This window comes from Pipra filicauda, unplaced genomic scaffold (assembly GCF_003945595.2).
Source record: "Pipra filicauda isolate LSUMZ 115617 unplaced genomic scaffold, ASM394559v2 scaffold582_size373904_pilon, whole genome shotgun sequence".
Taxonomy (NCBI): Eukaryota; Metazoa; Chordata; class Aves; order Passeriformes; family Pipridae; genus Pipra; species Pipra filicauda.
Genome location: NW_024104734.1, coordinates 107,713 through 373,889, shown reverse-complemented (window position 1 = coordinate 373,889; position 266,177 = coordinate 107,713). Strand labels below are relative to the sequence as shown.

At 57.1% G+C, this 266,177-nt stretch overlaps 15 protein-coding genes and 1 long non-coding RNA gene across 31 annotated transcripts; 5 read left to right on the top strand and 11 right to left on the bottom strand.

Moving 5' to 3' along the window:
* The first annotated feature begins 45 nt into the window (after window positions 1-45).
* Window positions 46-5,013, top strand: NCKAP5L (NCK associated protein 5 like). The gene is made up of 11 exons (XM_039387696.1): window positions 46-147; window positions 473-541; window positions 657-695; window positions 816-935; window positions 1,020-1,133; window positions 1,460-3,192; window positions 3,264-3,417; window positions 3,493-3,571; window positions 3,661-3,945; window positions 4,051-4,190; window positions 4,568-5,013. The coding sequence occupies exons 1-11, from the start codon at window positions 46-48 to the stop codon at window positions 4,802-4,804; spliced, it is 3,072 nt and encodes a 1,023-aa protein (XP_039243630.1). The 3' UTR covers window positions 4,805-5,013.
* Window positions 5,014-5,115: 102 nt separating this feature from the next.
* On the bottom strand, window positions 5,116-8,924 carry TMBIM6 (transmembrane BAX inhibitor motif containing 6). Of its 2 annotated transcripts, none has more exons than XM_027732201.2 (10): window positions 8,830-8,924; window positions 7,365-7,465; window positions 7,166-7,274; window positions 6,958-7,078; window positions 6,821-6,869; window positions 6,632-6,729; window positions 6,458-6,537; window positions 6,248-6,348; window positions 6,096-6,168; window positions 5,116-5,691 (listed from the first exon to the last, which is right to left on the bottom strand). In XM_027732201.2, the coding sequence occupies exons 2-10, from the start codon at window positions 7,418-7,420 to the stop codon at window positions 5,668-5,670; spliced, it is 711 nt and encodes a 236-aa protein (XP_027588002.1). In that variant the 5' UTR covers window positions 7,421-7,465; window positions 8,830-8,924; the 3' UTR covers window positions 5,116-5,667. The 2 variants fall into 2 exon arrangements, with proteins under 2 accessions (XP_027588002.1, XP_027588003.1); XM_027732202.2 differs by lacking the exon at window positions 8,830-8,924 and adding an exon at window positions 8,645-8,748.
* Window positions 8,925-9,245: 321 nt separating this feature from the next.
* FMNL3 (formin like 3) lies at window positions 9,246-21,613 on the top strand. Of its 3 annotated transcripts, none has more exons than XM_027732206.2 (27): window positions 9,246-9,475; window positions 11,953-12,036; window positions 12,136-12,216; window positions 12,300-12,376; window positions 13,419-13,502; window positions 13,845-13,997; window positions 14,838-14,946; window positions 15,025-15,101; window positions 15,176-15,269; window positions 15,578-15,652; window positions 15,741-15,851; window positions 15,940-16,086; window positions 16,195-16,296; window positions 16,376-16,622; window positions 16,794-16,862; window positions 17,230-17,354; window positions 17,439-17,641; window positions 17,864-18,098; window positions 18,182-18,250; window positions 18,394-18,474; window positions 18,580-18,709; window positions 18,791-18,951; window positions 19,709-19,810; window positions 19,891-19,980; window positions 20,069-20,180; window positions 20,317-20,415; window positions 21,041-21,613. In XM_027732206.2, exons 1-26 carry the CDS (start codon window positions 9,326-9,328, stop codon window positions 20,406-20,408), a joined length of 3,060 nt encoding a protein of 1,019 aa, XP_027588007.1. In that variant the 5' UTR covers window positions 9,246-9,325; the 3' UTR covers window positions 20,409-20,415; window positions 21,041-21,613. The 3 variants fall into 3 exon arrangements, with proteins under 3 accessions (XP_027588007.1, XP_027588006.1, XP_027588008.1); XM_027732205.2 differs by having other exon boundaries at window positions 15,937-16,086; XM_027732207.2 differs by lacking the exon at window positions 20,317-20,415 and having other exon boundaries at window positions 15,937-16,086.
* Window positions 21,614-23,521: 1,908 nt separating this feature from the next.
* Window positions 23,522-25,811, bottom strand: ATG101 (autophagy related 101). Of its 2 annotated transcripts, none has more exons than XM_027732203.2 (3): window positions 25,655-25,811; window positions 24,858-25,146; window positions 23,522-24,367 (listed from the first exon to the last, which is right to left on the bottom strand). In XM_027732203.2, exons 1-3 carry the CDS (start codon window positions 25,669-25,671, stop codon window positions 23,963-23,965), a joined length of 711 nt encoding a protein of 236 aa, XP_027588004.1. In that variant the 5' UTR covers window positions 25,672-25,811; the 3' UTR covers window positions 23,522-23,962. The 2 variants fall into 2 exon arrangements, with proteins under 2 accessions (XP_027588004.1, XP_039243625.1); XM_039387691.1 differs by lacking the exon at window positions 25,655-25,811 and adding an exon at window positions 25,584-25,604.
* Window positions 25,812-27,606: 1,795 nt separating this feature from the next.
* On the bottom strand, window positions 27,607-32,860 carry NR4A1 (nuclear receptor subfamily 4 group A member 1). The gene is made up of 7 exons (XM_027732162.2): window positions 32,733-32,860; window positions 29,801-30,609; window positions 29,415-29,544; window positions 29,157-29,308; window positions 28,819-29,021; window positions 28,559-28,737; window positions 27,607-28,462 (listed from the first exon to the last, which is right to left on the bottom strand). The coding sequence occupies exons 2-7, from the start codon at window positions 30,605-30,607 to the stop codon at window positions 28,206-28,208; spliced, it is 1,728 nt and encodes a 575-aa protein (XP_027587963.1). The 5' UTR covers window positions 30,608-30,609; window positions 32,733-32,860; the 3' UTR covers window positions 27,607-28,205.
* A 3,053-nt stretch (window positions 32,861-35,913) lies between these two features.
* On the bottom strand, window positions 35,914-40,209 carry TAMALIN (trafficking regulator and scaffold protein tamalin). Its single transcript, XM_027732167.2, has 8 exons — window positions 40,069-40,209; window positions 38,197-38,246; window positions 37,784-37,838; window positions 37,257-37,359; window positions 37,069-37,162; window positions 36,929-36,995; window positions 36,781-36,847; window positions 35,914-36,698 (listed from the first exon to the last, which is right to left on the bottom strand). Exons 1-8 carry the CDS (start codon window positions 40,207-40,209, stop codon window positions 36,265-36,267), a joined length of 1,011 nt encoding a protein of 336 aa, XP_027587968.2. The 3' UTR covers window positions 35,914-36,264.
* A 1,892-nt stretch (window positions 40,210-42,101) lies between these two features.
* On the bottom strand, window positions 42,102-60,328 carry ACVR1B (activin A receptor type 1B). Its single transcript, XM_027732165.2, has 9 exons — window positions 60,268-60,328; window positions 51,078-51,317; window positions 49,880-50,128; window positions 48,557-48,787; window positions 47,761-47,928; window positions 47,067-47,223; window positions 46,462-46,586; window positions 45,699-45,829; window positions 42,102-45,105 (listed from the first exon to the last, which is right to left on the bottom strand). Exons 2-9 carry the CDS (start codon window positions 51,250-51,252, stop codon window positions 44,980-44,982), a joined length of 1,362 nt encoding a protein of 453 aa, XP_027587966.1. The 5' UTR covers window positions 51,253-51,317; window positions 60,268-60,328; the 3' UTR covers window positions 42,102-44,979.
* Window positions 60,329-61,708: 1,380 nt separating this feature from the next.
* ACVRL1 (activin A receptor like type 1) lies at window positions 61,709-71,309 on the bottom strand. Its single transcript, XM_027732163.2, has 10 exons — window positions 71,058-71,309; window positions 67,943-68,013; window positions 66,474-66,698; window positions 65,963-66,162; window positions 65,779-65,878; window positions 65,365-65,511; window positions 65,007-65,282; window positions 64,098-64,295; window positions 62,883-63,013; window positions 61,709-62,786 (listed from the first exon to the last, which is right to left on the bottom strand). The coding sequence occupies exons 2-10, from the start codon at window positions 68,007-68,009 to the stop codon at window positions 62,652-62,654; spliced, it is 1,479 nt and encodes a 492-aa protein (XP_027587964.2). The 5' UTR covers window positions 68,010-68,013; window positions 71,058-71,309; the 3' UTR covers window positions 61,709-62,651.
* A 2,686-nt stretch (window positions 71,310-73,995) lies between these two features.
* On the bottom strand, window positions 73,996-76,771 carry ANKRD33 (ankyrin repeat domain 33). Its single transcript, XM_027732166.2, has 4 exons — window positions 76,463-76,771; window positions 76,088-76,217; window positions 75,169-75,309; window positions 73,996-75,073 (listed from the first exon to the last, which is right to left on the bottom strand). The coding sequence occupies exons 1-4, from the start codon at window positions 76,769-76,771 to the stop codon at window positions 74,274-74,276; spliced, it is 1,380 nt and encodes a 459-aa protein (XP_027587967.2). The 3' UTR covers window positions 73,996-74,273.
* Window positions 76,772-108,095: 31,324 nt separating this feature from the next.
* On the top strand, window positions 108,096-111,142 carry FIGNL2 (fidgetin like 2). The gene has a single exon (XM_027732198.2). The coding sequence runs from the start codon at window positions 108,157-108,159 to the stop codon at window positions 110,455-110,457; it is 2,301 nt and encodes a 766-aa protein (XP_027587999.1). The 5' UTR covers window positions 108,096-108,156; the 3' UTR covers window positions 110,458-111,142.
* Window positions 111,143-113,725: 2,583 nt separating this feature from the next.
* Window positions 113,726-114,484, top strand: TMDD1 (transmembrane and death domain 1). Its single transcript, XM_039387701.1, has one exon. It carries the CDS (start codon window positions 113,749-113,751, stop codon window positions 114,388-114,390), a length of 642 nt encoding a protein of 213 aa, XP_039243635.1. The 5' UTR covers window positions 113,726-113,748; the 3' UTR covers window positions 114,391-114,484.
* A 7,018-nt stretch (window positions 114,485-121,502) lies between these two features.
* SCN8A (sodium voltage-gated channel alpha subunit 8) lies at window positions 121,503-172,938 on the bottom strand. Of its 2 annotated transcripts, none has more exons than XM_027732172.2 (27): window positions 172,809-172,938; window positions 163,485-163,814; window positions 156,508-156,626; window positions 154,417-154,506; window positions 154,081-154,209; window positions 151,849-151,940; window positions 148,106-148,327; window positions 147,687-147,750; window positions 147,161-147,302; window positions 146,293-146,499; window positions 145,780-146,067; window positions 144,743-145,102; window positions 142,463-142,598; window positions 140,282-140,520; window positions 139,931-140,104; window positions 138,871-139,227; window positions 137,319-137,789; window positions 136,447-136,564; window positions 135,448-135,602; window positions 134,697-134,870; window positions 130,762-130,884; window positions 127,126-127,410; window positions 126,655-126,708; window positions 125,830-125,967; window positions 125,095-125,199; window positions 123,890-124,160; window positions 121,503-122,716 (listed from the first exon to the last, which is right to left on the bottom strand). In XM_027732172.2, the coding sequence occupies exons 2-27, from the start codon at window positions 163,758-163,760 to the stop codon at window positions 121,569-121,571; spliced, it is 5,937 nt and encodes a 1,978-aa protein (XP_027587973.1). In that variant the 5' UTR covers window positions 163,761-163,814; window positions 172,809-172,938; the 3' UTR covers window positions 121,503-121,568. The 2 variants fall into 2 exon arrangements, with proteins under 2 accessions (XP_027587973.1, XP_027587974.1); XM_027732173.2 differs by lacking the exon at window positions 151,849-151,940 and adding an exon at window positions 152,076-152,167 and having other exon boundaries at window positions 172,809-172,937.
* Window positions 172,939-174,950: 2,012 nt separating this feature from the next.
* On the bottom strand, window positions 174,951-177,220 carry LOC120324542. The gene is made up of 2 exons (XR_005565925.1): window positions 176,664-177,220; window positions 174,951-176,250 (listed from the first exon to the last, which is right to left on the bottom strand). It is a non-coding gene; the product is annotated as an uncharacterized LOC120324542 (long non-coding RNA).
* A 1,110-nt stretch (window positions 177,221-178,330) lies between these two features.
* TMPRSS12 (transmembrane serine protease 12) lies at window positions 178,331-184,954 on the top strand. The gene is made up of 5 exons (XM_027732177.2): window positions 178,331-178,637; window positions 179,578-179,776; window positions 181,315-181,586; window positions 183,271-183,413; window positions 184,568-184,954. Exons 1-5 carry the CDS (start codon window positions 178,532-178,534, stop codon window positions 184,805-184,807), a joined length of 960 nt encoding a protein of 319 aa, XP_027587978.1. The 5' UTR covers window positions 178,331-178,531; the 3' UTR covers window positions 184,808-184,954.
* A 528-nt stretch (window positions 184,955-185,482) lies between these two features.
* Window positions 185,483-200,516, bottom strand: ATF1 (activating transcription factor 1). 7 transcript variants are annotated; one of them, XM_039387681.1, is made up of 9 exons: window positions 200,361-200,516; window positions 196,285-196,400; window positions 194,680-194,808; window positions 193,279-193,379; window positions 192,832-192,962; window positions 191,827-192,006; window positions 190,306-190,465; window positions 186,792-188,872; window positions 185,483-186,735 (listed from the first exon to the last, which is right to left on the bottom strand). In XM_039387681.1, the coding sequence occupies exons 2-8, from the start codon at window positions 196,396-196,398 to the stop codon at window positions 188,728-188,730; spliced, it is 960 nt and encodes a 319-aa protein (XP_039243615.1). In that variant the 5' UTR covers window positions 196,399-196,400; window positions 200,361-200,516; the 3' UTR covers window positions 185,483-186,735; window positions 186,792-188,727. The 7 variants fall into 7 exon arrangements, with proteins under 7 accessions (XP_039243615.1, XP_039243616.1, XP_039243617.1 ...); XM_039387682.1 differs by having other exon boundaries at window positions 185,483-186,718; XM_039387683.1 differs by having other exon boundaries at window positions 186,809-188,872.
* An 864-nt stretch (window positions 200,517-201,380) lies between these two features.
* Window positions 201,381-258,570, bottom strand: DIP2B (disco interacting protein 2 homolog B). 5 transcript variants are annotated; one of them, XM_039387689.1, is made up of 38 exons: window positions 258,534-258,570; window positions 239,250-239,321; window positions 235,549-235,695; window positions 234,505-234,630; window positions 232,609-232,821; window positions 230,207-230,350; window positions 229,630-229,749; window positions 228,849-229,046; window positions 228,562-228,653; window positions 228,004-228,114; window positions 226,731-226,854; window positions 226,106-226,215; window positions 225,343-225,445; window positions 224,300-224,364; window positions 223,741-223,834; window positions 222,848-222,967; window positions 222,167-222,281; window positions 221,342-221,481; window positions 221,003-221,139; window positions 220,651-220,731; window positions 220,393-220,520; window positions 219,564-219,678; window positions 217,745-217,946; window positions 217,278-217,387; window positions 217,090-217,170; window positions 216,434-216,557; window positions 215,910-216,031; window positions 215,427-215,538; window positions 214,887-214,996; window positions 213,252-213,382; window positions 212,552-212,720; window positions 209,773-209,943; window positions 208,610-208,671; window positions 208,431-208,488; window positions 207,720-207,794; window positions 206,369-206,546; window positions 205,420-205,543; window positions 201,381-204,910 (listed from the first exon to the last, which is right to left on the bottom strand). In XM_039387689.1, the coding sequence occupies exons 1-38, from the start codon at window positions 258,553-258,555 to the stop codon at window positions 204,658-204,660; spliced, it is 4,659 nt and encodes a 1,552-aa protein (XP_039243623.1). In that variant the 5' UTR covers window positions 258,556-258,570; the 3' UTR covers window positions 201,381-204,657. The 5 variants fall into 5 exon arrangements, with proteins under 5 accessions (XP_039243623.1, XP_027587971.1, XP_039243621.1 ...); XM_027732170.2 differs by lacking the exon at window positions 258,534-258,570 and adding an exon at window positions 258,413-258,452; XM_039387687.1 differs by lacking the exon at window positions 258,534-258,570 and adding an exon at window positions 256,400-256,457.
* Window positions 258,571-266,177: the final 7,607 nt, after the last annotated feature.

Here is a 266,177-nt window from a genome sequence, read left to right as displayed (position 1 = left end):
CAGGGCCAGCAGGGACCCTCCTGACACGTGTCCCCTGCAGCAGCGATGTCGGAGAGCGTGGCTGAGGCGCCGGGAGCCGGGAGCCCCGCGGCCCTGGGAGAGACGGGCACCAGCCATGAGCTGCTGCAGCGGCTGCGGGAGCTGGAGGTACGTGGGGATGGGACCACCGGGGCACGGGACCACCAGGCAGCCATGGCTGGTGCCACCAGGCAGCCATGGCCACCATGAAACCGTGGCCACCATGCAGCTGGTGCCAAGAGCCAGCCGTGGACCCCACAGCCCGGGCACCATGGTGATGGGCAGCACTTTCCATGGCCCTTGTGTGCCACTGCTCCGGGGTCAGCTCTGCCCCTCCATGAGTGGCACTGGGTCCTACCAGGAAGAGGAGGAGGGGTCCCCTTGGTGCCACGGGGGGGTCCAGGTGCCCGGGCCCCTCCACTGCATCCCCTGAGTCGTCCCTGCTCTGTCCCAGGCGGAGAACTCGGCCCTGGCCCAGGCCAACGAGAACCAGAGGGAGACGTACGAGCGCTGCCTGGACGAGGTACGGGGACACAGGGACACACACACACATGTGGGACACGTGTGCACACGTGTGTGCCGGGGCAGGGGGCTGTGTGTGCCCTCCCACCCCACCCAAACCCCCCTCTGCTCCCCAGGTCGCCAACCACGTGGTGCAGGCACTGCTCAACCAAAAGGTGGGTGTCAGGAGGGCTGGGGAGGGAGTTGCGGTTCTAGGGGGAATGTTGGGGATCTGGGGGGGATGTTGGAAGTCTGAGGGGTCCTTTCTAACCCCCTCATCCCCCTGCCCTGGCCAGGACCTGCGTGAGGAGTGCATCAAGCTGAAGAAACGGGTGTTCGAGCTGGAGCGGCAGAACCAGGCACTGAGTGACTTGTTCCAGCAGAAGCTGCACCTCTCGACCGGGTCCCTGCCCCAGGTGTGCCTGGGGCCGTGTTGGAGCTGGGGGGGCCACAGGGCAGAGCCTCCCCAAAGCTTAACCCGCCGTCTCCCTCCTCTCCAGCTGCCGCTGCACCCGGTGCCAGTGCCCCTGGACGCCCCCGTCACCCCCCAGCCATGTTCTGCAGAGCAGCCGCCCCCCCCGCTGCCCCCTGGTCTCTGTGTGCCCCTGCCCGAGGTGAGTATCAGTGTCTGCAACCCCCCCTGTCCCCGTGTCCCCTTCTCTGGGCTGTGGCACCCCCTCCCCTTTCCCTCTTCCCAGTGTCTGGTGTCCCTAAGCCCGTGGGACCCCATTTCCGAGGTGTCCTCTCCTTCCCCCTCCCTGGATCCTGGGTGTCCCCACCCACGTGCCTGTGGCATCACCCTTTCTGTGGTGTCCCTGTCCCCATTGTGTCCCCATCCCAAAGCCCATCACGTCCCTCTCCGTGTCCCCAGGGTGTCCCCCTGGTGCCGGGGGGGTTCAGTGCCGGGTGCCCAGGGGGTGACAGTGCCCGACCCCTGCAGGTGCTGCCGCCGGTGCCGTCGGGCAGCCCCGGGCTCAGCCCCGGTGCCCCCCCTCTGGACGCCCTGTCCCCCTTCTTCAAGAAAAAAGCCCAAATCCTGGAGGTGCTGCGCAAGCTGGAGGAGACGGACCCGCTGCTGGGGCCCCCCCCGGCCTCCCCCGGCTCCCCCGAGCCCTGCACGGCCCCGGGCTGGCCCCCCTGCCCGCTGCGGGGGCCGGGGGCTGCGGGGGGGTGGCGGGGGGCCGAGGGCAGCCCCTGCTCCTCTCCGGAGGAAGGGGGGCCGCCTCGGGGGGCTCTGCTCAGCGCCTTGGCCGAGCGGCTGCTGCGGGGCGAGGGGGGGGGCTGCTGCCGGCGCAATGGCGAAGCCCCCGGGGGACCCCCCCGGCAGCGGCGCGGGGACCACCCCGCTTTCCTGGGGCTCTACGCCCCGGGCGAGGAGAGCCCCGAGGGGGGCTTCGCCCCTCTCTCGCCCGGGGGGGTCCCCAACGCCCTGCCCTCCCCCGCCAAGGTGCTCAAGCTGCCCCCCCCGCCCGGGGGGCTGCGCCTCAGCCCCCAGGTCGCCCACCCCTCCAAGATCCCTTGTCGTGGCACCCACCCCGAGGCCTCGCCGGGGCTCAGCCGCCGCGCCTCCCCCGACGCCCCCCCGGAGCCCGGCTCCCCGGAGCCCCCCGCCTTCCCCCCGCCCCACACCTTCGAGGTGGCCGAGCAGCCCCCCGGGCCCCCGGGCCCCCCGGCCGGGGCCGAGCGGGCGGCCGCCTCCCCCCCCAGCTCCCGCCGCGGCACGGGGGGCTCGGCCCCCGCCCGCCGCCCCGGCAAGAAGCCCCCCGAGCCGGGCTACCTGCCCTTCAAGGAGCGCCTGGCTGCCCTGGGCAAGCTGCGGGGGGCCGAGGGCCGTGAGCCCCCCGGCCCGGGGCGGCCTGAGCGGGGCCACGGGGCTGAGCTGCGCCCCCCACCCCGGGGGGGCATGGGGGGCAGCCTCAAGCACCCCGAGCCGGCGCACGGCACGGAGCCCCTGGCCCGCTGCTACTCTTCCGGCTCCATGGGCGACCCCGGCAAGGCGGGGGGCAAAGGGCGCGCGGCCACCGGCAGGACCCCCCCGCGGGCCCCCCCGGCGCCCCCCGCCAAGTCCTCCCGCAGCCCCCACGGCAGCCCCACCAAGCTGCCCACCAAGACGGGCACCGGCAAGGCCGGGGCGCCGCGGGCCGAGGAGCCTTCGGGCGCCAAGGCGGGCGGGGGTCCCCACAAATCCCCCGCGGCCCCCGAGCCCACGGGGCCGGCGCCGGGCGCCGCGGGGCACTCGGCCATCGAGGAGAAGGTGATGAAGGGCATCGAGGAGAACGTGCTGCGGCTGCAGGGGCAGGAGCGGGCGCCGGGCGCCGAGGCCAAGGGCAAGGCCGGGCTGGCGAGTTGGTTCGGGCTGCGGCGCAGCAAACTGCCCGCGCTCAGCCGGCGCGGGGACGGCGGGCGCGGGCGCGAGTGGGCCGGGACCCCCGCGCCCCTGCGCAGGGAGGTCAAGTTGGCCGCCCGCAAGCTGGAGGCCGAGAGCCTCAACATCTCGAAGCTGATGGAGAAGGCGGAGGACCTGCGGAAGGCGCTGCGGGAGGAACACGCCTTCCTGCAGGGGCTGGCGCTGGAGAAGGGCAGACCCCGCGGGCCCCCCCGCGGCCCCGGCCCCCTCCCCGTCATGTACCAGGAGGTGACGGCCGAGACCTTCATGCAGCAGCTGCTGGACAGGTGAGCGCCCACCCGGGTCCCCTCGGGGTGGGGGCGAGCGTGGGGTGTCCTGATGCGTTGTCCTTCCTCAGGGTGGACGGGAAGGACGTTCCCTACGAGACCCGCCTGGAGCACAAGCGGGAGCTCTGTGACCTCCGGCGGGTCCCCCCCGACGCCAAAGACCCCCGGCTCTGCCGCCCGCCCCGCAACGGCATCGTGGGGCACCTGCGGGAGCCCCCGGACAAGGTGAGGACACCCCCCCAGCCCCCAGGCTCCTGCTCTGGGGGGATCCCCAGCCCCTCACCCTCCATGCCCCTGCAGGTGCCGGACGTGGGGCTCCGGGACGAGCTGCCGTCGGACGAGAGCTTGTCCGAGTCGGGGACATCGCAGCACTTCGCCGGTGAGGGGGTGACGGGGGGGTTACGGTGGGGAGGGGGCACCAGGGTGGTCCCCCCCACCCCAGCACTGACCCCTCCACCCGTGCCACAGCCTGCGGGTCGCTGACACGGACGCTGGACAGCGGGATCGGGACCTTCCCGCCCCCCGACTACGGGGGGGTCCCAGCCAAGAGCACCCCCAAACCGCGGGGCCGCCCCGAGGCGCTGCCCGGGGCTGTGCCGGCCGCCGCCACCAAAGTGCCGCGCAAGGCCCGGACGCTGGAGCGGGAGGTGCCCAGCGCCGAGGAGCTGCTGGTGCCCGGGAAACACCGGAGTGCCCCGGGGGGCCGCCCCCCAGCACCCCCCGGCCCGCACGGGCACCGCGCCGCGCCCCAAGGTGGGTGTCCCCCCCGGGCAAGGGGTGTGCCCCACGCTTGGCTCCCCCGCGATGGGGGCACCGGGGTGGGCCCTGAGGCCAGCGCTGACCCTCTGTATCCCACAGACACCGGGGATGACACCGGGAAGCCGCGGCGTGTCCAGCAGAGCAAGAACTGGACCTTCCCCAACGCCAAAGCCTGCGGTGCTGCCGACCCCTTCCTGTGCCCCTCCGGGGGGCTGGAGGGGCTGCACCGGCCCGTGCAGGTAAGGGGGGCTGTGAGACCCCTGAAACCCTGGCATGGGGACCCTAAAACAGTGGTGTGGGGACCCTAAAACTCTGGAGCAGGACTCTGAAACCCAGGCATGGGGACCCCAGACCCTCCTGCCCTCACTGCAGGGACGGAGACGCCACGGGGGGCCATGGGGAGTGGACATGGGGGGACTCACCAGAGCACTGGGATCCTTTGCCACATCCTCACGTGCCCCAGTGGGGGTGACAAGGCCCTGAAACATCTTGGGGGGATGAGGGTTTCCTCCCACGGGGTCCCCCCACAATAAGGAGATGGCGGTGGGTGTGGTGAGCGCTGGTGGGGAGGGGGGGGCACGGGCAGCCCCCCCCTGCCCACCCTGTCCCTCCCCAGGCACCCGTGTGCAGCCCGGCCGGGCGCCGAGGGGCGTCCCCGGAGGCCCCCCCGCCGCTGCCCCCCGCCCTGAGCGCCAGCAGCAGCCGGACCCCCAGCGCCTCGGACGTGGGGGACGAGGGCAGCACAGAGGCCCGGTCCCGGGATGGGGGGCACGGCCCCCCCGGGCTGGAACACTCCGAGTCCCTCAGCGACTCGCTCTACGACAGCCTCTCCTCCTGCGGCAGCCAGGGCTGAGCCCCCCCGGCCGCGCTCCCACGTCTTCCACCCCCCTCCCCACTGCTCCTGCTCCCGCTCCGGGGGTGCTGCCTGGGTTGGGGGGTCCCGCTGTCCTGTCCCCCCCCTTCTCCCGGCTCTCTCCGATGGTGCTATGGCCCTGTACAGCCCCCACCGATGGGTTTTTAACTCAATAAAGCTGCCCCCCCCCGGGTTATTTATATACGTGACGGTGCAGCCGCTGCGTCCCTGCGCCGGAGGGAGGGACAGGCGGACGTGGGGATGGAGGGACGGACAGACGGACACGGGAGATGGAGGGAGGGGGCCGAGAGTTTGGAGTCTGAGCGGTTTTATTGAATCATCCCGGTGTACAAAGAGCGGAGACGGCGGGATTTGGGAGCGCTGGGAATCGCGACGTCCCCGCGGCCCCTCCCAGCACAGCTTCACTTCTTGGCACTGGTGCTAAAGGGGAGGCTCCGCCGCTGAGTTTGGCTGGGGGGGGTCCCACCAAACCCCCCCACGGCTGGTTTTGGGGCTCTCATGGCTTCCCGGGGCAGGAGAATGTTCTGGGAGCCAGCGGGGCTGGGGACAAACCTCCATGGAAAGGGGACATGTGGGTGACCCCCCTGAGGGCCATGGGCCGGGGGGGAGTTGGGGGGCTGTGGGGGAGCCAAACTCCAGCAGGACCCACAAATTGGCCAATTTTTAATCAAAAAAAAAAAGAAAAGAAAAAAAAAGAAAAGCCGAACGAGAGAAAAAAACCCACGAGGTGCGAAAGCTTCCGGCTGCTTCCTGGGCAGCAAAGCACAGCCCCTTTAATGACAGGGAGGGACAGGAGGGGACATGGGGACACAGGGACGGCTCCGCCTCGGCCCGGAGCCGCTTCACTTCTTCTCCTTCTTCTTGTTCTGCAAGAGGAGAGGTGGCCACGGTCACCACTGGGTCTGTTCCCCACTCTCCAGGGCAGCTCTTCCCCCTGTCCCCCCCCACAGGGCAGCTCTGCCCCCTGTCCTCCACCCCACCGGGCAGCTCTGTCCCCCACCCCACAGGCAGACTTCTGCCCCCTGTCACCGCACCACCGGGTAGCTCTGTCCCCTGTCCCCAAAAAAAAAACCAATACCCCACAGGGCAGCTCTGCCCTGTCCCCACCCCCAGGGCAGCTCTGTCCCCTGTCCCCACCCCACAGGGCAGCTCTGCCCCCTGTCCCCCACCCCACAGGGCAGCTCTGCCCCCTGTCCCCCACCCCACAGGGCAGCTCTGCCCCCTGTCCCCCACCCCACAGGGCAGTTCTGTCCCGGGGCCCCTCACCCACCTCGGACATGCCCAGGATCATCAGGAGCTCCCGGAAGATGTTGACGAAGTCGAGGAAGAGATCCACGCAGTGCCTGTGGGAGAGAGGGATGCATGCTCGGGGGGGGGCCGCCCTGTGCCCTGTGTCCCCCCCCTCGTGTCCCCAGCACCCACCAGATGTAATCCTTGTCCCCGTTCTCCGCCTTCTCGATGATGAGCTGCGTGTCGAAGAGCACGAAGCCGCACATGATCATCAGAGCCACGTACAGGTTGGCCTGTGGGGAGGAGAAGGGGGCATGAGGTGGGGACAGTCCCCTGCTGGGGTCACCTGTCTGTCTGTCTGTCCGTCCTCAGCGTGGTCCTGGCAGGTGGGAGGGGACTCACCGTGAAGACCCAGGTGGATCTCACGAAGGCGTTAACCAGGGAGGAGAGAAGGAGCAGGGAGAGCCCGGAGAGCAGGAAACCTGCAGCGAGAGAGGGCAGGGAGTGAGGCCTGGGCCCTGCCCACCCAGGGGAGCCCCTGGACTCCCTGAGAGTCCCCCCCAAAGCCCCTCTCACCTCCCAGGTAGAGGTAGCTGCGGCGCCGGGCGTACAGGGCGCTCAGGGAGAAGCAGGCGAAGATGGTGGCAGTGCCCAGGAAGGCGGTGGGGATGATGCTGGGGGGGAGGAGACAGGGCTCAAAGGGGTCTGGGAGGCAGCTTGGGGTGGGAAGAGGGTCTAGGGGGTGATGGGGACACACACTCCTACCTGGGGTTGATGGAGATGCACATTTGCAGGAGGGGTCCCAGGTTGGTGCCTGGAAAGGACAGAGCTGGGTGTCACAGGAGGCATTTTGGGGGCTGGGGTCCCACAGGATGTGAGGGGGGTCCCCGGTGCCCACCCACCTGTGAGGAAGGCGAAGGCAACCAGCATCCCCAGCCGCTTCTGCTCGGTCTCGCGGTTGTGCGGGGTGGCTGTGAGCCAAACCATCAGTCCCAGCGCACCCAGGCCGGTCAGGAGCCCAAACTGGGGAGGGGGAAGAGACACGTGAGGGCTGGGCATCGCCCCACCCGGGGGGTGGCAGAGCTGGGGTGCCCCCCAAAGGGCCCTCACCTGGAACAGGTGGGTCACCATGTTGACGTAGGCGCCCGCGGCCGCCACGAACATGCAGAGGGCGAAGCTGCCATAGACCCTCTTCAGGTGCTCCTGAGTGGAGGCCGAGCTGTGGGCGAGGGGAGGGGGTGTGAGGGGGGCAGAAGGGGCTGGCACAGTCCCCCCTGACCCCCCTGCCCTGCCCAGGGGTGTCACTCACATGTGGGAGAACTTGAAGAGGGCGTCGAAGTTGATGCTCCGATCGAAGACGTTCATGGTGCCAGGCTGGGATGGGCCCAGGGCCGCTCCGCAGGGTGCAAGCTGTGAGGGGACAGGGGGGGTCAGGGGCGACCAGAGCCCTCCCACACTCCCCCCAGGAGCCGGGTGGGAGCCCAGGAGCTCGGAGCGAGCGGCAGGAGCTGGGAACTGCCCGGGTTGTGGAGCCTCCCCGGCCCAGCTGGTGCAAGCGCTGCCGGCTGTTGCGAGGCCCCCGGGGATCCGCCGGGTGTTGCGGGGCTGTTGCAAAGCCGGCACGGCCCCCGGGGACCCCCCGGGGGGGTTGTTGCGAGGCCCGGGAGAGCCCCCCGGGAAGGCCCCGGTGCCGCGGGAGCGCTGCCGGCAGCTGGAAATGTCGCTGCGCCAGGTGACTATTAGTGCCCGTAATGACGTCCCCGGAGTTGGCTCCGGCAGCAGGAGGCTCCCGGCAGGGCCTCTTCCTCCCCTTCCTCCTCCTCCTCCTCGCCCGGCCGGCTCAGCCGGCTCTGTCCCCTCTGGCGCCTGCGGGAGTCCGACCTGCCCGGCCAGTGGCACGGGCCACCTGTCCCCGAGGGACACAGGGGACCCAAAAGGGCCCGAGGGGGTGCGGGATGGGGGGTTTCAACCAGCACCCCCCCGGCACAGGGGAGGATCTGGGGGGGTGTCTCATCCTGCCACACCGGCACAGCCCGGGGGTGCCGGGGTTACACCCCAGCACGGGGACAGCGACATCGGGCTGGTGCCACCACGGGGCTGGTGCCACCAGGCCATGGGGACCCCCCGGGTCACCCCCCGGCGGGGCAGGGGCGGAGGCGCGGCCATGGGGACAGTCCCCGCCGGGCTGTGACGGCTGGCGGTGTGTGACAGGGCTGTGACAGGGGTGTGGCAGGGGTGTGGCAGGGGTGTGACAGGTGTCCCCCCCCCCCGGCGTTAACACCCCCCCGGGGCCGGGGCCGCCGGGGCCAGCCCGTTCCATCAGGCAGGTCCCGCTGGGTGTCGGTCCCGGGGAGGCAGGAGGACCCGGGGCCGGACCCCAGCCCCCCCTTCCCGGCTCCCCTCGGAGCCCCCCCGGCCCCAGCGCCGCTTTCGCTTTCGCCGGTGCCGCCCCCGCTCGGGCCCGAGCGACCTTTACCCGCGGCTTTCTGCACCCGGCCCAGGCCCTGCCCCGCCGCTTCCCCTCCTCCCCCCGCTCCCCCAGCCCCGATTCCCTCCGATCCCCCACGGTAGAACCGGGCGGAGCCCCACCGGGGCCCGATCGGCGCGCGCCCCCTCTGCCGCGGGGCCTGGGGGGTGCGGGACCCCCCGGATAGCCCTGAGAGGGCTGCTTTAGGGGGGTTCCCTGGCTCCGCAGCCCCCTCGGACCTCCCAGACCCTTCTCTGGCCCCCCCGTCCCGGTCCGGGCCCCCCCGTCCCGCGCCCCCCGCCCGCACCTGCGCCGCGTCCGTCGCCCGTGCCAGGCCTCGAGCGCCGCGCCCCGCCCCCCGCCGCCGATTGGCTGAGCCCTCTCCTGGTCCCGCCCTTCACCTCGTCCCATTGGCTTTCGCGGGCCCCGGGGGCGGGGCCCGGCGCGCGCCGCCGTTACCGCCCGAGCCGCACCCGAGCGCCGCCGTTGGGCCGCGCCGAGCCCCGCCCCGCAGAGCGAGAACGCGACGCTGATTGGCTGCCGCGGGCGCGGACCTGGCCAATGGGAGCGCTCCGTTCGCTGCGGGGGCCTTCGCGAGCCCCCCCGCGGCGGCGCGGCCGCACCCCGGGGCGCCCCCTGGCGGCGCCGCCGAGACCGGCTTCGGCGGGGGCGGGACCGGGACCGGGCGGGACCGGGAGGGACCGGGCGGGGCGGGGGGGGCGGGACCAGGAGGCGGCGGCGGCGGCAGCGCCGGACACGACGGGCTGAGCCTCCCCCGCCGCCCCCCGGTGCCTGGGCCGGGGATGGGGAACGTGGAGAGCGCGGACGGGGAGGCACTGCCCCGGGGCCCCGGAACGGCGGCAGGCCACCCGGGGGGGCCCGGACTGTTCGCCCCGGGCAAGATGCCGATGCCGGAGCCTTGCGAGCTGGAGGAGCGCTTCGCGCTGGTGCTGGTGAGAGGCCGACTCCCGCCGCTCCCCCCCGCGGTTACCAGTGGGCTCCTCCGGTTCCCGGTGCGCCCCCGCGGTGCGCTTCCACCGTACTCCGTCCCCGCGCCCCCTCCGGGTCCCGCTGCGCCCCCCCGGTCCGCCCCTTCCCGGGATCCCTCCCGATGCGCCCACCCGGGCCACGGGGCAGGCACCGGGCACCGCCGGGACGACACCGGCGCCCGGAGCCACCGGGGACGGGCGGGGAGCGCTGGTGCCCGCGGGGATGGGCAGTGGCCTCGGGACCGCGGGGAATACCCCACCCGGGACAGCCCCGGGGGGTGACGCCACTCCCGGTGCCACCGGCGGGTCCCCTGAGGCCCCGGGGACTTTGTGAACCGGGAAAGTCCCGTCGGGGCGGCGAGCGGGGTTGCGGGAGGCGGGTCCCCGTGGTTGCGGGGGTCCCCAGGGCTGGGGTTCCCCCTTGGGTGCCGATTCCCGGTGGAGGCGGGGGTTCCCGGTGGGTGCGGGGGTTCCCGGTGAGCGCGGGTCCCCCGCGCGGTCCCCGGCCCGTTGTCACGGACGGGGCGGTGGCCACCCCGCCGCGGTCACCGGCCCAGCCCGCCGGTGCCACCGCATCCCCGGGACGTGGCTCGGCAGTGCCGCGTCCCCACCCCGTGCCACCGGTGCCATCGGGACCCCCAATACTGCGGGAGGGAACCCACCGGCGCCGGGCTCGCGGCGCGGGCCGTCCCGGTGGCCCCTCCGCGTCGCCGGCTTTGTTTGGCGGGGGAGACACACCGTGACCGGTGACACCGGTGCCCCCCGGTCCCCGACGCCCGGCCCCGCCGTCCCGGTGGGGGCCGCCGCCAGCGGAAGCCGCGGCCAGGCAGGAAATGCCGTGTGGTCCCACGGGGCTCTGGAAGCCGAAACCGGAGGGCATCGGGGGGGCACCGGGGGGCACCGGCACCGCCGGCATGGGCGCGTCCCGCCGGTGACCGAGCGGCTCCCGCCCGCGGCGCCGCTGCCCGTCCCGCATCCCACGCGGGGCGGATGCGGCCGCCGGTCCCCGTGGGGCCGGTGGCGGGGGGGACACGTCCTGCCGGGCGACACCGATACCGGGGAGGGGCTCAGTTTTGGAGGGTTGTTGCACCCCCCCCCTCACCTCCCAAAATGTCCCCCGCGCCCGTCGGCAGCGCCCGGTGCCGTCCCGACTGCTGCCGGGGGTGGAAAATATTCCATCATGTGATGGAGCTCCGGCGGCCCCCGGACGGGAGGATCCGCCCCGGTGCCCCTCAGCCCCAGGATGCGCTCCAGCCCCGGTACCGCCGTTCCCCGGAGGGGTTCGGCCCCCGGGACAGCCGTGGGGGCTCCCGGTGGGGGCGGCGGCGGAGGAAGTGCCCGGCCGGGAGCGGCCGCGCTCCCACCACAAAGGCAGGAAACCGAGCGGCGGGAACGCCGGGGCGGGCGGCTGCGCTTCAAAGCCCCCCGGTGCCCCCCCGATGCCCCCGAGACCCCACCCGGGGTCTCCGTGTGTCCCTTCCGCCTCCGTCTCCGGGAGGGCCCTGGGATTTCGCCTGTGGTCCGGGGGGAATAAGCGGAGACCTGTGGGGAGGGAACGGTGCCCCTTTTGGGGGCAGTTTTGGGGGGCCCCGTGCTGGCGGTGACGTCCCCGTGGGCCCGCGGGACCCCTGCCCAGGGGTGTTCGGTCTCGCCCAGTCTCTGTATCCCTGTTTCCTGCGGCTTTGTGGGATCGGGATGTGCAGGGGAGGGATAATTTTAGCTGCCACGGGGCGGGTGGAGCGGTGGCAGTGACCGGCTCCCGATAACGGGGCTGCCCGGACCTGCGTCACCAGGGTGACATCACTCACGGGGGTGGCATCGCCCACCGGGATGGCATCGTGTGCTGTGACGGCATCTCCCGCGGGGGTGGCACTGCCCCAATCCCGCGGCCATCCGGCATCCCCGGTGCCCCCTGGGACACTCCCTTTGTGTCCCCTGTGCCACATCCCGCACTGTGGGTCCTGGGGTCCCCCATGGGGCTTCCCGGTGTCCTGGTGAGCCAGCGCCGGTGCCTGGCCTTGTGCCCAGTGCCTCAGTGAACTGGGACCGATGCCAGGTCTCGTGCCCGGTGTCCTGGTGAGCTGTCACCAGTGCCAAGTCTCGTGCCCGGTGTCCTGGTGAGCCGGCACCGGTGCCCGACCTCGCCGCGGTCGGGAGCGGAGGCTGCGGTTGCCGCGCGGAAGCGGGTGCAGACAGGAAGGACACGTCGGGGATGGGGAGATTTGGTGCTGCCCGCAAGCTGGCACGTGGCCCTGTTGGCACTGCTGGCACTGCTGTCCCTGTGCCACATCTGTGCCCACCGGTGCCGGTGACCCTGGCTGTGCCATGGGCCTGAGTGCCCTTAAGGGCTGTGTTGTGCCAGGGTGCTTTTTGAGTCTGGGTGCCCCCGGGGGGCACAGTGTCCCTGTGTCCCCAGGGTGACACCTCTGCTCTGCCCCCAGAGCTCCATGAACCTGCCCCCGGACAAAGCCCGGCTCCTGCGCCAGTACGACAACGAGAAGAAGTGGGACCTCATCTGTGACCAGGTGGGGGCTGAAGGGTCCCAGGCATCCTGGGGGGGGGGGGTCTGGGTGAGCTGTGCTGCTGTCCCAGTGTCACCAACGCCCCCCCCTCGTCCCCTCCAGGAGCGGTTCCAGGTGAAGAGCCCCCCCCACGCCTACATCCAGAAACTGCGCAGCTTCCTGGAGCCAGGTGTCACTCGGAAGGTGAGGGACCGGGGGGGCCTGGGAGGGGCCCGGGGGTCTGGGGGGCTCTGAGGGGGCACAGCTCAGCCTTGCTCTGCCCCCAGAAGTTCAGGAGGAGGGTTCAGGAGTCGACCAAAGTGCTGCGTGAGCTGGAGATCAGCCTGAGGACGAACCACATCGGGTGAGTGGGGGGTCCCAGGGAGGGGCTGTGGGGTCCTAGTGTGGGGTGTGGGGTCCTGGGGGAGGGTGCAGGGTCCCAGGGTGGGGTGCAGGGACGCGGGGGGGCTCTGGGGTCCCGTCACCAGCCCTGCACAGCTGCAAGGGAAGCCGGAGGCGCTGCAGGAACTGGGCCGGTTCCTGCCCCGGCCCGCGGGCAGGTCCCGGGGGCGGATGCCGGGGCGGATGGGCCAGCGATGACGCCCTGGACGAGGCAGCGTGGCCAGATCCCGCCTGGCTCCTCCTGGCACCTCAGGGCTCGGTCGGCACCGTCCCCGAGCCGGCGACACCCCGATCCTCCCCAGGATGCCCCGGGGGCAGCGCGGGGCGGAGGGAGGGACGGGGCGGTCCCGGGGGTGTCGGGGCCGTCAGCGGCGGGTGCCCGGTCGTGCCCGCGTGCCCGGGGCGGCTCGTGCACGTGCCGGGCTCTTCCCCGCCGCCGGCCCCGCTCGTCCCTGCCCACGGACCCAAAATAGCAGCAGCCGGAGACAGGAAACGGGCTGGGGCGAGGGGCTGGCGGCGGCAGGAAAGGGGCAGCTGCGGCCCCCCCCCCGGCTCCCTGACGCAGGGCCGTGGGCAGGCGTGGGGACCCCCGGCGCTCCTGGGTGGAGCCCCCACCCCGCGCACCCCACTCCGTGCACCCCCTTCCGCACCCCTCCCTGCCCCTGGGCACAGCACCTCACATGTGCACCCCGACACCCTCCCCCCAGGCGTCGGGGCACCCCGAAGCCCCCCCACGGCGGGGTTCCCAGGGTGGGGGTGCAGCAGCCCCAGCACCCACCTCTGTTTCCCGCCCGCGCCGAGCCCTCCCCGCCCTGCAGCCCGCAGATAACCCCGGACCGGCGCTGGCACCGGCGATAGCACAGAGGCTGCAACTGCCACGGCAGCCCCGGGATGTCCCCCCCCCTCACCGTCCCTGCGCCACGACGGGGATCCCTGCGGTGGAGGGGGTCGTGCCGGGGGGGGTCCCGACCCCTGCGGGCCCTGATGGGTTCCTGGTGCCGCAGGTGGGTGCGGGAGTTCCTCAACGACGAGAACAAGGGGCTGGACGTGCTGGTGAACTACCTGTCCTTCGCCCAGTGCGCCGTCATGTGAGTGGGGTCGGGGGGGGGCCCTGGGGGGTGGGGGGGGTCCTGGTCCCTGTAGCAGCCCCCTGCTGTGGGCGGCCGATGCTGGTTGGTCCCTTATCATCCCTGGGACACCACGGGGGGGACCCGCTTGCCGTGGTGTCCCGAGGGACAAGGGATGCTCAGCCCCCTTCCTGCCCACCCTGAGGGTCCCAGAGCCACCTTCGCGCCTGTCCCTGCCCCGCTGCCCCCCCGCCCCCCGCCTCAGCGCTTGCCTCTGTGTGCCCCCTTGCCAAAGCCGTGTGCCCCCTTGCCAAAGCCTTGTGCCCCCCCTGCCGCACGCGTGTGTCCCCCCCCCCACTCCAGGTTGGATTTTGAGGGCCTGGAAGGCGGCGAGGACGGCGCGCTGGAGAAGCTGCGCGCCTGGAGCAGGTCCATCGAGGATCTGCAGCACCCCAGCGCCCTGCCCGCCCCCTTCGCCAGCAGCCTGGCCCGCTCGGCCCGCCAGACCGCCCTACGGTACGTACCCGGGGGGACACCCACCGTGGGGGCACGTCCCACTGGGGGGGCGCGTCCTGCTGCGGGGGTACGTCCTGCCGGAGGGCTCTGGCTGGCCACGGAGCTGCCGCTTGCTGCGTGCCGTGCCACGTGCCAGTGTGCCACGGCGTGTCCCGGTGTGCCGTGCCACGTGCCGGTGTGCCACTGTGTGTCCCGGTGTGCCGTGCCACGTGCCGGTGTGCCACTGTGTGTGCCGGTGTGCTGTGCCACGTGCTGGTGTGCCACGGCGTGTCCCGGTGTGCCGCAGCGTGTGCCGTGCCAAGCGCCGTCCCGCCGTGGCGTGTGCCATCGTGCCCCGCGCCGTGTGCATCGCACCACGCCACGTGCAGCGCCCGGAGCTCGGGCTGTGCCTCGCCCGCGGCGTGGCCGTGCCGTGGCACGTGCCTCGTGTGCCGCGTCCTGCGCTGCCTCGCGCGTCCCGTCCTGCCCGTGCTCCGCCCGCCCCTGCTCTGGCTCTACCCCGGGGTAACGCGCCCCATCTCTGCTTCCAGGGCCGGGTGCCCCCTCTCTGGCTGTGCTCTCTCTCTCTCTCCTCCGCGCCCACCTCGCCGCTCGCCCGCCCGCCGGGTAAGTACCGGCGTCCCGGGGCCGGCCCGGCGCTTGCGGCGGCTCCGCGTCTGCAGCCTCTGTCCCTCTCGCCCTCCGACCTCTTCTCTCTGCCTCTGCCCCTCCTAAAGCCCTGCTGTCCCCACGCTGTCCCCGCCCTGTCCCCACGCTGTCCCCGGCCCGTCCCTCGGTGAGCGCTGGCGGTGCGGCACCGCGGGCGAGGGTCCCACTCACCGCGTGTCCCACGTCCCCCAGCTACGGGACCCTGCCCAGCCGCCGGGCGCTGAAGAACTCGCGCCTGGTGAGCCAGAAGGACGACGTCCACCTCTGCATCATGTGTCTCCGGGCCATCATGAACTACCAGGTACCGTCACCCCGCGGCGGGGACGCCGCTGTCGCCGCTGTCGCCGCGGCTGACGCTGTCCCTGCTCCGTCCCCGCAGTACGGCTTCAACCTGGTCATGTCCCACCCTCACGCTGTCAACGAGATCGCCCTGAGCCTCAATAACAAGAACCCGAGGTAAGGGGGGGGTCTGGCAGGACGGGGGTCCCGATGCTGGCCGGGGGTGACGGTGACGGTGACGCTGTGCCCAGGATGAAGGCGCTGGTGCTGGAGCTGCTGGCGGCCGTGTGCCTGGTCAGGGGGGGCCACGAGATCATCCTCGCGGCCTTCGACAACTTCAAGGAGGTACGAGGGGAATGGGAGCGGCAGGACCAGGCTGGGATGGTGGGACTGGGGGGGAGGCAGGACCAGGCTGGGATGGGGGCACCAGAATTAGGCTGGGACTGGGGAGCAGGACCCAGGGAATGGAGGGATGGGGGACCCCAGGAGAAGGCTGGGATGGGGAGCCTGGAGCACATGGGATGGGGGGATCAGGGAGGATGAGGACCGGGCGGTCTGGGGGCACCAGGACCAGACTGGGATTAGGAAACTGGAGCCCAGGAGACAGGGGGGGAGGCCAAGTCAGGATAACCCTGTGTCCGCTGCCTGCTCAGGTGTGCAAGGAGAAGCATCGCTTCGAGCGGCTCATGGAATACTTCCGCAACGAGGACAGCAGCATCGACTTCATGGTGGGACGCCCTGTCCTGAGCGAGGGGGAGGGTCTTTGTGGGGGGCCAGGGGGGGCTCCCAGTGACCCCAGGTGACCCCTGCCCGCAGGTGGCCTGTATGCAGTTCATCAACATCGTGGTGCACTCGGTGGAGGACATGAACTTCCGTGTCCACCTCCAGTACGAGTTCACCAAGCTGGGGCTGGAGGAGTTCCTGCAGGTACGGGGGGGTGTCAGGGCTTGGGGAGGGGGGGGGGTCACCCCACAGGGCCCCCCCATCCCTGACGCCGCCCCCGTGCCCGCAGAAGTCGAGGCACACGGAGAGCGAGAAGCTGCAGGTGCAGATCCAGGCGTACCTGGACAACGTTTTTGACGTGGGGGGGCTGCTGGAGGACGCCGAGACCAAGAACGTGGCCCTGGAGAAGGTGGAGGAGCTGGAGGAACACCTGTCCCACGTACGTGAGCGCGGGGGGTTGCAGGGACCTTGTGGGGTCCCGGGGGGGGTCAGTGGTGACACCTGGGGGGTCCCTGAGGGGGTGTCACAGCCGTGGCCACCCCCCCAGCTAACGGAGAAGCTGCTGGACCTGGAGAACGAGAACATGATGCGGGTGGCGGAGCTGGAGAAGCAGCTGCTGCAGCGGGAGAAGGAGCTGGAGGTGGTCAAAGTGCGTCGGGGGCCACGGGGGGGCTGTGGGGAGCGGGGAGGGGTCCCGACCCCCCCGGCCTGACGCTTGCTGTCCCCAGGAGACCTACGAGCACACGAGCCACCAGGTGCACACGCTGCGGCGGATGATCAAGGAGAAGGACGAGGCTTTCCGGCGCCGCTATGGCTCCGAACCGCCCCCCGTGCCCGGCGCAGAGTCCCCCCCCCAGCCCGAGCCCGAGCCCCTGGAGGAGACCCTGCGGCTCCCAGTCCTGCCCCCCGTGGAGGCCGCGCCCCCTCCACCCCCCCCGCCGCCCCCCCTTCCGCCCCCCGCGCCCCCACTCCCAGGTGAGGAGGGGGAGCCCCCGGGGCATCCCCCAAAATGGGGCGTCCCCGAGCTGGGCTGTCCCCAGGGGTGGGAGGGGGGGCTCTCAAAGTGGGGTGTCCCTCGTGCTGGGCTACTCCAGAGGGTGGGGGGAGTCCCCAGAATTGGGGTCTCACCCTCTCGTGGCTTCACAGGGAAGTGCCCCCCGGCCCCGCCGCTGCCCGGGGCTTCGCCCTCCATCGCCCTCACCGTCGGGCTCTCAGGTAAGGGAGGGTGATGGGACTGTGGGGGTGGGGACAGGGACGGTGCAGGGACTGTGGGAATGGGGACAGAGAGGACATGGGGACCAGGGAGACAGGGACAGGGGACAGGCACCGTGAAGGAATCAGGATGGGGACAGGGAGGGTGGAGGCATTGTGGGGACAGGGACAGGGACAGGGGACAGGGAAGGGTTGCAGGCACCAGGGTGTCAGGATTGCAATCCCCAAGGAACACCCGTTCAGGAACAGGGATGGGGTGGCCCAGGGGATGGTGACGCCGGACTCAGATGGCTCAGGGTGGGCATAGGACCTGTCCCCCCTCCTCCCGCTGCCCTGGGGGGTGCTGAGCCGGCTCCCACCCCTCTGGCAGCCATCCGGATCAAGAAGCCCATCAAGACCAAATTCCGGTTGCCCGTGTTCAACTGGACGGCGCTGAAGCCCAACCAGATCAGCGGGACCGTGTTCAGCGAGCTGGACGACGAGCGGGTGCTGGAGGTGAGCCCGGGACCCCCTCCTGAGCCCCCTGGGTGGGCACCAGCACCCCCCCACCCACCTGTGACCCCCCCTCGTCCCCCCCAGGACCTGGACCTGGAGCGCTTCGAGGAGCTGTTCAAGACCAAGGCGCAGGGCCCGGCGCTGGACCTGGTGTGTGCCAAGAGCAAGGCGGCGCAGAAAGTGGCCACCAAGGTGACGCTGCTGGAGGCCAACCGTGCCAAGAACTTGGCCATCACCCTGCGCAAGGCTGGGCGCGGCGCCGACGAGATCTGCCGGGCCATCCACACGTATGTCCCCACATTTGGGGGGGGGAACGGGAGGTGGGCGGGCAGGGAGGGTTGGTTGGTGTTGCAGGGGGGCTGGCAGGGGTGCGGAGGGGGTTGGTTGGGGTGCAGGGGGGGGTCTGGAGGGATTCAGGGGTTCGGGCAGGTTTCGGGGGGGCCAGGCTGGTTTTCGGGGCTCCCAGGCACTGCCGCGAGCTGCTCCCTGACATTGTGGGCGCGGGGCAGGTTCGACCTGGCGACGCTGCCGGTGGATTTCGTGGAGTGCCTGATGCGGTTCCTGCCCACGGAGGCCGAGGCCAAGGCGCTGCGTCAGTACGAGCGCGAGCGGAAGCCGCTGGAGGAGCTGGCGGACGAGGACCGGTTCATGCTGCAGTTCAGCAAGGTGGAGAGGCTGCCCCAGCGCATGGCCATCATGGCCTTCCTCGGCAACTTCGCCGAGAACATCCAGATGCTGACGCCGGTACGGAGCCGGGAAAGGGGGGATTGTTCCTGCTGGACCCCCCCCCGCCCTGGCTGAGCCCCCCCTGTGCTGTCCCCCTGCAGCAGCTCAACGCCATCATCGCGGCCTCGGCCTCCGTCAAGTCCTCCCAGAAGCTGAAGCACATGTTGGAGGTGGGGACAGGCTGGGTGGGGGTCCTGCGCTCCAGCCTCGCTGGAGCTGGGAGAAGGGGGGGGTCCTGTGGGGGTCCCACTCTCTCCTGACCTCCCAATCCTGCTGCTTTGCACTCCCCATCCCCGGTGCTTCGCCCCTGCAGATCATCTTGGCGCTGGGCAACTACATGAACAGCAGCAAACGTGGCGCCGTCTACGGCTTCAAACTGCAGAGCCTGGACCTGGTGGGCAGCCCCTGCCCCCCCATCCCCCTCCCCGGCTCCCTGGGACCCCCCCCAGGGGGTCCCGTCCCACAGCGCTGACCCCCCCCTCCCCAAATCCTGCTGCAGCTCCTGGACACCAAGTCGACGGACAGGAAGATGACGCTGCTGCACTTCATCGCGCTGACGGTGCGGGAGAAGTACCCGGAGCTGGCGACCTTCTGGCAGGAGCTGCACTTCGTGGAGAAGGCGGCGGCAGGTGCCCCCCCCCGTGCCCGCAGCCCCCCCCTCGCTGTGCCCACACCGCAGGACCCCCTGACCCGCCCCGTGTCCCCCGCAGTGTCCCTGGAGAACGTGCTGCTGGACGTGAAGGAGCTGGGCCGGGGGATGGAGCTGCTGCGGCGGGAGTGTGGGATGCACGAGAGCGCCGTGCTCCGCTCCTTCCTGGGGGGGAACGAGGGGCAGCTGGAGCGGCTGCAGCGGGATGCACGCACGGCCGAGGTGAGGGCGGCTCATTCCTGGCCCTGCGTGGACCTTGGGCACAGCGGGGCATCCTCTGCATGCTCCTTGTGCATTCCCGGGCATCCTCACCTTGCTCTGCAGGATCCTTGTGCATTCCCAGGCATCCTCACCTTGCTCTGCAGGATCCTCCTTGTGCATTCCCAGGCATCCTCACCTTGCTCTGCAGGATCCTTGTGCATTCCCAGGCATCCTCACCTTGCTCTGCACGATCCCTGTGCATTCCCGGGCATCCTCACCTTGCTCTGCACGATCCCTGTGCATTCCCGGGCATCCTCACCTTGCTCTGCAGGATCCTTGTGCATTCCCAGGCATCCTCACCTTGCTCTGCAGGATCCCTGTGCGTTCCTCGCCACAGGAACCTCACTCTGCACGCTCCCTGTGCACACCTGCCCTGCCTTGCACACACCTTGTCACCTGCTCTGTGCTTTGCACAGCCCTCGGGCGCTCCCGCTCATCCACACCTTGCTTTGCACGTTCCTTGTGCGTTCCTTGCCATCCCCGGCTCACTCCGCACGTTCCCGGTGTGCACCTGCCTTCCCTCGCCTGTTCCTTTTGCATTCCTTGCCGTCCACACCTTTGTCTTCGCGCTCCTCACGCGCACCTGCTCGTCCACACCTTGCTTTGCACACTCCTCGTGCACTCCCGCCCTGCTGCGCCTGCCCCTGGTGCCCACCCGTGCCTCGCAAACCCCCCAAGCCGGGCACTGCCCCGTCCCTGACCGCCCACCCCGTGCCAGGACGCCTACAACACCGTGGTGCGGTACTTCGGCGAGAGCCCCAAGACGACCCCCCCGTCCGTCTTCTTCCCGGTCTTTGTCCGGTTCATCCGCTCCTACAAGGTGAGGCGGGACCAGGAGGGGACACAGGGGGGGTGGGTGGCACTGGGGGATGGCTCCCACCGCCCCCCGTGCCCCGGCAGGACGCGGAGCAGGAGAACGAGACGCGGAAGAAGCAGGAGGAGGTGATGCGGGAGAAGCTGCTGGCGCAGGAGGCTAAAAAGCAGGAGAAGGTGAGGGCGGGTGGGCACCGGGTGGGCTGGGGAGGGGGGGGGGCACAGCGGGGACCCCCCTGTCCCTAACCTGGACCCGCCCTCACAGCGCAACAAGTGGCAGCAGCAGGAGCTGATCGCGGAGCTGCGGCGGCGCCAGGCCAAGGACCACCGGCCCGTGTACGAGGGCAAGGACGGCACCATCGAGGACATCATCACCGGTACGGCCCCCCTGGCCCCTGCCCTGGCCCCCCCGGCTGCCAGGGCTGACATCTCCCTGTCCCCTCCACCCCCCAATTTGGCCACGGGGGCTGACATCTCCCTGTCCCCCCCGTTCCCCGCCCGTGCCCCCCGCAGCGCTGAAGAGCGTCCCCTTCACCGCCCGCACGGCCAAGCGGGGCTCCCGCTTCTTCTGCGACCCGTCCCACCACGACGAGTCCAGCTGTTAGTCCCCAGGTACCACTGCATGCCTGGATCCTCCTGGATCCCCCTCTGGATCCCCCCCCGGATCCCTTCTGGCCCCGCATGTCCCCTCCTGCACGCCCCCTCCCCGCATGCTGTCACCCTGGGGTGCCCAGCACCCTCCAGTCCCTTGGAATGGAGCAGGATCCTGGTGAAAGGCTGGATCCTGGAACAGGATCCCAGCTCAAGGCTGGATCCCAGCACTGGATCCCAGTGCAATGCTGGGTCCCAGCGCAGATCCCACTGCCAGGCTGGTCCCAGGAAGGGATTCCAGTGCAATACTGGGGGGGGTCCCAGTGCAATACTGGATCACAAGTCAGGGTCCCAGTGCATCACTGGATCCCAGGACAGGATCCCAGTGCACTACTGGGTCTGAGGTGGGATCCCAATGCAATACTGGATCTCAGGGAAGGGTCCCAGTGCACTGATTGATCCCAGCACAGGGTCCTAGTGCCCTACAGGATCCCAGAGTGGGATCCCAGTGCACTACTGGGTCCCAGCCCAGTGCTGGGAGGACTCACCCTGAGCTGCCTGTACCCAGGGGGGGTCACCTGGGCCCTCCCTTGGGCCAGGCCAGCTGTCCCCAACACTGTCCCTGACTGTCCCTTCTGTCCCACAGCCCGCAGGTGCATCCGCCTGTAGCCGGGAGAGGTCGAGGACCCGGCTGGGGGCAGGGGGGGCTGGGGCTGCCTCAGTTTCCCCTCCTCACCCCCCTCTGCCCTGCAGGTGCCCGGGGAGGCTCTGTCCTGTCCCGACACCGTGCAGGGGTTGGGGGGAAATGTCCTCGTGCCACCGTCCTCGCGGGTGACACCCCCGTCCCTGCGCCCGGACCACCCCCAGACCACCCAAGACAGAGGCCAAATCCAGCTGTGGTGGGACCCCAGCGCCGAGGGCTGACCCGTGGGGTGCCCTCTCCCAGTCGGGGTCCCCTCATCCCTGGGGTGGGAGGGTGTCACTGCTTCAGGGCCCCCACCCCACCACAGGGACCACAGGGACCCCCCCACCCCGCGCTCGACACTTTGACCACTGATGTGAACACTAAGTGCCAAAAAAAAGGGACCAAAGCCAGGCCGGGGGGGTGTGTGGGGGGAGTGGCAGGATGGTGCCCACTGTCCCAGGACCCCCCCGGACCCACCCCCTCGCCCCCCAGTGACTTTTTGTACATGTGAAATATATGGAGTCTTTTACACGGCCACTGCCTGATTGGGGGGGCCGGTGGGGGGATTCACAGAGGGGATCCGAGTGCCTGGAGTGCCCCCACCCCAGGCTGGGGGTCCCATGTCCCCAGGCGTGGGGGCCACATGGATATACAGGGGGCAGACCTTCAGCAGGGCTTTGCAAGTGCTGTTATTAAAGTTATGGGATTAAAAGGGGGAGGAGGGACCTGCTTTTGGGTGGCTGATTTGGGAGCCGCCCCCACATCACCAGCCCTGTTCCAGGGTGGGGTGATGCCAGTTCACCCCACTGCTGGTGGCTGTGGGGGACTGGGAGCAGATTAGGGGCCAGGAAGGGCTGTGGGGAGCGGGGTGGGGGGCAGGATGCAGCCCCAGGAGCAAGGGAAAAGGGGGCGAAGGGGCAGGGTCAGACATGGGAGAGGCAGGATGGGGCCAGCAGGGCAGAAAGAGTTTGGGGGGGCAGAATGTGACCACCGGGGTCTGAAGGGCTGGGAGGGGCAGGATGCGATCCCAGACCCTGGCAGCGGGGCAGGGGCCCGGCCTCCTTCCCTGAGCCCCACCAGCCCAGGGATTAGCCCTGAAACAGGGAATAAAAGTTTCCCCTAATCCTCTTGGGGGGGATTACCAGCACTGCCGCGCCCAGGGCGGGATCCAGCCCGGCCCCAGCCCCCCCAGCACCGCTGTGGCCTTTTAATCCATCCACACGACCCCCTGCTCCATCCCGGGGGCCACCAGACATTCTGTGGGCAGAGGCGCTGCTGCCCAGCCCCGTCCATCCATGTCTGCCCACGTCCAGCCGTCCGTCCAGCCGTCTGTCCGTCTGCCAAGCTCGGGCAGGTCCCAGTGCCCTCGGTGACACCCACCCCCCTGAGCCCCCAGCGCCGTCCCAGAGGACTCTCAGAGATGCTACTGTCTGTCCACATCCCTCCATCCGTCCGTCCGTCCCGCCACGGGGATGTCCGTCCGTCTGTCCGTCCCTACCTGCCCTCGGTGACATCCACCCGCAGGAGCTCCCGGAGCCGTCCCGCTCCCTCGGAGACGAGGACGCTGCCGTGTGTCCGTATCCACCCGGGTCCCTCTGTCCGTGCACGGGGCTCTGTCCGTCCCTACGTGCCCTCGGTGCCCGTGTCGGGCTCGGACGGGCCCCGCTCGCCCTGTGCCGCGGGCGCCGCCAGGCTCTCGGCCTGCAGGAGCAGGTTGCAGCCGAGGAAGAGGATGGCGAAGGCGACGGCGAGGCCGAGCACCAGCACCACGGCGATCTGGGCTGCCTCGCTCAGCCCCGTGTCCTCACGGGTGGTGTTCATGGCCCCCTCCTCCTCCTCCTCCTCCTCCTCCTCCTCCTCCTCCTCCTCTTCCTCTGCGGAGCGAGTGCGGCAGCAGCGACAGACGGGAGGGTTTAAGTGATGTCAGGGACCGTCTTATCCCCCCCCCTTCTCCACGGCCCCCCTCACGCCCGGAGGCGCCGGAGCCCAGTGGATCCCCCCCACCCCGGGGAGGGAGGGAGCAGCTCTGCCCCCCCTTGGTGCAGTGGAGGGGTGCAGGGTCCTGCATGGAAGGGAGGGGTCACCCCAGGCCCTCCCCGATGTGCCTGGGGGCAACTGGGGCTGCCCTGCTCAGGGTGTGGGCAGCACTGACCCCTTACCCACTGCAGCCCCCCAGCACTGGGGTGCAGTGGGGACCCCCAGCTCAGCTCCATAGTCTCAGGGTTCCACAGCTCAGCCCCATGGCACTGGAGTGCGATGGGGACCCCCAGCTCAGCCCCATGACACTGGGGACCCCCAGCTCAGCCCCCCAGTGCTGGGGAATGATGGGGACCCCCCAGCTCAGCCCCACAGCACTGGGGACCCCCAGCTCAGCCTCAGCACCTGCTTCCCCCCTCCCACGGCCCTGAGCCCCCCCCAGCCAGGATGTGACCAGTCTCCATGTGAAAGCAGGAACACTTTATTTTTGGGGCAGTTCCAGCCCCCCAGGGAACAGGGTGACACCGGGGGGGGGGGGGACAGTTGGTGACAAGGGACACTGGCTGTGTGACACCAAATGTGCTTCAGAGGGGGGGGGTTCAGGTGTCACTCCGCCCCTCAACACCCTGTGCCAGGCCCCAGCACCCCCGTGCCAGGCCCCAGTGCCACGCCAAGCCGGTGCCACACGTGCCCCGAGGACTCACCCCCGTCATCAGCCAGGCCAGAGCTGCCGAGCCGGTTCTCCAGGACGGACAAGACCAAGGAGCAGCAACCCTCAATTACAGGCCAGGCCGAGCCCAGCTCCTTCCAGAGGCTTTCTGGAGGTGGAGAAGGGGATCCAAGTAGAGCCTCTTGTCCCCAGGAGGTGCCACCAGCCGGGGTGACCCTGCCGGGGTGACACCAGCCCTACAGCGCCAGCGTGTCCTTGATGAGCCGGCGCATGGTGGTGGTGACCGAGGTGCCCAGGGAGTCCGTGATCTGGTAGGAGATCTTGTACAGGTAGGGCTGCACGTCCTTCAGGCTGGTGTCGAAGACGTTGTCCACCTCGGACTGGGTGGGCATCTTGGGCAGGTACTCGTGGCGGTTCATCACCTCCACGATGTTGATGATCTTCTCGCAGAGCTTCTCGCCCACCTTCTCGCGGCAGATCTGCCGCTCCTGCTCGTTGGCCAGGTTCACCACGTTCACCTTGATGGTCCAGAGCTCCCAGGGGATGCACTCGTCCGAGAAGGGCCACCGCGACTTCTTCTTCTGGTAGAACTCCAGGGAGATCTGCCCCATCCCGTCGCTGCCGGAGCCGCGCAGAGCGTCCTGCGGGGCAGCATTTGGGTCGGGGGGCAACAGGGACTGACCCCCCCCCCCCGGGGCACATCCCTCGGGACTGTACTGAATCACACAATATCCTGAGTTGGGAGGGCCCCACAAGCATCATCCAGTCCCCGCACAGACACCTCAACAATCCCACCCTGTTCCTGAGAGCGTTGTCCAAATGCTCCTTGAGCTCTGGCAGCCTTGGGGCCGTGCCCAGTGCCCTGGGGAGCCCGTTCAGTGCCTGACCACCCTCTGGGGGAAGAACCTTTCCCTGACATCCAACCTAACCCTGCCCTGACACAGCTCCAGCCGTTCCCTCACGTCCTGTCCCTGCTCACAGAGAGCAGAGATTGGAACTGCAGACCCCGAGGAGTCTCCCCTCAGTCTCTTCCTGTCCAGCTGAGCAGACTAAGTGCCCTCAGCTGCTCCTCGTGGGGCTGCCCCTCGAGGCCCTTTCCACTGCCTTTCACCCCCGCTGGGCCCCCCTCACCTTGAACTCCCCCACGGCCTTGCGCAGGGCCCGGTCCAGCTCCTCGGAGGAGACTCGCACGTAGGCGAAGTCGATGAAGTCGCAGTCCACGTCCTGGGTGCCCACGGTGCCGATGGAGTAGGTGCCCTCCTTCTTGTAGTGGAACTTGCCGGTGCTGCGGTGCAGCAGGACGGTGTGGAGCACGGCCAGCATGGCCTCCTCCACCTGCCGCCCCTCCACCGACACCTCCAGCACCTCGGCGCGGCAGTTCATGGCGGGGGCGGCGCCGGGGGGGCCACAGCAGCGGGTGCTGGGGGGGCACAAGGGTGGGGAGTGGATGAGGGGTGTCGGTTGTACCCCCTGCTCGGGTGGCAGCCCCTCTGGGGACCCCCCTGAACCCACCCCTGGGGACGCTGGTGTTCCAGTGAGTGCCCCCCCCATCCCAGCACAGGCCCCCCCGTACCTCACAGGGACCCAGCCTGGGTCCCCCATAACCCCGTAGGGACCCCAGTGTCCTGGTTCGAGCCCCTCACACCCCACAGGGACCCCAGTGTCGTAGTCTGGCCCTGGCACAGCCCAGGGGGGCGACCAGTGTGTGGCCTCCCCACCCCACACGGCCCCACACGGCCCGGTCCGCTCCCCCTCAGCCTCCCCCGGAGCGTCCCAAGCTCCCCTCGGGCTCCAGGGCCCGGATCCCCTTCAGTCCCCGGGCCCCTCACCCCCTCCAGGGGCCGCAGCCTCCCTCACCCCCGATCCCCGTCCGGGCCCCGGCCCCGGTCCCAGCCCCGATCCCGGTCCCGGTCCCGGTCCCCACTCACCGCCCGGGCCCGACCATCTGACGGCGGGGAGGAGGGAAGTGGACCGTCCCATCCGCGCAGGGGGCGTCGGGACACGCACGGGGCCCGCGGCGGCGCCTCCCGCTGTAACCGCCGTGTTTCCTCACTCTACATCTATTTCCGTTAGTTTTTTGCCCCTCCCCTCCCGGTGCCGTTTCTCGCCGCGAGCCGTCTCCGGGGGCGGAATCGCTCTTCCCGTTATGAGGATCTCCCCCTTCCCGGATTGGTTCGTTCCCAGAGCGCCACAGAGTTGCGCCCGCCGCGGCGCAGAGCGGCTCAGCGCCTCCACAGCGCCCCCTGGGCTGGAGGCCCCCGCGGTGGTGCTGCAGCGGGGCGGGGCGTCCGGTGACCTCCCGTGACCCCCGGGGGGACAAGTGGACAACGGGGGGACGTGCGTGGGGACAGGGGCCACAGGGGCACGGGGAACACCGACACGGGGACACCGGGGACATAGGGAAAGGGGGGGAAGCAGGGACAGATGGACACAAGGGACAGAATGACACAGGGACATGGCAACACAGGGCACGGGGGATACTGGAAACGGGGACGTGGGGACATGAGAGGTATGGGGACAGGATGGATGGATGGATGGATGGACATGGGGGACACAGGGAATGAGGATATGGAGATTTGGGACACGTGCCCAGGTGCAAATAGCAGGAGGTCTGTGGCCATGGCATGTCCCCAGGCACACGCTGTGGCACCCTGTCCCTGCCACGCAGCCCTGGGGCCACTGGTGTGGCCAGAGCTGGCCATGGGGCTATTTTTACCCGGCCCTGCTGGCACCATGTCCCCATCCTTCCTGCAGCCAAGGGGACGGGGACAGGGACAAGGTGGGCAGAGGCCAGTCCTGAGCTGTGGGCAGGGGACAGGGACCTGTGGCACAGCCACTCCTGAAGCTGGAGCAGAGCCGAGCTGTGCTGTGCCGGGGGCCCACCCTGTGCCCCCCATGCCCTGTGTGTGGGGCTCTCGTGTCCCCCAATCCAACCCCCATGGCCCTGCCGTGCGTCAGCACTGTCCCCGCGGCGGGGGCGGCGGGGGGGACAGAGGGACCCTTGTTGTGTGTCACTGTGGGGCCCCCCCGGCCCCGCTCTCAATGTGGCCCTTGTTCCACACCGACCCTGGGTGTCCCCATTAACGTTTCTCCGGGGCCAGGCCGTGCCCAGCAGGAGGAAGGCGACAAGCTGGGGGACACACCAGCCCCATATGTCCCCCCTGCATGCCCAGGGACCCCCACCCTGTCCCCAGCCCCTGGGATGGGGACCCCAAAAGCCATCACTCCCTCGCCAGGACGGGCCCTGCCAGCGGCCACGTCCCCGGGGACACGATGGGGGGGACACGGTCACGCTTCGTGGTTATTTTGGGGATGATAAATCAGGCAGGCGACAGGTGCGGGGCTGGGGCAGCGCCGCCGAGGGGGTGAGTGACCGTTCAAGGGCAGCGGCGTGGGACACGTGCGGCTCCGGCACCGCGGCTGTCCCGGCTCCGGAGCCCCGGCTGTCCCCGAGCCCGGCTGTCCCCAGCTCCAGGTTCCCGGCTGTTTCCAGCTCCTGGGCCCCAGCTGTCCCCGGCCCTGTCATCTCTGCCGTCCCCAGCCCCGGCTATCCCCAGCTCCAGAATTCCGGCTGTCCCCGGCTCCAAAATCCGGCTGGGCTGTCCCAGCTCCAGAGTCCCGTTTCTCCCCAGCTCCGGCGCCCCAGCTGTTCCCAGCTCTGACATCCACACTGTCCCCAACTCCAGTGTCCTGGCTTTCTCCGGCTCTTACTGTCCCAGCTCCGGTGCTCTGTTTTTCCCCAGTTCAGCATCCCGGGTGTCCCCTTGCCCAGCTGTCCCCAACCCCGGCTGTCCCCATTCCGGCGTTCCCGGCTGTCCCCAGTCCCATCGCTCTGTCCCCGCCCACCCCCCCGGTCCCCAAACATTCACCAGAGCCAACATTTCCAGGGGAGACGCAGGACAAAGGTCCCTCTCAGAGCTCTCACCGTACGTACAAGTTTATATACAGAAAGTGGCCAAAAAGGGGGAAAACCCAGAAAAATATATATAAAGGGGAGGGGGCCGAGGTTGGGGGGCTGGAAGCCCCCCCCACCCACGCCCCCCTGCTCTGTACAGGACCCGGTCGGCGCTATTTACATCGGGGGCGTTTTTACAGGGGGAGGGGGCACCGCGCCGGCGATGCCCCGAGGGGGGGACGGCACCGGGGCTGCTCTGCGGCCGCGCCCGCGCCGTGAAGGCACATGGGGGACCCCCAAAGGTGTCCCCGAGGGGACTCAGGCATCTGAGGGGGGACCCAGATATCCCGGGAGTAATCGGGGGAGGGTCCCAGGCGTTCTGGAGTGATCCAGGGGCGGTCCCAAAGCATCCTGGGGATGATCCAGGGGTACACAGGGGATGTCCCAGGCACCCCACGGGTGACCCAGCGGTGTCCAGGGGGGGTCCCAGACATCCCTGCACTGAACTAGGGCTGCTCGTGGGGGGTCCCAGATGTCCCCGGGGGGGTGGCAGGGGCTGGTGGTGGCAGCCGCCCGCCAGGGGCTCAGAAGGGCAGCGTGTCCATGAAGATCTTGTCGACGATGGGCGGCGGCGGCACCAGGTCCTCCAGCTTGAGGTAGAAGATGCGCTGGAGGCCCTGGGTGCAGAGGCTGCGCAGCTCCGGCAGCTTCCCCAGGAGCTTGGAGAGGCAGCCCGGCCGCCCCGGCTCGGCCCCCGCCGCTGCCACGTGGTCCTTGAGGCAGCTCACGATGCGGTTCTGCAGCTCCTCCACCCGCTTGGGCTCCTTCAGCCCGTGCCGGTCTGGGGGGCACAGGGGGCGTGAGGTCAGGGTGGGGCCGCAGGGTGGGATGGGGACACCCCACAGGGTGGGGCTGGGAGCGGGGAGGGGGGTCTCACCTGTGATGATGACGAGGGCGGCGAGGCAGGAGAAGGAGGGGACGTCGACGCTCATGCGGTGCAGGCTCTGGGAGAACTCCAGGATGGCGTCGATCCACTCCCCGAAGCCACGCACGCACTGCTGCCGGTGCAGCACCACCCCGTTGCAGAAGATGAGTTTCCCTTCCTCTGGCTTCGAGCTGCCGGCACAAAACCGGGTGTCAACCCCCCGGCACATCCCGGGCTCGCCCCGCTCCGCCCTGCGCCGCCCCGGGGTTCACCGGTATGCCAGGCGCAGGATGAAGAGCTCCAGGAAGGCCGACTCCAGCAGCAGGTCCTGGTCCTCCTTGGGCAGCTCGGCAAATCCCTGGATCTTCTCGGCCCACTTGCGGATGACGTCCATGGAGCCGGTGAGCAGGTCGTAGAACTGCTGCACGTCCACCGAGTCCTCCTTCTCGAACGGGCACGGCGCCGACTCCTGGAACTGGGATGGGAATGGGATCAGGATCCGGCACGGGGATGGGTCTGAATCCAGCATGGGGACAGGTCAGGAACTGGGATGGGTGGGTTAGGATCTGTCCCCAGCCCTGGCAGAGCCCCAGGGTGGCACTGGCCTTACCTTGGAGTAGTCGAGCTTGGTGGCACTGGGGATGGAGTCGATGTGTGCCCGCACCAGGGAGGTCATGAGGCTGACGGGGGACACGTCCAGCGGCTGTTTGGGCTTGGAGGGGAGGCGGCCCCGCCGCCCCTTCAGGCTGTCGGTCCGGACCACTGTGGAGAGGGACATGCCATGAGCGTGTCTGTCCTCAGCGTGGGCTGCGGAGCAGGAATCCCCCACTCCTGCGGGGACCCCCCGCCCAGGATGGGACCCCCGTACCTTCTTTGACCATTCCGACGGCCAGGCACTTCTGGAAGCGGCAGAACTGGCAGCGGTTCCTGCGCCGCTTGTCCACGGGACAATCCTTGTTGGCCAGGCAGATGTACTTGGCGTTCTTCTGCACCGTGCGCTGCGGGCGGGGAAGGAGCGGCCGAGCTCAGCCCGGGGCGCCGAGCTCCGAACAAAAGCCCTTCTGTCCTCCCTTGCCTCCCGCTCCAGCCCCAGCATCCGGCTCCGCGTCCGTGGGGAGGGCTCGGGGCCGCGCTCCCCGCCCTGCCCCTCCCCGGGGTACCCCGCGGCATCCTCCCGCTGCCGCAAAGCCTTGTGGGAACATCCCGGCGGCGGCGGGGCGGGGTGGGGTGGGGTGGGCGGGCTGTCCCCCTTACCTTGAAGAAGCCCTTGCAGCCCTCGCAGGTGCGGACGCCGTAGTGCTGGCAGGACGCGTTGTCCCCGCACACGGCGCAGCGACCCTCGCCCGCCCCGGGGCTGCGCACCTTGGTGGGCGCCAGCGCCGGCCCCTCCAGCAGCGGCGAGGTGGGGGCCAGAGGCAGCCCCGCGAAGCCCCCGGGGGGTCCCTGGGTCGGGGGGAAGGCGTCTGTGTCCAGCAGCCGCGGGTCCACGTGGGGCGAGGGGCCCGGCTGCCCCTTCAGGGTCACGGGAGACCCGCCGGGGCTGGGGGCCGGGGGCCCGAAGGCGAAGAAGGGGGGCTGCGACCCCCCGCCCTTGGCCGGCTCAGCCCAGGGCTGCCCACCCTCGTAGTTCGGCAGCGGCGAGAACGCCCCGAAGGAGCCCTCCCAGCCCGGGGCCTGCTGGAAGCCCGGCGTGGCGGGCGAGGGGACGGAGCAGGGGCTCCCGTAGCAGTCCGAGCCGCTGGAGGAGAGGGTCTCGTCCGGCTGCCCCCCGAAGGCGCTGGGATAGCAGCCGTACACCTGGAAGTCCTCCAGCTTGAAGGTGGTGGCGGCGGTGGCGGTGCTGGACTGGCCGGAGGCCGGCAGCTGGTAGAGGAAGGCGTCGAACTCTCCGGCGTAGCCCTCCATGAAGGTGCTGAAGCTGGGCAGGGCGGGGGCGGCCGCCAGGTCGGCTCCTGCCACTTCCATGGGGAACCGGCCGCCCTCGGGGCTGAGCAGCTCGGCCGGGCAGCGCTCGCAGGGGCCGGCGCCCGCGGTGCCGTACTGCGCCTGGATGCAGGGCATCTCTGTGGGGAGAGAGGGGCGTCAGCGGGGACCCCGTCATCGCCCCTCCGCCATCCGGGTAGAGCATGGAGATGGGGGGAGAACTGCTGGAGCTTCCCCAGGATCCCACTCGTGCCAGAACCAGGCCCCTGGGGCCGCTGGCTGTCCGGTGGCGGCCACCCCTGTCCCTGGGAAAGGTCACGGCACAGCCAATGGGCGCAAAGGACATTCCCCAAAACGTTGATTTAGCAAAGTCCCCTAAAGGGAAGGAGGGAGGAATGCGACCAGCGGATTCCCAAACCCCAGGGCTGGCCAGGGGAAGTCAGAGCTGAGGCTGAACCAGATTTCAAGGATCCCACTGCCCTCATAAGCCATTCTGGGGCCTCGTGGTAACAGCAGTGCGGGCAGACTCTCAGGGGCGGGGGGAGAGGAGCCCACCCTGTGTGTCCCCACAGCCCCCGGCGCTGCACATGGACCCGGCACCATGTGAGACAACCCGAGTCCTGTGTCCAGCTGAAAGCCAAGCCAGGAGTGACCCCGATGGCAAGACGATAATGTAATTCATCTCACAGACCTTTAAAGGTCACCCTGCGCTGGCCCCCGGCCGCAGCCCCGGCACGGCTCTGCTGCCAGAGCTCCGCCGGCCCCCGGCTTCCCCCGGCCAAATCTGGGCAGCTCTCGCCGGTGCCCAGAAAGCCGATACCCGCCGGGAGCCAGGTTTAAAAATACCCAGCGTGCATCCAGCCCCGGCACCCACGGGGTGGCACCGGCCCCACTCCCAGTGTCCCAGCGGGGTTTGTGCCTGTCCAGCTGGGCTCGGAGGGTGAGTTCAGTGGGGACCGTGACACCCCCGGCCACCTCCTGCCCCTGAATGCGGATGAGGGGACCTGAGGCCACGCTGGGGACACAACCCCGGGGGACACTGGCTCATTCCCTTGCCTGTCTGCAAATCCTGACAGATGCAAAGCCCCGACCCTTCCCGTGGCCCTGGTTATTCAAACACTTTTGCCCTTTCCCACGCGCCGGTGGCGTTTGGGGTCCCTCCTGCCATGACCTCCCCGGGGACAGGGCACAGATTCCTGCAGCAGCCCCCGCGCTGCCCACGGCCGGGCACTAATTGCAGATTCCTCATTTGGGAGTGCAGGCAGCTGCCCGTGCCCAGTCCGGAGGCTGCTGCCTGCACGGGCGGGTGGCAGCCGCTGGCACCGAGCCCCGGGCCACAGGCGGGCGAGAGCAGCCGGTGGCCCTGGGGGCGGGTAACGCTGCCCACAGCCCTGCCGGCACCTGCTGCCCGGAGCGGCCGCTGCCAGGTCTGCGTGGGCAGCGGGGGGTTTGCCTGCAGGGGGCTGGCCTGAACACCCCTGCCCGCACTGCCAGGTCCTGATGCTGCCTGCACATCCCTGCTTGCACTGTCAGGTCCCCGGTGCTGCCCGCACGCTCCTTCTGCCCGGTCCTGCCCACTCTGCTCGGGGATCCCAAGGTGATGCCCGGTATGGGGTGACTCTGCCCCCCACAGCCCTCAGAGCCGCGGGTCTCCTGGCTGCAGCTGGTCCCTGTTTTGGGTGCCGGGATGGGGGATCCAGCCCGGTCCCCCATAGTCCAAGAAGTGCCTCCCGGTCCTGTGCAGCTCCTCACAAAGGAGCGATGTCAGGCTCTTCCCCGGACCCCCAGGACAGGGACCCCTCGCTCTGCCGGCTCCCGTCGGGTGCGCGTCCCCCTGGCTCCTCCCGGTGCCGCCGGGACTCCCGCTCCAGTTCTCCCGGTGCCACGCGGGATGCCCGACTCGGATCCCCCCCGGTGCCACCGGATACCCCCGAGGGCCGGTCCCACGCGTTGCTCACCGCCCGGTCCCTTCCACCGGGATCCCCGACACTCCCCGGTGGCACCGAGAGCTCCTTCCACCGTGTCCTTCGGACACACGAGCCCCGGTTCCCCCCGGTGCTACTCGACCCCACGCACTTTGTAGGACGTCCCAGGCCCCGAGCCCCCGGTGCCACGGGGATGCCCGACCCGGATCCCCCCGATGCCACCGGGACACCCGACCCCCTGCACCTCTCGATGCGCTCACCCCCGCCCCCGCTGCCCGCGGGACCCCCCCGCCCACGGTGCCCCACGCCCGGTGCCCGCATCCCGGTGCCGCCCGTACCCGGGTGCCGGCGCGGCGGCGCTCCGGTCCCCGCTCCTGCCGCCGCCGCTCCGCGGGCTCCGCCGGGCTCCGACCCCGCCACTACTTTCTCTTAAGCGCTCGGTGACGCGCGGGGCGGTGCGGGGCCGGTGACGCACGGGGGGGGCGGCCCCGGCGGGGGCGCGGCCGTGACGCACGCGGGGTTCCATTGACGCACCCGCGGCCCCGGCTAAAAATACCCCCGCGGCCCCGGCTAAAAATAGCGCGGGCGCCCCTCGCCCCCCTCCACATCCCCCCTCCGGGGCTCCCGAGGCCGCCGGTGGGGGGAGGGAGGCCCCGGTGTCGGGGGTATCCCCGGTGCCCCCGGTGCCCCCAGTGCCGGTGCCCCTTCGGTATCCCCGGGGCTGGCATCCCCCGGTGTTTCCATCGCCGGTGCCCCCTCGGTGCCGGTATTTCCGGTGTCCCCTCGTTGCTGGTCCCCCGGTGCCCCCATCCCCTGTGCCCCTTCGGTGCCAGTATCTCCGGTGCCGTTCTCCCCGGTGCCCCCCGGTGCCGTTCTCCCCGGTGCTCTCCTGTACCCCCGGTGCCGTTATGCCCAGTGCCCATCTGAGCCGGTATCTCCGGTGCTCAGCAGCGCCGGTACCCCCGCTCTCCTCCCGCTCCGTGCCCGGGTGCGGGGTGGGTGACGCGGGGTCCCGCCCTCGCCCCGGCCCCGCGGGGAGCCCCTGGCCGGGGCGATGGAAAGAGCGGCGGCTGCTGGCGGGCGCCGGCGCCGGGAACAGCGCCCGCGGGCTGGAAAGATGAGCTCAGCCCGTGCGGGGCCGGGCCGGGCCCGCGGGAGGGCGAGGGGTGGGTGGAAGGGACCCAGTACCCCCCGGTAGCATCCCGGTATCTCCCCGCCTGGTACCCTCTGGTACCACGCCGGTACCCCCCGAACCCTCCGGTACCATCCAGGTACCACCCCGGTACCCTTCGGTACCGCCCCAGCACATCCCGCGGTACCCTCCGGTACCACCCCGATACCCTCCGGTACCAGTCCACTTCCCGAACCCTCCGGTATCCCGTTAGTTAGGGGTCGCCAGAACGCGGGGTCGGCAGAACGCGGGGTTGGCAGCCCCGTTAGTGCCCCCCGTTAGTGCCTCCCGCAGCGGCAGAGCCCCTGGCACGGTCCCACCGTGCCGGGCATCGCTCCATCCCCCGGGGTCGGGACGGCGCTGCCGGGGTCACCGGTACCGGGACCCTCCCCAGCTTCAGAGGACCCCCCGGCCCCGCGGGGGAGAGCCCGGCACCGGAGGGGCCCGGGGGGCGCACGGGGGTACCGGAGGTGGCTGCTCGGGGCCGGGCGCCGTCGCTGCCTCCTCTCGCTGCCCGTTACCTCGTTCCGGCCCCGGTTCCCGCTGTCGCCCGCCCCCGACGGGGCTCCGTGACATCACACCTGCCCGCTGACGTCACACCTGCCCGCTGACGCCTCGGGGATCCCGCGGCACCAGAGGGGCCTCCCCCGCGGGGATCCCCCGGGCCCGGCGGGACCCGCCGGGGTCCCCGCGCCCCGCACAGACGGTACCGGGACTGCATCCGGTGCCAACCCGGGGGTACGGACAGGAGCCCCCCGGGACGGGGTCAGGCCGCGGGACACCGAGCTGTCGGCGGTCCCGGAGCCGACGGGGGTCCCAAAGCCACCGGGGGCACGGAGCGTGGTGGCTGCAGCCCCCCGCACCCCTCGCTCAGCAGCGGCGTTACCGGAGGCAGGAGGGTGACACCGGCAGCCCCCGCACCCGGGATTAGCTGTACCCCGGGAGAGGCCGCGGGGACCGGGATGGCTTCGGGGAAGGAAACCCGAGCCAAGCCACCCCGGCAAGGCCACCGAGCTGCAGGGGAGGACCCCGGCTCGCACCGGCCCTGGGATGCCGGCTCCATCCCGACACCCAGGTGCGGACACAGGGACACGGTGGCCACCAGCCAGCCCTCTCCGAGCCCCAGGGTGGGGGTCGGGGCTCGCGGGGCGCCCACGGCCGGGCAGTGATTGCCGGGTGCCCACGGCCGGCGCTGGCTCCCTGCCCCGGGCCTATATTTGTCGGTAATGACAGGCTGCTCCGGGGCGTTCCCGGTCCGTACCCCGCAGCCTCAGCCCCCCGGCCCTGCCCGGCTCAGCCGGTGCCACGCGTGACCCTGGTGTCCCACTGCCACCTGCCCATTCCCGGGCACACGCAGCCACAGGTCCGGGCTATAAAAAGCTCGGCGTGGGGTGGCAGCTGCGACGGGGGGTCCCGTGATGGCCGTGACAGGAACGGGGTGCTCCGACCCTGGCAGTGTGTGGGAGAACGTGAGCCGGGGCTGCCGGAGCCAGACCATAAATGTCCAAGCGCGGAGCCGTCCTGGAACAGGGACAAGGCAGGAGAGTGGCGGGGAGCCAGCCGGGCCCCCCACTCCACGGCACACACGTGTGCACACACGGCACCCACGGGCACCTGCAGCCTTGGGGGTCTCGCCCCCCAGATTTCCAGCAGCACATCCCCCTGGGATCCTGGGGGGGTGGCCCAAGCCATGGGACGCTCCAGGAGCTCGGAACTGGGGCTCCCCGGGGCTCCCCACACACGCGATGACCCAGCCAGAGGGGAATTTGAGGCACGGCGGGCTGGGGGCTCCCTGGAGAGCTCGGGAATCCCCGCGCGGAGGAATCGCTGGGCGAGGGAGTCCCCGCGCACTCACGGCCGCTGCTGCAGCACCCGGAGGGTCTCTGCGTCCCCCAGTTCCTCTGGATGCTGCTTCAGTGGGATTGGGGGACACCCCAATCCCACTCCAGTGGGAGTCCACTCCAGTGCCCGTCCCGCGTGGGCACCCCATTCCCCGCGGGCGGAAGGGCTCGGGGTGGGACCCGCTTCCCGCCGGCTGCCGGAGGAAACGGGGCAGGAAGGGCCTGGCCGGGGCCCCGCAGAGCCGGGACGTGGCCCACGGCACCGGGGGCTGCGGCGGGCGGGGGGACACGGGGGGTCCTTGGGAACCCACGCAGGTCCAAGGTGACATCAGTCGGTCACCCCAAGGCCGCCCCACCCGGAGCCCAGCGGGGAGGGCAAAGGGGGCAGCGCGGGGACTGAGGGGGGGCTGCAGCCTGGTGGGCTCCCCTGTGGGACACAGCCCCCCCAGCCAGCCCACCCCGCTCCCCACGGGGCTCTGTCCCCCCCCAGTCACAGCCACACGTCGCTGCAAAACGTCTCTGTATTGGCGAGCGCTGGCGCGGTACAACAGCCCCGGGGGGGCGGGGGGCGGGGCCCCCCCAGCCCCCCAAACCTGGGGGACGCAGGGCCCCCCAGTGCCCACAGGGAGGAGGGCACCGATTCCTGAGAGCAGCAACGGCTCCGTGAGCCGTTTCGGGAGGGTCCTCACGTCCGTTCCTCGGTGTCACGTCCGTCCCTCGGTGTCAGGACCCCCCCGGCCTGGGGGGGGCCAAACCGGGACCCCTGGGGCCAACCCAAACCTCCTTCCCCCGGGGATGGGGGGATGAATCCCCTTGGAATAAATAAATAAATAGTCCTGGGGGGGTGGGGACCCCCGGCTAGAGGTGACTCTCCTCCTCCTCCAGTGCCCGGTTCAGTCCCGGGATGAACTTGAGCAGCCGGCGGCGGAAGCTGCTGTGTCGGCCCTTGCGGGGGGCGGCCGCCCCCTCCCCGGGGTCCCCGGCCCGGGCCCAAAGTCGCCCCGCGGCCCCCACACCCCCGGCACACTTGAGGCTGGCGCTGCGGGCCAGGGCGGGCCGGGGGCGCGGCGGGGGGGGCGCGGGACCCCCACTGTCCCCCTCCTTGTCCTTGTCCCCATCCTTGTCCTTGTCCCCATCCAGCGAGTCGGCGGAGGCGAAGACGCAGGTCTGGTACAGGGAGTCGTCGCTGCCGCTGGCGCGGGAGGAGCCCCCCGGCAGCCCCCCCTCCCCCTGCAGGCACCAGCGGATGGACTCCAGCGTGTCGTAGATACTGGGATCCTTGGCCACCACACCTGATGGGGGACACGGAGAGGGGTCAGGGGGGCCAGGGGGTGCCCCAAAGCCCCCCCCCCCAGCCCCCCGGCCCCCACTCACCCCGCACCAGCCGCTGCTCCTGCACCATCAGCGAGCGATACTCCCCCCACTTCTCATAGAGTGTTTGCTGTGGGAAGGGTGTCGGGGGTGAGGACCCTGCTGGGGGGATCCCCAAACCCCCCTGACTCCCTCAGGGCCCCCCTCTCACCTTCAGGTACTGCAGCCGGGCTTCCAGCTCCGCCCTCCGGATGGACGTCCCATAGAGCGTGTCGAGCCTGTGGGGCAGCAGCCGTCAGCGGGGGGGAGGGCTGGGGCCCCCTGGACCCCCCCTGAGCCCCCCCAGCTCACCGGAGCACGTTGCCTGAGCTCTTGATGATCTCCACGATCTCCCGGTGCCGGACGCCCTCCACGTTCAGCCCGTTCACCCCCGTGATCGTGTCCCCTGGAGGAAGGGGGGGGGGAGGCGAGGGGGTGAGCTCAGGGCAGCAGGTCCCCACTGCCGGGGTCCCCCCCCGAGCCCCCCGGGGTGTGCTCACCAGCCTTGAGCCCCGCGGCCTCGGCCGGGCTCCCGCCGTGCACGCGGCACACGAAGGTGAACATCTCCACGCTGTTCCTGTCCTGGTGGTGCAGCCCGTAGGTCTGGAACGGGGGGGGGGGGCTGGTGAGGGGCACGGGGACCCCCAACCTCCAAAGTGCCCCCGAGCCCCAGGGCCCCCCAGCAGCAGCCACGGGGCAGCGATTGCGGTGTTTAATTGTTTAATTGCCGGTGGGTGATGAGGGGCAGCCCCCCGGCCCCGGGGAGGGGGGTCTTGCCCCGATGGCTGCGCCCCAGTGGGGCCCCCCCGGGCTGCCCCCGCGGGCACGGCCGGGGGAGGTTCGGTAACACGGCGGCTCTGTCACTGCTAAAAATAACCCCTGGCTCAGAGACAACTTAAAAATACCCTCGATGCAAAGCAAGGTGCGGGCTGGCAGGGTGGGGAGCAGGGCATGGCACGGCTGAGCACGGCACAGCTCGGCTCAGCTCAGCTCGGCTCGGCTCAGCTCGGCTCAGCTCAGCACCCACCTGGATCTCGAAGCCGAAAGACTCCTCTGCCTTCTTCTCCAGCGTCACCACCCTCCTGGGGGACACGGGGATCAGGGACAAGGCAGAGACCCTGGCACCCCCCAGCCCACCTGCACGGACCTTGGGCCCTTCTCAAAACGCTGCTTTGGGGACCACCAAGGACAGGACCCCCCTCCCCAGGATGGGACCCTCCCGCAGGATGGGATCCCCCCAGTCGGCCTTGGCCAGAGCCCTGCAGCCTGTCCAGCACCAGGCAGGGTCCCCACAGGGTTTGGGGATGTCAGGGCCCTCCAGGGAGTGTGACCCCATCACTGCTCTCAGGTTCCCCCACAAAATCTCCCCCATTTCCAGTTCTTCCTGGAACAGTGTCCCAGGGACTCCAGCCCCACCCCTGTGTCCCCCTGTGTCCCTACCTGTGCTCCTCCGGGGACTGGCTGGGGGTCGCCCACCTGAACCCTGCGTCCTGCAGCAGAGGAAGAGCCATCACTGGGGGACACCCCAGGGGACATCCCCCCCTGCCACCCCCTCCAGGGACAGCCGAAACGGGGCGTCCCACCAGGGCAGCACCAAACCCCTGGGGAACACCGTGCCAAGCCGGCACCGAACCAGCACCCGGGAGCCCCCCCAGCCCCGCGGCCCCCCCGGCTGGGTGGGCATAACGGGGCTTTGATCGGCGCTCAAAGGCACCCTCAGAGCTGCCCCGTGCTCCCCCCACGCTTTGACGTCAACCGCGCCGCACCCACCCCACGCCGCGCTCGGGGGGGGCCCCCCGGCACAGAGGGGCCCTTTTGTGGTCACAAAGTCGGGTTTTTTCATGCAAAATTCCCCCCCCCCTCCCGGCCCGGACAATGCCCCTGTTGTGGCGGGTGCGGAGGCGTGGGCGGGCGGAGGGACCGGCCGGGCACGGCAGGACCCTCGCCGCGGGGCAGGAGGTGACAGGGCTGTCCCCAGATGCCCCTCCGAGGCCGCGGGGCTCCAGCAGCCCGGTGCGGGCGGTGCCACCGCGAGCTGCGCCTCCGGAGTGGCACGTGGCCCGTCTTGGTGGCACCGGCTCCGTCCCCGCTGTGCCACGTGGGTGCCACCAGCCCCGCAGGTGCCACCGGACGGTGGCGGGGCCGTCCCCGACCGCATCCGAGGGCGTTTTAAGTGCAAAACCACCCGGATCGGGTGCTTTTGTCACAGGGAAAGTTGCCGCCCGTCACTCCGGGCCCCACGTCACGGCAGTGACGGGAAGGTGACGTGGGATGTCCCAGACCCCCTGGGGACGTCTCCGGTGGTGGCCTTGGCCGGTGAGGGGGAGCCGGGACACCGCGCGTGACCCGGGCTGTGCCAGCGCGGCCGCGAGGCCACTTCTGCTCCGGATGTCGGCTCCGCTCTCGCTTCCCCACAAGGCTCAGGAAGCGCCGCGGGGCCGGGGGGGAGCGTCGGGGCGGTGACAGTCCCAGCGCCACCGCAAGAGGCTTTTCCAGGGGCGTGGGGGCAGAGGGCCCCGTGCCCCACCAAAGCAGACATGGGGTACCCTGTGCCCTGTCCCCCCCATCCTCTCCAAAGCAGACCCGAGGTACCCTGTGCCCTGTCCCCCCCATCCTCTCCAAAGCAGACGGGGTACCCTGTGCCCTGTCCCCCCCTGCCCTCCCCCTGAAGCAGAGCCCAGGGGGGCTGTGGGGACACGCCTGCCCCGGTGCCAGGGCCGCGTACACCAGGGTGGGAGCCTGGCCCTGTGCCCCAAAAACTACAAGGCAGGACATGGGGAGAGAGCAGGACAGGACGAGGGGCTTGGGGGGCCGCTGTGGAACAGGGAAGATCCCGTAGAATAACGTGGGGAGGGACCTGGACAGGACGTGGGGCTTGGGGAGGACACTGGGGTGGGGGCACAGGGACAATACCGGGGCAGGACGTGGGGAGGATCCGGGACAGGATGTGACGCCCTGGGGGACAACACTGGAGCGGGATGGGAACACCGGGAAGATGCTGGAGCAGGACGGGTCCGGCGTGAGGAGATGCTGGGGCAGAGCAAGAGGCTGGGGGAGGTCACCGGGCCAGGACCGGGACACCGGGGCGGGACGGGGACACGGAGCGAAGCTTTGGGGGCTCCCGGGGGCAGGACGGGGGGGACCTCGAGGCAGGACAAGAGCCCAAGAGAAGTCGCCGGAGCAGCCCCGCCGGAGCAGCGACCGCGCGGGGCGGGGACACCGCGCACCCCCTGCTCTCCCCCCACCCCGGTTACCGCTCGCGGCGCCGGTCCCCGCACCGGCCCCGGTGCACAACCCCCCCAAATCTCCTACCTTGCGCACGCGGGGCAGGGTCCCGCCGGCCGCCGCCAGCGCCCGGTACAGCTCGGCGGGGCCGGGGCTCTCCGGGGCCGCCGCCGCCGCCACCGCATCGTCCTTCGGCCGGAGCCGCCGCCGCCGCCGCCGCAGGGTCATGGCCGGGCCGGGCCGCCCCGAGCGCCGCTATATGGGCCCGGCGGGCGGGGACAGCGCGGGACGCGCCCGTTTCGGGGCAAAACACGCCCCTTTGTGGCTTAAACCGCGCCTATTTGTCTGTAAGCCGCGCCTTTCGCGGGAAGCCCGGCCCCGTGTCCGGCATCGCCCCCGCCCCGGGTCCTGCGTGGGGACCGTGTGGGGGGTCCCGGGGGTCCAGCTTGGGGTCCTGGGCAGGGATCCCCTTGGGGTCCAGCGTGGGGGTGCAGGGGGGATGTCCTGCGCGGGGTCCAGCGTGAGCGATCAGGGGGAGGGTCCTGCGTGGGGTCCTGCTCGGGGACCCCGTGGGGTTCAGCGTGGGGGTCTGGGGGTGCTGCTGTGGGACAGCAGGGAGAAGGGGGAGGTGGTGACCGGGAGGTGCGGGGTGGGACACTGCCGGGGGTGTCACGGGTGGCACCGTGGGGTGCCAAGGAGTGGCCCCAGGGGTTACATCGGGGATGATTCTGGGGAGAAACCAGTGGGTTTCCGGGCGCAGAGGCTCTGCCAGGCTCTGCCGTCCCCCCGACAGCTGCCACTGCACCCCCCAGGCCACCACCCGCCGCCAAAGCCGCATTTGGGATTTAACGGGAGGCAGGAGCTGCAACAGGGGCGGCCACAGCCCCGGGCCCGGCTCCCGGCGGGGGCGGCCGAGGGGGGATTTAAACCGTTCCTGCGCGATCCGTGCCCGCGCTGAGCCGGGACACGGGAGGAAAGAACAATTCCCGGAGGCAGCCGCGGTGTCTGGTGCGGACACGTCGCTCCGGCCGCCCCTCGCTGCGCCGCGCCGGGAGGCAGCGGGAATTTTCCAGCTGGAGTTGAGAGCTTTGCCCAAATGTTTGTCTAAAATTCGCCAAAAAAAATGAAGATCGTAACAATCCCGCTGGCGTTCCACCCAAACCTCCCGCCCACAGCCTGGCCTGGGGTTACCAGGAGGCAAAAGTTTTCTCCCGGAGCGGAGCTGCTCCGGGCTGGAAGTGCTGGGGAAAGGATGGGATCGAGCCCACCACCCCGTCCCGAGGCACCAACCCCCTGGGGATGGAGAGGAACATGCTATTCTGTTCCCGAAATCTGGTCATGATTTGGCCCCCTGGCTGAAGCCATCCCAGACTGTTTCCCCATCCCATTTCCTAGAGGAGTAAAGACAAATTTTGCTTAAAAATTCCCCATATTCTCATCCCACTGCTGCCTCTGCTTCCAGGACGGGGCTGGATTTTCCCAGGGACCACAGCAGGAGCTGCAGACAAAGCTGGGAATGAGGAGGGACGAGCCCAGATGGCGACTCCCCCTCCCCACCATGTCTGAGCCCGGGGGGACCCCAGGCCCCGGCGGATTTTCCCCTTGATCCGCTCACAACAGGCTCGTTTGCAGGAGGCTCTAATTAGGGAGAATTAGTGGGGGCATTTTGCACAGCACCGGTTGCCCTTGGAGCAAACGGGATTTTAGAGGGCCTTGGGCGGTTTGCTCTGGGATTTATCCTTTCTGGAAGCTGTGGGAGATACAGGGATGCTCCAGGGGGATGCCCACTGTACCCACCACATCCCCAGGGATGCTTTGGGGGGATGCCCACTGTACCCCCCCCATACTCCCTCCTGCTCTGTGCCTGTCCCCAGAGAAGGAGCCCCGAGTTCAGCTGCTCATCCCTGTGTGGGCTGGAAATCCCACCTGCCACCTGCTGGAAGCTGCATCTCCACCAAAAATGGGAATATTCAACATTAAAATGTCTTGACCGGGATTCCCAGAGAGATTATTTTACCTGTGGGGGACAAGCCCCCTCCCAGCCCCTTTTTCTGGGGGCCTGAGATCTGCCCTGTGCTTCCCACCCCTCCCAGTGAACTGAGAGACTCCGACACCTCACGTGAATAAAACAAACTTTTAATAATGTACAGCAGAAATCGACAGCCTGGTTTTATATTAAACAAAAGATTTCCTATCTTACACCGTATGTACATTTGCATACTGAAGAGGTAAAGTGGCTAAGTGGCTATTTTCTTACAGTCCTTTGCTAAGAAAAAAATGTACAAAACCAAACAAATCAAAGGGGCAGAGAAGTACCAAGAGTTCTGTCCTGCAGCCGCGTACCGCTGATGGACCCCCCTCCTCGTCCTGCACTGGGCTCCCCTCGGGCCTGCCTGGAATGCTGCTTTTTCCCAGAGCTGCTGCAAGGCCCGGAGCCTGGCAGAGATTCCTATGTGCTCCCAGCCAGCTCTGGCGAGCGCTGGCACCCCCCGGGCACGGCTTTGCATGAAAGTGCTGTGTAAATGCTACATGGTCAGCGTTCCCGCCGCGGATCCCGCTTGGTTTTCCCCATCTCTCTCTGTCTCCCAAACAAGGCTCTTCCTTTCCTAGGACGCTGCTCACGGGGGTGTCGCCCTTCCCTCGTCCCTCGTGCCTGACCCGGGCCGACCCCGCGCGCCGGGCGCTGTTTGGTTTGGCGCTGAGGCAGGTGCATGTGTGGCTACAGTTGGAGGGGGGGGGAGTCAGTGCAAGTTCCGGAGCCTCCGGAGCGTCCCTGGGAATCGGCCTGCACGGGGATGGGAGAGCCGAGGGAGAGCCCGCAGTACCTACCAGTGGGGGACGTCCCTTCCTGCCCAGCCCGTCCTTCCCCAGCTCCCAGGGCATCCCCGGGGCCTGTGCCAGCAGCTGGAGAGTCCTCAGCGCCGGGCAGTGCCCGCCAAACCCCTGGGCTTCTAAACGCAGGTTTCGGGGGAAACGGAGACTGGTGGGAACCTCTGGCTGGGACTGGGAGCCGAGATAAACTGGGATGGGACGGGGATAAACTGGGATGGGACGGGGATAAACTGGGATGGGACGGGGAGCTGGACCCCGATCCCGCTCCGGGAGCTCCGCGCCGCTCCCAACTCCTCGGGGGGGATGCAAAAGGGCTCCTAACACGATGCAAAACCCACACTCCTCACTTTACACAAGGTCACAGACAGACGGGGGAGTCGGGGGGACACACGGACAGGGACACAGACAGCAAGAACAGAGGGATTGAAATAAAGATTTAACCCCGGCGGCCGGAGCAGAGATGAAACCTCACCTTAGAGAGCAGGAGCAAGGTCAGAGTAGAAACAGTTCCAGTGTAAATCGAGCTGTGCATTTGGTTTTTTTCCTTTTTTTTTTTTTTTTGCAGTGATTTCTTTACAAACCAACAGGTCAAGAGGTAATAACTAGAGATTGTTTTTCTTCTCTTAGAAAGAATTAACAATATTCAAAAAAGTTAAAATCCAGACCCTCCCAGAAAATAATAATAATAATAATAACAATAATAATAACAACAATAATAATAAAAAAAATAATAATCAAAACCACTCCAGTTAAAAGTTATGGCTTCAGAGTTCTCTACCGCAGACACTGACCTGACCCCCACACCATGACTGCCAAAATCAGCAGGGCAGCCTCAGCCCTCACTTCCATGTTCACTGCAGACAAGTCATCCCACCTCTTCCTCACCCGGATTCAACGCTGAATGAAAAAAAATCCATGCAGGCCCCCCCACCCCACACTTAAGACATGGCCACTTCCACATCAGGAGATATTTATACACCTATATTAAAAAGATGGACGTTGATTTCCCAACCCACACCCGCTGTCAGATCCTGCCCGGCGCCTCTGGGAGGTGCAGAGCACCCCCAGCACCCGTGGATCAGCCCCCAGAATTCTGCCTGGATGGTGGACTTGGGAATTGTGTTCCCAGGAGAACCGTCCCCTGCTTTCCCTGCAGGCCGGGCGCAGCGCCTGCTCCACCTCTGACACATCTCAGCTCCCCCCCTACCAAGAATTACAAACCCCAGGGGCTCGAGACAAAAAAAAAAAAAAAAACAAACCACCCCTGGATTCCAGGAGTGATTCTCAGTTCCTTATTTTGTTTTGTCTTAAAAAAGGGACAGGGTGGCAGTGAGGTGACCTGGCGGGACGTTCCCCGCCGGGGGAGCCGAGGATCCGCTCTGCAGCAGCCTGTCCAAGCTCCACAAACGCTCACAACTCAGCACAGGAGAGCACCAGCAACAGCTCACAAACGGGACACTCGAGATTTGCACATGCACAGGAAGCACGGACAGAGATGAGCCACCCACGGGCAGACACCGCACGGCTACGGAGGAGATGACCAGGCACAGGGACACGCGCGCCTCGCGCATGCAGACGCCGGCGCCCCGACGGCCGCCGGGGCGCTCGGCTGGACTTCTTCAAGCTTAAGAAAAAAAAGGAAGGGGGGGGGGGGAAACGGTTTCGTGAAGCTGATCAACTGTCCCGGCTCAGCCTCTCAGAAAAGGGAGCACCATTTTGTTTTGCTTTTTCTGCACCGGCGTGCCAGTCCCCTGGAAAAATCCTCAGAGCAACGGCAAGAAAAACCTTCCCTTTCCCTTCCCACTCCCGGCACCGGGCACCCCGGGCTGGCCCCGACCCCGCCAAGGGGTGCCCAGCGCGCGCTGAGCTTTACAGGGATTCCCGTTAAAGGAACAAAGAGTTACGATCGTGGCTGAGATCCCTCGGGTGAAGTCCCCTCTCAAGTCTCCACGCTCCCAGGAGGTGATCACAAAAGGTTTCGGATTGTTTCATACCCAAGCAGGGAAGAGAGCGGTTCCGTAGGCTCCGTCCCCCCGCCTCGCAGCCTGCAGGTCCCGCTGTCTGGTTGTAGCAGTAGGTTGGGCTGAAACACGAGGTAGGCCTCCATCACATGTCTACTCTAGCACGGCAGCTCCTGTGCAGTTTCTTCCTGCTGAGGCTCAGAGCCTAAATTTTCACATCTTCCTGGACGCTGAGCTGGGAGAGGGTTTTCTTGATGCGGAGGGCGGTGAGCCGGGCGGCTCCGTTGGCGTACCAGCACTCCCGCATCATCTTGCCCATCACCCGCAGTGCCTGGGCAAGAAACAAGGAGGGATATCAGTGCTCTGCTCTCCCCCAGGCCCCACGTCGCTCTGCCAGGCTGCTGCTCTGCCTGGACACGGGGACACCCTCCACACCCCCCAAAACCAGAGCTCAGCTTACAGCGCTCACTGTTCACTCACCTCATTGCAGGATAATTATGGAAGGGTTTGGGTTGGGAGGGACCTTAAAGATCATCCAGTCCCACCCCCTGCCATGGGCAGGGACACCTTCTACCAGCCCAGGTTGCTCCAAGCCCCGTCCAACCTGGTCTGGGACACTTCCAGGGCTGGGGCAGCCACAGCTTCTCTGGGCAACCTGTGCCAGGGCCTCCCCACTCTCCCAGGGAGGAACTCCTTCCCAATATCCCATCTAACTCCACAGTGTAAAGCCATTCCCCCCTGTCCTGGTACTCCAGGCCTTTGTAAATAGTCTCTCCCCATCTTTCCTGCAGGCTCCCTTCAGGTACTGGGAGGCCACAATTAGGTCACCCCAAAGCCTTCTCTTGGCCAGGCTGAACAATCCCAGTTCTCTCAGCCTTTCCTCATGGCAGAGGAAGGGGAGGTGAGGATGGAAGCCGACCTTACCTCGTAGCTCTGCCACCAGTTGGGGATGTTGGGCCGTAATTTCTGATCACACACGACCTTCCGCATCTCCTCGATGGAAGGATCAGAGGGTACAAGGTCGTAGTAGGGAAGCTGATACTCCTCATGGATACCTGGAAGGCAGAGAGGGGGAAATGCAATTCCTGGAGAAGGAATCACGGCCACAGAGCTCGCTGAAGGCAGGCGGGTTGGGGCTCCATGACTCACTGCTGAGATGCGTCAACACTTTGCACTTATTTAGAACAGAAATGAAGAATCTGGGATTTGGGTTTACAGGAAAAATTCAGGGAAAATAAAATGCAGCTGCCCAAACTGGAACAGAGTCAGCGGGCTGGGATCAGCACCTCCCAGCACGGAGCCAGGGTCACCAGATCTCAGTGGCAGTGGGGCTGTCACACGTGGGACAGTGGGGCTCTGTCACACGTGGGACGGTGCTGCAGCTGCACGTGCCAAGACATCTACACTGATCTGGGGGAAATCCCCCCACCAATGGGCACCACCACGTCCTTAAAATCCATCCAAAGGAACACCAGACACCAGTGGGAGCATCCACCCCCATGTCCCCACACCGGCCAGGCTCAGCAGCAGCCGTGGGTCACCTCTGCTCCTCCCTCAGTGGCAACACACAGGGACATTCCTCCTGCAGCCCTGCTCTCCCTCAAACCTCCCCAACAGCAAAGGGAAGCCCAAGGCTGGGAGACCCAGGAGGAAGCAGAGCCCAGGGCACAGCACACCAAGGTGTTACCTCCTGCGTTGCACCTTCGGGCAATCTCCCAGTAGACCAAGCCCAAGGCGTAGATATCGGCACATTTAAAGGAATCGAAATGCTTCATGTTGATGGTTTCATCCAAGACTTCTGGGGCCATGTATCTGTAGGCAGAAAGGAACAGCGTGTTCATTCAGAGAGGGAATTCTCTGGAAGATAGTAACTGATCTCTGTTTTCCCCACACAGCACTTCCCAGCAGACCAAACTCTGCATGGCACAGCCCCCATCAGAACAGAACTGGGCCCTGTGGTCTAACAGAGCGAAGAAAATAACTCCCAAACAACAGCAGGCTGGGAAAAGAGGTAAAAAGAGGTTTTTGTGTCCCCAAAACACATCAGGCTCCCAAGAGCAGGTTGGCCAAGCCTGTTGCCAGGTACTACATAAGCTCCCTGGTGCTGGGTTTACGTGGCTGGCCCACCCCTCTCAGACTGAAGGTACTGACGTCCCTTGGGCATCAACCTGGGCACAGAGCTGTCCCTGTGGGACACTGGGAAACGCTGGACACAGAGAATTCCCCCAGTGCTCAACCAGCAGCTCAGGCATTTCCAGTCTCACTCTGATGCCTCTGGCTGTGTTTCCCTACCGTTTGGTGCCGACCCTCTGATTGGGTGCGATATCAATCGTGTCGGTGACGGAGTCGTGCCGGACAGCCAGGCCCAGGTCAGCGATGGCGCACGTGCCGTTCTTCTTCACCAAGATGTTCTTGGATTTCAGGTCCCTGTGAGCAATCCCAGGTTTCCCTAAGAGAGCAAAACAAAAAGCAGCGAGGGTCAAACTGGGGAAATCCGTCTGTCGAACCGGCGCGGAGGCAGCGCCGGATTTCAGGGCGTTAAACCCGGTGTTGCAACACATTTTCCTGTTTGGATCCATGAGGGACCGGGGCAGGGCTGCGGTGGGAAGAGGCTCCGGTGGCGTTTCGGAGGCGCCGCTGATGCAGTGGCATCCAGAGGCCTCAAGAGGGACGTGAACTCCATGTCCCAGCACAGGCGCGGCCCTACCGACGTCAGGAGTTTGTGCTGGTGCTGCTGCCTGCGCTCACATCCCACCCAGGCAGTGCCAATTTTAGGATGGGATGTGAAATGGTGATATAACTCCCGGGAGCGAGCGCCAGGATAACCCACTTCCCAGCCAAAGCAGCCGCTCTATTTCTGGTCAGTAAGGACCAGCTGAAGCCGGGCTGGCTCAGAGGCTCAGGCAGGGTTTGCTGGGCAGCACATCAGCCCCCCCGAGCAGTTCTGCTTTAGCCTCCCCTCGAGGATTCCCGACTGGGCTCTTACCCTGAGTGCCCACGATCTCCATGTGCAGGTGGGCCAGCCCGCTGGCAGCAGACAGGGCGAGCTTGATCATGCCCTCGATGGTCACCGTGTAGCGGTTCAGGTAGTCGAAGAGGGACCCGTGCTCGTGGTAGTCGGAGACGAGCCACAGCTGAGTCCATGTCCCATTATCTGCAGCAGGAAGGACACGGAGCTCAGGCAGGTCCCACACGGGGACCCCACACATCATGGAGCAGCCCCCACCCTTCTGGGACAGAGCAGAGCTGCTGGATAAGGCTGCACTGATCAGTCAGCCTGGGGCAAGTCAGGCAGCAGAAATGGCTCCTATCAGAAAGAGCGTGGCCAGCAGGACCAGGGCAGTGACTGTCCCCTTGGGCTGGGTACTGGTGAGGCCACACCTCCAATCCTGGGGTCAGCTTTGGGCTCCTCACTCCCAAAAGAGACACTGAGGGGCTGGAGTGTGTCCAGAGATGGGAGTGGAGCTGGGGAAGGGGTTGGAGAACAAGGAGAAAGATCTGGAGAATCCTGAGGGAGCTGGGAGGGCTCAGCCTGGAGAAAAAGAGGCTCGGGGGGGACCTTCTTGCTCTCCACAACTTCCTGGCAGGAGGGGTTGCCAGGTGGGGATCGGGCTCTGCTCCCAGGGAACAAGGCACAGGACAGGAGGAAATGGCCTCAAGCTGTGCCAGAGGACATTTCGATTGGATATTAGGGAACATTTCTTCATGGAAAGGGGGATCAGGCACTGGACCAGGCTGCACCCTGGTGAAGCCTCCGCTCCCAGGCCCGAGGCACCTCTTACCTTTGTTATCCGCAGCAATAAACCCCAGGATGTTCTCGTGCCGCAGCATCACAGTTTGATAGATCTCAGCTTCCCTGAACCAGGAACGCTCCTCACGGGAGGAGAAGATCTTCACGGCCACGTCGCCCCCTCGCCACCTGCCTCGCCACACCTCCCCGAAGCGGCCTTTGCCGATGATCTCCTGCAGGACAATCGTCCGAGCCACGGTGCGCTGGACAAACAGCGGCAAACCTGGGCACAGGGGACGGGCAGGAATGAACCCCTGCGGCAGCAGCAGGACCTCCTGAAAACCCAGAGGCTGGAGAACACCCTCGAACCCAGCAGGCTCCACGGCTGGTAACAACCAGCAGCCTGAGCAAGGCCCAAAGCAGGGGATGGTGGTGGCTCCTGCGTGGGCTGTGCCACTGCTCAGGCAGCATCTGCATTTGGCTTTGAAGCAGAGGAGCAGTCAGGGAACTCCTGCTCCACGGCACATCAAAGGAATTTCAGCCTCAACATGCAAAGAACGGAACTCATCTAAATCAGACTCTGCTAAAAAGCAGAAAACCCCCTGAATTTCTCTCAAGAAAGGAGTCCCAACGTCGCCGCCATCGCTTGTGGAGAGCACGGAGCTCACCTGCCCACAGCGTGCATGGAAGAGATCCCAAACACTTTGTACAGAGCAGCAGATGTGCTGCTGAAGGTTTATTCCCTGGGCAAATACCAGGTTCTGACATTCTCTGCCTCTCTGGGTTTTCCTACAGTTTCCACCTGCTGGAAAATTCCTTTCCTTCTTTAACCCAACTGCTTTCCTGCTTCGAAGCCACAACTAAATGATGACTTCCCATCTACTCCATGAATCCCATCTGGGGATTCCTTTTAAGTGCTACAGAAGCAAACACTGCACATCACCCACCTGGGAAGACTCAAGGATTCTTTGGGATAAAATGGGCTGTGCAAATGCACTGTTTGCACACTGTTAAACGTTCACCTGCTTGGGTCTCTCCCATTTTCCTGCCAGCTTTGATGCAGGTGACATGCTGCATCCTCCTCTGAAAGCCAGCAATGCACAGCTTAGCAGTTAACTGCTGTTTCCAACCCAAATCCACTTCCGAGGCTGAACTGGGGAGAGATGCAGCTGCCTGAGGTATCCTCTTGCAGTCAAGGAGCTGAACTATTGCTCTTACCTCAACACTGACACAGGGTGACCACACGACTGAATTTAACCATCCCTCCAGGTTACTCATGCCAAACACCCCGAACACCCCTGTGCAAAGCTGTGGCAACCATGAGACAACTCCAACTCCAAGTTCTCCTCGGTCACTTCCCGCCCTCCCACAGTACCTGAGCCCGAGCCGGAGGTGGAGAGATCGTAGACCAGATCTTGCAAGGTCTTATCCTTGGAAAGGCACATTTCACAGGAGGGGTCCTCCATGTCGAGCCGCTGGCGGTTGTGGTAGACTCGCTGGTGGTGATGGAACACAAAGACCACGATGATCATGACGACGAACACGAGGAACACGGGCCCGGCGATCACCGCCACCAGCTCCACGGGACCCCAGCTCGACGGGGGCTCGTTGTCCTTCAGGTGCCCTTGGCAGGAAAGGGAGAAAAAGAACAGGCGCTTTGAGAAAATTATCGCTCCGTTGAGGGCTTTCTTCTTGTGTTTTAATTATTCTCTCAGAGCCTGGACAATTTTAGCTCACTGTTCCGGGACATCAACACGGGGCTGATCGAGGCACCAGGCAGGCAAAATGCAGCTGGAACCCCCAAAAGAAAATGGACCTGGGATCAGGGATCATGGGCATTCACTGTTTTAGAGGATGGGAGCCTGTCCTGGGCTGAATCTTCCAGAACAGTCTGCAGTTCACCTCCCACTTGAACCCAACCAGTCAGTCAGGGTTCATTGCTCCCTCTCTGCCCTTTGCCCTGCAACAACCAATGAACCTGCACCTGAAGGCAACAATTAAATTTTTGTCATTTTGAGCCCAAATAAGACCTCCCCCCTGCTCCTGAGGAAAATGACACTGCAGTCTCCACAGCACCCACTAGAAACCAGCCCAAAACGGAGAGCAGGAGGTAGGAGGAAGCCCCACATGCCCTCTGTGGCCCAGGAATGAGAAGCAGACATTTCCCACACCCTCACAGAGGCAGGGCTGCTTCCCCTTGGTGTATTCTGAGCCCAGGCACCCTCCACCCCCCCCACACTTTGCTCTGAAGCTGCTGCAACGTTCCCATACTCGTGTTCAGCACTGAAAAGATCTGGAGTCCTGGAAAGGAAGCAGCTCCAGCTGATAAAGGCAGGTCCAGCTCACAGCTCAGGGCGGGCTGTGCCCGGGGAACACGCACGTTCCCATTTTAATTTGAAGTAGTTTGTTATTTCCACTTTACAGAAGGAGGAAACAAACCCAGCGCTCGAGTTCACGCATCGACCAAAGGGAACGGGCGAAAACAGGGCCGAGAACTGCAAATTCCCAATCCCAAACCCACGGCTCCTCTCCTCCCCACTTCAAACACCCGACTCATCCCGCTCTCCACTCACCGCTGGGAACCATTAAATCAATTTTGTTGCAGAAATCGGAGTAGCAGCAGTGAGTGTTCCGCAGATCCTCCGAACTCAGACAATAGAAGGGCTTCCCAGCAGGAATCAGTTTGGCCTCGGGGATGCAGGTCCGAACGTGGTGTTTGACCCCGTCCAGGTTGAAGACCGAGACCATGCAGGCGCCGTCCGTCTCGCAGGTGGAGTTGGCTTGTTTGCAGTCGGAGCACAGACATGTCAAAGCTGGAAACGAAACGAGAGCAAGCCCTTAAACCCCACCGAGAGCGAAAGCGCAGGCGAGAGGAAGGAAACCTTCCCCAAACTCCCCGTTCCAGAGGGGCCGTTCTCAGCCTCTGGAGGAACCGGCCTGAAGAACAGCACAAGTCAGGGATTTCAGGCCTGCAAGAACCCAACTTCAGCACGAAACCCAGCGTGGGGGCAGAGGAGCCTTTCCAGGAGGTGCCTGCCCAGGCAGCCCTTTGCCTGCCCCTGTTGCAACCACCGCCGGCCGTGCCCCGAGTCACCCCTGCAAACCGGGCGAGATCCACTCCCAGCCCAACCTCTGGTCAGGCTCAAACCCAACGCAACAATTAGTCCAACTGATGGATGTGATCCCCCCCGGCCTGGCTGCCCAGGCTCCAGGAGGAGCTGCCTGATCCAGGCTGGCGAGGGACGACCACCCCAGCTCCCGGAGCCCAGGAGCAGCTGGCAGATGCCAAACCCAGCCCCATCCCAGCCGACTGCACGAGCCAAGCGTGCTACGCCCAGCTAGATCAGCCACTTATTTAGCAACTGCTTTCCTGATCCGAGACACTACCTTGGGGTCAAATAAATTCCTGGCTTTTCGCCTGCTCCCCACGAAGATTATTCGGGTAAAAGAGCGAAGGAGAAACTCCGAGGCAGATTCCCACATTTTTCCGCCTCCCAGCTGTCATTGTGCTTTTCTCAAGCTGCCTGAAAAACTGTAAGCAAATCCCCAGGCCCTGCCATCCTTGGGAACAAAGAGGAATCCAACAATGTCAAGAAGAAGGGTGGGGCTTGTTTAGCAGCACGCCGGGTTTTCTCCAGCTTTCATCAGCTCTCCCAGCCTCCCCCGAGGGAACCCGAAACCTGCCCTTACCCGCTGCAGCAATGGGCTTTCGGGTAGGGAGGGTTTCCAGAAGGGTTTGAAGAGATACAAGTGCCACAGCTGACTCTCCCCAGGCCGATCTGAACCTTCTCGGGGTAAAGCCACGCGACAGCCTCAACGCTCTGTCGCGTTTGGGGCCACGTTACCTCGAGCTTAACAAAAAACAAGCTGGTCCTGATTTACTCGGGGTTCCTTCAGGAGGAAGACACCCATTAGCCCTCATCCCAGAGTCCTGGGTAAATCAATCAGCCTAATTGCATTACTGTTCACTTAATTCTCCCTGGACGCTGCTCCTCGTTTTCCAGCTGTTGTTGTGAACTGTTCCAGACGAGCTAAATGTGGCTGCTGGGGAGTTTGGAACCAACAGATTCAAAATTGCACTGAAAAAGCCTGTGACCAGTGACAGGACCTGAGGGAACCTCTGGAGCTGCGTCAGGAGAGGGTTAGGTTGGATCTCTGAGGGTGGTTGGCACTGCCCAGGCTGCCCAGGGCAGTGGGCACAGCCCCAAGGCTGCCAGAGCTCCAGGAGGGTTTGGATGATCCTCTGGGGCACAGGGTGGGATTTTGGGGTGTCCTGGGCAGGGCTGAGGGTTGGACTGGGTGGTTCTTGTGGGTCCCCTCCAGCTCCAGAGATTCCATGAGTCTACAACTCTATCTGATTAAAACCCAGAGTGAGAAACCTTTAAAAAGCCTCATGAGCAAATGTCACTTACTACCATGTGCTCAGCACAGGCCAGGGAAAAGGGACATGGGACAGAAAAAGGACAGGGAAAACCTTCAGACTGATCCATGTTGGGAAGGGTGGAGAGCATCCATGGATTCAGCAGATCCTATGAGGAAACTTAATAACGAAAGGAAAAGACCCCTCTACTGATGTTCACCTCAAAGAGCTCCGAGATCAGGGTTTTTCTGTGGCCAGCAGAGCACAGACAAGACAATTCTGAAAAATACAAACACTTGGGGGAACAAAGGTTGGTGATAAAGGAGATTTTATGAACACCCGAGATGGCAAAGAGCAGCCAGGGCACATTCCTGCCTTCATGTCTTACTTAAAAGGAAATGGTGTTTTAAAGCATCTCCCTTATTACTTATCAAAAACTCGAGGTACAAATTAAAAACATTTAACCCACACACATCTCACCATGTAGGTTCTTTTCAGTTTGATTTAGAGACAACAAAACTGAACTTTGGTCCTGTTAGACTCATTTCTGAGGTCTCAATCCCAAGATTCAGACTGTGGCAGTTTTGCTTCCAGAAGCTCCCAAGTAAACAAAGCACTTCAATGCACGAATAAAACTGATTTTGTAAACGTCTGAGTGAAGTATCTGGCCTGAAACCCAGCATGCCTTTGAGAGGGAAAGCAGAGGAGCTGGTTGTGTCTGCTCAGTTGCATTTGTAGGATTAAAAAATAAAAACAAAAAATCAGTTTACCTGCAAGGTACGATACCAGAGCCCCGGCGCAGAGACAGACTGAGATCCTTATCTGTTCTGTGCAGAAAGCCAAAATTTCCTGCTAAGGAGGGGGATGCCCCACGGCCTCCTCTCACCCCATTCCCCCTCTGAGACAAACTGCTCTTTTTTAACTTCAATTCTACTGTTTGCACCTCAAAAATCCCCAGGGTGGGAGAGCAGCGGGAACAAAGAGCACGGAGCCTTCAGCACACACGTCTGTGCTCCTTTACAATTCTCATCAGCGACCCTCAAGGGGCTTTCCAGATATTCCTGGCCAGAACCTCCAGGCTGCAGGCAGGAACTCTCCAATTTTCTGTGTGTGCCAGGGAGGAAAGGCCTGTCTGCACCGGGAAGCTCCCGGCAAAGAGCAGAATTACAGGGCAACCCGGGCAGGCCCAGCAGCTCCAGCTCGATTAAACCAGGGGGAAAAATTCTTCTCCCATCAGTAACACCCAGAAGCCAGGCAAAAGGAAGGGTTGTTTGCCCCTGGGTGGGGGTCAGGAGATGGCCAGGGAAGCAGAGCCACCCACCAGGTATCTCTTGGGTGCTGTGGGAGCAGCCGGGGCGAAGCAGGAGGAGACAAGAAGCGGATAAAAGGATTTTTCATGCCAACAGCATTCTTTTTTTTCTGGGGGAAGAAAAGCTCCTATTGAGCAAAACATATAATCTACTTAATAAAAGAAACTGCCTGGGCTGAAGGAAATAGATGGGGTGAAGGAAAACAAAGAGCAGCTCCCAGAGCCGGGGAGGCACATTCCCCCCTCCGGAGCGCCCGGGGATGAGTCTGCGTGGAAGGAGCGAGTGGAGCTGGAGCAGAGCCCGCTCCATGAGCTCCCCACACGGACACCCCACTCCCAGCCCAGCCCAGCCCTGCACAGACGCTGTTTGAACAAGCCCAGCGTTGAGCTGCAGGTCCCAGGGACGGGGCTTTGTTCTCCTGGAGAGATGGAGCAGGTCGGTGTTTACACGGAGCAAAACGGGGCCTCTCTGCTTCCCAAAAAACAGAAGGGCAGCCAGCGCTGCCAAAGGATAAACTCTCCTTGATCCTGGACTACCCCAGCCCAGGGCTCGACTCCTCCAAACCCAAGAACTGCTTCTGCTCCCTGTGGTGTTCCCGGATTCCAGTGCCAGCCCCAACAGGATCCCGGGGAACGGAGGTGTCCGTGTCCTGCCTCAACCACAGCGGCGAGGAAAACACGAGCAGGGCCTCTCCCACCAAATCCCCCCCCTCAAAGCAACCTGAATTCCCACAAGGGATCCAAACAAACAGGTGGGGGGGGGGGCTGTGGATTCGAGCTCTGCGCTCCAGGGAGACTCAAGCACCGAGCTCTGACAGGCAAAGAACATTTCTCCTCCTCTCCCAGCAACTCCCCGAGCTCATTTTGCACATATTCGTCCTCGCACAGGGTTTCACGTGTCAAGATGTCTCTGCAGCGAGACAGGGGAAAGTTTCACAGCAAAACCTCCTGCAGTGGTGGCAACCACCTCCTGGAATGCGTTTTCCAGCGCCTCCCCAAAGCACACGGAGCAAGATGCCATTTTCTCAGGGCTGAGAACTCTACCTGATCAAGATGTATGAGGATAATTAACCTGAAGATGAGTATTGGTAAAATTGCCAATAACCACCCACGTATTTACCAGATAAACAGATTTTTTCGGAGCGACTGTGGCTGCTGTTCTTTTTCAACAGTTCGAGTCTGGGCTGGAAGAACGACTCCCCTGACTTTGAGCCTTTCCAAGGCTCTGCAACAGGAGCTGCAATTTATTGTGTCTCTGTGCAGCACCAAACTTAATGAGCCCCACTCTGGGAGTGCTGGTTTCATGCTGCAGCAGCACAATGTTAGCAAGAGAAATGGGAAACAATTGGCTTTGTAGCTCTGCTGCTTCTTCAGATGCTCTAATGAAGAGGGACGTGTGTAAACACGCTTGGAAAACAGAAATATCTGTCAGTGTTTGGCTCTATGCTGTGCTGAAATAAAGAATAACCTTTATCACAGAGGGTTAGGAATAAAATCCCTTCCCTCGTGCTGAGGGAGCAGAGGTGTGTCCAGCTGCCCCTTTGTGCTCCATGTTCAGCTGTACCACCCCAGAACAGCCCTCCAAGAAAACAACCAGCTCCCTTTCCAAAAATCTGGGCTGAGGGCAGACTGAGCCATCTGATGAAGGCTTTAAAGACAAAGATTTCCTTGCCATTATCATGGAATCCTGGAATGGTTTGGGTTGGAAGGGGCCTTAAGGATCATCCAGCCATGGGCAGGGACACCCTCCACCAGACCAGGCTGCTCCAGCCTGGCCTTGAACACCTCCAGGGCTGGGGCAGCCACAGCTTCTCTGGGCAACCTGTGCCAGGGCCTCCCCACCCTCCCAGGGAGGAATTTCTTCCCAATATCCCACCTACCCCTGCCCTCTGGCAGTTTGAAGCCATTCCCCCTTGTCCTGGCACTCCAGGCCCTTGGAAATAGTCTCTCTCCCCCTTTCCTGCAGGTTCCCTTCAGGCACTGGGAGGTCACAATGAGGTGACCCCAAAGCCTTCCCTTCTCCAGGCTGAACAATCCCAATTCTCCAGCCTCTCCTCCCGGCAGAGCTGCTCCATCCCTCTGATCATCCTGGTGGCCCTTCACATTCAGATCCACCTCCATTCTTCTGCTGCCTTGGCATCCACAGTGGGATCCCCACACCCCTTGCTGGGACACATCCGAGTCCAAAGCGACCCCTCCAGTGTCTCCCCCAAGTCCCAGACCCAGCTCCACCTTCACCCATCGCCTCCAAAATCCCTGCAAGGACAATTCTGGATGCTCCCACAGCCCGTTTCCTCACAAAGCAGCTGGAGAAACGAGCCCAGATCTGCCCTTCCATAGACACAGCACCACCACCTCGAGCACCTTCCCCACACCTCACTGCCCCTTCAGCTTCTCCTGCTATTTGGGATGCAAACACCTCTTTTGCTTCTTGCTGGTGCTTATGAAATCCACTGACCCGCTGCTGCGAAACGAAAGGGAGTTAAAATTAGCTGCAAAAAAAAAAAAAAAAAAAAAAAAGGCAAGAAAAAAAAAAAAAGCAGCACTTTCACGCAAGTCATCCAGAAACTAAACATTATCCTGGGATATTTCAAGCTGGAAATAAGAGTCTCAATTTCTTTGAGCTGGCTGCAGTCCCCTGGCACAGGTTGGACCTGACGTGAAGGCTGCATGGCTGAGTAGAAAACACACGAAATGGAAAAAAAAAAATGAGAAAAGGCAGGAAGAACGTGCCTTTAAAGTGCAGAACTTTCCCTGCATCGACTCAAGGAACACAAAGGAGCTTCCAGATGAATTGTAAATAAGGAATTGACAGGAGTCTCATCATTAAGAGGGTAATTAGAAGAAGCCTCGATGTTTCTGCTGCTGCTCTTCCACTCGGAACACAGATATGTGGCTCCGAATTCCCTCTCCAGGCTCTGGTCTGACACCCATTTTGTGTTTAAACTCGTCAGGAAACCAGCTGAGGAGCCACCAGACCACACCAGTGCTGTGGAAGAACATCCTGCACACCTGATGCCCAGGTCATTACCGAAGTTCCAACACTTCAACCCCATCCTGGCTTTTCTCAGGCAATTGGCTTTTCCAGAGTACAAACAAGTTGTTTAATGTGAGGTCTCTATTCCCACATCCAGCAATCCACCCGTACTTCCAAAAAGCCCACAGAAGGCAGCAAGGCTACCAAGGGGATTTGAAGTGCAGGGAAGGCTGTTTTGCTGCTGAAAATAAATAAATATATGTCTGCAAGCAAAGCACAGGGAGGCCGAGAGCCAGGGGCTTAAACCAGGGGGACAAGAGAGCTCCCACCTGGCATTTCATCCCTGTCAAACCCTGGTGGGGGAGCAGTTCCTGCCCGCTCTGCTCAGGGCAGACACATTCCCACTGGTCACCACCGCCCAGTGAACTTTGCTCGCTGAGAGAACTGACGTTTGCCTTCGCTCCTTTCGCAAGAGCCATTTCCGGAGCATCCCCTCCTGGCAGCGCCGGGGAGAGGGGGGAAAAAAAAGGAAAAAGAAAAAAAAAACCCAACCCGAGCTGTCTGGCCAAGGAGCTGGAGGAGTTCAAGAATGCTTGTTGGACACTGTTTCTAATTTCCAGTTAGAGAAAGGCTTTCTTGGAAAGTGGCAGGGTGGCGGTTACGGCCGGCGCGGGGTTCGCCTGATTTAACCGGGTAAATATTTGCAGCAGGTGTTAATGATAAAAATCTGCTGCCCCAAATTGTTCCCCACGGTGGGTTTGCTGCTTTCTTTCGAGCAAAGCTGACCCGCAACACCCCAGAACCATCACTGCAGAGGCACCTTTCTTGATTCTTTTCCTTTTTTTTTTTTTAAAGGAAGGGGCTGGAGGGGGGCTTTCTGCTCTGTTTGCTGGCACACAGAGGCTCAGGCTCCCCAGCACTGCAGAAATTGGGATGTTTTTCCAGCCTTCCCTGAAATAAGCAGCTGTTAAACGTGTGGTACAAAGCACAATAGTGAGGGCAGCCCCGTGCATCATGGCTGCTCCAGCAGCAAACAATTCCCAGGGGGATTCCCTGTTCCCTGCCATCCTGCCCCTCGCTCCACGAGCACAGCTCCCTCAAATCCAGGCTGAGCTCACACCTTGGACTGAATAAAACCATTCAGTGCACACTGAGCGGAAACAATAGTCACTCACAGAGGCCAAAATCAAAGGCACCGAGTTTCCAGGGGATTCGTGCAGTCAAGTGGCCCTTTCCTGTTTACTAATTATGATTATTTTTTTTTAATAAACACCATCTTGCACCTAAGTGAGAGCCTGAGAGCAGCTGTGCAGTGGGTCCCATCAGATCCTGCTCTGCCATTCGTCACAGAGGAACTGAAACCCCTTCCTCGGGCTGGGTTTTACCTGAGGTTACACCAAAGCGCACCTAAAACACCCCCTAAAACACAATCCCATCCCCAAATTCCCAGGACTCACAGGCAAACCCTCACCTGCTGCCCAGGTGAGATTTAAAGCCATTTTCCGCGGCTCTGACAAGTCCAGATCTGCACACACACACACACAGTTATTACCCTCTGACGGTCGGCTGGGAATGCAGAACCCGAAGAGTGAGAGGTTGGGGAGGAGGAGAAAAATATTCCAGCGTGGAGCCTGTCGGAACAGGCACCCGAGTTACACAACAGCGATCGCCCCGACAGCCACGGAGCTGGACTGGGCTGGGGAGCCTTGGACACCGGGGGCCACGGCCACCAGCCTGTCCTCTGTGCCCTGAGGGATGCTCAGAGATCCTTCAGGCCCCTCCTCTGGAGAAAAGGGCCCAGCTCATCCCAAATCCAGAGGCAAGACCCCTCGCTCGTCCCCCGGGAGCGGCAGGACCCCGCCAGGTAAAGGGAACGGATCAGCACGGAACAAACGACCAACACAAAGAGTTTTCCCTCCCTCCAAACAAATATTTACAGTTGTTCCAACCCAGAGGCTCAGGGCCGGGGAAGGTTTCCTTAAAACCCCAAACTGCAGGTTCAGAGGGGCTGGAAGTTATGGATCTCCAGGGCAGGGGGGGCCACCAAAGCCCCCCCAGGATGGGCCACGGGATGATGGGAAGAGGTGACAAACTCCACAGGCTCCACAAAAAGACGGTGGCACTTCCCACCTTGGGCTGACCCGCTTCTCAGTGCCAAGCCCAAAACACCTCTGGGACCCACCCCCAGGAGCCCCCCCAAGCCCATCCTCACTCTGAGAGAAGCCCATAAATCCCGGTTTCCTTCGTGATCCCCTCAAGCCAGGCTGGAGGCTCCCAGATCTCTTCCCAAGGTGAGCACGGGGGGCCTCGGTGGAGCATCCCTCAGCACCACAGGACCCCCCAGCACTGGGAGCTGACCCCCAGCCCCAATTGCTGTTGCCCTCCCCAGACATCTCAGAGGGGGAAAGGGACACCCCCCAAAACCAGCTCCAGGGTCCTCTTTGCACCACACACCCCTGTGAGCCCCCTGAGCCCCCCCGGCCAGGCTGGACCCCCCCCCCCGAGAACCCTCACACGAGATCCTTGATGTCTCCAGAGCCCCCCAATCTCCCAGGAACCCCCACCCCATGGAGCCCCCTCCCCAAATCCTTCTCTCCACCCTGAAACACCCACTCCTGTGTCCCCCCCCGCCCCCAAACCCCTCAGTGCCTCCTCACAGCCTCGGGGGCACCTCCAGCTCCCCCTCCAACCCTCTCACCCCCCCACCCTCCAGGACCCCCGCATTCCATGGATCCCCCTTCCCCAATTCCTCCTCCCCACCCTGAAACACCCACCTGTGCCCCCCCTCCCGAGCCCTCAGGGCCTCCTCACCGTCTCGGGGGCACCTCCAGCCCCCTCAAACCTCTCTCACCGCCCTCGAACCCTCCTAAAATCTCCCCCCCGGCCTCACCCCCCCCTCACCTGCCCCACAGCCCCCACCCAGATCCAGGCCCGGGCAGGCCCCGGCCCCCCCCGTCCCCCTCAGCCCCCGGCATCGCCTCACCCCCGCTTCCCCCCATCGCCCCCCGCTCCCCCTCACGAACCCCCCCCCGACCCCCGGTTCCCCTCCCGGCGGGGGCGGGGGCGCCGCCATGTTGTGCCCGGTGCGGGCCGGGCCCGGCGCCGCCGCTCACTCACCGCGGGCCCCGCCGAGCGGCCCGGCCAGGAGCAGCAGCAGGGCGAGCAGGGGGGCGGCGGGCGGCGGCGGGGGCCGGCGGTCGGCGGTCGGGGGCGGCGGGGAGCGGGGGGCCCGGGCGGCCATGGCGGGCGAAGCGCCGCGGCCTCGGAGCGGAGCGGCCGCAGCGCCGGCGGGAGGGGGAGCGGAGGGGGGCGGGGCCGGCGGCGCGGGGGGCGGGGCCGGGGGCGGGGCCGGGGAGGGGCGGGGCCGCGCGGGCGCCGCGGGGAGGGGAGGGCGGGGCGTGTGTGTGACATGTGTGTGACATGTGTGGGACATGTGTGTGATGTGTGTGACATGTGTGACATGTGTGTGACATGTGTGTGATGTGTGTGATGTGTGTGACGTGTGTGACATGTGTGACGCGTGTGTGGTGTGTGATGTGTGTGTGACATGTGTGACATGTGTGTGACATGTGTGTGATGTGTGTGACGTGTGTGATGTGTGTGACGTGTGTGATGTGTGTGACGTGTGTGATATGTGTGTGGTGTGTGTGACGTGTGTGTGATGTGTGTGTGACGTGTGTGACGTGTGTGATATGTGTGTGATGTGTGTGACGTGTGTGATATGTGTGTGACGTGTGTGAAGTGTGATATGTGTGTGATGTGTGTGATATGTGTGTGACATGTGTGATATGTGTGTGACGTGTGTGACGTGTGTGATATGTGTGTGTGATACATGTGTGATATGTCTATGATATGTGTGGTATGCGTGCGATATATGTATGACATGTGATATGTGTGTGTGATATGTGTGACGTGATATGTGTGTGATACGTGTGTGACATGTGTGTGTGATGTGTTTATGCAGACATGATGTGCGTGCATGCAATCATGTATGCCGTGTGTGCGTGGGTGAGGGATGTGTACAAGCGTGATTTGTGTATGTTCAAGTGTGATTTCTGTGTGTGGGATCATGTATGACATCTGTACATACATGCTGTGTGTGTTCAAGCATGATTTGTGTGTGTGCATGCGTGATGTGTGTGTGTGTATGTGCAATCTGCCTGGGGACTGAGCCACCCTGGGCAGGGCACCCCAAAACCTGGCCAGAGAGCCCCAAACCCCAGGTAGGGCACCCCAACCCCTGCCCTGCCCAGCCCCACATCCCCTCATCCCCCCCCCCACAACCAGCAGCTGCCCGTTGCTGCCCAGTTCCTCCCAGTCCCTAACTGGGCTCAGACCAAGACGACTCCAGGGGAGCCCCCTGGAGCAGCCCCAGCCCCTCATGGGCACCGGGAAGGGGTTGGCACAAGGCTGAAGCCAGGTTTGTCGCGGGATCCGACGGATCCATTGGATACTCGGAGGTGAAGCCACAAACGGAGCCGGGCAGGAGCTCCGGGGCCCGTCCTGCCGCGGTGCCCAGTGCCCGGCGCGGGAGGTTTGGCGGCTCTTAGGCGATAAAATAGCTTTACACTTTATTAAATATATTAAATCTTAATAATTAAATAGTTATGGAGCAAAGCTGGCTCTGCTGAGCGTCCCGTCCTGGTCGTGTCTGAACAGCCCGGAGCGCGGGGCGGATTTTGGGATGGCGGCGAGCGACGCGGGACAGAGCCGGAACACCTCGGGAAACACCAAAACTCTGGCAAAGACCCAAAAGGGCACTTCTTTGGGAAGGGGGTGCCGGCTGCTGGGCAGGGAAGGATCAGGCCACCACGGGACCCCCGCCTCGGAGGGGTGCTCAGGCCGTGCTTGACGCCAGCAGCTCCTCATCCTGGGGAGCCCCACGACGCGCCAGGGCGCGGATCCGGCGTGACCGGGGCGATGCTGCCCTTGGACCATCCTTTCCCAGTGAAATCCATCCCTCTCCTTCGGCGAGAGGCGCGCCGGGCACCGCAGCCCTGCCGGGGAATTCCTGCCGCCGCCGCCGAGCCCGCGGCGTTCCCGCTGCCAGCGCCGGGCGGGCAGGTCTGGGCAGCTCCGGGGCTGGAACTGGTGCCAGGGCGGTGCCGGCGCTGGGTGGGTGCCCCGCGGGCTCGGGGTGCAGCAGGGGATGGTTCTGTCCTCGGTGCCCCTCGTGGTGGTGTCCAGCCGGGGGGCTCAGGGTGTGCCACCAGCCCCAGGCACCCGCTGCCCTCCCCGCCGGGCAGACGAGACGCGCCGGCGTCGGATGACGGATCCGGGGGGGTATTTTTATAACCGACTGGAAGATTCCTCCTATGGTTTGCTTGTTTTTTTTTTTTTTCCCTATTTTTTTCAGTCCTTGCAAATCCAAACGGCTCCAAGGAGGGGTGGGAGAGGCGGGGGCCGTGAGCAAAACCCCTCTGAGACCGGAGCCATCCCGACACCGGCCTCGCCGCAGTCCCCGGTGCAGCCCGTGAGCGGCTCCAGCGTGTTCCCGGCTCTCACTGCTCCGGCTTTGGCTTTTCCAGGGAATTGTTCAGCTTCTTCAGCGTCTTTTTAATGCGCAGGGCGGTGAGGCGGGCGGAGGGGCTCTGGTACCAGCACTCCTTCATGACCCTCGCCAGCGCCGACAGAACCTGGGGAGGCACAAAAAGAGGGATAAATGGAAGGGTTTAACAGGGGGGCAAAGGTCTGGCCCAGGGTGGGAGGGGGGCGGCCCCCCCGGGACTCACCGAGTCAGAGAAGAGGCGGTTGGGGATCACGGGGGTCTGCTGGTCCACACACACCACCTTCTTCATGTCCTCGAAGCTGGGGTCGCTGGGGACGGCGTCGAAGAAGGGCGGCCGATACTCCTCCACGATTCCTGTGGGAAGGGGGGCGGCGTGAGGGGGGGGAGGTGAGCCTGGGGATCACCCCCATCCTGTGCATCACGGGGTGCCCGGAGGGTCTGGCATGGCTGAGCTGCTCCCTGCCTTGGGGGGCACGGGGGGAATCGCCGCTGGGATGTGCCGGTGATGGTGCCCGTGGAGTGCACGGCTCTGGCACTGCTGGTGGCTCTGGCACCAGCTCCAGCCTTGACACTAATCCAGCCCCAGCCCCACCATGAACGCCAGCTCCGGCACCAGCTCCAGCCCCCAGCACCAGCTCCAGCCCCCAGCACTGCCACCACCTCCAGCCGTCACCCCCCGGCCAGCTGGCCCAGCTAATCTCCTCTTAGTGCCTCCGTATGTCCATGTCCCCGCAGGGTTTAACCTCTGTGGGATGCCCCGAGCCCTCACCAGCTCCCTGCACCCCAAGGCATAGCCCCCAAACCTCGGGGTCCCCTGGAGCCCCCCCATCCCTGATGCCCTGAGGCCATCCTGGAGGGGGGGGGATTCTGGAAGGGTTAAACCCGGCTGGCTGAAGGTCGTCCCTGCACATGGCCGGGGTAATTCGGAGTAAATGTGTAATCTGAGGGAGCCCTGGGGCCCTAAATGAGATTATCCCGGCCAGACTGTGCCTGGGGGGACCTCCCCCCTCACCTGCCAGCACCCACCATTTAATTAATGCTTCTAATGGGCTTTGCCTGATGAGCAGCGCTGGCCGGGCAGCCCCGAGGAGGTTCCTCCCCGGCGCGGGGGGACCTCATCCCTGTCCCCATTCCCGAGTTCCCAAGCCAAGCCCCAGCGGCCGAAGGTCCCGGCCGTGGCCGCTTTCCAGGCAGAGCTCGGGAGCTGCTTGTTTTCTAATCAGCGCTGAACAAACAAAGCACTGATTGAGCCTAATGGGCCCTTTAATCAGGGAGCCGGGTGCTGACACTAGATTACAGTGTTTATAATTTACAGCTAATCTTCTGGGCGAAGGAAAGGAGGAGAAAAAAAAAAAAAGGCAACAAGAGAAGGAGGGAAGGACAGAGCGAGCGAGGGGAGCCGGGAGCGAGCGGAGCCGCCGGGCTGGGATCCACCCACCGTTCACCGCCGTGCGCCGGGTGATCTCCCAGAGCACCAGCCCGTAGGCCCAGATGTCCGTCTTCTTGTAGGACTCGAAGCAGTCGGTGCGGATCTGCTCGCTCAGCACCTCGGGGGCCATGTAGCGCTTGGTGCCCACCCGGGGGTTGTTGCCGATGTCCAGGTAGTCGCTGCCCTGGGAGTGCATGACAGCCAGTCCTGGGGGGGGGGATGGGACAGAATCACAGTCACTGGGGTTGGGAAGGACCTTTAAGGTCTTCCAGTTTAACTGTAAAAGGCCGGGATGTTGGCCTCGGTCAGTGCTGTGCTGGTGCTGTGTCCCGGGATGTTGCATCTGTGGGGCAACACATCCCCGGGGTACCACATCCCTGGGTCACACATCCCTGGGGTACCACATCCCTGGGGCACCACATCCCTGGGTCACATATCCCTGGGGTACCACATCTCTGGGTCACACATCCCTGGGGTACCACATCCCTGGGTCACATATCCCTGGGGTACCACATCTCTGGGTCACACATCCCTGGGGTACCACATCTCGGGTACCACATCTCTGGGTCACATATCCCTGGGTACCACATCCCTGGGTCACACATCCCTGGGGTACCACATCTCTGGGTCACATATCCCTGGGTACCACATCCCTGGGGTACCACATCCCTGGGTCACATATCCCTGGGTACCACATCCCTGGGTCACACATCCCAGGGTATCACATCCCTGGGGTCCCACATCCCTGGAGCACCACATCCCTGGGGTACCACATCCCTGGGTCACACATCCCTGGAGCACCACATCCCTGGGGTCCCACATCCCTGGGTCACACATCCCTGGGGTCCCACATTCCAGGGTCACACATCCCTGGGGTCCCAAATCCCTGGGATGCCACACCCCGGCCCTCCACCTCACCCAGGTCAGCGATGCAGCACTGCCGGTTGCTCTTCACCAGGATGTTCCTGCTCTTCAGGTCCCGGTGGGCGATGGCGGGCTTGCCCTGGGTGCCGAAGATCTCCACGTGGAGGTGGACGAGGCCGCAGATGATGGAGGAGGCCAGGCCCAGGCAGGTCTCCACGTCCAGGACCGTTCTCTGCAGGAAGTCGTAGAGGGAGCCGTTCTCGTGGTAGTGGGTGATGAGCCACAGCTGGGTGCTGGAGTTCCTCGACGTCATGTCAGAGGCGATGAAACCTGGGCAGGGAGAAGAGCTGGCACCGTGGAGCCCCCACTCAGCTGCCCCCCACGCCCCCAGCCCTGCCGGCCCCCCGCTCACCCAGGATGTTGTCGTGCCGGAGCAGGACGGTGTTGTAGATCTCCGTCTCGCGGAACCACGACTGCTCGTCCCGGGAGGAGAAGATCTTCACGGCCACGCTCTCCCCGTGCCACACGCCTCGCCACACCTCGCCGTAGCGCCCTTTACCTGCCACGGCCACGGCACTGTGCCACGCAGCCCCTCGGACCCCCACGCCCTGCCCACCCCCAGCACGGAGCACCGGGATCCCGTGTGGAAGAGCGACGGAGCGGCGCTGCATCCACTGGCCTTGCTAACATCCATCCACCCACCCAGCCTCTCTGTCCCTCCCTCCCGGGGTTTTGGTGGGGTCTAACCCCCCTCTTGGGTCTGAAGTTGCGGTGGCATCGCCCAAGCACCGGCTGGGGCACCGGGGCAGCCCCCCCTGCTCCTTACCCACGCACTCCACGAGGGTGATCTGCCGAGCCACCGTTCTCTGCACGAGGAAGGGCAGCCCCGAACCGCTGCCCGTGGTGCAGTCGTCGTTCAGCAGGTCCTGCACAGCCGGGGCGACCGTGGGGTCAGCACAGAGGCCACCCCACCCTCCCACACCTCGGGGTCCCTCCCGGAGCTCACCCACCTCTAAGGTGCTGTCTCCCACCATGGACACCTTCAGCATGAGGTCGGTGTCGCTGAGGTCACTCTGCTTCTGGCGGTGCTGGGCCACCTTCCAGCAGAAGAGCCCCGTGAGCGCCACGAGGACGAGGAGGGCGAGCAGCGGGACGAAGATCATCAGGAGGAGGTTGGGCAGGGAAGGCACTTTTCCCAGGGCATCTTCTCCTGGGTGGGGGAAATGGTAGATGGGAGCATGATGATGAAGGTCTTGGGGCTCAGGCTTCGACGTGGGAGGGTGGAGGCCTCGGGGTTTGGGCTTGGACCTGGAGAGGGTGGCTCTGCACTGGGTTCAACCCCACGGATGGCAGCTCTGCGGGCACAGCCCAATAAGGGACACCTGAGGGCATCTCGCTGGCCCTGCCCACCTGGGAAAAGGTGGCTCTGGAGGGGCTGAGTGAGGACAGGGACGATCTGCAGCCCCAACCACACCTCCAGCTGCGTGGGCAGCTCTGCCCCTTGCCCCCGTGGCCCCGTACCTTGCAGGAAGATCTCCAGCTCGGCGTTGCACATGTGGGACTCGCAGCACCTCATGCCGTACTGCTCCGTCACGGGCGTGTTGCAGTGCTCCAGGATGTTCTGGGAGAAGCAGCCCCGGTGCTGGGTGATGGTCCCCTCCTCCCTCCTCTTGCTGACGAAGCACACCTTGCCCGTGCAGGTGGGCTGGCTGCAGAAGGGCACGTCGCAGGCGCACAGCAGCTCGTCTGCGGGCACGAGGAGGGGGCACGTTGTGCCACGGGACCACCCTGGATGGGGGCTGCTGGCTTTGGTGACAGGGACATTGTCCTAGGGACTCCTGAACCAAATTTTGAGAGTGGGCAGCCTGGGACCATCGTGGTCCAGAAGGGGAATGTGTCTGTGGGTGCTCAGTACAGGGAGCCCGTCCTGACAACTCCTGGAAAAGCTACAATCCAAGTGCCAGCCCTGAACCTGGGGGTCACCTGTCCCCACACCCCTGACAGGCACTGGGTGGGCTGTGCATCCAGCCCCAGCAGCTGGGATTAACTGGGATGCACTGGTTCACATCCTGCCCGTGGGGTCCCAGAGGACGTGGGAGCCGTGGGAGCCGGATGCCGGGAGCCAGGATGGGATCAAAAGCCCCAAACTCAGCCAGCGCCTTCCCAGAGGGTGTTTCAGGAGCTGGGTGCCAAACCCGGCGTCTTTCCTGGAGCTTTTCCTGACTTCCCCGAAGGCATTTCCCTGTGCTGTGGTGCTGGAGCAGCTCAGAGGGCGCCACAGTCCCGAACTCCCGATTTAGCTCTGCCCTTTCGCGCAGAAAATATCCCTCCTGGAATCAGCGAGTTCAGTGTGAGGGCAGCCAGGCGGCCAGCGGCGAGGGGACGGCGAGGGGACAGCGAGGGGATGTCTGGCAGCGGCCAGTCCCCCTCCTGTGCCCGTCATCCCCCTGCCCCAAAGGCTGCCCAGTGCCAGTGCTGTGGGGTGGTGGCAAGGCCAGGTTGGGGTTGGTGGCCCCGTGGGCAGGACGGGGACTCGGTGGGGACTTGTCCCCTCAGTGAGCTCTGCTGCTCCTCCCCAGCACAGCCACACTGTCCCTGTCCCCCCTGCACAAACACGGCCAGCTGGATCCGCCCCCAGGTCACCTGGAGCTCCCCTGGGATGCTGAGCAGCTCCTCCCCACAATCATCATCATCATCATCACCATCATCACCCCTGGGAAGGAGTACTCTTTAAAGCACGTGGTGCCAGCCTTCCCCGTCTCCCCTCCGGTGACGGCAAAGCACTTGATCAACCACAATTAATTAATTAAGCCGAGATCCTCCCTGGGGAGTGCGTCACCGTCCCGCAGGGGCACAGCCCCTCGCTGGGAACGGCGCCGTCCCCGAGGAGCCCCGGCTCCCTCTGCAGGAGGTTATTTTGGGCAGAGACGCTCCCAAAAAGCCGAGGGTTTGTTTTAACCTGCCGCTCGCCCCCTCCCGTTGGTACTCACCGGCTGCGAGGCCGAGGGACAGGGTCATCAGCGCCAGCACCGCGCGGCCACCGGCTCCACACGGCATCGTCCTGCGGAGAGAGGAGCGGTGAGAGCGGCCCCCGCGCCCCCGAGGGGCTCATCACCAGCCCTGGGGGGCTTTGGGAAGGAAGAGGGGGGACCTGGAGAGGGAGAGGGCGGGCGGAGCGAGGTAGGATGTGCTGCTTCCAATGGAGTTTGGCTCCGGACATCCTGGGTACAGCCCTTCCTGAGAGCACATCCCGGGACCTCCCGAGCCTGGGGGACCTCCCGACCGTGGCACTGGACACCACGGATGGCACTGGGACCGGGCCCCTGCCCTGTCCACGCCGCCCCAACATCCTTCCTTTGTGCCAACGATCCGTATTCCAGCATTTCCCACCATTCCCACGGCTCCTGCTCTGTAAAACCACGGCCCCCACGGGCTCGGCACCGCTGGAGATTCCAGGTTCAGCAAGATCCAGGCCTTGGGGTGGAGCTCAAAGGCCTCACACCACGTGCACCGGAGCCTCCGAGTGCCGCTGGCCGCGGTCCGGGGCTCGATCCCGGCGGGGCTTTTGCACCGAGCTTATCAATGACACAAACAGGGGCAGCCAAAAATTCCCTGCTGTGCCTCGGGGGAAGTTTGGCTATTTTTTCTCTTCCCATTTTTTTTTTTTTTTTTGGACTTGCAAAAGGGACATTCCTGCCAAGGCAAACACGGCGGAGCCCCCCCCAGTGCCCCCCGCCCCGCTCCGTGGCCGCGGGCTCCCGGCCCCTCCTCGGCTCATTCTTCGTGGTTCCCGACATAAACACGCCAAAGGCTCCGTTTCCTGCAATTGAAGAGCCCAGCCCAGGGCTGCCGGGACAGGAATCAAGATTGTTTAGATTCTGGCCTTGATGGGGAAGCGGAGTCACGCAAGCCCAGCCCTCGGGAGCGCGCTCAGACGCGGCTGACCCCGGCAGGCTCCGGCAGCGCCGTAAAACGGGCTTTTCCTCCCCGAAATAACTCGCTTGGTTGTTGCTCGCGGGGAGGAAACAGCGACCGGGTGCCAGGTCCGGGGGCTGGAGGGCAGGAGTGAGATCTAGTCCCGGGTGCCCCGTGCCGGGAGCGATGCCGGGCTGATCTCCATCCAGATCCTCGGCTGGGCCAGGATCAGCTTTGTTTTAAAATCCCAACTCCCCTGGACCTGGGCTGGGATCAGCTTTGTTTTAAAATCCCAACTCCCCTGGACCTGGGCTGGGATCAACTTTATTTTAAAACCTCAACCCCCTTGGAGCTGGGCTGCTGCTCCCCGAGTGCCCAGGGTGCCCCCAGGCACTCTGCTTCTCCCTGCAATTCTGAGAGCTCCAAAATGCATCTTTTTAAAGGAAAGCTGAGTCTCCCAGGTGGTGAATTCCCTCCAGGGAGCCCTTTCCATTAAATCCCAAGCCTTAGATGTCTGTGGGGTATTTGTTGTGAAACACAAAGTGGGCAGGGCCCAAAACTTTGTTGTATATGAAATATCACATGGCTTGTTGTTGTTACCAAGAGCAAACCTTAATCCAGAGTCATCCCTGGCATCCCATTGGAAAAACATCCTGAGTGCTTCCGTAATGGATCAAATCAGAGCCTGCACCCCCATCCCTGTCCCCAACCTTCCTCATTTGTCATCAGGAACTGCAGCTCAAGCACTCTCCTGTCACCCAGAGCATCTTTCCCCATCTGTGCCATATCTTTCGGGATTTGTAGCAGCATCAGGAGATGGAAAAAACCCCAATGAAAACCTCTTGGATGGGACGTGGATGCCGACAGGAGCGGCTGGGAATGATGGGCACCACAGTCGGGGGGTGCAGAGCAAGACCCAGCCCTGGGAAGGGGAATTTCCCCATGGAGGTGGAGGAGGAGGCAACAGGAGTCCAGGGAAGGGTGGCTGGGCACAACCCTTGGGATGTGTAGGATGGTTCAGGGTTAGGGTTAGGGTTAGGGTCTTATGGGGGGGGGACTCAACTGAGCTTCACAGTCCCGGTGCTTCCGCCCTCCCCTGCAGTTTCTGCTGCTCCCAGGGGGGTTTGACACAGGATGTGGCTCCTGACTCGGTTCCCTGTGCTGCCTTTTCACAGGGAGCCAGACACAGCCGAGCCCCTCGTGCCAGTGCCGGTGCCAGTGCCGGTGCCAGCCGAGGGGGAGCAGGGTGAGCCAGGCACGTGCCAGCTGCCGGCGTGAAGGACACTGCCGGAGTCAGCAGGAGCTTTGCCACAGCTCCCAAGGCTCCAGCCTGGTTTCAGGCTCAGGGGGAGGTTTTCCTCTCCCTGCCCGGGGCTGCAGGAGGGTCACGGATGCAGCAAAGCTGCACTCACCCTCTGGCACAGGAGGGATGCTCGGCTCAGGGAGCTGCACTGGAGGGGCTGAGCCGCCCCAGCCCCTCTCCCTGACGGGCATTGCTGTTCCATGAACATGAGACACACACAGAGAGCAGCAAAACCTGCCCAGGGTCACCCCAGCGTGGGGCTGGCACTGCCCCCTGCTCCTCGTGCAGAGCAGGGACAAGGGCAGTGACCCTGGCCTGGCCTCAGGGAAGGCTCTGTGCCCACAGTGGGACAGAGCTCCGTGGTGAGGCTCATCCCAGCTTGGCTCTGGAGATGGAGCCTCTTCAGCAGCAGTTTGGCTCTTCCTCAACCACCCCTCCTCTGAGAGCCCCAGAGTTTGGCTGTGCCAAAGGGGAACATGGAGGTGGCACATCCTGCAGCGTCTCTGCCGCCCGTGCCCGCCGCCCTCGCTCCAGCCCCTGGCTAGAATTGCTGTCAACTCTCCCTCATTTTTCCCTGTGGCTTTTCAAAGTACACCCAAATTCCCCATTTCCCATGTTGATTCCAGCCTTTCCGTTGCAGCTGCGTGTTACTTCAGCTCTTCAGCAAGAACATGGGGACGGATCCTGTCACCAGCCCACTGGTGTGGAGCCAGATTCACCCTCCCAGCCCCAATTCCAGTTTCTCCAACCCCGGGGGTTGACACCGGTGTCCCACCGAACGTGAGGGAAACGGGGGCAAATCCTGCTTTCAGCTGCCCCGGGGGTAAATCAGGAGAGAAATGCTGAGCTCAGCGCAGCCCCGGACCCCGCGGTGCTTCCCCACTCACCTACAGCATCGGCGTCCCGCGGGCGCCCACGGCACTGCCCGGCCCTGGCGAGGCTCTCCCGGCCACGGTCCCGCTCTCGGAGCTGGGGCAGCTCTGCTCCGTGCCCTGCACCCCGGCTTGGAGGAGCTTCATGGGTCTGCTCCCCTCCCGCCGCCCGTCCCGGCACTGGGGCAGCTCCCGCGGCTGCGGCCGTGCCCGTCCCGGTGGGGCAACGTCGCCGTTCCCGGTCCCGGGGGCTCGGCAGCCCCGCCGTCCGACGCAGCCGCTTGGCAGGAGCTCTGTGGTCTGGATGTGGGAGAAGTCAAAAAAATGTTTCTTATTACTGCCTCTTCCTGCCTGGCTTCTCTCCACCACTCCCAGCTAATAAAGCATTTCCTATTGCTGAGCACACAGCCACGACCGGCCTCCCTTCCTCCCGCTCACCGGGCCCCAGCTCCATCCTGGTTGCTCTCCCTCGCCCGTTCCTCCCGCCTCGTCCTTCCCCGGGCTCTTCCCCACATGGTTTCCCAGCTTTCAAAGCCAACCCAAGCCCGTTGTGGGGACGTGGCCATGAGAGCTCCTACCCTGGGCATCCCCAGGCCGATGGTAGGAGAGCAGCTTTGGTGGCGATGGGAATGTTCTAGAGGGATGCCGTGGGAATGACCTTGGCATGCTTGGCCATCCCTCCCGCTCCAGCCTCCAACCCTCGTGGGGATGGAGCATCACAGCCCCCCAAGGGGCTCCCTGGTTATTCCATGTTGGACACAACACCTGGGATGGGGCACGGGAGGATTTCACCCCCGGGGTACAACGTGGCATCGGGGGGTGCCCCACTGGGGATGCTGAGCCCGGCTGCGGGCACGGAGCCAGGCTGGCTGGGCCAAGGGGCTGGTACTGGCTCGGCCCTGGCTCTTCCCACACGATGCCACGGTGGCCGGCGCTGGGATGCCGCCGGCAGGGCCGTTCCCACGGCGGGAGGTTGGGCACTTCCCGCTCCCCCAGGGCACACGGGACCGCGGGCGGCGGAAGCGCCGCTTCCCCTTTTGCTGCTTTCGGGGCTGTTCTTTGGGCCACCCCAATCTCAGCTGCTCCACACTTCTCCCATCCTCTCCTGCCCCTCCAGCGCCTTCCCAAGCCCCATCCCTGCCTTTCTCCCAGCTGCTCCACCAGCACCGTGACTCGACCCGGCATCGCAGCCTCTTTCCTAACCGGGTGCCAGGGCCTGCTTTGCCACCCCGTTCCCGTTGCATCACCAGCCCCAGTTGCATCATGAACCCACCCGGAGCCTCCTTGTGCCGGGGCACCGCGGCGGCGGAGCTTTGAGTCTCGCCGGCAGCCTCGCCCCGCTATCGGCCGTGATCTAGGAAGTTTAAACAAACAAAAGCACAAAACCAGGATAAAACACGAAGGACCTTCACGGGTGACCTTGCCCGTGTGCTGGGCCCGGAGCTTTGGGAGCCGGCGCGGGGGAAACGGGCAGTTTCCATCAGATAGGAGCCGCCCCGGAGGAAGCCGGTGCCTGCAGACATCTTATCTCCGTGACCATCTTTGCTCTGCTCTGCAGGTCTCTGTGATCCAGCTGCAGATCAGCCCCTCCCAGAGTTATTCCTGGATGGCTCCTGCATCCCCCCCCATGGGAGCAGGCACAGGGTGGGCATCAGCACCCCAAATTTATGGCTACGGGCAGGGGTTGCCCCAGGCAGCCAAGCACACCAGCTCTCTGGCAAGGGCGGGTGCCAGCCGGTTTGATCCCCACGACTCCGTCTTCCAAACAGGACATCTTCATTTTTAAATCCTAATCGTCACGGGGGGGATAAACACTTGCTTAAAAACTTCTAAAACTTCCTAAGTCCTAATCCTGGGTGACTTGAAGGGCAGGGATGAGTGGGGAGCCCCAAGGCCAGGCTGTTGCTCTGGCACTGCCGCTGTGGGAAAGTGGATTTCCCCACGGTGGGACTGACTGTGAAGGGACACGACGGACAAAGCAAACCCTTGGCAGGCTCCTGCCCTGCTGCCAGCTCTGAGTGGGGCAGACGGGGTGAGTCAGCAGGGCTGGGCACCACCAGACAGCACCGTGACCCGACATCCCGCGCCAGCCGTGGCGCAACCTCCTTTCCATCACCATCGCCGCCATTTCACCCCGTGGAAGGGCACGGGCATCCCTGCACCGCGGTCAGACCCTCCATGGGCACATCCAGCCGCCCCTCGGGGTCTCACTGCAGTGGCAGAGGGGACGAGGGGCCGGTGGGAGCCCGTCTGACCCTTCCCCCTGTGCGGCGGGAGCCAGGCTGGCGCGGCGCGTGCGGCGGCTGCTCCGTGTGCCATCCGCCCCCGGCTCATCTGCCAGTCGCCGGGAGCTGGCGAGGGAGGGCAGCCACGTGCAGGGGAGCCCGGCCGAGCCAAGGGCTGGGGGGGAACAGACGGGGAGGCTGCAGCTCCTTCCTTCCCCACCACAACCCTTCCCTGCCTGCGGCTCAGCCCAAACCTCCCCGTGCCCCCCCAAGGCAAGGCTGCGGCCTCACAGTGGGGGCTCTCATCCCCCTAAGGAAGGGGGAGCCCACAAGCACCCCGAGTTTGGTTTCCAGCCTGTGCCTGGCACCCAGAGCTCCCTCACCCTCCACAGTATGGAGCTGCTTCCCTTGGTGAGCCTTGGTGTGTCCACCCACGACCCAGGAACACGCAGGAGTGAGCAGTGTCACCAAGGGGGTGACAGGGTGGCCAGGGGACTTTGGCAGAGAGGAGGGAGCATTCCTGCCAGCCCCACAAGCAACCCTGAGCTTTATTCATGGAATCAATCCTGTTAACATGGCAACCACTTCCATTTTAATTTGCTCAGCCACATTCCAACACACGCTGTGGAATCAAGAGCTCAGGAAGATCAAAGAGCCAAAAAAAAAAAAAAAAAAAAAAAAAAAAAAAAAAAAAAAAAAACCAAACCAAAAAGGAAGAAAAGGGAGCAACTTGTGCCACAGTCCTGCTCCCTGGCACTCCCAGAGCCCAGGCCAGGATCTCAGCACGTCGGTGCCCAGCATGACCAGCGCTGGACTGGGGTGGTCACCCTCAAGGTAGAGAGGACAAGGGACCAGTGGGGACATCTCAGCTGGGTGCGTATGCCCACATCACCCTCCTCCCCTGGGCATTCCCGTCCGGCCAGGAAGGAAACCATCCCTGTGCCACAAGAGCCAGCAGGTCCAAGGGGACAGCGGGGACCTCGTCCCCACCCCGGCACCTCCTGCCTTAGCGTTTCTTTTTCTTTTTCTTCTTCTTCTTCTTCTCCTTCTCCTCCCCGTTGGCCTTGGCCTCCTCGGTCGCCCTCTTCTCCTCCTTCAGCGCCTTGTACCTCCACTGGGGCGGCTTCAGGAGGTGCTTGTCCTTCACGCGCGGCTTCTGCTCCCTGGAGTCGGGGGCCGGGCCGGAGGGTTTGCTCACTTTGATCCTGGGGACGGGCTCCCCGAGGGGGAAGATGCTGTTCCCGCGCCGCAGCCACAGCGGCAGGAAGCGCAGGAAGCGGTGGCCCGGCCGGCGCGGCGGCGGCGGCGGCACCTCCGTCACGGCCTGGCCGTTGCAGGAGGACGAGCCGGTGCTGGGGCGCGAGGACAGTTCCGAGTCGGCGTCCGGGTCCGGCACGTGCTGCCCGAGGATCTCCGGCACGGACAGCCTGCGCTTGCCCACCTCGGGCGGGCTGTCGGGGCAGACGGTTTGGCAAGCGGTGGCCACGAAGGGGCTGGCCAGGGACGTGGTCATCCTCACCATGTGGTCCATCACGCCGTCCTCCTCGGGGTTGCAGGGGATGCTGCAGGTGAACATGGAGCAGATCTTCTCCAGCAGCCTCCTGCTCCTGGATTTGGGGCTCAGGGCCTTGGCCACCAGCTCGGCCAGGGCCGGCCACTCGGGCCGGTACTGGGATCCGAACTGCTCCGCCCGCGGGCGCCGCAGGAGGGTCCGGATCCGCACGGTGGTCTCGAAGCGGCCGGTGAAATTTGCCCATTCCCTGGCCGTCTTCCCCTTCACGGCGTCCACCGCTTTCAGGTCAGCCCCTGGAGGCAGAGGGATCCCGGGGGGAGGATCACCACCCCACCCCACCCCGAGCAGCAACGCCAGCCCTTCCCCAAAGGGCCGGGGACGCGCTCACCCGCCAGGAGCAGGGCGGTGACACAGTCCTCCCGCCCCTGCACCGCTGCCTTCATCAGCGCCGTCAGCCCCCGCGGGTCCCGCTGGTCCACCTCGAGCGCGGGGTAGTAGTTGAGGAGGTAGTTGACGATGGTGATGTGTCCTTAACAGCCAGAGAGAAGCTGCGTTAGAGTTCCGACAGTTGACGGGGAACAACGGCCGGTGCCTGTCGGAGAAAGGGTTTAGCAGCTGCATCTCGTGGGGATGAAGATGCAGAAGGTTGAAGGGTTCAGGACTGAAAGGGTTTGGGTTTATCTTGTTTTAGGTTTGGCCGTGGAGGGAACAGAGCTGGCGCACCAGCTGCCTCAGCAGAGAATGCAGGAAAGAGTCCAAAAAATGAAAAAACCTAATAAAATCATCAATTCCAGCAAGGATACAACGGGGTGAGCCCCACCTTGGGACCCTCCTCCTTCCCCCTGTGGTTATTCACTAATAAGGAAAACTATCTGGAGGTTTGGTTCCTATATGGACCTTGGAGCCTTTGGGGAAGTAAATCCCTGCAGCTTCCGGGGCTTTCCTGGAGCACATGGGGTGACTCCCAGGACTTTCCTGGAGCTCATGGGGTGACTCCCAGGACTTTCCTGGAGCACATGGGGTGGCTCCCAGGACTTTCCTGGAGCTCATGGGGTGGCTCCCAGGACTTTTCTGGAGCTCATGGGGCGGCTCCAGCCCAGCTCTGCCGCTCAGCACGGCACATTCGGGACAAATCACTGGAGGAATTTCCATTTTTGCATCAGCTTTAAAGCACTGCTGAGGTGAACCATAAATGCAGCTGACGTCACACATCCCTCGGGACCACGGCTTTCCAGGGGGGATCGTTCCAGGGTTTTTGGGGGGAAGCACAAGCCCCTTCCCAGGGGCTGCCCATGCCGAGGGCTGACCTGCCTGGGCTGCCATCATGAGGGCCGTGTTGCCGTCGTTGTCCTGCTGGTTGACGTTGATGTAGGGGCACTTCCTCAGCAGTGGCACGATGTCCACGAAGCCCTTGGCGCAGGCGACCATCAGCCCGTTCTGGAGAGGGGACAGCACTCGGCACAGGCACTGCACCATCCTCCCACCCTGTTCTCCCGTGGCCCCCACCCCAAACCAGGCAGACTGGGATGGAAGGTTCTGCTCCAAGGGTCGGGTGGACCCCAGGAGATCCATCACACTCAGGCCTCTCCCTCCTGCCCCACTGGCTTTAGCAACCACCAGGATTTGCCTATTCCTGGAAAATCCTCTTTCTTCTCTGCGGGGTGCCCCTCCCAGCCACTCACCCTCCCGTTGATGTCCAGCTCCGTGGCCTCGCTGCGGGTCACCCCAGACTCCAGCCTGTCCCACACCAGCTTGGCATCATTCCTGGCACAGCACTGGTACAGGGTGAGGAACCCGGGGCCGTCGGCCTCCGCGGAGGACTCGTAGCAAGGGTAGACGGAGTCATCAGAGAAGATGCTGCTGCTGTCCGAGGGCTCTGAGGGCCCCGAGGACTCCGACTCCTCCTCCTCATAGTACAGCTCCGGGTCGGAGTCATCCAGGCTGGCACTGGGGGCTGCAGCACGTTCTCCTCCACCGCAGGCATCTGTCATCCGGCCCGGCCGGGGGGAGCGAGCCCAGCCTGGCCCCGCGCCCTGCCTGGGGCCAGGAGCCTCTCCCGGGGGGACAGGGGGGCTCTCGGGACTGTCACTGCCCCTGTGCAGACACAGAGTGGGCGTGGGAGCCGTGTGGGCTCCGGCATCCCCCATCCCGCCGGGAAGCCTCGGCCAGCTCCCAGCCCCCGGCACAGCCCGCGGGTCCGGCTGCCTCTGCCCCGGGCAAATGCTCCTTCCCCTGAGGGCCTGGATGCTGCAACACCCTCAGGAGGGAAAAATGGGGAGTGGGAGAGGTGGATAAGTGTCCCACGGCCTGGGTGTTGAATCCAGGTGGGTGGGAGGTCGGGAATGCTTCCAGGGCTGTAGAGCTGCTGATCAGGGAACCCAATGCAGCCAGCAAGTGCCAGCAGGAAGGGCACATCCACCACTCCAGTGCCACACTCTGGGTCTGAGCCCTTCCCAGCCGCCCTCCCCGTCTATCCAGTGCACATCCCAGCAGACGCAGACACCTTTCCCAGCAGAGCAGCTCCTGCTCCCCCAGGACACAGGGCAGCCCTGGAACAGGAGCCGTGGGCAGGGGCTGAGCCTGGCAGCAGGAATTAAACCCTTCTGCTGCTAAGCAGAAGCCAACAGTTAATTGGTGGGCGCCGGGAAAGGAGGAAAGCCTCCAGAATTCCACGGAACTCTCCTGCTCCTTAAGCATTCCCAAGCAGGGTTGGAGGATGTTCTCCTCACCTTGATCTTACCTGGGGCTGCTCAGACCTTCCCCGTGGGTCCTTCTTCAGCTGGGCAGCATCCCGGCCCCAACCAGGAGGGAAAAGTCACCAAGAGACTCTGGAAAATCCCCTTTGCAGGGAGAAAGAGGTTTGTGCTCCGGGGCTGAAGAGGCCTTTTGACACCAGAGCTGTGACAACCCTCACGTTGACGTTGCTTCAGCTACCCAAGAGATCTTAAATTAAACTGTTGCTTAAAATGGCTCCATCCACCCTGAGCAGGATCAGGGCAGGATTTAGTGTCCTTAGCCAAGGAGCTGCTGGGAGCCCTGGGCTGTATTTTTATACCTGTCTCACACCGGTGGGATGGTGCTGCCTGAGCAGCCCCAGGGGCTCGGCTGAAAGCCCCCAGGCACTTCCCAGCTGCCTTTATATCCAGGTGAATTGGTTTAGACAAATCAGTGAGGCTGCTGGTCTTGTCTTCTAGACAGGGCTTGGACACCTGGACTGTGCAGGTGCAGTCAATAAACTCTGTGATTCCCCCTTGAGAGGTGCCTTGGAGCCTCCATCCCACCTCCTCCCCTGGAGGGGGATTCCAAAGCCCTCAGGGCAGCCTTAGCCCAGGAGTTGCAACAACTGGTTTCCCAAATTCCACATAAAACCTGACTGTTCTCTTGTCTTCATCTAAAGGGGTTTTTTTTTGTGTGTGGTTGGTCAGTGTTTGTGTGCTTCCTGGGCTTCAGGGGCCAGCTGGGCTGTGGGATCTGGGAAAAGGCATTTCTAGTCCCAGGATCAGCTATTTTCATGCCAAAAAGGCAGGAGTTTGGTGCCAAGGCGGATCGTGGGAGGCCACATTCCCCATTTACAGCAACCACCGAGATGGAGTCCCAAAGGTCACTTTTGCTGCATCCTCGAACATGAAAATATGGAGCAGATGAGGGATCCCAGCTGTTTCCTCTGTGCTGGAAGGAGCAGGCTGGGAATCCCAGTGTTGAACATCAGGATCCTGGGGTGAAGCTCCAGACTGTGATGCCAAACACCAGGATCTCAGTGCTGAACACGAGGATCCCAACGCTGATTGTCCAGAGCCCGGACACGGTGTGACCCCGGTGTGCCAACCCCTCCTGCCACCTTCTGGCTCTGCCTGATCTCGGGGGAGGACGGGAGCAGATTTAGGGCTTAGGGAGTCATCCCCAGAGCCCCGTGCCGTAATCTGCCACCTGGCACAAGTGGGAGGCTCTGAGCCGGTTGTGTAATCCCGGGGCTGGGTGCCCAGGCAGGTGCTGAGGTGGGTGCCAGGGGAGGTGCCCAGGCGGGTGTCCGGGTCGATGCCGAGGTGGGTGCCAGGGGAGGTGCCCAGATGGGTGTCAGGATGGTCGCCAGGGTGGGCGCGGCACTCCCGTCCCGTTTGCCGGTGCCCTCGGTGGGGTCGGGAGGGTCTCCCCAGCACCGCGGGGTCCCGTTGGGGCGGCCGGGCCAGGGAGGGGACCGGCGGGGGGGCACCGGGGGACGTTTCTCGGCCAGCCTTCGGTGGCGAGGGGATTTGCAGAGCCCCCGGTTGCCACCAGGGGATGCCGGAGGCCGCGGGAGGCGGCGGCGCCTCCGGCCGGGACCGGGGCTGGGAGCGGCCGCGTCGGGAATGGGGCTCGGGCCGGTGCCTCCAGCACTGCCCGACACCCCCCCATCGCCCGCCGGGTCACCTCTGGAAGGGCAGCGGGCAGGGCGGGCTCGGGTCTTCTGTTTTATTATCGTCATCGTCATTATTACTTATTTTTTTAAAGAAGTTTGTACGTGGATGTCAAAGCGTCCTCCCAGCCGACGGAGCATCCTGCCAGATGTGACGGCATCCTGCCAGACATCCCAGCACCCTCCCAGGTCTCACAGCACCTTCCCAGATGTGACGGCATCCTGCCAGACATCCCAGCACCCTCCCAGGTCTCACAGCACCTTCCCAGATGTGACGGCATCCTGCCAGACCTCACGGCATCCTTCCAGATGTCGTATCACCCTTCCCGCAGGTGATGGCGTCCTTGTGGCCACCGTAGCATCCTTCCAGATGTGCAGGCATCCTTCTAGACTTCATGGCATCCTCCCAGATGTGGCGACATCCTCCCAGATGTGATGGCATCCTCCCAAGCTTCACTGTACTTACCTGAGCCTTCGCTGCCTGGGAACCTGTCCCTTAGGGTCACCCTGGACAGAGGGATGGAGGGAAGCACAGCCAGGAGATAAATAACCCAGCTGACACACGGGAATGGTCCCTTCCCAGAGCTCCAGGTCCAGCTGCTCTGCTGCAGGGATGCACTGCTGTGGGGTCCCACCCTCCCGGGGATCCTGCACACCCTAAATCACTCTCAGGAGCCTCGGTGCAGGTGGGGGGCTGGGAAGGGGCTGGAGGACAGCCCTGATCTTTCACCCCTCGCCCAGGGTCCGGCTGGGAGCGCCGAGCCCGGTGGTCTGGCCCAGGTCACTCATCCCTCACCGCCTGGTCATCTCCATCACAAAACCAGGAGCAATAACTCAGCGTGGACGGGAAGTGGAGGGCGTTGATTTAGATCTGGGGACGGGCTCTCCTCGCCCTGTCCCTCCTTGCCGTGGTGGGGCCAGGTCGTGCAGCTCCCTGTGCAGGAGCAGGCTGAGGGGACACGGTGACCCAGTTTGTGTCCCCACATCCAGCCCTGCTGGCCCCACACTTGGGTGCTGCCCAGGGAAGGAGCGGAGTGGCCGGGACAGGGCCGGGTGCTGCCGGGCTGGGGGGGTGAGAGGTGTCTGGGGTGTCACATCCCACTCCCCACCCGGCCATAAATCAGTGCTGGGTGTCACCAGAGGAGGTGACAAAGCCACCCTTGCCTGAGGGCCGGAGCAATCCCGGGGTCAGGCCGTGATTTAGTCGCCGTGGCTGTTCCCGCTGCAGATCCCGCTCAGGAGTCTGGGGTGGGCCAAGGCTTTCCAAACCGTGGTGCAAACTCCCGTCCTCTGCCTTGCCCAGAGCCCACACCACCCGCCTGCAGCCCTTTTCCTTCCACAGGCCGCTCCAGAGGGGGGGATTGTCCCTCTGGGTGGGTCCTGCTGTGCCCAGGAATGTCCCTCCCTGCCTCTGGCGAGGACAAAGCGCTCGGAGCATCCGTCACACTCCGCTGGCCACCTCGGCACGGTGGGACAACAACCCCTTGTCTTGTGCCTGCCTGGACATTCCCGGAGGATGCTGTGTGATTCCTGGCACACTGGGAAGTCGGGGGATTCACCGGGATTTACCCCCAATACACGTTAAGACCATAAAGCTCCTCAGCCCCGGGGCAGGGCTGTGACATGCAGGAGAAGTGAGCTCTGCCAGGAAAAAAAAAAAACCAAATAAAATAGAAATCTGACCTTAGTTCCCTGAATTTCACAAACCCGGTGCAAGTAGAAAGGATCTGCTGCCTGAAAAGGAATTAAGGACTTGGGTGCTTTATAAATTATTTTTTTTCTCGGTTCTTCCCCTTGGCAGCAGGATCAAAGGGGGTTCATGAGGATTTTTCACTCGAGTTTTTCCATTTGCCTTTTTTTTTTTTTTGGATTTCAGCTCAAGGGCAGCACAACCAACAGCCCCTGAGCCCAAACTTCATGGGATGGAGGGTGTCCATGGGGAGCAGAGTGTGGGAACAGGCACTGGGAGCCAGGACACCAAACCAGGGTGGTGTGAGCCCATCACCCCCTCGGCACAGTCTCCACACTCAAGGGCTGGTGAGAGGCTCCAACAACTCCCAAACCCATGGCTCCCTCTGTTCCCATTCCCACCCCACCATCCTCTCCTTTTTTAATTTAGGACCTTGGGGTTAAAAAAAATAAATAAATGCCAAGAGAGAGGCTTTTCTGATTAAATTACAGCTGGCCAGCGCCGGAGCCGGGGATCAATTTCAATTTCTCCTCCTTCTTTTTTTTTTATTTTGGAGGAGGGGGAAGCTCCGCGGAGGGCACGGGAGGAGCGGGGAGAGAAATCAGACTTGCTAATTCCCGCCTGTAATTATTCCTACAGGGAAACGGTGGCGCACGAGGTCCCTGGTGTGCGGGGAGCAATTTAGGGTTGCTCTGCGAGGTCTCTATGAAATTTGGAAGGAGAGGGGCTCTCCCCCCCCCCCCGGTAATTGTATTTCTGGTGCCGCAGATGGTGCTGGCTCCGGGTCCTCGCTATAAAGAAGATGGATCGTGGGGTGAGGAGGGAGTGAGGTGACGGCATCGCTCGGCTCCATGATGAGCATTATCCATCAGCCCTTTACAAGGCAGCGGGAGCGGGGACAATAAGGAATTGCCCGGCAGGTAGAGAGGCCACCACACCCCGTGCCCGGTGGCCCCGTCCCCAGGCGGGTTTTTTCGCCAGCTCTTCTTCCTGGCTGTTGCTGGATCTCTCAGTCTTCTCACGTCCCCATTTTTATGGAGATTCCGCTTTTATGGACTCCTCTCTTCCCCAGGAGCACCCTGGTGGCTGCAGGGGCACACGTGTCCCTGTGCAGGAGTGGAGATGCCCAATATTTGGACTCGACCCTTGTGGGCCTCCTCGAACTCAGGATATTCCATGATTCTGTGATTCAAACTGAGAATACCTCTTGAAACTGTGATCTCGCAAGACCTGTTAGGTCCTGGATGTCTGGAATGGGATGAGAAAGGGCCTGGCTGGACAGCAAAGCCTGGAAATGAGCCCAAGCACAGCAGGGAAGGTCCCTGTGGGCTGGTGGTGGCCATGAATGAAATAATTGATTTTTTTTTTTTTTTAAATGCTTGTGGCAGGGAAATGGCTTTGTCCTTTGCAGGAATTTCCATGTATTTATAAAACATTGTTACTTGAGCAGTTCCCTGGATACCTCCTCTCTCCCAGCAGCTCGAGCCGTGCTCGCACACCCATCCTCTTCCTCCCCCCCAAGTGCAGCTGCTGCTGCTCACACCACTTTTCCAGGGGCTCCGTGTGGGATCCTCAGCCACGGGAAAAGTAGCTCCTGGAGCTGAGAGAAAGCCTCAAAAATTCTCTCGGCTCCAAGGGGTCTCCTGCTTTTCGGGAGCCTGGGGAGAAAGGGGGGGCAGAGGAAAACTCAGGGGGAGCTAAAAGAGAAGCTGTAAATGAGGCTTCTCGTGGGGTAAATGAACATCCAGGTATCGGATCACACAGGGCAGGAACTGGAATGGGAGAGTGGGATGATGGAGCTGCTCCCACCCGGAGCATCCCTGCGTGGGAGGGGAGGGTGGGATGCCCCAAACGTGGGGAAGGGCCCGGGATGGAGCCGGGTTGGGTGATTTACAGGACGTGACAAGGCCAGCTGGAAATGATGGATAGGAGGTGGGAAACGCCGGTCCCCAGCTGGGCCCGGGGTGGCAGCGGAGGCGAGGGGACGTCCCCAGCTATTTATCATCTCTCCTCAGGCCCCTGCAGGGCTGTGAACACCCAGTGTCCAGCACGTGGGGGGGAATTAACCCTTTCCAAGGACTCCAGGGGGGTCTGGGGGGTAAAGGCTCTGCTGCTGGGTCCTGGTGTCAGCAGGAGGGTGTGGGTTTGCCCCCAGTCTCTCTCTCTGCCCCAAAGCACCCGCAGATGGGTGTGATGCTGCTGCTCCAGAGGAAGGTGGATTTTGAGGAAGCTGGGCCGGCTGTTTCTCAGGGGGAAAACAGCCCTTTTTCCAGTTTTTTTGGGGCAGAGGAAGGCTGTGCAGGGTGGACAGGCTGAGGTCGGCAGCTCATCACAGGAGTGAAGACCACGAGCCTCAGCACCCTCCAGCAGAAGGAGGGGAGATCCCGGGAGGGGGGGGGAGCAGCAGAAAACTGCTGGATCCACAGGGAATGCCCCCGGCCCCGGCGCTGCCGCTCCCTCCCGCAGCCCCGCGGCCGGTGCTGCCTTATTAGATTTGGCAAAATATTAGGGGAGTGTTTGGAAGGTTAATTAACCCAAGGCTCTGCAGCCTGGGAACGCGGCAGCACCGCTGGTTCAGCCCCGGGCCAGGGGGTTCAGCTGCCGGCGGGAAATCAAACCCGCCCGGGACCACCCGGAGCCGCTTCCCAGCCCCGTCACCTCCGGGGTCCGGGAGCAGCCCCTGGCACTCACTGGCTGGTTCTTCCCGCTGCTGACTGAGCATCAGAGCATCCCTGACGCGGGTTTTCCCAGTTATCCCAGCCCTGCTGGGATGTTTCCTGGTGGGGAAGCTGAGGAGGGGAGCTGTGAGGGGCCGGTGGAGCCGTGCAGGGGCTCTGCCCGGGGATGCCAGATGCCACCTCATCTCCCCTGCCTGCTCCTGCTCTACTGGCTGGACTCCATGACTTTAGAGGCTTTTCCAGCCTAAACGATTCCGTGATTCTTCGCTTCTCATCCCACAAGAGCCGCAGGGATCAAATAAACCCAAAAGAGCTCCTTTCAATGCACTTTGGGCAAGGCAAAGGCTTTTCCTTGGACACAAACTGCGTTTGGAGGACAATCCCACTCCTGGCAGCGGGGCAGGGATCAGCATCACCGTGGTGGGAGATGCTGGTGCCATTCCCAGTCCAGGATGATGGGAATGAGGGGGACACAGAGCCAAGGGGCCGTTTGGGGCTGTGACACTGAACCCCCACGGCCGCCTGTCCCCCAGGGTGTCCCCCCAGCCGGCTGTTGGGGTGCAGCCGTAACCCGATGCTCCCATTCCTGGCATGTTTTACATGTGGTTGCATTTTGTTTTGCCAACCTTTGCTTTCCCCAAAGGAGGGAATGAAAGGGCCAGTGTGCCGCCAATTTATTGTGCCCCCCGAGAGCCCCGTGGCTGCCGAAAAAGCAGATGCCTCCTGCTTAATCTGGCCTGTTGCTATGTAAACCTCCTTCCTGCTTTGATGTCCCCTATAAATACTCCATGTGTTTCCAATAAACTGGCATTTTTATCACTGGAGCTGTTAAAGGCAGATCTGTGTCCGATTTGTCCCCGGGCTCGGCCGGGGGTTCGCTGGGGGTAAAACCTCCCTGCCCTTGGAAAGGGGCTCGTTGGATCTGGGGGTGGGGGTCCTGCAGGGGAGGGGACACGGTGATGGCACCTCTCCTGGGTCCAGGAGATGCTCCCAGGGGTGTGGGATGTGCCTGGGTGCTAATCCTGCAGCAGTCAGGGTTGAACCAACAGCCCCAAACCCTGGGCTGGGATCACCCCAGTCCCAAACCCTGGGCTGGGATCATCCCAGTCCCAAACCCTGGGCTGGGATCACCACAGCCCCAAACCCTGGGCTGGGATCACCCCAGTCCCAAACCCTGGGCTGGGATCATCCCAGTCCCAAACCCTGGGCTGGGATCATCCCAGTCTCAAACCCTGGGCTAGGATCATCCCAGTCCCAAACCCTGGGCTGGGATCATGCCAGTCCCAAACCCTGGGCTGGGATCACCCCAGCCCCAAACCCTGGGATGGAGCCACTCCACTCCCAAACCTTGGACTTGGATCACCAGAATCCCAAACCCCGCAGCCCCCAGGACCCTCAGGGCTTTGTTGGGTCTCCCCCTCCCAGCTCAGCCTCTCCTGAGGTGCTACTCGCCCGTGTTTTGTTTCAGAGGCTCTCACAGACCAGGAGGAAGCCTTGGGGCTCCTTGGGGACGAGCTCAGGCATCTCATTTTTTTTATCCCAACCCTTAATTTTGTAGCTCAAACGACGTGACGACCAAAGGCAGAGCAGGGAACACATCCCAGCATCCTCCTGTGAGGAGCATCCCTGCAGCAAGAGCCTTCCTTCTTTTTGTTACCATCATTTCCCTGAGCTGTCGGGGTGACACCCACGCTCGGGGCACAACCAGCACCGAGCTGAGCTCTCGTGGAAGTTGCAGCACAAGTGGGCTACCAGCCGTGGGGCTGGGCTACCCACGCCTCTGCCCTGTTGGGAAACGGGGGGAGGGGTTGTTGTGGGGGGGTTTTTAATCCCTGTTTTGGCCTGAAACGTGGTGTCAGGAGCCTGGCTGATATATGCTGCGGGAGAAGGGGTCGGCAGCGGCGGTATTCTTTATTTTGACAGGGCAATGAAAGTGTTATGTAGTCGTGACGCCTCCCTGCTGCTCCACCCCCCTCGGCCTTTATCAACCTGAAAGAGCCCAGGATCCTATTTATAACCTAACCTGAATTGTGCCGTGCCTGGGGAAGGGGCCACAAAGAGCAGTGATTTATGAACGCGGAAAAAAAACAATGCAGACCCTCCACGCTCGCCCCCGGCCCGAGGGGAGACCCCTTCACCCACCCCCAGCCCCCCGGGGAGGGACCCGGGGGGCGTTTGTATGAGGTGGGAGCAGCTCCTGGGCTTGTTTTTGGGGTTGAGATGGGAACCCAGAGCTTCCCGGGCACCTGATCCCCGGCTCAAGCCGCTCCATGGGCCTGTCCCGTTGGGTTTGCAACCTTCCTGGGAGGGTTGTGTTCAACATCCTTGTGGGGAGGGGGGGAGGTTGGACCTCCTGGTTCCCTCCTGCAACTCCACTCACCTCGGGATGCGCACGAGCTCCTTCCTGCAGTTGTTTAATAGGTTTTAAATTAATTACTCGGATAAAAAGCGTTTCCTGCCGGCGCGTGGGAGCGCTGACAGATTGCAAAGCCCCTCGTTACGCTGCGGGGGGAAGGGGAGGGATGACAGGGAAGCTCCTCTCTCCAAGGTCAAACCACTTCCATCCCTCACCTCTGCCTCTCTAATAACCCTGTCGATGAGCACCAGCGGCTTTGAGGGGACAGGACACCCACTGTCTCCACGTGCAGGCACACGGGGACACCCCCACTGGGTCTCAGGGATTGATTTGGGTGAGTGGGTGCCACCCTCACCCTGGTTTAACGCCCCAAACCCACCCTCCTCAGTGGCAACTCAGCTTCCCAATGTCTCTTTTGGGCTCTGAGCAGTTTGGAGAGAGTTTGGGTCTGCCCTTCGCTGTGCTGGGGCTGTGGGGGTCCCTGTGCCACCTTCCTCGCCTTGTGCCCCTCTCCTTCCCCTTTTTTCCCCTTTTCCCCCCTTTTTGGGGGCAGGGTGGTGCCACTGGTGCCACCAATGGGCCTCTTGCCCCTTGTACATCCCTCGGGTTATTGCTGCTGACATCTGAATTTGGCGTGTGGAAATCCTTCCCTCCTGGGCCGTGACACGTTGATGGTTGAAGCAACCCAGCAGGGTTTTGACTTTCCCTGCCCTAATTACTGCCAGATTTCTCAGCCCCGGCCCTGTGCTCCCAGGGGGGGAAGGGGCTGCGCACGTGGGGAACAGGATGGGCTTGGGAAAACCCACCTCGCCCTCGTTTCCCTGCGACCGGGAAAGAGGCACCACCAGAACCAGAATACGAGAAATTTTCGGTGTAAAAGGGAAGTAGAAGTTGAGCTGAACAGCGCCAAATGTCCCCTTAAAGATGCTCAGCCTGCTGGCGGGGTTCTCCTCCACCTCTGGATCATCCTGGGGGTGATGTGCTGCTTCCCACCCTCCTCTGGGCTCACCCCACGAGCTCCCCACTCCCGGCACAGCCCCCCCCCCGCGCCGCAGCTTCACACCGAGGAGCTTAACGAGGGTGTTCCTTCTATCTTAACTAATTTATTCTGGGATACACCGAGGTCAGCCGGGGTGCAGGGCGCTGCAACCCGAGTGAGAAAAGCTCTTGACAACGGAGATGCTGCTCTGCTTTCCGTCAAGCGTCAGCCCCGCTGCCGTCGGCGCTTCCCTCCGGAGCCGCGCTGCCGGCCCGGGATGTGGCACCTCCCGGCCGCTGGAATCGTGCTGGGAACCTCCTGCCTGGCGTGGTTTGGTCTTACCTGCGCGAGCAGAGCCCTGGGAGAGGGCAGGACACGTTGTGGGAAAAGTAGATCCGGGTGCTGGACTCAACCAAGCACGAAAAGCAGCAGAGGGGAAGGGCCAGAGCTGCCACACGGACTCTGGAGACCGAGGAGCTCGTCTTGTGTCCCCAGTGCTGGGGACAAGAGGAGCCAAACTGCCTGGAGAAGTGAAATGTGGATGGATGGATGGATGGATGGATGGGTGGATGGATGGACAGGAGACCTTGGTTTTCCTCTTCCAAAACTGAACCAATGCTGAGGCTCAGAGCTGTAGAATCTTCGCACTTAGGACTTACTTCATCAAAATACTGCTCCTCTTTCCCGGTTCCTGGAGGTCAGTAGGCACATCTGCAACGTGCTTGAAGTCCTTCTGCTTAACCAAAAGTCTTGCAGCAAGTCAAGAGGTTCCTCGATGGAGACATCCAAAACATCTGGAACGACGCCCGCTCAGAGTTCATGTTTCATTGTGCGTTGATTTATCATCCCTTGAGTTAATTATTGACCTTAGCCTTGCCTTGGTCAATATTTACCTCCCCAGGTCAATAAATCTTGACGTTCACCTCAACAGAAGTCAATATCTCCTTAGTGTTTATCTATTCCTTCTGTTGCTAATTTTGCTGAAAGCTTTTATTTATTCTTTGAAGCGCGTGAGGAGGAGCCACCTTTGCTCACCCACCACGGGCAAAGCCCCTGCTGCTCCACGATGGCTCAGGTGGGACCTCACAGACACAGACTGAGGGTGGCATCACTCAGCCGAGGCAGGGCACTGCTTTCCTTGATCCAGCTGATGAGATCTGGCTGATTTTCCACCTTTTCTGATGGAGCTGGGACCACAGCCTGGCCACTGAGAAGACCACGTGGCCCTACCAGGAGCTGGACAAATACTGGGGTAGGAGGGAGCAGAATGGCAGCTTATCCTCAGGTATTTGTGGAAAGATGGGCCAGTTGTTGCTGATGTCACCCCTGCTTTGCTGCTTGGTCCTGGAGCAGCCTGGGGGTGCCATTCTCATGGCACATCAGCTGGGGGTGGTTGGGGACAGGAGGCTGAGGACACGGGGGCTCATGGATTCTCCTCTCTTATCCCTGATGTCATCTACAGAGTTTGGGCTCCTGAGCCCGGGACAAGCTCTGCTGGGTGCTGGATTCTGCAGCGTTGGACACGGCCACAGATTTTGTCTTACAGTCACCAAATGACAGTTTGTGCTGAGTGGAGACTTGTGTCAGTGGTGGGCGTGGCAGTGCAGGGTCAGTGCTTGGACTCGATGATCTTAGAGGGCTTTTCCAACCTTTATGATTCCTTATCCGATTTGGGAAGGAATCTCTGCTCCTTGCCTCTTGTTGCACGTTCCCTTGCCCACCAGGGCCCCCTGCCACAATCCCTAATCTCTCTGCCCCTGCCAGGAGAGGGGAATAACCTCCATCTCCGTGCTCCTGCCTCGAACTTTTAATATTTTAATTGAGTGAATTGACCTGGAGTAGTCCATTGAACTCTGCCCGACCTTTTAAATAACAGGTCAAGGATTTAGCTTTGCTGGGCTGACCTCGTCCCTTATCTGCTAACGCTGCTCCTCTCTCAATTAGCTGCTGCCCCCCGACCCGCCGGGGTTGGGACCACTTTGCCGGCGTCTCCGTGGCCTCCTCCACGCACGAGTGGGCAACGCCACGGCCTCCACGGCTCTGCAATGGAGATCATCTGTGCTCCCGGGGTGTTTGCTGGCCTACAGCATCCTCCTTCAGGGACAGGCCTCCCTCAGATGTCCACCCAAGCAGCCAGAGAAAGCTCCATCCTCATCCTCTACCGGTGGGGGAAGGGAAGATGAAGCTGCCGTGAGGGTCCTGTGGCAGCTCCAGCCTCATCAGCCACATCAGGGAGACTCCAAGGTCACCTTTCTCATTTTCCTGGAATTCAGAGGTTGTCAAGAGGAACAACTTGAGATCCCACCTGTGCCAACGAAGCAAAGGGGGGTCACCCCTCCAGAACAGCCCGAGGTGCTGCTGCGGCCCAGCAAGAAGGTCCTTCCCAGGAACAAGAGTGGAAAATGATTATAAGAAGAATCTGGAAGAGTCATACAGGGATTTTTTGGCATTGCAGCAGCTCTGGGACATGGGATCCTCCACAGCCACATCAGCTCAAGCAGGAGGTCCCGTGTGAGGGGCTCAACCAGCAGGTCCCTCGTGCTCTGCACACTTGGACAGCTCTCTCCTGTGCCCAGAGGATGGACTCAACGGGCAGGTGACCACTGGGGGGTTTGAACCTCAAACTAGGTGACCTTTCAGGTCCCTCCCAACCCTTCCAAGCCATTCCATGGCTGTGTGGCCCCTCGGGGGAGGTCGGAGCCTGTTCCTCAGGCGGTGTCCGGCCACCCTCTCCCACCCTTCCCAGCTGCCTTGTCCATCTGCCGGGCGAGGTGACCGGTGCCTTCCCAGGGAGCATCATTTAACTTTTACGGGGGATCCAAGGGGGCCGGCGAACAAATGCAAAGATTTGTAAACCCATAAAAACTCTGCCCGATCCAATTTTATCTTGGCGAGGGCCCGGCTTTGGAGAGCAGCCCTGGGTTACCCAGCCCTGTTAAATTAGCACCGGGCTCTGCATTCCAGAGTATAAATATCTGCCATTGTAGTGCTGAGGAATGCGAGCGTGTTGGAGTCTAAAATTAAAGAGCTGGGACCGAGGCATCTCGGGTTACCAGAAACAAGACTCCATTGTGCTCCCGTCGGAGCGGGGAAGGCACCGCCAGGGTTTAGAAACCGCCCGGCTTCAAAATGCGAGGGGCAAACGAGCCCTAAATTGCAGAACTGGGACGAATCCCTGAAGTTAAACCCCTGTGACTGCTGCTCCAGGAGGGCAGGCTGCCCCACCAGGCGCTGGGAGGAGGATGCTCCGGGGTTTTGCGGCGTTTCCAGGGGGTTTCTGTCGTCTGCTCTGGGATGCTCTGGGTGTCCCGTCCGCTTCTTCTGCCTCAGCTCTGCACAGCTTTAAGCACATGCCTAAATTAAGCCCCTCTGGGACCGGGGTCAGTGTTAGCTCAGGGGGAAGGTGCTGTAGGACCCCCTCCCTGTGCCTGGCCCCGTCCTGCCCGCCCCGGTCGCTCCGCTCTGTTTCACACGCGGGGCCAGCGATGCTCGGTTGGTGTTTACTGGCAATGAGGCCACTTGTGCAGAGGAATTTCTGGCCCCTGGAAGAAAACTTGGTGTGGGGAAAAGGAGTGGAAAATAGGTCAGGGAGGGATTGTGCTGGGGCTGCGCTTGGGGGGGGGTGCACAGATGTCGCTGGACCTCCCCGGGGTTCCCTGTGCTGTGGCATCCTCAGGGAAGCCCCCGATCCTGGTGGGTCCTGCAGCTCCGTGGATCCAAATCCTCCAGGGGAAACTCTCCCCGCTTCTCACCTCCGGCACAAACATCTCGTTGGCTGAAAATAAGGGGCAGGAGGAGAAAGAAAAGATGGGTCAGACGGAGAAATGGAGGAGAAAAATCACATTTGCTGCTATTTGCTTGTTTTGCCCCCCCCCCTCCCCCTGCTTTTGTTGGGCTGCAATTCTTCCTGAGGGGGTTGATCCTGTCATTATCCTGGTGCTCCTTTGGGTTTGCACCCCCAGCTCCTGGTGCAGCAACAGCCAGGGGACACACGGCTCCCCAGGATGCTGGAGCTGGTCCTGGGATGAAGCAATCCCAGGGAAAGCCACGTTCCTTCCCGCCTTAGTGAGGGTTTCACGTCGTGTCCTGCCCCAAATCCGTGGCGGTCGCTGGTGTGGCGTGATGGGAGCTGCCACAGCCATGGGGATGTGGTACCCCCCTTTCCAAAGGGTCCAGCACCTCCTTAGAACCCCACCCCTCGAGCGGGGGCTTTGGTTGCAGCCTCAGCCCCTCGGCGGTGGCGCGATCGTGACGCGGAGAAAGCCCAGAAACCTCCGTAAATATGGAGCTGTTTCCTGTTGCCGCCGCCGAGTCCCCTGAGCAATCAATTTATGGCCCCTAAAGCTCCTCTAAGTGGATTTGGCCTCTCAAGATAAATCTTCTCCCTTTGTGCCTGCCCCGGGTCTGCTAAACTGGGCGTTTGGGGGGATTTAACCCCCGGCCGGACCCTCGGCCGGAGCCACCGAGCCCCGTGGTGGCTCCGCTGGCTCCACCCCGGTGGCTCATCCCCAAATTGTTCTCACGTTCGTGGGACTATTTTTTTTAATTAAGGGGATGTGCTTTGCCCCTGGGGGTGAGATCTCAGGGCTGAATTATGGTTTTGCCTTAATACAAGCGGGCTGAACAAAGAGCTCCTGGAAGTCCTTTCCCCCCGCTCCTCTCGCGGCGGGGACGAGCCCACAGGGCCCTCCTGGGGATGGACAGGGATCCCTGTTTCTCCCTGGGAGCCACTTTAAGTAAATAAAGCTGCTAATGGAGGCTCTGCCTTCTCCACCTCTGCACAGTTTGGGGTGAAGGGGGTCCCCGTGATGCTCTGGGGCTCCCTCTCTGCAAAACCGGGACCACCAAGTGCATCGGGGTGGGGAGCAAAGCCACCAGCTCAGGGTCGTGTCCCCCCTCCATGGAGAAAGGGAAGGGAGCTGGGATAATGTTCCCCCTGCCACAGAGAAAGGGAAGGGGACTGAGGCAGCCTCACCTCTCTGGGAGAGGAGGAGCTGAGCTGGATTGCAGGCAGGAGCCGAGATTCCCGATCCAGGGACGCTCCCCAGCCCCAGCTCTCGCTGGGCTGGGAAAGGCCCTATTAGCTGCACGGATTTTAAGCACAACCAGATGTGGGAGATGAAGCTGTTAAACTCCTTTTGTGCTCTCAGCAGAGGCCGAGGGGGGGTCCTGGGCCCCTGCATTGCCGCGCACCCCCTCCACTGCAGCCACTGAAATCAGAGGTTTCACTCAGGCCAGGGAGGGGACGGTGCTGCTCGGATACCCCACGTGTGACATGGACTCTCTGATTGCTAAAGCCAAGATTAAGACTCGTGCCACGAACTCATCCCCCAATTTCTGTTTATTTGCAAGCATCATCTCCTCCAGGAATTCAGCACGAGTCCTTTGTAAAAAAAGAGACCCATTCCTAAGAGAAAAACTGCAATTTCTGGGGCCTGAAGGGCTTTGCTTTCCAAGAGCACATCCAAGATTGTCCCCCTTAGGAGCTGGTGGGTTTTTGGTCTTGTCACTGGGAGCAGGTATCCCCAAATCCTGGGAGAGAGCAGTGAGGATCCAGCAGCCCTGCTGCCAATAAATCAGCAGCTCTCTGTAATTTTATGTAACGTTAATAAATCAGACAAATGAAAATAGCTCGAGCCTTGTAGGGCATAAATCACCTTCCGCTCGGGCACGGTGCTTTAAAATAATTTGTAGATTGATGGTTGTCGGGCTGAATGAGGGAGTTGGGGGCCTGGGAAGATTTTTAATGACCACTGTGGTGTAATGTCTCCCCGGGCAGAATCCCAGCTCCTCCCCCCTTCCCAGTTTTCCAGAAGTGGCTCAGAGGGACCTGGGAAAGTGGGAGCAGGGGGAGAAGTCCAAGCTGGACACCCTGGCACCGCTGGAGGCACGGCCCTGGGGTGCCCTGTGTTGGGATCGGTGGCTTTTCTGGGATGAGACCCCCCAGGCTCTGGGTACAAACTCATCAGGACCGGGTCTCCTTCCTCCACTTGGTCTCAGGATGGTCTTGCTGCCAGTGTCGGATCTGTGACACCCTCAGGGAGGGCTTTGGAAGAGGGAAAACCAGTAGGAAAAGTGCCCCGAGCATCAGTGTGGGGTCAGAGCTCCCAGCCTGGCTCCATCACTGCCCACACTGGCATCCTCCCCACGGCCTCTGTGCCCCAGGAGAGATCAAGTCCAGGGTTTCCATGGTTTTTTTCCGTGGTGCTGCACGTTTTACTGCTTTTGGAGGTGTGAAGAGTTAAGTGCTGGGCCGGAGGGTAATTGCTCCCTGACACGAAGGCAGCGTGTTCCAGCAGGATCAGCTGCTCTGCCTGCGGGTTGGATTCTTATGGATGGGGCTTCCAGTGGGATCCCGGGCACCTGGTGGGGCTGAGACCCCCCAAAAACACTGGTGTGTGTCCCAGTCCCCTGGTGAGGGGTCCCCTTGGCTGAGGAGCGGCCGGTTCTTGGGGTCTCTCAGCCAAACCCAGCTCTGAGCACGGGCAGAGCCTCCAGCACTGAAGGGCTGGGATGAAAATCCCTCTCTAACCCTCCTCATCCCGCTGTGGTGATCCACAGGGATGCAGCCACGTTGCTGGCAGTGCCACCCTAACCCAGGAACAGTTGGCCTGCCCTTTTTAAGGAGCTGCTCCCCCAAACTGAGGCAGAGCCCGATCCAGCATCTCCCTTCCAGCCAAAACGTATCCAAACCCCGTCCCACCACCCAGGGATGAGCCATGAGCATTCCAGCTCCCTCTCTCACGGCTTCGTGGCCAGATTTGAAACCCTTCATAGCTGCTCCCAATCCCGAGGGAAGAAGGACATTAAATAATCAGAGGCCTCTTGGACTGATGCCCCTCGCTCGGTGTCGGGCACTCGGAGCTCCTCGGCCCCGCTCCTGGCACAGCTGCTCCTGCCAAGGGAGGCAGGGCCGTGTCACCCCTCCGTGAACCGGCAGCAAACATCAGGCATCACATGTCCACAACCCCGGGATTATCATATTTTGTCGTTAAAGCCTAATGTGAGCTGTGGAATGCCGGCTTCCCTGTGGGGGAAGAGAAACCCCAGCGTTTCTGAGGAGAAGGTGTCAGCACGGATTTCTGCTGATGGTTTCTATTGCTGATCAAACAGAGGAATAATTAACGAATTCGGACTTTTGATTGGGAGTTTATTTTTTAAAGGAATCATGGGGAGTGATTAGTGAAAATAAATTGCGTGACCCCGCAGTTCCCATCCAGCTTTTTCCTTGGCTAATGAGGTGAGGTTGAACTCTGCGAGCAGGGCTAGAAATCCAGCTCCCCAGTTTAATAAAAGGCAGCTTATACCCAGCGAAACCGGAACCACAGTAAATGTCAGGCTCGTTTTATGGCTTGCTGGGATTAGTATCATTAAGATGCTGCTTTTGGGACGGCAGCGTCCAGGTGGATGCAGCCAAAGTCACGGTCCTGCAGCCCTGGGGAGTCCTGGCCCCAGAGAACCCGCTGCTGGAGCCAAATTAATTGATTTGGTTGAGGGAGGTTGGTGGTTGGCATCTTCAGCAGCAGCTTCGTGGCATCCTGGGCAGCTGAGCTGTGGCACCCGGGAGGGCACAGCCAGAGGCTCCTGCAGCTCCAGCGTCTGCCCAAGGACAGGGAATGCTCATCTGCTCCTGGAAAGAAAAATGTGCCCTAATCCCTGAGGGATATGACACAACGCTGGGGTGAGGGAATAATGCCGTGATGTGATTCCATCAGGGAAGAGCCTGGGGTGGTTAATTAAAATGGAGCAGGAGTTCGGAGAGCAAAGGCAAAGCAGCTGCAGGGCGTTCTTGGGGAAAACCCACCCAAAAAAGGGGAATTTTGAGGCCCAGACAAGGGAGTGTGTTGCCTGGAGCCTCAGCACAGCTGATCCCGAAGCCTACGCGTATCCAGAGTTTTCAGGGGGTGGATAATGCCTTAATAAACGGGCTGTCCTGTGGCCACCTCCCAGTGACACACTATCCTTGGGGCAACTGTTTTATTTTTGCACGGTAAACCAATAGTAGGAAAATATTCCAGGTATTTGGGATTCCTCTGAGAGCAGCTTGGCAGCTGAGGAGGAACCAGGCCAGGGCTCCCCACGTGCCACAGCTGCGCCCTCGGGGGCACGGGCAGGGTTGGAGTTGGGGTGCAGGGGCAGGGATGTTGGGGGGAGCTGGGAGACAGGGACCAGGGATGTTGGGGTGCAGGGGATCAGGGTGCTGGGGAGCTGGGGTGCAGGATTCAGGGATATTGGAGGGCAGTGGAGGGGAGAGGGGGTACAAGGGGATGGGGTGCTGCAATGCCAGCTGCTGGAGCTCGTGGGTGCTGGGACGTCAGGGTGCAGGGCAGTGGGGTGCATGGGACATTGGGGGTCAGTGTACTTGGGTGCTGAAGTTTAGAGGGTCAGGGTGCGTGGATGCTGGGGTGCAGCGGGTCAGGGTTCACGGGTGCTGGGGTGCAGGGGGTCAGGGTTCACGGGTGCTGGGGTGCAGGGGGTCAGGGTTCACGGGTGCTGGGGTGCAGGGGGTCAGGGTTCACGGGTGCTGGGGTGCAGGTCAGAGTGCTGGGATACTGGGATGCAGAAGGTCAGAGTGCTGGGATACTGGGATGCAGAAGGTCGAGGTGCTGGGCTGTTGGGCTGCAGAGGCTTGGGGTGCAGAGCTTCTGGGATGCTGGGGTGCTGAGGTGCAGGAAGGCAGGGTGTACGGGTGCACTGGGACACTGAGGGTCAGGGTGTATGGATGCTGGGGTGAGGGAATGCAGATGCTGAGGGTCAGGGTGTATGGGTGTTGGGGTGCAGGAATGCAGGGTGTATGGGTGCTGGGACACTGAGGGTCAGGGTGTATGATGTTGGGGTGCAGGAAGGCAGGGTGTACGGGTGCATGGGTGCTGGGATGCTGAGGGTGAGGGTGTATGGATGCTGGGATGCAGGGATGCAGGGTGTATGGGTGCTGGGATGCTGAGGGTCAGGGTGCATGGGTGCTGGGGTGCAGGAAGGCAGGGTGTACGGGTGTATGGGTGCTGGGATGCTGAGGGTCAGGGTGTATGGATGTTGGGGTGCAGGAATGCAGGGTGTATGGGTGCTGGGATGTAGGAATGCAGGGTGCATGGGTGCTGGGATGCTGAGGGTCAGGCCGTATGGATGCTGGGACGCTGAGGGTCAGGGTGTATGGGTGCTGAGGTGCAGGAAGGCAGGGTGTATGGATGCTGGGATGCTGAGGGTCAGGGTGTATGGATGCTGGGACGCTGAGGGCCAGCGCGCACGGCCGGGACGTTGTGTGCCAGGGAGTCGGGGTGCACGGGTGCCGGGCCGCACGGTCTCAACTACCCTCTCCCCCGCTCTTCCCCCGGTCCGGGGGCGGCAGCGCCCACCTCCCCATCCCCATCCCCATCGCCGCGCTCTGAGCGCGCCCATCCCCGCGGCCTCCCGCCCCGCCCCGCTCCGCCCCGCCGCGGCTCAGGGGCGGGCCGTGGGCGGTGGGCGGCGGGCGGGGGCAGCCCCAGCCCCGGCCCCGGCCCCGGCCCCGGCCCCAGCCCCAGCCCAGCGCCGGCCCCAGCCCCAGCCCGGCCCCAGCCCCCGCCGCCCGGGGCCGCCGCGCCGCCCCGCATTGTCCGGGCGGCAGCGCAGGATGCGGCGCCCGGCACGGCCGCCCGGGCTGCGCTAAGGGCCCGCCGGCATGAGGAGGTGAGTGGGGACGGGGGAAGGAGCGTGGGGGGCCGGGGCGGCCCGGCCGAGCATCCCCCGCGCTGCCCGGGATGCGGTACCGCCGAGCCGGGCTTTGGGGAGAAACCGGCCGGGCTGGGGATGCGGGGGGGTGGCGTGTGGGGGTTGGTGCTCCCGGTAACCCGAGCCCTCCCGAGGGACGGGGCAGCCCCCGCTGCCGGGGCCTTTGGCGTTCCCCTCCCTTCTTCCCCCTAAAAGGGTGCGGGGAGCGCCGGGGGACGCGCTCGTGACATGAGCCCGCCCCGGGGCGGGAGCCTGGTCCCGGGGGAGCCCCGTCCCAAGGGGAATCCGGTCCCGGTGGCTTCCAAGCCCGGAAGGTGCGCACGGTGGGGTGGACCAACCGTCCGTCCGTCCTTCCTTCCTTCCATCCACCCACCCAACCGTCCTTCTTTCCATCCCTCCGTCCCTCCATCCGTCCATCCTTCTGTCCACCCATCCCTCCCTCCATCCCTCCCTCCTCCCACCCCTCAGTCCGTCCATCCCTCCCTCTCTGCCTCCGTCCCTCACCCCCCAGGAACAATGCGCGCTCCCTCGGCCCCTGTCGCACGTCAAGCGCACGCCGGGAGCGCTCGCCTTCAAAACAGTCGCGGCGTTGAGGAGCTGAGGGTGATTTTTAATCAGGAGCTTTGCCCGAAAGGTCCTTTTCTTTTTTTTGGAAATGGGCTCTTTCCGCTCGGGGGACAGGAGGCGTTTGGAAAGAACACCAGGAAGGGTTTAAGTCACTTTATTGATGTTGGTGTGTTCCAACATCAATTCTCCTGGTTTTGGAGGCGCCGTGTGCTGGTTCCTCGTTCCATTCCGGGACCACAGAAATGAACATTGTCACGAGTTGGATCCCGGTTTTGTGACAGATTTCAGGGAGTGAAGGTGCAGAATGGAATTCTGGACAGAGCTCGGGTGCAGGGTGTTTGATGTGGAGGCTGCAGGACACAATAAGGGCTCGGGATGGATGTTCTGATGGGGATTGATGAGGTTTCTCCCTGATTTCCTCCTGCTGCCCCAACCCTGCCAGGGTTTCCCGTGCGGGCGCTCCGGTGCCTGTTTGCTCTCGAGGCGGTTCTGAATTAAACATTTCAGCGGGGGCTGAGGCCCGGGAGTTGTTTATCACATTAAACATTTGCTTTAGCTCTCTTCAGCAGAAGTGTGTTGACATTTTCTCTTGGGGGACTGCTGGGATAATGAATGGCACGTACTGTATTGTGTTCCTCGGAAAGCCGCGGGATCCTGCAATAACATAAACAGCCAGGGCTGAATTCATCCCAGAGCCGAGAGGAATGGGCTCGGTGTTTACATCCACGCTGCCCTGCACTGCAGCTCCCATTTAAACTTTGTTGTTGATTATGAAAATATCCCGGTTAATGCTTACTGTGTGCATATATTTATTTATTTATTGTGCTGCTGACAGCTGTAGTTTCTCTCCCTGCTCCGTGTTTTAGCTGGAGAGCTTTTGTGGAGGGGAAGGAGCGAGCCGGGTGGGTTTTGGGCCACTTGGCCAGGGGAAGAAGCCACTGGCTTTCCCTTCTTCTTCCTCTGGAGTGTGGAATGGGGGGGGCAGCCACTGGCTCTCCCTGCTCACCATTCATTCCTTTGGAGCAGGGAAGGGGGAGCAACTGCTGGCTCTCCCCACTCACAATTCCCAGAGCAGGGAAGGGAGAGCAGTCTCTGGCTGTTCCCACTCGTCCCTCTGGAGCAGGGAATGGGGGAGCAGCTGCCAGATCTCCCTGCCCACAGTTCCTGGAGCAGGGAAGGGTCTCGTAGCCGCCAGCTCTCCCTGCTCACAGTTCCTGGAGTGGGGAAGGGGGGGAGCAGCCTCTGGCTCTCTCCACTCGTTCCTCTGGAGCAAGGAAGGGTTTCGCAGCCGCCGGCTCTTCCCCCTTGCAATTCCCGAAGCAGGGAAGGGTTTTGCAGCCCCCGGCTCTCCCCGCTCACCATTCCTGGAGCGGGGAAGGTTCCGCGGCCGCCTTTGTTCTCCCGCCGAGCCCCCGCCGCATTCTTCCCTTTTGCCATTATCATTTTGGTTAAACAGAGCGGCGCGTTGTGAACCATATGGATCATGTTAACAATTGCTTATCTGGAGCCGGTGTTTTCTCCTCCCTCCCTCCCCTTTCCAGCCCTTTTCCCCCTCCCGAGGGCCGGGTGGGGGCTTTAACAGCATCTCGGCTTCGGTGCCGGCTCGACGCGGCCCCGGAACCCAAACCCCTCTTGCGTCCTGTCAGAGTTAATTCCCCGAGGGAAAACGTGCAATAAACACGAAGAAACCTCCAAAGAGGTTTTCCCTGGGTGCTCTGGAATACGGAATCCAGTTGTTGAAGAACCCAGCCTGTCTGTGGTTCCCAGCCCATCAATGGGCTTCCCCCCCTCACTGCAGCTCCCTCCTTTGCTTTATCTGGGGAGGGGTCGATGGCCAGAATCTGATCCTGATGGTGGTTTGCATGTTCTGATCCAAGGAGGGGCTGTGGTTTTCCCAAATCCCTCCTTCAGGCTGCTCCCAGATCCCTATCAAAGCGCCTGGATAAGTGGGCTGAAAGTTTTGAGCCCCTCACCCCGTATCCACCCTCCGCTCCCGGCGCTTCCAGTAGCCACGGGAGGAAAAAAAAAAAGCCCAAAGGATGTTTTTTTGGGTGGCCAAATACAGCTGTGAGGGCCCAACCTTAGGCCAAGGGAGTGGCCATCGGGTCACTTCATTCGCCTCCTCCTTCCCTCATGGAAAAGATAAACACAAAAGCCTCCGGGAGCGATCGGAGCCGGCAGCGCATCCCGCAACGCTCCAGCGGATTAGAGGGAATCAAGGGATTCTGCACATCGTTCCTCCTGAGTGACAGCATCTCTAGTGCCCTTCAAAAATTCCTGGAAGGAGCCCGGCAGCGTGTGCCAGCACATCTGCAGACGCTGCCAGCTTCATTCCTGTTAATCATTTGTGCATCCTCCCAGTCGAGGGGATATTCCTGAGGGTAGGAATGCCACAAATGTTCTCCTTTCTTCTCTTTTCTCTCTGCTTTCCCAATGATTTGGGCTCCCTGTGCCTCCCTTCTTGCGTCTGGAAGGAGGTGGGTGGAGTGGAGGGAAGGAGAAATCCCTCAGCCCAGCGTTTAGGGCAGCAGATGTGGATTGGAGCGAGGATTCCTGGAGGGAATTTCCCTCCGATGACATTAATGCATCCAGAGAAGCGCTGGTGACCCCTGTGCGACGCTGACCCTCCTTTCTGCCTCTGTAAACACTCCCCACTTTTATTTTTTGAGCTCCAGTGGTCCCGTGGCTGGAGGGAGCTTTGCTGTTTGACAGGGCTGTCCGGAGGCTCCTTTTGTCATCCCAGGGCAAATCCCGTCGCATCTGGCCGAATGTCAGCTGGAATTCTGCAGCGTGCAGGAAAGCTCGAGGCCGGTGGCTCCCAGCATCTCATTCCTCCCCCCTCCACTCTGGCTCCAGCTCCGGTGCCAGCAGGACAGGCCCTTCTCTGGCAGCTTTTTTGGCAAAATAAAGATGTTTTCCTTCTCTTTTGGGCATGGAGGGATGTGCTGGTAGTGCACGTGTTTGCCAGCGTCGTGGTGCTCTGGCTCTGGAAAGCTCCTCCCAGGTGGTGTTGCTGGTGCTGGTGCTGGTATTGGTGGTGATAGTGCTGGTGGTACTGGTGGTACTGGTGGTGCTGGTGGTGCTGGTGGCAGGACACACGTGCTGACGGTGTCACCCAGCTCCGATCGAGGGGAACTGTTGGGATTAAACCTCAGGAGTGTTAAGCAGGAAAATTCCCATTGCTGGATCAGCAGCATAAACCAGTTCTTCCCAGTGCCAGCCCTGGCAATTCCCAGTTCTGAAAACCAGTTTGTCCCCTTGCCAGGTCCCGCTGCCGGGATGACTCCTGGCATATTTTCCCATCTATTTTTCCTTTGGGCTCAGCTTGTTCATGTCATGAGAGGACCCTCCTTTCTTTCCTCCATCGTGCTGCAGAGCCCTGAGCGGGATCACGGAGCTTCTTCTGCTCCATAAATCCCATCCTTGACGTGCAGAGGGTGCCGTGCCCGCCTGGGGCTGCCCGGAGCGTCGGGTCTGGGAGCAGGAGTTGGGAATGGAGTTGGGAATCGTCTCTCCACAGCAAAGTTTATTTTGCTGTGTGACAAGGGCGTTGTAAAACCTCCCCTGGCCTTGTGTCCCGGCAGCAGCTGCAGTTACTGTTGGTTAAATTGTACCAATGGCCCTCGTGATTCCCCCGCCCTGGGGCTGCCCCGGGTCGCTTATCAGCAGCCCTGGATCTTTATGGGGGCCCGGATAAACCCGCCCAGGCCTCGAGATGCTGCCAGAGAGAGAGCTGGGAGGATGTGGAGGAGAGGTTTTCTTCCTGGCTCCTTTCTCCTCAATCAGGGGGGAAAACCGGGAATGTTTATTTGATTACAGCGATGCCGTTGTGGTCTGTGTCGTGGTGCTGCCCGCCGGCCCTCGCCCTGGATCGGGGTGTTGGGTTGTCTCCCTGGGGTGTGCTCCCTGCTCAGGGGTTTGAGGTGGGATGCTGGAGTCTGCTCCCTGGGGAGGGATGCTGGGGTGTCCCCCCTGAGCCACAATGCTGGGCTGTCCTCCCTGGCTGGGATGTCGAGGTGCTCTCCCCGGGGTGGGATGTGCTCCCGCCGGGATGCTCGGCTGCCAGAACCGCGGTACCCAGGCGAGTGTTTTCCCTCCGAGGAGAAAAGAGCCACTTTTTTTTCCCCCCCTTCTCTTTTTTTTTTTTTTTCCCCGAGAAAGTGAAAACGAATGTCAGGACAAACTGCACTTTAACCCACGCTTGTCTTGCCTACAAAAAACCAGCTGAGTAATCGCTGAATAAGGAGCCTCTCCCTGCCCCCGGCGGAGCCGCTCCGCACAAAGGCTGCGCTGTGTAAATAACGGGAGGTGCGCCGGTGGCTCCGGGCTGGGGGGGACTTGCGGCGTCGGGGATGTCGGAGCCGGATCCTCTCCCCGTGATTAATCCATCCCAGCCTCCGAAGAGCAGCGGGACGGGCTGCCGGGGCGCTTTGTGTGCAGCCTCGGGGATGTTCCCGTCGCTTTTTTCCTCCCTTCGGGAAGGCTCGGCGAAGCACTTGACTCTGCTCCCCGCGTCCCGCTGCTCCCGGCGCGGGATAATGTGGGTGTAATTGATGGCGAGAGGACTAATGGCTGCAGAAATGTGTAATTAAAGGCCAGGGGTGACGTGTGGCGAGGCCGGGCCGCGCGCGGGGGGTTACAGAGGTTGAGTGTGTTTTGAAGGGCTCGTCCTGCACATCCCGCCTGGGGAGGGCGGGTCACCCTGCTCGGGGTGGGGGGAAGCGGGAAGGGTTGGGAGGTGGGAGTTTCTCACCCTGCTGGCACCGCTGCAGCTGGACCTGGAACGGCCTTGGGGCCTGCCACAGGTCCTGCCTCCTGTCCCCCGTCCCAGCCCGGAGCTCCAGCCGGCTCCCAGAGCATCTCCTCCTCCTCCTCCCTCCCAGCGCTGGCTCAGGCCACGTGTTGTCAACATAAATCCGCTAAAATTCCAGCGTGCCACGGGCGGGTTGGGCTCTGCCAGAGCCGGGAGCCTTCGGCTGTGCCACCACGCTGGGATGACGGCTCTGGGCCCTCCTGGGGACCCCCTGGGCTGATCCCAATCCCTGGGGAGCCGGGGACGGCCACAGGCAGGACTTTGTGCCCAGGATGGGATTTCAGCCACCCGAGTTGTCGCCTCCCAGCTCTGGATGTGCCACTGCTGGGGAGCCAGGCACCAAAAAACCATCATTACAGATCTCACCTTGGGCCATTCCCACCCTCCTCCTCCTCGGTGATTACTTGGTAACGAGTGGCTGCTAAAAACGGTGGAAAAGGAATTATTTCTGCTGTAGGATTAGCTCGAGGAGACGGGAGTGGCTCCACCCCCGTGGATGAGCTCCTGGCACCAAAATTCCCCATTTTCTGGTGATGCCTTCACTTCAACACTGCTGCCACCTGATTATTCTTTAACATTTTGGGGTTTTTTTGGGGAAACAACCCTGTGGTGGCAGGTTGAGGTGTTTAAACCACAGGATACAATATTTATATGCACATAAATACACAGCCTGTTATATATAGATATATAAATATAGTGATATATATATGATATATATAAAAATTATATATAGATATATATATAAAAATATATATAGATATATAAATATAGTGATATATATATATAAGATATATATAAAAATTATAATATATTTCTGTATATGATGGTGTAGAATTATAACTGGCTTATAATAGCCATGGATCCATGCAATCCCAGAGTGCAGAAGGTGGGAGCTCTGGGAGCAGACGCTCTGAGTGCAGCAAAGGATCCCCAAAATCAGAGTCCTTCCATCTGTCCAAGCACCAGGAGCCGCAGCCTCGGGCGTGGATGGAGGGTAAAGTGTCAGCAGAGAAAGACGCCAAAAAAAGGGGAACTTCTGGAAAATCCATTAGTGAATGGAGTGCAGGAGGGAGCTGGGCTTTTCAGGCTGCTGGGGCCGGTGTTTAAAAAAGAATCCGCGAGTCAAAAGGCTTGTGAAAACAAAAGCCACGGCGAGAGGCCTCCCCGGCCCCGCTCCGGCGGGATCCGCTGGGGCTGGATGGCCCAGTCCCCAGGGATGGGGCTGGATCCCTCGTCCCGCGGGGCGTGTGACAGGGACGTGGAGAAAGGAGGTGCAGGAATGATGGAAAAGAGGAGGTTTTGCCCAATTCCCTGCGGGGCACCTTCCCCGGCGGGCACCGAGGCGGAAAACGCAGCGGCCTTGGCGGGGCTGGATGGGGCTGGGAGGCTCCCCGGAATTAGAGTTAATTAAGATTGATTCGTTCCGTGGAGGAGAGGAGCTGGAGCGTTGCTGCTGCTGCCACGGAGGGTGCACGGAGGGAATTATCTCCCTCCTGCAGCCCCTTCCCGGCACTGACCCCCCCCCGAGGGCAGATCCTGGAGCAGATGGACCCGGGGCTGGGGGGTTCATAACGGGAGCTTCATCCCAACAGGGATCTGAGCAGCACCCATGGGAGCCTTCCCTGGCACACGCTGAGGCTTCTCCTGCTCCTCGAGGTGACCTGGAGGACGGCAGGATCCAGTGCTCAGGGATGCTCCTGGGAAAATCCTCCTGCCCGCCTGAGAACTGTCCTTCAGGCAGAGCCCGCAGCTGGAATGTGGAGCCCGCAGCTGGAATGTCACCCCGAGGGAGCTCCTGCAGCAGTGAGGTGGTTCAGGGCAGGAGGAGATCCATTGGAGGAGTGGGGACACTGTCAGAGGGAGCTGAAGCCACCCATGGCAGGGAGTGGGCAGCACTGTGATGGATTAATGGGATAATTAATCATTTGGAATTAATGCTCATCCTTGGCGCAGAGGGGGGGATCATGCTGGTGGAGTGGCAGGAGAGGACCTGAACCAGCTTCAGCTTCCAGGGGGTTCTAGACCCAAACACGTTCCTGGGGGTGGTGCAGGGCTGAAGGCCAGATCTCAGCAGCCTGAGGGGTCCAGACAAGCGGTGTCAAGAAAAATAGAAGTGGCAAAAGGAGGCTGTTTTTTTTTTTTTTGCTCTTTTAGGTCCGCTTTTCTTATTTCTATTTTATTTCGTTTTGGTTTGGCCGGGTTTATTTTGCTGTGTCACCGTTTCCTTTCGTTTCATTTCGTTTTGTTTTTTTTTTGTTGTTGTTGTTTTGCTTTGTTTCACTTGGCTTGTTTCGTTCCATCCCTTTCCATCTCGTTTTCCTCCCGCCCACCCTCTGCCGACGCGCGGAGCAAAATTCCTCCGATCCGCCCCTCACGTCGCCTCCTTATTACCAGCCCCCGGGTTTTATTGCCGTATCCCCTTGATCCCGGAATTCCCAGGCCAGGGGCCGTGACTCTGGCTCCCCCGGGTGCCGTTGGCGGTGGGTTCCTCTCTCCTGCCCGTGACAGATGGGGATGTTCAGCTGCCGCCGGATCCGGATGAATTTTTCATTCGCCGGCCGGGGCCGGGGCAGCACAGATGGACAACGGCCCGTTGGTCACTCCCGGCCCGTGCTGGTGTCCAGCTGCTCTGCACTTGATATATGAGCGGCCAGAGCGGCCGCCGGAGCCTTGGGATCACCCGGGATGAGGCTGTTCCTCCCGGGGGTGGGAGAGGGCATGGGGGGGGGGAGTCAACCCAAATCCTTTTAACACATGTACATTGCCCCTGCTCTGATTGCAATCCCAGCCCTCGCTGGGGAGGGGACGGGGAATGTCACTGCGGCTCCGCGGTGGGTTTGCCAAACGCCCTGGGTCTGCCTTGGAAAACTTGGGGTTTGCCACGGAATCCCCGCCTGGGCCGGGCTGGGGGTGGAACCTTCGCCGGTGCTGCTGTGGTGGGGTTACGACACCTGAGCTTTGTGCCTGGTCCTGCCTTTGGGACGGGCTCCGCTGGGCTGCTCTGCCTATTCCAGACTCGCTGGAGATGACCGGAGTCTGGCCTCAAGGCATGTATCAACACGCCCAAATATTGCTTTAATCCCCAGCCTTAGTGCTGGAGCAGCTCCGAGACGTTGCCACGAGCCTCAGGTCCTCTGTGAGGGTCAGCACAGTGTCTGCAGGGTCATAATTCTGATTTACAGCCCTGATTTCACCCGGATGATGCCATTGCACTTTCCCCGGGCTGCTCTGAGGAGGCAGGGATGGACCCCAGAGCTCTGGGGCTCTGCTTCAGGGAGCTGTAGCCCAAAAGATCATCAGGAAATACATCATTTAGAAGAAGAAAAAGTCGTTCCCACTCCTGGGCAGACTTGGGGAAGCCTCTTCTCTCCTCCTCTTTGTCCAGACCCACCACTGGGTGCACAGTCCAGCATGGAAGATCCGTCACGCGCATCCCTGAGGTGGGAAATCCGTATTTTCGGGGCTCAGTGAAGGCTGGGCTGTGGAAGGAGGCTCCGGCATCCCCGTTTTCTCTCCCCTGGCCCAAACCTTGCGTGGCAGAGCGTTAAAATCCCGGGAAGTCGGGCAGCCCCTGGAAGCAGGGCGGCTTTCGGGAGCCGATCGCGTCGGGCCGCGCTGCCGCGGGGCTTTCAGGGATAATGGAGCTGCTCAATGGATTTTGGAAAGAGCATAACTGCTCCGAGTGACAGCTCGGCCCGGAGGAGCCGTCAGCGTTAAACCGGCACGACAGCGGCGGGACGGCCGGGGGGTGGTGGATGGAGGCGGCTCCGCGGCTCATCCCGGCACCCCAGGACTGGGATAACGCAACCAAAGGGTTGAGCCCACCTGGATCGCTCCCTCCAGGGGCTGATCCCTCTTCCCAAGGCTCGAGGGAGTTCGGCTGGATTTAAACCTTGGGCTTCAGTGCACCCCCAGCTCGAGCGTGTTTGCTCTCGCGCGTCGCTCTCCTTCTTTGCCTTCCAAATCCACTGGAGCCCTCTCCTGATCCCCCCAGGGATGTGGGATCGCTGCAGCCATCAGCAGATGCTGCCTGTGGGTCGTCCCTGCGGGATTTTTGCCGGGGTTTTTGTGCACCAGCATCAGCACCGTGTGCGTGGGGCCAACGTGGGCGGGGGTGTGTGTACGTGGTGTGCTCTGCATACGAGGCCCGAGGACGGGATATCCCTGTTCCAACAAAGCCACCTCACCCCGAGATGCTGCTCTGGGGCAGCCCAGCATCCCGAGGCCTCGTGGCCGGAGCTTCTCCCGGGGTGGGGGGTGGCGGGAGGCAGCGCACCCCGTCCCCACGCCGAGCCGTTGGACACCCTCGGTGGTGCTCCCCGCTAAAAACCCCCGAACAAAAGCCCAGTTCAGAGTCGCTGCTGAATAGATTAACAAGATTTCCATAATTAGGGCGGGCGGGAACAATAGGATTCTCCCTGCCCAGCCCCCCTGCCCGCCTTTGTCTTGCGCTGGGGATAATGGGCAGCAGCGAGGGTGGGAACCGGCCCGGCCATTTGGTCACTGGACAGTAATTTTCTCACACTGCCAAGGGGAGCATTGAAACATCTGTCCCGCTCCGCAGCTCATTCACGTCCCATTTCAGCCCTGACAACTCCTCCCTGCCCGCCGCCCTCCCCCTCCCGGCGTGTTCCAGGGTGCGACCGGCTTTTCCATGGATTTGGGTTTTTCTTCTCCCAGATGCCTCTCTTGTCCTTAAAGGGTTGGTTGGCGCCTCAGGATTGCAAACCTGCGGCCTTGCAAACCCCCCTGCCCCGCTCCTCCCGGCAGCTCCGGGGTCCGGGGCTCGGGAATGGGGGCTGGAGGAGCCGTGCCATCGTGATGGGCTTCCAGCCACCCTCTTCCAGGCTCTTGGGAAAGCAATTCCATCACTGGGCCCATCCTGAGATGCCAGTTTTTAGCTGGTGTGTGAGCAGTGGGGTTCAGGCACTGGGATCAATCTATGGGAAAGCTGGGTGCTCCTGGTTGCTGTGGGGTTCTGTCCATCCTCGGGGTGTTCTCCGCAGAAACAGAGCTGGCGCTGCCGGATGCCGCAGGACGGGAGAAGACGGATGTGGATTTCCGTGGTCTGTGGGTTGCTGAGTCCTCCCTTCCCCAGGAGGGTGAGGGAGGGTGAGGGTCTCTGTGGGCAGCTGCTCCCTGACTTCAGAAGCCTGGGAATGCCACTGGGGTTTGCTGGTTGTGCTGGTGGCACCTCGTTCCTGCCACGCTCCACACTGGGCTCAGTGCTGGAGCAGTCGGACACCTCTTGGGGCCCCCCAAACCCCTGAGCCCTGGGCGTTTCCAGCTGGATATTTTGGGGGGGCAGAAGCAGCTGCAGGACTGCACAGCGCTCAGCCCCCTCTGAACAAGGATGGAAACTCACAGGGCTTTAAATCCTTAAAAAAAAAATAAAATCAAGGGAAATGTCTTATTCCTCCTGGAGTCCCCAAATGCTCCTTTTTCCCTTCGCAGCTTCCTGGTGCCTTTGCCCCCAGGTGCCCCCCATGCCCCTCGTGCCCAGCCGGCTCCGCGGGCGGCTCCGGGAGGATCTGCTGGGCGTTTATCCACCAGGAGCTCTTTGATAATGGCCATAAATGCAGGGGGAGGGCGGCTCAAGCCACGCAAAGCCACCATCTAAATCCTCTTGTGGAAGTTTGATATCCAAAGTGGAAGCACAAATGCCCTATAAGTCAATTAAAGCATTAGGTAATCTAATTGTGCCGTGGCCACAAAGTGGCTTAAAGGCTGCAAGCGGAGAGCGAGGGGGGCACGAGGCCCCCGCCTGGCTCCGGTGTCGGTGTCCCCGGAGGGGATGGGGGGGACAGGGGCACCACAGCAGGGTGGGGAGGGGGACACGCTGCCACCACCCTCAGGGGCCACTGGTATTGGGGGACTGGAGCAAGAGAGGGTGACACCGACCCCGGTGTGGAGGCCCCTGTGGTCAAAGGGGATTTTTGGGTGGAAGAACTGCGTGGAAAGGGTGGTCAGGCCTTGGAAGGGGCTGCCCAGGGGGGTGGTGGAATCCTCACCCCTGGAGGTGTCCAAGGAAGGACTGGAGGTGGCACTCAGTGCTCTGGGCTGGGGGACAAGGTGGGGATGGGGCACAGGTTGGACTCGGTGATGTTGGAGGGCTTTTCCAGCCTCAGGGATTCGGGGATCCTGTGAAAGTTTAGGGTGAGTCGAAGCAGGTGCTTGCAGTCGGGGGGTGTGATGGGGCACAGGACAGGCCAGTCCAGGTTTTTGGGGGTGCTCCACGCAGAGAGGTGCCCATCCCTGTTTCACCGCTCTCACCTGTGCCGCCCCGTCCCCACAGGTCTGTCGAAGATGCACTGGTCACCAGAGCATGCCCAGTCCCTGAACCAGTGGCCGGAGCAGCACCTGGACGTCTCCTCCACCACCTCCTCGCCGGCCCACAAGTCCGACCTGTACCCCAGCACCCGCCAGCGCTTCAACTACGCCTGGGCCAACGACGACATCTCGGCACTCACGGCCTCCAACCTCCTCAAGAGGTACGCCGAGAAGTACTCGGGGGTGCTGGACGCGCCCTACGAGCGCCCGGCGCTCGGCGGATACGGGGATGGCGCCTTCGGGCCCGTTAACGGGCAGAAGGGGGACGGGGAGCCCTGGCCGGGGGCTCACGGCTCCGACGGCACCTACCCCCTGACGCCCATCCACGATGGCCTCCCCGGCGCCAAGGGGGTGGTGCCGCCCGCCGTCCCCGCCGCCGGCGGGGCCATCGGGCTCGGCGGCTCCCCGGTGGTGTCGGCCAACCTCGCCGACCCCATGTACCCCGGGAACTCCTGCGGAGGGGCCGCCGCCGGCTCCGGCGGGCTCGGGGCGTCTCAGGAGTACCCCTCAGGCTACGGCGGCACCTACTTGCCCTCCGGCTACTGCACCCAGCCGGCGGCAGCGCTCCCCCCCCCGCACCCGTCCGCCCTCCACGGCTCGGGGCTCCTGCAGCCCCCGCACCCCTCGCCCGCCCTGGTGCCGGGCTACGGCTCCTCCGGCCCCATGTACAACTACGCCGCCGGCAGTTACCCGCCGCAGCCGGGCTACGGGGGCATCCACCCGCCCCACCCCCCCGCCTCATACCTGCCCTCCGGCATCGCGGCGCCCACCCCCATCCCGGCCCCGCCGCCCGCCGCCCGCCCGCCCGGGGTGCCCGGGTACGGCTACCAGGGCGCCGGGCTGGCCCCCCTGGCCGTGCCGCCGCTGGGCACCGAGGCGGGCGCGCTGAAGAGGAAGGCGTTCGACATCGGCGGGGAGGACGACGGGGAGGGCAGGTACAGGAAATACAGCTACGAGCAGCCAAAGTCCCCCTACCCCATGTCGGACAACGGCGAGTGCCGGGGGAACGGGTTCGGCGGCGCCGCCGAGTCGCCCCAGGTGGCCTTCAAGGCCGGGAAGCGGCCGGGGGGTGCGGGGAACGCCGAGGAACACGCCGGCAAGTACGGCGGGCAGCAGATGAAGAGCATGGTCTCGCCGCCCTACGGCGCCGGGGACGCTCCGCTGCGGCCGGCGGAGCCCTTCGAGAAGTTCAGCCCCCCCCTCGCCAACGGGGAGCGGGCGGCGGAGCCGGGACCCCCCTTCCCGCTGCGGCTGCCCCCCAAAGCGCCGGTGTTCGGCGGCGCCCCGGTGGAGGAGCAGCCCAAGAACGTCGACCCGCTGGTGCTGGAGCTGGTGAACACCAAGGTGGTGGAGCGGGGGCCGCCGGTGCAGTGGTCGGACGTGGCCGGGCAGGTGTCGGTGAAGGCGGCCATCGAGGAGGAGCTGGTGTGGCCCATCCTGCGCCCCGGCGCCTACAGCGGCGCGAGCCACCCGCTGCGGACCCTGCTGCTCTTCGGCCCCCGCGGAACCGGGAAGACGCTGCTGAGCCGCTGCATCTCCACCCAGCTGGGCTCCACCCTGCTGAGGCTCAGCGGGACCACCCTGCTCTCCACCTGGAAGGCCGAAGCCGAGAAGATCCTGCAGACCGTGTTCTTCGTGGCCAGCTGCCGCCAGCCCGCCGTGGTGCTCATCACCGAGGCCGAGGCCTTGCTGGCGGCCCGGGCGGGCGAGGACGGCGGGCAGGTGAGCAACCTCAAGTCCCAGCTCCTCTCCTACCTGGACAACGTGGCTACCTCATCCGAGCAGAATGTGGTGGTCATCGGGACCACGGCCCGGCCCGGCAGCATGGACGAGGCGTCGCACCGGCGCTTCGGCACGCGGCTCTACATCCCGCTGCCGGACGGCGCCGCGCGCCGGCACATCCTGCGCCAGGCCCTGGCGCAGCAGAGCTGCTGCCTGAGCGAGCGGGAGCTGGCGGCGCTGGCGCAGCGCACCGAGAGCTTCTCCGGCGCCGAGCTCCTGAGGCTCTGCCAGCACGCCGGGGCCGCGCGCCGCGCCCTGCCGGGACCCCCCGCCTCCTACCAGGACCTGGAGAAGGCGTTCTGCAAGGTCCGCCCCGCCGCCTCCCAGAAGGAGCTGGACTTGTTCCTGGAGTGGGATAAGATGTACGGCACCAGGCACTGACGGCAGCGGGGGGACGGGGGCGCCGGGACGGACCCCGAGGCCGCGGGGCTGGATCTGGGGCGCGGACGCGGGGTTGGGGTCTGCGGGACTCCGGTTCTCCGGGCGGGGTCGGATCCCTCCTCCCAAAAGCGCGGGAGACGCCGCCGGCAGCACCACCACGTACCTCATCTCTCCTCTTTCGGACTCGCCCAGGGGATTTCCCCTCCGTGGTTTTCTCGGGAGTGTCGCCCACGACTCAGGATAAAGCTATTTATTGTTTTCCCCTCTGTCCGTCCCTGGACCAGTGGTGCCAGCGGGGCTGGAGGCGCCCCGGGATCCGGCTCTCCGCCGTCAGGATCCGCTCCGGCGTCGGATGCACGAGCTCCCCCCGTCCACCCAAAAGCTTTATTATTGTTTTTTTTTAACTGCTTTTATTGTCCCCGACAGAAATACCTCGGGCGTCTTCCGAGCCAAGCAGCCCCTTCACCCCCGGCGATGACCTTGATCGGGGAGGGAGGGGCAGGGGGGACACCCCAAAACCAGGTGACACCCCAAAACCAGGGAGTTCCACCCCAAAACCAGGGGGTTCCACCCCAAAACCAGGGGGTTCCACCCCAAAACCAGGGAGTGACACCCCAAAACCGGGAGGTTTTGGAGTAAAATGCTGTAGATTGTTGAATATCCTAGACTTGGGTTTTTATTTTTGTAAGGTCTGTAGTATTTTTTGTTTGGTTTTTTTTGTTTGTTTGTTTGTTTGTTTTTGTTTTTTCTTTTTAACTACTCAGGAAAAGAATTACCTCAGAAAAATGAAAGAATGTGTTTTTAAAAACTCTTTTTATCTTCTCAGAAAAAAAAAGGAAAAAAAAAAGAGATTTTTTTAAAGAGTTTTCCAACCTGGGACAAAGCTGCCTCATGCATTTGCTTCCAAAGGGGGTGAAGAAAGGAAGAAAGAAAAGGAAAAAAAAAAAAAACAAAAAAACTTGAAGCTGTTACAAAGATGAAATTTGAATGTATTTCGGGTGCTTTCCACGTATATTATGCCATAATTTTATTTTTGATTTTTGCTTTTAACATTGTTATTGTAGCGTTTGGTGGAGTAAAACGTGTCTTCAACGGGAAGTTTTAGTGCCGTAGGTTGGGAGCTGTCGCTGGCACCACTTTTTGGAGCAGGGGGGGTCCCCATTCCCAGAGTCAGGCTGGAACTGGGGGGGATCCTCCTCCCAGCGTGGGTTTGGGACACAGGGGTCACCCAGGCTTTGCTGGGAGGATTCCAGTGCTGACACTGCTCCTTTTTCACCTGAAATCAGGGAATTTTGGCTCCTCTGGTGGCCACAGATTGGGGAAATCACTTCCCCCCAGCCCCCCAAAAACCCATCAGGGGTTTTGCACAAGAGCATGAACCCCCAACCCATCCACTCACCCCCCACCCCTCTGCATTGCTGTGAGGGTGGGTTTTTTTCCCTAATTAAAAAAAAAACACCCTAATTTTTTTTTTAGTGCTCTATAGGTGGGGAAGCAGCTGCTCCAGGCCCTCCCCCTCAGAGCAGCCCCCCCCAAACCTCAGGGTCTGCACATGCAGAGAGAACAGACCCCTCACGGGGACTCCCCCACCTCACCCCGAAGTGTCTGCCAGGGTTTTTCCCAATTTTTCCCAATTTTTTTCACAGTTTCTTATTGCATCCAGGGCATTACCAGGGCACCCCCTTTGCTCCTCCCCACCCCTCTCCAAAAAGTGGTGCTGGGTTCCTGAAGACTTATTATTATTATTATTATCCTATTTGTACACTCTCTGTAACCATTTCTACCTCATTTTGCAACATATTGTACATGAAAGTATTTAATTCATGTCTTATTGATGTCTGAGACAGACAAGCTCTAGGGCTGGGATGGTCTACCTCAAGAAATGCTGTATTTTAAAAAAAGAAAAGTATTACACAGTATTAAAGAGATTACATGAACAACTCCTGTCCTTGGGGGCGATGGGGGTCCGGGTGTGTCCCCTTCCCTTGTTAGGAGTGTCCCAGGTGTGTCCCCTTCCCTTGTTAGGGGGGATGGGGGTCCAGGTGAATCTCCTTCCCTTGTTTAGGGTGGTGGGAGGATCCAAGGGTGCCCCCTTCCCTCGTCAGGGGTGTTGGGGGTGGGCTCCAGGTTTGCCCTTCCCTTGTTGGGGCAGTGGCACCGATGTCCTGCTGAGGAGGGGGCCCTGCTGGAATGTCCCCCGGGCCTGGGGGGCTCAGGGGGGTCTCGGGCAGGTTTGGCTGCTGGGGAGGACCCACCCAGCGCTTGCAGGTACGGGGGAGGTGCGGGGGGGGCCGGGAATGACGGGGGAAAGGGGGCAGGGGTTCGGTGGGTGCGAGGGTGAGGAGTTGGGTGCCGGGTCCCCGGTCGGGAGGGGACAGGGTGGTGTGGCATCCCTGGGTGGTGGCAGGGAGGGGACAGGGTGTTATCCCTGGGTGGTGGCAGGGAGGGGACAGGGTGTTATCCCTGGGTGGTGGCAGGGAGGGGACAGGGTGCTATCCCTGAGTGGTGGCCGGGAGGTGCTGGAGCCTTTGTGCTGGCGCTGGAACATCCGGATCAATCCGGCTTTTATTGGGACCCCCGAGGTTCCGGCGCTGTGGAGAAAGGCTGCGGAAAAACGGGAGGAAGGCTCCATCCTCCTCCTCCTCCTCCAGCAAAGGGGGGCTCGGCTCCTCCACCTGCTGCCGGCGCAGCCCCGCAGCCTCCGGGGTGAGTTTTTCGAGGAGATCCAGGGAAATCTCAGCTTTATCGACCCCCCGACTGAAAGTGGGAGCGCCGGTGGCACCTCGGGGCTGCGCTGTCACCTCGGGGCTGCATTGCCACCTCGTGGTTATGGGGTCGTCGCCCTGACCCCGAGCGAAGCTAAACCCGGCTTTGCTCCGTGGATTTGGGGTGGGAGAGGAACAGGCAGGTCCCGGCGTGGGGGGCGGGTGTTGCATCCCCCCTCCTTGGGGAGGGACAGGCGAGCTGTTGTCGTGGCCTTTGGGAGGTGGGACGGGGGTGGTGGGGGTGTCCCAGGGGGCAGTGGCTGCTCCCATCCCGCCCCTCCAAACGTGCTGGCGGAGCGGCGGGGGCTGCAGAGCCCGGGTGAATCCCGCGGGTGCAGGTGGGATGCTCCAGGCTGGAGGGGGATGTGGGAAGCGAAGGATGTCGTGGCTGCAGGGGTGGCTGGACAGAGGGACGGATGTCCCTGGAACACGCTGCTCTGTGAGGTCAGCGGGGGATTGTGAGCTCAGCAGGGGGTTCTGTGTCCCTGGTGCCAAGGGGCACCAAGTCCATGCTGGTACCCAAACGATGCTGGTGCCCGTGGGCCTCGCCCTGCTCTTGCTGGCCACGGGTGGCCGGGGCGATGACACGGTGGCGGCCACCGTGGGCCGTCACACCATGGGCCGCATCGCCGAGCTGCTGTCCCGCTCCGAGTGCCTCCAGCTCCAGGCAGAGCTGAACGGGCCCGACGAGGAGCTGCAGCTGGAGCCGGAGCATCTCTCCGGGAGGAGCCGCCCCGGCCGCCCCCGCCGGGGCCGCCGGTGCTCGGAAGCCCTGCGGCACTGGCTGGTGACGGCAGGAGAGGCCACGACCTGGGACCGGCTGGTCCGGAGCCTCCGCAGCATCGGTCGCTCCGACATCGCCCGGGAGCTGGGGAAAAACCTGAACCAAGACCGGAGCCTGCAGCTGAAGAGGAACGTGGAGGGATACAGCCGGAGCGTGCAGCACCTCAGCTCCGTGCAGCTGCAGCCCGGGGGGCTGCGGGGCAGGAGGGCCCCTGGCACGGGGGACCTGCTCTTGGAGCGGCAGCGGCTCCCCCGGTACAGCCGCGACCCCCTGGGCTGGGTCCAGCCCGTGGTCCTGGGCGTCCTGGGAGCCTTCCTCACCTCCACCCTCCTCACCGGGACCCTGATGTACTACTGCCACTGGAGGAGGCTCTTGGCTGCCTGAAACTGGGATGGTTCCCAAACCGGAGCATCGCCGGGAATCTGCCGGGAGGGAAAACGAGACCCAGTAAAGCCTCGTGGAGGGACTGAGGTGGAGAGACCGACCTTGTGTGTTCTCCCGGGCAGGGAGGGGCCCGTCCTTGGGTTACCCAGGGCTGGATGGCCACCAGCCACCCCCATCACCCCTGGCTGTGCTGGAGATGTCCCTGGTTGTCACTGGATGCTAAGGTGCCCTGTGGCAGGGATGGAGCCGGGCAGAGCTCCCTGGGCTGCAGCCCCAGTGCGGGGTCCCCCCGGGGCAGGGAGGGGGCAAAACCCCTCTGCTGGGTTCTCAGGCTGAGCCAGAACCAGGAGTTAATTATTCATGGGCAAGAGGGTAATTTTAACCCTCCTGACCTGATGAGTTGTGGCAGAGGCATTTTGTGCTGGGATGACACTCCTGGCTTTCCTGAGGGTGGGAGCTGGGTGGGCTGAGGAGCCACCAGGGGTCTGGAGGCTTCTCTTTATATCAAAAACTGGTTTGCATCAATCCAACCAAGCGGCCTATGAGCACAGGAGAAGGAAGGGAAAGACAGATAACCCCGAGTGCGGCTTTCAGAGATGAGCAGAACAGTTAAAATCTACACAATTTACAGAATGCTTTTTTTTTTTCCCCTGAATGGAACGGTCCCCGCTGCCCTCGGGGAGCCGCTTCCTGAAGCACCAGCACGGCCAGTTCCTGGCACGGAGCTGTCCCTGTGTCCTCTCAGGTGGCTCCTGCCCGTCAGTGAAGGTCAAACCCCGTGGCTGCTCCGCAGGGTGAGGGGCTCAGGGGCTGTTTTGCCATCTGTCACCTCGGCCCCCCCGTGCTGGGGAGCGTCTGCCTTGACCGTGGGGAGCCCGAGGAGCAGCTCGAGGCTGGTGGATGGTGGGAGCCGGGGATGAGCTGGTGGGTCTTGGAGTGTTCACTCTGGAGCAGAAGGAAGGCAGGTCCCTGCCAGCCACAGGGGCTGCAGGTCCCCCCTGGAGCAGCGTGGGCCTGCAGGGTGGTTGTGGCAGGGTGTGTCCCCTAAAGCATCGCTCAGCCTCCCTAAACCAGGAGCTGGAATACGCTGGGATAGGGCTGGGATGAGCTTTGTGTTGTGCCCGGGGGGTTTCAAAGCTGTGACTCTCCCAGGATGAGGAGCCCGGGGGCTCCTCCAGGGCAGGGGATGGTGCTGGACATCCACGCTTCAGACCAGCCCCACCTTGCAAAGCCACCCTTGGAGTCCTGCCCTGGCAGGGATGAGCTGAGGGTGTGGATTTTGGGGACTGGGGAGGCGGTCGCTGCTGTGCAAAGGTTACAGAACGACAGGGCAGCCAGGAGAAGTTGTTAAAACAAGATGGACATACCTCTTTATTGCAAATTCCAAAGTAAAAAGATGTACAGTACAAAGGAACTCAAAAGTTCAGACATGGAACTCCCAGCCCGTTCCTCCATCGCCTTCCTCCTCCCTCCCCCTGCTCCCTCCTCCTCCTCTCCTCAGGTCAAACAGAACAGAGAGTAAAGCCAAGGGGGGAGCACGGACAGCTCGGGGTGAAGCCTGAGCGGGGTGTCAGAGGGAGGAGCTGCCTCTGCCCCGGGCGGAGGGTGCGGGACTTTCGTAGCAGCGTTTTTGGCCCCCCCTGGCCCCCCCCGTGCCCCGCTCTGCCTGCACAGCCCCGGGTGCCCGAGACCCTCCACGCATCACACTCGCTCGGTACCTAAGCCTCACAACACCCCTGTGAGGTAGGGAATGAGCCACCCCGTTTACAGATGGGGAGAACTGGGAAATGCTCCGTCCCCGTGCCCCAGTTAAACCAGTGCTGTCGTTGTGTGGCACTGGTGAGGTGCAGGACGGCACAACCACGCTCTGGGCCCTGCAGTGCCAGTGCTTTGCTTTAACCGGCCCCAGCCAAGCAGGAAAATTCACATTTGTTGAGCAACTTGGACCAAAACTCAAATAGGAAAAACGATTCCAGGGCGACCAAAACCCAAATAGGGAAAACCAATTCCAAGGTGAAGCCTCGGACATTCAACCCCAAGGTAAGTCCTGCCCTTGGCAAGGGGTTCACACCCAGCTCAGCCCTTCGGGTCCAGAGGGGGAGTTGGTGGTGGGGTGCAGGTGAGGGGTCCCCTGCCCCCAGCTCCAGCCCCAAGCCAGGGCCCTTCAGCACCACTGAGCAGCAGGACCCCCCACTTGTCCCCGCTGCCCCAAACCCTGTCACTCCACGGGGCATCCCATGGGATAAGGGTTGATCTGGAGAAGGGAAGCCAAGAACAGGGGTGGGACTCAGGGTCTGGAAGGACCCCCAACAGCACCAGTGCTCAGAGCTCCTGACCTGCCCCGGGGAAGGACTCGGGGGGGGCTCTGCAGCTGCTTTGGGTCCTTTTTTGGGTCCTTTTAGTGCAAGTGAGGGGGCTGCAGGGTCAGTGAGGGGCTGCAGGGTGAGGGGTTCCAGGGTGAGGGGTTGCAGGGTGAGGGGTTCCAGGGTGAGGGGGTGCAGGGTGAGGGGTCCAGGGTGAGGGGTTGCAGGGTGAGGGGTTCCAGGGTGAGGGGTTGCAGGGGTCCAGTGAGGGGGTCCAGGGTGAGGGGGTGAGGGGGGGTCCAGGGTGAGGGGTTCCAGGGTGAGGGGTTGCAGGGTCAGTGAGGGGTTCCAGGGTGAGTGGGGGGTTGCAGGGTGAGGGGTTGCAGGGTGAGTGAGGGGTTGCAGGGTGAGTGAGGGGTTGCAGGGTGAGTGAGGGGTTCCAGGGTGAGGGGTTGCAGGGTCAGGGGTTTGAGGTCAGGGGTTGCAGGGTCAGGGATTGCAGGGTGAGTGAGGGGTTCCAGGGTGAGTGAGGGGTTCCAGGGTGAGGGGTTGCAGGGTCAGGAGTTTGAGGTCAGGGGTTGCAGGGTCAGGGGTTGCAGGGTGAGTGAGGGGTTCCAGGGTGAGGGGCTGGGTTACAGCGTGAGACACCACAGACCAACAACGTCCTCCCCTGCCAGAGCAGATCCAACACGGGGCATTTTGACCTGCCAAGGGCACCCACCTGCCCCAGCCCTGAGCAGGTTCTGAGCCCCCCCCTCAAAGGCACCGACCCCACAGACCCAGCGTGGGCACCCAACACCAGGTCACACCAAACACCTTCCAGCAGCTTCTCCTGCACCTCACTCTGCCCCACAAAAACCACCCTAAAAAGCCTTGGAGGAAGCACAGAGGAGGAGGAGGAGGAGGGGAGGGAGGATGCAACCAGGCAAATAACTGGGACACCAAGACAACCTTCCCTTGTACAGTGAAAAGGGTAACGTTTATTTAATTTTCTTTTGGCTTATAGTAATTGTTAATCATGTTGGGTAAGACCGGTATGAGCCACCATGCAGTTTCTAATACACTAATCTTCGCTATTGAGCTTTTACAGCTTGAACAGGTTTTTTTTATTTTATTTATTTTATTTTATTTTATTTTATTTTACTTTTGCGGCAGAAAATTAAATAATTCGAACTCAGGTGTGGCCTCTGCGGGGTTGCCTGGAATTTTTTGGTTCAACGTTGGCTTCTACATTTTTAAAAAAAGGTGAAAAGTGAGTAAAGCAGCTTGGACTGGCTTTTCGTTCTCGCCCTCCCCTCGGCGCTTCGGAGCCGCAGATTTAACCCAGAAGGGAGAGGGTTTTAGAGGAGGGGGAGAGAAGGGAATTACTCGGTGTGGGCGTGATTTTTGGCTACGTCTTTTTAAAGGCAACACCCCCTCCCTTGCTCTGCTCCCACAGCCCTGAATCCAGAATGTGAATTCCGTGCAGGAGTTTGGATTTGGGAGATTCGGGTGCCACAAGAAGGTCCCTGAGGCTCCTGGCCCAAAGTTTCCTCCCCCCTCCTTTGGCTTCACCCAGTGAAGCCCCACCACGTCCTGCTCCCCCTCAGCTGAGGGAAAAACCCGCCCTGGGGAGGAAACTAAGGGAGAAAAACCACCCCAAAAACCCCCCTTCTGAGCAGAAGGACCAACTCCAGCCGCCCAGAGGCTGAAAAACCTCCTCCCTCCCCTTCCTGCTCAGCAACCTCCTGCGTTCCAGCATTAAAAAAATAAATATCTCTGCAGAGTTCGAAGGGACTTTTTATTTTAAAGTAATCGAGCAGCTTCATGAGTTGCCAGCACGAAGGCACCGAGCGTCACCTGCGAGACTCAGCCCAGCCCAAGGACAATTATGGAGTTCAGCCAAATCTTGCATAGAAGTGGTCGACTTATTGCACATTGGAACCCAAAAAGTGGAGACTTTTGCTGCTGCAATAAAGCTTTTGTTAAAATCTGTTTTGGGGGGGGAATTAGGGGGTTTGTTTGGAATTTTTTTTTTGTTGGGTTTTTTGGTTTTTTTGTTTTTTTTTTTCCTTTGGGGGCCTTTTTTCCTGGCTATCTAAAGCCTTAAAGGACAACAGAAAAAAAATCTTAAAAAAATAAAAATAACCATGGACAATGGCATAAGCCAGAAGCCATTCTATAATTTTTTTTTTTTGTAGTTCTTTGTATTTACAAAAAGGCATGCCGATAAAATAAAATGATATATTACAGTATTTATAACGTCTCTTAAAAAGTTCAACCACGCTTTTCAGCTATTTTTTTTTCCTTTTTTTTTTTTTTTTTTTTTTTTTTTTTTTTTTTTTTTTTTTTTTTTTATGTTCATTATTTTTTGTTTTTTGTGCTGTTTACAATGTAGCCTGTACATATGTATGAAGATTTACGGTTCTTATTTTGTTTGTTTCATCATCATCATCGTTATTATTATTATTATTATTATACATCCCACCCTTGGAGCAACGGGGGCAAGGCAGGGCAGGCGAGGTCCCTGCTGTGGGGCAGAGCTGCTCCCGTGCCCGTGGCCGCCCCGGTGGCACAGATGGCTGCTGGATGGCTTCCTGCTTGGGTTTGGTTTATTTTAAGTGGTTTCTGTCGTTTTTCTGGGTTATGGGATTCTGCAAACTGAGATTCACCCTCCTGTCGAGTTCTGGCGTCTTGGGTTTCTCCCCCCCCCCCCTTCCCTGCTCTGGGTACCCTCGGTTTGGTTGGGGCCAAACGTCACCTCCCTTTGCTCCCCCTTCCCTGCACCCACCCGAGCCCCCCCCCGGCCCTGAAGAGACCCCCCCAACCCGAGCGGGGCCGGCCTGAGAACTGGCTGAGCCGTGAGGACGCCCCAAAAACGGAGCTGGGGACGAGGGAACAGAAATGCTTTGGGAGGTGGCTCGGGATGTCCTTCCCTGCCGCAGCGAGACCAGGCAAGAGGTAGCTCCGGTTCCTCCCCCCCTCTGCGGGGCCGTGATGGAGGTGTGGGAGATGGGAAGGCAGGTGAAGGCATCTGAAAGCTCCTCCTGTGCCCCTGCTGGGCTGTCCCCCCCCAAAACCCTCCTGGCTACACCCCACGGCGCGGGAAGGGCGCGCTCCCAGCACCGGGAGGATCCCGGGGTTCGGCTCCGAGTCCCCCCCTCCGATGGCCACGGGACAGCCAAGGGGGAGTCCCATCCCCGTCCCCCACCTCGTGGGATGGCTGTGGGATCGCCCCCCCCCCCCAAAATTACCACCAGCAGAGATAACACACTGCTTTTCTTTTTTTTTTTTTTTTAGCTTTTATCTCTCCCAAAAGAAGTGTCTGCGCCGCAGGACGGAGGCCGGACAGTCATTAACGCTAAATATTGCAGGATACAACTGACCTTGCTGGCTGGTTGAAGCCCTAGGTTTTGGGTTTTACAGTGACATGGATAACAAGCCATTCCCAGATTTATCCTCTCCCCTTGGGTGAGGTCCAGAGCAGCATTTGGAATTTTATTCTATTTCAGTGTGCAAAAGAGATGGCTCTATGGAAAAGAAAGACATAAGTTGTTAAACAGACACACACAATTCATTCATCTGCTTGTTGGGGTTTTTGTTGGGGCTTGATAGGTTTTGCTGGGGGGGTTTGTTGGTGTTTTGTTGGGTTTTTGTTGCACTGTTGTTGGGTTTTGTTGGGGTCTGATAGGTTTTGTTGGGTTTCGTCGGGGTTCTGTTGGGGCCTGACAGATTTTGTTGGGTATCACTGGGGTTTTGTTGGGGTCTGACAGGTTTTTGTGGGGTTTTGTTGGGTTTTTTTTTTTTTTTTTTTCTCCTACTGGCAGGTCTGTGGAAGATTCCCCACGAACTGGGACGCACCGGTGCCGGGCAGGAGCATCACTAAGGTTTCTCTCCAAATACAGTGTGCGGTAGATACTCAGTGGAGTGCCTCGAATTTATGGCTTAAACACCCCCCTGTGGACAGGTGACTGCGTGTCTCGTGGTTCCTCATGCATGGTCCCTGGTCATGCCGTCATGCAAATTCGCTTCTACGCGTTAACGAGCACTTTTTGGTTTTTTTTTGGGGAGGATCAGCCCGAGTTGGCTCCAGGCTGAAGGTACCCGATTACCCCCATCTCCCAAACCAAGTAAAGCCCATGTAGAAAGTAGAATGCAGATAATAAATCTCAAATAAACTTATGGCAACTCGATGGGCTCAATGGGTGCTTTGTTTCGGTTTTTCCCTTTTTTTTTTTTTTTTTTTGTTTCTGCTTGTTTTAAAAAACTTTTTTTGTTTTTTTCCGTTTTTTTTTTCCCTTTTTTTTTTTTTTTTTTTTTTGCTGCTTAACTAAATGCAAATCTGGTTTTGCATGAACAAACCCGTTAACATCGTGACTTCTGGGGTTTCTTTCAAGAATAATCAACAAAATGGGAAAATAAAATCCATTTGGGGCTGCTTTGGAAAATACATGAATCCCAGCAGCGGGTTTTGTTTCTCTGTGTGTGTGTGTGTGTGTGTGTGGTTTATTTTGCTTGTTTGTCCTAAGTTGCATTGACTGATGTGGAACATGCAGTATCCACCTGCCCAAACAATAGAAAATCCTTTTTTTTTCCTTTTTTTTTTGTGTGTTTAAATGTTTGTTTACAGGGTCCTTTAAACAGGTGGTAGGTCACTGCTTTAGATGCAACGCTGTCACACAGTAAGCAGACTATGTTTGGTATAAGATCTTCAGGTAAGTGTCTCCACAGCTGTTCTGTATTGAGATTATTTCAGGAAGTTTGTAAACAATCTTTTTTTTTTTTTTTTCCTCCCGCTTGCAAATATTTTTTTTTTTTTAATTTGTACAATTCTACTATTTTTTTTTTTATTATTATTATTTTTTGTGTGTGTGTGTGTGTGTGTGTGTGTGTGTCTCAACACTTGGATTCCCTGGTGTCTTTTTGTCTCTTTGCCTTTTCTCGCCTCCCCTCCTCCGCCCGCTGCTGTTTCTCCTTCTCGGGTTTGGTGACGCTGTCGTAGGACGGCAGGGACGCCGTGGACGGGGTTCCTTCCTTTTTCTCCCTGTTGGCTCCCCCGTTTTCCAGTTTGGTGGAGGCAGGCCTTCGGCTGATGAAGCCCCGTCGTGCCAAACGAGCCCTGTAAGCCCTCTGGATCACCACGGCCGACACCTCCTCCTGCTTGCGCCGCAGCGTCGTGGTGATGGGCTCGTAAGACACTTTGGAAGGGTTGGACGCCACGAACCTCTCCTCCATCTGCTGCCTCAGGATATCCAGCTCCCCGCTGTCCCCCAGGACACGTTTGGTGAAGGCAAACAGGATGTCCAAACAGTGGATCCTGTCCCCACTTACCATAGGCAGGTCCATGGTGATGAGTTCGATGGTGTTGGGTTTGGGGACGCGCAGCGGGTGCTCCAGGGCGTCGGCGAAGTCCGCCAGCTTGCTGTACTCGATGAACTGCGTGGCGTCGGGGTCGAACTTCTCCCAGATCTCGTAGAAGGTCTCGAAGTCGTCCTCGCTGAGCGGGTCCGCGCTCTCCTCCGTCGCCACGCTGAAGTTCTCCAGGATGATGGCGATGTACATGTTGACCACGATCAGGAAGGAGATGATGATGTAGCTCACGAAGAAAAATATCCCCACCGAAGGGTTCCCGCAGTCCCCCTTGAAGCCGCTCCCCGGGTGCTCCTTGTCCAGGTCGCAGTCCGGGGGCCGGTTCAGGATGGGCAGCAGGAGCCCGTCCCAGCCGGCGGACGTGGTGATCTGGAACAAGCAGATCATGCTGTTGCCAAAGGTCTCAAAGTTGAACATGTCGTCGATGCCGGCCTCGTGCTTGACGTAGGCGAAGTTCGACATGCCAAAGATGGAGAAGATGAACATGACCAGGAAGAGCAAGAGGCCGATGTTGAACAAGGCAGGCAGGGACATCATTAAGGCAAAGAGCAGCGTGCGGATTCCTTTGGCTCCTTTGATCAAGCGCAGGATGCGGCCGATACGGGCCAGGCGGATGACTCGGAACAGGGTGGGGGACACGAAGTACTTCTCGATGATTTCAGCCAGGAACATTCCTAGGGGAGAGGAGGGACAAGTGTGACGGTGGGGACGCACAGGCTGCAGCTTCCTCCGGGCCCGGTGGAGGGCGGGGCACAGGGAGGGGGGCTGTGAGCAGGAGGCCTCACCTTCAGGCAGGTGAGTCCTCACGAGGGGACATGGAAGGGCAAACACGGATCTCTGCTCCGGTGACCAGTGACAGGACCCGAGGGAACGGCTGAAGTTGTGCCAGGGGAGGTTTGGGTTGGATACTGGGAAAAGGTTCTTCCCCCAGAGGGTGGTTGGGCACTGAACAGGCTCCCCAGGGCAGTGGGCACGGCCCCAAGGCTGCCAGAGCTCCAGGAGGGTTTGGACAACGTTCTCAGTGACAGGGGGGGATTGTTGGGGAGGTCCTTTGCAGGGCCAGGATTGGACTGGATGATCCCTTCCAACTCAGGAGATTCCATGATTCGAAGTCTTAGCTGGGCGCTCTGGCTCCCTGAACAGCTCTCCTACACAGAGAGGGGTCCAGCTGCAGGGGGGTTCATCCCACCCGGAGCAGGATGGATGAGTTCCCTCCTGGAGATGTTTGCTCTCGGTGCCCAACCCTGCCCCAGGAGCCAGGCTATGGACTCTGCTTTGAAGGTGCTAAAAATGTGTAAGATAAACCTGATTTCAAGCAGCAGAAAACCTGGAGCTGGGTTTTAGGCTGCGGGACAGTCTGAAGGCTGTGGTTTGTCAGTGGGCCTGTGTGCTGCCAAGCTTTACCCTGATTTATTTGTGAGGCTGTGCATATTCTGCAGATTAGGTGCTAAAAAACCCCAAAACCTGTTGGAGGAAACATTGATTCAACATTCAACCAAAGTCCAAACATCACATGCTGTGGCAGGAAGCCCCTGCAGGGATATTTTCAGTGGTTACTGAGCATTAAAACGTTCCCATGGGGTGAGTGAAACTCCTGTTTATAAAAACAAGGAGAGCAATTGTCAAATGGTTTACTCCACACAGCTGCAAAGGAATTCCAGAGCAGGGGGAGGAGGCATCAGCCGGGACTTCAGGCTGCCAAAACCCGCCGCGGTCCCTTAAAAGAGAACCTCGAAAACCCTGAAAGCCACACACCCCCCTCCAGGGAGCAGAACGTGCTCTGCCCTGCACACACCGAGGCAGCCTGGCCCCCCCCCCCCCAGAGCCCTGAGGGGTGTCACACTTACCCACGATGGACAGAATCACAACCACGAAGTCAAAGATGTTCCAGCCGATGGTGAAGTAGTAGTGGCGCAGGGCGAACATCTTCAGCACGCACTCGCACGTGAAGAAGATGACGAACACGAAGTTGATCCAGTACAGGATGTCCTCCATCTGCTTGCTCTGCGTGTCCGTCTCCACCATCATGGTCACCATGTTGAGGCAAATGAGCATCATGATGACGATGTCAAAGGCTTGCTGGGTGACGAAGTCGAACACGGCCCCCTGGATGCGGTTCTGCGCCGCGGGAGAGACGAGGGACAGGGTTGGAACACGGGTCGGGGGGGGGAAACTCACCCCATTCCACCCCCTGGCCGTGGGTAGGGACACCTTCCACTAGCCCAGGTTGCTCCAACCTGGCCTTGGATGCTCCCAGGGATGGGGCAGCCACAGCTCCTCTGGGCAGCCCGTGCCAGGGGTTCCTCACAGGGAGGAATTTCTTCCTGATCTATCATTAGGCAGCAAATGATTTCACTGTTGGTGGGAAGAGGGATGAGGACTTTGTTTTGTCAGTACCTGAGGAAGCTTTCAAGGCAAACCCTGCCCACAATTCAGTCTGTTTAGGGGAAAGGCAGGAAAATGCTGCTGTTTATACCCCAACACGCTGCTACAGCCCTACTAACAGCAGATCTTCCTCTTTGCTGAGCCCAGGGGGAGGGTGAAGCACTTCCAGACATGACCAGGGAAAGCAGCCAGGTCCACCTTGCCCTGGTGATTGACTGCTGGGTACCTGGAGGAGAATCCAACCCCTTTTGTGTCCTGGCATCAGTGTAGTCCCAGCAGCAGGTGCCTTAAACATGCAGGATGTGAGGGACTCACCCCAAAAGCCTTTTTGGCTCTCTGAGGGGTGCAAAGCCTTTCAGAAAGCAGGGAAAGGTGCATCAGTGCAGCCCCCAAGGCTGGATAATTGCCCAAGGCCCTACTCCCCATCTCTGGCCTCTCACCAAACAGGGTTTGGGGATTATTTCTTTGATCCAAGTGATGAGAACTGATTAACACCAACCCCAGCACGGGCTGTTTAACCTTTCCCAGCTGATACCTGAGTTACAACGACAAGAACCGGGTGAGGTGGAGCCCAGCATGAGTCAGAACAAAGGATGCTTTTGGAGGCAAAGCCCCTTTGAAATCTGCTCTGCAGGTTCCCCCCCTCAGTTCCCTCCAACGTACTCACCAGAGGTCGGGGAATGGGCTTTTGAGGCTTCTTTGAGCCCAGTTTTTTCATGGCATTGTAGTACTTCTTTTGTTCTTCTGTCATGAAAATGTCTTGACCTCCAAAGTAAAGGGGCAAAAGGAAAACTGGTTACAATCAGCTCGTGCAGCAGAAGGGATAAAGCCCAGCTCAGGCAGGAGGAGACCTGCCAGCTGGGAGGTTGGTGGGCAGCTGTTTCAGACAGAAATAACTCACACTCATGCCCAAGGTGGACTGATCTTCCCTTAAAAAGGAGCATTTTTCCTAGGAATGACCTGTTTTATTGCACTGCCTCCTTCCCATCCCTCTCTCCCCTCTGTGCTAAACAGGTGTGGGGGCATTTACAGGATGCAAATCCTCAGCTTGACTTGGAAGAAAAGCAGCAGATGAGAGACAGGCAGGAAGGCAAATTGCTCCCAAGCCTATATTTTAGTCAAGGCACAAAAACACCCCAAAATGCATGAAAATGTAGTCTAGGGAAAATGTTTAATGTGGCTGGAGCTTAAATCAAGCCTTGGGCTGCCTCTTGCACCCCTGATCCTGCTCAGCCAGTCCCACAGGGCTGGGCAGGGACTGAGGCACAGGGAGCTCTAAGGAAGGAGGTTTGTGCCCCAAACTGACTTTATTTTGGAGAAAAACCCACCAGCCTGAAGGCCCAGCAGCCCTCCAACAAGCACAGGTCACAAGAGATCACAGCAGCAAACACAGATCACTTATCTTTTTCTTCTGCTGGTTGAAGTTGTCGATGATGACACCAATGAACAAATTCAGGGTGAAAAAGGAGCCGAAGATGATGAAGATCACAAAATAGATGTACATGTAAATGTTGTCCTCGTACTTGGGTTGCTCTTCTTGCTGAAGGGGAGGTGAGAAGAGGAACAAATGACATTTCAAAGACATCATACAGATACAGGCAAAATGAGACTGGTTGTATTTTCCAAGCTCTTTCTTTTGAAGATGTGACACCCAAAAGATCAGAGAAGAGAAGAACATTTTTACACTGCCCTGACACAGCCATACTTGTTTCCAACCTGCATTTAGTGCAGGACAAGAAAACCCATTTAAAAATATTTTCATACAAAATCAAGAGAAGAGGGGGGGGGGAAAGAAAACAAAAAGGAAGTCGTGGTATTTGCATGATTCCAGCAGGCAAGAACCAGAAAAGTGCCTGAGGAACGACTCCAGCCCAGACACAATTCCAAACCTGGATTCACACCAATGCTCCCATGCAGACACAGGTTCGTGGGGGATCTTCTGGCTAATTCCTCCCCACGATTTGCTCTGATGATTAAATCTATAATTGCGTTATTTCCTTCACTGTATTTCTACTCCAGGAGGAGTAGAACAAAAAAAGCAACTGGCAGAACCTGCCCTTTTTGGGGATTTCCTCGAGCATCTTTTAACTCATCAGAGCAAGAGAGCAAACGAAACAATCCCAGCATTAAAAACATGCTACAAGCACAGCTCTGCAATTCTCACTCCTGATTTTTACCACAGCAGAAGAGCAGGGTGAAATGTGGGGAGGGGAGATTGGAGTCTTACCTTTCTGGAATCTACTGCTGCATACATGATGTCCATCCAGCCCTTGAATGTAGCCTGGCAAAGAAAACACAGGTTCTCTGAGACAGAATTCACCCAAAACACAAGAACAAGCCTGACCTGAGCCAGCTCAAGGACTCCCTGGCCCTCTTGATGGCCCTGTATAGGGAAGTTTAACATTCCTTCTCTTTTGATTTAAGTGAAATCAGCCAAGCTTGAGAAGCTGGCCCATGGGAACCTCATGAGGTCCAACAAGGCCAAGTGCAAGTGGACAGACCTGGGGCCCCTTTTGCTGTGAGGGGAGACCCACACACTGGGAAAGGGAGGAAAGACAAGATGGCCATTTTATTGCAGCCCCAAACCCAAGGGGGGCTGAGGGGACGCTGTATTTCACGGAGAGAGGGAAGCATTTAGAAACCCATCAGGAGCAGTTTGTAGTCCCCAGTTAAAAGAACGGTGAAAGGCCAAACTCACGACTTGCAGGAGAGCCAGATATCCTGCCCCAACGTTGTCAAAGTTAATTTTCACGTTCTTCCACCGGATCTCCGTGGAGTTGGGTGGCATCAGAGCTTCGCAGTCTGTCTTGTTGTTAACAACATCTATCTCAAAGCGGTGCTCAGCTGTTTCATTAAAGCAGTAATGATATTTCCCGGCAAACAGGTTAACCCCCATAATGCTGAAAATCAGCCAGAAGATAAGGCAGACCAACAAGACATTCATAATGGAAGGGATAGCGCCAACCAAGGCGTTGACAACCACCTGTGTTGGAAGGGGTGGGAAAAAGTTTCAGTATAAAACACGAGGCAGGAGACAGCGAGCATCAGTACAGCTGTTTTCGGGGGGGGAACGGGGGTCGGGCCACTGACGCACCGGCACAGGAGCCGGCAGTGAACTTATTCCAAGCCGTGACCAATTCCGCTCCAAAGCCACCTGGGGAAGCTCTGTTTTCAGGATAAAACAGGCCAGGCCGTTGGATGGACAGAGTTCAACTTTGGATCGGTCGTTCTTCGGTTAAACGACGATTATTTAATGTTATTTTAGGGAGGAAAGGGGGGGGGTGTGCTCAGACTCTCTTTGTTGGAACAAACAGGCAATTCCTGGCTGGAATTTTCTCAGAGCCAAGTGTGAGGACACTTTTGCTCGTGGATTCCATGGGTTTTTTTTATCAGCCAGTGGCCCCTCCGGCCATTCCCCACGTTCAAACAAGGCTGTTTTCACTCCGGAGCCTGATCCTGCTCCCACCCAGGGCCAGGGGGGACAGGACCAAGCCCGGCATCGCTCTGGTCACACGGAGTAACACCAAGATCATATTGTGACTAAAAGCAAGGCCAGTCATGTTGCCCCAGGCAGACAGCTGAGCATGCAGCTGGGCAGGCTCGAGGAGACAGAAAAGCCATGTTCCTTCCTCCAAACAGCAGCAAAAACAGGGTGGGAACAAGGATGGGTTCTGCCAGAGCTTGGCTCTCCCACCATCACCTAATTTTAGCCTCTCCCAGTTTGGGAGCACCGTGTCCCTGAGCATCCCTGGCCACACCACATGACCAAATGTAAGCTCTGAGGCTTTTAATAGAGGTAGGTCAGCGGGATATTAAATCTTTTATCATGATCTCCTAATTTAGATTCCTTTAATAGACAAAGAGAATCTAAACTGTTGTTACCCCTTCGCCTGAGTTTCGAAAGACGGCTCAGCTGCACGGGGGGTTTGGGAGTTCTCAGGTGGCAGCACCTGAACCACAGCTGGTCCTGGTCCCCTCTCTGCTCCTACAACATCCCTTTGCTGGATGCCACCACCCCACACAGTAAGTGCTGCAGCAAACCCCTGTCCCCCTCACAGCAGCTCATGGAGAGGCTGGACAGGGCTTGGAGCAACCTGGACCAGTGGAAGGTGTCCCTGCCCATGGCAGGGGGTTGGGAGTGGATGATCTTTAAGGTCCTTTCCAACCCAGGCCATTCTGGAGGAAAATTGAAGCCCATGGTGATCTAGAGAGTCTCCCACTCCAACTGTTAACTCATGTCACGGATTCATCACTGCACCCAGGGAGGGCTGGAGGCACGGGTGAGGGTCCAGCCTTTGCTCTCATCCTCCCTTCATCCCAACAGGATGTTCAGCTGCTGGACACCAACACCGGGGGGGGCTTTTTGGGTCAGATCCTCCCATCTGTACACTGGTTTATTCCACTTCTCACCGGAAGCGAGAAAAGGGTGAAATCCCCCTGAAATATTGGCACTGAGAGTTGTTCAAATTGACAGAGCTTTCCAAGAGATGGGAGAGGAGGAACATGGCTTTTGTGTGCAGACTGACAAGAACACATGCACATCCCACAGCACCACTGTCAAACTCCCTGACTGAGCCCAGAGCAGAGCAAGCCCCTGGAAAAGCAGATTGTCATGGAGGAGAGAAAAGCAAAGAACTCCAGTTTGGGTCTCCTTTACAAAGGCATTTCAGACCTTCTGATGTGTTCTCTGGCTCAGAGGAACTGGTCTGGTTGGGTGGGGCAGGGACACTTGTCTTCAGGTCAAAACAAAGGAGAAATGATTGGGTTTGGGTACCTAACAGGGCTAAGCTGTAACTACCAATTCTGCTGTGGTGAAAACCCCCCGCTTTCAGGACCAGCATTTCCTGATTGTGCAGCAGAAATCTTCTCTCCAGCACGGCTTAAAAATGGCTTTAATGCCCCCAGGTCTAGTGCTGGGCCTGTTCTTTGTGATCAAACTCTTGGGTGGGACCTGAACCCAGCCCAGCAAAAGCTCTGCCTTTGTGTCCAGGGGAAGTTTTCACCCTTTGTGCCGTTATCATACAATCAAATTTAGGATTAAGCCAATGACACAAAGAAATAACAGCAGGGTAAGGCCTTAGGGAAGAAACACTCCTCTTTGGGTTTGGATCTCGTGTATTTCTATCACTTCCTAGGGAATTTGAGGATCCCTGCTCAGCTCAGTGCCCCCCTCACACTGGATTTTGGGCTCAGTTACACTACAGCAAATCCAAAGAGCAGAAGGGCCCAGGTGGGATTGCTCCAGAAGGATCCCCGTGGAATTGCTCCTGAAGTAAAACAGCGACTGCTCTTCCCTTCCCTTTTCATTTAAAATGCATAATTTTATCTCCTGTAATATCTCTGATTATGAGCTAACTGGGATTTAGCACAAAACCCACATTGCTGTTCTAAGATCACCTGGGAAACCCATTAATACAAAACACCCTTTACTTCATTTTTCTACTATGCAATATTTTTTTTTTTTGCGTGTTCATAGGAGACTATTTCAATCCCAATTGGGGAAAAAAAATAAAAAGCACCAAAATACAGAATATTAGTGGCAAAGCAGCGAGACACTGCAATAATTGACATCCCCCAGGGAGTGGGGCCGGTTCCAATTTGAGGAAAGCTTGATAAGTTCAATGCTTTGCTTGTGCTTCATTCTGGTTCCACAGCGACAGGACAGGGACCAAAAAGCATGGAAAAAGGGAGGGGGTGGAAAGGAAAAGCTTCACTACCAGACAAGGCTGCCAGTCGCCACCAGACTGGACCGAGAACAACAAGGTGCAACAAGAGGAATGAAACCAAAGTTTTCAACCAGCTGAGCTCCCCCCAGTCCCTTCCTGCAGTGACCCCCGAGAGGCAGCAGCCTTTTCCCCCTGGCAGCCAAATTGCTTTTTTGTCAAACCCCCCTCAAGCCCCGAGTCTTTCAATCCAATTCCACCAACGCTCGGAGGGGCTGGAGACCCTGAGGTGGTTCCAGTTCTGCTTCTTTGCACCTGGTGATTCTCCCTAGACCGGAAAAGTTCCAGCTGAGAAGCCCCTCGGATGCTCGAGGTCAAAGCCAGGCCAAATGAGAACAGCCAAGTGTCGACATCGGCTACGAATGGCAGGTGGGTTGGGCCGGTAATTAATGTAATGAGGCAGCTTTTATGCATCTCCCTTGGTTAGAGGGGAGGGTGCAGCGGTGGGTGGGGTGAGGGGACATCCACGTAGGGGTGATCAGAGTCAGCAGCTGCATCATGATTCTGTTTGGAATTTTTTATCCCACCGGTTTTGATCGGTTCTAGCATGCTTTTTAAAAAGAAACCGCTCCACGGGCATGCAGAAGGATCAGCTGCTAATGGAATCTTACCCTCATCCCCTCAAATCGGGACAACGCTCTTAAAGGCCTCAAGGCTCTTAGTGTCCTAAGGGACTTTATGGCACCTAGTTCCGAGTAGCCCAGGGCATTAGCTATAAGGCTGACTAAAGAGACCTACACAGAAAATAGAAACAAAACAGAGAAAAAAAAAAAAAACAAACGAACAAAAAAAACAAAACAAAACAGAAGGAAACAAAAAAAAAAAGAAAGACAAAAAGAAATATAAAACACAAAGTAACCAACAACAAAAAGTCAACCAACAAAGGTTCCAGACTGTTAGATTGGATCCCCTAACCCTGATTGCCCAGCCCAGGAGCCACCTGGGCCGCCCCAAATACCGAAGCCATGACACCAGCTGCCTACTTCACTTGACTGAACCGACCTGGAAGGAAATAATGAGGCTGAGAAAAGAACAGAGGGGAGAGATCAGTGAGAGAGAGGCAGAGACACACACGGAGAGGGGGCTGTTTGGAAGGAAGAGCCCAAACGAGGACAAAAGCCTTACCCTCGCCCTGCACCGGCGGCGGGATCCCGGCGGCGCCCATGAAATTTAAGCCAGACAAATGTTAAAGGTACCTATGGGAAAGAATACAGATAAATACACTCACTGCACACCCGGGCCCAGCTCTCACAGGTGAGGCCTCTCCCACCTCAGCCAGGATGAACAAACAGCTCCAGGGAACCTGAGCACTGACCCCGCCGGGGCCGCTCCGGCTCCCGCTCCGGCTCCTCCTGCCTGAAATCCCAGGGATGGGGGTGTTCTTCCTGCCTGTCGCACACTCCAACTGTGCTTTCTGCCTGCCCCGAGTCCCAGTGACCCTCGGGAGTGTCCCAGTGACCCTCGGGAGCGTCCCAGTGACCCTTGGGACTGTCCCCAAGGCAGGACGAGGGCGGACGTGCCCGTTTTCCACCCGGGCGGCTGCTCGGAGTCACACACTGAACCACCACACAGCTCTCAGATCCACTTCCCAACGCTGTTCCAACAGCAAAGACAACCTGTTTGTCAGCCTGGAGTCACACTTAGGCTCTGCAGGTGGGAATTATCAAAATATCCTTAAACCCACCAAGTCCCAGACGTGACTTGGCCGCGTGTAAACAGCTCCAGACACCATCCACTATTCCCATTTTTGCTGCTGCCACACAGACACAGATAAGGAACAGATATGCCAACCTTTTTTAAGGAATAAAAAGACACCAATATAGAGCAACAAATAACAGAAAAACACGAGAACTCCTCCTGGAACAGGTGGGGGTTGAGCTGTGTTTTCAGAACAGGACACTTCCCATGTACCATTCTTTTTTTAAAAGGGATTTTAGGATAATAATGTGAAATCAATCACTATTCCACACATATTCCAGGGAAATTTCAGAACCAGATTTCTAATGCACAAACACATGGGAAAACTGAGATTTCATCTTATTTGGTGCACGTGCTTTTTCCACCTTCATATGAAAAGTGTCCCTGCTCTGGAAAGGGCTTGGAATTAGGTGATGTTTAAGGTCCCTTCCAACCCAAACCATTCCACAATTCTGTGATATGTGCCCCAAAAAATAAGTGGCTACAATACGTGGCCACACAGCTCTCTGGTCTTTCCATCTGACCTTAAATTCCACTGATTAAACCCAGGCCCAGGAGCGTCCCAAAGGTTCCAGCAGAGATCCCAGGGGTGTCCCAAAAATTCTAACAAAGCCTTTTGAAGGACAATCAGCCCTCTCAGAATGAGACTGAGCCCTTGGTACGTTAAAATCCTGGACCCAAATATCAAAATCCAATGGATTTGGAGGTGTGGTCTATTTACCCTGTAAATACAACACTGGAATGCCCCACCCTGGAAGTGTTCAAGGCTGGATGGAGCTCTGAGCAACCTGGCCTAGTGGAAGGTGTCCCTGCCCGTGGCAGGGGGTGGAATGGGATGAGCTTTAAGGTCCCTTCCAAGCCAAACCATTCCATGATTCCCTGATTCCAGGAACACAGGGCACAGACTTCACTGACTCCCCGTTTTTAAAGCTTCTTCCCCTCAGGATAACACCTCACTCCCGAGCAGGACACTAAGACCATGAGAGAAAAAGGCTGTTTGAGCTTTCAGGGGTCTCCCAGGGTCATTCCCTGGGGACATTCCGAGGGAAGACACAGCAGGCACGAGGTCGGACAAAGGGAATCCCAGAGTGACTGAAAAGCAGAATCCTTCATTATTACCCAGAAAAAGTCTTCACAAACACACCCAGGAAGCTTTGGGGCTGAGGAGGAGGGGATTGGACAATGCTACCAACCTGCAAAATAACAGCCAAGAGCTTTGTTAGGGTGCAAAGGCTCATTCCCTGCTGTCCTGACTCACTCCGACCCCATCCACGCCACATCCCAAAATTTGGGGGGGAAACACCCGTGATTTAACAGCCACAGGACACGAGGCATCGCCAAGATTTCACCAAGGGACATTTTGGCACCTCAAAAGTCCCACTTCAGACTCTTTGTAGAGACAAATGTGGAGCTCTCCTGCCTGAGACACCACGGGGCAAAAGGAATTCCTCCTAAAACCCTGGGAATTCCGGATCCTTCTTCCCTCCCCCTGCACGTGTTACCTGCCTGGGAAGTTCCTGATCTTTCCCTCACCAGAAACTCGGGAAGGAAATTAAACTTGGACCACATCTGCCCATTGAACTGCACTTCATTCCCAACAGCTGGAATTAGACTTGCACCTCATCTCCAGGCAGTGAGAGAGATCCAGGGTTATTGTCAGAAAATAAGACTCACAATGTGCAGATGTGCCCAAGGAAAGGTGTTAAAGGGGATCAAGGGAGGACTTTTTAGAAAAAACAGCAATTTAAAATTTCAGTTTTTCCACAGGAAACGTGGAGTTTGAGTCACTTCTGCCCCTGAATTCCAAGCATAGCTCCTCCACCTACTCAGGAATATTTCCAGAGCGATAATGGTGCTGAGCAGCAACTGAATCATATGCAGAATGTTCCAAGGGAGAAGCTTGGAAAAAGTGTGAATTCTTTTTTAAATCACTGGCTCTTGGGGTTTTCACTGTGGCCACTGATTCCCAGCTGGATGTGCTGAAATGCTCTAAAAGAATCCAAGCACTTGGGATTCCAAAGTTCTTGGTTTTGCAATTCTTTGGAGCTCCAGTCCTACTGAATTTCATAATTTCCTGCCACTCTGGACAGCAGAAATTCCGTTTATTTTGAATTCCCTTGCTGTGCTTCAGAGCCAAACCTATTGCTAAAACTCCTCTCTGTTGTCTTTCTTCTTCTAATTCTCAAAGTTACTCTCCCTGTTTCAGTTCTCCCCTTTATCCTCCCTCCCAGGGTGTCCTGCAGGGGATTCCAGGGCTGATCTATCCTGATCAAACCGTGTCCCTCACTCCTGCTCTGACCTCTTCTCTGTCCTCCTGGTTTCATGTGGTCCTGCCTTCTCTTCCCTGGGTTAAATTAGATATTCTGAACCGAAGAAGGATGATGTTGAACTTCATTTTGCATGGAAAAAGCTTTCAAAGTATTGAGATCCTCCCAAAAACACGCTCCCAGTTCGGAACAGACCTCGGGGACTGGAGAGATTTTGCCTCATCACCCCCTTGTTGTCAATAACACAAGAAAATGATTACAGGGAATGCCATTCCTTGGAACATCACATCTGGTGACACCTTCCAGCAGCTCCACACGTGGGCAGGTCTCCCAGAAATCCTGTTTCCAGCTGAGCAGAAGAGCCAAGGGCTGGAAAATCTCGGCCTCTGCAGGGCAGAAATCCCCCAGTTGCACTGGAAACCCCCAAAGGGCTCGAGGGTTTGACCCTTGGTTTGCAAAACTCACAGACATCTGGCACCGAATCCTCATTAAATCTGGGATTCAGTTGGGATGGATCTCGGGAGGAAACGCTCCCCACCACGTTTTTTTCCAAGCAGGAATGAGGAGGAGAGGATACATACAGCCACAATGAGGAAATCCAGCCAGCACCAGGCGTTGGTGAAGAACTTCACAAATCCATAGGCACACCACTTGAGCAGCATCTCCAGGATGAAGATGTAGGTGAAGACCTTGTCTGCATATTCCAGGATGGTCCTGATGGTTTTCCTCTGCTCTATGTAAATATCCTCAAAAGCCTGGGGAACAACCAGGAGCTCGTGTCATTCTATGGCATTTATTCCACAGTCCCATGTTCTTATCCAGAAGCTTATTCAAATGGTACTGAGTTAAATATATATTATATACATAAAATATATGAGTCATACAAAATAAAATTAATTACGTTTCTTACACGGTGAATTTTATCTGCTCGAGTAGTTGAAATGCTGCAAACACTAAACCAAAAATAAAAAAACCACAACCCCCCCAAAAAAAAGGAAATTCCTGGTCACAGGTTGCACTCAATGATCCTGGAGGGCTTTTCCCACCACAGTGATTGCAGGATTTTGTGATTCTGTGAAACTGGACTTAGACACAGGCTGACCTCGCCCCAAATCCTCCTGATGAGCAGGACCCAGATTTGCAGGCTTTAAGGCTTTGTTCTCAGTTTAAACTTAACTGAAATCTTCAATAAAGGCTTTTGTACAGTACTCTAAAGGAGTTGTGCTGTTCTCCAGGTAAGAACCCCCCCAAGTTTGCTTTTCCCCCACATTTCCTACGCACAGTTGGACACCCCGAGCTCAACCCACCCCGAGCTCCACACCCTGTACTCACCAGAGCCCCACTGCTCAGGAGGATCATGAAGATGATGAAAGTCTCAAACCAATTGTGCTCCACGATCAGGAAACAGGTTTTCCTCAAGGTCCACCACGACTTGCCCAGCCCTTCCTCGATGTTGACCTGGCAGCACTTGCAGCGCTGCATGCACCCTGCCAGGGGGACAGGGCACAGGGGGCTCAGGGAACGCGGCATTCCAGGCAGGAACGGGGCATTCTCACTCTCTAGGAGCAGTTTGGGATGCCCCCAACGCCAAACACGGCGGGTTTCAGTTCGAACTCCTGCGTTCTTGAGGATTTTGGGGATTGTTCCGCCACCCCCGTGCCCGTGCCCCCGAATTAACACCAATTTGGGAACAGATCAGCTCGTCCTGCTCTGTGAGGTCCAGGCACTTGAGGGGACGAATGGAAAACTTGCTGATAAAATAACCTTGAACCATTTAAAGCATCTTTGCCATGGGAATACCTGTAATGGATCAGCTGCTGAAAGACATTGAGGCCAGAGACAGGAGGGGAAAAGTACTCTGCCTCTGAGCACTCAAGGCACCAGCTGTACAAAAACCATCTTGTTCTACTGCAGGTCATGTAGGATTCTTTAGAAACTCCTCCCTGGGAGGGTGGGGAGGCCCTGGCACAGGTTGCCCAGAGAAGCTGTGGCTGCCCCATCCCTGGAAGTGTCCAAGGACAGAGCTTGGAGCAACCTGGGCTAGTGGAAGGTGTCCCTGCCCATGGCAGGGGGCAGAGTGGGATGATCTTTAAGGTCCCTTCCAACCCAAACCAGTCTGTGGTTCTATGATCTGCATCCTGGCAATGGCAACCACCATCTCCAAGGCCTTCACTCTGCAAATTCCTCAGAATTAGTTCTCCAGCATCCAGGGAGGGTCTCAAAATAAGCTGAGAGCCAGCCCTGATCCAGGCTGGCCTAACCCTGAGGTGAGCTTACAGCAGAGCAGTCCCCAGGACAGCTCAGAGACCTTTTCCTTCCCCCAGAGCTCACCTTCTGTGAAACAGGCATCCGGGTCCAGGTACTCCTCCGGTGCCTCCACGGGGACTTCTTCCACCTCAGGCTTTATATCAATGGTGCTGCCCTCAGAGGAGCTGGTGTCGTCGAGTTTCTGAACACAGAACAAACCCCCACCCAACCAACAATCAGTCCCCAGCAAATAATGGACCTTCACGACGGTCCAGCCACAGTTTGTTCACCACATTTACTGGAGTGGAAGTTGTTTCCTCGAGATCCTGACCCACCTTACGCCTCATGTCAGCAGGAATGACAGGATTAAGCAGTGATATGATGAAAGGTGCCCCTGTCCATGGCAGGGGGGGTTGGAACTAAATGATCTGCTGGATCTAAATGATCTAAATGATCTGCTGGATCTAAATGATCTAAATGATCTGCTGGATCTAAATGATCTAAATGATCTGCTGGAACTAAATGATCTGTTGGAACTAAATGGGCTGCCCAGAGAGGTGGTGGATTCACCATCCCTGGAGATTTTTAAACGCAGATTGGACGTGGCACTGAGTGCCATGATCTAGTAAATGGACTGGATTTGGACCAAGGGTTGGACTCGATGATCTCGGAGGTCTTTTCCAACCCAGTCGATTCTATGATTCTATGATTCTATTCTATGATCTTTAAGGTCTTGCCCCACCCAGGCCATTCTGTGATTCTATTCTAGATATTTTATGAGTATTTGTGGCTTTCCACAGAGCCACTCGCACAAGGAACTTCTGTCCCGGGCACAAAGACAACACCACAACACAAGCAGAGATTTTGTGCTGGAACCACCCAGTTCTCCCTCCCAGCGGGTCAAAATTAACCTGAGTGAACCCCCAGCCCTTTTTTCCCCCCCCCTCACACCCCACCTCTTTGCTGCCATCGGGGTCCGTGTCGCTGCTGAAATCCTCCGTGTTGAGGTTCTCGAAGTCCGACTCGCCCACGGCGATGGGGACGCGCACGGTGAGGTTGGGGTTGTTGATGAAGGACATGTGGTCCTCGTCGATGATGTACTTCTCCACGCTGCTGCCGATGCCGCTCGTGGTGCCGTTGCCGTTCTTCTGGAAGTCGATGTCCCTGTTGATGTCGGCCCCGGTGTGGTTGGCGATGCAGTTCACCTTCTTGTCGTACAGCTCGTCCAGGGGCTTCACCTCGTCGGCCTCCCTCTGCTTGAAGTGGGTGTGCATGAACTCCCGCACCTTCGCCTTGGTCCAGGCGATGCCCTTCTTGATGCGGATCACCGAGATCTGCAGGTTGTTCATCTCCCCGTCGTCGTCCGTGGCTGCCAAGTTGTCGGCGCTGAAGGAGCTCAGCAACAAGGCCAAGAACAGGTTCAGCACCTGGAAGGGAAGAGGTGATGCTGGGCTGACACGCGGGGGTGCGTTCCCAAAGGACCCAAGTCCTGCTTTGTTCTCCAAACACCACCGAGGACGAGCTCTGGTGTCCCACAGACCTGCTGAGGTGCCCAGGGCTCAAGGAACGAGACCCTGACCCTGCAAGACGTGCCCTGAACGGGGACCCCGGTGCAGCACAGGGCTCTGAGGGGTCCCGGGGGTCCGCTGCAGGTACAGGAGTCCCTGGCATGGAGCCCCTTGCAGGCTCCAGCCTGCAGATGTCAGAGAGGGACTGAAGCAGCAGCCACCACCCAAGGGATTTAAATTCAGCCTTACTGGTTTAGACCCATCCCTGGCTCAAAAAGAAATGGGCCAAATCTCGGCATTCTGAGTGATCCCTCCTGGCTCTGTTTCCTTGCCCACATCCAGTGACAATCCCCAACACTTATTTTGCCAAAACCCCTTGGCAAGATGGGTCCTCCCAGAGAGAGCTCCCACCACCACTTGGAAGGCTTGCCACTGTTCATGTGACTTCATTCTCGCTCACAATTTTCCTCCACAGACTTTTCCTCACAAAATTTAAGGCCAGAAGGAACCATCATGATCTAGTCCAGCCTCCCACACAACGGGCCCGTGCAGCTTCACAGCCCATTCCTGCACACGACGGCGCCTCATGACTGAGCCAGTGGGCAGGTTTTTAGAAGACACTTCCAACCTCGTTTTAGCACTTCAGGGCCTTCCCCTGAGCACCAAATTATTTCATTTCCCGGTTGTTAAAACACCAGGTCCTGCTTCTTTTAAGCTTCTTTTACTCCTCGGGCCAGGTGTGGGTCTGTCCCCTTGGGCTGAGGGTTTGTTCCTCAAAATGCTCGGATGTTTGATTTGTGGGCAACTGTTTAAGGCCCTCACCAAGCAAAGAATATCGTGCTACCAAAGCCCACAGGACTGTTCATAGTCAGAGGCCGTGAAGGACCCCAGCAGAGCAGGAACAGACTCACAAATCACCACTCCCTCGTCCTGTGGTCTCCCCGAGCTCTACCCCACCCAGAGGCAACCAAGAAAGCCCATCAGGTAACCATTTACTGACCACTAAATTTCCGATGACCATGACCATCATGAAGACAATCAAGCACATGGCCTGTCCTGCCACTTCCATACAATCCCACATGGTCTCAATCCATTCCCCACACAACACACGGAAGACAATAAGGAAGGAGTGGAAGAAATCGTGCATGTGCCAGCGGGGTAGCTCACACTCCGGACTGATCTTGCAGACACACTCCTTGTAGCTTTTGCCAAAGAGCTGCATCCCCACCACGGCGAAGATGAACACGATGATGGCCAACACCAGGGTCAAGTTCCCCAAGGCACCCACTGAGTTACCGATGATTTTTATCAGCATGTTCAGAGTGGGCCAGGACTTGGCCAGTTTGAAGACTCTCAGCTATAAAAAAAAAAAAAAAAAAAGACACTGAGTTTCATCTTAAAAAAAACGAGGAAAATCAGGCAGAACTGCCTGAAAAACAACCAGCTTGTGTTTTATGCAAAGATGAGCCCACGCTGAGGTCGGTGGGAGCAGGGAATGTTTGACCTCTCTTGGAATTTGGGCTTGTGTATTCTGCACTTAGTCACCCCATACACACGGATCTCCCTTCCCCAAGGAAAAGTCACCCTTGCCTGCCCAAATGCAACGAGCTGTCAGTCAGAGCTTGAAAAGGGACGTTGTAAAGTAGGAAGGGACCACAAAAATGGCACCGTTTCATTGCTGTCCTCCCCAAATCCAGAAAAAAAGTGGGTTTTCCCTTTTCTCACACAAACAGGAAACATTTCTCATGTAAAGGGAACGGCTGGAGCTGTGTCAGGGGAGGGTCAGGTTGGATATTGGGACAAGGTTCTTCCCCCAGAGGGTGGTTGGGCACTGAACAGGCTGCCCAGGGCAGTGGGCACGGTCCCAAGGCTGCCAGAGCTCCAGGAGCGTTTGGACAACACTCTGAGGGACAGGGTGGGATTGTTGGGGTGTCCTGAGCAGGGCCAGGAATTGGACCGGATGATCCCTTCCAACTCAGGATATTCCATGACTCTGGGACTCTAAGCTTCCTAGCAGTTCCATGACAGTAACACTGGAAAAGAGCTGGAACTTGGAATACCAATCGGAAAGATCGCATCACGGAAAGTCCTTCCACATCCGCCAGGCCCAGCTCCATCAAACTGAGGGAGACAATAAACCCATCAAAGATGTTCCAGCCCTCCTGGAAATAATAGTAGGGATCCATGGCAATGAGCTTCAGGAACATTTCTGCCGTGAAAATCCCCGTGAAAACCTGGAGCGGGGAGGAGAGACAGACAAAGAACAGGCAAAGAGTGGCTTTTGTTAGTGTTTTGATCCTCAGGCTAAATCTTGACGGGGCAATTTGTTCTAAGTTTAAGTCTGTGTCAACAAGCTCTGCGTGGCACAGCAGGAGCAGATCCAGGGGGAGCACTTCCCACCACTCCCTTACCAGATTTCCTACGGAGAGCACGTGCTCAAACTGGGGGGTCATGGGGTGGTGCTCCATGGCCATGAACAGCGTGTTCAGCACGATGCAGATGGTGATGGCCAAGTCAACAAAAGGATCCATGACAATCAAGTTCACGATCTCCTTCAGCTTCATCCAGTACGGGTGGCATTCCCAGATCAGGAATGTGTTGGCGAATTTGTACCAGCAAGGGGGACACTTCCTCTGGGACTCCTCCAGCTCTGCGGGTACAAAACAAAACAGGGGTCAGGCTTCACCTCTGAGGCTGAAGACAAAGAGTTACAAAGCCATGAATGTCAGGACCACGGCCACGACAGAAGAGTTGGGTCAAGTTTTGGGACAGGTTGGACATCAGGAGGAATTTCTGCATGGAAAGAGTGGTCAGGCCTTGGAAGGGGCTGCCCAGGGAGGTTTGGAGTCCCCACCCCTGGAGGTGTCCAAGGAAGGACTGGATGTGGCACTCAGTGCTCTGGGCTGGGGGACAAGGTGGGGTTTTGGAAGGGTTTTCCAACCTCAGAGATTCTGGGATTCCATAATTTTATGATTGTACTGAGTGTCACTGACTCCTCCTCTGTCCCTGCACAGGAGCTGCACGACCCCTGCCCCGGGTCACCAAACCTGCAGCTCTAACCCCGAGCTCCACCTGAGCTTTATGATTCAATGCAAATTACTCCAAATGAGGGGCTATATTTAACTCAGAACCGATCAAGGTAAAACAGTTTAAACCAAAGTTACAGATTCTAAGCTGCCTTTGGTGCCAGTTTTTAAATAACTGAGATGAATTCTGTGCTGAACACGGCCCTGGTCTAAAAGAGGAAAGAGATGACATAATGCTGCGAAGGATTTTCAGCAGGAATAACCTGATTAAGACAAACCACATCCATTTACAGAAATCAAACATGATGCCATGTCCATTTCTTATTTTTTTTTACAGTCTTATTTCAAGTGCTTGGGGAGAGGGAATCCAACTGAGGAGTTCCACCCTCTGTTTGTTGACTTGCTGTGGTTCCAGTCAGGCTGTGCAGCTGTGAATGCTCAACTTTTATTTCTCATGGGTAGAGGGAAAGGACCACTGTGCTCTCCTTCCCATTGGTTCTCTGGTTGCTTAGTATTTAGTTGCCTTGGAATTTGGGAAGTTAAAAGGAGGCCCGTGGCTCTGGAGCCCGTGGGCGGTTGCGCAGGAGGGAAGCGGCAGCAGAACCCTGCTCTGTTTCTAAGTATATTTAGTTTTCATACAATTTTATTGCAGGAGACAGCAGGAATTTGAGATCATCAACCTCATGTGGCTGCTGCTCAGAAATTCTTGCTGGCTCCTGCATAACATATTTGGAAGTCGCATCTCCATGTGCTGTCCACTCCAGAATTCCCAGCAGCTGGCAGCCCCTTTCCCTTCTGACAGCTGCCACACTGCAGCTCTCAGGGTGGCTCCAGCCCTTTCCTCCCATGGACTGTAGCAAAGGAGGGTCTCTCCAGCCCCTGGGAGATGGTACAGGACAGATCACCTGGAGCAGACGTTGTCTCACCCCTCTGACCTGTGTGTTCTCAGTAAAGTTACAGCTCTTTGCTGCCTTTACTTCCACCTCTCTCTAATTCAGACGCAGAACTAAGTAAAATAAAGCCTAATAAACACTTCTGCCTCAATAATGACTGAAAAGGAGCAGGTTTAGGCAAAATCCAGTGCATGAACACGAACTGCCTGAAGGCAGGGGGAGCTGAATTCCATAAATCCGCAGGGAATCTGCCAGGTGCCCCTGGCTCCAAACTGATCTACTTGGGGTCTGTGCTCCCCACCCTACACCCCTCAGCACCCCCCTGACAGACCTCAGAGTCCCAGAGAGGTTTAGGTTGGAAGGGACCTTAAAGCTCATCCCATCCACCCCCTGCCATGGGCAGGGACACCTCCCACTAGCCCAGGAATGGGACACTTCCAGGGCTGGGGCAGCCACAGCTTCTCTGGGCAACCTGGGCCTGGGTTTCCCCACCCTCACAGGGAGGAATTTCCTCCCACTATCCCATCTAACCCTGCCCTCTGGCACTGGGAAGCCATTCTCTGTGTCCTGTCCCTCCATCCCTTGTCTCCAGTCCCTCTCCAGCTCTCTTGGAGCCCCTTTAGGCACTGGAAGGGGCTCTAAGGTCACCCTGGAGCCCCCCAACCACACCTACCCTCAACAAGGGTGTTGGTCAACCCGGTCATGACGCTGTTGGTCCGATCCTTCCTTCCGTAGGACGCGTTCACCTGATCCATGGAGACCAAGAGAGACCCACCAGGTTTCTTTCTAATCTCAATTTCAGTTGTACCCTGCAAAATGCAGAGGATGGTTAAGACAAACTCTTGAATCTCCCCAGAATTTTTACACACCCTCAGCCCACAAACGTGGCACTTATTTCATATTTTCACATTCTATATTGTCTATATCCTTTATTTCTCTATTTCCTGTTGTCCTTCCCACTTTCCTACAACATCTAAGTGGTCAAACCAAAACTCAGGCCCTCGTTTCTGCTGGCCCAGTGCTTTGCAGCCTTAGACAAACTAAGGATTATATTTCAAAGGACATTTCCAAATGTTCTTTAAGGAACTGCTGCAGCACAACATAATTTACTCTCTGTGCTCCAACCCACCACCTGGGCAGTGACTCCTTCACCAACCCCGTTGGTCAGAGGTGAACTCCACCCCAACCTCATCTGAGCCACCCAAATTAATAAGGTTTATAACTTAACAGCATCAGCATTTATTTCAAAATCTGCATCTGAAAATTAGGCTGCAAGAAGCTCAGCCCCCATCCTGGAGAGCTCGTGGGGATTCCTCCCACTCCAGCCCACGATGCAGCTGATTTTTCCAACACACCAGGGATGTGAAATCCCCTCTCATTCCACCCTGGGAAGGATCACCCTGCTCCCCTCCAGTCAGAGTTGGCACCTCAGTTTCCCCTTCCAGGATTGCTCTGGAAATGCCCAGAAAGTCCTGGGCACTGACAGAGAACTGGGCTTTTATTCCCCCTGTGTAGAGTCAGTAAAATAACAGCTAATTAATAGTTTCTCTCCACACCATGCAGGTTTTACTGCTCCCACCACATCCAAGCTGTGCTAGAAAAGAGGATTAAATACTGAAGTAAAATCCTGTATAAACGTGGTAACAAGGGTAGAACAAAACCAGGTAGCAACTGATGCTCAGCAGAACTAATTAAGGTCAAACAGGTTGCAAAAACTCAAATAATTTAAAAAATAGCTTGGAATTTATAGGCACAGTAACCAGATTTTCCAGAAACAATTGACTCAGGTCCCTCTCCAGTGATGTTGTTTAATCAAATCCAGATTCATCTGCGCCCCACTAAGTGATATTCTATTTCTGGAGCATTGTTTCTCTCCTGCATTCTGAAATGCTGATCCACTAAAAGGCTTCTCAACAACCAATTCATTCAACTAATCACAAAGAGCCACAGTCGAGGAGAACCCAACAATTAAAAAAAAAGAGTAGTTTGAAGAATCCTGATTTCACCACCAGGTCCCCTCGCAAACCTCAGCGAGAGCAAAAAGACTGTTCGGATTTCCCTTTAATCCCCCGATATTTTCTCTCACTGTGGAGAACATTCCCAACAACCTCTGGGAGCTGGGCTGGTTTTTCCCACTCCCGTGCCTTGAACAGCTCCGTAGGTTCCTGCTATTATTAGTCCTTTAATTAAGGACTCAATTCCAAGCCTTCCTCCTCCCAGGAAGCTGGAGGGGGCGGGTTGTGGAGGGGGAGGAGGGAAAGGGGCAGTGGAAGCTCGGGGGGTTGGTGAGGATGGATGGGACAGACTGGGCTCCAGTCCAGGAGGAGGAGGAGGAGGAGGAGGAGGGAAAAGAGGGTAAAGAGGAGAGGGAGGAGGGGGAGGAGGAAGGGAAAGAGGAAGGAGAAGAGGAATGGAAGGGGAAGGGGAAAAGGAGAAGGAAGAGAAGGAGGAAGAGAAGGAAGAAGAGGAGAGAAGAGGAAGAAGAGGAGAGAAGGAAGAGGAGGAAGAGGATAGGGAGGAGGAAGGGAAAGAGGAAGAAGAAGAGGAATGGAAGGGGAAGGGGAAAAGGAGGAGGAAGAGAAGGAAGGGGAAGAAGAGGAGAGAAGAGGAGAAGGAAGAGGAGAAGGAGGAGGAGAAGGGAGAGGAGAAGAGGAGAAGGAAGAGGAGAAGGAGGAGGAGGAGAAGGGAGAAGAGAAGAGAAGAGGAGAAGTAAGAGGAGAAGAGGAGAAGTAAGAGGAGAAGAGGAGAAGTAAGAGGACAGGAGGAAGAGGAGAGAAGAGGATAAAGAGAAGGGAGAGGAGGAGGAGGAGGGAGAAGAGAAGGGAGAGCAGAAGAGGAGAAGTAAGAGGAGAAGAGGAGAGGAGGAAGAGGAGAGAAGGAACGGGAGGAGACCCCACCCCGTGCACTCTGAGCTCGGGGACCCCCTCCCGCCGTGCCCCCCCTCCCCTCTCACCTCGGGCAGGATGCGGCCCCCGGGCATGCTGGAGGGGGGCCCCCCGATGAGGGACACGACGCCGTTGCAGTCCACGGTGCTGTTCCTCTTGACGCTGCGGCGCAGGGCGGGGAAGATGCGGGAGGAGCGGCTGCCCTGGCTGTAGCCGCTGTAGCCGCTGTAGCTGCTGCGCCGGTCGCGGCCGCGGATGGGGATGAAGAGCGAGTCCCGGCGGCCCTCGCTCTCCTCCACCGTGCTGTGCTCGTCGTCGGCGAACTCGTTCTCCGAGCCCGGGTCGCGGAAACGGCCCTTGTAGCTGAAGATGCTGCTCCTGCTGTTGACGCGGGAGAGGAACGGGGAGCCCGGGATGCTGAGGAGAGACTGGGGGGGAAGGGGGAGGACAGCGGGGTGAGCGGGACGGGGACGGAGGGCGGCGGTGGTTTCACAGACTCACACGGCGGTTTGAGGTGGAAGGGACCTCAAAGATCATCTCGTTCCCACCCCCTGCCACGGGCAGGGACACCTCCCACTAGCCCAGGTTGCTCCAACCTGGCCTGGGACACTCCCAGGGATGGGGCAGCCACAGCTTTTCTGGGCAACCCCACCCTCCCAGGGAGGAATTTCTTCCCAATATCCCAATTTCTTCCCAATATCCCAATTTCTTCCCAATATCCCACCTAACCCTGGCCCTCTGGCAGTGGGAAGCCATTCCCCCTTGTCCTGGCACTCCAGGCCCTTGGGAATAGTCTCCCTCCACGTGTTTCCCTCCCCTCTCCAGGTCTGCACAGACCATCACCCCTCACTCGTTGGCTGCCCTGGGAGAGCTGCTCCCTCCTGGCTGGCTGAGCTGGCTCGGAGAAGGAATTAACTGGCTGGATTCCCTTCCCTCAGGAACAATTCCTGCTGGGGGAAGTGCGTGTGAGGGCTGTAAACCCGGGCCCTAAGTGTCCTCCTGATCTGCTGAGAGCAGATCCTTGGACATGCTAACCAGGATCTAAACCAGAACATTATCCTGACCTCCAGCAAGCACAAAAACCAGTGAAGGAAGTTAAAACTACCTGGTTCATGATGGAAAACTTCCTTCCCAGCCTGTTATCGGGCAGCCTGAAGGCTTTCCTCCTCATGCCATCCTCGGATTCTGACTTGAACACCTTCTCAGTGTCACACTTCTCATCTCCCTCCGACAGCTCCTTGTCCTTCCGCTTTTTCCTCCTGTTCCGACGCTCCTTGGCGCTCTTGGAGCTGAGTTTGGAAATCTCTGAGGAGCTCCGGGACATCCTCCCCCCACCATCATCCTCCACAGCTTCTTCAGAGACCGTCCCAGCCGAGGTGACCATGGCAGCAGCCTGAGGGGGGAGGCAAGAGAAGGGAAAATAAATCACATCTTTCCGTGATTAGTGCTCCATTTCCTGCTCGGAGGAAGAGTTTGGCTCAGTGCACGTGGGCACAAGTCCAGCCCAGGTTGCCCCAAGCCCCATCCAACCTGGCCTGGGACACTTCCCACAGCTCCTCTGGGAAATCCATTCCAGTGCCCCACCACCCTCAAAGGGAGGAATTTCTTCCTTTCTCACCTGTGCCTCTTCCTGCTGCTTTTTCAGCTGCTCCAACATGGCCTTGAACTCTGCCTCCTTCTGCTCTGCCTCCTCCAGCGTCGCCTGGTTCTGCTCCTCGTAGGCCATGGCCACCACGGCCAGGATCAGGTTCACCAGGTAGAAGGACCCCACGAAGATCACCAGCACAAAGAAGATCATGTAGGTTTTTCCTGCCGCTCGTAAGGTCTGGGAGCGGAAAATTAACGGCAGAGGGATCAGAAGAGGGAAAGGGAGGAGGTCCCAGGGTGACACCCGACGCGTGAGCCGGCCCCGAGTTTCTTGACCTGAATGTTTCTGAGGAAATCCAGCAGTGCTGAGAATGTCAAGCTCAGCACTTCCCCTGCAGAGCGCTGGAAGCTGCAGGTTGAACACAAAAGGTGACATCCCCCTTCCCCTCTGGAGGGAACGTCCAGCGGGTGCAGACTGAGAGGGGTTCAGAGGCACAGAGTGAAACCCAAGGCTCAGGCTCCCTCAAAACGAACCAAAGCGAGGAAAAAAAGCCACTTCATCAAGTCCCCAGAGCACCCTCAGGTCACAAGGGGAACCTGTGCCCTCCAAAGGGCCTGAGCACCTCCTGTGAGCAGAGCTGGGCTCCCACCACCTCCTGCAGCGGGTGCTGAGGTTCCTCCAGAATTAATTCACAGCTCAGCTGGACCCACCAGCCCTTCAGGACTCCAAGCCCAGCACCTGCTGCCAGGTAACATCCCCCTCCTCCTCCAACCCAACACCTCACTGGGCAGCTTCTCCTTCAGAGAAGAGGAATGAAACAAAGCCTCTCCCGTTCCCCTTTCCTGGTTTATCCCCGAATTCTCACTGGGTGAGAGGCAGAGGGGAAGCATTTACTCACTAATTGATACAAGTTTTCCCAGAAGTCCTGAGTCATAAGGCGAAATAAAGCCAGAAAAGCCCAGCTGAAGGTGTCGAAGCTCGTGTAGCCGTAGTTGGGGTTCCGTCCTGCCTTCATGCACGTGTATCCCTCTGGACATTGGCTGGGGAGGGACAACAGCCAGGTCAGGGCATGGACAGGGACAAAAAGGCACCAGCTTTGGCCAAAAGCGCCTTCAGAGCTGAAGGTCGGGGGGAAAAAACAACTGGAGGCGACAGCACGAGGCAAGTTCCCGTTTCTGAGCCTCCAGCCCCCCTTCTCTGGGGATCCCTAAGGTTGGATTCAGAGGGAAACGGTGCCACTGGCACCACCTGCCCCCTGAGGTGACGTGGAAAACCCACTGCACCAGCAGTGCATTCACAGTTAGAGACAGAAATTATTGAAAGCTGGTGAAATAACAGCAGAACCAACCAAGGAAGGGACAGGGAATATTCCAAAGGGTTTTGCCAGCATTAGCCACCCATCAGCAGTGAAGGTCAACACTCACCCTGCATCTGAGCTGTTACCACAGAGCAAAGGATCCGGGGCACCAGGAATGATGTAAAAATTTGCTGAAGAGGATAAAAATGAAGAGATTACAGGTAAATACGTATGGAGGTAGAAGATTTAACAGACTACAGCACCATGAAACCCTCCACCCAAGAGCCCCCCCCAAATCCCCTGCTGAGAAATTTATCTGTAAAAATACATTTTGGACAAAATACTCAGCTCAAAGAGCACAGCCAAACTCTTTAAAAGGGTGAACCCCACCAGAAACACCCTAACTGGGTTCTAAGAAGCTGAAAATTCTCTGGGCACGGGGGGGGTTTTCACTGCACAAAGTGCCACAAACCACGCTGGAAATGGTGGGCACCTCCCTGAGCTGAACGAGGAGGTTTTGGGGAGCCCTGGTGCAGAAACACCTACACATGTTGTTGGTGTACTCCTCCCAGTCGAAGCCCCTGGAGCCGTTATCCAGGAAGGTCTCGTTCACATTAATTGGCCAAATCACACACTTGTTCCTCAGGTTGCCCATGAACAGCTGGAGCCCAATGAGGGCAAAGACACTGAGGCAGAAAACTGTCAGGATCATCACGTCCGACAGCTTCTTCACCGACTGGATGAGGGCACCCACGATGGTCTTCAGGCCTGTGGAGAGGGAAAGGAGACTGGAAATCACTCCTGCAGCGGGAAAACACACTGCAAATCCATCCCAAACCATACAGCACCTCCTAACACCTCCATGGGGGGAAAGGTCCTGGCTACAAACTGGGGGGGCTCCCGGGAACCCCCGTGTGGGGTTGGGTTTTCCAGCTGCCACAAGACCGGGATGGAGGGACCAGCTGAGGGGTTTTGTGGGGAGTGACAGTCAGAACAAACCCAAATCCTGCTGTTTGTCCCTGAGAGTGCCTGAGCTTTGCAGCCAAGCTGAGGGATGTGCTGCCCTGCACACAGGGGGTGTCAAACAGGGGACGTTAAACCCGGGATTTGCTGCCACAAACCCCTCGCTGGCACGGGCTGCGACAGCTCACAAAGGTCAAACGCCTTTAAAACTCTCCCACCTCGGGTTCCTGCTGCTCATCTGAGCTGTCCCAGCATTTCTCTTCCCTGTCCCAGCACTTCCCTCCCCCCCTGTGGGAGCTGAATTTTCCATTTGGATGGATTTCACCTGGTGCTTTGGGATCCCTCGGGATCCTTGGTAGACTCAGTACTAAAAGTAAGCTCAGGCATAAGCCAAGAATCCTTTTGGTTTCTCAAACCAGCCTGGTCTGTGAGAGGAACCCCCTCAGAAGGGGGGGAAGAACTCAGCATTAATTTTTAGGAGACAGGTCTAAACTAGCAAGAGTTTTGGAGGCAGAAGCCACACAGATTTAGGGCCCTTTAATCAGCCTTTCTGGTGTTTAGTAGGATAATTCTGTGACTTATAAATGAGCAGTGAAGGGAGAAAGGAGGAAAAAAACCCCATAAATCACAGATCCAGCTGGATTTGGGGCCAGTCAGATCCAAGGCTCTGGCTGAGGCCACAACAACATCCCACAATAAACCCCTGACCAGAATCCTTGGTCCCCTCCAACCTTCCCCTTCTGCACCACCAGAGGTTTGAGCCATGCCAGGCACATAAAGATTCATAAACACATGGTTATAGATACATTCCTTACAGAGGAATAATTTTTCAAATGTCGTTTCCTTCCATTATCCCGACTTTTCCTGGACGCCAAAGCCCTGCCCCGACCCAGAGCAGGTTTTTGCTGTTAGTTCTGGCAGACACATCCCCCCCATGCTCATCCCACAGCTCTGCTCTGCTCATGCACCAGCCCTCGGGTTCCTGGTTGGGGTGCTGCTCCTTCAGAGGAGTGCAGGAAAAGGGGCTTTGGAACCAGGACAAAACTGGCAGCAGGAGAGTTCTGGCTACAAACCAGGAACACTCCAAAAAAACCCACAACTCCAGCAACAGCAGCTCCAGGTTTTCCTGGGTCCTGTGTGCTGCAGGTGTGACAAAAGCGTGTCCCCCTCAGACAATTCAGTGTAAGAACTTCAAGGGCCAATAGGGAAAATCTCTGGAGACCATCACAGTTTCACAGGGACCCCCAAGCCATAAAACCAAAGCAGTACTTTGATGTTTTAGCTCCCAGGAGCCACAGTCTGCTCCTGTCACCCAGATCCATGGAGACCATGGAATTCTGCCCAGTGGCATGGCAGATCCTGGAAATATTTCCCATTTTTTATCTTATCTCAAAACCACAACGAATCCCAATCACTGGTAGAAGGTGTAGTCAGCACTCAAAGCACTAAAACAAGTTTCTCAGTAGCTCAGCACAGGGTTAAAATTCCCACTCCATGTGCTGAAGCAGAAGGGGAATCCCTTCAGATTTTAATATTCAGTGTGTTCTGAAAATCCCTTTCTGCCTGTGAAATGACAGCAGTAAAACCCATAAAGAGCACTTCATGCCTTCACATTAAATAACCCAAAAGGCCAATTACTCAAATGCTTTACATTCCTCCTGTTGTTAGTCCCAAAATCGAGGGGGGTGAGGTTTATGCTGCAGAACCACACCCGGACAATCCTACCCCAGAGAGGGACACAACACCCAGGGTTTGGGCACTTCCAGGTGTGGTCAGTGTCCCCCAACACCCAAACAGGGTCCCCTTGGCTGCATGTGGCAAATCACCCTTTTAATTAAATCAGAATATGCAGCAGATTGTGCCTTTGGTACCAATCAGGGCTGTGCTGAGCTCAGCAGGGCTCAGCCCCCCCCTCCCCTCGCTGCCATTGGAATTCAATCCCATCAGTTTGGAGTTCTGTGGAGGGAATGACCCAGAACTGAGCTGTCCTGCTCCCTTCCACAGGAAGACAAGGCAGCCACACAGTCAGGAACCAGCTCCTTGAAGCTGCACCATCTCCACTCTGCTACAATTAAGGAAGCAGAACAGGCAAATCTGGTTCCAGCAGGGATGTTTCCCTCTGAGCCAGGCAGTCACTCCCTGGAGCAGGCTGAGGGAATCCCAACTGCATGTCAGGCCTGCCCAGGGCACTGCCAGCAGCAATTCCCAGGGATCTTTTCTCTTTAATATCCCCAGACATTAAGGAAGGCTCAGCAGGGACATCACTCCAGCACGTTCTCGTGGGGTGCAAGGGGAAGCAGGTGCCACATCAGAGCATCATCATCATCATCATCACCATCATCACCATCATCATGCACAACAGGCAGGTGCAGCTGGTGGGGTTGGCAGTCTGGGGTGGGCCCTATAAATCCACAGGCTCTTTTCCCTGGCAGCCTGAGGAAGCAGAGCCACCGTTCCGTGCTCGGGGAATGTGTCATGGAACAGACCCCAAAGGACCTGCAGAGCAGTCGGGGGGTTATTTCGGGTGCCTGCCCTGAGAGAGGCTGAGCACCTGAAAACCTGCTGAGCCCTGGGAGAGCTGAGCCTGGAGCCTGACCTTAAAACCAGGGGCACTTGTGAGAAACCACCCACAGGAGGCTTTTCCTTTTCTACAAGAATTCAGGATCAGGAAGTGGTTTAGGCCAGGCTGGATGGAGCTTGGAGCCACCTGGTCCAGGGGAAGCCCTGCCCATGGAATGAGATGAGCTTTAAGGTCCCTCCCAACCCAGACCATTCTGGAATTCTGGGATTCTCAGTCCATAATCTGTGTGTCTCACTATAAAAGAAGGGCCCCTGCTCGCCCCGTGACACACAGTTGAGTTACAGGTCTAGAAGCAGCTTTGGGAGGCTCAGCCCTGCCAAGTCCAGCTCAGGAAATGGGCAAAAGGTTTTAATCCCAGTTGGGTTTCGCTCTGTTGTTTTACACAGTTATTCCTAAATCTGCAGAAACGCTGGTGATAAAGGGGCAAATCCCTGAGCCAGAAACTGCTCAGCCTGAGGGGGAGCCTGAGCCTTCGTTCACCTGCAATTAAACTTCGAGCCTGGCTTTAATTGCAGAGATGGGCACACCAGGGATGTACACGGGGACAGAGGAGTAAATAACAGCCTGTTCATCCCATGATTTGGTGGCCCAGAGCCTTGATTTCAAACTGTTCTGTCACACAGACTGCAAATCCCATCCCAAAAAGCCCAGTGCCATTCCTGAGGAACAAGCAGTGCAGGGAGGGAGGGGAGATGGAGAGAGGAGACACACGCGAGCCCAGCCTCTGATGCCGAAGGGTTCTCACCTGGAATTACAGAGATAGTTTTCAAAGCTCGGAGAACTCTGAAAGTTCTCAATGCTGAGACATTCCCAAGTTCCACAAACTCTGTGACATATCTGCAATGAGGGAGGTCACACACAAAAAACACCATGACAATACACACACCAAAATAAAACAACAACTACAGACAAAGCAATACATCACTCACAGGGGCCTGTACCCGACAGCTAAAACACCAACCGGGGCCTTACCTGGAATTACAGAAATAGTTTTCAAAGCTCTCAGAACCCTGAAAGTGCGCAGAGCTGAAACATTGCCTAGGTTTACAAACTCTGTTATATACCTGCAGAATTAAACCAGAGTTAATGGCACCGTTGGGGTCACCTCCCCCTGCATAAATCGTCTGCTTGCAGGACACAGCTCGGGATTTAAAACGCTGCGGGGCGGGCGGGGAGAAGAGAGAGACAGAAAGTTGTGGAGGCAAAACCTGGTTTAAGTCTCTCCTCTCTGCAACCAGCTCGCCCTGGTGCGTGGGTGGGTACCTGGATCCTCACCTGGAATCATGGAATATCCTGGGCTGGGAGGGACCCCCAGGGATCATCCAGTCCAACCCCTGGCCCTGCAGAGACACCCCAACAATGCCACTCTGTCCCTGGGAGTGTTGTCCAAACCCTCCTGGAGCTCTGGCAGCCTTGGGGCTGTGCCCACTGCCCTGGGCAGCCTGGGCAGTGCCAGCCACCCTCTGGGGGAAGAACCTTTCCCTGAGATCCAGCCTGACCCTCCCTGGCACAGCTCCAGCCCTTCCCTGGGTCCTGTCCCTGCTCACAGGGAGCAGAGGTCGGAGCTGCCCCTCGGGAGGAGCTGCAGCCCCCGAGGAGTCTCCCTTCAATCTCCTCCAGCTGAACAAACCCAGTGCCCTCAGCTGCTGCTCCAGACCCTTCCCCATCCCTGTGTCCCTGCTTTGGACCCTCTCCAACACCTTTACATCTTTTTGACATTGTGGTGCCCCAAACTTCCTATACAGGACTCGAAAATTCAACATCACCTCTGCAGAGGGCAACTGTGGAAGTGTCACATCTGTGGGGAGTCCTGGTGACACCACCCTAACCCCATCCTGCTCTGGTGGAAGGTGCCCCTGCCCACGGCAAGGGGTGCAACTGGATGAGCTTTAAGGTCCCTCTCAAACCCAAACCATTCCAGGATTCCATGATTTTATGATTCCTCAGTTCAGGGGTTTCAGGTATATTCGCTCCACTTCACGTTTTTAATAAATCACGATCATCTTTTGCTCTGATTAGCATCCTCCACTTTCATTAGCATCCTTCATTTTAATCAGCATCCTTCATTTTAATCCTTTATGCTCCTGTTTCTGAGCCACAGGTAGGTTTGATCATCCCCCTTTTCCAGGGGGATAAACCCAAGATACACAGAGAACATGTTTAGTGCAAGGCACCAGAGTTTTATTTTACCCCAATTTAGAGAATATTTCCTCTGTGCTGTCTGGGGAGGAACTTTCAAGTGCTCTGAACCCCTGGAAATCTGGCTCCTGAGCCTTCCTACACGATCCCTGTTCCCTCAGACCTCGGTGACCACGGGAGCCCAACAATGTGCACCTGCAACATCCCAAAAATAAATGTAAAAGGGGAAAAATATCTCTTCCACCAGCAACTCAGAGACCACTGACGTGGACCTGGTTTCCATCAGCAGGACTGAGCCTGAGCCAGGATCACCTCAGGGCAATAAGGAAAAACCCAGGAGTGAGGAAAAAACCAGTCCTGATGGGACTCAACATCCCCCTGCTCCTCAGTGTCAGCCACTGGGAGCTGATCTGGCACGAGAGGAAAGAAGGAGGAAGGAAAACCAAGGGAATTCCTTCCTTGGGGAATGGGTTAATGACCACAGTCATTAATGGGTTATTAACGGGTTATTAGTGGGGTAATGACTGTCCAATCTCCAGCTGCAGCCCAGGAATATTTAAAACCCCAGCCCAAGGAGGAAGGAGAGGTAGAGACTGGGATTTAAAGATATTTGGCTCCCGGTCCTGCACTGAGCAGCCCCTCTGGCACGTGAGCCATCGAAAAATCTCCATTAACAAAGGCAATTCTCTGAAAATCCTGGTTTCTCTGCAGCAGCAGCTCCACAGTTTAGAGCTGAGATTCCATCAGGCTTTAAAAGCAGGCCAGAAATCTCCTTTTCCTTTACAAACCCCCCCCTCCTCCCCCCAGAGCCCGGAGATAACCTGGAAACTCGACTCACGCCATCATGATGACGCTGAAATCCAGCCAGTTCCAAGGATCCCGCAGGAAGGTGAAGCCATCTATACAGAACCCTCTGGCAATGATTTTCACGAGTGACTCGAAGGTGTAAATCCCAGTGAAGGTGTACCTGGGGGCAGGGGGAGAGACACGGGCTGAGAACCGCCGGGGGAAAAAAAAGGGCGTTTTGGCCCCCGGGAAAATGGGACTGACAAACCCTCCCGGGCGACCCAAAGGGCTCTGAGGGGTGATGGGTCCGTGCAAACGGGCAGGGGGAGGAACAGGGAAGGAGCTCAGAGCTCTGGGGGGGTCTGACAGCACAAGGGTTGGTACTTACTCCACATTCTTGGACCATTCGGGCGGGTTACTAAAAGTCATGAATACACAGTTGGTCAAAATAGTGCACATAATGATCATGCTAAATACTGTGGGGCAAAGTCAAGGAGCAAAGGGACACGTGCTGGCTCTTTACATCCCCCTCTGGCCCCCAAAAATCACGGAGTGCAGGAAAATGCAACCGTTTCCAGGCATAAGAAGAAGCCGAGATGCTTCCAGCACTCATGGGAAATAAGGCTATTTATATATTATATACTATATACTAAATATAATATACAACATATAATATATAGTATAATATATCACATTTATATATATAATTTCTATACTGTACAATATTTACAATTTATATACTATATATATACTATTGACATATATATACTATTTATATACTATATATACTATTGACATTATATATATACTATTTACATATTATATATACTATTGACATATATATACTATTTACATACTATATATACTATTGACATACTATATATACTATTTACATATTATATATACTATTGACATATATATACTATTTACATACTATATATACTATTTATATACTATATATACTATGTACATACTTATATATATTATTTATATACTATATATAATATGTACATACTATATATACTATTTATATACTATATATACTATTTACATACTATATATACTATTCATATACTATATATACTATATATACTATTTATATACTATATATATACTATTTATATACTATATATACTATTTACATACCATATATACTATTCATATAGTATATATACTATATATACTATGTACATACTATATATATATATGATTTATATACTATATAATACATTTATAGTATAGAAATAGTATTTTAAGTCACTGTTCAATTTATTTTTTATTTTCCAGTATGTCTTAGTAATTAAAAAAAAAAATCCCAGGCCTAAACGAAAAATGTCTCCTCAAATAATTCCAGTTGTTCAGTAACATGAAAATGTCTTGTCTGCTCATCCAGCCCGTGGGAAAGCCACAGACACCAGGATTTAGCCTGGAAGAGACCCCAGGAGTCCTCCCGAGGCCGTCTGTGCTCCCTCTGTGTGTTTGGGGACTGACTGGAGGAGGCTGCAGCACAAACTCCCCGCTGGAAGTGGATTTGAACCCCTCAATCATTAGCCCAGCGGTGAAATCCAGCTCGGATCCGAAGCTGCTCGGCTCCAAAATTATTTAAGGAGACTCCAAGAGACCTCAGCTGGAGACCCAAGAGCCTCCAGCAGCAGCTTGGGCTCAGCTGCCAACCTGCATCCCTTGGCTGCAGCCCAGAGCCAGGGGGGAAAAAAGGCCCCAAGAACTCACACAGAGCCACAGGAAACATTCCCAAGTCCACTCGGAAAAGATGGAAAAGCTTTTTCTCCCCCTGAGAGGCAGGAATGGAGGGCACAGGAGCCTCTACAGCAGCAACTGAGGGTGTTTCTGCTTTAGAGTCACCATCTCAAATAAATAAATAAACAGGGCAAAGCAGCTCAGTCAATAGAGGCATTTTTTTCCTCCCAATAACACCATCAACCAAAAGCCACTGGAGCTGCCTGAGCCCTGCAGAGGAACGTTTTGGAAAAGCTTTGCCATTAGAAGGATGTTTTAGAGATGCCAAAAGAGCAAGAAATCACTGTATAATTACAGACAAGGTGGCTCTGGCTCCTTCTCCGGATAATAATTCTATTTAATATTTAGTATTTTTTAAAATCTGTTTTAGTTCTATTTAAGCATTTCAGCAGCTGTTAAAGGTCAGCTCCTCTTCACATTAAAAACACAGCCTTAAATCACATCTGTTCCAAAACTTATCCACGGGTGTGGGATGGGAGAATGGACACAGGGAAAATAAAGACGTTTCCTTCACTGGATGTGGCTCAAGGACACTGACTTTTCATACCAAAAAAGCAGGTTTTTGTGCATGTTCTGAGGCCAATCCACCTCCCCGGGTGCAGGACTGTCATTCACAGATGGGAACTGAGCAAAAGACAATTTGGGAGGGAAGAGATTTGACAGGGAAGAGATTTTCAAGGAACACACGAAGGCAAAGAGAACTCAGTAATAAAAAGGATATGAATGTATCAAAATTTTAATAGCTATTCTTCTAAACAGATTAAAAGGACTTAAAATGTACAAGGCAGGTGTGGCACTAAATCGGAAGAGTGTTTTCCCTCTGTTTAGTACTACAAAGGTCTGCAGAGAAACAAAGAGAGAGAGAGTTAATGCAGGAAAATCAAAGCAGGAATTGTACTCATTAAAAAAAAAAAAAAAGGACAAACAACTTCCATAAGGAAAAAAATAGCGTTTTCTTTTTAAGAATAATCTTCTTTATGAAGCTCCCATTAGGGTGAGACATACCAGGCCATCCTGGACATCCCTACCAGGCCATCCTGGACATCCCTACCAGGCCATCCTGGACATCCCTACCAAGACATCCTGGACATCCCTACCAGGCCATCCTGGACATCCCTACCAAGACATCCTGGACATCCCTACCAGGTCATCCTGGACATCCCTACCAGGTCATCCTGGACATCCCTACCAAGACATCCTGGACATCCCTACCAGGCCATCCTGGACATCCCTACCAGCACATCCTGGATAATTCTACTCCAAGCATCCATTTCAGCAGAGATTTCAGAGCAGAAGCCAAACCTGCCATCCAAGCCCATGTTTTCCTCTCCCACAGCACTGTTACCCCCACCTAAGAGAGAAGAACTGAGGCCCAAAGTGCCTCAGGACCAGGATCCAGGAGCGGATCCGGCAGCTGAGCCCTCGCCACGAGCTCCAGCCCCTCTTCACGGCACAGCCTGTGCCTCCTTCCCAAAGAACAGCTCCCACAAGGAATCCTGCTTTCACAGGACAGCAGCTCAGCTGGAAAGAGAGACTGGCAGGTAATCAGGAGGAAAAGGTGGTGGCAGAGTCCCCCAGCCCAGCAGACACAGGTCACCCCCTGCCCCACCTGCCCCTGTGCCCACCCCTGGGTCTCCCTGCCCTTAATTAATCAGAGAGAAGCTTGAGATTTGAGGTTCAATTCCTTATCCAGAACCTGTGGAACGACTCATGTAAAGGGGAGGCAGAATTCCACAGCCTTACCCCACAGATCCCTCAGTCCGTCTCCCCACGGAGCACCGGGAGCATCCCGGGCACAAGTGGGTCTGTGGGCACTTCATTCCAGCACACCCAAAGCACCCAGCACCCGACTCAGAGGGCAGGAAGCAACTCGTGGGCACTGAGAAGCCAAAGCCCTTTCCCTGGCACCATTTGTCCCGTTTTTATTCTCTCCTGGACTCGTCTCCAGCCCCCCTGGCTGGCACAGCCCCCAATTCCCAGAGCCCAACCCAAGGGAATCCTGGGGCTCCCTGCCAACCCCGGCTTCCCCAGGAGACTCCTCTTAGGAAATCTGTCATTTCCCTCCTCGCAAGGGGAACAACGTGTTTGAGCTCGTTTGGCTCAATTAGACCATCGAGCAGTAAATTATTTTGCAAAGGAAATCAAAATCAGGTTGTGGTTCAGCACGGAGGGAGAAAGCCTCGTTAGCAGAACCACTAATGCATCCCCACCAAAAGCACTTTAAAGACAACCCTGGACAGCTCTTCAACTGCAGCATCATGAATTAATGACCAGATCACCTTGGCACGGAACAACCTTCTGAAAGGCCCAAAGTTTTGCAGAACTGCCATTACAAAGTGCTCAGGGGCAACCCAGTTCTAGGAACCAGCTCATTTCCCTTCCCTGACACCACAAACTTTCCAGGACTTGCATCCCATTCCTTTTTAAATCTCTTTTTAAGGCTCTGGAGCAGGACACGGGGATGCTCCCGGGCTCCCGCCGTGTCCTGAGCTCCCGACTCTCCCACATCTTTCGAGCAGTGACACCTCTGATGTGCCTGTGCTGAGCATGATGTGGGGCCAGGTGAGCTGGACAAAGACCTGGGGACTCCACCACCTCCCTGGGCAGCCCCTTCCAAGGCCTGACCACCCTTTCCAGGAAGGAATCCAGGCTGTTTCATCCCACTGCCCACCAACCAGGAACTCCACGTTCTGCTTTGCCCTCTTAGTCTCTCCCCTGTCCCGTGTCCTCGTTTCCTCTCCATGCTCTGCACACATTTCTCCTTTTAGACCACAAAACTTGTGGAGTGATTCCTGCCTGTAAAGCCCATCACCCCTGGGCCTTCCAGCACAACCCTCACACCAATAAAGTGCCCCAATTCCAGTCTGCTCATCAATTCCGACGGTTCCGAGATCCACCATTCCCCTGTGTATCCCATAAAATCCTGGGTAAGCCTCCCATTGGTCTCATCAGTAGAAAGAAAAGCCCAAAAAGCCAAGAAGTGTTTGGCAGTTTAAACCCTCTCTTAGCTTCTCTTTCTGCTGCTGACATGTTAAAACTCCATTTCGAAATGGTTGCGAGCTCTTAAAACGTTCGCTGGGTCCGGGCCAAGAACATCCTTAAGAGCTTTTAAGATGTGCTGAGGCAAAGCTCAGAACTTAGAGGAAGGTGATACCTGGAAAAAGGCACTTTGCACTCGGTTTAAGAGATGGTTGTGTCTGGTTGAACCTCCCAGACTCTCAGTTTGTTGTTGGAGCTGCGAAAAAACCTCCGTCCGCTTTAGTTCCCTCAGAGCCCACGTGCTAACAAATCCTTGGAAGCAGGGCTCATAAGAAGGAGGAAGATTCCCAGAAGACGGATTTTCTAAATTCATCTGCAAGATGGTGACTGTGCCAGAGGAGCAGGACAGAGCTGGTGGAGGGCTGGCAGGAAACGCTGCGGCTCTGGGAAGATCTGAGACGCTTCTGCTTCCTGCGGGTTTAACGTCGGGCGGTTCCGCGGCGGCTGGAGGGTGAGGAGGAGAGTGGGCAGGAGATTTCAGAAGGCAACAGCTTTAGGAACAGCCTGGGGACATATGGAAGCACATTCCTGCAGCAGCGACACCGGGACGGGCTGACACTCAACGCTGAGCAAGGGGGAGAGCGACGACTTCCCGGTGACACCCCGAGCAAGTCACTGCTGGAAAACTCAGGGACAGGGAATTCGGGCCCTCGGGGGGCTGAGGAATCACAGACAGAGTCAGAGCAGCCCTTGGGGGAGAAGGACCTGGGGGGATCTGGTGGGGGAGAGGCTGGACATGACCCAGCCCAGAGACACCCCCACGTCGATGCAAAATATTTCTCAAATCTGTTTTGTCTCACAGAGTTGTACTTTCTAACACAGAAACCCAATTATTTAATATTTAATTTCCCCTTCCCCCAAAAGGGGACAGATTTATTCTTCCTTACTAACTTACTCTTCACCACTGAAAAGCTTGTGGGGGAAAAAAGTATCTGCTATGTTTTGTTCTTGCTTTAACCTCTTGTTTCAAGCCAAATAGTGGGAAAAAAAACTTGACTGTTTTGGAATTTAGAAAATAAAACATTCCTGAAAGATATATTTTAAAAAAAAAAAAAAAAAGCAGATGGTTCAACATGGAATATTGAGAAACTGATTTGGATTTAAATTTTAACAACCTCTCAATCTGCCTGTGCAAGGAAATCCATTCTCTCTCCAATTCCCCATCCTTCCACCATCCCCAGTGGTGCAGATTTAGGGGTGGCAGCAGAGATTCCATCCCTTCCCTGGCCCTGCCACACTCCCTGATCCCAGCTGGGATCCTCGGGGCTGGATCCACACACAGCCAACAGCTCCATCCCACTCTGCCTTCCCTCTGACACCAGAGAGGGCAGGACTGACAGGGATTTCTCTTCCCTTCCTTCAACCTTCCCCTTTCCCACTTCTCCTGCTCCTTTTAAGTCAGTTGGAGACACGAAGTGGAAGAAAAAAACCTCATTAAGCAAGACCTGGAAAGCAGGGGCTGGGGCTGCTCACACTGGGAGCTCTCCTGAATTTTGCTGGAATAAGGAAGTTCACAAGGAAGTCCCGGCCCTTGGAGGGTTTTAACTGAAATATTTCCAGTTTGCACAACAAATATCATGGCCAATATCGCTTCAGTGTTGGAAGGTCTGGACAAGGCACCGAGACCCTGGAAACAAGTACAAGAGGCTGATTTCTTGAGGTGGTTCTGACTCTTCCCCCTGCTTTGGGGACTCCACTGGAAGGCAAAGCCCCGGCAGAGCCACCCCCTGTCCCTGCAGACGTCACATCCCAGGGCCAGACGTGGCTCCTGCAGCTGGGCCCTCCCATCCCGGAGATTTTCCCGGGCCCCCAGAGCCAAGGTGACATTCTGGACCCGAGGGCCCACTTCCAAACCAGGCATGTGACTTGGGGAAGCTGCAAGTCACTCCACTGGCACGAAACCTGGAGAGAGGGATCCTCAGGTGCTCATCTGCCAGCAGGAGGTGACCTCGGACGTCCCGCTCCAGCCTCAGATGCTCAGGGATGTGTGGACAGCCTTCCTTTTCCCACTGGAATCCACCCATCCGGGTCTATCCACGGTCTCAACTCCCAGAATATTCAGGGACCTCCTGCTGCCTTGTAAGTGGAGCCAACTGCAGGAGCAGGAGCACCTTCACCCCGTCCCGCAGCACGGGTGAGATTCCCACCCAGGGAAGGTGCTTCAGGAAAACAACCCCAGCCTGGGAAAAGCCTGGACTCAGTGCTCTGGGCTGGGTGACAAGCTGGGGATGGGTCACAGGTTGGACTCGGTGGTCCTGGAGGGCTTTTCCAACCTCGGTGATCCCGGGATTCCGTGACTCCCACGTTGCAAAACGAACCTGAGCAGAGCAAGGAGCAGCACTCGGGACAGAACCATCGCCGGGCTCCAGACCCGGGGCTTGTGACTCCCTGGGCCACGGTGCCGTTTCCAGGTCGCTCTGTTTCTCCTTTAAATATCAGTTACCAGGCCACTGGAAGTTCAGCTGCTCCGTTAAAATGCAGCTTCAGTTTCCTCAGAGAAACCAAGATCACCGTGTCCTCCTGCAAGGAAAAGCAACCAGCTGATCCGTCCCTGTGCACGCTGCAGGAGCAAAGACCTGTGATGCAAAGCCTTCTGGAGAAGGGGGGGGGGTGTGGGGAAATCTTGGAAAACTTCCCATGATTCAAGCAGATTCCTGATGATTCAGAGAAGGGCCTTTTTTAATGGCCTTAAAAAAAAACAACTGCCTGGTGGGAAGTGACGGACTCTGGGAAGCAGCAGGAAGGACACACCTAAGGAATGGCCACAATCCCACAGAATCCAGTGGCTGTGGGAAGAGCCAGGCCCTGCTCCCAGCACGGCGCACACAGGGCTGGGGGGGTTTGCCTCCCACCTCCAGAACCTTCCCTCCATCTCCACACCACGAGCAGGCAACGACTCCTCAAGTGTCAGGACTCCTGTGGTGCTCCTGGAGGTGGGAGAGATGCTTTCAGGGATGGGAGTGTGGCTGATTTTCTCCTCTAGAAATGGAAGGTTTCTTGATAGCCTTGTGCTGGGAGGCAAACCTGGAGCCTGGTGGAGCAGGAGGGGTAAAGGGGATCCCCTCTGCCTCCTGCTCCTGGTGGGACACGGAGAACCAGGGAGCCTCTGCCCCCTCAGCACCACAGACCTATTTCTGCTGGAAAAGGGTTCAACAGCCCAGCTCTGCCACTGGCACCATCCCTTCAACTCCACGGACACAGAGAGGCTCCAAACCCCTCCTGATGGGATCCCAGTGACATTTGTGACACCCCCGTGGTGGGATGGGCCAAGAGACCCTCGGAACTGGGAGGGTGGGGAGGCCCTGGCACAGGGTGTCCAGGGGAGCTGTGGTTGCCCCTGGATCCCTGGAAGTGTCCCAGGTCAGGTTGGAGCAGCCTGGGATAGTGGAAGGTGTCCCTGCCCATGGATGAGCTTTAAGGTCCCTTCCAGCCCCAACCATCCTGGGATTCCATGAGCCGGTCTCACCAAAAACCAGGGAATACCAGGTTGGTTTAATAAAGGGAAAATACTTGGTTGATAAAGAAAAAAATGCTCCTGAGGATAACTACGGTGCCTTTTTCCCCCAGGAGTTCCTGGTAGTGCATCTCCTGAAGCAGCACATCACCTGGACCCTGGGATCCAACACACACATCCCTGAATTCCAAAGCCCTGTGCTGAGCCAGGTCCTGCTCCCAGCAACACAACTCACCACTACAAATGCAGGAAGGAACAGCCAGTTCCACCCAAATCCAGCTGATTCCATGGGAATTATGCCCTGCCAGTCTCCGAGTCCCTTCCAAGCGTGGCACAAACTTCTGTCCCATCACAAACTCGTCACACATTTGTTACCCAGCACAGGGATTTCACACACAGCCAATTGTCCCCACTCACATCACAGCTCCTGTCACCCAGGGGCCAGACCTGCAGCTCCTCCCGTGACAGCTGAGCCTCACTTAGGGATGGCAGCTATCTCAGCTTGCCCCAGTTAAAGTTGTATCGAGGAAAGTCATGAGAATAAACAGCCAAGAACCTCAGTTTTAGCCTTCTGAGAAAATCCATGACCGTGCTCCTCCCTATTCCACGACCAGCAGATCCCTCCCCTCCATCTCCAGCACTTTCCCAACTCACTGCTCCCCTTATTTCTGAATAAACCCCACAAATGCCTCCTGCCACATCACCTTGATTCCAAACGTTTTAAAAATAAAAATTCTCCAGATGAAAGCCAGTTAATTAGTTTCTTTTCTGCCACGATTCTGGGTCCCACTGCCTCCTAACCATCCCATCCAGCCTGAATTCCGTGGAAGTGATGAAACACAGGCTCAGACCACCACTGCTGCCCCTCAGTTCCAGCCTCCTTATTACCCCAATGGTTAAAATTGGCACAGTAGCACAGCTTGATCTATTTTTACTTTCCAGACCCTGTTCTCTTAACTCCATCCTTAAAGACCGGCCTTACAATATCAATTAAACCCGATCACATAATATCAATTAAACCTCATAAAAAAAACCCCACACAACAAACCAAACCAGCCCCATCCAAGACTCCATCCTTTGTCTTCTGCTCCAACCATCCCCCAAACCTGCCATTTTTTCCCAAGACGGAGGGAAAAAAAAAAAAAAACCAAAAAAAACCCAAAAAGCAGAAGGTGCTTTAGCGGCTCCTTTCTCGCCAGACTCACTTTCTGGGTCATATAATAAGGGTCAAAGTCCTCCAGTGGCACAGCAACCAGCCCTTTTGGGATGTCCCCGTAGATGAAAGGCAAATTCTTCCCCGCCTCAAGGTCACTGTTTGGTTTGGGTTTGCTGTCCTCGTCGTCATCCCGGTGGCTGCTGTCCTGCTTCGAGCGCTGCTTCTTCTTCAGCTCGGCGATGTGTTTCTCGATGTTGGCCAGAGACTCCGGAGTGAAGGGCTTGAAACTCTCGGGGCCTGGTGGTGCGAGCAGCCGCGCTGCCATCTTTTCATCCTGCAGCAGCTTCTTTAGCGATGTTGCACCCCGGGCAGGTCAGCTCTGGAGAGGAGGGGAGGGCAGACACAGGGAGGACGTCAGAAAGGGCACAGACAGACAGACAGACAGAGAGACAGAGCAGGGCAGAGCCACGGGGAGCTCCGGCCTTCAAATCCCCTCGGGATCACTGAGGGACCCACAAGGATCGTCCAGTTCAACTCCTGGCCCTGCACAGGACACCCAACAATCCCTGAGAGTCCTGCACAGGACACCCAACAATCCCTGAGAGTCCTCCACATCCTCAACAGGACACCCCAATAATCCCTGAGAGTCCTGCACAGGACACCTCAACAATCTCTGAGAGTCCTGCACAGGACACCCCAACAATCCCTGAGAGTCCTTCACAGGACACCCCAACAATCCCCAACAATCCCTGAGAGTCCTGCACAGGACACTCAACAATCCCACCCTGTCCCTGAGGGTCCTTCACAGGACACCCCAACAATCCCCAACAATCCCTGAGAGTCCTTCACAGGACACCCCAACAATCCCCAACAATCCCTGACAGTCCTGCACAGGACACTCAACAATCCCACCCTGTCCCTGAGAGTCCTGCACAGGACACCCCAACAATCCCTGAGAGTCCTGCACAGGACCCTCCCCAAGAGTCCCCCCACATCCCTGAGAGTATCATCCCAAGGTTTCTTGAGCTCTGGCAGGAACGAGGCAGCCGAGCTGCTGGTTCAGCCCCAAAACAAGCCACACCAAGGCTGGACACAGGTGAACCTGCCCATTCCCACCCACCTCGCCTAGGACAGGAGAAGCACCACGCAGAGCTGGCTCTCCCACAGGTGACCACCCCGATTTGGGTCCTCCTGAACACAAACTGTTCTACAAAAAAGCAACTCCCTCATCAAACCCACTGTTCTCCCGCAGAAATGGTTCTGCTGGTCACTGCCCTCAGGCAAACGGATTATTAGGTAAAATTCCCAGCCAGCTGGGGTTGGGCAAGGTCTAACCTGGCCCAGGCAGGGCTGGGGACCAGCACATCCCTCGCTCTGCTAACGAGGTGCTCAGCAAAGAGCTCCCTGGTACCCACAGGAGGAACTCGGCGCCAACGGGAGCGGAGCGCTCTGAGCATTCCCAAAAATTGAGCACTCTGAGCATTCCCTGGCACGGGCTGCCCAGGGAAGCTGTGGCTGCCCCAGCCCTGGAAGCATCCAAGGCCAGGTTGGAGCAGCCTGGGCTAGTGGGAGGTGTCCCTGCCCATGGCAGGGGGTGGAATTTATGGTCTTTAAGGTCCCTCCCGACCCAAACCATTCCCTGCCTCTGCCAATTATCAGGGCAACGATTCATTTCGGGCCACGAGAATGAAATAATTTTAAAATACTTTGATCGAGCACAGCAGTGATTTCTGCAAGTTAAATGTCTCTGGCATATGGGTTAGACACAGGGTCTTCTTTGCATCAGATGCAACACAAATGATGAAAGGAAAGGGAGGGGAGGAGGTGCAGAGCAGGGGTGAGGACGAGCTCAGACCTTCCCTCCTGCCCAGGAGCCCAGACCCTGCCAGGGTTTGCCCCATCCCTCCAGGAGCCCCTCGTGCTCCTCCACCCACTCCCCCAAAAAAGCCGAGCTGGGAGGAAGTTGGTTCCTGGGAATGCAGCCGCCCACAAACCCTCTGCAGCTCCGCTCCTCGTGCCAAGCTCTCGCTCCAGAACCAGCAGCAGGAATATCCTGCATTCCTGAGCTGCCGGGCCCTGTCAGGCTGCTCTCGCTCCGGGAGGAGGCCAAGGGAGGAGAGGGATGACAGAAACCCTGCACTGATGCAACAGCACTGCAGTGCTGCAGGCTGGAAGAGAACCCAGCCCCGCCACGGCGCTCGGGGAGGGACCCAGCCAGCGGATCCAAGGGGGAAGGCAGGAGAACCACGAGGATCCAAAGGATTCGTGGGATAAGGTCCCTCAGTGAGGGAAAGGAACCACCGGTAAGGTCAGAGCTTTTAAGGCAACACAAACACAAGCAAATATTAAAAGGTCTGGAATCTTGGGAAGGATGACTTTCAAATTCCTTGCAAACCACGCCAGGGGGCTGAACGGTTAAAATTCGGCTGTTCCGAGGTCAGAGGCACCTGCCCAGCCCCTGGCGCGGAGGGTTGGGCTGAACTCACACGGGAGGAGCTCAGGGAAGCCCCAAAAAGGACAATCACAACTCCCCGGAGGGCAGGGGGCTCCAGGAATAGCCCCAGGGACAAAGAACTGAGCCCTGGGGAGGAGCACCCGGAGATCCCAGCCTTTCACCCAGCACTTCCAGGAGCCAGAACATCCAAAGGATCCTGCTGAGGGATCTCAGGGTGTTCCCTGCAACTGCTCCACTCCAGCCCTGCCACGGCCATTCCCACCCTCCCAGGGCCAATCCAAAGCTGCACCACACGTGTGGGCACTAAATGCTGTGCCCAGCTGGGGTTTTATTGGGAGATCCGAAAAACCTGATGTACAGATCCCCCTCCTTATGTAATCCCAGAGCCTGGCCGGGCTGGGATTCTCTTCCTACAAACCTGACCAGGTATTTCTAAAGTAACAACAGTAAAGACTCAAAAAAAGATGGCAAGAGGGGAGAGAAAAAACAGTATCTTGGTCACATTATCTCTGAGAAATCACCCAGCGGCCTGCTGATATTAAGGAAAATTAATTTATTCTATTCTTGCAGCATTTGCATGCATTTAATTACCAAATTTCCCACATACTGTGAAACTATAGAGCAGCATTGGGGATGTGGTCTAATTGAATGGCACAGATAAATATGTAAGGCCTGAATTTAGAAACCAAAGTAGCTCAGGGACACAGCAGAAAAAAAGGGGAAAAAAATGAAAGCACGAAGGAATTTGTGCACAATTACACAACCCACAACTGGAGGCACCGACTCAACTTTATCCATTAAGGGAAAAGAACAAAACCAAAACCAACAAACCAACCCCCAAACCTGGCTCCCAGCTGCACGTGGCAGCAGCTTCTCTGTGTTTTGGCATTTTGGAATTGCTTAGAGGGCTGTTACTTGTTTCAGTTTCACTCCTTGGGAAAGTTCTTGCCTGCCCTGACTTTGTTTGTTCTGCCAATAAATAATCCCACATGAAGAGAATGGACAAAATTCACTGTGTGGCTCATCCTCCTCTTCCTCAATGAAGTCACTTCCACGCCTGCTCTGGCCCACGTGGCCTGGGCTGTTCTTCCCAGCAAAGCTTCTGGAGGCCAAAAAAACCTCGTCAGGGTTATTTTCCAAGGGGGAATGGTCCTGCTGGGACAGCAGTAATCGGTAGGGGATAAATGCCAGGATTCCTTTTGGCCCTTTGGGAGGTTCTTCAACCTCCGAGGAGAGAAACGCCGTGGAAAGCGCGAGGCAGCCTCGGCCCCCAGGTGAGGGCAGGAGGAGGGGGGGAGGGTTATGGATCCATGGATAATGCACTGGGAATGCTGCCCTGCTGCTGGGGGGGCCGGGGATTCATCCTGGGCCCTTGGGGTTGGGTGCACACAACTCCCCAGGCCCACACTGGGGATTTACACCCCCATTTTTTCCAAATCTCGACGCCTTCCCACCAGATTAACACTGCACTGAGGGGCCCAGTTGCTAAGACTTAATTATTTTCTCTAAACATTCCCAGCAGTCCATTTACCGGTACATTATGAAATATTCCGATAAATTATTCAAGCTGATTGTCAAAATAAATTAAAAAACACTTTTGAGGCAATTTCCTTGCTTTAACACATTTCTTCCTTTATTAATTACCAAGATTCAGCCGTTCACAGGGTGACTTTGAGCAAGAGAGAGAGACCTTCTGTGTGAATTTTTATATAAGCCACACGTGGCTCTGATTCCAACATGAGGGTCAGGGCAGGAAGGAAAACACAGTGTGGATAAACCCCCCCTGAAATTCTGCTGCAGGAGAGCCTAAAAACCTTCAAGCCAACCCAAAATATCCCTGCATGGGAACATCCATGGCTGGAAGTGGCTGATCCCCACCTGCAGAGAATCCTGTGCCCAGACCAGGCCAATTTTATCAATGAAAAGGTTCAGTGATGCAACAGGCTGGGGAGAAGGAGGGACTTTTCCCTTGGGGAAGCTCTCATGGCATATTTGTTGCTAGAAAGTGGAAGGAAGAGGAAACACCTTAAAGCCCATCTTGTTCCACCCCCTGCCATGGGCAGGGACACTTTCCACCAGCCCAGGATGCTCCAAGCCCTGCCCAACCTGGCCTTGAAAACTTGAACACACAGAAAACACCTTAATATTTCACGAGGCTTTCATAAAAACCTGAGAAATGAAAGCCCTCAGACTGCAGGGCCCCCCATCCACCCCAGGAGCTGTGTGGCTTCTGCAACACCCCCCCAGTGAGTTACTAGAACTAAAACCAGTTAAACCCAGTTCACCCACTAACCCCCAGTTCCCTGTGCTGCTGATACTCAAAGCTGGCTCGTGTTTACCCCCAACCTCACCCAGAGCTTGGAGATTCACAGACCAAACAACCTCATCTGCTTCGACTTCCCCCTTTTCAAAGCCCAACTTCTGAACAAAGAACTGAATAAAGCAGCTCCTGTGGAAGAGTTCAGCCCCTAACCCACATTTAACTCCTCGCTGGGTTCATTCAGCCCCATCCCTGACCCACAAAACAGGAGCCAGGGAAGGGTTATTTTACACCAGCATTTGAGGGGAATTAATCTCCTCTTGTGCAGCACTGGGATGCTTCGAGTACAAATGAGGCAAACATGAAAAAAGGCAGAACAAACAACCCTCCTCTAAGTGCTCTGCTCTCACACAACATGGATCTGGGAATTTCTGCCACGTGCTGGAATACAACCCAGGTTTCCCCATGGAGAGACAGTGTTGTCTCCCTTCCTTATCACCCCTGCAGATCTCAGCTGGTCACACCAACAGCTCCCCCTCCATGGGAGTTTTCCTGGTTGTCCTGACATCACCATCCTGAGACCAATCTCACTTGACAGCCAAGGAAAAGTTCACCTCCTGCTGGAATCACCACTGGAGTGGCCACATTTGTTGTTCAACCTCACGTTTCCAGGGCACTGTTCCACCTGGGTGCCACAGATCTCACACTGAGGAGCAGCTGAGAGAGCTGGGGGGGCTCAGCCCAGAGGAAAGGAGGCTCAGGGGGGACCTTCTCACTCCCTCCAACTCCCTCCTCCAGCAATGAAGGGTTCATTTCTGTAACTTTAAAGCCGCCCCCTGGACAGTTCACTGGGTGTTGTAACATTATTCAACAACAAAAAAAAACCACTCCTCCCCAAATCAACTGGCAGCAGATTTCATTCTGAACTGCTCACACCCTCCTGCTGGGGCAGGAGCACCACGAGAAACATGGAATGGCACTTTCAGGGTTCAGGTACCAACAGTTTTGCATTTTGAAACGTTTCTGTTCAGAAAGAAGCAATGTCACAGCTTTGCCACAGCCCAGGCCCTGCTGGCTGCCCCTTCTCCTTAAAATATCCTGTCTGCTGGAATGCTCCATCAGGCAGGAATAACAGCTACAAGGCCAAGGGGAGGGGAGGAAGAAGTTGCTCTGACTTTGGAACAGCATTTAAAGACGGAATCCCAGGATCCTTGGGGTGGGAAAACCCCTCCAAGACCATCGAGTCCAGCCTGTGCCCAATGCCCACCTTGTCCCCCAGCCCAGAGCACTGAGGGCCACCTCCAGTCATTCCTTGGACACCTCCAGGGGTGGGGACTCCAAACCTCCCTGGGCAGCCCCTGCCAATGCCTGACAGCCCTTTCCATGAGGAAATTCCGCCTGGAAAGAAGACAGTTTTGCCTAAGCCAGAAGAGCATGTGAAGTGTTAAAAGCCAGCCTGGAGCCCGAGCTCATGCCAGGGAGGGTTTGTAACACGCTCCTGCAGCAGGAAGCCACTTCTTCCCTGCTCCTGCTCCCCAACTCGGGCCCTGTCTGCTCTGCACACAGGTGGGATAACGGGGGCACAGGGGGGACAGTCTGGGAGTTCAGTTATTCCTGAACCCCACCAGATCCCAGCCAGTGGCCAGCAATGACCAGCAATGACCAGCAATGACCAGCAATGACCAGCTGCCCAACCCACGGCCGCCAACACCAGCCCTCACACGCGTTTCCTCCCCGGGGGTCCTCAAACGATTCCTCCCTGTGGGTCCTCAAACGATTCCTCCCCGTGCTTGCTCCCCACTCCCTCGTTTCTCTGTTTTACAGCTTCTCCCTCCCCCAGCCCCCTGCTCTGAGCCCAACAATCAATTATTGATCCCGGCGTATTTGCCCCTGTCAGTGGAGTCGCAGCCGCTCCGGGGGAAGGGATTGAGAGGGAATGGGAACCACGTCATGGCAGGAGCCCAACGGAGCCTCAGGGACCCACACGGAGCCTCAGGGACCCCCACGGAGCCTCAGGGACCCCCAGCCACTGGAAACCAGCACCTCCCAGTCGAGGTGAAAACCCGGCTGGGGCCGTTTTGGTGAAAGCCACACTCGGGCAGAGCCGGCCCTGAGCACAGACACGGCAGCAAACGGGGGGAGGTGACGCCGTGATTTGGGTTTTGAAGCTGCTCCCTTCCCACTCCGACTTTGTTTCTGCCTTATTTAACGGGGGGAAGGCCCGGCCCTGCTCCATTTCCTGCGGCACACGAGCGCTCGCCCTCCTGCCTCTTAGAAACCTCCTTCCCCCCCAGCATCCACAGGATCACACTTGTTCCCCCCAGCACTACAGCATCTACACCACCATCCACATCCAAGCCACATGTACGAGCTTATATAACTGGGTAAATTGTCTGTGATGGGCCCGGGTCCTTCCCCCCGGGGTGAACGACGCCGTGGAAGCACCAAAATGCGTAAAAATGATCTGGTGGCCCTTGGGTCATGCTGTTAATTTTATAGAAAACCCACCGAGGCGAAGAACAGGGACTTTCTAGACAGGCAGAGGATGGAAAACCTGAGCAGAGGATGGAAAAACCGGGGAGGCCTTAGGATGGAGCCGTCCGGAAAACATCCGGACAGAGGAGCGCGGCCGGGGGCTCGTTACTCCAAAAGGCACCGGCTCCCCTGGCCGGGGGATACCCAGAGATGCCCAACAGCTTCACCAACTTTACATAACGGCACCTGCCCCCCCAGGAACGGCGACATCGGGGGGTGGCGATGGCCCGAGGGGACGGTGATGGGGGTCCCGGCTGCGGGCGGGGAGCGGCCCCGGGAGGAACCGGGAGGAGCCGGGAAGGGCCGGGAAGCGCCGGGAAGGGCCGGGAGGAGCCGGGAGGAGCCGGGAAGGGCCGGGAGGAGCTGTCCGTTTCAGCACCGGCCCCGCCGGAGCCGCGGAAGGTCCCCCCGGCCCCTCCAGCCTCGCCCAGCCCTTCCGCCCCGGGCACCGCTGGAGGAACCGGCCCCCAGCGCTTCCATCACCCACACAGGGAAAGAGAACCATTCCCGGGGCCCCATCCCTCTAGGGCTGCCAGGGAAAACCACCACCGCTACGCCTTCCCCCCCTTTTCACCCCCAGAAACACCGGCAGGACGAGACGGGGACCCCCCGCCCGCCCGTTCCTCGCGATCGGAGCTGCCCGGAGTGAAGCGAGGACGTCCCGGTCACGGCTCCCGGTGCGGCTGGAATGCTGCAGTGTTCCCGGAGAGGGTGGACGCGGATCCACAAGAGCACAACCACAACCAGCGCCCCAAAAACCCGCCCCACCCGTGCGGCCCCTCGGGGGATGGGGGGGGGGGACACTCCCGCAGACCCCACGGGGGAGGGGGGGGGAACACAAGGATGAGCCTCCCACGCCTGGGATCACCCTCCGAAATTCAGCTCAGGGCCCGAGGGGCGGAATCCAGCTGCTGGCCCTCGCACACCACACGCTCCCCTTTCCCAGAGTTTCCGACTTCACCCCGGCTCATCCGCAGCCGCTGCCGTGGAGCATCTCCCGGCGTCCCCACCCCCACAGCAGCCGAGCATCGCTTGCACCAGAACGCAGGGGGAGGGGAGGGGAGGAAGACACCCAGATTTTTAACAGGAAAAAAAAAAAAAAAGAAAAAAACCCACCCAAACCTGTGAACGTGCAATTCCCTCCCGGCAGGAAAAAAAAAAGAAAAAAATAATATAAACCAAACCTGCCCTCGCCGACCCTCCACCCCCACCCCAAAATCTGTGCGGTGGAAGGAAGGAGGAAGGGAGAGAGGGAAGAGCACAACCACGATGCTGACCCAACATCTGGGTCAGCTGGAACATCAAGGCCGCCCCGAGCATCGCCCCCCACCCAAAAAAAACCCTGTCCTCCAAGTTGTCCCCCATCCCCGGGCAGCGGGAGATGGGGGTGGGGGGAGCGGGGGGCGGCGGGGGGACAGGGCAGCGCTGCAGGGAGGGCCGGGGGGAAGGCACAATGCAGACAAAGAGCACGGCCCCCAATTTGGGGCCTGGGAGGAGGGTCCCGGGCAGCGGGGTGGAGGGGGGATGCAGGGAGGGATGCAGGGACGGTGGAAGGATGGGTGGAGGGAGGGAGGGATGCGGGCAGCGATGGAGGGATGGGTGGAGGGGGCCCAAACGGGGCTGCAGGCCCAGGGTGGGCGCAGGGGGCTCCTGCCCCTTCCCAGCCCCCCGGCGGGGGGACACTCACCCCGGGCCTGGCACCGTCCCCCCCCTCCGCGGGGCCGGGGCCCTCGGGCTGCAGCGGACGGACCTTCCCCGGCCCGGGCAGGGGCTGCCGGAGCCCCCCGAACAGGGCTCGGGGGGCAGCGCCGGGCGGGCACAGAACCGGCTCCCCCCGACCCCCCTCCCCGGGCGCGGGGTGACCGAGCATCCCCCGAGGGGGCGGGTGGGAAAGGGGGGGGAAAAGCCCCGGGACCCCCCCCCCTCTTCCCGCGGCGGGTTTGGGGCCGGGGGGACTCCCCGACCTCCCCCCCGAGCTCCCCCCACCACAACGGGGTGTCCCCGGCGCCGCCCGGGCCGCGCTCTGCGGCAGAGCCCCCGGGGGAGGCGGCGAACCGAACGGGACGGTAAGCGCGGGGAGCCGCGGGTGAGGCCGGCGGGGGCCCCGGGGGCCGCGAACTCACCGTGTCGGGCGGGCTCAGCGCGGCCCCGGCGCGGCGGGGCCGGACTGCGGCGCGGGGGGAGCTGCGGGAGGGACTGCGGGTGTCGCCATCTTGGTGCGCTCCCGGCGCTCCCCCCCCCCCGCCCGGCCCGGCCCCCCCCGCGCCGCGCGGCCCCCGCCCGCCACGAGCGCGCCGACAGGGGGCGCTGCGGAGCCGCCGAGAGCACGCGCGGGGAGGGGGGGGGCGGAGGTGGAGGGAGAGGGAGGGGGGGAGCGGGGAAACCCCGACCCGGGGCGGGCACCGGGCACCGACACCGGCACCGACACCGACACCGGCACCGACACCGGCACCGGCACCGACACCGGCACCGGGCCTTCATCATCTTCATCGGCACCGGGCCTTCATCAGCATCTTCATCTTCATCAGCACCGGCACCGGGCCTGCATCGGCACCGACACCGGGCACCAGCACCGGCACCGGCACCGGGCCTTCATCAGCATCTTCATCATCTTCATCGGCACCGGGCCTTCATCAGCATCCTCATCATCTTCATCGGCACCGGGCCTTCATCAGCATCTTCATCTTCATCAGCACCGACACCGGGCCTGCATCGGCACCGACACCGGCACCGGGCAGGCATTGGCACCGGCACCGGGCCTGCATCGGCACCAGGCCTTCATCAGCATCTTCATCATCTTCATCGGCACCAGGCCTGGTCCTTCAGCAGCATCTTCATCATCTTCATCTTCATCAGCATCATCACCAGGCCTGGTCCTTCAGCAGCAGCAGCAGCATCTTCATCAGCATCCTCACCGGGCCTGGTCCTTCAGCATCATCATCATCTTCATCTTCATCAGCATCCTCACCGGGCCTGGTCCTTCAGCATCATCATCATCTTCATCTTCATCAGCATCCTCACCGGGCCTGGTCCTTCATCATCATCATCATCTTCATCTTCATCAGCATCCTCACTGGGCCTGGTCCTTCATCATCATCATCATCTTCATCTTCATCAGCATCCTCACTGGGCCTGGTCCTTCAGCACCATCATCATCTTCATCTTCATCAGCATTGTCACTGGGCCTGGTCCTTCAGCAGCACACAGGTGCTCAGGAAAAAAACAATTAAAAATGTTTAATAAGGATCCTGCCTCCTCCTTGGTTCATCCCGACCTCTCCTTCCCCTTCAGTGCAGTGACCTCTGCTAACACCTTACACCTGTGCTTAAGATCTGCATTTTCTACTCTCCCTCCAACCTCACTCCCACCTTTTAAACACAGGAGTTTCCTTAGGAATGATTTCCAGGGAAATTCCCCCGGGACACCAAGAGCGGGTGCTGCTTCCTTGGCCACTTTAACCTTTTCCATGATTCCCTGCAGCACAGCAGCAAGGAATTACAACCTGATATACAACCAGATTATAATAAAATAATCCATTACTGCCTCTATTTGTGCTTCCCACATGCAACCCAGAGTAATTAACTCCATGATCTTGGAGGTCTTTCCCCACCTAAACGATTCTGTGATTCCCGTTGTTCAATCTGTCTGTAGTTGCCACGAGGTGGAGGCATGAAGACACAACAGAGCTCGTTAATGAAGCACCTAATTACTCCTGGGTTTAATTTGCTTCACTGCCACCAGAGGGAGGAGGGGACGCACCGGAGGCACTCCCAGGAAAACAAAACTCCAACGCAATTCCCAGCAGAACGGCCTAAGGTTGTTGGGGAGTGCTCATCCCGAGGGTTTCAGGGGCTTTTGAGTCCTCCTGTCACCTGGAGCAGAGCAGTCCCCTGTTCGTGGCTCATCCACACTGCCACCAAATCCTTTGGAAAGCTCTGGCCACCCCAAAGTTGACAAAGCTTTCTGGAGCAGCCCGTGTTGACTCGACTTTAAGTCAATAAACCCCAAACCCCACATGCTGCACATGCAGCAAGCAACTACTGAATTAATAAACTGTGTTATCTCTGCCCATCAATCTGGAAAATCGCCCCGAACAGCAGCTCCCAGAGCCCGCTCCCAACATCCCAAAGGATTTAAGGTGTCCTCGAACTGCAAAGACTGAAAACTCTTTTCAGTGGAGATTCAGTGCAGTTCAGAGAGAGGATGGAGCTGCTGAGCTCACCCAGCTGCTCACACCGGGTGGAAAATCAACTCCCAGACAAGTGTGTTTGAACTGAGACTTTAATCAACCCCCTAATGAAATTCTTACGGAGCTCCAGAGCCGGGCTGAGCTCCCTTCAGCTCCCCCAGGGCAGCACAGGCGGCTTTAAGAGACGTGACCGTGCTGGAGCTGCCGAGCGCCAAGAGAGGGCACTCGGAGACACTTTGCCAGGGGTTACACACACAGTTGTGCTGCCCAGTTTGTCCCGGTTTGGGAACAAACCGGCAGCTCCTCCCCTGCCAGTCGGGACACTCTGGTCACCGCTTGCCCGTGACCGGACTTGGAAATCAGCTGGAGAAAAGAGTCCACCAGGACAGTCCAAGGAGCTGAACGTACTCGGACGGGAGCACAGGGAGCACCCGAAGGCAGCTCTGTCTGAGCTCCCAGGGCTCTAACACACAGCAGAAGTTGTTCTGCCCCGTGCAGATCCTCTGCCCACGCTGGGAATGGCAGAGGCCGGTGCCAGCGTCCTCCTCCTCCGCACCTGCCTGGTGCTGCTCGCCTTCCCCGTCTACCTGCTCTCCTTCCTGGGCGTGTGGGAGCCCTTCTGCAGGAAGGTGTTTTTCCCTTTCATCTTAGACAAGATCGCCGCAGTTCACGACAAGAAATCAAAGAAGCACAAACTGGAGCTGTTCCGGAACCTCCCCGACTTCCGGAGCCCCTCGGGGGAGCTGCGGCTGCTGGAGATCGGCACCGGCGCCGGCTCCAACTTCCAGTTCTACCCCTCGGGCTGCAGGGTCACCTGCACCGACATCAACCCCAGCTTCCAGGAGAGCCTCGCCAAGAACATGAAGAAGAACCAGCACCTGCACTACGAGCGTTTCCTGGTGGCCGCAGGGGAGGACCTGCACCAGGTGCCCAGCGGCTCCGTGGACGCCGTGGTCTGTACCCTGGTGCTGTGCTCGGTTCAGAGCGTGAGCGGCACCCTGAGGGAAGTGCTGCGGGTGCTCCGGCCGGTGAGTACCTGCATTAAACCTTTATCAGCCGCTCCAGAGGCACCTTGCCACGAGGAAAGGGGGGAAAATAGTATAAAGAATTGGTTTTGAGCTTAAAAACCAGACCCGGGTTGGTTCCTGCAGCCATTCTGCACGTGATACTGGTCAGACTGGTTTAGTCTTAAGAGTAAAATCCTAAAAGCAACACACTGCTAACTGAAATTGCTTCACAGTCCATCATTTAAAGCAGAATGTGGTGCTGTCCCTTCCCACTCACACGACTTTCCTTGGGTGGGAAGTTCTGATCAGGGCTGAAAGTCTGGATTTTAAATGAACTGCTTCGGCCTCTCTGAAGTGGGGCTGCTCCACCTGCATGACCAGACCAGTCTAATTAAACACCTTCTCCCCTAGAGCTGCTGATGAGCTGCAGATTAAAACCACCCTCACAGGGGGGAATTTCTTCCCAATATCCCATCTAAAATCTGTTCTCTGTCGGTTTGAAAGACAATCCTCTGGGTTGTCCAAAACCGATGGGTTGGAGCAGCATTTACACATTTCTCTTGGTTTTCTTTGGAAAAAAAGTCATGTTAGCGACTAACTGAAACAAAGCCATAACAAGTTATTGCTGGAATAAAAGAGGGATCAAATAAGTCAATTCTTTGTGCTTCTTGAATTTCTGCAAGTTTCCTGCTTTCAGTAATTCCAACTGATACAGGGAGGAGAAGAGGGAAAAGGGAAGGGACAGGACAGTGGGAGCTGCTTAGCATGACCCCCACACTCACTGTAAGAGACTCTGTGTTCCCAGGGAGGAGCTTTCTACTTCTTGGAGCACGTGGCCGCCGAGCATTCCAGCTGGAAGTATTTTTGGCAGCAGGTCTGCTTCCCGACTTGGAAACTCGTCTTTGCTGGATGCTGCCTCACGAGAGAGCTCTGGAAGAGTCTGGAAGAGGCCAAGTTCTCGGAGCTGAAGGTACAACACATAAGTCTTGCACTGCCCTGGACGCCCATCGAGCCGCACATCGTGGGGTACGGGGTGAAGTAACCCCTGTCCTGCCCGGCTGCTCCCTGTGCCCCCAAAATTCCTCGTCCTGACCAGCACACCCAGCACGGCACAGGCTCCTCAGCACGTCCCTCTCTCGGTGAAGGACTTAAATCAGAAACTGAATTAAGTGTTAAGCGAGAAGAGAGGGTCTGTTTTCTGAGCGTCTCTGAATCACAGAACTGGTCAGGTTGGAAAAGCCCTTTTGGGTCAGAGTCCAACAGTTAACCCAGCACCAGCACCATGGTCACCACTAACCCATGTCCCCAAGTGCCACATCCACACGTTTTTTGAACATTTCCAGGGATGGTGGCTCCACCACTGCCCTGGGCAGCCTGTTCCAGTGCCTGACAGCCCTTTCCATGAAGAAATTTTTCCTAATCTCTAATCAAACCTCCCCTGGTGGGACTCGAGGCCGTTTCCCTCGTGAAGCCCTGGCACTGCTGACCCTGCCTCGCTGGAGCCCAGCGCAGATACAGAGGATCCCAGGAGAACATAAACCAGCCCAGCAGACAGGAAAATAAATGTATTAATGGAAGGGAACTGCTGCCTGTGCCTGGTTAACTCTGGGATGGGATTCCTTCAGGTGTTCCTCACCTGGGATGTGGCCGGGGCTCCATTGGGCCCCCTGTTCCCTCCTCACGATCCCTCACGGCTGTTCCTGTTCCTCCTGATGGAACCCGAGCAAACCCCAAACCCTGACCCTTCACCCAGGGGAGGGTGAGATCCCCCCCAAACCTTTGCTCAAGTGAAAGTGAGACCCCTGAGCCTTTGTCCGGGTGACCGTACAACCCCTGAACCTTCACTCAGCTGAGGGCGAGACCCCTAAACCTTCGCCCAAGTGAGAGTGAGGCCCTTGAACCTTTGCCCAGGAGAGGATGAGACCCCTAAACCCTTGCCTAGGTGAGAGTGAGACCTCTGACCCTTTGCCCGGGTGAAGAGGAGATCCCCAACTCTTCACCCAGGTGAGAAGGACATCCCCTAAAACTTTGCCCAGGGGAGGGTGAGACCCCTGAAACTTTGTCCAGGAGAGGGTGAGACCCCTGAACCTTTGCCCAGGTGAAGGTGAGACCCCAAATCCTTCGCCTAGGTGAGGGTAAGCCCCCCTGAACGGCATCTCCTGCGAGGGCTCCCTGAGGGCAGGACCAACCGGTTCCTGAGGGAGGGCCGGTAGGTCCCTGAGGGCAAGGCCGGTCCCTGAGGGAGGGCCGGTCAGTCCTTGAGGGCAGGGCCGGTCCCTGAGGGCCAGTCTGTCCCTGAGAGAGGGCCGGTCGGTCCCCGAGGGAGGGCAGGGCCGGTCCCCGAGGGAGGGCAGGGCCGGTCCCCGAGGGAGGGCCGGTCGGTCCCTGAGGGCAAGGCCGGTCCCTGAGGGAGGGCCGGTCCCTGAGGGCCAGTCTGTCCCTGAGGGAGGGCAGGGCCGGTCCCCGAGGGAGGGTCGGTCGGTCCCTGAGGGCAGCGCGGCCCCTCCCGTCCCCCGCAGCCCCTCCGGCCGCTCTCCCCGCACCGTCCCCGCCGCCCCAACGGCCCCGTGCGGACACCGGCACCGGCCGTTCCCCCGGGGGGGGGGGGGTTTCCCTGAGGCGCCGCCGCCATCTTCGCCCCTCGACGGAGATGCGGCGGGGGCGGCCCGCGGTGCCGCCGCTGCTGCTGCTGCTCCTCCTGCTGCTGCTCGCGGGGCCCCGGCCCGGGGGAGCGGCCCCGAGGGACCCCAGCGAGGGTACCGGGACCCACCGGGACACCGGGGAAGGGCGTGAGGGGGCCGGGCGCTGAGGGGAGGAGTTGGGGGCGGGTGTGTGTGTGTGTGGGGGGGGGGTGCTTCCACACAGACGCGAGGAAAAACTTCGTCTGCACCTGAATTTGGAGGGGGGGGGGGGTCGTGAAGCAGCAGCAGCGCCTCGAGATGCGTAATGTCAAATCTACGCGTGAGGGATGCACCTTAGTAAGATAGAAACACGTATTTGATACCAGCCAAGAAGTCCCGGGATCCTCCAAGGCAGCGAGGACGATTTGGGTGGGAAGGGGCCTTAAAGATCATCCAGTTCCACCCCCTGCCATGGGCAGGGACACCTTCCACTAGACCAGGTTGCTCCAACCCGGCCTGGGACACTTCCAGGGATGGGGCATCCTCTGGGAAATGCATTCCAGGGCCTCCCTACCCTCAGAGAGGGGAATTTCTTCCCAAAATCCCATCTAAAAATCTGCTGGCACTTTGAAGCCATTCCCCCCTGTCCTGGCACTCCAGGCCCTTGGAAATAGTCTCTCTGCACCTTTTCTGCAGGTTCCCTTCAGGCACTGGGAGGTCACAGTGAGGTCACCCCAAAGCCTTCCCTTCTCCAGGCTGAACAATCCCAATTCTCCAGCCTTTCCTCATGGCAGAGCTGCTCCATCCCTCTGATCATCTTGGAGCATCTCTGGACTTGCTCCAACAGCTCCACTTCCTTCCTGTGCTGTGGGAACGCTGGAGATTGAAAAAAAAACCAAAACAACTCAAACCAAACAAAAAAACCAACAAAACAACAAGACACCTAAAAAAATCCCCCCAAAACCCCAACCAACCAAAAACCCCAACGCAACCAACCCAATAACACCCAGACCCTCCCCAAAAAAAGCTCTGTTTTTCCCCCCTAAACCCCCTCCCCTGTTGTGTTTTTTTGCAGAGTGTCAGCAGCAGCCGCCCCTGGCCCGGAGAGCCACGTCCTGGATCGTGGGGGGCCACGAGGCCCCGGAGGGCGCGTGGCCGTGGGTCGTGAGCCTGCAGGTCCTGCGAGGGGGCGTCCGGTTCATCCACCTCTGCGGGGGGGTCCTGCTGAGCCGCAAGGCCGTGCTGACCGCCGGGCACTGCGTCGAGGGCAGGAGGTACGGCCGGGCTGGCACCGGGCTGGCACCACGGCGGGACACCACCGGGGGGGACCAGCTGGGCTGGGGGCAGATTGGGTCACAATCTCCCACATTTGGGTCACAATCTGCCACGTTTGAGTCACAATCTCCCATGTTTGGGCCACAATCTGCCACGTTTGGCTCACAATCTCCCACATTTGGGCCACAATCTGCCACGTTTAGGCCACAATCTGCCACGTTTGGGCCACAATCTGCCACGTTTGGGCCACAATCTGCCACGTTTGGGCCACAATCTCCCACGTTTGGGCCACAATCTCCCACGTTTGGGTCACAGTCTCCCATGTTTGGCTCCCAGTCTCCCACGTTTGGCTCCCAGTCTCCCACGTCTGGCTCCCAGTCTCCCATGTTTGGCTCCCAGTCTCCCCAGTTCCAGTCGCTGGGTGCAGCACAATCAGTAAAGTCAACTTGCAAGAGTCCCATTTGTCCCTGCAGATGGAAGTGGCCCCAGGAAAGGCCCTGGGGGTGTTGGTGACAGCAGCTGCACATGAGCCCAGGTTTTTGGTGGGTTTTTTTTTCACAATGTGGTAACAACTGCTCAGAACAGACTTTTAACTGTGGCCTTTGCCACACTTGCACAATCTGCACCAGTTTCCATCGACTGTGTTGACACAGCCATGACCCTGAGGGAAAGTGAACTGTAAAATCCCTGAACTTTGGAATTTCATCCTTCATCGGGACTTTGTTACATCAACTCCCTGTTTCTTTAAATGAATTTAACAATCATTTATTTGCAATATAATGCCTCTTTAAATTATCAATTTAATTTTTACCTTAATTTTGGAGGTTAATCTGAATTTTATAGCTCATCCCAGGCCAAATTCAAATCCCACTTAATACCAGTAAAGATTTTTTTCAGCATACATGAACTAGAAATTAGGTCTGAAAGACTCCAACCCTATTTCTAAATTTCATATTCATTATTGTTACTTCTAGTTAATGGATTTCCCTAATCCAGGTACAAGCAGAGTCTTTCTAAGCATTGTGGGGGATGAGCCTCCTTCCTGTCTGCAAAATAAATCCAAGTTTTTAGCCTTTTCAGAAGAATATCTCCTGGTGGCCTCTGCTGAGATGGGGTGGGAGGGAAAATCCAAGTTTCAGCTTAAATCATTAACCTGAATTTTCCTGAACAGCCACCAGCATTAGGCAAAGTGAGTGTTCCCAGGGACAAGGGGAACGAGGCAGATTCCTTCCGGAGAACATTGACTCTGGAATTTTCAATACCTATTCCTAAAGGTGCACGAGCCAAAGGGGGCAGGCTTAGATGGGACACCGGGAAGAAATTCCTCCCTGTAAGGGTGGGGAGGCCCTGGAATGCATTTCCCAGAGGACACCCCATCCCTGGAAGTGTCCCAGGCCAGGTTGGAGCAACCTGGTGTAGTGGAAGGTGTCCCTGCCCATGGCGGGGGGGAACAGGATGGGCTTTGAGGTCCCTCCCAACCCAACCCGACCCATCCCACGATTCCCTAAACCCAGTCAAACCGCGCATCCCCCCGCAGGAATCCGTGCTTCTGGCGCGCCGTCCTGGGCCTGCACAACCTGCACAGGCACGGCCCCCACACGGCCAAGAGGAGGATCAGGAGGATCCTGGTGCACTCGGAGTTCAAGAGCGAGACCTTTGAGAACGACGTGGCCGTGTTCGAGCTGAGCTCGGCCGTGCAGTCCAGCCTCCACATCCAGCCCATCTGCCTCCCGCCCGCGCCGCTGCAGCCCCAGCTGGAGAACGGCTCCGACTGCTACGTCAGCGGCTGGGGCCGCACCGCCGAGAAGGGTAACGGGCCCTGCCTGCCTGCCTGCCTGCCATTCCCAGGGGAATGGAGTCCCACTGAAATGGGGGGATGTTAGGAAGGATATTAGGAATGCCTCCCTGTGTGGGGCACTGCCAAGAAGGGTAACGGGCCCTGCCTGCCTGCCTGCCATGCCCGGCCTTCCCAGGGGAATGGAGTCCCACTGAAATGGGGGGATGTTAGGATGGATATTAGGGATATTAGGAATGCCTCCCTGTGTGGGGCACTACCAAGAAGGTTAACGGGCCCTGCCTTCCTGCCTGCCTGCCATTCCCAGCCTTCCCAGGGGGAATGGAGTCCCACTGAAACAGGGGGATGTTAGGATGGATATTAGGGATATTAGGAATGCCTCCCTGTGTGGGGCACTGCCAAGAAGGGTAACGGGCCCTGCCTTCCTGCCTGCCTGCCATTCCCAGCCTTCCCAGGGGAATGGAGTCCCACTGAAAAGGGGAAGGGTTGAATGGGTTATTAGGATGGATATTAGGGATATTAGGAAGGATATTAGGGATATTAGGAATGCCTCCCTGTGTGGCACACAGCCGAGAAGGGTAACGGGCCCTGCCTTCCTGCCATGCCCGGCCTTCCCAGGGGAATGGAGTCCCACTGAAATGGGGAAGGGTTGAACGGGATATTAGGAAGGATATTAGGGATATTAGGAAGGATATTAGGGATATTAGGAATGCCTCCCTGTGTGGGGCACTGCCAAGAAGGTTAATGGGCCCTGCCTTCCTGCCTGCCTGCCATGCCCGGCCTTCCCAGGGGAATGGAGTCCCACTGAAACAGGGGCATGTTAGGAAGGATATTAGGGATATTAGGAAGGATATTAGGGATATTAGGAATGCCTCCCTGTGTGGGGAGGCCCTGGAATGCATTTCCCAGAGGACGCTGCCCCATCCCTGGAAGTGTCCAAGGCCAGGTTGGACGGGGCTTGGAGCAACCTGAGCTAGTGGAAGATATCCCTGCCCATGGCAGAGGGTGGAATTTATTGTCTTTGAGGTCCCTCCCAGCCCAAACCATCCGTGATTCCAACTGGATTTGCTCAGGTTATGGTCCCCTCACACAACTTCATTAAACTCTCTGCAGTGAGAATCTGCTTCCAGGGCTTTTTTCCATCATGACCAGGTTAGATCCACACAGCTGCAACCACAGGAATACATTTCCCAGCCTTTCTTCCAAGAAAAACATGAAAAAAAACCCCAAAACCAACTCACCTGACTTTCAGATTTGTGGTCTGCTGGAAACAGCTTTTCTATCAAAAAGCAACAATTCTGACGCTGCATGTTGTGAACTGGGGGGTCCCCAGGGATTTAGGAATGACTACACTCCTTCCAGTTCTCTCTTTAATCCTACTGGGCACAAACTCGATGCCAATGGGAATTCTGGGATCACATGAGCCCTTTAGATAAGTCACCTCTGACACTTGGAGCGAGGCAGGTGTATTACCACTGCTGCTTCTTCTGAGGAAGAACTGCAACATGTCCATCAAACCCAAGTCTGCAAACCCACTCCAGTTCCAATCCATCAGGAGCAGGCAGGATCCGTGTCCCATCCGGGCCTGAACACGTCCCAGCTGGGGAGACGGGGGGGGGAAAAAAGCACAGCAAAAAAAAACCCGCTCCCCACACCCCCCAGCACATTTCACCTGGCTGAATTCTGCCTCCATTCCAGGTAAAATCTCACCTGTGCTGAAGGAAGCCCGGGTGGAAATCCTCCCTCCCAGCCTGTGCAACAGCTCCGAGGGCTACGCGGGGCTCATGGACCACAGGGTGCTCTGCGCCGGCGCCTGGGCCGGGGGCACCGACACCTGCCAGGTGAGAGGGGGGTGGCTCAAGGGCAGCAGGAGCAATTAAAACAGCAGGAATGCCAACTGGAAAACAGGCCAAAGGCAAAGGAAGCGTCAGAAAGAGGGGTGGGACGGTGATGGCGAAGCAGAAATACCTCAGGTGCACGTTTGGTGACATCAGAGACGTGGCAAGGGCCTGTGAGTGCTGAACAAAGGGAAAGGTTAAAGGATGCAACAAATCTGTGCCACGGAGGTGACAATAAATCATATATGACACTGGACACACGTGTTGCTGTGCCATGGAGCGTGTGTGAAGCACACCAGTGTGCCACCTGTTTTTATGCTTTTGGAAGAGAGCAGCAGCACTGCACAGGGATGTGGCTCAGGGATGTGGCTCAGGGATGTGGCTCAGGGATGTGGCTCAGGGATGTGGCAGGGCTTTCATTCCAGTGGCTGAGCAATCACCACCTCTTTCTCAGAAAAGCCAATTCTTGTGTCTGAAGCACTGGCAGAAGCTGCAGCACCAGCTGGGACATGGAGACATTTATAATTAAACCCCATAATGTGCTTTGTCTGATACACTTCCTGCTTCCCTCAGCAGTTTTCTCTGAGTAGGTGACACAGCCAAGAATCAGGATGTGTGTTCCTTACCATGTGTCTTGGTGCTTCCACACTGTGTGGACAACACATTCCCCAGTTAACTGAGGAGTGAGGAGTTGAGGGAGACAAGGCTTGGCATGAAAAGGTGCAGAGAGAAAACAACAGAACTTTAAAGACACTGAAGCAGTGCAGGCCTGGGATTCTGGTCAGGGCAGTGTCTTGAGCAGAATCAGGAGGAATTTCTTCATGGAAAAGGTGGTCAGGCCTTGCCCAGGGAGGTGGTGGAGTCCCCACCCCTGGAGGTGTCCAAGGAAGGCCTGGACGTGGCACTCAGGGCTCTGGGCTGGGGGACAAGGTGGGGATGGGGCACAGGTTGGACTCGGTGATCCTGGAGGGCTTTTCCAACCTCAAGGATTCCGATTCAGTGTCACCACACTTACCTTGACTTGTCCATGTTCCCGCCAACGTTACCATCACCGCTGCTGTCATTAACTGAGCTGCCTAAAGTTAAAACCCTGCATTTATTACTGCCTGGATTCTGCCTTTCCACCTTACTGGGGTTTCGTGGTGTTTTACCTGCAGGGCGACAGCGGGGGCCCCTTGGTGTGTTACCACCCCGACAGGTATTACCTGATCGGCATCGCCAGCTTCGGAGTCGGCTGCGGCCGCCCCAAATACCCCGGGATCTACGTCCGGCTGTCCCAGTACAGGACATGGATCAAGACAAAACTTAAGCTGACCAGCAGGACTCCAAAACCCACGGGCACCACGCTCACCCTCCTCCTGACTGTGGCACACACGGTGCTCACCCAGACCTTCTAAGAGGGGCAAACCCAGCGTGGCACCATCGCGGAGCTCGGCCCTGCCTGGGAGAGCTTGGGAAAAACCAGCTCCCTCCTTGGCCCTGCCTGGGAAAGCTTGGGAAAAACCAGCTCACAATAAATCCCAGAGCCAAAGGACGTGCACTTACTTTTTAGGAGTCGTGTTTGCAATTGTGTGGGGGTTTTTTTTGTTTCCTGCCTCTGAAATCCACACTGACGGGAGAGGAAACGGCAACAGCCTTGGCCCTAATGCTGAAAATTGAATAGAGGGATGTTATCAACTGGCAACACTTTCCTCCCACCCTATTTCTGCGCCTTTCCAGCCACCAGAAGGTTAAATACACTCGGTGATGCCACCAGGGTTTGTGGATGGCAGATGCTCCCTCTGCCGGGTAAAAGCCAGCAGAGCACACAGAGGTTTTAATTAACCATTTAATTAACCAAACCTCAGCTGTGGCTCAGCTTATTGAAATCTAAGAAGGTAAAAAATCCCCTGCAGAAAGGTAAAAGTTGTTCTGCACTCACGATTTTTAGCATGGCAGGTGCTCTTTCATCCGCTAAAATTGACAATTAATTATTTCTGGCCACCTTATGACCCGATCCCACAGAGGTATTTCCACCTGGACAGCACCACTGCAGTTCTGTGCTAGTTAAAAATAAATAGGGACCATCAGAATTATAATATTTTGGCGACTTTATTTACCAAGGTCAAAATTTGCAACCATTAATTGTTTCAACAAATATTTACAAATCATGGAAAGCACGGACTGTTTGGAACCAACCAGCAGAGCAGCACTGGGTGCTGCACCTCTTACCCTCAGGAGTGAGACTTTACTCTTTACAATCGAGATTTTAAAGTAAATCCAAATTAAGAACTTCATGGTCAGTGATTAAAGAGCGAAACTCGTGTTACTGTTTAATATTCCCATGATGAAAAATCAGCTGCTCTTTCCAACACACTGTTTTAAAAGAGGATAAAACTTGACTCCTGGTGTGTCTGGCAGCAGGGCAGGTGTTGGACACACAAAGAACTGGCCACCACGGTTCTACAGCCTCAACATTTGATAGGTTTTGTTTATTATTATTCCATATTACAAGAGGAAAAGGAGAATACCCAGTGAGGATCAGCTACCACAGAGTTCCCAAAGCAGTTCAGAACTGCAGGTCAAAGCCTCTCTCACACATTCCAGGTAACACACACACACCTGAGGGGAAAGGTCCAGATCTCTGAGGTTCACACTCCGGGCTGTTCGTTTGTCCTGAGATTCCACCAAAGAAACAGGAGGCACTGACACCTCTCCAGGAGCAGCTCCCTCAGGTCAGGACTTTCCCAACCTCGTTTCTGATGTGCCAAAAAGCTCTTTTCTGGCAGGGTGGCAACCAGGAGTCAACTCCAGCCTGGCCTAAGGGAAACGCCTCAGGACTCGTGTCCAGAACAACCAGAGATTTAGAAACTGCAGGAAAAAACACCCTTTTATGACCCACTAACCAGGAGATCGTGGAATGCAGACTCCTCATGGCAGAGAGCTCTGCTTGCTACAAGTCCATTCATTCCCAAAGGAGTAAAATCAAAAATCCTGACTGACCATGGGATAAGCATCACACATCCAGGGAGGGAGCAGAGCTTGGAATTCCACCCGGATCCGAGCGAGCACGACACACAGGGAGCTCCAACCCCTGGGGACAGCACAGCCCACAGTGCAATTCCCGCTGACAGAACTGGAAGCAGGATTGGGATTCGATCCCAGCTATGGAAATGGGGGGTTGTTACTCATGCAAAAGCGCTGCAGACACGGTGGGAGCGTTCCCAGAGCCCTCCTGGAATGGGACTGGGGGGATGGGACTCTGGGGGTCCTCCTGTCCCACCCCCTGCTCAGGGGGGTCACCTACAGCACCTGCCCAGGGTCACAGCCTGCCCGGGGTCACAACCTGGTCAGCACCTACCCAGGGTCACAGCCTGCCTGGGGTCACAACCTGGTCAGAACCTGCCCAGGGTCACAACCTGCCCAGGGTCACAGCCTGCCCAGGGTCACAGCCTGCCCAGGGTCACAGCCTGCCCAGGGTCACAACCTGCCCAGGGTCACAGCCTGCCCAGGGTCACAACCTACCCAGGGTCACAACCTACCCAGGGTCACAACCTGCCCGGGGTCACAGCCTGCCCGGGGTCACAGCCTGCCCAGGGTCACAGCCTGCCCAGGGTCACAACCTACCCAGGGTCACATCCTGCCCAAGCCCACAACCTGCCCAGGGTCACATCCTGCCCAGGGTCAGAACCTACCCAGGGTCACAAAATGCCCAGGGTCACATCCTGCCCAAGCCCACAACCTGCCCAGGTCCACGTCCTCCCCAGACGGCTCTGGGGATCTCCAAGAACGGAGATTCCCCACCCAAAAGAGTCCTGATCACGTCAAACACTTAATTTTCACCTGAAACAAATTAAAAGTGTACAAACTGAACCCTCTGACACAATCAGATCTAATGTGCAGATACTCTCAACTGTGGGGAGTAAAAAGCCCTGATTTCTTTATTATTTATTCTTTTTTTTTCCCCCCCAATACTCTTTAGGATCCATTTTTTTTTTGCAGGTTGCCCACAGACATACAAAATTAATTCAAATATCTCCTACACCAAAGAGGAATCTCATTTGACTTTGTACTATCCATAAAAATATATCCTTGAAAATCTGGTTCACAAAATATTTCATTTGGTTACTAAAATGAAATATATAAACTGTCAAAATACGTATAGAAACTCAATTTCAGGTTTTGTAAAGATCACAATTTAGCTACAAAATATACCAACCATCTCCCTGTTTGCAATAGAATATTTGCTTACAAAGACACCGTCACTTGGCAAAATAGTTCCTACCTTACAAAATTAGGCTGAAAATGGTAATTTTGCACTACTTCCAGCAATAACCCAGAAACTAGAACCTCGTAACCCTTTGGTATAGATCTTCCATTTTTTACTGCATCCTTTCTCTTCTATTTGGTTTCATGTTCCAAAGCCCAGGAGAATCCCCAGCCACTGAGTGTTTAATTGTAACACAATTTAATTTTCAGTGATTGATGTTTCTCATATTGCCCAGAACTAAGAACAAACCTCCTGTGACATTAAACTTCCAGAAGTTTTAAATTTCAGAAATTCTTCAGGACTTTTGTCATCAGTCCCTGTCCCACTACACTGTGCTTTAAAAATCAGGGATGTGTTGAATTGTCTGGGGAAAATCAGCACAGTTTCCTGTGCCTCAGACATTTCCAGGCCCAGGCCTCTCGCTGCCTTCTGCAGCTCCTTTTCCCAAATCTGATAAAACACAGCAAACATGGATAAAAATCATCCCAACTTTTTTCAACTGCCATCTGAGAAAGAGGAAAAACATAATTTATACCTCGAGCAAAGTTATCACCTGCACCTGTAAATACCAACTTACAGGTTAAAATAAAAATATTTACAGACAAGTAACTGAAGGAAAAAGGATTGAAAAAGAGTAAGAAATCAAAACATACACTGGTTATAAATGTTACTAATAATGTCAGCTATGGCAAGGATTCCATTTCATCCACGTTTTCACTGGAACCAAATTTTGCCTCCATTATCAGAGGTATTGGTAGGAATTCTCAAAGAAACTCTCATCACCTGCCTCGTCACACGTGACTGTCCTTCCACTGCAGCTGCAATCTTGACTTTTATCAGTTTCCAGTTGTGCCAGCAGGAATTTTGGTGAGGTTTTCTTGTTTCCTTTTTTGTACTTTGTCACCAACACGTTGTAAAATAAAATCTATAGAGTCTTTGAGCTGTGAAATCTAGGTAGAAAAGTTTCATTTTTGACCTTTCATCTAGTTTAAAAAAATTCAGTATAAAAAAAAAAAAAACTTCTCCTCTGAAATTTCACCAGTCCCCAAAGGTTTTTACCTTCTTTTCTTACACACTTTTATGACAGTAAAGATCTTTCAAAGTTTTTAGTTCTTCAATTAGAGTTTTGTTCTGGTTTTCCAGGACTGCCACTCGATTTTCCAGACATTTCACGTACTCCTTCTTCTTCCTGCGGCATTCCCGGGCGGCTTCCCTGCAACACACAGCAGGACTGGTCAGCTTAGGGTCGTGTCTGTCCTCGGGATGTTACAGTTCTGAGAGAGCTCAACTGCAGGCAGGAACAAAACCAACCCAGAAGTGCCCCAGGAATCACAGAATCCCAGAATCAGCTGGGTTGGAAGGGACCTCCCAGATCATCCAGTCCAACCCTTGATCCAACCCCGCCGTGGTTCCCAGCCCATGGCACTGATGCCACATCCAGTCTCTTCTTAAAAACCTCCAGGGATGGAGAATCCCCCCCTTCCCTGGGCAGCCCATTCCAATGGCTGAGCACCCTCTCTGCAAAGAAAGTCCTTCCGAATCTCCAAACCTAACACGCCCCTGGTCACAGCTGCAGACCCAGCCCTCTTGTCTTGCTGATGGTTGCCTGGGAAAAGAGACCAACCCCCCCTGGCTCCCCCCTCCTGGCAGGGAGTTGCAGAGAGTGAGGAGGTCTCCCCTGAGCCTCCTCTTCTCCAGGCTGAGCCCCCCCAGCTCCCTCAGCCTCTCCTCACAGCACTTGTGCTCCAGTCCCTTCCCCAGCCTCGTTGCTCTCCTCTGGCCCTGCTCCAGCCCCTCCATGTCCTTCCTGAACTGAGGGCCCAGAGCTGGACACAGCACTCCAGGGGTGGCCTCCCCAGCGCTGAGTCCAGGGGCAGAATCCCTTCCCTGGCCCTGTTGGCCACCCTGTTCCTGAGCCAGGCCAGGATCCATTGGCCTCTTGTCCCCCTGGGCACACTCTGGCTCCTGTTCAGCTCCCTGCCCATCCCAAATCCCAGCTCCCTTCCTGCCTGGCTGCTCTCCAGCCACTCTGGCCCAGCCTGGAGCTGCCAGGGGTTGTTGTGGCCAAAGTGCAGGACCCGGCCCTTGGCCTGGTTGAACCTCATCCCTTTGGAATCAGCCCAACTCTCCAGCCTGTCCAGGTCCCTCTGCAGAGCCCTCCTACCTTCTAGCTGACCCACACTCCCCCCCAGCTCAGTGCCATCTGCAAATTTGCTGATGATGGACTCAATCCCCTCATCTAAATCATCGATAAATATATTAAACAGGACTGGGCCCAACGCTGATCCCTGGGGGACACCACTGGGGACCAGATCCCAACTGGATACAGCCCCGTCCACCAGCACTCTCTGGGCCCAGCCCTCCAGCCAGTTCCTAACCCAGAGAGGGGGAGAGCAGGAAACTCAGCAGGATCTGGTGACACACACTGCAGCCAACCTGCAGCGTTGGCAGGGGCTGCCCAGGGAGGTTTGGAGTCCCCACCCCTGGAGTGTCCAAGAAGGCCTGGCCGTGGCACTCGCTGGGACAAGGTGGGCATCGGGCACGGGCTGGACTCGACGGTCCTGGAGGGCTTTTCCAACCTCGGGAATTCTGTGGTTTCAGCACATGGACCTCCCCAGGCCCAGCAGCCCGGGGGCACCCCCGTACCTGTTCTTCATGAGCCGGATCTCCCGTTTGAGCTGCGGGTCGTCCGTCTTGCTCGTCTGCGACGTCAGAGTGACCGGGGACGTCATCACCACCGTCTGGGGCAGCGAGGACGTGGTGGGCGTGGTGCGGATCTGGTACGTCTGCATGTCTCCAGAGGCAGCTGGGGACACCAGAAACGGGGCAGTTAGGAGGGGACAGGACACCAAACAGGGCAGCGTTAGGAGGGGACAACGGGACACCAAACAGGGCAGTTAGGAGGGGACAACGGGACACCAGACATGGGGCAGTGTTAGGAGGGGACAATGGGACACCAGAAATGGGGCAGTGTTAGGAGGGAACAGGACACCAAACAGGGCAGCTAGGAGGGGACAATGGGACACCAGACATGGGGCAGCATTAGGAGGGGACAATGGGACACCAGAAATGGGGCAGCGTTAGGAGGGAACAGGACACCAAACAGGGCAGTGTTAGGAGGGGACAACGGGACACCAGAAATGGGGCAGTGTTAGGAGGGAACAACAGGACACCAGACATGGGGCAGCGTAAGGAGGGGACGATGGGACACCAAACAGGGCAGTGTTAGGAGGGAATGGGACACCAAATGGGGCAGTGTTAGGAGGGGACAATGGGACACCAAACAGGGCAGCTAGGAGGGGACAATGGGACACCAGACATGGGGCAGCGTTAGGAGGGAACAGGACACCAAACAGGGCAGTGTTAGGAGGGGACAATGGGACACCAGACATGGGGCAACATTAGGAGGGGACAGCGGGACACCAAATGGGGCAGTGTTAGGAAGTAATGGGACACCAAATGGGGCAGGGTTAGGAAGTAATGGGACACCAAATGGGGCAGGGTTAGGAGGGGACAACGGGACACTAGAAACAGGCCAACGTTAGGAGGGGACAATGGGACACCAGAAACGGGGCAGCATTAGGAGGGGACAACGGGACACCAGAAACGGGGCAGTGTTAGGAGGGGACAGGACACCAAATGGGGCAGTGTTAGGAGGGGACAGGACACCAAAAAGGGTAGTGTTAGGAGGGGACAGCTGGGGACACCAGAAATGGGGCAGTGTTAGGAGGGAACAACAGGACACCAGACATGGGGCAACATTAGGAGGGGACAGCGGGACACCAAACAGGGCAGTGTTAGGAGGGGACAACGGGACACCAGACATGGGGCAGCATTAGGAGGGGACAGCTGGGGACACCAGAAATGGGGCAGCGTTAGGAGGGAATGGGACACCAAACAGGGCAGTGTTAGGAGGGGACAATGGGACACCAAATGGGGCAGTGTTAGGAGGGGACAGGACACCAAACAGGGCAGTGTTAGGAGGGAATGGGACACCAAATGGGGCAGTGTTAGGAGGGGACAATGGGACACCAAACAGGGCAGTGTTAGGAGGGGACAATGGGACACCAGACATGGGGCAGCGTTAGGAGGGAACAGGACACCAAACAGGGCAGTGTTAGGAGGGGACAACGGGACACCGAAGGGGGTGACCCCAGGGGTACTCACTCTGCACCACCACCTGGTTGCTGGGCACCAGGATCTGCTGCCCGTCCGAGGTCTGGGCGTACTGCAGGATGGTGGGGCCGGGCTGGGAGCCGCCGGCGTTGGCCATGGTCAGGGTCTGCAGCCCCTGCACCCCGTCCGCGCCCGGCCCCGCCAGCTGCAGCCCGTTGGCCGCGATGGCGACTGCGGGGAAGGGACAGGACAGCAGGGTTGGGAGCTGGACAGTGTAAAACACGGGTAAATCAAGGAATCATGGAATGGGCGGGGTGGGAAGGACCTTAAAGATCGTCCCACTCCCAGGGAAACCTTCTGCTAGACCAGGTTGCTCCAAGCCCCGTCCAACCTGGCCTTGGGCACCTCCAGGAGGAGCATTCCACTGCCTCAGCACCCTCACAGGGAGGAACTGCTTCCCAGTATCCCATTTAACCTTGCCCTCTTCCAGGGGGAAGCCAGGACCCCTTGGCCCATCGCTCCTCGCCAAAAGTCCCTCCCCAGGTCTCCTGGAGCCCCCAGTGAAGGAAAACGAGCTCTGAAGCACAAACCCTCTGCTCAGAGGATGGAGAGGAGGAGCTCCACGTGCTGGAGCAGGTGTGGAGCACAGTGAATACCAGCTGATGACATCAAAGGGACAAATCCTATTTTTTTGCTGCCTCCCTGATACCACAGGAGCCTTTTGGTGTGGCCTATGATATATGTGTATATATATATATATATATATATATATATGTATTGGTGTCTTCACTGAGCTGACATTTTGGGTTAAATCCAGCACAGAACACTGCTGTGTGCTTCACACCAACAGCCTTAAACGTCTTAATGTGCAAAAATTAAGATTACAAAGGACTGAGTTTATCTAAAGTCTTAGATACCAGTTATTTCTATTCTACTAACTCCAGTGACTGCTAGGTAATAACCAACTTTTGAGTTTCACCTTAATCAAATATATAACAAAACCTGTATTTTGAGGCCATTTGAATAAAAACTGTGTAGGTATTTTGGGTAACATACTGTACTGTCCAGTGCTTGTCTGGTAGATGGGTGTGGGAACGGACATGGAGGTGACAGTGGAGACCCCGGGACTTTCCTCATCTCCTTTTCTATCCCGTGTGTCTTCAGAGGAAAGATCTTTCAAAATTTTTCTGTGGAAAAAAAAAAAAAAAAAAGAGTTTGACATTTGGCTACACTCCCCACTTTCAGCAAAATGATACAAGTGAGTAAAATCCCAGCTGATGCACATTTTCCCCTGCCCAACATCGTGCTGAGGCCCAGCTGCTCCAGTCAGCGGAGTCAAAGTTTCCTCTGTCAGCTCAGGGTGTTCAGTGCATGAACAGCCCCACTGCATGTTCCAAGGCAAAGGAAACAACTTGGAGGTGGACAGAGCACGGGAAAGCATCGAAAGGAGCCCCTCTCTTGGTTTCAGACAGAACCCCCAGGTGTGTCCCAGCTCATCAGTACCGGTACGAGGGGCGACGAGCCAAGATGCCTCGAGCCTTCTGCGAGGAGCCAATGCTGTCTGAGGAGTCCTGGGAATCCTCACTCTCAGACAAGGAAGAGACCTGGTGGGAGAGGGAACAGGAACACCAGTGATGCACAGAGACAAACACAGATGTTTCTGTAGGCAGAGGAGCAGTGGAGTTTGGCGGTGAGAACACGAGTCCAAGGAAAATAATGTTTGAGGCAGCAGCGTATCAGGGAGTAAACGTGCAAAGTACTATCTACAACTTTCTTTATTCTACTGTGTGCTTGAAGTGTTATTTTGTCTCTGATGCTCCTTATTAGTGAAGAAAATATTTATCTGTTCTTATGTGTGTGCCAGCAGCAGAGTCCAGAGGAATGCACAGAGCTCTGGGAAAAGCCTTTCCCACTGAGCTGCAGAGACAGACAGAGCAGCCCACGATCAGCAGGGAAAAAAAACCTGCTCATGTTGTACTTTTTTCCCCCCCCAACAAGGCCACAATGTTCATAAATAACATGGGGGAGGAAAAAAAGAGGAAAGAATCCAGTCAGTGGGACCCTGCAGGAGGGGGAAGGAAAAGGAATGGGATTAAGGGAGACACGAGCACCAACAACTGATTGGGGCAGAGGCTCCACTGCTTTCAGGAGCGACACGTGTTCTCCTCTCCCTGCTCTGACTTCCAGCAGTGGCAGCTGACAATCCCTGCCAGCTTTGCTTCCCATGGTTTATCAGTTCAGTGTGCTATGAGGAGTGTGGGACAAGGATCAGGGACAAATTCCTGTGTTTTAGGGCAGCTCCACCCTCGCCCCGCTGCCAGGGCAGTGGCTTCCCAGGGCAACTCCAGTGGCCCCAGGGCTCTGCAGCAGGGACTGACTGGAGCAGGAACAGCCTCCCTGGAACTCCCCGGGCACCTCTCTCTCGGAAGTGACTCACAGCAATCACGTGGCAAGTGAGTAAGAGGCACAAGCAGAGGCTTGGGCACCTCTGAAAGGGAGTCACAGAGCGCACGAGGTGAGCGAGCAGCAGCTCAGCCCTTCACTCAGGCCCACCTTTCCCAAAGACTCATCGGAATTCAAGTTTTAACTATTCCATTACTCCCCTGCTTTGGGGACCAAACCCCAGTTCCCTGTCTGCCAAGGCACAGCCCCAGAGCCGTGGGCTGGGCTTGTTAACAAAGGGAGGCCTTTGTTAACAAAGGTTAAACGTTTATTTGGAACTCCAAAGGTGAGTCCAGCACCACAAATCATTGCCAGCCCAAAGGAGGGATGTTGTGTCCCACAGGATTGTCCCTGGATCCCTCTCTGCCTCTCACGGGGCACTGAGGGTCAGACAAGCCTTTGCACATCTTCTCACCCACAGAAGTGCCGAGGTTTGGGGTGGGAGAGCCCTGCTGGAGTTACCTGCACGGTCTGCACCTGAGGGGAGTGGATCACCGAGGAGGACTGGGCTGTCTGGATCACTCCCTGCACCTGGACTTGCTCTCCTGGAAGCTGAACGACCGTCAGGGGAGCAGAACCTCGGAGAGACATCTACAACAGAGCCAAAACCAGCAGTGAAACCGGAGCAGAACCTCACAGAGACATCTAAAACAGAGCCAAAACCAGAGCAGAACCTCACAGAGACATCTACAACAGAGCCAAAACCAGAGCAGAACCTCACAGAGACATCTACAACAGAGCCAAAACCAGAGCAGAACCTCACAGAGACATCTACAACAGAGCCAAAACCAGAGCAGAACCTCACAGAGACATCTAGAACAGAGCCAAAACCAGAGCAGAACCTCACAGAGACATCTACAACAGAGCCAAAACCAGAGCAGAACCTCACAGAGACATCTACAACAGAGCCAAAACCAGCAGTGAAACCTCCATGCCAGGGGGCTCGGGAGGTGCAGCTGGGGGAGAACTGCCAGGAGCTTCTTTTAATTCTAATTAAGTCACAAAAGTACCTTTAAAGATGCAACAGTTTTGAGGCAGTACTTACACACGGAACAGGTTTTTATTCCCTTTGGTTGGGGGAAATCAAATGTGTCACGTTATGTCACATATTAAGATTAAAAAGATGCAAATTTCCTGGAGGGTTTGTAGCTTTGACACTGAACTCACATAAATCCTTCCACTTTAATTCAATTGATATCGTTCACATGTTCACAAACCAAAAATAATTCAAGTTGACTCTAAGTAAATAACCAGTTTCCTCACCAAATTTCTTCACTACCTCTATTAATCTGAAATACAGGAGAAGATGAAGGGATCATTAACACTCACACAGCTGAATTTCCACTTCAGGCTATTTTTGTATCATAAATCACAATATTAAGGGACATTCAGAACTTTATATAAAACCAGCATAAAACCAGCCTGGAAACAAACCCCAGGCCACCTGCTGATATTCTCTCCTCTCTTAAATCCAAATTTGGCACCAAAATACCAATTGTCTCCACAGGGTGAACAGTGGATGAGTTGCAAAACGTTTCTGTTTCCCAGGAAAACCCTCCTGGAAGGATTCACTCTCAGGTGCAGCAAAAGCTGAATCCTGAGGGGTTGGGGGTTAAAGCTCTGACAGGGATGTCACCTTGGAGGAAGAATCTCACATTTCCAACTTCATGTGATTTATTATATTTAATATGTTCATGCTGGGCTAAAATCCAAGTGTTTCCATGGTGCTGAGCACACCCAGCATTGCTGTTACTACAAAAGGAGCTGAAAATGCTTTTCCTGAGCAAAAAATGAAACCAGGCCCTTGATTTATTCCTGAGCAGCTCCTGTGGTCGCCTAACCCCGACTCTGGGCTGCACTTCTGCACCGCACAAGCCCAAAAATCAACTTTTTTAACACTTTTCCATTAATTTGACATCGTTCACCAACAAACAAACACATTTTTCTCAACCTCTTCCCGGTTTTTCTTCTCCACGCGCTTCTAAGAATGACCCTGTGGTTTGTGGCACATAAAAAAGTGGCTCTGAAGGCCCTGAAATGTTTGCTGAGATGCGGCCCAGGCTTTACCTGTTGAGCAATATGAGAGAGCTGAGCTGCCTGGAGGGTTGTACCTTGTACGGCCGAGGGCTGGGACGGCGTCACGGAGCTGCTGCTGCTGCCCTTGTGCACCTCTTCCATCATAGCTGGGGGAAAACCAGGGAAATCCAGTTAACAAGGGGGAAGGGATCTTAAAGATCATCTCATTCCACCCTGTGCCACTGTTCCAGGTTGCTCCAACCCGGCCTGGGACACTTCCAGGGCTGGGGCAGCCACAGCTTCTCTGGGCAACCTGTGCCAGGGCCTGCCCACCCTCCCAGGGGGGAATTTCTTCCCAATATCCCACCTAACCCTGCCCTCTGGCAGTGGGAAGGAAGATCCAGGAAGAAAACCGAGATTCTTTATACTATCTTGCTCTAAGCAAGAGAATTTCCCAGAAGATCTTCTAGCCAGGCCTATTTTAAACCATCTGAAGGTGTATAAAAACAAACCGGGGATTCGAATCGAAGTGGAGAGAGAGCACAGTTTTGAATTTTAAGCCCTGCCAGAGTCACTCTGTCTCCATGTAATGCAGTCACCAACACCTCTCTCATGTCTAAGATTTTATATTTAACTGTTCAACGTCTTGCCAGCATCCCCCCCCCCCTCAGATATTGGGGGATTCAGGGATGCACAAGCGCAGGTTTCAGCTGGGGGGAGTGGGCGGACCAGCCTGGAGCATTAAAAAGCTGATGGGCGAGCGTTAAACATTTTGTCACAGAAGGTTTGAAAGTGTTGAAAGGACAGTTGCTATGAGACTGGAAATTACACTGCTTTCTGTGGAAATGTGAGTCACTGATTTTTCCCTGCTGAGCTGAACCGCAGCGAACGCTCCGAGGGGGAAAAGGCACCGGAGAGCAGAGTCCTGCTCCTGCAGCCTCGGCTGCCAGGGGTCCCAGCTGGGACTCCCCCGGGGCAGGAGCTAAAGCAGGGCTTTGGAGGGACAAAAACGGTGCTTGGGCGACACAAGAAACATTGATGGAGCAGCTCTGCCGGGAGGAAGGGCTGGAGAGCTGGGATTGTTCGGCCTGGAGAAGGGAAGGCTTTGGGGTCACCTCATTGTGGCCTTCCAGGACCTGAAGGGAACCTGCAGGAAAGGGGGAGAGAGACTATTTCCAAGGGCCTGGAGTGCCAGGACAAGGGGGAATGGCTTCCAACTGCCAGAGGGCAGGGTTGGGTGGGATATTGGGAAGAAATTCCCCCCTGGGAGGGTGGGGAGGCCCTGGCACAGGTTGCCCAGAGAAGCTGTGGCTGCCCCTGGATCCCTGGGAGTGTCCCAGGCCAGGTTGGAGCAACCTGGGCTAGTGGGAGTTGTCCCTGCCCATGGCAGGGGGTTGGAACTGGATGATCTTTAAGGTCCCTCCTAACCCAAACTATTCCAGGACTCTGTGATTCCATGTGTCCTTTACAGCACAGACCAAACCCTCCCCAGCACATGATGCAGCTTCCCAAGGTCCTCGTGGCTGCAAACATCAACCACATCAAAATGAGGAGCAGAATTAATGACAAACATGTGCAGGGGACACAACTTTGTCTGTCCTCTAATGCAGCTTCAGCTTTTATAAGGGGAAGGAAAAAAAAATAATCTACTTTTGCACCCACCGGGGGCCCCTCAAACCGAAATCCAGCAGCAGCAAAAATGACAATAAATTTCCAGTGCCCCAAAAAGCCCCTGTTCGTTTCTGTGGTGCCAAACCACAGCCTGCCCTCCCCTCCCTCTGCCACTGCTTTCTCTGCCTCGCTGTCCCAGGAAAGACTCAAACCAAGCCTGCAAGAAACAGTGAAACCGATAAAAGCACCCAAAAGCAGCACCCCGGGGAGGGAGCACAGAGGGTTTGCTGATCTCTCTCTCATGGGTGTGAAGTTCTGCTTTACAGGAATAAAAGACGAAGTACTTCCCATCAAAAATGTGGTTTTTTGAGCTGACTCCATCTCTGCTTGCTCTGCAATGTTTAATTATTCATCCAACATCAATCTGTTTGAGTACAACAATGTTTTCAGGAGGAGACTCAGCAGGGGTTGCAACAAGGTGGGAATTCCCCCTGCACCTCACACCCTCCGGGGATGTGACAGTCTCTCAGTGCCTTTACCTTGCTGAAACAACCTATTGAGCTGGAAAACCGGGAATTTCCTACTGGAATTTCCTATTGGAACGGCCTCCTGTGAGCACCTGAGACAGCAACTGGCACCCAGCAGCTCGCAGAGGGAAGCTCCAGGGAAAAACCTCAGCCTGCAGGTCTCAAGCTCTGACAAGAAGCCCCAAAAAGGGAAATCCCTGAGCACAGTCCCAGAGCTGAATTTGGATTTACTGAGCTGAAAGAGCTGCTCATGTTGGGGTGAAGGAAGAGTTTTACCTGTCACAGAGCCCTGGCAGGAGGGTTTATTATCCAATTATTGCCCCAATGTGGACAAACCCCACTGTTTTACAGTCAGACAGGCACAGGTGATGCTTTTCAGGGCAAAACCAAAGTCTCCAGGCAGCTACACCTCAAAAGTCATGTGACTGAGAGGATCCTCCAGCAGCAGCTCATGAAAGGACTTCAAGGACTCCCAGAATTCTGGGCATCATCTCCCTCCAGCCAAGGATCTCAAACAGAAGCAGGAATGTCACAGTTCATCGTGGGCATGTTCCATTTCTCACCCCAAAGCTCACAGACCCCCCCCCAAAATCCCTCAGTGTGACCCACCAGCCAAACCCCCCCGAAACACCCAAAATGCCTCATTCCTAAAACTTTCACTAATTCTCTAAATTCCCTAAAATGCTACGAAGAGCACCAGAAGAAGAAACCAAGTGCTTGTTTTGCCCTTTTAAATCGAGCAGAGGAAAGGCCCTAAACGATGTTTCACCACTGAAATATTGTAAGAGCCAATTAATCGTATTTTTAAAGGCTTTATAAAGCCAGAAGTCAAAGAATATTGGACAAGGCATTTGTTCTCAAATACTCAGTGAAAGGAGACAAATTCTGACATTTACAAATTGCTCAAAGGGATTTAGAAGGTTTTTTTTTTTTAAATGATACTGAAGCAATCTGGGGAAATTTGGAGTTCTTCAGTGCCTTAAAATCAGCTGCTTTCGGCAGTGAAAAGATTTTTTTTTTACCTAATTTTGCAATTAAGACGCTTGGGGAAATTTCGTTCATCCAGAAAACTGTCAGAAGTCCGTTTTTTTTCCCCCGAAATTAGCGAAAGACAGAGAGAAGGGCAGCACATCCCACCAGCTGTGAGGAGCCCCGAGTCAACGCGCCCGGGCAAAGCCCTGGAGCCCATTCCACAAACACGCAGAGATATTCCTTAAAACTCCAGGAGCGCTCTGCACGTGTGTTTTCTTCCACTCACACCCCCCCCCCCATCCTCCCAGCCCGTACAGGAACATCCCCGACAGGAGCTTCAGACACAAAAGCTGCAGCCCAAAAACCTCAATATTCCATCGGCACCGGGGACCTGATGGGCTGGGAGAGGAAAATCCCCCCGAGAGCACTGACATCCTCCCCGAGCGCTGGAGCCGGGGCTCCCCAACGCCGTTTGGGGCAAAATCCTGGGAAAACAGGGACCGACGGCCATTAATTAAACGGCGGGTTAATGAGCGATAAAGCTCCTGTTTGTCACCACGAGCGGTTTGTCACAAGCTGCCCGGGGCCGGGGGGCACCGGGGGACCCCCTTTGAAACCCCCACCCCCGGGGCAAAGCGGGACCGGGGGGTCCCTCGTCACGCTCAGAGCCCCCTTTCCCCCCTCCCAAGACGCGGCGGGGGAGCGGGAACAGGGAGGGGGAGCGGGAATGGGGGGAACGGGACCCGGCGAGGGGGAAGCGGGGGGACCCCCCGTCACCCCCAGACCCCCTTTCTCCCCCACACAGCCCCGGGCGCAGCTGGCCCGGCCCCGGCAGCAGCGCCAGGCCGCGGGGCAGCGCCTGAGGCCCGGCAGCGGCCGGAGCTCCCCGCGGGATCGGCCGGGCCGAGGCCGCGGCCTGTTGCCCGTCCCCTCACGGCCCTCGCGGGGCGGGGGGGTGGGTGAAGGGGCGGGCGGGCCCAAAGGGGGACGGGGCGGCCTCCGCAAGCCCGCGCTTACCTCAGAGCCCCGCGGGGCCGCGCGTGGGGAGCGCCGGAGCCGCCGGATCCCGGTCCCGGCCCCGGCCCGGTCCCGCCTCAGCGAAGCGGCGCCGGCGGGGGGGGCGGGCCGCGACCATAGAGAGCGCGCCCAGGGGCCCCCGCCATAGAGCGCCAGCGGCGCGGAGCGCGCGCGCGCCGGGCTAGAGCGGCCGCCTGAGCGCCGGCCCCGCCCGGCCCGACCATAGAGAGCGCGCGGCGGAGCGGCGCGCCGCGGCGACAGCGCCCCCCCGCGGCCGGGATGGCGCGGGGGGGGGGGGCGGGAGCGCGGGGGCCGCCGGGGAAATCGCGATATTCCCGTTATTCCCGATATTCCCGTTATTCCCGATATTCCCGGTGTTCCCAGCCCTCGCCGCGGGGTTTAGCGCGCCCAATGCGCGGGCTAAGGGCGGCGCGGGCCGGGTTTTACGCCGCGAGCGGGCTCCAGGGATGGGGGGGACTCCAAACCTCGCTGGGCAGCCCCTGCCAAGGCCCGACAACCCCTTCCGTGAAGAAATCTTCCCTAAACTCCAGCCTGACCCTCCCCTGGCACAGCTTGAGGCCGTTCCCTCTCGTCCCATCCCTCATTCCCTGGGAGCAGAGCCCGATCCCACCCGGCTCCAACCCCATCAGGGAGCTGTGGAGAGCGAGGAGGTCCCCCCCGAGCCTCCTTTTCTCCGGGCTGAGCCCCCCCAGCTCCCTCAGGAGTTCTCCAGCCCCTTCTCCCTGTGCTCCAGCCCCTTCCCCAGCTCCCTCAGGAGTTCTCCAGCCCCTTCTCCCTGTGCTCCAGCCCCTTCCCCAGCTCTGATCTCCAAAAAATCATATTCACAGAGCTGCAGGTCCAGGACACCCATCCAGCCCTTCACTCCCTCATGGCTCAGACCCCTCTCAATACAATGAACAAAACCTAAAACACAAGTTCTCCCTCTCCCCAGGATCAACATTAACCCACATTTCACTCCTAAAAAAAAAAACCCAAAAATTCCTTCATGGAAACAGCGTCTTCAAGGACTAAACGAGCAACCAGGCATCAATATTTATTAACACAAGACAAAGGAAACACAATCAATGCGTTAATGGGACACTGTCCAGCCAGGTGTTAAATTTAAAAATGTAACTAAGCTAATTTTAAATAAATAAAACCTTTATACATAATTACAGAAACGCCGGAGTCTGGATTGGACAATGGGAAAGAGGTTGACAGAAATTAAAGGAAAACAAATGCACCTAGGGCTAAAATTGATCTGGTTTTTACAACCTTATTTTAGAGCAGTTAGTAGGAAACAGCTGAATTCCGCTGATTTAAACCAGAAATGAAGTGCAAATTCCAACAGAAGAGGATAAAACCGACCTGTTCCCACACAGTTTGCTCAGGGTAAATCCAGAAACAGTGAGACATACACACTAGTTTAGTCCAGTGGGAAGAATTCCCAGTTTTTCAGTTTCACTGCAGTTGCTAAGCTTGGAATCTGATGGACAAGAGGAAGGAAAAATGTGCCCTGTGCAACTCCAGGAGCTGGGAGGTCAAACCAGGGGGGAGAGGCTGTTTTTTGGGGAAAAGCACCCAGCCCTGCCCCTGCCAGTGTCTGGAGAGAAGGATCTTGGTTTGTTCCCATATGGAAAAATCCCAGAGGAAGGAATGGAAGGAGTGGAATGACCTGTGGAAAGCTCGTGGAGCCGGAGGAAGAATTTGGGGATTCCGGAGTCCCGGCTCCATCCTTCCTCCTCTCCAGCACGTTGCTTCCCACTGTGCCAAAACAGGGACAAAGCACAAACTGAGCAGCTGCTCCATGTCCCTGGAATGTTCCCTGCATCCTGCAGTTCTCCAGCCCAGAGAAATGGAACGTGCTGGAAGGAAGACTCGGAGCACCCAGGGAATGGCAAGAGAAAAGCCCCCGAGGCCTGAAAAGCCATCGGTGCCCATCCAAACGAAAAAATAAAGGGAAAACGAGATCAAATGGATCCAGTCTCATTCAAAAATGCCATTTTGGGAAGGCCACCTACCACACTTGGGAATCTCTGCTGGAATTCACACACACATTGTTTCGTTTGCGAAGGATCACGAGGAAAAATAAATGACATTCCTGGACTCGGACTTAAAATCCACTCCAGGGGACAAAAAGCGTTTGCTGAAACAATTTTAACTAAAGCTTTTGAGTAAAGAAAAAGGTCCAAGACCACCAGAATTTTCCCTGGAAAGGTCACATTGGAGTGAAGCTGCTCGGCCAGGCCTGGGCTGTGCAAGAAACACAAAAATGGTGACACAGAACATGGAATAACAGGAATTTTCTGGCTGTAAAGGGAGAACAACCTTTGTGCACTTTACACCCAAAACAAGCTGCAGGACCAACTGTGTTAGTCACAGTTTCCCCTGTCGCTGTCCCCACTTTGTGGTCAATTTGTTAAAACTAAACACACTAAAGATTTGGTGCCTATTCTGCTGCCACTGTGGAAAACACAGAAAAGGTTCCAAAACGTGCCCCCGTGAACCAAAGTGTTTGCAAAGAACCTTCGGCCCAGGCCTGCCAGAAAACTTCCAGTTCCTAAAGCTATTTCCCCACCAAATATTTATTATTTTTATTTTTATTTATTTTTTTTTTCAAAAATATACTTTCAAAACTTCTTCTCTGAGGTTTTTTTTTTTTTAAAGCTCCCGTTTTTCGGTGAGGAACTAACCAGGATGCAGCAGGAGCTTTTTTTTTTTTTTTTTCCAGGACATGGCTGGGCTTTGCCCACGGATCCACCGGGTCCTGCTCCAGGAACTGCCACAGGATCTTCCGAGTCCACACCACGAACCTTTTTAAAAACGGCCTAAAAACTTTGCATGAGGTATCTGGAACATCTGAAAAGTTTTATATTTACACTGTATATACCACATGGGACCCGAAAAAAAAACCCTGTTGCAGGATCTGGCAGCAGCCCCCAAGGCTTCCAAAATCATATTTTAGCACCCAGAGGAATGTAATTGCTATTGAAAGATGAGGTGTTAAAACGGAAAAGGTCATTTTTGAGTCAAAGCTCAACCACCGGCTCCGTGGAAGGGCTTCCCAGCAGGAAAAGCTTGTCCCTGCTGCTCTCTAAGGCTTCTCTTTCTTCCCATTCCCTGACTTTGGAGCTGACCCAGGAGGTGGAAGGCTGGCAGAGCAGTTTGCACAACATTACTGAACGTTGTGTTTGCCACAATTGCTCTGTCTCCTGTAAAATAAAAACTGCATCCCGCTCAAACCCAGGATTCTCCTGCTCTTTCCAGGGAATGCTCTGAGGGAAGATGGGCTGTTGGCTCCCAGTTTTATTAAAGCCTATTTACAGTATTTCCTGGGGATGGAAGGAGTCATGGATGGCACAAGCAGGGGAGTTACCTGTGTGTCCACCTAAGGAATGGTTTTCCTTCCCACACCTGGAGCCAGAGGATGAGGCAGAGGCTGCATCATTCCAGTTCAGGATTCGGGACTTGCATTGCCATTTCTCCCCAGTTCCACGTTTTAAATTCATCTCTTGGAGGAAGATGTGCCTTAATATCAAAGGTTCTACATGCTCTGACACACTTCTGGCCAGAATGAAGAGACAAATGAAATCAGAAACCTGTGGAAGGTGGGAGCATCTCACATTGTGTCTAAGCCAATGCCAGGATGCTGAGGACCACAAAAGTCACCTGTCCTTAAAAACATCAACCTTCAGCTGTCCTCATTAGCCAAGTTAATTTTCTAGCTAAGTGAATTATGTATAATAATATTTACATATTTAAAATATAGGCAAAATTCTTTTTTTAAATTCCAGAAATCTCTCTATGAATAAGTAACTCTTCGATTCCGTAAGTTATTGATTTGGTCATGGCACAATTGTCAATAAGGTGTGTGATCCCAGGGGATGAACAGCTCCAGATGCAAAGGAGATCATGGAGCAGGGAACTGCAGAACTCTGATGACCCTTTTTCTTAATAGTTTATTATCTTAACTAAATAAACCCTCCCCTTATAGAATCCTACCCCGGGATTAGATAAAAATACAAATATGTACAACGGATGAAAAAGTAACACTACTGTAAAGGCCTTGGGGGTTTTGTAGCTCACACACTTTTCCACTTTGCATTTCTCTAAAGCTCATGTGTTCAGTAAACTGTTACAAAGGTTTGCCAGTCGCCTCCCAAATTCCCTCCGCTCCCCGGGGCCGGGAGGGAAGGAATGTGGCAGCAACCTCAACCTGTAGGTCAAGTATTAGTAATTTCACCAGCTTCACTTCCATCACCACCCTGGTCCTTCTGGGCTCCTGCAGCTCCTGCCATCACATGTTGTAGGCCACGTAAATGGGGTCCAGCTGATCCGCCAGGAAACTGTCCCGGAGGTGCATCCGCTGCTTCTCGCCTCGGGAATTGATGGGGATGACCCCGGGATCCACCACCACCACCACGCCCACGATCAGGTAATGCTCTTCCAGGACCACGTTGGTCACCAGAGGGACTAAATCCAGAGCCTCCTGCTCGCAGCCACACAGCTCCACCACCACCACCAGCAGGTTGGTCCAGGTGAACACGGCACTGGAAGGGCAAAGGAGAACCAACAGAACGCCCGGTTATTGTCACAAAGACCCAAAGTTTCCAGCTGCTTATCCTCAGGTGGAGTCTCCCACCTGCTCTGGGCTGCATTTCCAACCTAACCCCGAGGTGACCCGGCCCTGACGTGTCAGAGACCAGTTCAGAGCCACCTCAGCACCACCCGTGTGACCCAACAACGCTGCTGCCCCCGACTGAGAAGTGGCTCTTTACACCCCAAAGCAGCAAATCATCATTTCTGTTCAATGCTGAGGCTCGTGAGAAAACCCTGAGTCTGTTCTGTGTGGAAATCAGGCACTGAGTCTGTTCTGTGTGGAAATCAGGTGCGGGACCGGCCGAGGGCAACGCGGATAAATCTGAATTTCCCAACAGAAAAAAAATCCGAATTTCCCTGTTTGTTTTTTTTTCCTGATTAAACCCTGCACCTTTGCCTCAACTGCTGCATTTCAGCTGGGCCAGGAGGAGCCCAGCCTTCCTGTGGGGGGCTGTGTTACCATTCAGCAATGCTCCTGTGGGTCCGGGACACCGAGGTCTCGATGTCGATGGGGTGGTAGCGCAGCCCCCGCAGCTCCAGAGTCTCATCCAGGGCTCCCACCACGTACAGGGCGTCGTGGCGCTCTGGGGAGAGAGGGAAAACAGCTGGAAGGGCTGGAATTCAGGTACAACACAGTGTCTGCTACAGGCCAAAGACTCATGGAATGGTTTGGGTGGGAAGGGACCTTAAAGATCATCCAGTTCCACCCCCCTGCCATGGGCAGGGACACCTTCCACTAGACCAGGTTGCTCCAGCCTGGCCTGGGACACTTCCAGGGATGGAGCATCCTCTGGGAAATGCATTCCAGGGCCTGACCACCCTCAGAGAGAGGAATTTCTTCCCAAAATCCCATTTAAAATCTGCTGGCGGTTTGAAGCCATTTCCCCCTGTCCTGGCACTCCTTTGGAAATAGTCTCTCTGCACCTTTCCTGCAGGTTCCCTTCAGGTCCTGGGAGTCCACAATGAGGTCACCCCAAAGCCTTCCCTTCTCCAGGCTGAACTTGATGATGTTCCATCCCAGCTGTCCAGCCTTTCCCCCTGGCAGAGCTGCTCCATCCCTCTGATCATCCTGGTGCCTCTGGACTCTCTCCAGCAGCTCCACATCCCTCCCTGTGCCGTTCCCCAGGGCTGGAGGCAGCTCTGCAGGGGGGTCTCAGCAGAGGGGCAGAATCCCCCAGCACAGGAGGGGTTCTCTGGGCCATGTCCATCCTCTCCCCACATCCTTCTCCATCAGCTCATCCCCGCCCTGCCCCGACCCCGGCGGTCGCCCCGACCCGGCAGCGGCGCCGGCACTCGTCTTACTAAACCCCCCGAGCTCCCCGGGGGCCACTTCTTGAGCTCCTCCAGGCCCCTCTGGATGGCCCTGTCCTGGAGATGTGTCCCCCAGAGCCCCCCGAGTGCCTGCCCACCTCCGCTGGCCGCCGTGAGCTCGGTGCGCCGCACGAAGCCCAGGTAACCGGTGCGGGCCCAGAGCGTCTGCGCCGCGTCCCCGAAGCTCAGGCGGGTGTTGAAGTGGTCGGCCTGGAGGGTCTCGTTGTCGTAGATGGTGTAGTAACCGCTGGCCGTGTGGGGGCTGTTCACCCAGATCTGTGCAGGGAGGGCACAACAGTCACCCCCGGGCCCCACGAGCGCTGACGTGGAGCGGGTGAGAATCACAGAGTCATGGAATCATGGAATCACGGAATCATGGAATCAGCTGGGTTGGAAGGGACCTCCAACATCACCCAGTCCAACCCTTGATCCAACCCCGCCGTGGTTCCCAGCCCATGGCACTGATGCCACATCCAGTCTGTCCTTAAACACCTCCAGGGATGGAGAATCCACCCCCTCCCTGGGCAGCCCATTCCAAGGGCTGAGCACCCTCTCTGCAAAGAAATTCTTCCTGATCTCCAACCTAACCCTCCCCTGGCACAGCTGCAGACCCAGCCCTCTTGTCTTGCTGATGGGAAAAGAGACCAACCCCCCCCGGCTCCCCCCTCCTGTCAGGGAGTTGCAGAGAGTGAGGAGGTCTCCCCTGAGCCTCCTCTTCTCCAGGCTGAGCCCCCCCAGCTCCCTCAGCCTCTCCTCACAGCACTTGTGCTCCAGTCCCTTCCCCAGCCTTGTTGCTCTCCTCTGGCCCTGCTCCAGCCCCTCCATGTCCTTCCTGAGCTGAGGGCCCAGAACTGGACACAGCACTCCAGGGGTGGCCTCACCAGTGCTGAGTCCAGGGCAGGAATCACCTCCTTGGCCCTGTTGGCCACCCTGTTCCTGAGCCAGGAAGCTCCGAGGTGAAGGTTCCCTTTTCATCCACCATTTTTTCAGACCAAAAAAAAAAAACCCCATTCATTTAGGTCAGACCTCCAAATATCCTCTGTTGTCCTTTACTATCTCAATAATGCACCTTGCAGACCTGCTCTCAGGACTCGCTGAGCAAACAAACTGCGGATTTTTAACGTGTCGAGTCCAAAATTTGATAAAAATCTGCCAACACAGACAAATACACTGGTGTGTTATCAAGATAAGGAAAGCCAAATGTAAATTAGATTATTTGGGAGCCAGTTTGCAAGATTTAGAGTGGAATAAGCTTTCCTTTCTAGTGGGTTTTCTTTTGACCGGGCAGTGAAATAACGCCCAAATTCTGAGAGCTCCAGCAGTAATTCAGCTTACAAAGGCCTGTGAGTGTCACAGCTCCAAACTGTCCCCCAGCAGCTTCAGAAGCCAGCAGAGAAGAGCCCAAGGAGCAGCAGGAGAAGGTCCCCAAGGAGCAAAATTTCCACTTACCTCCCCAAGGTGGGAATCTCCCAGAGGCCCTTTTGTCTCCGGGTTGACAATGACCACTTTGACTCCAGGCAGAATCTAAGGAGCACAAGAAGGAGCACAAGAAGGAATGTGTAATTCCTGCTGGATTACAGGAACAATAAAACACATTCAGGCACAATAAACCACATTCATTCAGGGCAGGATTTCACCCACAGCCACCACGAGCAGGGATAAAACACGCCAGGACAGGTACAGCGAGGCAGGCTCAGGGGATGGAGGGATTCCATGGCTCAAGGGCCACACAGGGAGGGCATTCTGGGCCTGGACATGTTGCTGGACCTCGATTTTGAAGAATTCAGTTACAGAAATACGGAGAAACCTCTTTTTGTTAATCCATGAGGGAGCGACAGTAAATCCTAAATACAGGCTGATTTCAAGGATCCCACAGCCCCCCACTTCTGATGTGGACTCCATGATCTCAGAGGTCTTTTCCAACCTAATTCACTCTCTGATTTGGTTCATTTACTGCAAACAGAACCAATTCTCCCACGAGTTTCAGCAAAACACGCTCCTTAATCATTACTTCATTATAAATCCAACTGATTTTCCAGAGGAACGGCGTAACCAAGCCCTTCCCAAGCCTTGCCACAGGATTATCCTTCTCAGGGCTGGAAGAAATGTGTGGTTCCCAACTGCCCTGTGCTGTGGCTCTGGATAAAGACGTGGAATTACCTTCCCAGACTCGGAAAGCAGCAGGCTCTGTGGAGCTCCTCGTTCCACCAGACGGACTCTGAAGGGAAAGAAAACCTTGTCAGGATTAAAAGAGTGGAAATCTCCAGAGCAGTGTGAGAGCTCAGCACCCTCACAGCATTTTATACAGTTATTAAACTGATTTAATGAACTCACTGTACCTGTCATGTCTCAAGGACTTCAGGTCCACGTACACCGTGGTGGGATCGGGCCCGGACGTTCCCTGAGGAGTTAAAACATTTAAAACCCATCAGTTTGTCTCCAGCAGGCAGGGGAGCTCCTGCCTGAACTCAGAAACCTTTCCAGGGGCTTCCCACAGCAAAATTCCTACTCACATCCCCCCCACCTTTGCAGCTGCACTAATGGAGACCCTTCAGTGGACAGGGAAACACTTGGGGGGGAGGGAGGTTTGGGGAGGGGGGGACACAGTCCAAGCCCCCTCAGCCATCAGTGCTGGGGCAACCAGGCACTGTTTGTGTGGGAATAAACACACCAACACTGTCCATGGGGGAATAAACACACCAACACCATGTGGGAATAAACACACCAACACTGTGGGAATAAACACACCAACACTGTCCATGGGGGAATAAACACACCAACACTATGTGGGAATAAACACACCAACACTGGGGGAATAAACACACCAACACTGTGGGAATAAACACACCAACACTGTCCATGGGGGAATAAACACACCAATACTGTCTAGGGGGGAATAAACACACCAACACTATGTGGGAATAAACACACCAACACCATGGGGGAATAAACACACCAACACTGTCCATGGGGGAATAAACACACCAACACCATGTGGGAATAAACACACCAAATACTGTCGACATGGGGGAATAATAAACACACCAGTAATTTCTAATGTGGGAATAACAAGACCAAAAATGTGTGGATAAACACACAAAAAACAACCAACACCAACACCATGTGGGAATAAACACACCAACACTGTGGGAATAAACACACCAACACCATGGGGGAATAAACACACCAACACTATGTGGGAATAAACACACCAATACTATGTGGGAATAAACACACCAACAAACACACCAACACTGTCTACGTGGGAATAAACAGCTCCCCAGGGCACGTTCCAGCTGTTTGGAGCATCTGTGCCATGGCCTGGCAGCCCAGAACAAGGGAAGCTGCCTCACCCCCGTGCCAGCTGCTGCGGGCAGGGCAGATGTTGGGCTCCAGCAGGGTGGGCACACGGGGGGAGGTGGCGGGTTCTGGAACAGAACCAGAGCCCGGAAGGTGGGCTCTGGGATTGCAGGGCCGCTGGGGAGCCCCTGGGAAGGGTCACCTGTAAGCAGATGGCCACGTTGACCCGGGAGCCGAAGGTGGTGCTGACGGCGCGGGACGAGAGGCCGATGTCCTTGAAGAGCTTGGAGAAGGACTGGGTGAGGGACACCCGGGGCCGCTCCTCCGCCACCACCACGCACGTCCTCACGCACGACAGGTTGATGCCCCGGGCCTGGGGAGAACAGGGGTCAGGCAGGAGCCCTCCTTCCAGCTTCTAGTTGTGATTCTTATTATTATTCAGGCACGGGGCTGGATGTGCTGGTCACCTGTCACCACTCAAGAGGTGACATTTGCTTCTTATCCCTGGAAATAACTCAGGAAATGCAGGACAAACCCTGCTCTTGTGTTCAGGTTATTCCCCCCTTTTCAGCTTCTGTTTGTAATTCTTATCCCTGGCAATAACTCAGGAAATGCAGGACAAACCCTGCTCTTGTGTTCAGGTTACTTCCTCTTCTCAGTTTCTAATTATTATTATTATTATTATCATCATTATTATGGTTGTTATTCAGGCAAAGGGCTGGATGTGCTGGTCACCTGTCACCACTCAAGAGGTGACATTTGCTTCTTACCCCTGGAAATAACTCAGGAAATGCAGGACAAACCCTGCTCTTGTGTTCAGGTTACTTTCTCTTCTCAGTTTCTAATTATTATTATTATTATTATTATCATCATCATCATAATCATTATCATCATTATTATTGTTGTTATTCAGGCAAAGGGCTGGATGTGTTGGTCACCTCTGTCCCCTCTCCAGAAGTGACATTTGCTCCTTATCCCTGGAAATAACTTGGGAAATGCAGGACAAACCCTGCTCTTGTGTTCAGGTTGTTTCCCCTTTTCAGCTTCTATTTGTAATTCTTATTATTATTCAGGCACAGGGCTGGATGTGCTGGTCACCTGTCACCACTCAAGAGGTGACATTTGCTCCTTGTGCCTGGAAATAACTCAGGAAATGCAGGACAAACCCTGCTCTTGTGTTCAGGTTACTTCCTCTTCTCAGTTTCTAATTATTATTATTATTATTATCATTATTACTATTGTTGTTGTTATTCAGGCAAAGGGCTGGATGTGTTGGTCACCTCTGTCCCCTCTCAAGAAGTGACATTTGCTCCTTATCCCTGGAAATAACTCAAGACACACAGGACAAACCCTGCTCTTGTGTTCAAGTTATTTCCTCTTTTCAGCTCCTATTTGTTGTTGTTGTTATTGGTGGTACTGTCAATAATAATAATGACAACAATAATAAATAGTATTATATAACATGAAATGTGTAATTTTAGCTTCTATTTGTAATTATTATTATTATTAACAACAACAGCAACAACAATAATAATATACTATAATAATATAATATTAAATTTGTCATTTTCAGCTCCTGTTTGTACTTCTAAAATGTGTCTGACCAAGCCTGGAAACGCAGCCAGGACCAACCCTGCTCTACCAGGGCTCCCTCCTCTGCCCCAGTGCAGCACCAGGGGCTCCTGCAGAGCCTGGGATTCACTGCTCACACACCTGGAAACCAAAACAAGGGAGGGTAAAGTCGTCTGCTGGGATTGCACCGAGCCTTCACCAAAACTGGGAGCAGAATCCACTGTTTCCATCAGCAATGCCCTGAGCAGCAGCAGCCCAGTGTGCTCACCTGGTGGCACAGCCCAGACAGGCACCCACAGAATCTCACAGAGGGAGCCACTGTTGCACCAAACCCCGGGCAAAAATCCACCTCAGGCATCTCAGGGAGTTATTTTTTGCCTTCTCTCATCTCCAAGGAGAACACACCTCCCTGGAGCAGCTCCTGCCATGTGCTGTGCATCATGTGCTGGGCTGAGCCTCCACTGCAGACTCTTACATAAGGGATCTGCTGCAGAGCCCTGTGGGATCCTCCCTCTGCTCAGGGCTGGCCTGGCACTGCCTGCCAGGTGATTCCTGCACTCCACACATCCCTGCTCCATCCCAGCCCTGCTCCCTGCACCCCACACATCCCTGCTCCATCCCAGTGTCCACTCCACACATCCCTGCTCCATCCCAGCCCTGCTCCCTGCACTCCACACATCCCTGCTCCATCCCAGTGTCCACTCCACAAATCCCTGCTCCATCCCAATGTCCACTCCACACATCCCTGCTCCATCCCAGTGTCCACTCCACTCATCCCTGCTCCATCCCAATGTCCACTCCACATATCCCTGCTCCATCCCAATGTCCACTCCACACATCCCTGCTCCATCCCAATGTCCACTCCACTCATCCCTGCTCCATCCCAATGTCCACTCCACACATCCCTGCTCCATCCCAATGTCCATTCCACAAATCCCTGCTCCATCCCAGTGTCCACTCCACACATCCCTGCTCCATCCCAATGTCCATTCCACACATCCCTGCTCCATCCCAGTGTCCATTCCACACATCCCTGCTCCATCCCAGTGTCCACTCCACTCATCCCTGCTCCATCCCAGTGTCCACTCCACATATCCTTGCTCCATCCCAGTGTCCACTCCACACATCCCTGCTCCATCCCAGTGTCCACTCCACACATCCCTGCTCCATCCCAACCCTGCTCCCTGCACTCCACACATCCCTGCTCCATCCCAATGTCCACTCCACACATCCCTGCTCCATCCCAGTGTCCACTCCACACATCCCTGCTCCATCCCAGTCCTTCCTCTCCTGGGGCTGCAAACCTGCTTTGGTGATTTGCTTCCTGAGCCACCCGTGGCCTGGAGACTTATGCAACAGGAAAACTTGTGTTAATTCATCCAACAGATCACTCAGGAAACGTTTCTTACCTTTAACATTTCAACTTGGTTTCCAAGTCCCTTTGTGCACAGTTCCATGACTGAATAGGAACAGAAAGTGTCCCTTATTTTATACTGGCTGACAGTAGATAACCAGAGAAAAAGGTTGGATTCCAGCTCCATAGGAGGAATTAAAATTGACTGGTGTCCAGAATACACGCTGGGAAGAACATAAAGGAAGAAAACATCTTTGTGTAGCTCGTAGTTATCTTTAAATTAATATTTACTGTATTAGCACATTATGTTCCTGCTAAACCCAAAGCAGGTTGTGGGACTCTGCAGCTGAGGCAAACTGGAGCAGCAGCATTTGAAAAATGCAAGTTACTGTACAAGAATAACAGTCTGTGCACACACACAAACGTGCCCAAACACTGTCAGTGAGGGAACAGAACTGGCTCAGCCCCACACAGAACAAAAACCTCCCTTATTGCAACACGGAATCAAGGAGGAAAGGGAAAAGAAACATTCTGGAGCCAGGAGCATTTGGAGGCACAAACAAAGATAAAGAGATGGGATAATCTGCAGGAAAAGGGAAGGTGGTGGTGTGAGTTCAAAGACAAATCCCCCCCACGCTGTAAACCAGTCACTTTGGTCATGTCAACGCGTCTGGAATTACACCCAGAGGGACCCATTTCCAGAGGGACAGAGTCAATCTGCCCCTTTCTCCCCCCAAAAAGAAAAAAAGTCCTACCTGCAAAGGCACCAGAGCACGAATCCCAGCCCGCAGTAGGGGTCGAGGCAGATGGCAATCTGCCGGGAGGAGTAGAGCTCACACTGCAGCTTGATGGCCCTGCACAGGCCACTGACAGCAGCATGGGACATCTGCAACACAGGGGACAACAGGGGACATCAGCACCACAGGGGACAACAGGGGACATCAGCAACACAGGGGACATCAGCAACACAGGGGACAACAGGGGACATCAGTAACACAGGGGACATCAGCAACACAGGGGACATCAGCAACACAGGGGACAACAGGGGACATCAGCAACACAGGGGGACATCTGCAACAGAGGGCACATGAGCAGCACAGGGGTGTCAGAGACTGAAACAGTTCATGATTTGTGCATTCTAGGATTGCCAAGGGGCTTTTCCAGGCTTCTGCAGGACTTTTGCATTGTACCTCTGATGGCCCATTGTACCTCTGATGGCCCATCAAAGCTCGTCCCCCCCTCTGCCAATCTTGAAAGGCAGGAAAAACCCTTTTGCCAGGCCCCTCAGGGGAACTCAGCACAGTCCCAGGAGATGTTGGAGGCTCCTGGCATGGCCTGTGACATCTCTTCTTTCCCTTACTCTCCCTTACCCTTATCCTGTCTTTCCTTTCTCTCCCTCATGCATTTTCCCCCCAGGGGTTATCCCTGTGAGAGATGATACAGATGACAACACCCAAAATGCTGACATACCTGTTCAAACAAAACTGTTAAAATGAACCCTACCTATATGCTTTTAAAATAAACCCTACCAAGATACGTTTTCAGACACCGATTATTCAGTGTCGTTTCACTCTAATCCACCCCAAGGGAATTATTGATAAGAACCTGGGTTACTCCCCCCCTTTTTTCTGGGGTGGGTAGTAACAAGGGGACATCAGCAACACAAGGGGACATCAGCAACACAGGGGACATCTGAGACACAGAGGACATCAGCAACACAAGGGGACATCAGCCCAGGGGAGAGGTGCTTTCTGCAGGAGCCCCTGAGCCCCAGTGACCAGGAGCAGAGACACCAACAGTTAAAGCTGCAGGGGTTGAAGTTCAACCTCAACTCGAGGAAGAACTTCCCAGGAGGGTGGCAGAGCCCTGGAACAGCTGCCCAGGGAGGCTGTGGAGTTCCCCCCTCTCTGGAGACATTCAAAGCCCCCCTGGATGTGTTCCTGTGTCACCTGCTCCAGGTGACCCTGTCTGGGCACTGGGGGATCTCCAGAGGTCCCTTCCAACCCCAGCTCTCCTGTGATCCAGGCATCCCTGACTCCAAACACACCTGAGCATTAAGGGTAGTCTAAAGCTTTCAGTTTTAGTTTCTTATCTTCCTTTTTTTGCCAGCTGCACCCCTGTTCTGGTCCTGGTGGGGGAAAACAGGAGCTCAGAGCTCTGCTGCTCTCCCAACAGGCAGCTCTCCAGAGGGAGGGAGCAGCAGAATTCCTGATCCCACCCTTGAGACCTGTTTTCCTCCACTGCAGAACTAACTCGGTGAACTAAAATCCTCAGCTTTGTTAGAAGGAAATCAGGGTCTTTATTTAAGCTACAAGGACCAGCTTTGGTGGGGGTCAAGGGGAGCTGGCTCAGAATATCAGCCAGAGACATCTCCTACCCCACTACTATACCTTTACTCCTGTGAGCATGCCCGTTGTGGAGACACTAAAATCTAGATATGCCAACATTTCAGGCGTGGGTGGCTTATAGATCTGGGCCAGTCTCTTCCTGGGCAAGTCATCTGTGCAAGAGAGGAACAAACAGGTTAGTTTTGGTTCCTGAACTGCTATTTGAAAGGAGAACACAACTTTCAAAAAGCCAGAGAGGGAGGAAGAAGCTTTCTATTAATTCTCTTTCCAAAAGAGACAGACTGCTGTATGGCAGGAGTCTTGCCAAAGCTCCCACGTAGGAATTTATTTATTCTCAGGAAAAGGGAGAAAAGACCAACTTGCCCTTGAGTTAAGGAGATGAAAGTTGGCTGCAGCAAGGCTGGTCTGTACAGCCATTTTCCATGCACAGCTCAACAAATGCTCCCAGTGAACAAGGTCACAATTAGATTCCATCTTGGACAGCTTTTGTAAATATTCAAGCAAATTCTCCAGAGCCAAACGGGGGGACAGTCCCTCTGGAAGTCACCGGTCACCCAAGTCCCAGAAGCCTTTTTGCCCCACCTGTGTCGATGATGGTTGGCCAGGTTTTCACATCCACAGCTCCAGCTGCCTCCCTGGACTTGAGCAGCCTCATCAGGGTCTGGGTAGTGAGGATACAGGCGGCTTTGCTGACCTGGAGAGAAAACACTCGCTGCAAAAAAGAGACGAAAACCTGGCCCGGCAGCACTGCCACTGCAAGGCCTGCTGTTCAGGGACTCTTTTATCACCTGCAGCCAGTTTCCCTCAGCAAACCTGAACTCCCTTCTCTGCCTTTTGCACACCCTGCTCTGCTTTTCCTTCACTAAACCCCCAGTGCAGCCCAACCTGCCCAGGACCTGCCAGAACCTTCCGGGCCAGGCGAGAACGCGGCACGGTCACATCCAGCTTTCTCCCAGGGAGGGACTCTCCCCCGTCCAGCTGTGGAGGGCAGTGACTGAGCAGCTCTGGGTGGGTGCCTGGCACCCAGGCAGGGTGTCCCCAGTGCCCCAGCCCCTCCTTGCTCACCTCCACGATCATCCTGACGGTGGGCAGGGTCGCGGTGAGGCTCTGGGCGTGGGGCGGCCGCACGGTGACGGGCACACAGCCGGCGTACAGGCAGCCATAGAAGGCTGTGATGAGCTCAATGCCTGCAAGGACAGGGCAGCTGGAGCAGGGGACACCGGGGAGGGACACCCTGGGGACACCCTGGGCACTGCTGCTCCTCCAGGAATTCCTTCCTGCTGGGTAAGGGGGACGCTCCCACGGCGCGGACGCACACCGAGGGCAGGAAGTTTGGGATAGGGGATTGGGAAGGTAAAGCACAGAAAATCATCTCCATTGTACAGGAAAAGAACATCTCGAGTGTCAGCTGACTCAAAAGGCAGTCAGGACATGGAGCAGTGTCTGGCAGGGCTGTAAGTACACACCGGTGACCAACTCGCACCAGCAGCGAGTGTCTGTCCTGGATTTCCATATCCCAGTGAGGAAACCAAAGAAAGACCAGGCTGCACTTCCCCAGTGGGACCCAGCCATTCCCAAAACCCACTCACCAGGAGGATAAAGAAGCACCACATTGTCTCCTGCATTGAGATGTCCTTTGTCACAGAGCACTGACGCGATCCTCTCGGCCTTCTTGTGCAGCTGAAGGCAGGTGGCTGTGCACACAGTGGTTCCCTTGAAAGGACACAAAAATGCTCGAAACGGGGGCTGGCACAACCCCAACTGGCTGCTGTGAGATCAAACCAAGCTTGCTGGGCTAGCAGGAGGCTACAGCTACGAGTTATCTCTACCTAAAGGCTGCTGGTGCTCAGTGAGCCGCTTATCCACTACGGTATCAAAGGACAGAGATGGAGTTAGATCTGCTCTAGAAAATTCTACCTTCCAGGGAGTCAAGTTCAGGTCTTCTTGCACCAGAACCTTGCCAGAATATACTCAACAGGGATACACCATTAACTGATACAGGAACCAGTGGGACCTACAAACAGGCTCAGTTTGAAAATGAAGCCTCGAACCGTGAGAGTCGTTCGCTGAAGGGACCTACAGGGTCAAAGGGTCAAGTTTTGAGTCACAAACCTATGGGCAAAGGCTGATACAGAGACTATAGAGAGGCACTGCAGAGGGCAGAAGATTTTAGAGACAGTCTCAAACTGGCACTGAATGAGTAACACGTGGGCCTTGAAATCCAAGAGCTCAGCACTGACCGTACCTTGGCGTTCAGTAAAAGGAAGAGCGGGTGGTCAGGAGTGGCTTGAGCTCTCCACTGCAACACCTCTGTCAGGAACTGGTGCTGCAAGAGAGAGGCAGGAATTCAACACCAACCAGAGCTGCTGCTCTGCACCCAGCTGGAGGGGAAACCCCCTTCCCCTTCCCCAGCTCTGATCAGCACTGATTTACCTTTTTAACTAAATCGTTGTCTTCCAGCTGGCCCAGGTCTCTCCCCGAGGCCTGAGCGATTCGCTTCCCAGCAACCAGGTTCCCCACCATCACAGAGGCAGGGCCCACGCCTGAGGAGAGAGAACAGCCTGGAATGGGCACTTTGGGAAAGCAGAGGGAAGGTACAAAGAGTGTCTGCGGGATCCCAGCGCTCCCGGGCACGGATGCAGGAGGAGAGGGAATGAAACCTCACTGAGGGAGTTCAGCAGGCACTGCTGGTCTCTGCTCCCAGTGAGTTCAAAGGTAGGAATCAAAATTCCTGACTAGCACATGCAAAGGAGAGGCCTCAAACACGCCCCAGCCACAGGGCACGAGACAGGCTCTGGTCCCACAGGGAATGGGACACGGAGTGGGACACGTCACCCCCTTCCTGGGGCTGAGCCTCAGCTCACCGACACCAAAAGGGCCCCAAAAGGGGCTCAGGTTACCTGGCTGTTTCTGCCTGGGCTTTGGCAAGTTTGTCACACAGGTGTGTGGGCACATGAGGATGTTGCAGGGGTGCAGAGAGCCCTCCAGAAAGTGCTGTTTGGTTTGTGAGATGTGGATCCCTCCCAGCGGAGTTTTTGGCAACGTGTTGGCTGGCACGAGAGCAAGGCAGTAGACCCCCACTTGGTGAATGCTGTCAATGGCCTGCAGAGAGGAGAGATGGTCACTGCAGCTCCTGCTGCTGCTGTTGCTGACTGCACTGGCACTGCAGGGCAAATCCCTGGATTTCTGAGGTGCTGGAGGAGCGAGTCAGTCACTGACATCCCGTTTCACCTCTGCACCACCAGCCAGCCCTGCAGGGAGAGCCCCAAGTGCTGGCACATCCCTGCCTTTACAGCCCATTCCACAGACACCAAATCCATTTTTAAATCTTTCATGACCAAAATCCCAAAATACCCACAGTTGCCTGATGAATCACAGGATTCTGATCTCGGGATTGTATCCATCTGTCTCCTCTGAACCATCACACTCTGTTCCTTTCTGCCCACCTCAGCATCCAGGCATCTGATCCATTATTCACAGCACCAGGTACTGCCCTCATTTCCCTCCCCAGCTTGCACACTTCACACCCTGAGTGTCATTCCCAGGAAGGAAGGACACACATGCAGCTCTCAGAGGAAGTATTTGCTACTCATTCTGCTTTTAGGACCACACTCATTCAGCTGGTTTAACCTCCCTCTGCTCACTGTCTCCCTGCTGAAAATGCAGCTCCAAAGGCCAGGGAGGCTTTAAAGCCAAACTGTGAGCTCCTCAGGATCCAGACTAAAAGCAGAACTCCAAAGCTTGAGCACAGATCTGCTCAGCAGTGCTAAGGGAACTGTTCCTCCACGTTGGAAAGGACCTTAAAGCTCATTCCATTCCCCCCCTGCCATGGGCAGGGACACCTTCCACTAGCCCAGGTTGCTCCAACCTGGCCTTGGAGTAACTTCCAGGGATCCAGCTTCTCTGGGCACCCTGTGCCAGGGCCTCCCCACCCTCCCAGGGGGGAATTTCTTCCCACTATCCCATCTAACCCTGCCCTCTGGCAGTGGGAAGCCACTCCCTCTTGTCCTGGCACTCCAGTTCCTTCAGGGCACAACAGAACACCTTGGACACAGCAGATGCACCAGTTTGTGACCCTGCACAAACCCCCTGTGCCAAGAGGGATCCAGAGCCTGTTCTCCCTCCATCCCAGTGTTCTCTCCATCCCTGTTCTCCCTCCATCCCTGTTCTCCCTCCATCCCTGTGTTCTCTCCATCCCAGTGTTCTCTCCATCCCACTGTTCTCTCCATCCCTGTGTTCTCTCCATCCCTGTTCTCCCTCCATCCCTGTGTTCTCTCCATCCCTGTGTTCTCTCCATCCCAGTGTTCTCTCCATCCCACTGTTCTCTCCATCCCACTGTTCTCTCCATCCCACTGTTCTCTCCATCCCACTGTTCTCTCCATCCCACTGTTCTCTCCATCCCACTGTTCTCTCCATCCCTGTGCTCTCTCCATCCCTGTTCTCCCTCCATCCCTGTGCTCTCTCCATCCCTGTTCTCCCTCCATCCCTGTTCTCCCTCCATCCCTGTGCTCTCTCCATCCCTGTGCTCTCTCCATCCCACTGTTCTCTCCATCCCACTGTTCTCTCCATCCCTGTTCTCCCTCCATCCCTGTTCTCCCTCCATCCCACTGTTCTCTCCATCCCTGTTCTCTCCATCCATGTTCTCCCTCCATCCCTGTTCTCCCTCCATCTGGGCCATTCCTCTGCTCTTCCCACCCCCCAAAAACGGCCCCCCCTGACCTGCAGCACCCGACTCATCCACTGGAAGCTGTCCTCCTCGGAGGCATCCGGCCTCTGCTCCGCCACCACCACGATCCTCTCGTCGTAGAACACGGACACGGAGAACACGGCGATCCTACGGGAAAGGGGGAGAGCCCCAGAGGCACAAATTCCAGCTCTGTTCCTTGGCAACAGGGAGCCCCAAGGCAGAGCTTGTGAAAATAACCAGGGGGGCAAAGGCAGAGAGGAAAAAAAATCGTCAGGCAATTCAAGTGGAAAAGGAAAGACTGGGAAGTGTTTAAGGGGTTAATTCCATCTCCCGGTGAAACTTCCACGTGGCAAAGTCCCCTGTCCTCCCAACCTGCTGTCACATTCCTGCTCCAACCTGTGGCAAATCACCAAGGCAAGAAGCCTTAAAGGCACCCACATGATGGTTTAAAATCTCCCTCTGGAGACACAAGATCCATCCCTGCCTGAGGATGTAGAAAATGACACCAACAACTGCCAAATAAAAACCGAGTGTCTTTGGGCATTAATGAAACCCTGCCTTGCTGCAGAGTACCAGCCAGCAGCTAAGGACTAAAACTCTGCAGAGACAGGGAATTAAATTCTCCATGGGGCTGACTTGGGACTCCTTCCCCTAAAGCACAAAGACTCGATGGGAAGCCAGGCTGGACACTGGGAAGAGGGTGGACAGTGGGGAAGAAGACCCGCGTTGGCCGGGCAGGATCAGGCCAATCACCACCTGAGTCAAAAATACATTGACTTTAACTGAGCTGCCCAAAGGGAAATCCAAGATAACACTGAAGACCCTGTTTCCCTGCATTCCACAGGGGTTTCTCGTGCTGACCTTCCTCTGTAAACTGTCTTGATGGACTCCACGGCCAGGCCGGTGGCCACGATGTCGTCGGCGTTGTGCCTCCGCCCGCTCACCATCAGCAGCCCGTCCATCTTCCCCACCACGAACACCAGACTGCCCTGCAGCACAAGGAGAACAACCTCTGAGTTCTCCCCACACCCCCTCCGGCCCCAGGGGCTTCTCTCTGAGCCCCTGGAGGCCCCGAGCAGAGGGACAGAGCGGCGCCGAGCTCGGAGCTGCCTCACGTACGGGGCCGACGAATCCCAGCAAGCCGGAGCGGACGAAGGGCACTTCCCCCACTGGAGAGCCTGAGGAGTTCACAGGGATCACCTGCAACACAGGGGGGAGCACCTTGGAGGCCACTGGGTTTGCCTGAGGACAGAAGAACCTTCCCCACACCCCTTCATGTGAGAACCCTCGGTGCAGTCAGTGGGGGAGATGCCTGTGCAAGGGGAATGCTGAATACCCCTGACTGTAAGGAGCTTCCCAGGGTATATTTTTAAAAAAAACAACACTAACACTTCAGTTACAAACCCAAGGGATTACACAAGGCTACCAGTTTTACAGAGAAAACAGGGCAAGGACATTCTGCTGTACATACCTCGAAAGTGTTCTTTGTCACCCCTGCCAGCCCATAATACATCATCCCTCCTGCTCTGGAGCTCACACAGATCTCACCAATCTCGTCTGTTTTGCAGAGCTGGGGTGGCCCATCGGGTTTCACAATGCACATCATGCCTAGGACAGAGCAGGCTTTGTTAAAACAGCCCCCAGACTTGGCCTTGTGTGAGGAGTGACCCCCTGAACGGTGACAGGAATGAGAGCCTGGCCCTGCCCCACCTCCCCCACACCAAGGCTGGCTATGGGAGAGAACACTGACCTGTTCCTCTCCTAAAACAGCCCCAGAACAGTCCTGTAGGAGCCTCCTGCCTGTTTTTACCTCCTGGCATCACGTGGCCAACGTCCTGGACGGTGAGAGCAGAGTTTTTATCCTCGGTGTTGACCCGAATCACCCCGAAGCTCAGCCCGTTCATGGACAGGATGGCTCTGCCTGGCAAAGGGGCCCCAGGGACTCCAGGCCTTTGAAGGACACAAAATCAATGAACACACTCCAGCAGGCACCCGGCTGGAGACACCACAGCAACAGAAAGAGGAGGATTTCAGTGTCTCTGCTTTGCATAGTGACTTAAAAACCGAGATGGGCAGGAGGAACTGCCTCCCAGAAGAGCCACGCTGATCAGTCCCTAAGGAATTGTGTTCCTGGGCAGTGCAGCTCCTCTCCCAGCTCGTTATCTCCCCCAGTGCTAATCCCCAGCTCCCAGGCCAGATGATTGCAGGGCTGTTTGTCACAGAAGGCAGAGTATGAAAGTGTCCAGAGTGATCTCAAATCTAACCCCAGGCTCAGAACACCCATCCTGTGACCCTGTGACTCCCAACACCCCCCTGGCTGTGGGGATCAGGAGCAGGAAAAGCAGCTGTGGGGATCAGGAGCAGGAAAAGCAGCTGTGGGGATCAGGAGCAGGAAAAGCAGCTGTGGAGCTCAGGAGCAGGAAAAGCAGTGGCCAGGCCCTGCCGAGCTGTCCCAGCCCAGCACACACTCGTGTCTCAGGAGGGATATTTGTCAGCTCAGCCTCTCCAGGTATCTCAGCACACCCAGCAAATGTCAGTGGAGTTCATTACACGTTTAAATCAACTCTGAGCAAGCCACGTGTGAACAAAGCCCAGCCTGGATGAGTCAAACCCAGCAAACAGAGGGCGACGGTACCTCCGGATCGCGATGGTCATCGCCTCGGGGGAGGTGGCACAGGGACAAATCGCCTCTGGTTTGAGCCCATGGCTCTGGAACAAGCTCAGGAAGGCATCACAGGAGGAGACAGACCCTGGGAAGAGAGAAAATGTCCCACTAGGACCTCACAGGATTTGATCTGATGCCCATCTACGGGAAGGTTCGGGAGGAGGGTGAGGGAAACGACGAGAGGAAGCGGCTTCGAGTTGTGCTGGGGAGGTTCAAGTTGGACATTAAGGAAAATCTCCTCACTGAAAGGCTGGAACGGGCTGCCCAGGGAAGTGGTGGAGTTACCAGCCCTGGAGGGAATTAAAAGACGTGTGGATGTGGCACTTGGGGACGTGGCTTAGCGGTGAAGGTGGCAGTGCTGGGGAAGCAGTTGGGCTCGATGATCTTAAAGGTTTTTTCCAACCTAAACAGTTCTCTGATTTTATAAACTGTCTCCCCTCTGCTCCCAGCCCAACCTCTTCCTGTACTTTGCAGGAGCTCTCAGACCCCAAAGGGTGGAAGGGTGGGAACCCCTCGTTCTGGTGCCCGAGCACCACGAGCCAGAGCTCCGAGATCTCCTCGGGGGTGTCCCCTGCAGGAGTGGAGGTTGATCCCATGGGACACCAGCTGAGCACCCCCTGCCCTGGGAGCCCCCAGGCTGCCCCCACTCACAGGGATTTGCACCATCAGTGACGATCAGCATCCTCAGGGAGCTCAGACTGACGTCTCTTTGGTCTCTGTGGGCCATCATGGCCCAGTGCAAGTCTCGACACTTCACCAAAGCCACTTTGGCTGCAAACCAACACACAAAACCACAGGTAAGGACAAATAAAAACCTTCCACGAGTCACTGTCATCCACATTCCCAAAGGAGGAAGCTCTCACCAAAGCAAGGAAGCCTTAATGAACTGAGCCTGCTTAACAGCAAACCCAACACACAGTGGCATCTGCTGTGGCCTGCAGGCCACTGCCCACCACCTGAGCCAGGGTCTGTCACCCTCACAGCTCCTCCTCCAAAGGCCACAAATCATTACCACCCTCTGGATGCCCTGGGATCGACAGCCCTTGCTGTGCTCAACCATTCCCTTGGTTTCATCCAAGAAACTGGCTCCAAGTCAGGAGGTCCCCACCAAGTTCCCCCATGCTCACACGGCATTAGGATTTATTCAGGAATAAATTAGAATTTGTGCATATTTAGAAATAAATGGCACAGTCCCCTGCCCTCCCAACCTGCTGTCACATTCCTGTTCCAGCCCTGGAGCAGGTGGCAAATTGGTGGAACCAGCCTTGGAACACTGGTGGCAAATCACCCCTGTAAGAAGATTTGCAGGTATCCACACGATGTTGGGGGCTTAAAATCCCCCCTGAGCCTCACACGAGCTCCAGCCCTGCCTGAGCATCCAGAAAATTGGATCTACCGCTGCCAAATAAAAATTTTTGGATGTGAGTGACACTCTCACCCTTGAGATTTGTCAGGGGAGGGCAAGAAGATGGGATCTGATGCATCCGAGATTTTAATGCCCCCCTGAGAGCTCCAAGGTGGAGCTGTGGCATGTCCTGAGTTACCTTTGTGGGCATGGACCCTCTGCACCCAGGAGAGAGGGCAGGTTTTCATCACAGAATAGGGCACGCTGATGGTGTGCAGCTTGTTCATTACATTCTGAAAAGCAGGAGAAAGGTGGTTAGAAAAGGGCTCACGAACCTTTTCTCAAGCAGAGTTTAAGAGTCACTCTCAGTCCCCATCAACCCCCCCCCCAAGAATTCACAGGGGTTCAGTGGGGATGGTTCTGTGATTCCCTGGGAGAACTGCAGATGTGGCAGGGAGAGAAATGGTTGGTTTAACAGGTGATGGTCCTCAAATGCTGCCTTTACCATATTTCATTGACTCAAGGAATCCCAGACTGGTTCGGTCTGGAAGAGACCTCAAAGCTCCTCTCAGTCCACTATCCCGGGAAAACCCGGCCTTGGACACTTCCAGGTATGGAGCAGCCACAGCTTCTCTGGGAAAACCATTCCAGTGCCTCCCCCCAGCCTCCCAGGGAGGAATTTTTCCCTAATATCTCCTGCAATCATTAGTCATTAACCTCTCATTAATTCCAGAGGGCCCTGGAACGCTCCGACTCACCGTGAGGATTCCGTGCCACAGCCCTGCATCCTTCTTGAAGTCCAGCACATTCACTATCGTTTCACCTGGGAAAAGAAAGCTGGAGTTGTGAAGTGCAAGGTGGCAGGAGAGCTGCTGGAATGTGCCCAGGGATGAACCTGTCCCTGCCCCTGCCAGAGCTGCTCCACGGGCACGGAGAGCCCTCCTTGCAGAGCCCTGGTTACACGTGTGGCTGCTCCCAGCCCCTTGTTATGCTAAATAACAACTGCACATCCATCTCTGAGCAGGAACACGGCCCAGAAAGCTGCCAGGAAATCACATCCCCAGCCTGGAACAGCCCATCAGCAGGACAGGAAGGCTCTGAGCCTCGTCATGCACGAGTGGGGAAGGACGGGAAGGGGAGCAGGGAACATCATTCAAGCCCTGGCTCCCAGAAGCAATGGAAACTCGAGTGATGGCTTCCAAAAGACAGACTTTGCATTTTAAAGCACTTTGACCTGCAGCTCTATAAATAGTTTCGCTCGTGGATCAAGGAATTAGCTTGAATTACAAGGCAGACCAGACTAAAACCATCTCCTAGAGCAGAACTCTCTGGAAATCTCACCAGGGTTTTCCCATCTCCACTTCTGGGTTACCCAAAAAAAAAAGCCTTATGGGACCAGAACAGCCCCAGCAAGAGGTATTTACACACTCTCAGGAACAAAAGCTTGGGAAGACATTTCCATGTGGGATCAGAGGGGACTCGAGCTCGCTGGAAAATGCTCCGGTTTCGATTCATTTGCTCCCCTTTTGGTTCAGCAGAACAGACCCAGCAACTCCCCAGACCTGATGCAAACCCCACTTTTTACTCCTCTCCATTATGGTCGCGAAAATGATGCAAATTTGGATGGAAAAACATCACACTCAGCCTTCACTTCTGGGGGAGAATTAACCTGCGCTTTTTCTTTCTTTTTTTTTAAGCAGCTCTTGGTCACTCAGAGACTGCTGTGAAACGCAGGAGAGGCAACCACACCAGATGAGGCTGCTGACCCTCCGTTCCTTTGATGCCCTGTGCCCTCACCCACCTTCAGAGTAGTTGCAGGCCTGAGACAAGGCTTGGCAGTGGGCCAGCATGGCCACCCGGGACACCGTGACCCCCATGACACTGCCCTCCTTGCTGGTCTTGTACTGCAGGAGAGAGGAGAGAGTCAGGGTGGAGGAGATTCAACCACAAAATACAATGGAAATCAAGTTTCCTTTCTCTGAAGCTGCTGAGACAAACCCCAAGCCCACCTGCTGGCAGGGTCAGCCCCGAGGGGACGGTTCTTGTGGGGGCAGCTCCAGGGAGTGGGGGATAAAATGGGTGTGCTGGTGTTTATCTCACTGTCACTGATGCTCACAGCATCTCTTCCTGCTCCCACAACAAGCTGAAAAGCCAGGCTGGGATTGAAGGATGGCCAAATCACCCCTCAAACCACTGCAGCCCCTGGAAGTTGCCTTCTGGCCCACAAAGAAAGGTCAGCTCTGCCAGGAAGAACTGAGAACTCAAACTGAATGTGTGTTATCAAGCACCATCTCAGGGCTCAGCTGCCTCCACTCCTCACTTTCTGGAACAAGAACAGTTCTCCAGCTCATTCCAAGCAGTGCCCAAGGCCACGAAGGGACTCAAAAACTAAAACTCAAAAACCAAAAGGAGCTTCCCAGCAGGATGTCCCCAGTGAAAGCCTCGTTTCAGTGGCAAGAAAGTGGGGAGTTTAAGGGAGTGAGGTGAAACTATTCTCTCTCTGGTGATTAGAACATTAAATTCAGCTCATGGAAGCCACTTTCCATTCCCCATTCCCCACTTACCTCAATATATGCTGGCTCAGTTCCTGCTGCTGAGATGTTGGGCTGCCAGTCCTTGGGAGATTTGGAGAGATATTTTGAATCTGTCACAACCCATTTGAGTCTGGGCCAACCTGGAGCCAAAATTAAACAGCACATTAATATCAGCTTATTTACTGAGGGATTTATATTCTGCAGGAATGCACTAAACCCCATCATTTGTCCAAGTCCAGTTACACAAGCAGAATTCCAAGCCAAGCCCAGCTACCAACCAGAAGGTTCGTCTCGTTTCTCATCAGGGAGTTCAGTGGGCAACAAGGTACTTCCTTCTCCTCGGGACAGATCCCTGCAGCATTCCTAAAAATACCCTCTTGTATTGGGAATAAACTGCCTTGGAACCTGCCAAGTGCCACTGAAGGGACCTGAGGACAACCCTGAGGTGGTTCCTCGTGGCTTCCAGAACCCCCAAAGTTCCACCAGACACGTGGACTGATCTCACCACGCGCTCAAAACCCACAACAGTTTGGTGACAGGACCAGAAGTGGCCCCCTTTGCCCCCCCCCAGATGCCTCCAGGCTCCTGGAAGCTCCTTTCAGCCAGTCCAGCTCCAGCAGAAGCAGCATCAGGAGCTGGCACAGAGCTGACTCACCTTTGAACTGCACGATTTCTCCATTCTGGGTTTTTGGGAGCCCTTTCAGACACACTTCAGTGGTGAGGGCCAGGGCAATGCCACAGCTCCCCAGCAGGAAGCCAATCTGCTGCCCACCAGCATCCTGAGGGAAGAGGGGGAAAAGTCACTCCCTGTTCTAAGGTGACCTGAAGTGAGATTCCCCCTCACCAAAATCCAGGGTTTGGTAACGCTCTGGGAACTGGGGAGGAAGGAGAAGAAGAAGAAGAAAAAGAAACAACCCATTCCCACAAACACCCAGAATCACAATTAGAGCAACCTGGCCTAGTGGAAAGGGTTCCTACCCATGGAAGGGGGTGGAACTGGGTGGGCTTTAAGGTCCAACCCAAGCCATCCTGGGATTCTGTGAAATACGTCCCTGGCAGGATTAAAATGCACTGGATGTGAAATCCAGAGAGAACAAGTGCTCCTGCCCAGCATCCAGGCAGGGCTCACACCCCATCCAGTGTCATTAATGGAAACCCAGATGCTCCAAAAAGGAATCAAGAGGCAAAAACCAAAAAGCAGAACGTGTAATTACAGCGAAATAACGAGGCCTCTCCATCCCCAGGAGCTGATTCCTGCTGCACAGTGATAAAAAACCCCGAAATGAGGAGGCTCAGTCAGGGACTGACTGGGTAAACCCTGCACAGGTTTGAATTTTGCATGTGGTTGCCACAGCAGTTCGTGCAGAGAAATGGAATCAGAGCTCTGTGATCCCAGAGCATTCCCAGACCAGCTCCCCCCTCTCCTGCCACATGTTTGCCAGGAGACTGCTGCTTTTGCTTCCCTTAGGAAATCCTCTGGTTTATGTGGCAACAGTGCAGAGATTCTGGTAAGGGGTGAGGAAAACGCTTTTGTGGAGCAGATAATTTACAAGAAGTGCCTCAGAAATCTTCAGGAACACTGAGCACCCTCTTGTCCAGCAGAGCCCAGCAAGGCTGGACTGAGCCCCCTCCCATCACCCAGGGGGGCAGGTCCTCCCTGTTCTGCCTTCCCCAGAAACGAGCTGCAGGGAGGGGATGAAGGCTGCAGCTTTCAGGAGAACTGAGCAGCCCCAGCTGCTCAGCACAGCTCTGGTCAATACGTTTTTCCACTTGGAAATGCCATTCCAGGCTCCCAGAGGTCCTCGTGGGCACACGGAGCTGCTCAGGCAGCAGCTGGAGGCTGGGAAAACGCTGTCAGAGGCTGATGGTCTGACTTGGTTTCCATCCCACCATCAGCCCACGGCTCCTCCAAGTTCCAGCAACGTTACCTTTCTGGTAAGAGGTACCTCTATAGGCACTGGGATCACTTCTGCCAGCAGACAGCCATAAAATGCCACCATGAACATCACGGGGTCGTTGTTGGGGTAGACAAGGGCCACCTGCAACCCACACAGGTGTGTTGTTACTTGAAACAGAAGTCAGAGCTGCACAGTTCAGACCTGCAGGGACTAAAACTCGGGAAACTTTGTGCTTTTTCACGTTTTTTTTCCTCCCACAGAGGGCATGGAATGGGCCTGAGCTCCTCACGGAGTCACGTCACCGTTCCCATGTGTGAGGGTTGCTCACACAGCCAAAACAGAGATCACACCCTGGGTCTCTCTCAGAGCTGCAGAGCTCTGCCTCAGATGTATTTCAAAGTCCAGAGATAAAAAGCTGCTCCCAGAGGAGCCAGAGCCACTGCAAAATTACAGGAATTCCTTTCCCCAAGTAGCCTGTCCCCGGGATCGGGGAACTGCTGTGAAAAGAACACAAGATCCTGGTGCCTGTGGCAAATTACAGCCCCCCCAAAACCCCAGAGGGAGAACCAGGCAGCCCCAAAGTCATACCCTGTCTCCAGGTTTTAACACAGGCTCGTTTTTGGTCCCCAGTTTATTGAGCAGGGTGTAGGCCAGCTTGAGACTTCTGCTCCACAGTTTGCCTGGAACACAAGAGAACAGGGACTTGCACGGCTCCAAACCAGCCAGCACAGGGGAACAGTTCAACCCCTGGCTGCTCTCACCCCCTGCAGCCCCACTGGTGTGGCCAGAGGGGTTTTTGGGAGCCCCTTCCCCACCTGTGCTGTCCCCACTGCTGCTCTGTGAGCAGGGGCAGGGAGGGCTGGGCCCCCACTCACCGTATGTGAGGGTGTAAACGGGTTTTCCTGTCACATCCAGGGCTGTCAGACAGGGACACTTGGCCTGGGTGGTCCCCCAACGCTGCAGAGCTGCTTCCAGGGCAGGAGGCCAGTTACAAACCACTCCCAGGGGCTCCCCCTTCACCGGGGTCATCTGCCTGCCCTCGGGCTTGGGCTGGTTGGGGTCGGGCTGGGGGACTGAGAAAATGCAACACTATTTCCAGCAGATATACAGGAATGTTTCCAACACAACCCAAACACAATATTCCCACTCCTTTCCCATTCATCACCCGACAGCTGAGCTGGGAAGACGCTGAAAACAAACGTTTTCAGCATTTAAAAACCCCCCAGCCCAGCCCATTTCTGCCCAAAACAAGCCATGGGGAACAGGCTCCTCCCAGGGAGCTGTTTAAAGGTGTTCAACACATCAAGTGAGGGGCAGGAACACAGAGGTGGAGAAAAGGAAACCTTACAAAAATAATGGCTGGGATGAAACCTCCAGTAAGGACAATCCCTTCTGGGAAATTAATTAACGTGGCCTAAGCAAATGAAGGGGTTTCAAAAACCTATTTAAATAGTTTTCTTAAGAAGTTTAGTGCTGAGGAGGTCCCCCAGAGCTCAGCAGAACAAGTAAATTACTTCAGACACTGGTTTTGTGTGAGACTCTTCATGGAGGCTGCTGCAAACACTGAATCAGAGTCAACCAGGGCACAGATGAATTCAGTTCTTTGCAGGTGTGACAGTAACAAATGACGAATAAAACCATTATTTGTGCCATTACCTTCCACGATTTCTTCAAAATCATCCACGAAGAATTCTTTCAGGGGTGGTCTTTTGGGCCTTTTCAAGGTGTTGAGCAGCTGCTGAATTTTGGTGGAGACTCTGCTGCTCACGGGGACACCTGGAGGGGAAGATTTGGGCCAGTAAAAGTGTTCTTCCTGTGCCTGTTACAAGCATTTACACCTCAGCTCCTCCCAGTGCAGGGCACCCACTGGTTCAGCCCCTGGTTTCTGTTCTTAAAGCTGTGCCAGTGCAGGAGGGACATTAATCTTACATCAGCTCTGCGTTAACTCCGGTCAGAAAACGCCACTAACAGAGATTTGGGGTTTAAAGCATTTCCTCCCTTCCAAATCCTGATTTCCAGCACCAGCAGAGGGGACACACCAGGACACCAGTGTCACCTCCTGCACAAAGCTTTCCCTCAGACAACCTGGAGCATCCTCAGCTCCACGGCAGCTCAACCAGGAGCCCGGAATTCCATCATCTTTTCCCTTTTTTGGGGGCTCTGGGACAAAAATCCTTCCAAACCAATCAGCCCCAGCCGTGCCTTTGTCATTTTTTTGCCCTTCCCTCCCTACCATCAGCAGTGTCCATGAGGCTGGAGCGGTTGGATCCCTTGTGCATCCCCTTGACAATTCCAGAGGGAGGGAGGTCGATCGCCGCCGGCCGGGCCGAGGGGGTGGAGGTAGTTGCTGTGACATCTGGGGGGACTGAGAAATTTTCTAAAAAGAGGGAAGAAATCGGTTAAATACTCCTTTTAAATCGGGTGGCACAAGCAAAAAAAAGTTGTCAGTGACCTGTCACCAACATTAAGGGTTTAAGGGGTTGGATGTCTGTTTATTAAATGCTAAACCACTCTGATCCCCTAAATGTGAAGCACATTTATCTGCTCTGGGAAAACCAAAAGCCAAAGGCTCCACGTCAGGAGAGTGGTTCAGCAAAGCAGGATTCCTGTTCTTGGTTTCTAAACCTTGAAGCTCAACCTTGTGACATTCCAGACTTTAAAAAAAAAAAAATATAAAAAATAAAATAAAAAAAAAAATATAAAAGTTTGAGATTCACGTGAGCTCTGAAATCTCCAAAGCCCAGCACAAACCCCTCCCTCACCTATGCACTGATTCCTCTTGCTAGAATTCTACTATTTAGCTTTTTTTTGTCGGTCAGGGCTTTCAAAACCAAAACCACGTGAGAGTTTGACCAAAGCAGATCAGCAAAAATCGAGTTGGGTTTCAATTCCTTCCAGCTGGGTGGTTACAGAGCCTGTCCAGCACTGACAGAACAAACCCCACGAGCAGTGTGAGCTGCTTGAAGGTGCAGGACACTGTCCTGCCTTGGAGAAGAGGCTGGAAGTGCATCCTGCAGGAATTTTCCAGTGAAATCTCTCTTAAATAAAGGGCTTTTTGCTTATGTGGGATTTCTTTACACGACCCAGCGGGTTCAGTCATCTGATAGGGCAAGAATATTCTATTCTGGCTTAACAGCACCAGCAACTGGTGCTTACAAAGGAAAAAAAAACCCAACAAATTCGAAGCTCAGAGAGCCTGGAGCCAGATCCTACATAATTCCCACTGAAAGGGTTTTGTGGTTGGTTCTCTGTTGATTTCCCTTTTTTTCCAGGGATTAAAACCGACCCATTTCTGCATCCCTTTGGAGATCCAGTGGCAAGAAACACTTCCCAAGCACTGCACTTCTCAGATCACTGAGAAGGACCTGGATTTGTGCAATCCAAACATCTGCAGGACTTTTTATTTCTCTCTCCAGAGAGATGCACAGAATTGTGTGAGTTCTATTCACTTAAATCAGCTGCTAACACGGGGTGAATGTGACAAATATAATTCTGACACAGATTTAAAGCTTCTACTGTGCATAAAACACTGATTAGATTAGACAGGAGATATTCTGTCGGTGAAAAGCTGTATTACCTTAATTCATTACACAAAAGGTAACGTGGCTTTCTGCATTCTCCAATTAAAAACAGCCTCTCTGCTTCAAAGACATTCATTATATCGACTACATTTTATGGGCAATTTCCTCAGTTTTCCATTCCAGGAAACAATTTGCATCCCAGCAAATAAACAGACAAAAATAACAGCAATAAAAAAAACCAAAACAAATAAGTTGAAACAGTCCAAACCACCAGCACTTCTATGCACTGCTTGCCCCCAAACCAGTTAAGCAGAAGCAGAGAGCACACGGAATACAGACATGTCCTACAGGTGCAGGAATTCCCTCCCCAGCAGCTAAAAAAAGGACAAAAACATAACACAGAGCAAAAAAAAAACAAACTTGGCCATTTCATACAGAAGCATCAGCAGCAAAGGAGCACCTCAGAGCCTCAGAAAACTGAGCCTGGGGGATCCAGATCTGTAGATTCTGCTCTGTCTCCTCAGTACCTGGATGCTCTGGTTGTTCCTCAGCCAGTCAGGGCAGAGCTGGGCTGAAGTTTTACTCTGATTAACCCTTTTCTTTTTTTTTTTTAAGGGCAGGTTCATTTGTTCCCACACACAAGGCTGGGTTTGGCTCTTTCTCTCTCCTGATCTAAGGCAGACAATAAACCCTCAGGGCTCAGATGAGGATGGGCAAACACAGCACTTCCCCACTCCACGGGCACAGACACCCCGAGGAATTTGGGACACGGATGGAAAAGCCACTTGCACGGGGCAGTTTTGTGCCCACAGGAGAGCTGCAGACACAAAGCAACACAGCACAGAGGTTGTGCCTCCTGCTCTGCCCACGCTGTCCCTGGAGCCTCCTCTGCTTCCAGAGGCTCCTGCTCCCGCTGCCCCTTTTCCAACTGCCTTGAAATTCTTCGGGGGGAACAAAACCCAAGGTGATGGTGGGACTCCAACCAGCCCTGGCAGGTTCCATCAACACCAGCTAAACCCTCACTCCGAATTTCCCCGTGGGGGAGGGACAACTCCAGCTTTATCAACACAGTCTGAACTCGAAGCCACCGGTTCTGTCGGCACCCAGCTCCTACCTATTCGAGTATTGGCAAATACATCAGCTAGTGACCCACTGGTCCCTTTGCCTTCTCCATGGGAAAGCGTAGAGGATGCTGATGAGGATGTGGATGACCCCTGAACAGATCGGTTGATCCAAGACTCAGCATTCTGTAAGCTCTGGTGCAATGCAGCAGAGAGAGCGGCCTGGCGCCTGAGCGAGCCCTCGTCCTCGGAGGCGGAAGACGTGTCTGTGTGGAAGCAGAGAGAAAATCTAACTGCTCAGGGGAAAAGCACATGGCACTGAACATGCTCTTTTCCAGTCACATATCAACAGGCTTTTTCCACAGAGGGTCTGTTTTCCACGGCTTGTTGCACTGGTCAAACCATTAAAGCAGGTGGGAACACACTCACCCCTGGTCGATTCACCTTCCCCTGGCTTCTCCAAGCCTTAGGATTTATCCCTTGTTACTTTTCCCTTCGTATTCCACGATATCAGATGCTGCTTTGCCTAGTTCTGAGCTGGGAAGTGAGGGCTCGGTGTCCTTGTGGCAGAGCAAACTCCCAGGAACAAAGCAGAACTCAGGGAACGGCCGTGCCAAGGCCGCAGCAGAAAATGCTTTTGTCCGGGGCTCTAAATGGGGCCCTTTCAACCTCAGAAAACAAACAAAAAGCCCAGCCCCAAAACAAAACAGAGAAATCTGCAAGGAGGAACTGTTCCTGTGTGTCCCAGAGCACAGACACCTCGGTTGTCCCCAAATTGTGAGTTCAGGAGTTATTTATCACGGAGCCAGCACTCAGGACTTGGGATGCTGGTGCTAAATACAAACACTCGGGTGGCTCTGGCCTAAAATTTAGGTGCTCTCAAAAGTGACTTTCTGCCTACACTCAAGTGGTAAATTAAACTATCAAATCATGTCCTCCCCACTTGCCAGAGTGGAAGGGAGTGGAGTGGGACTGAATCCAGCCCCGCTGGAAACGCTGACCTTTATCCACGTGACACCCCCAGCTCGGGATGTGCTGCAGTCCCAGACAAGTGAGCACAGAGCTGAGCCCCAAAGCAGACACCAGGAACATGCACCAGCCCCCAGGAGAGAGGAGGGGAGAGAAGGAAGTGTGATAAAGCAGGAGGTAGAGAGGAGGAGGAGGAGGAGGAGGAGGAGGAGGAGGAGGAGGAGGAGTGACATGGCCCAGCAGAGCGGGTTCAGGGGATATGAATCCCCCCAGGAGACAGGGATTCATAACATTTGGATGACTTTGTCCATCCAAATGGCTGCGATGCTTCTGCACGATGAGACACGACACAGAAAACCACACGGACTCGTTTGGAAGCCAGGGCATTCCAGCTGCTGGAAAACACAGGGTTATCCATGTCTGCTGCTGGAAAACAGAGGGTTATCCATGTCTGCTGCACGTGCACCACACCAGACACCACGTTATCCGGGGGGGGGGGGATTCTGCTGCAGCCACTACACAGGGAGGGGTGGGAAAAGTCCTGCAAGGCTGGAATCCCACCAGACCCCTCTGAGGTCCTTGCCCAGAAATGTTCATCACTGCAAATCCTCCTCCTGCGTGCTGAGCACTGAACCTTAAGGAAATCAAGACGTGAATTATGCAGCAGGAACAGGAGTGAGGGAAGCAGAGCCGGCCTCAGGGCAGGCCTGGCCAGCCTGAATCATATCCATGGAATACCCAGAGCTGGACCCACAAGGATCATCCGAGTCCAACTCCAGGCCTTGCAGAGGACACCCCAAAATCCCACCAGGTGGTTCTTTAAGAACTCCTGGAAGAGGAGCCCCTTCCCCAGCCCTGACAGAGCTCCAGGACAAAGAGTGTGGGAGTCTCTTCCCGGTGTGTGAAGAGCTGGAACACTCAGCCCACTGCAGCCCCTGGGCTTGGCTGCTGCTGAGCCCCTGGACCTTCCCAAGGCTCACCTGGGGGAGTGCAGGCGTCTGCTGGGGACTGGACAAACGTGGAGCGTCGCTTGGTGGGCATGGGCAGGGCCATCTTCTGCTCCTTGTGCTTGGCCAGCGCCGCCTGCACCGCTTCCGTGTGGATATCTGGGGACAGGAAGGGTTCCTGAAGTTTGGCAAGCTGAAGGCAGGGCTTTTTTTTTTTTTTTTTTAAGTCTGGAATGTTCTGGATTAGTCATTATATATCCTTGGGTCACCAGCAACTTCCAGAGAGAAACCTCAACCCCACCAGCTCTTTCCCCTCAGCCAAAGATTATCCTAAAATATGCCTGTGCACAGCTTGAACATGCACCGAGGGTGTGCAGCCCCAGGTGCACCCAGGTCTGTGCACTGACAGTTGCCTGGTTTAGGAGAAACCTCCTGTTCCCAAATGGATGCAGATTTCATGTAAATCTGGGAAGTTTAGCTGTGGTTGTAAAGGCAGGCTGATTAGGAACTGAAGCAGGCTGGGACTTGAGGCTCCCACCCCTCTGCAAGCCCCAGAGCTCTTTAAAGGAAGACACACACCACTGGTGAGGAGGAATCAACTTGTTAAAAACCTGCCGTGGCCAGGGAGAGCTCATCTACATTCACTTCTCAGACTGATGTATTTTAATTATGCTTTTGCAGAGCCCAAACTGGGCTCTCCTAACACTCCACGGAACGGGGGGATACGATGGGGAAGGGAGACCTGAGGAGCTTAATTTGCCCACACTGAGAGGAAAACGTAATTCTTGCTATTGCAAAGCGAAAAACAAAACCAGGTGGAGTTAAAAAATGGGTGCCACCACCTTGCCCCTTCCTGAAGCAGGGCAGGAGTTTGGGAGGTGGCGACAAATTATTTGCTTTTTGGACTTAATAATAATAATTCTTTTTGATTCGGCGGCTGCAGCCCCACGAGTCTGATGTTTCTTTGCAGGGAACCACCCCAGCGAGTCGTGGAATAATAATTTTGATCCCTTGAGGGGACAGAGCACGTTCCTCCCCCACGAGGAGGGGCCCAGGTGGCTCCTGCCCTGCCCTTACCGGAGCGATACCGTTCATCTCGGGCTCCCCCGGAGCGAGCGCGGTGGAATTTGGAGGAGGAGGAGGAGGAGGATGCTGAGGCTGGAGCTGCGGGTGGAGCGGGCATCTGAGGTGGTCTGGATTCCTTCTGTAACGCCGGATCAACCCCTGGAAAACAGGGAGCAGGGAATAAAAGGAGCTTTTTCTGAACCCCGCTCTTTCCCGTGGATGTTGGGGAGCTGGTTTGTCACTCCACGTCCCAGTGACCAGCTCGTTATTGACTGGAAAACCAATAATAAACCAGCAGCAAGAGCCTTTGCTGTCCCCACTAATTACAAACCCAAAGATATCTCCAGCTGGCCAGTCCTGGCTCCCTTCAGCTCACCAAGAGTGGGGCTTTATCACCCAGGAAAAGTTGGTTTTGCCCGTGAAAACAAGGAGCTAAACAGACACCTCTGCAGCATTTATTTGCCTTCACCCATCCCCAGAGGGTTTTGTTTTGATCCAAGGGCAACACAACTTCACCAGCTGAGAGCCAGAAGAGCCTCATGTTTCCTGATCCCCCGAGTATTTACCAATTCAGGCACCCACTAGATGTCAGCAGCAGATTTAACACTATTTTAACATGAATTATTAAATTCCTATTCGGTTCTTTCGTAAGTCTTGCAAAAAGCCTCTCGTCTCTCTGCGGGGCATCACAGGGCAAACATGACATTCCAGTCAGGAAGGGATCAAAGGTGCCTGGGAGTGACATGACACACGAGAACAAGCTCTTTGTTTCAGTCTTTTGCTCTGACATAAGAACATGTTGCAGTGGCCTCGTTCAGAGGAGGGGAAAGTGGAAATCACTGATGGTTGCACAACAAAGCAGCACGAGGGAGCCGAGCCTGGCAGGTGACAGGTGATTTATTCCACTGTTGCCTTCGGAATTATCCTGCTTTCCACTGGCAGGAACGTGACAAACACGGCGGAGAGAGACGAAAAATGAATTATTTATGTTTGTTATTTATCGCTGGCTCTTTGAAGGATGCTGGGGGTTTGGTAATCGCCCTCGGATTCTAACGAGAACTGACTGTTTTGTGATCCCCGTGTTTGGAGATTCAGAGACTGAATCACTGGAAGATCAACAAGGATAAATGTTTGCATTAATAACGAGGACAGCAATGCCCAAGGAAGCAGCAGCCAAACCTGTTACTCTGCCATTTGTACTGGGGAGGGAACAGCAGTGCTGCTGGGGGACTGGCTGGTCCTTGGAAAAGGGTTTTTTTTCAAGCTACATGCCTGTAAAAAACCATGGAAATCACCAAATTGGAGTAGCCAGGGTTTCCAGGGCAGCCTGAACACACTCCCAGAACCCAGGGACACCCACCAGGTCCCCCCTAGTTATTCCTCTTTGGAAGCTCAAAGGCAGGGGGAGAGAAGAATTAAAAAATAAACAGCAAAACTTCACAGCAGAGTATTTTCTGCTGGATTTTGGGGGGAGGGGACACCCCAGGGACACCCACCAGGTCCCCCCCCCCCCCAGTTATTCCCTTTTGGAATAACACGATGCTCAAAGGCAGGGGGAGAAAAGAATTAAAAAATAAACAGCAAAACTTCCCAGCAGAGTTTTTTCTGCTGGATTTTGAGGGGGGGGGGGGGAAGGAAGCACAGAAATAACACTTCTTCCCCAAAATGCCACGACTTCAGGGCAAGAAGTTGGACCTTGCTGAACCTTGTGGGCCCCTTCCAGCTCGGGATATCCCACGATTCTGTGGAATGAAACACTGAAGTGCCAAACTCTGCCGTGTTCCCACCGAGTGAGAGCAGCAGCAGCACTTCTGTCCCATCACCAGAGCGAGTTCCACGCACAAAAACGGACGTTGCACCAGGAAGAAAATTAATCTCTGGGCAATGAGTTGTGCTGCCTTCCCTCCACAACAAGCAGGCAGCTGCCAGAGGCTGCGAATGGAGCAGGGATTCGGCAGGAGGAACCTCCTCGATGATCCTCTGACGTGCCCTGACACGTCACCTCCCCTCCCTCACCTCACTGCCACCAAATGGAGACACCCTGAGCCAACCCCAGGACGGGGCTGGGAGAACTGGGATGTGCTGGGAGCCAGCACTGAGCGGGTTTTGTTGTTGTTTGTTGTTGTTGTTGGGGAGTAAATTAATTTTCCCCTCATTACCAAGGTGACCCGATTCCCAACCCCTCACGCACGACTTCCCCAGGATTTTTATAACGGGAGGTTCCCAGGCACTGGGGCAGCTGGGTGTGAGATGGGAGGAAAAACTGGGGGGCCTGAGCAGGAAGGGCAATTAAAGCTCTTTGTTAATTGGTGACCTCCAGCATCCCGGGCCTGGGCCTGGACTCCAGCTCCGTGTGCAGCTCCCCGAGCTCTCAATTAATCTCCCAGTCCTGCCAAACACTTTTCTCCTCTCCTAATTAAGGGTTTTCCGAGACAAACCCAACCCCTGAGCAGTGCCAGGAACGAGGGGCCCAGGATTGTGGCATCTCCAGCCTCGCCCAGGCCCGGGACAAGGGCAGGGCTGCCAAGAGGCTCCGGAGCCACCAAAGGATCCCACATTTCCTCCCGAGGCTCCCGGGATCTCCACGGGCACAAGCACTGGCCTGGGAATCTAAAAACCCACTCAACAAATCCTCCTAAAGAGGGATCAGTCATTTATATATCACTTTCTGGGTCCTTTCAAACAGAAAAATGGATTTGACACGAAGGCGGCCACCGAGCCTCCAAGATTCCCATCACACCCCAGTCCAGGGAGCAGCCCTCGTTTGTAACAAAATCTCCAGTTTGAAGGCTAAATTACAACTTTTGCTTGCCTTGCTCCCTCCAGCACGTGGCTCTGGCAGAACACACCGACCTTTTGTGTAAAAACCCCAATTTTTATCTCGGACAAGGGAACAGGCCCCAGCTTTCAGTGAACTCACGACCTAATCCAGCCTGAAACCAGCAGGGCTGGAGAGCAGGAATGACACCAGCCAGCGTGGAAGGGTCTGGAAGCTGCCACATGACAGCTTTATGTTCCTCCATCGAGTGCCTGAAGGGACCTGCTGTCATTTCCCTCCCAGTCCTGTGGTGCTGATGGGCAATAAATGCACTGGGAGCCTTCACTCTTCATTAATTATCTTTTTTTTGGCAGCAGCTCAGACTTGGGAAATTCCAGGAGGTCCGTTCAGGACTCCCCATCACACCCAGTAAGAACCAGACCCATCAGTGGTTCATGGCTGAACCTCTCAGCAGATCAGTGACACAACAGTTGTGGGTGAGCAGCCCCACAGAAATGATCAGACACACGTTCAGCCACGTCCTTCAGCTCACAATTATATGTAATTATCCCACAGCCAACGAGCTGAGCTGCCCAGGATCTCTGAACCCAAGGAAACAGGTGGGAGCAAAGCAAAATAAAGCAACAAATCATGAAAACCCTCGTGTTTCTCCAAGGAGGAATTGAGGTGGCTGAAGGACACGGCACGGACCACGCTCAGAAGCTCTGGAGCTGCCAGGAATCCCTGGAGTTCCACAGGAACCACAGGCAAAATCCTGCCCGAGCCTTCCTGGCATCCCCACACCTCCACAGTGGGATTATCCACCCAGGGAACACACATGGAACAGAATAATCCAGAGCTGGCAGAGGGATCTCGGGGCTCCACAGCCACTCCCCAGACCCCTGGAATGTCACAGCTCCACAAAATCCCCATGCCAGATGGAACAAGGACCTACCTTGGCTTTGGGGGACATATGGAGCCAGCAGCTTTGCTCTCTTCTTCTCATACCCCTTCTGTGTGATGTCCCCTAAAACCAAGCAGACAAAAATCATTTTTCAGTCTGAGCTCTCTTTGCTTCTCCTTCCAGTGCCACGAAGGTTTCACCTGAAAACAGCTGAGGAAAACCTGCAACCCAGCAAGTCCAAGAACATTAGGATTTCAAAGCTCCACGTTACAGAACTTCTGCAGTTTCCCTTGGGATCAGAGAGCTGCACCATCCACTATTTAAATGCAATAACTTGGATCAGAGCAGCTATCTAGATGGAATATCAAAGCAAGGAAAACCTAAAAAGGGAAACTTGGGAGTGCATGAAAATGTTCTGTAACCACAGAGCCAACCTGGGCGAACAAAGGGGAAGAATTCCCAGCCAACAGGGAAAGTGCAAATTTGGAGCCTCACCTTCAACTCATCAAACTGAGAAGAGCTTTCAGCAAACCCAAGCCAGTCCCCTGCAGGAGCTGCTGAGGGCACCTCCAAAACCTGAGGTGGGGATGGACAGATGCAGGACTCAGGTGGGGTCTCACAAGAGCAGAGAGAGGAGGAGAATCCCCTCTAAAGTGACTATTCCAGAGGACAGAATAAAGTATTTGTAAACTTTTCCCTTTTTTTTTTAAAAAAACTAATCTGTCTGATCCTGGAGATGCACCATCTGGCTGCTGTCCTTTGTTTTAATTTCTCACGTTACATCAGAACCACAAGAAAGAACTGAAACCTTGAAGGGATTAAAACAAAAAAAAAAAAAAAGCCCTGCAGGGTTTTCAAGCCTTTTCACAGCACTTACAACCTCTTATCTCTGGGGCCCCAAAGATGGGGAGCCATCAAACACAGCACTAAGAAAACACAGAATCATTTGGTATCAGGCTAAAATCAAGCCACAGTTCCACGATGACAAGCAGTGAGTGATCCCAAACAGGATGTTTTCTTTGCTGGGAGGGAACAGCACCAGCCACGGGGTTTTGCTCCCAGCAGGATCCTCCTGCCTGAGCTGGGGGGGCCACAGCACAAAAGGGGATTTACAGGGATCTAAGCCTCTCAGCAGCACCAGTGTCTCTGCTCAAACATTCCAGCTGGCTGCCCAGTTTGCTTCCAAAGGTGATCTGTGGAATGCCTGGAAAGGGAACGGACTCCACTCCACACCAGTGGCACTTGGAACACCCAGAACAGGAATTCCAGAGCTGGAGTGGGACTCAGTGGCTTCAAACTGCCAGAGATTAGATATCAGCACAAAATCCTTCCCTGGGAGGGTGGGCAGGCCCTGGCACAGGTTGCCCAGAGAAGCTGTGGCTGCCCCTGGACCCCTGGGAGCGTCCAAGGCCAGGTTGGAGCAACCTGGGCTGGTGGAAGGTGTGTCCCTGTGCCCAGCAGAGGGTTGGAACTGGATGATCTTTAAGGTCCCTTCCAACCCAAAGCAGCCCCATGACTCTGTGGCTCGTGCTGCTCAGGGCAGGGTGTGTGTCTGCACCCAGAACTTTATCTCACTCCTCACCCTACGCCGGAGTCAGGCCCCGACAAGCCCAAACAAATCCAGCAGCTGAAAGGGAGAATGTCCACGAAGCACTGGAATGCCAAGCAAAGCAGGAATTTTAATGCCTGACTGCAAAGCAGGGCCCAGGTAACGCTGACCCAGCTGCCTGGACAGGTACCTGCCAGGGCAGAGGGACACCCCAACCAGAGCTCCTGGAGCTCCTGTGCCCGAGCACGACGTGCTGAGCGACTGCAGGAGCTCCAAACCCCACCAGCTCTGCCCAGCTCTGCCTCTCCACCTGCAGAGGCAGCTTTCAGAGGATCAGGGAATCTCCCGAGTATGAAGGGACCCATAAGGATCTTCCAGCCCATCCTGGCCCTGCAGAATCTCACCCCAACAATCCCACCCTGTCCCTCAGAGCGTTGTCCAAACCCTCCTGGAGCTCTGGCAGCCTTGAGGACCCTGGGGAGCCTGGTCAGTGCCCAACCACCCTCTGGGGGAAGAACCTTTTCCTGGGATCCAGCCTGACCCTGCCCTGGCACAGCTCCAGCCCTTCCCTGGGTCCTGTCCCTGCTCACAGGGAACAGAGGTCGGAGCTGCCCCTCGGGAGGAGCTGCAGCCCCCGAGGAGTCTCCCTTCAATCTCCTCCAGCTGAACAAACCCAGTGCCCTCAGCTGCTGCTCCAGACCCTTCCCCATCCCTGTGTCCCTGCTTTGGACCCTCTCCACCAGCTTTAGACGTTTTTTACCTCGTGGTGCCCAAAGTGCCCCCAGGGCTGAGGTGAGGCCGCCCCAGCTCAGAGCAGAGCAGGACAATCCCCTCCCTGCCCCCAGGACACCCAGTTCCTTTGGGAGGCACAGGGAGCCAGGGGATGGACACTGCAGGAAAACACACCTGCACGGAGAGGGGAGGGATTTCTCCCTATAACCCAACCCACGGGTTTGTTTGGAGCTCGTTATTTCGTGATTAATTTCCCCACAAGACTTAATTGGACTCTTGACATTGGTGGTTACACTCTACCTATATAATGAAACACTTGCCATGGAAAATGGTTGGAATTACTAAGGAATACAACACATACAAATAATCCAAGTACATTATGAACAAATACCAGAACTTTAAATGTAAGTCCTGGCAGCATCCATTTCTGGGAAGCAGAAACTCCTCATTAATTCCACACTAATATCCCACCAATAAAACAAACCCATCCTCACTGGAATGCAAACGGTTCCCAGACTGGCACTGGGAAATCTGAAGCTGAGATGAGACACTACTGAGAAACAAGAAGGTAACTCAGGGCAGAACTCTGCTCGTAACTGAGCCGGCCTCGTGATGCAGATCACTGACATTGCTGCTGAAAAAAGGATTTTCTGAGCATAAGCCAATAAAAAAAAAATAAAAGCCTAATGCTATTTGGCAAGAGCAGGAAAGTTCCAACAAGCAAAACTCGAGCAACAGAAATAAAGGTGATGAATTGCTGGGACTTCCCAGCAGTGCTGTGTCTTCCTAGTGCTGAATCTCCAGGTAGAGTTTGTTAGAATATAAAGAAATAAATCATTATTTTAACAGACAGGGTGATGGTCTCAAACACCTGCACAGGGTTAGAAAACATAAAGCTTCAATTTTAAGACCAGCCCTCCTGAAGTGGAATCAGGCAGGGATTGAAAGTAAGAGGAAAAGAGGGAAATCTGAGTTCTTTTGCAGAGTGCCAACCAAAACATCATCACCTGAAACAAAAGCTGCAGCAACACACAGGGATTGTCCTCTGGGGAAAAACCTCGTGTGCAGATTCACCTCATGAACAGGATGATGTGATTCCTGCAGCCACAACCGTCCTGCCCCGGTGACATCCCGAGTCCTGGGAGGGAGCAACGTCCTTTTGACACCCAAAAATTAATTTATGGCATAAAACCTCTTCTCCCTGGTCGTGCACAGTCCAAATTTGGGGCCAGTCCACCGAGACAGAAACTGAGGAACCACTAAAGGAGAAGTTTCCTTTCCCCCTGTTCCTTTTCCGCTGATCCGCGGGAAACGGCGAGACCCGGACACGAACGTGGACTTCCCCGTGGAATATCACCCACTGCAGCCACGGGAAGAGCAGCAGGACAATCCCCAGAACCAACAACACACACCTGCCTCAACCACCAACCCCACTCCCACCCTCCAACCACCCCGTGGCACTCGGGGTGCCGGATCCTCCCCGGGAACCACGACCCCTCTGCGGGCAGATACGAGGCAGGGCACTGCAAAGAACCAGTGAGAGCTGACAACTGGGCTTCCCAACGGGGTTTGTTCACTCCTGGGGGAGAAATCACCAACACAAACCGTGCTGGGACGCCCTCCTGGCTCCCTCCCAGCCCCAACCATCGCTGTTGGGGTCAGTCTATATTTATCCATGTCCCGAGCTGAGGGGGCCCCACGCAGGAAATGGGGCTCTGCTCAAAGGGAAGCAGCTCCAGGGTGTTTTGGAGAGCACATGGCAGCGAGCTGAGCTGCTGCTGGGGGGGAGGAAGAGGCTCTTCTTCCTTCCTGTCACTGCTGCAGTGACGGCACCGTCGTCTTCAGCCCCCACAGGTAACCCCGGGCCAGGGCAGGTGCAAACACAGCCCCCCGGCCACTGAAACCATGGAATCATTGGGGTGGGAAGGGACCTTCAAAATCATCTCATTCCCACCCCCTGCCATGGGCAGGGACACCTTCCACTAGCCCAGGTTGCTCCAACCAGGCCTTGGGCACTTCCAGGGATCCAGGGGCAGCCACAGTTTCTCTGGGCAACCTGTGCCAGGGCCTCCCCACCCTCCCAGGGAGGAATTTCTTCCCAATATCCAACCTAAAACTAACCTCTGTCAGTTTGAACCCATTTGCCCTCATCCTGTCACTCCAGTTCCTGATGAAAAGTCCCTCTCTGGCTTCCCTGTAGCCCCTTCAGACCCTGGAAGGGGCTGTGAGGTCTCCACACAACCTTCTCTTGCCCAGCTCTCTCAGCCTGTCAAACCACGCCGGACAATCCAGTTCAGCAGCTCCACACACAACCATTTCCCTCACTGCATTACCCAAACTCAAGAGTTTTTCCACCTCCCACCCAAAGCAAAGCTCTACCCCCACCCCAACACGTGAGAAACCTTCTCCTGCTCCTCCGCCAGCTTTAAAAGAAGAACCTAAAGAAATCCTACTCTGCACGACCCAGCAGGTCTTGCAAACACACCTGAGATGCCCTTCTGGGGATTCAGAACAGAAATCAACATCTGTGTTTTGCAGACACGACCAAGGAACAGGGACTTTCCTCACGTGGAATGCCCGGACAACAATCCCGACTGCCAACACCTCCGTGAGGGAACCCGCGAGGCCCTGCTTGTTTGGGATTACACAAGTGCACACCTGAGAGACAGAATTCCCTAGGAAAATGTCCAAAAACCAAAATGGATCCTGAGGTTAATTTTTTAATCTGACTCTCCCAATTTCCCGAGGGAAAATCCAGAACTGATCCTCAAACCCAACCAGGACGTTTCCGATCGCCGGGAGCGGCAGAGAAAGGCTCGACCTGGCCATGGCAGAGCCCAGGGGAGCCAAGGGAAGGGCCACCTGGGCAGCCTGGATGTTCCACCTGTATTCAAATCCTGCAGCAGAGGAGCCTGGAGCCTCTGGAGCCTCCGGAGGATCCCGGGGAGCCTCACTCAGCGCCCGGTGACGCCAGGGCGGCTTTTGGGCAATTAGCGCTGATGATCTTTGCTCACCAGTGGTGCTCAATCAGTGCAAGGTGGTAACACCAGCTAATCCTGCTGTGCTCAGACAATGCTCCTCTTTCAACATCCCTGCTCCCCCTTCCCCCATGGAACACTGAATCATTTACTGTCTAACAAAACCATAATTACCACAGTGGAGAAATTAAGGAAAATGATCACGTAGCGCAACAGCATCTCCCCAACAAAGCCTGGGCCTGAGCAAGGGAAGGGTTCCAATCTGAAAGCAGTTTGTGTGCAGTTTTAAAAAAATGTTTGTGTGCTCTTAAAGGGGAAAAAAAAAAACCAACAACAACAACAACAAAAAAAAAAACCCTGTTGATGTTTTCCAGCACTTTGTGGGAATCGTGGCAGCGCTTCCGGTACTTCCAGCAGCCCCAAAACACAGGCAGCCACTCTGCTGAGGGCAAGTGCCATAATGAGGTTATAACAGAACTAATGACATTATTCCATGAGCACTGCCACAGCTGCTTTTCACCTCTCAACCCCAGAAATGACCTGCTGACTTTGCCTTTCTTGCCTGTTCCCTTATTGATCTCCAGGCACGGGACAGGCGACGTCTCCCCTTGGGTGGTTTTTATCACCTTGGACCTGCTCTGAAAGAACAGAACACACAGCCTGGGTCTGCAGGGCTTGGGTTTGGATTACCCAGTCATTACCTGGCCCTGACCAGGAGACAGGGAAACCCAGAAGTGCTGCTGGAAGCCCAGAACGTTCTTTTGCTGCAGATAAAACGTGTTTCGAGCGTGACTGGAGTGGCAGGAGGCACCTCTGAGAAACCCCGAGTGAGGACTGAGTGCACTTGTGGCCTGGGCAGAAAATGGGCACAAACCCACCTGTCCAGCACTCAGTAAGCAATGCTGTTGTCACATATTTGTGTATTTACAGCTGGTTTTCTTTCCTACAGAAGAAATCCCTCCCTGGGAGGGTGGGCAGGCCCTGGCACAGGTTGCCCAGAGAAGCTGTGGCTGCCCCTGGATCCCTGCAAGTGTCCCAGGCCAGGTTGGAGCAACCTGGGCTGGTGGGAGGTGTCCCTGCCCATGGCAGGGGGTGGGACTGGATGAGCTTTAAGTTCCCTTCCCACCCAAACCACTCTGGGATTCTGTGATTTTCCTGGAGGACTGGCACCTTCTGGACATCCCTCACTCTCTCTCCAAGGGTTACAAGCTGGGACATCTCAATCCCAGGCTCCAGCAGCCCAAAACACGACGTTTAAACCTTTTTTTTCCCCAGGCTGTGTGTTCAAACAGGCTGTACCTGTGGAATGGCCTTACACTCCTACCACTCTTTGGCTACAACTGCGGCACAAAACCTACGTTTGAGACAAGTTTAGACAATTGCCTCCTTCTGTCTGAGGCCAAAGGATGATGCATCTTCAAAGATTCCTCCTCCTTCCTTTGGGTGAAGCTGTATATCAGGTTTCCTCCTCGGAGATAATACTAACAGCCTTCCAGAAAAAAAGTGTGATTTCTTGAAAGAAATAAATGCCTTTCTCAACTCTCTCTGTCACCAAAAAAAAAAAAAAGCCCCAAACGTCAGCAAATCAAGGAGCACGGGTTTGGCTCTGCAGTTCCCCTTTAACAGCACCATTCTGTTCCCATCAGGAGCATGAAAAGGGCACTGAGAGCCCAGCCCTGCTCACAAAGCTGCGTTTGTTGGGCACCAGCATTAAACTGCTACAGTTCTGGTGCTAAAAGTTTCACAGACAGATCAGCTCCAGATTAATTTACACACACAGAACAAGCGGGCTTGGCCCCGGCACTGTGGGCACTCTGTTCTCCACTCCCCAAACCCCTTTTTCTGGAGGCTTAGGAGCGTTTCTTTCACCAGATTAAAACCCGTTTTAATCCCGACGTTTGTTATTTCCCCAGGACGAGGTTCCTGCGCCACGTCTGGGTCGTTTCGGGTCACAAGGTGCTCTTCACCCCGGGGTCACTCACTTGCCTCAAACCTTGACAGTTTTTCTGCCTTGTTTTGACTGGGAGCAATCCATCCAGCTCCTGAAGGAATGTCTTTATCTGGCAGCGGCAGCAGATCCTCTGTCCTCGAGTCACCCGTCTGGGCCGGGTATTTCCAGCAATAATCTTCCAGGCCATATGTGATGCATCACCCAAGGGGGTGAGCTCAGGACAGGGCTCTGTCCTCCCCCTGAGCTGGGGGTGACCAGTTTTCGAGGAGGTGCCACCAGCTCCTTGTTAAAAAGCCGGTTCTGAGGTCACATTTTCCTCACCCCACATCCACGTCATCCAGCTCCGCAGCAGCAAAGTTTCTGTCTTGTTCTTCTCTCTTCCTTTACAAAAGGTAAAATGTTTTTTTGAAAAAAGGCTCCCAAAACTCTCCGAGACAAACCCTTCAAAACCACCACTAGCCCTGAAATGCAAGCTCTGCTCAGCTGCCTCCTCCAACCTGGAAAAAAAATCCTATCACCCGCCAACTTTATGGGAGATAATTCCACTGCAAAGTGCAGCCACATAAATTTTACATGTTACCCATAAAACTTATGTGCAGCACATGCACATAAACAGCTGAATCCCACACACACAAATAATAAATCTTGCATGTAACCCCCCCATCCTGGGGAAAAAAAACCCTAAAAATCTTTTTAAATAGCTACCACTTGTCATGGGAGGGGGGAAATGCATTTTCCCTCCTGGGTGCTACAAAGGGCACAAACCCAAGGCTTTGTCACGAACAGGACTTCCCAAAACCTGTTCAGGAGAAATGTTTTCATCTATTTTTAATCAGCAGCCAACAAGAACTGTGTGAGTTCAGAGGCTGCACAGTTTGTCACCCCAGAACTGTTTGCAGAGGACACACAGATGGTGTCAAACACCGTTCCCAAGAACCAGCTGCACTCAGGGGCTGAGTAAAGCAAGATAACAGAGCAAGAAAAAAAACCCACCGAGGTGATTGTGCCCTGACTAATTCCCTTTGCTGACTAAGCCTCCTGCTCACAGGACTCCTGATTCCCTTTGCTGACTAAACCTCCTGCTCACAGACAGGAACTCCCAGGGACTCAACCCCCGGCACAAACCCCCCTCGGAAAAGTTCCCCAGGAAATGAGTGAACTCTGTGACAGCCCCGTGACTCAGCACCTGATTCAGGTACAGCATCACCTCCCTGCAGGTCCAGAGGGACCGATCCGAGCTGGGAGTGCTGATAAAACCCTCTGCCAGGAGCTGCCTGTCCAGCCCAACCAGAGCTTTCCCAGCAACACTCGCCCGTCCCGGCACTTTGCACTTTCTCCACAGGGCAGAAAGTGTCCACAAGTGTGGACAGATGATTTTCCAAATCGAGCCTGGTTTTAGCCCAGGAATAAAAATAAAGCCAAAACCACACAGGCAACCCAAAGAGACTAAAATAGAAGTCACTGTGGCTTTTAATCCCACACACAGTTCCTGTCGCCCACCTTTTCACGGCTCTCGGGTGCCAACATTTAATCATTCTCTTGGCTTCAGTTTTTAGCATAAGGCAAGTGCCACAGGCAACTCCTTGCTGGGAACTCTCCTCCAAACCTTCTCCAACCATCCCAAGAGGCATTTTGGGTGCCCAGCCTGGCTCAGCTCAACCAGACCCAAAGTCACTTCGCTTCATTAAATCCTTGAACAAGATGCAAGGAGGGGAGGAGAAAGAAGTGAAGAGCAATTATTGCCCTATCTGGTGATCAAACACAGCTGCTCAAACCAAGTGTTCAGCAACTCTGACCTGCCCTTAAACACAGCCTTCCAGAGCACTAACCCAGTTGGCACCACCTCACCCTGCAGAGTAATGATGTATTTCCAGATGGGAAAATGCTATTCCGAGTCACAGGGCGAGGAGGTCGATGACTGTGCACGATGAAACAAAGAGAGGGATCTTGAGGAAAGCACTGGCACTTACGAGATCCCTCCTCAAACAAAACCCAGCTCAAAAAAACAGAACCAGCCAACCAACACCAAAAAAATCAATTGCAAGAAGGAATTTTTCCAAAATCAGGAGGTCAGAGGTGGGTCCTCCATCCCTCCCGCCCTGGCCTTCCCACGGGGACAGTGCCAAGTGTGTACCCATAGGATGTCACTCCCATTCCACAGAAAGAGCAGCAGAAAAGTGGTGGCTGCTCAAGAGAGCAAAAGATGTTGTTTTTCCCAAAGCACTGGAATCTGAAGCACAACCCCCAGTCCCTGCAGAGCTCTCTCCAAAGTGCTCACTCGAGGACAGTCACTATTAAACAGGATTAGTCACCAGAGCAGGATCCCACTACTTAAAGGCAAAGCAATACAATTATTAAACTTTTACCAGCCTCCAATTAGTGTGTGACACCCGTAATTTGGCTGGTGGGAACTCCCACCGAATTCCCGACGTGTTCCTGGCAGAGGCAGCTCCCGGAGCTGGGCTTGGCCTTCCCAGTCCTTCCCTTCAAGCCTGACCAGTGGGAACCAAAGCACCTCCTTCAACACCCCTAAACCCTGCTCTGCACCCCCCCATCCCAAGCCAGAGCCGTATTCCTGGGAATAAGAGCAGCCTGGGACCCTGCCCAGCCTGGAATGAGGAGCCCACCCGAGCCTGGGAAAGAAGATTTCAACAGAAGGAGCAGGAGAAAAACGCCCTGCACGGCCTGGCAGGAGCAGCACATTCCGGGCCCTGAAGCTTTTAGTCGTGTTGACATCCCATGCAGGGCTCCCTGAGGAATGTCAGTGCCAAGGAAACCCTCCTGGCCCGGCCCCAGCAGGCCCAAGGAAGCCCATTATTATCCCGTCGGCTCCGGCCGGGACGGATCGCGCCAGGAGCGACTCCCGTCCAAGGGCTCTCAGGGCAGGGCCATTGCCTCCTTCAGCAGAGCTTTGTTCCGGGCTGGAGAGCAGGAGGTGGCAGATCCTTCTCCTGTGAAAGCCTCTAAAGCTGAGTGGAAGAGCAAAATAAGGAGCAAAACTCAGGAGAACCCCCCCGAGCTCCAACGATCCAAACCCACCCCGGAGCCACCGAACCCGGCTCCTTCCTGGGAAAACACACCCTGTTCCCTAATTAATAAAGCACATTCAGAGCTCTTTAAAGGGAATGGCATTCCCTTTTTGACACAGAGCGGCCCTTTAAAGCAGGGAGATCCTGCTGTGGTCATGAGGAGGAGTAAATCAGTTTATTGTCCCATTTCTGACGTTCCAAACAGCAACATCCTCACACACGGAGTTTTCTCGCCTCCTGTCAGAACATCACTGCTGCCACAGCGTGTTTTCACACAGCTGGGAAGACAAATATCCCTCCTACACCGACACCAGTGGACTTCAAAGCTAAAAAAACCAGGCTTCAAAGTACGAAAGGTCTCATTTCAGCAGCCATTTCCAAACCCACGGCAGCTCCTGACAGAGGATTTTTCCTCCCGTGGCCTCTCTCAGGGTGCAGAGTCTCCTCTTCCAATTCAAATAAACTGAATTCTCACATGTCTCTCTCGCAGGGGGAAGGAAGTGTGGAGAAATCAGCGGGATTATTTAAGAGCACAGAGTCAGCAACTCGACGGGGAGAAAAAGAACACAAACAAAACGAACAAAGAGGCTCACCAAAAAAAAAAAAAAAAGGAAGATTGGGCAGTTACAGATGTGAATTAGCTTGAAAACTTCGGTCTTTAACAACAAATTAACCCAGGAATTATTTACAGTGCAATGTTCTTGCACTGGAAGGGGCTGCCCCGGGAGGTTTGGAGTCCCCAACCCTGGAGGTGTCCAAGGATGTGTCACAGGGGGACAAGGTGGGGATGGGGCACGGGCTGGACTTGATGATCTCTGAGGGCTTTTCCCTGGGGGATCCCGTGTGATTTATTACAAAATGTGCCACTGCAACCCCGTTAAAAAGCTGGTTCTGAGGTCACATTTTCTCACCCAGCTCCACAGGACGAGCTTCCACCTTGTTCATTCTTCCCCAGTGACAAAGAAAGCAGAAGGTGACGGTGGAGTGAGCACAAAAAACGACCCTGAAACCCCCTTCTTGGGATGCTCAGGGAACTGGGGCTCCCAAAAACCCACAAAGCTCTGGACAGCTGTTCACACAGTAACTCCAACATCTCCAGAGAGGCTGAGCAACATCCCTGGATTCCTCCCCAGCCCGGCCCTACCTGAGGAGCTGCTCCAGGGTCCCAAACTGCTCCAAAATCTGCTGGGAAGGAAAGGTGGTTTACACCTGGTTTACTCCTGGTTTACACCTGGTTTACACCTGGCAGTGAGCAAACACCTCAATGCACCCAAATCACCCAGCAGGTTGTTCTGTCTGGTGTCTCTGCAACCCCCAAGGCCACAGACCTTGGATGCAGCGAAAATAAACTCATTGGGGGTTTATTTGCAACAAAAAAAAAGGCAAGAAAAAACAAACACGTTCCCCTCGAAAGCAGTAGGTAGATGAAAAACTCCTGAAAACAAATTCTTTTGAACAAACACTGGTCAGCTGGAAAGAAACTGTTCCCTGGTAAATAAAACTGGCGGCTGCACAGAGGGGAAAAACCCCCCAATCAATCCCTAAACTGGTTCCCAAATGTTTGTCAGGCCAAACCAGCTCCTGCACTGAAAGGCCACCAGAAGTGGTGGCAAAGTCACTCACGGGAACAGGACGAGCTCCTTAAAAGCATTTCAGCCACAAATCCAAACAAATAAAGCCCATTTCCACCCCAAAGGCTCTCTCCAGTTGTCCTCACATCCACCAGCCCAGGAAGCAGCCTGGCAAAATCTGCTAAAAGCTTTAAGAAGCCTGAATTAAATATTCATGCCCTGGAAATGATGAAGCCAGCACAAAACCACCCCCCCGAGTTCTCCTCTGCCACTCCAGCTCTCTGCAGCCCAGAGCAAGGGATGAAAAGAGCTGGAATCTCCCCAAAGGAGGAGGACACTGGTGGCTCTGCCTTCAGGAGTTCAGGGCTGCCTTTCCTGGCTGGGGATTTTCCTGGGATGCTCCTTTACCTCCCTGTTACCTCCCAGAGAACTGTCCCCATTCCCCTCCAGTTTAAGGATCCTTGGTCAGGTCTTAATAACAACCTGGAAAGACTTGTCAAAAGCTCCTAAAAAACCTTGTAATTGAATGATGACATCAATTACCTAATTTTAATGAGAGTGAGATCATATTTTAATTTTTCACTCCGTGCTAAATTTCAAGCAGAGGTGACTGTGCAGTTTCTCTCAGCACTAACCAAGGTCCCTCCAAGGTGGAAGCAGAATTACTTTCAACAACAAACTAATCTTTATTGCTTTATTTCCCATTAGCACTTAATTCTCCAGAATTAGCCTGGTTTTATTACTATGCAAAAAAGTCGTGGCAAACAGACACCCAAGACTTTGAACTCACTGGAAAAGATCCTGCCAGCTAAATTCTCTCCAGGCATGGGCTACTCTAAAATGTCCAGAAAAAAAAAAAAACAACAACCTCAAACCTAAGAAAAAAATAAATGAGGCCAAACTCAACAAAAGCATCACCCGAAAAAGCAAAGTAAGAGGGTGTGAAATGTTAAATTAACTTTGTGTCAGAGTCATTCGTGGGGATCCCAGTCCCACAGCATCCCTGCTGGGAAGGGCAGGGTGGAATCCATGGCTGGATGAGCCTTAAGGTCCCCTCCAACCCCAACCAGCCCATGGTTCTGTGATTCCAGGCATTCCCTTCCTCCTCCACCACAGCCCACGGGACCTTCCACGGAAGAGAATTCCACCTCCCCTTCTAATTCCTGCCTGGAAATGACAACATGAGAAGTGCTTGGGCAGGAACCATCTGTCCCTGTGCCTAATGGAGCCATAATCACTGGATATCAAACACCCCCTGTTTGGAGAACCAGGGGTGTCAATGGAACATTACCAGGGAGATGCTCATCTCTCTGGGATAAAAGATGATGTTCACAGCAGGCTTTGCTCTCAGCTGCAAGCACTGAGGCCTCTCCCAGCCAACCAGAGCAGCTCTGCACAGTTTGGGGGGGTTGGAGGGGCAGGAAGGGCCAAGGACGTGTTGACAGCAATAATTTAAAGACAAGACACTCTGCCAAGAAAGTAAAGGATTCACGGCCAAACAGAAAACTTGCAATCAAGCAAAACCTCTGAGAAAGGAGGGCTGTGGATCTCTGGGTTGGATCTCTGCCCTCCAGTTTGTTCTCCAGGACTTCTCTGCTGACTCCAGATGTTCCATGGGAGTGAAGTTCGTGCCACGCTACGTAACAGCCCCTCAAGAGAAATGTTGGGGAAATCAAACAACCACTTCCCTCCAGTCTCCCCCCGCACAACAGGACTGTTTCTTCTCTAGCACTGGGATTCTGGAAGCACAACAGGGTTGTTTCTTCTCTAGCACTGGGATTCTGGAAGCACAACACAGAACTGCCTGAGAAATGCAGAAAGAAAATAAATAAACTCCTGGGGGGGACTCCCAGCTGAGAAGCTCCCACCAAACACAGCCCTGACCTCGGTGACAGCCAACCTGGAGCATCCAGAGAAGACACCCCTGGGCTGTGGCCCCTCAGGAAACTCTGGGGAGCTGCTCCCTCCAGCCCTGGTTCTGCTGGGGGGGAAGACACAACAAAACTCCTCCCGAGACCCCGAAGCGCCACGTGAGGGGCCCCCATTCCCATGGAGACATCCCCCCATTTCCATGGAGACATCCCCCCATTTCCATGGAGGAAGCCACAAATGCAGGATGTGCTCAGGGGTCTGGCCACCTGAAGCAACCGTGCTGTGCACAGGCAGGGGCTGAATATTTCATGTCAAGAGCTCTGAAAGGAGGAACACGAAAACCCCTGGCCCAGAAAACGCCTGCCAAAAATCATCTGCTGGGTTGACAGGCCTGCAGTCCTGAGCAGCCTGCCCTGACAGCCACAAATCACCCCCAAAATCACCAAAGTGATTTGTGGTTTTGTGCCCTGACAGCCACAAATCAGCCCAAAACCTTCTTTCCACGCAGAGCAAAGGGAGATGGCAGAGATGTGAACAGGGGAACCTGCCTGATCCCGATGGGCTCGGCTGCTCCAGGTCAGAACTGAGGCTCATCTCCATCCTCCAGCTGGTCTCTCCTTTTCATTCCCACACACTGGCAGCGAGGAATTCATCCCATGGAGCAGCCAGTCATTCATCCCAGAGAGGCAGAGACCCTTCCCACCTGCCTGCTGGGGACACGTGTGAGCAGAGGGGGGGGTCACAGCTCAGATCTGCTCCAACACAGGGGTCAGTGCTCTCCTGACAGACCCACGGCAGGAAAACCCCGGGAATCCAGCCCGGGATCCTCAAATTCCAACCCAAGAGCTGATGGAGCCTGACGTGCAGAAGTGCCCATCACTTCCAGGCTGCTGCATCCGTGTCCTTCCCAGAGAAAGGCCCTGGGGGCTGCACCAGTGTCCAAACGGGCACAGGATTCCCTCAGTGCCCGACAGAGGCTGGCAGCAGTTGGCACTTTGCTCCTTCCTCTCCAGATGTGCCTCCCAGCCCCTGATAAGGCCTGGAATTCGCACCCAGCACCATCCCAGGGAAAGGGCAGCACAGGAAACCCCCGGTCAGCTCTTTCCCCTGGGCCAGGGAACTCTCCCTGGAAGGGCCAGCACGCTCCATCCCTCCCCCAGTGTCCCAGGGAGACAGAAACGTGCTCCCAGTGCTCCCAGTTCCACCAGTGTGCTCCCAGCTCCACCATTAACTGGTTTAGTGAGTTAAGACACGGATCTGTCTGCGACTGCTTGGGGCAGAATGTGCTGAAGGAGCAGAAATCCACCTTTCAAGTAGGGATCCATGAAAACAGCTTCAAACAATCCCTTTAAAAGGTGGAAAGGATCCAAGGGCTGCGAGCTCATCCCAGTGTGTGACAGTAACTCCCGGGGACTCGTCCTCAGGAACCCAAAGCTCTTCTGCAATAATTCCTCTTGATGGAATCACAGAAGAACCAGCTCTGGCACCTCCCAGATCTCCCCACTTTGCTATCCCTCTCCCTCTCCCTTTCTTGGACTCCTCTCTTGGTGTCAAGGATCCCACAGCAACACTGGGAATCTCTGGGAGCTCCTCCCCCCAGACCCCGGAGCGGCTGCACCGGCACAACCCCGAGGCTGTGGGGCAGGAGAGCTCCCAGATCCTCCAGAACCTGGAGCCAAACTCTCATGGAAAACTATTTACTCCTCCCCCTGGTTCTCCAGCCAAGCCTTTCCTTTCATCCTCGTGCCCAAACCCTCGTGCCTCCCTGGGAGAGGAGTGTGCCCGTGGTGCCACAGGACACCCCCGTGCTCGCACCATCCCACTGCTCCCAGGAAGGTGTCCTGTCATTTTAAACATCCCCAGGAAGGTGTCCTGTCATTTTAAACATCCCCAGGAAGGTGTCCTGTCATCTCACACCAGAACAGAACAAGGAATCACTTTCCTGGGAGAAGAGGCCAAGTTCTGGCATCCTGGAGAACTTTTATCACCACCCTCCACCTTATTCCGTGCCCTCCTCCCTCGTTGCTTCCTTGAATCCATCTAAATCTCTGGAAGGGGAGAAAGAGCCCCCTTTGCTGCAAACTCAACACTGATGAGTGTGAGGCTCCAGAAATACATCCCTGAGAGCTGCCAGGACGTGAACCTGGATTTCCATTTGGCTCTTCCCATCGGGTTCATCACCAGAAGCCACCTTCCCATCCCACAGATAACTGGGATCCCTGCAGGGAAGGGATCCCAATTCCCAGTCACCCCTGGAAAAGTGGCTTTGTTCAGATGTATTAAAAATCAGCTTATCAACCCTGAAACCCACACTCTGAGGTGAGTAACTACCCCCTAAAACACAGGACATCAATCCCAACACACCACTCAGGACTCTGCTGGATCCAAGTGCTTTTCCTTGCACCTTCCATGCTCCAAGGAGCTGCTCCTAAAAGTGTCCAATGAATGAGGATTTGACACACAAAAAGCAAAGGGTAATTACATCTTCCTGTTTGCTCTTCCAGCCAGACATTTTTTTTTAAAGGCCTACTGCAAAAAGAATTGCCCTGAAAGCCTTCCAAGGCAACAACCCGGCTCCAGGGTTATGGATTTTTCTGATTTTTGGGATAATATCAGAGCAAATGAACTATGTTCCAGCTCAGGCCTCTGTGCTTCTGGTCAGAGTGATCTGAAACAACGTTCCCGAGTCTTTAATGTTAATGGGGACTGGCTCTACACAACTTTTTACATGCTGCAATTTTAAAACAGGACTTAACAAGCAAAGTGTATCAAACACGGGAATAACCAAACAGAAATGTTTGCTCAAGGTTTCTAGGTGTGGCTGCAGCCAAGACATAATGGGATTATTTATATCTGACTCATTTGCTTCGCCTTCATCCTCGATTCTCCCTATTTGGGACTCAATAATTGACTTTTTTTTTTTTTCCTGCACCCCAGGACTTTTTACATTTGGGGTGTTTTCCAGGAGGGCTCGAGAAGTTTAAAGCAGAGAGGAGAAATTCCACAAGAAATTACATCACGTTCAACCAAAACTCACCATCAGCATCACTGAGAAACCCCCTCAAAATTCAAATTCCCAGCACCCTGAGACATCGCTGGTGACCTGCAAATGTCCCAGAGGGAGAGAAAACGTGTCCCAGGGTCTGCTGTGCCCTGGTCTGTGACCCAGCCCCTCACCTCAGCCCTGGGCATCTCCCCTTCCCGCCTGGGAACACAAAACAAGGAGACTTCCCCCTTTTCCAGCCCCGAACTGCGTAAGAACGGGGGGGTTTCGTTCCTGTCACAATAAGAATTGTTCTTTTTTCTTTTTTTTTTTTTTTTAAATCCACAAGGGATCGCTTGAAGAGTTTCTGCCCTAAGAATAAACACTGGTCTCAGGCTCTAAAAACATTTACACCATTCTGAGCTCTCCCTTTTTGTAACACAAAAAGTTTCAGCCTCACGTTCAGTATTTTTCCGGGATTGCCACAAAAGCCTTTAAAAAACCGTCTCAAAACACTTAATAATTTGGTTACTTACAAATTCTTTCACTGCTCCTGAAACAAGGTGAAAGTTTAGGCATCTTTTTAAAGGAAACAAAGCTCAGATTCCTAAAAGTTTCCCCCAAGTGCCCTCCCCTGGTTTGCCAAAGTTCCGGGCCCTGTGAGATGGAAAGAGGGAGGTGGAAGAGGTGAGGGCAGCCTGAGCCAACCCTGCTGGGGTTATGAGACCCGGGATGCAGCTCTTGAGGACACAGCAGGGACCAGAGAGGATTTCTCCAGCCTGGAGATGCCACACTGGGTGAATTTATCCACAATTTATCCCTTCCCGTGTCAACTCAACCGGAGCCACCAGGACCTCGCTCCAACCCCCCCGTGGGACACACCACGAGCTCCTGAGTGCCACAAGTGGAACACCTTGAACAGGCATTTTCTGCTTGTGTTCAGTCAAGGGGAGGGAATAAAAGGCAGCCCAGTTTAATAAGCTGCAGATCTGTTCATTCTCTCCCAGAACCGCCGAGGAGGATCAGGAGCTTTTATCTCCCTGACTCTCCAAGCACAGGGTGAATAATCACAGCCTGGAATCTGCCATGTCACCTCCCAGCTCCTGGGAGGAATTCTCCTGCTCCTGATCCCGGTGACAACGCACACTGTGAGCGGGAATGTCAGCAGGGACAGTGGGAATGTCAGCAGGGACAGTGGGAATGTCAGCAGGGACAGAGGGAATGTCAGCAGGGACAGAGGGAATGTCAGCAGGGACAGTGGGAATGTCAGGACAGTGGGAATGTCAGCAGGGACAGTGGGAATGTCAGCAGGGACAGTGGGAATGTCAGCAGGGACAGAGGGAATGTCAGCAGGGACAGAGGGAATGTCAGCAAGGACAGAGGGAATGTCAGGACAGTGGGAATGTCAGCAGGGACAGAGGGAATGTCAGCAGGGACAGTGGGAATGTCAGCAGGGACAGTGGGAATGTCAGCAGGGACAGAGGGAATGTCAGCAGGGACAGTGGGAATGTCAGCAGGGACAGTGGGAATGTCAGGACAGAGGGAATGTCAGCAGGGACAGAGGGAATGTCAGCAGGGACAGAGGGAATGTCAGCAGGGACAGTGGGAATGTCAGCAGGGACAGTGTTCCCTTCCTCCCTTCCTCACCCCCCAGCCCAGGGTGACCTCAGACAACCATCAGCTCTGCTCTCACCTCTGGCTAGAAAGGGAGCAGAAAACTCCCCAGGCCTCCTTCCCCTCCCTGGGGTTTCTTCTGGCTGCTCAGCCCCTCTCTGGGATCACTGTTCCCAGAGAAGGGCTCGCTCATAATTACAGGGAAAGAAAACATCAGGTCAACCCTGATGGATCCCAGGGAGCAAACACGGCACTGCCAGGAAAGGGGCCTCCAGCTGGAATGGTTCCCTGTGTCAGAGGTTCACCAGCACCCAAAAAGAAGAGCTGATGTGTTAAAGGACAGTCACCCACAGCCCATCCTGGTGGCAGCCACAGCGATGGCTCACGTGGAAAATGAGCAGTAGGAAAATCCTTGTCCTGAGCTTCCTGTGGCTCGGGAGGAGGAGGAGGGGGAAGTGCCACGTGAGGGTGGATTCCCAAGGGAACACAGGGATCTGTGTGTACCACAGGGATGTGGGACTGCAGGGACAGCAGTGCCTTCCCTCTGGAAAAGGGGAGCTCGGGCAGGTCCCTTCCCTATGGAAAAGGGGAGCTCTGGCAGGTCCCTTCTCTCTGGAAAAGGGGAGCTCTGGCAGGTCCCTTCCCTCTGGAAAAGGGGAGCTCTGGCAGGTCCCTTCCCTCTGGAAAAGGGGAGCTCTGGCAGGTCCCTTCCCTCTGGAAAAGGGGAGCTCTGGCAGGTCCCTTCCCTCTGGAAAAGGGGAGCTCTGGTAGGTCCCTTCTCTCTGGAAAAGGGGAGCTCTGGTAGGTCCCTTCCCTCTGGAAAAGGGGAGCTCTGGCAGGTCCCTTCCCCATGGAAAAGGGGAGCTCTGGCAGGTCCCTTCCCCTCCTCTCTGCAGAACTGGAGGGGATGAAACAGAACTTCCCCCAAAAGCTACCTGTGCTGCTCTCAGAGAAATTCATCCTAGACCCGTAGCAGAGGAACACCAGTGCTGCTATTCCCAAGGAAATTTTCCAGTGCAGTGAGCTAAAATCCAGGAATACAGGCTCTGACTTCACCTCTTTGCAGTTTATGCCTCATCTCCAGTAAAAGGCTTCGTTTCCCAGCTCCTTTAGGATGAAGGCACAGGAACAATATCCTTCTGGAGAGACAAAAGGCGGGAGAAACATCCCAAACAATTCTTTTTCCACTGCTGCACTTCAGACCCCGTGTGTGACATCAGCCCTGATCCCAGAGGCAAAACTGGGGGTGCACTCAGCCACCAGCCATCCCAGCTGGAATAATGCATTATTCCTGCATGAAAACATATGTTTTTCAAGGCAGGCAGCCATCCATCCGGCTGTTCCGAGGGAGATTGCAGGAGACCTAATTTTATCAGGCAGGGATACAATTCTCCCTGGTTTTTTTGCTCCCTAAGGACACGGAGCTGGGCGAAAAGCAGGTTGCCTGACTGCTCACTCAGGCAGGAAGGGGCATCCTGGGCTCACAGGATGGATTAATGGATGCCCTGGAGGCTCCGTGGGCTCCCATCCCTGTGGAATTCAGAGGCCAGAAGACCCGGAATTTGCATCAGCAATTCTCAAGTCAACGAGAATTGGGAAAAAAGTTTATGTGATAAAACTTCGCTTTTTTTTTTTTTCTGGTTTTCCTTTTAATCATCCCCAAGTCCCACTAAATAAAAGGAGGTGTTTGCTCACAGGGAGGGCAGTTAAGTTACTGTCACACTTCTATCTTTGGTACAAGCTCAGTGTAACTCAAATAAGGCCCTGCCTGTGTTTGCTCCAAGTGGTGCTTCCCAAACCCTCGGCTTTGAAGCCTGAAAAGAACACGAGCTGATGGAAACAGGCCCTTCACTGAGAACACCAGGCAAGAGGAACAACCCAGGAACGACCCAGCACACCATCCAGGATGAGAAATACAGGTGTGAGGCTGCTCCTGAGGCTTTCCAACGGGAAAATCCGTGGAGCAGATGGAATGCTGCTGCCCGGGGAGCATCCGTTAGCTGTAAATCACTGTTTCCTCACACGTGGTGCAAATGTAAAGACTCTTCCATCCTAATTAATACAACCAGACATCCTGGCCTGGTGGCTCTTCCCTGATTTCACAAGCTCTCCAACAAATTTTGGGACTGAGTCGGCCCCCAGCTGAGGAATGTTTCAATCCCTCTCTCTCCGGAGCCAGGCCCAAAAAGCAAGTGAGGGAGTCACGGAGAGCTTCAGGAAATGCTTTTTCTAACTGAGACCAAACCATCCTGAGAAATTATCTGCTCATTGTCTTGGAGAGAAATGCAAACAGGAACTCTCCGGCTCCCCGGCCGTCCCTCGGGAACGCTCGCCATGAGTTCACTCTTTTGGCTCCTGAAAAACTTGCCACTGAACAAACACGATAAATCCAGGGAGCAGAGAACTCCAGGACAAACACTGATCAGGGGAGAGGGGCTCAGGAAGGAACCATCACCCTTTTTTTTTCCACCACATCACCCCACAGAGCAGAAGCTGGTGGGGCTCTCCACGGGCACCTCCCCCTGCGGAGCCCCAAGGATTGCAGGGCAATCCTTGGGAAGAGCAGCAGCTGCCTCTGTGCAGCTCCCCTGCCACCCATCACATCTGCTGCTCAATATTTCATGCTCCAGAATCCAAAATAGCCAACTGAGCACCAGCTATGTAGGACACCACCACGGCAAACCCCGAGCGCGGCGGCTCCGGCGCGGACGGGGCTGGGGAGCGTCCCCGGCCCCAGGATCCAGCTGGAATGGCAAATATCCCCCATCCTGGGAGCACTCAGAGTCGTAAAGGACAAACTGGGAATCCTTGCTACCAGATAGCCCCTCCTCCCAGCTGAGGGAACTGGTTCCAGCTCCTGCAGAGCTTCAGAGAAGCCGGGGAGGAGGTGCAGGACTCTCTTTAAAGCCTCTAATTTCCTCCTCTCCCCAAGGCAAAGGGTCAGAGCTGCAGCTTTTAAAAACAGCCCCAAACTCGGTCCTCATTTCCTAAGCATAAAAGGGACAACGCAGAAATATGCACATTCTTTAAGTCTCCTGGTCACCCTTTATTATTCCAGCCTGGATGCTCCAAAAACCTTCCTCCTCTTCCCCGTGGCTCACATGCTTCAGTCACTGCACCAGCAGTAAACCCCACTCCCACTCGCAGGAGCCAAAATACTCCTTCCAGTGTTTGTGTTTAACTCCCTCTCTCCAGACCATTAATCACTGGAATCACCCTGCCCTGGCCATCTGCAGAGCAGAGATCTGGGATCATCCTGGGGACCTTCTGTTTGCCCCCACTGGTGCTTTGCTCCCCTTGCTGGATTTCCTTTTCCTGTGGCACAGACACCGTGTGCTCCACGTCTGCAACACTTCTTCCCGGGCTGTAAGTCTTAAAAAAACCCCCCACAGCTCCATCTGCAGTGAAGGATCTTTGTCAGGATCTTTGCAGAGCCAACCAAGGCTGGGAGGATGATCCCTGGGTGAGCACAGCCAGCTCCCTGTGACAGCCTCCAAGAGGGTTTTTTTGGGCATTTCAAAGCTCTCAGAGCTGTGCCTGTGCTGGCTGCACACAGAGACACAGATTTTCTCAGCAGATTTGGGGCCCATCCGCTCTCAGTCAGTCCTGCAGGTAAATTAAGGAAGCAACATAAAAGCTTTCCCAGTGCTGGTTTTGCCTAATGCAAGACTTGTGGGTGAGATGCTGCATAAATGCACAAAAACCACCTGCAAGTCCTGTTACAGCTACGAGAGGATCAGATCTGACTTGCTTGTGTTTGTAAAGCTCCTCTTCAACCTTTCCTGGGCTTTGCCCACAGTTCCCCTCCGAGTGGGGGGAGAAACTCAAGCGAAACCTTTCTGCTCCCTCAGCACAATCCTGCTCAGACAATGACTTCCCTTGGCTCTGTAATTTAAATTCTGTGCTTGGGCTGCTTAATCTATTAAAAAAAAAAAGGCCCTCACCTCCTCTGACGGGCGCCTGGCAATCAAGGGCTGCAAACTGAAACGCACAATTTCTGAGAGATCGCAGAAATACCCCCATTCCAGAGGAAATTCTCCAGCCAAACAAAACAGAGGCTCTACCCACTTGCTTGAGTCAACACGTTTCCTTCCAGTAAGGTTCCATCCCATTTGGCTGCCCTTCAGTCCCAGGGCTTCCACCGTTTTGCTGATCCTCTTTTTTCCACGTGTGCCACCATCCCTGGTGTTCCTTCAGCCCCTGAAACCCCCTCACACCCAGAGTCTCAGCCCCAAAAACCCCTCACACCCAGCTCTGCTCTGCAGACAGAGCCTCAGCCCCCCAAAAACCCCTCACACCCAGAGTCTCAGCCCCAAAAACACCTCACACACAGCCCTGCCCTGCAGACAGACCCTCAGCCCCAAAAACCCCTCTCACACCCAGTTCTGCTCTGCAGACAGAGCCTCAGCCCCCCAAAAATCCCTCACACACACAGCCCTGCCCTGCAGACAGACCCTCAGCTCCCAAAAATCCCTCTCACAGAGCTCTGCCCTGCAGACAGAGCCTCAGCCCCCAAAAACCCCTCACACACAGCCCTGTCCTGCAGACCCTCAGCCCCCAAAAACCCCTCTCACACACAGCCCTGCCCTGCAGACAGATCCTCAGCCCCAAAAATCCCTCACACAGAGCTCTGCTCTGCAGAACCTCAGCCCCCCAAAAATCCCTCTCACACAGAGCTCTGCTCTGCAGAGCCTCAGCTCCCAAAAATCCCTCACACACAGCCCTGCTCTGCAAACAGAGTCTCAGGTACCCAAAAACCCCTCACACATAGAGCTCTGCTCTGCAGACAGAGCCTCAGCCCCCAAAAACCCTCTCACACACAGCCCTGCCCTACAGACAGAGCCTCAGCTCCCAAAACCCCTCTCACACAGAGCTCTGCTCTGCAGACAGAGCCTCAGCTCCCAAAACCCCCTCACACCCAGCTCTGCCCTGCAGACAGAGCCTCAGCCCCCAAAAACCCCTCACACCCAGCCCTGTCCTGCAGACCCTCAGCCCCCAAAAACCCCTCTCACACAGAGCTCTGCCCTGCAGACAGAGCCTCAGCCCCAAAAACCCCTCACACCCAGAGCTCTGCTCTGCAGACAGAGCCTCAGCCCCCAAAACCCCTCACACCCAGCCGTGCTCTACAGACAGAGCCTCAGCTCCCGGGGAGAGCCCACAAGCTTCCCAAGGAACAATCGCAGGCACACGGAGCCACTCACGGGAACACCCCCCAAGGGAACACCCCCCAGGAAACCCCCAGGAACACCCAACCAGGACCACCCCCCCCAGGAAAACACCCCCAGGAACACCCCCCCCGGAACACCAACCAGGAAAACACCCCCAGGAACACCCCCCAGGACCACCCAACCAGGACCCACCAAAAGGCAACCCCCCCGGGAACACCCCCCAGCGAAACACCCCCAGGACCCCCCCCCAGGCACCCCCACCAGGAACAAACCCCCAGGAACGAGGAAACACCAACCAGGAACACCCCCCCAGGATCACCAACCAGGCACCAAACGAGTGTTTGACCAGAAAAGCAAACAGAAACCAGCTCCTGCTGCCCAGGGGCAGGAGGAAGGACCTGGTAACCCCGTCACAGAGCCCAGAGGGGACTGAAATGACACCTCAGGCCTGAGCTCCTGTCACTTGGAGGTGGAGTTCCCCTCCCCTCCCTCGACACTCAGACCCCACCAGCTGGAGTTCACTCCACTGCCACCCCTTTCCTGCTCCACAAACGTCAGGCAAGGCAGAAACCAGGGGGAAACAAGCCCCAGCAGCCAAATAAGCTCTTTAGGAGGGTGTTTAACCCTCACAGAGCCAGGCTGGGCCCTGCAGTGGGGCCTGGGAGGCAGCTGTGCTGCTGTCCTTGCTGTCCTTGCTGTCCTTGCTGTCCTGCTGTCCTTTGTCCTGCTGTCCTGCTGTCCTTTGTCCTTCTGTCCCTGCCACACCCCCATGAGCACACACCTCCCCACACAGGCAGCACCAGAGTCCTGTAAGGTGCCCTGTCTGAAACAAACCCTCTGATGGTGCCTGATTAGAGCCTTTGAACCTGGATATTCCAGAGTTTCCCCACTGATGGCTGGCAGGAGGTCAACGTGAGAGCTTCAAAATTTCACCCAAAAGTGGAAGAGCACCCAGACACCCCCAATATCAACCTTTTTCCACTGGATTCAACCATTTCCCCTGTTCTGTGAACCCCTCAGCACGGCCCTGAGAACACCCCAGGGAACAGCAGCGGGTGGTGGATCCAAAGTCACCTTCTCTCAGCAGCTGCAGCTCAGCCCCAAGGTGTGAGACTGAGCTCCTGTCTCACCCTCAGAAAATAAGGGGAGGGAAAAGTCTCCTTTAAAGTTCACATCCCTGGCACTTTCACTCCCGAAACAGGAGCAGATGCAAATAGGAAGGCAGCCCTTCCCATCGTTAGGGATGCACAATGTGGGTGTCACTGACAGATGAAGGAAAGCACTAGGAAAGAAAAATATCCCAAAAGTGAGAAAAGAAGGAAAACATGAGTAATGAGCAGGTTCCAGGTTTCCCACAGCTCCATGACCCAATTCTCAGCTGATACACAGTTATTGTTACTTGAACATTCTTACTCAGAGGCAGCGACACTGATCCCTCAGTGAGGGAACTGGGGGGGTCTCTCTAAATTCAGATTTGGGCAGAATGTTCTGATAGGAGACAACAGAAGCCTTATGCACACTCAGGAATAAACGAGTTTGAATCAAAACCACCTCTGAGGGCCAAGACTCACAATAAGATGCCGTTTCTGTCGATCAGTGAACAATTCCTGTTTCCTGTCCCACTGCTTCCCTCAGACACCTGACTGTTGCTTCCACCCTGACCACCAGGAATAATCCAGAGGCACAATCAGTCCTGTTGCTCTGCCAGCACAGACACTGTTCCTTGAGGAAGGCTCCTGGCTCACCATTGCAAACTCTGATTTCTCTTTCCAGCCCACACCACACTAATCCTGCTCCACTTTGCATCTTGCTCCTGCTGACGCGGCACCTTCCACGAGCACGACGCCAGAGAAGGGTTTTAATACTTATATTTCCCCCCTGTTTTGGTATAAATTCTCGACTCTGTGGTGGTTAATGGGAGCACAGCCCCTGCATTAAAACTCCCTGCAAGGCTCAGCACGCAGCAGGCTCTGTGTTCCCTGCCCCTGGAGCCAGGTACTCCCCTGCTGTCACATCATCCATCGGGGCAGAGCCACCTCAGGGACCCCAGGCTGCTCCCCTGCAGCTGCAGGTCCTCTCCTCTCCCAAAACCAGCCTGTTCCTACCCAAAAAAAAAAAAAACAAACCCCGACAGAAACATTTACACAGTCAACAGTCAGGCCCGGGGACAGATAAAGCTGCAAACAAGGGGGTGGGAAAAAAAGGGATCAAGTGTTCTTATCTGAGCAACAACTGAGCAGTTACACAGGGAGCCCTGCTGCCATTTTTAATAAAATGCTTCCATTCAATATTGTTTACTGTCAACAGCCCTTGGTTATATTCAGCTGAACAATGCACACACAGCCCTCAAAATCCCTCAGCTTAAGCCTCAAACTAGGGCGTGTTTTTCAAGAACTCCACAATGACATTACCTTACTCCCCTTCCCAGGTCAGAGCTCAGTTATCTCGGCAACAACATCCCCCTGAAATACGTTCCCAAGAGCTCGGGGACCCAAAATTCTTTGTACACACAGGGGAGGGTTTTTTTTTTGACAGAGAAAGTGATTTGCACAAACAAATCCTCGGCACCCACGTCAAGAAATCCGAGTATTAAACCCACAAAGGGGCAGCGGATTTAACACTCAGAGAATTACTTGCATAACCCACAAAACTTCACTCTGCAGCAACTGAAGTTGGAGGTGTTTGAGGAGCTCGTTAAAGATTAGTGGGGTGTCACAGCAGCCAGTCCAGCAACGGCAGCTCGTTTATTCCCAAGTTTGCAGCCCAATCCATCACAGGGGTCAGACCGTAAGGGGCTCTCAGTGCCACAAGAAACAAACTTCAGAAAACGCTTAAAACACCCAGTGAATTCTCTAAAAAGCACCAACCCCCCATTTAACGCTGCATTTTGAGCGACACCAGAGACAGTCCCTCAATTCTTTTGTTATCACAGAGTCCCCCAGAGCAAACCCCGGACAGTTTATCGCTCTAGGTAAATGTTTGCTGAAGGTATGTCTGGAAAACACCTCACAAAAAAACCCCCCAGCCAGCCGACAGAGGGGGTTTAACTCCAGCCAAGCTGTGGCAGGAGAGCAGTGCCATGGCCTTTTCAGCTGGCAGTGCCAGCGTGGGCAGCCCCCAGCTCAGGGAGTGAATTCCTCATCTCCAAAGGGTGAATAAGTCTCTTTTATGCACTGCGGGCTCGGGGGTAAACAGAGCAAAGCAGGATGTTCCTGCAACTTCATTTTTTCTTAATTTTTAATACTAACAGAGACATCTATGACGCTTGTAGGGTCCCTTCCAACTCGGGATATTCTGATTCCATGGTTATCCCAGCCATGGAATGGACCCTCCTGAGAAGCCACTGATTTTGGCATCGAGCTCCGCGCCCTGACAGAGGGAGGAAAATTAAAGATATGCAAATCTGAGCTACCTGCTCTGCAACCTTCCCCCCCTCAGCTCCATCCCGCAAGGGAGGCTCACAACAAAGCTGCACCGAGAGCAGCATTGGAAACGCTGGGAAACAAAGAACGAACCCACGGCAAAAAAAAAA

Bases quoted from the DNA above. Each gene is read 5' to 3' on its own strand.
- ACVRL1 (XM_027732163.2), bottom strand. From the start codon at position 68,009: ATGCCGTGTGGAGCCGGTGGCCGCGCGGTGCTGGCGCTGATGACCCTG. The intron at 66,699-67,942 runs GTGAGTACCAAC...TCGTGCCCGCAG, and splicing joins GTCCCTCGGCCTCGCAGCCG to ACGAGCTGCTGTGCGCCTGC. The intron at 64,296-65,006 runs GTGAGGTGGAGG...CCCCCCCCCCAG, and splicing joins GTGCTGCATCGCTGACCTGG to GACTGGCTGTCATGCACTCC.
- ATG101 (XM_027732203.2), bottom strand. The intron at 24,368-24,857 runs GTGAGGGGGGCC...GCTGCCCCGCAG, and splicing joins AGGCCGTGGGGGAGTTCAAG to GACGCTCTGCGCGGCTCCGG.
- TMBIM6 (XM_027732201.2), bottom strand. From the start codon at position 7,420: ATGAACGTCTTCGATCGGAGCATCAACTTCGACGCCCTCTTCAAGTTC. The intron at 7,079-7,165 runs GTGAGGGCCCTT...CCCCCTCCCCAG, and splicing joins TGGTGACCCACCTGTTCCAG to TTTGGGCTCCTGACCGGCCT. The intron at 5,692-6,095 runs GTGGGTGAGGGG...CTCCTCTTGCAG, and splicing joins TGATCCTGGGCATGTCCGAG to AACAAGAAGAAGGAGAAGAA.
- TAMALIN (XM_027732167.2), bottom strand. From the start codon at position 40,209: ATGACCCTGCGGCGGCGGCGGCGGCGGCTCCGGCCGAAGGACGATGCG. The intron at 37,163-37,256 runs GTGAGCACACCC...CCCTTCCTCCAG, and splicing joins GGCCGCGGGGCTCAAGGCTG to GGGACACGATCACGGGGGTG. The intron at 36,848-36,928 runs GTGAGAGGGGGG...CCCTTCCCACAG, and splicing joins CCCGGCTGCAGTACCTGAAG to CAAACACTCTATGAGAAGTG.
- ACVR1B (XM_027732165.2), bottom strand. From the start codon at position 51,252: ATGGTCTCGGTCTTCAACCTGGACGGGGTCAAACACCACGTTCGGACC. The intron at 47,929-48,556 runs GTAAGAGGTGCC...TTCCTGCTGCAG, and splicing joins TATTGCTGCGGATAACAAAG to ATAATGGGACATGGACTCAG. The intron at 45,106-45,698 runs GTAAGGTCGGCT...TTTCTTGCCCAG, and splicing joins ACTGGTGGCAGAGCTACGAG to GCACTGCGGGTGATGGGCAA.
- TMPRSS12 (XM_027732177.2), top strand. From the start codon at position 178,532: ATGCGGCGGGGGCGGCCCGCGGTGCCGCCGCTGCTGCTGCTGCTCCTC. The intron at 178,638-179,577 runs GTACCGGGACCC...GTTTTTTTGCAG, and splicing joins CCCGAGGGACCCCAGCGAGG to AGTGTCAGCAGCAGCCGCCC. The intron at 179,777-181,314 runs GTACGGCCGGGC...ATCCCCCCGCAG, and splicing joins CACTGCGTCGAGGGCAGGAG to GAATCCGTGCTTCTGGCGCG.
- DIP2B (XM_039387687.1), bottom strand. From the start codon at position 256,442: ATGCCTAAACTTTCACCTTGTTTCAGGAGCAGTGAAAGAATTT. The intron at 221,140-221,341 runs GTAAAAACAGGC...GCTCTGTCCTAG, and splicing joins TGGCCACGTGATGCCAGGAG to GCATGATGTGCATTGTGAAA. The intron at 209,944-212,551 runs GTAAGAAACGTT...TGTTCTCCCCAG, and splicing joins ACCAAGTTGAAATGTTAAAG to GCCCGGGGCATCAACCTGTC.
- ANKRD33 (XM_027732166.2), bottom strand. From the start codon at position 76,771: ATGACAGATGCCTGCGGTGGAGGAGAACGTGCTGCAGCCCCCAGTGCC. The intron at 75,310-76,087 runs GTCAGCCCTCGG...CTGGCTGTTAAG, and splicing joins CATGATGGCAGCCCAGGCAG to GACACATCACCATCGTCAAC. The intron at 75,074-75,168 runs GTGAGCGCGTCC...CTCTGCCTCCAG, and splicing joins CACCGCCCTGCTCCTGGCGG to GGGCTGACCTGAAAGCGGTG.
- TMDD1 (XM_039387701.1), top strand. From the start codon at position 113,749: ATGCTGGTGCCCGTGGGCCTCGCCCTGCTCTTGCTGGCCACGGGTGGC.
- FIGNL2 (XM_027732198.2), top strand. From the start codon at position 108,157: ATGGGGCACAGGACAGGCCAGTCCAGGTTTTTGGGGGTGCTCCACGCA.
- NCKAP5L (XM_039387696.1), top strand. From the start codon at position 46: ATGTCGGAGAGCGTGGCTGAGGCGCCGGGAGCCGGGAGCCCCGCGGCC. The intron at 696-815 runs GTGGGTGTCAGG...TGCCCTGGCCAG, and splicing joins AGGCACTGCTCAACCAAAAG to GACCTGCGTGAGGAGTGCAT. The intron at 1,134-1,459 runs GTGAGTATCAGT...CGACCCCTGCAG, and splicing joins TCTGTGTGCCCCTGCCCGAG to GTGCTGCCGCCGGTGCCGTC.
- FMNL3 (XM_027732205.2), top strand. From the start codon at position 9,326: ATGGGGAACGTGGAGAGCGCGGACGGGGAGGCACTGCCCCGGGGCCCC. The intron at 12,037-12,135 runs GTGGGGGCTGAA...CGTCCCCTCCAG, and splicing joins GGGACCTCATCTGTGACCAG to GAGCGGTTCCAGGTGAAGAG. The intron at 18,710-18,790 runs GTGCCCCCCCCC...TGTCCCCCGCAG, and splicing joins CGTGGAGAAGGCGGCGGCAG to TGTCCCTGGAGAACGTGCTG.
- SCN8A (XM_027732172.2), bottom strand. From the start codon at position 163,760: ATGGCAGCGCGGCTGCTCGCACCACCAGGCCCCGAGAGTTTCAAGCCC. The intron at 154,210-154,416 runs GTAAGTACCAAC...CCCTGCCCCCAG, and splicing joins GAATGGTCCAAGAATGTGGA to GTACACCTTCACTGGGATTT. The intron at 145,103-145,779 runs GTAGTTTTAACT...CTTCCCCCCCAG, and splicing joins AGTTTTCCATCATGAACCAG to TCTCTCCTCAGCATCCCGGG.
- ATF1 (XM_039387681.1), bottom strand. From the start codon at position 196,398: ATGATGGAAGAGGTGCACAAGGGCAGCAGCAGCAGCTCCGTGACGCCG. The intron at 194,809-196,284 runs GTAAAGCCTGGG...GCTCTGTTGTAG, and splicing joins TCTCTCATATTGCTCAACAG to ATGTCTCTCCGAGGTTCTGC. The intron at 192,007-192,831 runs GTATGTTACCCA...CCTTCCCCGCAG, and splicing joins GACAAGCACTGGACAGTACA to TCGCCATCGCGGCCAACGGG.
- NR4A1 (XM_027732162.2), bottom strand. From the start codon at position 30,607: ATGCCCTGCATCCAGGCGCAGTACGGCACCGCGGGCGCCGGCCCCTGC. The intron at 28,738-28,818 runs GTGAACCCCGGG...TTGTGCCGGCAG, and splicing joins ATCCTGCGCCTGGCATACCG to CTCGAAGCCAGAGGAAGGGA. The intron at 28,463-28,558 runs GTGAGACCCCCC...TGTGCCCCCCAG, and splicing joins CGCCCTCGTCATCATCACAG to ACCGGCACGGGCTGAAGGAG.